Here is a 276,938-nt window from a genome sequence, read left to right as displayed (position 1 = left end):
CGCCGCCCAGCTTCGTGTCATCTGCAAACTTGGAGATGCTGCATTTAATTCCCTCGTTTAAATCATTAATATATATTGTAAACGACTGGGGTCCTAGCACTGAGCCTTGCGGTACCCCACTGGTCACTGCCTGCCATTCTGAAAAGGTCCCGTTTACTCCCACTCTTTGCTTCCTGTCTGCCAACCAGTTCTCTATCCACATCAATACCATACCCCCAATACTGTGTGCTTTAAGTTTGCACATTAATCTCCTGTGTAGGACCTCGTCAAAAGCCTTTTGAAAATCTAAATATACCACATCCACTGGCTCTCCCCTATCCACTCTATTTAGTTACATCTTCAAAAAATTCTGTAAGATTCGTCAGACATGATTTTCCTTTCACAAATCCATGCTGACTTTGTCCGATGATTTCACCTCTTTCCAAATGTGTTGTTATCACATCTTTGATAACCGACTAGCATTTTCCCCATCACCGATGTCAGACTAACCGGTCTATAATTCCCCGGTTTCTCTCTCCCTCCTTTTTTAAAAAATTGTGTTACATTAGTCACCCTCCAATCCTCAGGAACTAATCCAGAATCTGAGAAGTTTTGAAAAATTATCACTAATGCATCCACTATTTCTTGGGCTACTTCCTTAAGCACTCTGGGATGCAGACCATCTGGCCCTGGGGATTTATCTGCCTTTAATCCCTTCAATTTACCTAACACCACTTCCCTACTAACATGTATTTCCCTCAGTTCCTCCATCTCACTAGACCCTCGGTCCCTTACTATTTCTGGAAGATTATTTATGTCCTCCTTAGTGAAGACAGAACCAAAGTAGTTATTCAATTGGTCTGCCATGTCTTTGTTCCCTATGATCAATTCACCTGTTTCTGACTGTAAAGGACCTACATTTGTCTTGACCAATCTTCTTCTTTTCACGTATCTATAAAAGCTTTTACAGTCAGTTTTTATGTTCCCTGCCAGCTTTCTCTCAGAATCTTTTTTCCCTTTCCTAATTAAGCCCTTTGTCCTCCTCTGCTGGACTCTGAATTTCTCCCAGTCCTCTGGTGTGCCGCTTTTTTTTGCTAATTTATATGTTTCTTCTTTGAACTTGATACTATCCCTAATTTCCCTTGTCAGCCACGGGTGCACTACCTTCCCTGGTTTATTCTTTTGCCAAACTGGGATGAACAATTGTTGTAGTTCATCCATGCGATCTTTAAATGCTTGCCATTGCATATCCACCGTCAACCCTTTAAGTATCATTTGCCAGTCTACCTTAGCTAATTCACGTCTCATACCTTCAAAGTTACCCTTCTTTAAGTTCAGAACCTTTGTTTCTGAATTAACTATGTCACTCTCCATCTTAATGAAGAATTCCACCATATTATAGTCACTCTTATAATATAAGGGGCCTCGCACGACAAGATTGCTAACTAACCCTTCCTCATTGCTCAATACCCAATCTAGAATGGCCTGCTATCTAGTTGGTTCCTCGACATGTTGGTTCAGAAAACCATCCCACATACATTCCAAGAAATCCTCTTCCTCAGCACCCTTACCAATTTGGTTCACCCAATCTATATGTAGATTGAAGTCACCCATTATAACTACTGTTCCTTTATTGCACGCATTTCTAATTTCCTGTTTAGTGCCATCCCCAACCTCACTACTACTGTTAGGTGGCCTGTACACAACTCCCACCAGCGTTTTCTGCCCCTTAGTGTTATGCAGCTCTACCCATATTGATTCCACATCCTCCAGGCTAATGTCCTTCCTTTCTATTGCGTTATTCTATTTCTGAACTTCCGAACCATGACTGCATTGAGTTGCTGCCACATGATTGGCTGAATAGATAATTGCATTAACAAGCAGGTGTACCGAATAAAGAGGAGACTGAGTGTAGGTCCAACACAGTCAGGAATAGGGGAAATTATAGTGGGCAAACCAATTACATGTTTACTTTGGTTCTGTCTTCTGAAAGGAAGATAACAATAGCCTCCCAGGAATATTAAGAAACTGAGAGTCCAGAAAGAAGAAGGAAATGAAGAGAACTAGATTGGAAATAGTGTTTGAGAAATTAATTTGTCTGATCTTTCAGCCTAATAATCTACACCCCGCAATTACATGGAAAATAGCCCTGGAAATAGTAGATGCACTGCTGGCTATCTTCCAAGACCCTGAAGCATTTCCTTCAGATTGCAAGGTAGCAAATGTAACCCACTATTTAAAAGGCAGGGAGAGAATTAAAAAACAGGGATTTAGGCTTTTAGGCTCTCAACATTGAAGCTGCAATGGCTCAGCTTGTTTTGGACTCTACTCTTCCGCATGATTTTGATGGTCATTTGTGAGCAAATAAGCTGATGGTCTGTCCAGCCATCATCAGCACTGATCATGGCTCCTGTATTCTTTACGTCTCTGTGAATCCTCCTCCAAACAATGTCAGAATCAATAAGATGCAAGTCTTTAAACAGGGATGCATCCACAAAGTTTTCACCATATTTCTCTGGCGGAACAGGGTGTTAGTGATGGTCAGGTCATGTTCAACACACTTGGAGAGTAAGAGCATTTCACTGGAGTTGATGTTGCCAACACCTTCCTTCCCAATTGGGCCTTTCCAGGAGTCTCTGACCCTGCCAACTCTAGCATTGAAGTTTCCAAGAAGAATGACTTTACCTTCCTTGGGAATATCTGATGGCATGTGGTCTGAGGAGGAAGGTAAAGCTGCGCAAGCGCGTGTGACATCAGCGGCGAGCGCAGGCTTTAAAAAGCGACCCGCTTTCAGGAGCGGACAGTGTCGGTGCGGGCAGCGGAGTGTGCAAGAGCAGAGTGCTGGGCTTTGGTTCAGCGGGCTTTGGCGCAAAAGGACTTCGACAAGAAGCCTGTTTTTCATTTATTCTGACTAATCTAGGATCAGGTAATGGGGAGACAGTTAGAGCAGTGGTGTGCTCCGTATGCAGTATGTGGGAGGTCAGGGTCAACACAGTTGTTCCTGATAACCACACCTGCAATAGGTGCATCAAAGCTGCAGCTCCTATCAGACCGAGTTCGGGAATTGGAGCAGGAGCTAGATGAACTACGGATCATTCGGGAGGCAGAGGCAGAGATAGATAACAGTTATCGGGAGGTAGTCACACCGAAAAGACAGGAGGTAGGCAAATGGGTGACAGTCAAGAGAGGCAGGGGGAGCAGACAGAGAGAGAAGAGCACCCCTGTGGCCGTTCCCATCAAAAATAAGTATACCATTTTGGATACTGTTGGTGGGGATGACCTACCAGGAACAAGCTGCAGTGGTCCTGTCTCTGGCACTGAGGTTGGACCCTTGACTAGGAAGGGGAGGAGGGAAGAGAAGAGAGCAGTATTGATAGGGGATTCTATAGTCAGGGGGGCGGATAGGAGATTTTATGGGGAAGATCGGGAGTCTCGGATGGTATGTTGCTTCCCTGGTGCCGGGGTCCGAGACATCTCAGATCGGGTGCAGGTTATTCTCGACAGGGAGGGCAAGAATCCAGATGTCGTGGTCCATGTAGGGACCAATGACTTGGGTAGGATGAGTGAGGGGGTCCCGCGTAGGGAGTTCAGGGAGTTAGGTGCGAAGCTGAAGAGCGGGACCTCCAGGGTAACAATCTCAGGATTGCTACCTGTGCCACGTGCGAGTGAGGCAAGGAACAGAAGGATTATAAAGATTAATACGTGGATGAAAGGATGGTGCAGGAGGGAAGGCTTCAGGTTTGTAGATACTTGGGCTTTGGTCCAGGGAAGGTGGGATCTGTTCCGAAGGGACGGTTTACACCTGAACTGGAGCGGTACTAACATTCTTGCAGGGAAGTTTGCTAGTGCTTCTTGGGGGGGTTTAAACTAAATTTGCAGGGGGCGGGGATCCAGAATGTGAGAGAGGATAGCGAGAGGAAGAATAAAGGACAGGTGGGGACTACACGGTTCCGGAATATTAAGTGTGTAGTAGAGGAAGGTGGGGCGGAACAAGTGATAAGGAGGACTCATGTACAGAGGGATGGTCTGACGGAATATGGAGTTAAATGTGTTGAAAGAATAAGTAAATTTAGGAAGGACAACAAAATTCTAGGGGCGTATAGCCCGATGGGAGTTCGGGGAGCTGGGTTAAGCACAATAGGCAGCGATTCAAACAGAGTGAGGAGAAATGGGTTAAAAATTCTATATCTGAATGCATGAAGTGTCAGAAATAAGGCGGATGAGCTTGAAGCCCAGGTGCGAATGGGTAACTATGATGTTGTTGGGATAACGGAGACATGGCTGCAGGGAGATCAGACCTGGGAAATGAATGTTCAAGGGTATACGTGCTATCGTAGGGACAGAAATGTGGGCAGAGGGGGTGGGGTGGCCCTGTTGGTGAGGAATGAGATTCAGTCCTTTGCAAGGGGGGACATAGGGTCAGAAGAAGTAGAGTCTCTGTGGATAGAACTGAGGAACAGTAAGGGCAAAAGGACCCAAATGGGTGTTGTCTACAGGCCACCAAACAGTGGCATGGATATTGGGTGCAAGTTGAATAGGGAGTTAACATTGGCATGTGGCAAAGGTAATTTTGCAGTAGTTATGGAGGATTTCAACATGCAGGTGAACTCGGAGAATCAGGTTGGTGCTGGACCACAGGATAGGGAGTTTGTAGAGTGCCTACAGGATGCATTCCTGGAACAGCTTGTACGAGAGCCGACCAGGGACAAGACTATTCTGGATCTAGTGTTATGTAATGAACAGGATTTGATAAGTGATCTTGCAGTAAAGGAGCCATTAGGAGGTAGTGATCATAATATGATAAGCTTTTATCTGCAATTTGAGAAGGATAAGGGCAGATCGGAGGTGTCAGTGTTGCAGATGAACAGGGGAAACTATGGAGCCATGAGGGAGGAGCTGGCCAAAGTTGACTGGACGGGTAGCCTAGCAGAAAAGACAGTGGAACAGCAATGGCAGGTATTCTTGGGAATAATGCACAAGGTGCAAAATCAGTTCATCCCCCAGAGAAGGAAGGATTCAAAGGGGGGAAAGGGGCCACAGTGGTTGTCAAAGGAAGTCAGAGATTGCATAGCATTAAAAAAAAGGAAATATGACAGAGCTAAGGTGAGTGGGAGGACAGATGATTGGGAAGTTTTTAAGGAACAACAGAACTTAACTAAAAAGACAATACGGGGAGAAAAAAAGAGGTACAAACGCAAGCTAGCCAGGAATATAAAGGAGGATAGCAAAAGCTTTTTTAGGTATGTGAAGAGAAAGAAGATAGTTAAGAACAATGTTGGGCCCTTGAAGAATGAATTGGGTGAAATTGTTATGGGAAACAGAGAATTGGCAGAAGAATTTAATGAGTACTTTAGATCTGTTTTCACTAAGGAAGACACAAGCAATCTCCCAGATGTATGGATGGGCCAAGGACATAGGATAACAGAGGAAATGAAACAGATTGACATTCGGAAGGAAACGGTGATGAGAAGACTGATGGGACTGAAGGCTGACAAATTCCCAGGTCCAGATGGTCTGCACCCTAGGGTACTAAAGGAGGTGGCCCTGGAAATTGCGAATGCATTGGTAATCATTTTCCAATGTTCCTTAGATTCAGGATCAGTTCCTGAGGATTGGAGAATGGCTAATGTTATCCCACTTTTTAAGAAAGGAGGGAGGGAGAAAACAGAACTATCGACCTGTCAGCCTGACATCGGTGGTGGGAAAGATGCTAGAGTCCATTATTAAGGATGAAATAGTGGCATATCTAAATAGCAGTGATAGGATTGGGCCGAGCCAGTATGGATTTACCAGAGGGCATGGTTTGAGAATAAGGGGTAGGTCATTTAGGACAGAGTTAAGGAAAAACTTCTTCTCCCAGAGAGTTGTGGGGGTCTGGAATTCACTGCCTCGGAAGGTAGTGGAGGCCAATTCTCTGGATGCTTTCAAGAAGGAGCTAGATAGGTATCTTATGGATAGGGGAATCAAGGGATATGGGGACAAGGCAGGAACCGGGTATTGATAGGAATTGATCAGCCATGATCTCAAAATGGCGGTGCAGGCCCGAAGGGCCAAATGGTCTACTTCTGCACCTATTGTCTATTGTCTATTGACCAGACCTATCTCTTTCCATATTTACTTTGAAACTAATGACATCGTGGTGCAAAGTGTTCCCCTACACAAACTTCTGTCGCCTGCCCTATCTCATTCTCTATTAGCAAATCCAGTATTGCACACTCTCTCATTGGGACTTCCATGTACTGATTAAGGAAACTTTCCTGAACACGTTTGACAAACTCTATCCCATTTAGTTCTTTTACAGTATGGGAGTCCCAGTCAATATGTGGAAAGTTAAAATCAACTATGATAACAACCTTGCAACAGTCTGTAATCTCTCTGCAAATTTGTTCCTCTAAATCCCTGGGACTGTTGGGTGGACTATAATATAGCCCCATTAACGTGGTTGTACATTTATCATTCCTCAGTTCCACCCATAATGCCACACTAGACGAGTTCTCCAATCTGTCCTGATTGAGCATTGCTGTGACATATTTCCTGACTAGTCATGGCACCTCTCCTCCTTTAATCCCTTCGCTCTGTCACATCTAAAACATCAGGACCCCAGAATATAGAACTGCCAATCCTATTCCTCCTGCAGCAAGTTTCACTAATGGCTATAACTCATAATTCCAAGTGTTGATCTATGTCCTGAGCTCATCTGCCTGTCCTACAATACTCCTTGCATTGAAATATATGCAGCTTAGGATATTAATTGCACCATACTCAACCTTTTGGTTCCTGATTTTGTCTGAGGTCTTACCAACATCTAACTGTTCAAAAACTTTGGTTCCCATCCGCCTGTAATTCTAATTTAATCCCCCTCTCACCCCCAACTTCTTGCAGTACTATCAGACATTCCCACTAGGATATTAATCCCTTTCTAGTTCAGCTGCAAACTGTCTTTTCTGTACAGGTCCCACCTTCCCTGGAAGAGAGCACAATGATCCAAAATCTTATGCTCTCCCTCCTACACCAAGTCATTAGCCATGTGTTAAACTGTATAATCTTCCTATTTCCGGCCTCACTAGCACATGCACAGGTAACAATCCTGAGATCACAACCCTGGTGTTTCTGTCCTTTAACTTAGCACCTAACTCCCTGAAATCACTTTGCAGAACCTCATCACTCCTCCTATCTGGACCATGACCTCTGGCTGTTCACTGTCCCACTTAAGAATGCTGAGGACTTGAGCCAAGATGGGTACCTCCTGGCACCCGGGAGGTAACATTCTATCCGGGAATCTCATTCTCACCCACAGAACCTCCTGTATGTTCCCCTAACTAATGAATCCCCTATCAATAGAGTTAGCCTATACTCCCCCTTCCCTTCTGAGACACAAAGTCAGACTCACTGCCAGAGACATGAGCACTGAGTCTTTCCTCTGCTAGGTCATGCCCCAACAGAATCCAAACTGGTATACCTGTTGTTGAGGGGGAAGGCCACAGGGGTACTCTGCACTGGGGGTTTCACAAGATTAAACAGAAAGCACAAGGGCTTAATGACTCTGGTTAAGACAACAATAAGCAAATACAGGTGCTCGAGAAACCAAGAAGCCCAACACTATGGCAGGGTGCAGAGCTGGCTAGAAATTCCTGGAGGGTGAAACTCACAAATAGGTACCGGTTCTCTGGGCTGGACTTGCGGCTGAGGAACTGCTGGGGTGTTGTGGGGGACATTCTGTGGGAATATTGACCGACAGCCTGTATAGGTCTGGAATGATATTCGTACACGGTCCCTTGCAAACTCCGATAGGATGGCAGGGAGGGTGACTGATGGTGACAGCAGTGCCACGGAGTTTGAGTGGGAAGAGGTGGGGAGAGGGACTAAGAATAGGAAGGTAATGGGTCGGAAGAGAAAGAAAGGAGGTGGGTCTAGTGTTGGTGGATAGGAAAATGAGGGAAGAGAAGTTGAGGAGAAGGGCCCAAGGGAAAAATTGCTAAATGTAGTGGTAAGATTTGAGGGGGAAGGGGGAGTAAAGAAAATCAATCTGCTTCATCTAACAAAAATCATCAGAGGGCAAGTAGGGGAAGTGAAACGTGAGAATTTTAGGAGATGGAAACCTGCTGATAGGATGTAAAACTAAAGAGCAGATGGAGAAGGCAATGAAGGTGACTAATGTTGGGAAAGTCAAAGTGTCCAGGGTTGTAAGAGTTGGAGCACAAAGAGTCAATGATTGCAAGGGGGTGATCTCCAGGGTTCCCCTCAGTGTTAATATGAAGGAGCTAGTGGAGAACTTAAGGGTGAGGAACAGTTCAGTGAAGAATGTGAAAAGAATGACAAGGGGAGCAGAGAAAAGGGAGACTGAAACTGTTCTGGTAGAATTTGAGGATAACTCGGGTCAGTGATGAGATGGACATAGAAACATTTGACAGCATATTAAAACAAGGTATAACATCAGCTGCATTAGAATCCACTCCTAAAAGTAAAGGAGGAACAAAGAAGAGAGTAATGCCACGGTGAGATGATAATTGTAAGGAAGCAGTGAGAAATAGAAATAAAGCTTTTAAATTGGTTAAAAGAACTCATAACTTCCAACATATGATTCAGTACAAACAAGCTCAGGCAGTAGTAAGGAGGACAATAAGACATGCTAAAAGGTCACACTGGAAAAAGTATTGTGATTCAATCGGAAACATAACCCAAGTAGGAGAGGTGTGGGGGATGAGAAAAAGGATGGGAGGGGGCAGGAGAGAGTGAAGGTACCCAGTTCTGGTGGATGGAAATGTGACTGCAGTAACAAATAAGGAAAAGGCAGAGTTGTTGGCAAGTACTTTTGTTATGGTGCATAGTTCTGATAGTTTGTCTGAGAAGGGAAGAAGAAGTAGAGAGAGAACAAAAGCTGAAAATATGGAGGCTTTACGTAGAAAAACTAACCTTGACAGTGTGCAAGATGTCCCTTTCAGCGTGGGAGAATTAAGAAAGACACTAGATAGAACAGGAAAGACTACACCAGGTAAAGATGAAATATGCTATAGTATGATAAAACACCTGAGTGAAGGAAGTCTGGAGAAACTACTGCTTCTGTATAACAAAGTCTGGGATGAAGGGAGAATACCAGGGAGCTGGAAAGAGGCAATAATTATTCCAATAAGGAAACCTGGAAAAGATGCCAGTAGGCCAGGAAATTACAGGCCAATTGCCTTGACGTCTCATATATGTAAACTTATGGAACGTATGATAAATGAGAAGGTAGTGTACTTTCTGGAGAGTAGCGGTATGGTGGCTACATATCAAAGCGGGTTCAGGAAAGGAAGGAATACTATGGATCCAGTGGTGTGTCTAGAGGACGAAATAAGAAAAGCACAAGTAAATAAAGTGACAGTGGTTGCAGTTTTTTTTATGTTGAGAAAGCTTATGATATGTTATGGAAGGAGGGGCTCCTAATCAAGCTCCATTTAATGGGAATCGGGGGGGCAATGTTCAGTTGGGTTAAGGACTTTTTAAATGGGAGAACTATTCAGGTGAAGATAGGATCAGAGCTATCAAGCCAGTCTGTTGTAGAAAACGGGATGCCTCAGGGGAGTGTAGTGAGTCCAACTTTATTCTCCATTTTGATAAATGATATATTCGTAAATGTACCAACGGATGTGGGGAATTCATTGTTTGCAGATGATGGGGCTTTGTGGAAAAGAGGGAGAAATATTGAACATATAGTTATGAAAATGCAAGATAGAATTAATCAACTTGAAAAGTGGGGAACAAAGTGGGGTGTTAAATTTTCAGTGGAAAAGACAAAAACCATTTTCTTTACAAGGAAAAAGCTCAGGGGACTTAATCTGCCTTTGTATGAAAGTAACCTGGAGAGAGTTGAAAGTTTTCGGTTTTTGGGAGTGCACTTTGACGTGAGATTAACATGGAGAGAATATGTTAGATATGTAGTTGCTAAATGTAAAAATGTGATAAATGTCATGAGGTGTCTTGCTGGTTTGGAATGGGATGCTGATTTTGCATCACTGAAGTATATTTATGTAGCATTAATAAGATCAAGATTAGATTATGGAAGTATTGGTTACGGATCAGCAGGAAAATCTGTGTTAGCAGAACTGGATATCGTGCAAACTCGGGATCTAAGTGTGTGCTTGGGAGCGGTTAGAACTTCCCCAGTGTGTGCACTCCAAATTGAAGCAAATGAAATGCCATTGCAGCTGTGACGTAAACAGCTGGAGGCCAATTACTGGATTAATTTAAGGGGGTGTGGTGATAGCCATCCTACAAAAAGGGTGTTGGAGACATGCTGGGAAAAGGAAAGGACACAAAAAGAAAGTTTTGGCTGGACAGGAGAGCAGACAGCAAAAGATATGGGTGTATATGATAAAGAGTTTTGTCCAAGTGTGGTGTGGCCTGTCAGACATTTCTGGGTATTAGAAAATCCCTCTGTAGATTTGAAATTGCTTAAGATTAAATGCAGTAATAAAACGGCTGATATACTCAGTGAATATTATAGGTATAGGGATTGTAAATTTAAAGACGTACAGATTTTTACTGATGGATCAAAGGATACAGAAACGGGTGCAACAGGGTCTGCAATTGTTGTGCCAAGTTATCAAGTGGAAATTAGCAAGAGAACGCCGGATTGCTTGAGTGTTTATGCAGTTGAAATGTTTGCCATATTGTTAGCACTAAAATGGAGTGAGCAGGTTGACTGTAGTAATTTTGTGATATGTAGCGATTCTGTATCGGCCCTTGCAAGCATTAAGGCAGGTACAGCTAGAAGACACCAGGATCTGCTTTATGAAATCCTGTTATAAAATCTCTATTTCCTGAGAAGACTGAGGTCTTTTAACATCTGCTGGACGATGCTGAGGATGTTCTACGAGTCTGTGGTGGCCAGTGCTATCATGTTTGCTGTTGTGTGCTGGGGCAGTAGGCTGAGGGTAGCAGACACCAACAGAATCAACAAACTCATTCGTAAGTCCAGTGATGTTGTTGGGGTGGAACTGGACTCTCTGACGGTGGTGTCTGAAAAGAGGATGCTGTCCAAGTTGCATGCCATCTTGGACAACGACTCCCATCCACTCCATAATGTACTGGTTAGGCACAGGAGTACATTCAGCAGGAGACTCATTCCACCAAGATGTAACACTGAGCGCCATAAGAAGTCATTCCTACCTGTGGCCATCAAACTTTACAATTCCTCCCTCAGAGTGTCAGACACCCTGAGCCAATAGGCTGGTCCTGGACTTATTTTTCCACTTGGCATGATTAACTTATTATTATTTAATTATTTATGGTTTTATATTGCTATATTTCTTCACTACTCTTGGTTGGTGCAGCTGGAACGAAACCCAATTTCCCTCAGGATCAATAAAGTATGTCTGTCTGTCTGTCTGTCTGTTTGCAAATTCAAGGCTGGCTAGACAAGGCAAAAATATCGCATTCATGTGGCTTCCAGCACATTCGGGTATTATGGGAAATGAGACAGCAGATAAGCCGGCAAAAGCAGCAGTCAAAAAAGGATCTGTAGAGGTCAATATTAAGCTATCAAAATCAGAAGGGAAGAGCATAGTGTGGAGAAGGATAATCAACAGTGACAGCAGCATTGGGATAGAGCAATAAAAGGAAGACATTTACATTCAATTCAGAACAGAGTAGATATGGGAAGGAGTAGGGGAGTAAAGTGGAAGGAGCAAGTAATTATAAGTAGACTGAGAATTGGGCACAGCAACCTTAATGGTACTCTGGCTATCATAAATAAACATCTGACAGGTTTTTGTGATCTATGTCAGGAGACTGAAACAGTAGAGTATATCCTCATTTCATGCAGGAAATTTGCACAGGAAGGACAACAAATGCTACAACAATTACGCAAAATAGGACTGGTAGAGAACGGTGTTAGAGGTTTATTGGAATGTGGGGAGAGTGATCAGGGGAGGAAATGGTTGTTTAGTTTTTTAAGGGCGATGGGACTGGAAAGACGACTTTAGGCAGTCAAATGAATGGACAATAAGGGACAGTAAATCCTGAAGATGGCAGTAATGCAACAGTGTGGATACCAACTGCCATAAAAACTCAAGAAGAAGAAGAAGAAGAAGGGTGCAGATCTCATGACAAAGAGTGTCTCACTCACATGCCCATCAGCTCTGCCTTTATCTCCTACCACCCACCTACTCCAGACATAACTCACCTACCAAATTCACCTACCAGGATATCTTGGGCAGGAAACTGGAGAACACAGGAGAACGACTGATGGTAATTTGAAGAACACATAAATTCCATACAATCAGCACTGAAATTTGTCAATTGTGAGTTTCCTAAGGTAAATCTTTGTTGACTCTGTTCAATCCTATTCTCCTGTGTTAGACGAAACCCCCAAAACGCTGTTGGTGTTGGAAAACTGTAACAACAGTAAATGCTGGAAATGCTCAGATGTGGAAAGAGAAAGAATTAAAGTTTCAGGTGGAAATTGTTTTATCACAAGCGTTTTCTGGCTGTTCTATCACTAATGTTTGAGGCGTATGACTGAGGATATTGTGGGGCATGTTTCCTCTCTTGAAGAGGTGTGCATGTAAAAGTGCAACATATTAAGATTTGTTGGTGGACATGATGATTTAGGAAGAATGGGGAAGAATTTAGGAAATATATATTGATATAAAAAGAGTACTTAGAGAAGTTGGCAAGACAAACTCCATAAATTCCCAAGTCTTGACAAATTATATCCCAGAATTTAGAAAGAGGTGGTTATAGAGATGGTGAATCCCCCTGGTCATCATCTTCTAAAGTTCTGGCTTGGAAGGTAGCAAATATGTTGCAGAAAGAAGGGAGAAATAGCACAAGGAGTTACAGGTATTTTAGAGACATGTCAGTTACAAGGAAGGTGCTGGAGTCTATGCTGGATTTTAAAGCAGAACACCTTAAAAAGTGTCCAAGTCGTAAGACGCTGAGACTCTCAGCAAAGCATCTATGGAAAAAGAAATAGAATTAATGTTTCTGATTAGAGTCGTAGAGAATTACAGTACAGAAACAGGCCCTTTGGCCCTTTACAAATCCGCTTTTCTACCTAGTCCCACGTCTCTCTCATCCATGTACCTATCCCAACTTCTCTTAAGGCCCCTCTGTGGGTTTAGAATGACCTTGAAGCCATGACTGCCTTGCCATGGTATGAAAAACTGAGGCTGTGGCAGTGTGGGTTCCTGGCATTGACTCCTGCCATGTGTTTGAATTGTTACGAATGTGCCGCAACTCTGAGGGTACAAAGTCGCCCCCTCCTTTTTGAGAATCGCAAGATCGCTATTAATTCGGGTCTGGGACCCAGGAAATGAGAGAGAATCCACAAGGTTTCGAATGTGTCCTGGCCTCAGCGAAAACGGAACCATTGATAAAGGCTATTGTCTCTTGGAGACAGAATTGTGTATTGAGTACTGTACTATTCATTGAAGCCCCTCAGGGGGCGACCAGAGTGGGCTGGTTGAGGGATTGCATCATCCCAACCTGATTGACATCTGAGACCCCGTGAGTAAGGATAAAAGAGGGTCTGGGGAACAACCCCTTTAGACGCACCAGGAGAAACGCTAGAAATCCCGTGACAGCGTTTAATAGCAACAGCCGGTGGGGGCTCGTGTGCGTCCTTCCCTTGCCTGGGATTGGCGGGCTCACCACGGAAGAATGGCTTAGCTAAAGAAGAGGCCACAAGTGAACGGCCACACCAACAGGACTCCTGACGGATCGAAATCATAAAAGGAAAGCCGGCAAGTTTCTCAAAAATCTCTCTCTCTCTCTCCAACCATTGCAAACCCAGCGGTCCCCAAAGGCTGCAGCCTGCATGAACTGAGTGACTTTTATATTTCTATCGGACAATACATTATCCCCTAGACAACGATAGAGCTTATTTCTTATTGATTATTATTATACCCGCACTTTTAGATTTAGTATTGACGACGTATATTATCTGTATATTTGCATTGATATTATTTTTGTGTGTTTTTACTAATAAATACTGTTAAAAATAGTATCATCAGACTTCAACGGACCTCTCTATCTTTGCTGGTAAGTGACCCAGTTACGGGGTTCGTAACAGAATGAAGCTAGGGAGGAGTCAGCCTCATTGTAGGAACTCTGTAACACTCTACCTGAGAATACTTATTCTTGACTATGATGTAAAGATTGAAGTCCCTTCTTCAGAAATGTTGGTGCTGCTTGCAGGTGCTTGAGTAAGGTGAAGGAAAGTTCTGAGTAGCTTTTGTGGAGTGGACGGGGCAGATGATGAATATCAAAAATAGCAAGTTTTGGAATCATCAGTCTAAAGATCATATGGAGCCAAAGTCTTTACTAGACTCTGGTAAAGTCTAGCATTTCAAAATTCTATAACCTAGTGCCTGCTCACCCATTCAAAGTTTGGTTTCAACTTCTCCTTCCTGCTTGATCATCATAATCCTTGGCTCCTGAAGCATAGAAACTACTCGCTCAGCCTCAAACTTATTCAGTGATTTCACTTTCACAGTGTTCTGGGATTGATAACTGCAAGGATTCATGATCCTCCAAGTGATGAACTTCTTAAGTAGCCAAACTCTCACCCTGAATCCAAATCCCTCACATTTGATTTCTCCAACAGATGAAGGATCTTCTCTGTGTTTACCCCATTAAGCTTCTCAGTGTCTAAAATATCAGAAGAAGGGTTCACACTCCTGATCTTTCTATAAAGCTTAATGTTAAGCTATGTCCTTCAATTCCCTTTCTGATAAAAGCTACTATGTTCTATCCCTTCCTCATTACTTGCTCAAAGAACATGACAGCAGATTCAACGGGCGCCATGCTGACTATCAGTTACACATCTATACTAATGTTATTTGCCAGCCTTAATCCATAGCCTTCTATACTTTGCTGTACCTGCATACTAACCTTTTACAGTTGTTTTACAAGGACACCAAAATTATATAAACATGTAATAAACTCACAACATCTGAATTTTGTTATATTTCCCTATTTTTCTTACCCGAGCAGTTAACCTCACATTTTTCCATGCTATGCTCTATCTCTTCTAATATTGTCTACTCAGTGTAATTGCAGACTCTTTCATGTATCTCTCACAACGTACTTTCTGACGTACCTTTGGATTATCAGCAAACTTCAATGGAAAACTTTGGTCCTTCATCAAAACCATCAGACACGGACTTCCGGTTGGCAGCCAAGTGGAGTAGTTGCAGAGAACGTGTACTCCGTCCTACTTTCTATTTTCACACTCCTTCTCCCTTTTCTCATACCAAACTGTTGGATTTTTTTGCCCTTCCCCCTGCCTGTGACTTTACTCGCTCCACAATGACCTCAAGGAGTACTAAATCTGAGAAAAAAGATGATTCGGCGGCTGGCCTGACAGTTGAGGCTTTCTCCACACTACTAGACCAACACCGCGTGGCGTTAGCGGCCGAATTTAAATCTTCTTTCAGCCTGCTGGAAACGAAACTTGATCAAATCCAATGCAAGATGGAGGACCATAGCCATCACTTACCCTCTCTCAAGCTCGCTATGGACGACCTGAGCCAGCGAGCTGGAAAACATCTGCTCCAGCTTATGTGAAAACAATACCAAGCTAATGGCAAAAGTTACTGACCTGGAGGCCCAGAGCAGACAGCAGAACCTATGCATCCTAGGCCTGCCCGAATCTATTGAAGGCAGGCTTCCTACTGAGTTTTTTCCCAGTCTGCTTTGTGAGATCTTTGGGAAGGAGACACAACCATCCCTGCCGGAGATTGATAGAGCCCACTGTTCACTAGCAGCTAAACCAGCCCCAGGACAGAGACCACACCCAGCTATTCTTCGACTTCAACGCTACCAAATTAAAGATCTCCTGGTTAGGGAGGCCCGGTGGAGAGGGAAGTTAGAATACCGCAGCCAGCAGATTCGGGTTGTGGAAGACTACTCTCCCGAATTTTTGATCCTGCGAGCCGAGTACAGAGAAGTAATGATGGAGCTATACAACTGAGGACTCAGGCCTTCCCTTCTATACCCTGCACGACTCCGCATTACACTTTCCAGCGGTGACAAGAAGTGGCTAAGCACGGAAATACATCGATATCCTCCCCGCTACAGGTAGTCCCCGACTTGCGAACATTTGACTTACGGACAACTCGTACTTATGAACCGAGGAAGGAGAACGCCGTCCGCCATTTTAAGTCGGATCTCGACACCATTCGCCATTTTAAATCGTTGCCATTGACACTGTGTTGAGTGTTTAACTTTGTATTTGTCTTAAAATTTTCTTAGTAAGATTCACCCTGACCCCACCCCCCCATTCCAGTCAGCTGGTGGCGCAGTGAGATCAGCGTCGGGCTGGAGAATGGAGATTTTCAATTTCGATCCATAGAACCATAGAACACTACAGTACAGTACAGGCCCTTCAGCCCTCTATGTTATGCCAACCCACATAATCCTTAAAAAAAAGTACTAAACCCACACTACCCCATAACCTTCCATTTTCCTTTCATCCATGTGCCTGTCCAAGAGGCTCTTAAATACCCCTAATGTTTTAGCCTCCACCACCATCCCTGGCAAGTTATTCCAGGCACTCACAACCCTCTGTGTAAAAAACTTACCCCTGATGTCTCCCCTAAACTTCCCTCCCTTAATTTTGTACATATGCTCTCTGGTGTTTGGTATTGGTGCTCTGGGAAACAGGTACTGACTATTCACCCTATCTATGCCTCTCATAATCTTGTAGACCTCGATCAAGTCCCCTCTCATTCTTCTACGCTCCAAAGAGAGAAGTCCCAGCTCTGCTAACCTTGTTTCAAATGACTTGTTCTCCAATCCAGGCAACATCCTGGTAAATCTCCTCTGCACCCTCTCCATAGCTTCCACATCCTTCACATGAGGTGACCAGAATTGAACACAATACTCTAAGTGCGGTCTCACCAGAGATTTGTAGAGTTGCAACATGACCTCTCTAACTCTTGAACTCAATCCCCCTATTAATGAAGCCTAGCATCCCATGGGCCTTCTTAACTACCCTATCAATCTGTGCAGCGACCTTGAGGGATGTATGGATTTGAACCCCAAGGCCCCTTTGTTCATTCACACTCTTAAGTAACTGACTAGTAATCCTGTACTCAGTCTTCTGGTTTGTCCTTCCAAAACGCATCACCTCACACTTGTCCGGATTGAAATCCATCTGCCATTTTTCTGCCGAACTCTGCAGCCTGTCTATATCCTCTTGTAACCTTCGACCACCTACAGCTCCATCCACAACTTCTCCAATCTTCATGTCATCCTCAAACTTACTCACTCATCCTTTATTTTATAAAATGAGTTATAAAATGAGTGTCATTTATAAAAATCACAAATAGCAGGGGTCCCAGGACAGATCCCTACGGCACTCCACTAGTCATCGACCTCCAGGCAGAATACTTTCCTTCCACAACTACCCTCTGCTTTCTTCCTTTAAGCCAATTTTTTATCCAAACAGCCAAGGTTCCACTTATCCCATGCCTCATGACTTTCTGGATGAGTCTCTCATGAGGGACCTTGTCAAATGCTTTGCTAAAGTCCATGTAGACCACATCCACTGCCCTACCCTCATCAATTTCTTTTGTTACCTCTTCAAAAAACTCAATCAGGCTCATGAGGCACAATCTTCCCTTCACAAAGCCATGTTGACTATCCATGAATCCAGTGACAGACCGCTCCCGTGCCGGGTTGATGTCGATCCAGTGACTCCCGTACCATCCGTGCTGGGTTGATATTGAGCTCGCAACTCGACCTCGTAAAAAAAAGCTGCCACCTCCAGTTTAAATTCCCATGTGCAATATTGCGGATGATCAAATACCCAAACTTAGCACAGCCCCCACTTGTCCCATTCAGCCTGTCTCAGTGCGGTGGTCGTTAGGACCCAGCGGACCTCGGGAGCCAGTGGAGGTCGGGACCCGACGCCCACAGTGTTTCTGTTCCATTGATGGGATAACAGATAAAATGAGAATAATGGAGCATGTGAAAAGCCCTGCCCCGATGAAAACTACAATTATTACTAAGCAACGCAGTGGTTTAATTATTGGAATACATACATTTCTTAAGTGTACTATGTGCATAGAAAGGTAAAATATATACTATATATTAAGACAAACGTTTGACTAACTGACGCTAAATAATACCGGATGTACTTGTTCCGACTTATGTACAAACCGACTTAAATACGGACTCAGGATCGGAACTCGTACGTAACCCGGGGACTGCCTGTACACTGGATTCTTCATAAAATATTTTTTTTCCCATACCCTCTGCCAGGTAGTGTTTGCAGTGCTTGGATGGTGAGGTCTGGTCTGACTTTGTCGTGTTAGGTACTGACTACCGTGATAGGTGAAATAAAACTCATTCAGTCTGCTCTCTCTCTCTCGAGTATTCCCTTTTACCTCCAATTCAGTGAACTCTACAACCTTTCATGGGAAGAGCACTGGGTAAAGTCTGTTTATTTCTTTCGAATATCATTTTATATTTCTGTTTATTGGTTCAATTTTTAGAGCCATGTCTAATAAACCTTGGGGGAATTGTTTTATCTCTCGCTAAACACAATGTCAGTTTAGGAGTGTTGAATGCTTACTGTTTCCTTTAAATAATAACAGAGTTGAAGACGCTATGCGTGATAAAAAGTTGTACTGCTGGATGATTATTATTCTTAAGAGCTTATTACTATATTCTCTGGCAGCTGCCTTGTGGGTTGGGGGGGGTGGGGCGGGTGGGAGGCTACTCCAATGCCGGTTTTGTTTTAAGAACCCTTAGGAGTCCTTGTTATGTAGGATTTATTTTTGCCCTGTTTCTCTTTGTATTACACTTTTGTCTTAGAGCTGATACCCGAAAACGTGACACCACTTATGCCTATCAATCTGTATCCTTCTTAAAGGAGAATACTTAGTCCGTTAAATTTTGTGAGCTGGAATGTCAAGGGGCTGAATCATCCTGTTAAAAGAAGAAAGGTGTTCTCACATCTCAAACAGTTTAACACAGCAATTGCATTTCTACAAGAAACACACATTCGCAGTTCTGATAATTCCCGTCTTAAGTCATGATGGGCGGGATAGCACTTTCACTCCACTTCTCAGGCTAAAGCGTGGAGGGAGTCTCAATTCTCATAAATCAAAACATTCCCTTTGAGCTCCACAACAAAATATCAGATACAAACGACCGTTTTGTCATTGTCTAGGGGAAATTATATAACACACTGGTAGCGTTGGCTAACATATATGCTCCTAACTCGAATGAGATGGACTTCTTTGAACTTTTTTTTTCTGTGCTGCCTGATTTGAGTTCATACTCTCTCATACTAGGCAGAGACTTCAACTGTTGGTTAGATCCAGTACTGGATCTATTGTCTCCTATTCCCAGAATACTAAACAAATCTGCCTCATAAATTCAGTCCTTCCTCTCCAACGATGGCATCTCTGATGTATGGCGCTTTCTCCACCCAAATAAGAGAGAATATTCTTTCTTCTCACACATCCATCCCACCTTTTCTAGGATTGACATACTTTCTAATTGATAATCAGCTGATTCCATCAGTCCATTCCTGTGTTTATCAGAGCATAGTGATATCAGACCATGCTCTGGTTGTCCTGTCTATAATTCTTCAAATAAATAAACATTGGTGTTTTAATTCAGCCCTACTGTCAGATAATGACTTCGTAAAATTTATGGAGGACCAGATAATCTTTTTCCTTAATACCAATACGTCACCTGAAAACTCAAGATGGCGGTGCGACGGCAGCATGCAGTGGCCACTCCAGGATGAATATCTGTTATCTGTCAAGTAGGATGCCATGTACAATCCTGATTTGATGGAGACGGACGTGAGAAGCACCGAGGAACATCTGGTGAAACTACTGAAATGCCTGTTTCGCTGTCACTGCTACTGTGCGATCGAAAAATCTCCGGAGACAAAGTCCCCGCATCCTCGGCTTTGCCTGTTGCTTGGCAGCTGGGGCTGGGGTCGAAGAACTCTGCAGAGATGGTGCTCGGTGTAAGAGGGCTGGTTGGAGGCTCGAAGTTTTCAGACGGACTCAGAGTTGGCTGTGGTAGGGTACTTCTGGGTACTGCATTGGCAAGTTTGCAGTGCTGGAAGCTCATGGCAAGAAGAGTTTTTCTTCCTTCTACCGTTTGCGTGAGATGATGGGCTATCGGGGACTTTGAGACTTTTTTTTACTGTGCCCATGGTCTGCTCTTTATCAAATTATGGTATTGCATTGCACTGTTGTAACTATATGTTATAATTATGTGATTTTTGTCAGTTAGTCTTGGTCTGTCTTGTGTTTCTGTGATATCATACTGGAGGAACATTGCATCATTTCTTAATGCATGCATTACTAAATGACAATAAACAAGGACTGAGTGTCCTCATAATCTAATCTAATCTAAAGCCTGGTTGTTTGGGACGCTATGAAAGCATACCTCAGGGGTCAAATAATTTCCTACACTGCGAATATGAAAAGAAAGAACCATAAAGAACGACTTGACCTGGCCAATCAAATTAAAGAAATACACCAACAATATGCTCAAATTAAAAATCTGGAGCTGTATAAAAAATGAGCGGAACTCCAAACTAAATCTGACCTTATTTCCACTCACCCAAATGAATGCCAAATCTTGAAGATCAAGAGCCGATTCTATATTCATGGTGATAAATCTGGTAATTTTTTAGCCAACCAATTAAGTGGGCTTCAAAGCCAAACAACACATCACAAAAATTCAAATGGAAAAGAGAAGCATCACCTCAAATTACTCTGAAATCAACGACACACTCAGGAACTTTTATAGACAATAGACAATAAGTGCAGAAGTAGACCATTCAGCCCTTCGAGCCTGCACCGCCATTTTGAGATCATGGCTGATTATCTACTATCAATACCCAGTTCCTGCCTTGTCCCCATATCCCTTGATTCCCCTATCCATAAGATACCTATCTAGCTCCTTCTTGAAAGCATCCAGAGAATTGGCCTCCACTACCTTCCGAGGCAGTGCATTCCAGACCCCCACAACTCTCTGGGAGAAGAAGTTTTTCCTTAACTCTGTCCTAAATGACCTACCCCTTATTCTCAAACCATGCCCTCTGGTAAATCCATACTGGCTCGGCCCAATCCTATCACTGTTATTTAGATATGCCACTATTTCATCCTTAATAATGGACTCTAGCATCTTTCCCACCACCGATGTCAGGCTGACAGGTCGATAGTTCTGTTTTCTCCCTCCCTCCTTTCTTAAAAAGTGGGATAACATTAGCCATTCTCCAATCCTCAGGAACTGATCCTGAATCTAAGGAACATTGGAAAATGATTACCAATGCATTCGCAATTTCCAGGGCCACCTCCTTTAGTACCCTAGGGTGCAGACCATCTGGACCTGGGAATTTGTCAGCCTTCAGTCCCATCAGTCTTCTCATCACCGTTTCCTTCCGAATGTCAATCTGTTTCATTTCCTCTGTTATCCTATGTCCTTGGCCCATCCATACATCTGGGAGATTGCTTGTGTCTTCCTTAGTGAAAATAGATCTAAAGTACTTATTAAATTCTTCTGCCATTTCTCTGTTTCCCATAACAATTTCACCCAATTCATTCTTCAAGGGCCCAACATTGTTCTTAACTATCTTCTTTCTCTTCACATACCTAAAAAAGCTTTTGCTATCCTCCTTTATATTCCTGGCTAGCTTGCGTTCGTACCTCTTTTTTTCTCCCCGTATTGTCTTTTTAGTTAAGTTCTGTTGTTCCTTAAAAACTTCCCAATCATCTGTCCTCCCACTCACCTTAGCTCTGTCATATTTCCTTTTTTTTAATGCTATGCAATCTCTGACTTCCTTTGACAACCACTGTGGCCCCTTTCCCCCCTTTGAATCCTTCCTTCTCTGGGGGATGAACTGATTTTGCACCTTGTGCATTATTCCCAAGAATACCTGCCATTGCTGTTCCACTGTCTTTTCTGCTAGGCTACCCGTCCAGTCAACTTTGGCCAGCTCCTCCCTCATGGCTCCATAGTTTCCCCTGTTCATCTGCAACACTGACACCTCCGATCTGCCCTTATCCTTCTCAAATTGCAGATAAAAGCTTATCATATTATGATCACTACCTCCTAATGGCTCCTTTACTGCAAGATCACTTATCAAATCCTGTTCATTACATAACACTAGATCCAGAATAGTCTTGTCCCTGGTCGGCTCTCGTACAAGCTGTTCCAGGAATGCATCCTGTAGGCACTCTACAAACTCCCTATCCTGTGGTCCAGCACCAACCTGATTCTCCCAGTTCACCTGCATGTTGAAATCCCCCATAACTACTGCGAAATTACCTTTGCCACATGCCAATGTTAACTCCCTATTCAACTTGCACCCAATATCCATGCCACTGTTTGGTGGCCTGTAGACAACGCCCATTTGGGTCCTTTTGCCCTTACTGTTCCTCAGTTCTATCCACAGAGACTCTACTTCTTCTGACCCTATGTCCCCCCTTGCAAAGGACTGAATCTCATTCCTCACCAACAGGGCCACCCCACCCCCTCTGCCCACATTTCTGTCCCTACGATAGCACGTATACCCTTGAACATTCATTTCCCTGGTCTGATCTCCCTGCAGCCATGTCTCCGTTATCCCAACAACATCATAGTTACCCATTCGCACCTGGGCTTCAAGCTCATCCACCTTATTTCTGACACTTCGTGCATTCAGATATAGAATTTTTAACCCATTTCTCCTCACTCTGTTTGAATCGCTGCCTATTGTGCTTAACCCAGCTCCCTGAACTCCCATCGGGCTATACGCCCCTAGAATTTTGTTGCCCTTCCTAAATTTACTTATTCTTTCAACACATTTAACTCCATATTCCGTCAGACCATCCCTCTGTACATGAGTCCTCCTTATCACTTGTTCCGCCCCACCTTCCTCTACTACACACTTAATATTCCGGAACCGTGTAGTCCCCACCTGTCCTTTATTCTTCCTCTCGCTATCCTCTCTCACATTCTGGATCCCCGCCCCCTGCAAATTTAGTTTAAACCCCCCCAAGAAGCACTAGCAAACTTCCCTGCAAGAATGTTAGTACCGCTCCAGTTCAGGTGTAAACCGTCCCTTCGGAACAGATCCCACCTTCCCTGGACCAAAGCCCAAGTATCTACAAACCTGAAGCCTTCTCTCCTGCACCATCCTTTCATCCACGTATTAATCTTTATAATCCTTCTGTTCCTTGCCTCACTCGCACGTGGCACAGGTAGCAATCCTGAGATTGTTACCCTGGAGGTCCCGCTCTTCAGCTTCGCACCTAACTCCCTGAACTCCCTACGCGGGACCCCCTCACTCATCCTACCCATGTCATTGGTCCCTACATGGACCACAACATCTGGATTCTTGCCCTCCCTGTCGAGAATAACCTGCACCCGATCTGAGATGTCTCGGACCCCGGCACCAGGGAAGCAACATACCATCCGAGACTCCCGATCTTCCCCATAAAATCTCCTATCCGCCCCCCTGACTATAGAATCCCCTATCAATACTGCTCTCTTCTCTTCCCTCCTCCCCTTCCTAGTCAAGGGTCCAACCTCAGTGCCAGAGACAGGACCACTGCAGCTTGTTCCTGGTAGGTCATCCCCACCAACAGTATCCAAAATGGTATACTTATTTTTGATGGGAACGGCCACAGGGGTGCTCTTCTCTCTCTGTCTGCTCCCCCTGCCTCTCTTGACTGTCACCCATTTGCCTACCTCCTGTCTTTTCGGTGTGACTACCTCCCGATAACTGTTATCTATCTCTGCCTCTGCCTCCCGAATGATCCGTAGTTCATCTAGCTCCTGCTCCAATTCCCGAACTCGGTCTGATAGGAGCTGCAGCTTTGATGCACCTATTGCAGGTGTGGTTATCAGGAACAACTGTGTTGACCCTGACCTCCCACATACTGCATACGGAGCACACCACTGCTCTAACTGTCTCCCCATTACCTGATCCTAGATTAGTCAGAATAAATGAAAAACAGGCTTCTTGTCGAAGTCCTTTTGCGCCAAAGCCCGCTGAACCAAAGCCCAGCACTCTGCTCTTGCACACTCCGCTGCCCGCACCGACACTGCCCGCTCCTGAAAGCGGGTCGCTTTTTAAAGCCTGCGCTCGCCGCTGATGTCACACGCGCTTGCGCAGCTTTACCTTCCTCCTCAGACCACATGCCATCAGATATTCCCAAGGAAGGTAAAGTCATTCTTCTTGGAAACTTCAATGCTAGAGTTGGCAGGGTCAGAGACTCCTGGAAAGGCCCAATTGGGAAGGAAGGTGTTGGCAACATCAACTCCAGTGAAATGCTCTTACTCTCCAAGTGTGTTGAACATGACCTGACCATCACTAACACCCTGTTCCGCCAGAGAAATATGGTGAAAACTTTGTGGATGCATCCCTGTTTAAAGACTTGCATCTTATTGATTCTGACATTGTTTGGAGGAGGATTCACAGAGACGTAAAGAATACAGGAGCCATGATCAGTGCTGATGATGGCTGGACAGACCATCAGCTTATTTGCTCACAAATGACCATCAAAATCATGCGGAAGAGTAGAGTCCAAAACAAGCTCAGCCATTGCAGCTTCAATGTTGAGAGCCTAAAAGCCTAAATCCCTGTTTTTTAATTCTCTCCCTGCCTTTTAAATAGTGGGTTACATTTGCTACCTTGCAATCTGAAGGAAATGCTTCAGGGTCTTGGAAGATAGCCAGCAGTGCATCTACTATTTCCAGGGCTATTTTCCATGTAATTGTGGGGTGTAGATTATTAGGCTGAAAGATCAGACAAATTAATTTCTCAAACACTATTTCCAATCTAGTTCTCTTCATTTCCTTCTTCTTTCTGGACTCTCAGTTTCTTAATATTCCTGGGAGGCTATTGTTATCTTCCTTTCAGAAGACAGAACCAAAGTAAACATGTAATTGGTTTGCCCACTATAATTTCCCCTATTCCTGACTGTGTTGGACCTACACTCAGTCTCCTCTTTATTCGGTACACCTGCTTGTTAATGCAATTATCTATTCAGCCAATCATGTGGCAGCAACTCAATGCAGTCATGGTTCGGAAGTTCAGAAATAGAATAACGCAATAGAAAGGAAGGACATTAGCCTGGAGGATGTGGAATCAATATGGGTAGAGCTGCATAACACTAAGGGGCAGAAAACGCTGGTGGGAGTTGTGTACAGGCCACCTAACAGTAGTAGTGAGGTTGGGGATGGCACTAAACAGGAAATTAGAAATGCGTGCAATAAAGGAACAGTAGTTATAATGGGTGACTTCAATCTACATATAGATTGGGTGAACCAAATTGGTAAGGGTGCTGAGGAAGAGGATTTCTTGGAATGTATGTGGGATGGTTTTCTGAACCAACATGTCGAGGAACCAACTAGATAGCAGGCCATTCTAGATTGGGTATTGAGCAATGAGGAAGGGTTAGTTAGCAATCTTGTCGTGCGAGGCCCCTTATATTATAAGAGTGACTATAATATGGTGGAATTCTTCATTAAGATGGAGAGTGACATAGTTAATTCAGAAACAAAGGTTCTGAACTTAAAGAAGGGTAACTTTGAAGGTATGAGACGTGAATTAGCTAAGATAGACTGGCAAATGATACTTAAAGGGTTGACGGTGGATATGCAATGGCAAGCATTTAAAGATCGCATGGATGAACTACAACAATTGTTCATCCCAGTTTGGCAAAAGAATAAACCAGGGAAGGTAGTGCACCCGTGGCTGACAAGGGAAATTAGGGATAGTATCAAGTTCAAAGAAGAAACATATAAATTAGCAAAAAAAAGCGGCACACCAGAGGACTGGGAGAAATTCAGAGTCCAGCAGAGGAGGACAAAGGGCTTAATTAGGAAAGGGAAAAAAGATTCTGAGAGAAAGCTGGCAGGGAACATAAAAACTGACTGTAAAAGCTTAATTCCAGCGTGTACAAGCCCAGTCTCTCTAACCTCTCTGCGTAAGACTGTCCAGACATCCCAGGAATTAACCTTGTGAATCTACGCTGCACTTCCTCTACAGCCAGGATGTCCTTCCTTAACCCTGGAGACCAAAACTGTACACAATACTCCAGGTGTGGTCTCACTAGGGCTCTGTACAAATGCAAGAGGATTTCCTTGCTCTTGTACAAAATTCCCTTTGTAATAAAGGCCAACATTCCATTAGTCTTCTTCACTGCCTGCTGCACTTGCTCATTCACCTTCAGTGACTGATGAACAAGGACTCCTAGATCTCTTTGTATTTCTCCCTTACCTAACTCTACACCGTTCAGATAATAATCTGCCTTCCTGTTCTTACTCCCAAAGTGGATAACCTCACACTTATTCACATTAAACGTCATCTGTCAAGTATCTGCCCACTCACCCAGCCTATCCAAGTCACCCTGAATTCTCCTAACATCCTCATCACATGTCACACTGCCACCCAGCTTAGTATCATCAGCAAATTTGCTGATGTTATTCTCAATGCCTTCATCTAAATCGTTGATGTAAGTTGTAAACAGCTGTGGTCCCAATACCGAGCCCTGTGGCACCCCACTAGTCACCACCTGCCATTCCAAGAAACACCCATTCACCGCTACCCTTTGCTTTCTATCTGCCAACCAGTTTTCTATCCTTGTCAATGTCTTGCCCCCCAATGCCATGAGCTTTGATTTTACCCACCAATCTCCTATGTGGGACCTTATCAAATGCCTTCTGAAAATCGAGGTACACTACATCCACTGGCTCTCCCCCATCTAACTTCCTGGTTACATCCTCGAAAAACTCCAACAGATTAGTCAAGCATGATTTACCCTTGGTTAATCCATGCTGGCTTGGCCCAATCCTATCACTGCTATCTAGATATGCCACTATTTCATCCTTAATAATGGACTCTAGCATCTTCCCCACCACCGATGTCAGGCTGACAGGTCGATAGTTCTCTGTTTTCTCCTTCCCTCCTTTCTTAAAAAGTGGGATAACATTAGCCATTCTCCAATCCTCAGGAACTGATCCTGAATCTAAGGAACATTGGAAAATGATTACCAATGCATCTGCAATTGCCAGGGCCACCTCCTTTTGTACCCTAGGATGCAGACCATCTGGACCTGGGGATTTGTCAGCCTTCAGTCCCATCAGTCTACTCATCACCGTTTCCTTCCTAATGTCAATCTGTTTCATTTCCTCTGTTACCCTATGTCCTTGGCCCATCCATACATCTGGGAGATTGCTTGTGTCTTCCTTAGTGAAGACAGATCTAAAGTACTTATTAAATTCTTCTGCCATTTCTCTGTTTCCCATAACAATTTCACCCAATTCATTCTTCAAGGGCCCAACATTGTTCTTAACTATCTTCTTTCTCTTCACATACCTAAAAAAGCTTTTGCTATCCTCCTTTATATTCCTGGCTAGCTTGCGTTCGTACCTCATTTTTTCTCCCCGTATTGCCTTTTTAGTTAAGTTCTGTTGTTCCTTAAAATTTTCCCAATCATCTGTCCTCCCACTCACCTTAGCTCTGTCATACTTCCTTTTTTTTTAATGCTATGCAATCTCTGACTTCCTTTGTCAACCACTGTGGCCCCTTTCCCCCCTTTGAATCCTTCCTTCTCCGGGGGATGAACTGATTTTGCACCTTGTGCATTATTCCCAAGAATACCTGCCATTGCTGTTCCACTGTCTTTTCTGCTAGGATATCCATCCAGTTAACTTTGGCCAGCTCCTCCCTCATGACTCCATAGTCTCCTTTGTTCAACTGCAACACTGACACCTCCGAGCTGCCCTTATCCTTCTCAAATTGCAGATAAAAACTTATCATATTATGATCACTACCTCCTAATGGCTCCTTTACTTCAAGATCGCTTATCAAATCCTGTTCATTACATAACACTAAATCCAGAATAACCTTGTCCCTGGTCGGCTCTCGTACAAGCTGTTCCAAGAATGCATCCCTTAGGCACTCTACAAACTCCCTATCCTGTGGTCCAGCACCAACCTGATTCTCCCAGTTCACCTGCATGTTGAAATCCCCCATAACTACTGCGACATTACCTTTGCCACATGCCAATGTTAACTCCCTATTCAACTTGCACCCAATATCCATGCTACTGTTTGGTGGCCTGTAGACAACACCCATTAGGGTATTTTGCTCTTACTGTTCCTCAATTCTATCCACACAGACTCCACTTCTCCTGATCCTATGTCCCCCCTTGCAAAGGACTGAATCTCATTCCTCACCAACAGGGCCACCCCACCCCCTCTGCCCACATTTCTGTCCCTACGATAGCACGTATACCCTTGTACATTCATTTCCCAGATCTGATCTCCCTGCAGCCATGTCTCCGTTATCCCAACAACATCATAGTTACCCATTCGCTCCTGAGCTTCAAGCCTTATTTCTGACACTTCGTGCATTCAGATATAGAATTTTTAGCCCATTTCTCCTCTCTCTGTTTGAATCTCTGCCTATTGTGCTTAACCCAGCTCCCCAAACTCCCATCGGGCTATACGCCCCTAGAATTTTGTTGTCCTTCCTAAATTTACTTATTCTTTCTGCACATCTAACTCCATGTTCTGTCAGACCATCCCTCTGTACATGTGTCCTCCTTATCACTTGTTCCGCCTCACCTTTCTCGACTACACACTTAATATTCCGGAACCGTGTAGTCCCCACCTGATAATTGCTTACAATTGCTTCACAAGTCAAAGGTGAGATAATTATTCAGCATTGACAATGTGGAACTCTGCTACCTCTTGAGGTTTGGTTAATTGAGGTCTTCAATACCAGGAGTAAGATTGTTTTAGTTAGGCGTTCTGTCAAGGGTTGCAGAGCAGAATGAGTTCAGAGGGATCATCCACACGAGCATATCTGCAGATGTTGGAAATCCAAAGCTGGAGATCCTCTGGCATTGTGTGTGATGCTTTGTAAATGGATCATGACTGATTTACACTTTGCCCTATTATTCACTCAAGATTTAAGTTCGATGTAGAATGGCCTACTTGTTCTTATGTTCTTAACAACTTGTGTTCTTGTGCAGATTTTGGCAATGGGATAGACCTTTTGTTTGGGGGATGTAGTTGGGGTGCCAAAGAAATGCTCATCTTGCAAAACTGCTAAATTTCGGACTCATTTTAAAATACCCACATGCATATGAAGAGGATTTCTTTTTTGCTTTTAACTTTTTATTGATTTGTTATTTCCTGGAAAAATAGTTGGAGTCTTAACAGTTCATTGGAAAATTTTTTGAAATAGCATAAATACCCCTATGCTCTCCCCTGATCTCAAAATGCGACTGAATGAGCCAATATCATTAGAGGAAATATCCTCAGCCATCTTGTCACTGCAGACTGGTAAATGTCCAGGACCCGATGGGTTCCCTGTAGAACTCTTTAAATCATTTTCATCACTGCTCTCACTTCAACTAACCTTGGTTTTATCTGATTCGTTTAAACAAGGTAAACTGCCAGCATCATTTAATGAGGCATGCATCATTCTTCTAATGAAGAGAGGCAAAGATCCAACAGAGTGCTCGTCATACAGGCCAATCTCTCTGTTAAATGGTGATGTCAAAATCTTAGCTAAAGTTCTGGCCCATAGATTGAAGAACATCCTACCCTCTATTATTTCTGAAGACCAAACTGGTTTTGTGAAAAACCAACTTCCCTTTTTTAACATACGCCGTCTTTTAGAAATCTTATACGCACCTTCAGTTGGGATTCCTGAATGTGTTATCTCCTTAGACACAGAGAAAGCGTTCGAACGTGTGGAATGGAATTACCTCTTTGCTGTTTTAGAAAAATTTGATTTTGGACCAAGTTTCATCACGTGAATTAAACTGTTATATTTGTGTCACTGCCTCTGTTTTGACCAACTCTCAGCAATCCCAACCCTTCAATCTCAAATGTGGAACCCGCCAAGGGTGCCCCTTATGCCCGTTACCTTTCAATCTGGCCATAGAGCCACTGGATTCAGACCATTTTAAAAAGACCGCATTAGTTTTTATTTCAAATATTGTGTCCCCTCCAACAAGGAACACGCCATCTCTTTTCACAGTTTCCCCCACTTAGCGATCACTTGTACTCCAGAACTTAGCTGCCAGGCCACCACCGATGGTTCTCCTGCAGGGGATCACGCTGATGACCAGGCAGCCAAAGGGGTAAGGGGGTGGAGTGGTGAGGGAGGCAGGTCGGGACGAGTGTCGTGGGAAGGAGATATTGGGGGAGGGTGGGGTGGGGAAAACGTGGGAGGAGATCAGGAGATTTTGGGGGCTTGTGGGGGAGATCGAGGGGAGTGTGGTGTGAACTTGAGGGAATTCTGGGGGCGGGGAGATCGGAGGGGGGAGGTAGGTATTTCCATTTCGGAGTTTGTGATGGAGGTGTACAATATCCTGTGTATGTTACTAAAAAGGGCTTCTTTGGTTTGTAACGAGAAGGGATGTTTCTTTGTCTGTTAAATGTTTCTCTCGCCGTTGTTTCGCTTTAGAATGGCTGATATGGTAATTGTATTCATTTGTTAATCAATGGGGAATGTTATTGTGTTTTGTGAGGCTGGGAACTTGGGGGAGGGGTTGCGCGGGCTTGGGAGTGAAGGGAGTCGGGAGGGAGACGCCGAGGAAGGTGGACGTGCGCTCGGAAGACCACCGGGGAGTCCAAGGTGGAAGACGTGGAAGTCGGAGGCAAGCGACGAGGGGTCGAATGGTTCGCTGGTTGAGCTCCTACGAATGCACTAACTGACTGAACTTTGATAAGTTGGCGCTTTTTGTTTTTTTCTTGTATATATATATATATATATATATTGTATTGCCGAATACTCTTTTAATTTTAGTAAACTCTGTAAAGTGTATTTCATACCGGTATTTGTTGTGGGTTTGATACTGTTGGCGGGCGCAAGGCATAAACGCAATTCTCACAGCACCTGCGTGTACGGGAGGCGGGGTTGGTGAGTGGCTGGATCTCCTTTTCCCCTAAACATATACCAGCCTGTTGGGTAAGTGTTACAGAGGTCAATGGGATGTTACTGTAACCAGGTGCAGACAGTGAGGGGTGGAGGGATGGAAATCCCTATTGGATGAACAGTATTTAAGGAATTGTGCTGATAGGAGACCCTGCCCAGTGTCGTACTGAGAAGACAAGTGCCATGGGGTGCCCCAACAATAATGTGGTTTAATATCCCCCTCTTACACCTCAGTAACATATTTTCTCACATTTCCAAACCACATAAGAGGAGGTCATTTAGCCCACTGAGTCTCTGCTGGTTTCCAGAGCAGCCCCATCAATTTCTCCCACCCATTCACCTCTACTCAACCTATTCTCTCTCGCATGCAGATTAACCACTCCTCTCCTAACACTCACGTACACGAGGGCTAACTTACAAGAGATAATTAATCAATAGATCAGCATGATGATCAAAGGTAGGATGGAACTTAGAGGGAACTCCCACAGTCACAGTGATCCTGCAAACTCCACACATGCAGTACCAGAAGTCAGGATCGAACCCAGGTCGCAGGAACTGTGAGGCAGTGGTAGAACTGGACCAATTTTGTTTATTGAACCTCGTTCTACACTGTTCATGTTTTGGGTTATCCTTGCTGGTACTGATCCACACCCCTGCCATGGGACTGAGGCCTCCCTTGTCTCTTTCTGGAAACAGGGCACTCCTCCTTTCTAACTCTCCCACCAAGACCTACTTTGCCAGTGAACTTCGGTATTTGCTGTCTCACAGATTCATTGGTTATTTAAAGTACCTCAGCTCAGTTGGATATTTCAGAACACTCCGCTCTCTTGTAGCACCACCACCCTTCTCCTTCAGGAGATGCAGTCTGCTTTTAAATATTGCTGGCCATTTGCAATATGACAACCCCCAATGTGCCCCTCCCACCACCCTCCCCACTAACAGGAATCACTATGTGATGCAGTAGGAAGTACACATTTACCTGGTGCTCTGGTTTCCTCCCACAGTCCAAGGACGTATTAAGAGTTTGAAGCGATTTGGCATGTCAGCAAGTACGTTCAAAAACTCAGCATTATGCCCACCAGGAGAGCAACCTTGTCAATCTTTCTTGAGTGCAATGGAAGTCCATAAAATTCCTGCAAGAGGCTTCTGTCCATGTGTTACAGGAACATCCCATGTTCAAGGAACTGGGAAATCCAATTACTGATGCCCTGGTCAGGATTTGGAAGGGATAGGAAATGGCCAAAGCCTAATTACTACACTTAAAAATGAGGGCTGAGAAATACAGTCACAGTCTGGATTCCCACTGAGGAGAATAGGTTCGTTGGTGTTCCTCATCTAATCACTTACAGGTTTCTGGAGTAGGAACTCTGTCTTTCAAAGTCGTCACCCATTAGGTAACTTTTCATTAGGTATGTTTCATTAAATATCTGGCAACAATACAATGCTTACTGGATAGCAAATGAATTGCAGTTCCTATAAATCTGAAATAGTAACTCATCCATAACTCTGGAGAACTCCCATCCACTGCCACCAGACTCATAGTTCCCTTACCTTGCACTGCTCTCTTCTACCTCCTACTCAAGATCCACCAACCTGACTGTCCAGGTAGGCTTATTGTCACTGTTTGCTCCTGCCTCACTCAACCCGTGTCCTCATACCTCAACTCCTTTCTATTTCCCTTGGCTCAGTCCATTCCCACCTGCATCTATGACACTTCTCATGCTCTCAATCTCCTCACTAACTTTCAATTCCTTGGCCCTTACTGCCTCACTTTCACCCTGGATATCCAGTCCCTGTGCACTTCCATCCCCCATCAAGGCAGCCTAAAGCTCTCTGCTTCTTTCTCAGTAAAAGAACCAACCTGTTCTCCTCATCCACCACCTTGCTTTATCTGGCAGAACTGGTCCTCACCCTCAATAACTTTTCCTTTGTTTTTCCCACTTTCTCCAGACTTAAGGTAACCATGGGCATCCCCATGAGCCCCAGCTATGCCTGCCTTCTTGGCTATACAGAACAGTCCATGCTCCAAGCCTTTTCTGGTAATGCTCCCCAACTCTGCCTCTGCCACATTGATGACTGCATTGGTCTACTTCATGTACACATGCTGAGCTCAGCAATTTCATCAACTTTTCCTCTAACTTCCACCCTGCCCTTAAATCCGCATGGTCCTTTTCTGACACCTCTGCCCCTTTCTCCATCTTTCTGTCTCCATCTCTGTAGACAAACTGCCAACCAACATCTTTTATAACTATCTTAACTATCCCTCTTCCCACACTGTCTCCTGTAAAAATGCTCTTCCCTTTTCTCAGTTCCTTTGTTTCCATTGCATCTGTTCCCAGGATGAGGCGTTCCTTTCCAGGGCATCAGAGATGTCCACCTTCTTCAAAGAATAGGGTTTTATCTTCCTCCGCCATTGAAGCTGCCCTCATCCACATCTCTTCAATTTCCTAAACATCCACACTCACCCTATCTTCCCAACACCTTTACAGTGATAGAATTCCTCTTGTCCTTACCTACCACCCCATGAGCCTCTGCATCCAACACTTCATCCTCTGCAACTTACACCATCTCCAAAGGTACTCTGCCACTTAACGTATCTTTATCCACACCCCCCTTGCCTCAGGGATTGCTCCCTTCATGATTCCTTTGTCCATTCATTCCTCCCCATTAATCTCCCTCCTGTCCTCCTCAATATTGTCATAAATTGGGGACCGTTTCATCAAGCACCTCTGACAAAGGTGGAACTTCTGGATGGCCAAATATTTTAATTTCCATTTCCATTCCCATTCCAACATGTTGGTCCATGTCCTCCCCTTCTGCCACTATGACACCACCCTTGGGTTCGAGAAGCAACACCTTATGTTCTGTCTGGGTAGCCGCCAAACTGATGGCATGTATATCAATTTCTCCTTTCAGTAAAAAGAATTCTCTCCCCCTACCCTCTTCGTCAATTCCCCAACTCTGGTCCCTTAACTCTTCTCACCCGCCCATCACCTTCCCTTGGGTCTCCTCCTCCTTCCCTTTCTCCCATGGTCCACTCTGCTCTCCTATCAGATTCTTTCTTCTCCAGTCCTTTACTTTTCCTACCCACTTGACTTCACCTATCACCTTCTAGGTTGTCCTCCTTCCCCTCCCCTCCCCTTTTTATTCCCTCTTTCCCCTTCCTTTGCCTTGATGAAGAGTCTCAGCCCGTAATCTTGACTGTTTATTCATTTCCATAGATATTACCTGACTTGTTGAATTCCTCCAGCATTTTGTGTGTTGCTTTGGATTTCCAGCATCTGCAGAATTTGTTGTGTTTATAATTACTCATCATGCCAGGTAACATCTGTGGAAAGAAAACCAGGACTAACATTGCAAGTTGATAGCCTTTCATTACTTCTGCATTTCTCTTCTCTCAGGTCTTCTCCGGCTGGTAGCTGCAGAGGGAGGTACAGAGGTCTAGATTTTGAAGTTTGGTGATTAATACTGAAGATCAGAATCTTAAGTCTACAAGCAGAATGATTCAAACAGTGGGAGTATAATTAGCTGTAACATTGGAAAGTGAAAGGTTTGCTGTGGCTTCCTCTCCTGATCTCTCCTGAGAGAGTTCAGCTAGTAATTGTTCACTATACATTGAACAGGTTGAACACTGATGCCCCTTCTGTCTTTTCAACCAATGTTTTAGCTCAGAAACAAAACATGGTCACTTAGCTGAGTAAAGTCATGTCAGTGCAATTATGATTCATTCCTTCCAGGAAAAGGGAGTGGAAATAACTGACTTGGAGTGCATGTCTATGGTTGCATGCATCTATAACGTAGTTACTTATGGCAGTACATTCATTATGTAATAAGAAATTGCATGACGTTGCCCATCACTGAAGTCTCAAATATTGACTAATTAGTTCATTGCAATCTGTGAACAGATGTTTTTTTGAGAAAATATTGACGATATTAACATTGACAGGTCTAAAATTCTGGGAGACGATGGTCAAGGCTCTGGCCTGGCATTGCCTACCCATCCAATGGACATATTTCTTCCAATGCCTTGAATTCAGGAAGACTTGTCTACTTTTGATAGATGTACAGGCCACATAGTTCACCAATAAAACATTGACTCAGGACAGAGTTTGATGGTGTTGGGTCGGGTCCAGGCAGAGCTGGTCGGGGGCAGCTAGCTGGGGAGGGTCTCATTCTGATGTATTATCATGTGGTCCTGGGTCTCAACTCAGTGAGGTGAAAAAATCTGGAGGGTTACTGCCATCCCATCACTACCAGCTCAGGACTATGGGCATGGCTCCCCCACACAAATAATCATTAAGCATGCAACATAAAATGTTAAGTTGGGTTATTATTATCACATGTACTGTGGAAAACCTGTCTCTATACTGTCTATCAGATCCATTTATTGAGGTAGTACCAAGGTAAAACAATAATAGGCTACAGAATAAAGTCTTACAGTTCCAGGTAGAGTGAATTTCAAATAGACAAGAAGGGGCAAGGTCATAACAAGGTAGATCATAAAGCCAAGAGTCCATTTTATTTTACTAGGGAACCATTCAACAATCACAAAACATATATGAAGCTACATATACTGTATCTTATATACATATAGATACAGATATAATATGCATAAACTTAATATGTCCTACCAAAAGAGTCAAAACTAAATTCCAACGGCAACATCTGATTTCTGAATTCAATAAAGTACCCCAAGATCAGAGAAAGTCCATTAACCTGAAATATTCACTCCGTTTTTTCCTTCAGAGATACTGCCTGATCTGACAGGCATTTGCAGCATTTTATTGTTTTTAGCCAAATTCTTTCCCCACTCTGCTCAAATTCACCCTTACCCCCTGAAATTTCACTCTGCTCACTTGTGATGCTCCACATGCACACTAAATGTAAGACCTTATGCACTTCTTGAGCTGTTGAAGTTCTGCCTGTAATTCTTTGCATCAGTCTTTACTGATACGTTTTGCGCCAAGGACAGAATGCACCTGCTAGCCCAGGGATGGCCAACCTATGGCACATGTGCCAAAAGTGGCACATTGGATGATTAGAGGTGGTGCATTGCACCCCAGTAATAATGATTTTAAAAAAGCCTACTCATGCAAAACATATTAACCAAAAACCAATTTGTAGAAAAAAAAATCTATAACAGGAATTCAAGTAGCTTAGAGCTAGAAATGGGTTTTACTGAGAATAAATCTAAAACTTAGCCATTATTTTTAGCGATTTTATTATTTCATGCACATCTTTTGGCGAATATTATCTTCTTTCACATTAATCTGTTTTCAATTAAAAAAATGTTCTATGAGTCAAACTAGGAAAGAAGGACTTTTGTTCTGCAGTCGTTCCATAACTGTTCAATACACGTTTGATACTTGTTCGATCCTGAGATGCCAGGCGTCTGCACCAGCAGTACATCACAAGTTTTTGCCAGTCAGTTTACAATTGACACTCGTGTGCTACGGAGTTGTACTTTGTTCTTCCTTTGTGAACATTTGCAGTTTTGAACTTTTTCAAAAATTAAGCCTTGTTTTTACATTCAGTTACCCATCACAGTGCAGAAGAAAATGAGAAAAAGAAAAGCAGAAAGTGATAGTAAGCATGAATTCAATGAACAGTGGGAAAATGAGTTCTTATTTATAGCGGGTCCATCAGGAAAACCGTTGTGCATTGTTTGTGAAAACACTTTCTCACATAATAGAAGACATGATCTTAATAGACACAATAAAACACAACATCAGACTGAAATAGAAGGAAAACTGAAGCTATTGCTTGGGTCTGAGTTACAGAAAGAATATGTGATTAAGAAAAGGAAGAAATCAAAAGAAGACAAAATATATTTGTTAAGAGTCTCATTAAGGTAAGTAATGTATATCTTGTTTATATATTAAATCAATATATCATGTAAAAATGCAAAATATGTCTATATTAACATTTTTACAAGAATTGTACGGGGGTACAAGAGTTGTATGGTGCATCTGAACTCGTGCATGAAAAAATTTTGAAGCATGGAATGTAAAAGGTTGGCCACCCCTGTGCTAACCTGTTCCATTGCACAATCACTTAAATATGTGCTTTAACCTTCAATAAATTTTTTCATGAATTTTTACTGTTTCCATCTTACAGATTGGGCAAAGTAGAGTGAGTGAAAGAAGAAAGAGATTTTACAAAACAAAGAAATCATGGGATGTGGTAGTTCTAGAGTTAAAACTAATTCAACAAAGAAGGCAGCAAAAAGTAAAACTGGAGTATTACTTACTCAGCTACTGATTAATATGGACAAACAGCAGCCTTATAACATTTAGAAGACATCTATAAGACTAGAGCACAATTTACACTGTCAGCACTATTTTATCCACATTGCTCTGTTGAATTAAGTTTGGCCTTCCCTTTGCAGTATCATGTAACTGCAACCTGCAGCTGACTTAGCACAGATTTCAACACTTTATGTGTTTCAAATCATTATTTTCATAACTCTGTAACTTTCCACACAGAACTGCCAGATTCTTTATGACATCTTCCAAAATCAATTCCTTCAGAATTAAAATGTAGCCATTGTGGGTTTAAATTCCTATACATCTTGGTACTATTTTACTGAAAATCAGTGTTGTGGATTATCCTCTTCCTAGAGAGCACAAGTGGGACCCATCTCTTCCTAAATAGTCCACAACAAAAATAAAATTTTAATAGAACCATAATCTCTGCATTTTCACAGGACATGCATGTCATACTGTGACACTCTCCACTGGCCTGTTTTAAATTCTTTTAGATGAGCAAAATTTCCCTTTTTCCATCACTGTCTGTAAGGAATCTGTACATTCTCCCCGTGACTGTGTGGGTTTCCTCTGGATGCTCCGGTTTCCTCCCACAGTCCCGAGATGTACTGGTCTGTGGGTTAATTAGTCATTGTAAATTGTCCCCTAGTTAAGTTAGGGTTAAATGGACTGCGTGGCTTGAAGGGTTGGAAAGGCCTATTCCATGCTGTAGCTCAATAAATAATAATGTGCAGAACCTTCATTGATCTAAGCAATTTCTGTGCATATCCCAGAGTGTCAGATTGATCAAAAGAGTTTTTCAGTGTCAAACACCCATGTGTCTTTGACTGTGGACCAAACTAAATGGAACTATTGTATCATCCATGGTTCCGTTCATTCCAAGCAGAATTTAAAGCAGAAGCATGTTCTAGCTTGGTTTACAATAGTCCCACTGTGTGTATTATAATAGCCCGATTTAGGCCCAACTGGGATAGTCAAACCAGAAATGGTTCCAATCTGGAGATACAAGCGCTTAGAGGAAATCGTTATGGAGTCATGGCATCGTGGATTGGTCTGTGATGAACACAGCATCCTCTCAGCTAGTCCCAGTTGGCTGTGTTGGGCCCAGAACGTTCCAAGCCCTTCCATTCCACACACCTATCCAAATGTTAACATTCTACCCACATTGACCACTTCACCTAGCAGCTATTCCAGGTACTCTCTGTTCTCCATGTAAAGAAGTTACCTCTCAGATCTCTTTTAAATCTCTCTGCTCTTATGTTGTACCTGTGCCCGCTAGTTTTGGACTCCTGGGGAAAAAAACTGTGATCATCCAATTTATCCTTACTCCACATGATTTTATAAGAACATAAGAAATAGGGGCAGGAGTAGGCCATCCTGCCGATCGAGCCTGCCCCACCATTCAATAAGATCATGGCTGATCTGTCCGCAAACTCAGCTCCATCTACCTGCCTTTTCCCCGTAACCCTTAATTCCCTTACGATGTAAAAACTTATCTAATTGTATATTAAATATATTTAGTGAGGAGGCCTCAACTGCTTCCCTGGGCAGAGAATTCCACAGATTCACCGCAGTTAGATTTCATCCTCCATCTGAATGTGAAATTCAATCATACTATGATCACACTTTCCAGGAGCATCCCTGACTACAAGATCATTAATCTTACCTGTCTCATTGCACAGGACTAGATCTAAGATAATATTTTCCCTTGTAGGTTCACTAACATGCTGCTCGAGAAAGCCATCACGGATGCATTCTATGAAGTCCTCCTCAAGACTTCCTTGACCAACCTGATTCACTCAGTCTATATGGAAGTTAAAATCCCCCATGACAACTGCCATTCCGTTCTTACAAACCTCAGTTATTTCTTCGTTAATCGCTTCTGACACTGCAATATTTTTATTAGGTGGCCTATAGACAACACCCATCAGTGATTTTTTCCCTTTATTGTTCTTAATTTCTACCCAGATGGACTCAACATCCTGCTCCGTAGATCTTATATCATCTCTCACAATCACCCTGATCTTATCCGTAATTAAGAGCTCCTCTGCCTTCCTGCCTATCTTTCCATATTACCTGATACCCTTGGACATTTAATTCGCAGTCATCTCCACCTTGCAACCAGGTTTCTGTAACGGCCACTAAATCATATGCCTTGGTACTGATCTGTGCCACAAGTTCACTAACCTTGTTTCTAATATTACAGGCATTTAGATAACGTGCCCTTATACTCATTATCCTTTTAGAATCTAGTGACCTATGCAATTTTTGCTTTTTACTTCTATGCACTCTACTCTTACTTTTTTCTACACTAATTCCAGCTTTGGTCTCTGCATCACTTCCCTCTTCTTTTCTGTGTGGGTTCCCATCTCCCTGCCATATTAGTTTAAAGCCTCCCCAACAGCACTAGCAAACAATCTCTCTAGGACATTGATCCTGGCCCTGCCCAGATGTAAACGTAAACTTCTCTGAAGTCATCCCTCGTTTTCCTGCACTCCAGGGAATAAAGATCCAGTATGGCCAACCTCTCCCTATAATGCAGGGCTTCCAGTCAAGGCAGCATAGTTGTAAGTCTCCTCTGCACTCTCTCCACTCTTTCCCATAACAGAGTGAACAAAACTGTATGCAATACCTCAAGTGCAGCCTCACAACAGCATATAGCTGCAACACAATGTCCCTGCTCCTAAACTTTATTCCCTGACTGATGGAGGCCAGTGTGCTAAACCTGTCCTTCACCATCCTGACTACTTGTCTGACCACCTTCAGTGAACAGTACACTTACACCTCTAGTTCCTCTGTCCCACAGCACTCGTCAGAGCCCTGCCTTGTACAAGTCCTACCCGGTTTGACTATGGACTGTAATGTAATATGAAAAGGTGAAATGCGAAGCACTGGAACTAAATTATTACCATAGTTAGTGGAAATATTGGTACCAATGACACAGGTAGGAAAAGGGAAGAGGTCCTGAAAACAGTTAGGAGTTAGGAAGGAAGTTGAGAAGCAGAACCACAAAGATAGTAATCTCTGGATTACTGCCTGTGCCACTTGACAATGAGTATAGGAATAGAATGAGGTGGAAAATAAATGTGTGGCTGAGGGATTGGAGTGGGAGCAGGGATACAGATTTCTGGATCATTGGGACCTCTTTTGGGGCAGGTGTGACCTGTACAAAAAGGATAGGTTGTACTTGAATCCCAGGGGGACCAATATCATGGCAGGGAGGCTACCGGGGAGAGTTTAAACTAGAATTATTGGGGGGGTGGGAACCGAACTGAAGTGACTGGGGAAGAGGAGGTTAGCTCACAAATAGAGAAAGCTTGTAGACAGTGCGAAAGGGAGGTTAGGCAGGTGATAGAGAAGGGACACGCTCAGACAGATGGTTTGAGATGTGTCTATTTTAATGCAAAGGGCATAGTGAACAAAGCAGATGAGCTTAGAACTTGTACTTGGAGCTATGATGTGGTTGCCATTACAGAGACTTGGATGGCTCAGGGACAGGAATGGTTGCTTCAAGTGCTGGGTTTTAGATGTTTCAGAAAGGATAGGGAGGGAGGCAAAAGAGGTGGGGGCATGGCACTGTTGATCAGAGATAGTGTCACTGCTGCAGAAAAGGTGGACATCATGGAGGGATTGTCTATGGAGTCTCTGTGGGTGGAGGTTAGGAACAGGAAGGGGGTCAATAACTTTACTGGGTGTCTTGTATAGGCTGCCCAATAGTAACAGAGATATAGAGGAGCAGATAGGGAAACAGATCCTGGGAAAGTGTAATAATAACAGAGCTGTTGTGATGGGAGATTTTAATTTCCCAAATATCGATTGGCATCTCCCTAGAGCATATATGTCAAACTCAAGGCCCGCGGGCCAAATCCGGCCTGCGGTGGAATTATCTTTGGCCCGCGAGATAATATCTAATTACTATTAAAGCTGGCCCCAGTAATCGAAGCGCCTATGGCGTATGATATGGCTAATGCTGAGTTTATTCAGGTACCAGGTTTTCAGGGGTTTAGTGTTTATTCGGCAGTCTTGCTCGGCAGTCTTCTTCATAAGAAACGAAATTTGTAAAGTGAAACACTTTGTAGTTATAGCAGAGACTGAGACACATGAGAGCAGGCTGAAAAAACGGAGGCAACGAAAGCTGCGTTCGCACGCGTCCGACTGATCCGGCCCGCATGAAGCTGCATTTTGCTCAATCTGGCCCGTGACCTAAAATGAGTTTGACACCCCTGCCCTAGAGCAAGGGGTTTAGATGGGGTGGAGTTTGTTAAGTGTGTTCATGAAGGTTTCTTGACACAATATGTAGATAAGCCTACAAGAGGAGAGACTGTACTTGATTTGGTATTGGGAATTGAACCTGATCAGGTGTCAGATCTCTCAGTGGGAGAGCATTTTGGAGATAGTGATCATAATTCTATCTCCTATATATGGATTTCAGCAAGGCACTTAATAAGGTACCCCATGCAAGGCTTATTGAGAAAGTAAGGAGGCATGGGATCCAAGGGGACCTTGCTTTGTAGATCCAGAACTGGCTTGCCCACAGAAGGCAAAGAGTGGTTGTAGATGGGTCATATTCTGCATGGAGGTTGGTCACCTGTGTGCCTCGGGGATCTGTTCTGGTACCCTTACTCATCGTGACTTTTATAAATGACCTGGATGAGGATGTGCAGGGATGGGTTAGTAAGTTTGCTGATGACACAAAGGTTGATGGTTTTGTGGATAGTGTGGAGGGCAGTCAGAGTTTACAGCAGGACGTTGATAGGATGCAAAATTGGGCTGAGAAGTGGCAGATGGAGTTCAACCCAGATAAGTGTGAGGTGGTTCATTTTGGTAGGTCAAATATGATGACAGAATATACTATTAATGGTAAGACTCTTGGCAGTATGAGAGATCAGCGAGATCTTGGAGTTGGAGACCATAGGACATTCAACGCAGCTGTGCAGGTTGACTCTGTGGTTAAGAAGATACATGGTGTATTGGCTTTCATCAATCATGGAATTGAATTTACGAGCCGAGAGGTAATGTTGCAGCTATAAAGGACCCTGGTCAGACCTCACTTGGAGTACTGTGCTCAGTTCTGGTTACCTCACTACAAGAAGGATGTGGAAACCATAGAAAGGGTGCAGAGGAGATTTACAAGGGTGTTACCTAGATTGGGGAGCATGTCTTATGAAAACAGGTTGAGTGAACTTGGCCGTTTGTCCTTGGAGCGACGGGGGATGAGAGGTGACCTGATAGAGGTGTATAAGATGATGAGAGGCATTGATCATGTGGATAGTCAGGGGCTTTTTCCCAGGGCTGAAATGGTTGCCACAAGAAGACACAAGTTTAGGGTGCTGGGGAGTAGGTACAGAGGAGATGTCAAGGGTAAGTTCTTACACAGAGAGTGGTGAGTGCATGGAATGGGCTGCAGGCATCAGTGGTGGAGGTGGATAGGATAGGGTCTTTTAAGAGACCTTTGGATAGGCACATGGAGCTGAGAAAAATAGAGGGCTATGGGTAAGCCTAGTAATTTCTAAGGTAGGGATGTGTTTGGCACAACTTTGTGGGCCAAAGGACCTGTATTGTGCAGTAGGTTTTCTATGTTTCTAAATAATATTGCCAATAACTGTGTGTCAGTAATAATGTGCCACAAGCAGTAACTGATTAGATGTAAGGTTTCAGCTAGATAAATGACAGACATACACTATATACACATTTTGAGGCTCCCCAACACTTTACTGCAGCACTAATAATTGGGGTGTGTGCATAAATTTGGATAAAATACCTATTTAACAAGGAATAGATACTCTGTCTGGGTGGATTTGGAAGATGAGTTTATCAAATATGACTTTGCTTTTTCTACATAGGCCTGATCAAAAAAGCTTCTGGAACCAAACATTATCTGACAATTGTACTAGTATTAAGCATTGTATTAAATATTGTCTTACTTACCTTGTTATTAACATTTCAAATTCTGAAATCATGTCTCTGCTTCTTTTCTGTGTCTTAGAATATCATCAATGTACGGCTGGGACGGGTAAGAAATAATTTCCAATAATGTCATTGATTCCTTTAGCCTACTCGATAAAAATCAGATTTATATAAGATTTATATCTTTATCCTAACAATAATCAGATACATGACAGTATAAATTCAGCAAGGATACTGTAGCAGTAGCAACGGAAGTGAAGCTGTAGTTATATAGACTCTTGGCCAGATCTAACGAAGATTCATGTTATGATCTCTACCTCATTGTACAAAGATATTTGGATTGCAGAATGGCTATAAAGAATAAGTAGATTCTGTACTTAAAGTACTTTTAAATCAACCTGTTAAAGTACTTCAAGGACATTTTGGAACTATCAATTGTATAATAAAGCAACACACACAAGATGCTGGAGGAACTCAGCAGGTCAGGCAGCGTAGATGGAAATGAATAAACTATTGACGTTTCGGGCTGAGATCCTCCTTCAGGACTAAGTTGTATAATAAGACCAAATAAATTAATTCTTTGTTGTTGGAGTGGTAGCACCAATTACCTATTACAAAGTTCTCAGAAGACAGGAAAGATTTTGTTTCATCGTCTGTCTGAAATAGATTTTGGCTCAAGTTTCTACCAACAGAGACCTGTGAAACTTAAGAGAGTAAAATTCTTCCTTAGTCCTAATCTGTGTTCTTGTAACCCCAGCCTGACCCTTATAAAATGCTCATGCAGTCAAGTTTCCTTTGGGTTGCTCTTTCGCACTACTCTAAAGATGTGTAATTGTGGGAATATTATTGAGTATATAGTGTAGTAACAAATCTCCTTTGCTTGGATTGGAACCAGGACTGGACCATTAAATTTCTCATTTGAGGTAGGCAGGAATATCAGCAGACTGTGTTACTGATTGATACCAATCCACTACGGTCATTGCTAGACCTTTCAGAAGAAATATACTTGTTGACAAAAAAACTCTCAGAAGCATTTATCCTCATTGAAAGAATGCAACATCTCCTTGTAGTCATGAGAAACCTTGGACCCTAACTGCTCAAAGTGGAGAAGGAGCATTGAGGATGGTATTGAGAACAGCAGGTCCAAACGTAGAGATGAACACTCAAACATTGTGTGAGTGCCGGACGGAGAATATCACTTCACAGACCTACCCTCTCAGTCCCATCAGCTGCAACCTCCCCTCAGACGTGCCAGAACCCAGGGACAAACCAAGAACAAGTTGCAGCTCCAAGCAGGTACCAGCAGATCAAAGGTTATCAATGGGTTTCCCTGAAACTACATTGCAAATTACAGGCAACCCAATGCTACGAGCAGACATTTCCATGTACACAGAACACTGAAACACTTCAAAGTCAAGGCAGTAATTGTCACATGATTGGGATGCAACAACTGATGTCATAATACCCACCACCCTGAGGGAAAATAACACTTCAAACTGAGAACATCGGGATTAGACCAATGTACACACAAAGAAGTAAAGCCCAACCCATCTTTGGAGTAAGTTGTCATGAGAGCTGGTCATTGCTGGAAATTTATTTACTGGCCAAGTTTATACAGTGACCTTGAATCATTAGAAAGCAAGTACATTATATGCCGAAGTTCTAAAAGCAAGCTACAAAAACCTACTTTGCAGTCTTGGCCAAGGCCACCAGGCCATTGGATAGGGAACTGGCATCCATAAAAAGAGGAAATGACTATTTCCTGATACTGAACAGAAAACTGAAGTGAAACACAAGTAAATCTGCTCAGCAAATGATAGATGAATGGAAGTCTGTCTCTGCATGTCCCAGCTTACCTGAAGAGATTGTTTCAAATGGACACCATGCTGTCTGCCTAAAAACTATATTCACAGGGTCACAAGTCATGATCAAACGAAAGCAAAGTCCCGATGATGCTGGAAATCTGAAATAAATATTCTAGAAAGAAGCAGAGAATCTTTTGTTTTGATGACCCTAGATCAGAATGGTTAGCTAGCCTAGGTCTTGTTTACACAAACACGAGGAAATCTGGAGATGCTGGAAATTCAAGCAACACACACAAAATGCTGGTGGAATGCAGCAGGCCAGGCAACATCTATAGGAAGAAGCACTGTTGACGTTTCGGGCCGAGACCCTTCGTCAGGATTAACTGAAAGAAAAGATAGTAAGAGATTTGGAAGTAGGAGGTGGAGGGGGAAATCCGAAATGATAGGAGAAGCCAGGAGGGGGTGGGGTGAAGCTAAGAGCTGGAAAGGTGATTGGCAAAAGGGATACAGAGGTGGAGAAGGGAAAGGATCATGGGACGGGAGGCCTAGGGAGAAAGAAAGGGGGAGGGGAGCACCAGAGGGAGATGGAGAACTAAGAGTGATGGGCAGAGAGAGAAAAGAAAGGGAGTGGGGGAATAAATAAATCAGGGATGGGGTAAGAAGGGGAGGAAGGGCACTAACGGAAGTTAGAGAAATCAATGTTCATGCCATCAGGTTGGAGGCTACCCAGACAGAATTCCCAGACAGGTGTTGTTCCTCCAACCTGAGTGTGGGATGGAATATAAGATGTTGCATTCCCATTCCCATTCTGATATGTCTATCCATGGCCTCCTCTACTGTCAAGATGAAGCCACACTCAGGTTCAAATGTTGATTGTTTCAGTTATTCCACAACCAAAATGCTTGCAGATGGAAAAAAAAAGCATGAGTGCTAGCATTGTGAAGCAGTGATTGGTGGAGACAACTACAACTTGATTGAAGTTCATGTCACATTCCCTGTAACAGAGTCAACTGAAAACAAATTAAAAAAGGTACTGGATGCCACCTTATATTCCATTTGGGTAGCCTCCAACCCGATGTCATGAATATCGATTTCTCCTTCGAGTAACTGGATGTTTCAAGCAAGTACACCCACGCTTACACCCAAATGTGAGCACAATGAATATTCAACCATTAAGTTTCCCCCACCCCCGACCCTATCTCTAAACATTGCAAGGCTGGTTCAAATGAAGGAGACTTCACAACCCATTTGATTCACTGTTTTGGTATTTGCCTTTTTATTACTCTTGAATGCCTTTGATGTAAAGAAATAATCACTTCTTTACTTCATACAGTTTTCTCATTTTCCAGTCCTTTGCTCATGCAACTTTACAACTGAAGTATATTGACAAGCATTTAATATAGCTGAACTTACCTGCTTCCTTTCATGCTCATCTGAGTCAAAGAATTAACAAGGATCTGAATCTGGTAGTGTTAGTGATTTGGGATCTTCATACAGATTGCTGAAGCCCACTTGACCGGCATTTTTCTAATTCCTCTTCAACTGAACGCTGCACTCTTTTAGTGATTTCTTTTCTCTTGACATATATTGTGCTAGAACTCTTCCTCCTCAGATTGTCCTCTGTGTGAGCACAAAGACTAAAGATGTCAGAAACGGAATTATTCCTTGGAGTTTGATTGGGCTTCACATGGTGCTCACTGTTCTCACTAAAGTATTGCTCCTGATCTGAGACATGTTTGTTCCATCCGATTCTCCTCCTTTCAGGTGGCTTCAAGGTTGAAATATACTAGCATAGTGGACAAGTTTGTTGTTAGAAAGAACCATTCTTCTGAAGTGTCTGCATTTTACTTATCCATCTGCTTTCATTGCATTTAATGAGCCTTGTTTCAATAATAACAATCTATATTTATAGAATTTAGTAAAAGTGATACCAATAACATAAAAGCTTTTTCACAACAACCACAAAGTAGGATGTTAATTCCAACGACTAGAAACTTAATACCAGAAAATAGAGAAACCGAGTTTTGCCCCTCAGGTAAACTCCGCTATTTTTACAAGGATTTTTAAAAATTGTTTCTCAACGCCATTCTTCTGCCTTCTCCCCGTAACCTTTAACCCCCCCCCCAACTAGTCAAGAACGTATTAACCTCTGCTTTTAAAGTATCCAATGACACGTCCTCCTCGGCCCTTTGATTTGTCATCCTCTGGCTAGGTTCTAAGGAATATATTTGGAGCAGAGAGAGCTTTAAGAAGTTTGGACGAGGAATTCTGGAGCCTGGAGCCAAATCAGCTCAGGACATACTGCTGTCAGTGGGAGAGTTCTTAAATCTGAGGATGTATAGGAGGTCAGAGCTGGAGGAGAACAAAGATCCAGAATATGTGAAGCCTGGAAGATTTTCTAGCACATGAAGAAGGAAAGCTTTGTTGATCGACTGAAACTTTACAGTATATTTAAATAAAATAATGCCAATTTAAAGAAAATAATAAACTGTTTTTTCCAAAACAAAGCGATATGCTTTTCTTTTATACCTCAGACATTTAGTGTTACATTAAAGGTCAGACTGTCTGTCTGTCAATTTTGCCCAAGAAGTTCAGATCTGTTGTTTCTGAAATACCTCCATGTATAATCAAAACCTTTTCATCTATGACAGTGGATAATGGCAACCAACTGAATACGCTCTGTAGTAATTTCAATATTCTAGTTCTGTGCACCTAAAACAAATATAAAAATCCTAAGCAAACAGTATTCAAATAAACAAAGACAACTTTATCAATGTTTTCAGAGAAGTCACAGAAATAACTCAAATGTTCACCTGGTATTTTTGCATCACTTCCTTTGTGAATCCATACCTGGAATAGTGAAATACAGTGATAACTGAATGAATTAAGTTTCAAGAAATAAAAGTGGTTCAATAAGCCTCATCAATAAGAGCCTTAGTTATAGAACGCTACGGTGCAAACAGGCCCTTTGGCCCATGTTTGCTCTTTGGCCCATCTAGTCTTGCTGAACTATTAATCAGCCTAGTCCCATCGACTGCACCTGGACCATAGCCTTCCATATCTCACTCATCTATGTACCTATCTAAATTTCTTTTTAATGTTGAAAAGAATTTTAAAAATTTTTTTAATGACCCTGTGTTTGCTACTTCCGCTGCAGTCATTTCACACTCTGGGTGAAGAAGGTCTCTCATCTTGTATTAAACATTTCACCTTTCACCCTTTATTCATGATATCTAGTTCTAGTCTCACCCAACCTCAGGGGAAAAAGCATGCTTGCATTAACCCTACTATACCCCTCATAATTTTGTATATCTCTAACAAATTTTGCCTCATTTTCCTATGCTCTAGGGAATAAAGTCTTAACGTGTGTAAGCTCTCCCTATAACTCAGATCATCAACATTCTTACAAATTTTCTCTGCACTCTTTCAATGTCATTGGATTACAGCCAGAGTATTACGTGCAGTTTTAGGTAACACAAGAACATAAGAAGCAGAAGTCGACAATTCAGCCTCATTTTATCTGCTCTGTTATGCGTTCAGTAGGATTATGGATGATCTTTTATCCCAGTAACTAACTCAATATCTCCCCAATTCCTTATTGCCATAAAAATCTTTTGAAGGCAGGCCAAAGTTTTCTTCTTAATTGCAAGAACAGAATATGGACATTCAATCTAAATTATCTGGATAAAATGTTATGTGGAAATTTGATACATTTTGGTACCTTGAATGGTAACAGTAAAGATCATTTTCTCTGGTTTAAAAGTTCTTGACTAAAGGAGATAACTATGATACAGTATTGCTAATGCTGGGATTTGAATGAGGGGATAGATACTTTGACAAACTGTAAAACTGGAGTCAGGCTATCTGTGTAGGGGGTTAGGAAGTACATTATCATCCAGAGAGGTATTGAAGACATTTTATATTTTGGCCAAAGATGTGCCGCTTAACTTCTTTGTGCAGAGGGGTTGAAACTCTACTGCAAAAGTAAGTAGATTCTGGCTTTATTAATTATTTCAAAGCTGATTTTAGTAACAATACCAAACCATCCTTTAGTTTACTCTACAGTACAAATAAAATTCCTTTAATATAGTAAAGAATATCACTAAAGCATGACTAAAATAAAGTTTGACATTGTGATATAAAGATGACCAAATGCTTGGCCGGAGAGGAAAGTTTTATGGAGATTCTAAAAGGAGAAGTGTAGAAAAGTTTAGAGAGGAGCAGTAGAATTTATGCTTTGGCAGCTGAAGGCTTGAAGACTATTGAGGTGTTTAAAAGCTGTGATTGGCAAGGAATCAGAATTGGAGTTTTGGACAGTGATAGGGCTGAAAAAAATGCAAAGTGGAGAAAGGATCAAGGTTGTGTTGTGATTTGAATAAAACTCTGGTGCCCACTAGATGCTGATTTGATGAGGACATTCAAACGCGCAGTGTTCAACCAGAAACCATCGAGTGTCAGTGAACACAGGGATGACAATGGACTGGTGCAAGTTAGGACCCATGCAATGATGTTTAGAGTGATCTCAAGTTTGTAAAGGAGGATGATTTGTGACTGGTTTTGTTACAGGGCCAAAACTTTCAGGGAAATTGGAGACTGGCTGGAGATTGTGACAAAAACAACTGCAAAAGAAACTCAGCCAATCAGGAAGCTTTTGTAGAGGAAAATGGATGGTCAATGTTTCAGGTTGAGACTCTTCATTTGTGGCAGATTTTCACTCTGTTAAATGGTTATTGGTAGCACAGGCTTTGAAGGGAAGAAAGCCCTATTTTTCCAATATTCCACCCATTATAATAGCATGAGTATCAAGTCTGCTGGAAAAGAACTGAGAAAATCTAGCACCTCTGATGGAGTTCATCTTTTCACTGCCAGTTTTTATGAGGTTCAGTGATTGATTACCTGCACTTGCTGTATAGTTCACTGGACAACAGAGATTTTGCATCCTGAATACTTTTGGATGTATCATATGTATTTTGGGCTGCTGATCATGAAAATCATCATGAAATTTCCCTATCATGATCCTTTTTTTGTTATCTCCCGTATTTTTATTTCAATTCATAATTCAAGTCAATTAACATGTTGCCCACAATGTAAGCTGAAAGGTTTTCCTGTTTCTTCAAATTCCTATGTGATACAAGTAGTCTGAAATTATATTTGTGTTCAGCTTCAAGCAGTCTATTAAAACAAAAAAAATTCTAAGGAAGCAACACTTTAGAAAAAAAATGTTGTCCAGTGTTGTCTTTTGTAGTTTATTCAAGTAATTATTATTTAGCCTTTGACAGATTATGCCTTGACAAAGTACATACAAAGCTCCACTCAATTCTCCTCACCCCTTGTGTCTGATAGGTGTTGTTCCAAAACTGCCCACTAGATGGTGATCAGGAACTGGGATTCTGGTTGATCCCACATTGCCCTCCTGAAGCTCTAGTGGCCCAATAGGCACTGCAGTCTTACTGCTCTGTAGGATCAACAGATTCATTGAAACACGATGCAGGAACCCAACACAAATAATGAATGGATTTTGCTGAGTTTTCACCTTAAATTGATGATATGATTTTCATGGTTGCCTCTGTTTAAATAGATTCCTTTTGGATAGACGAAGAGAAATGCAAACAGGATCAGGAGAATCTCAATAGAATGCTTCCCTCTGTCTCCATTAAAGACATACACCTTCTCTGGAGATGGAAGCCCATTCTGGTTGATGGAAAAAAAATCAGGTTAACAATGAGAAATGTTTTAAATGACCTAAACAGTGATAAGTGCAGCAACATATTACCTATTTGTCATATAACTGGATAATTTCAACATGTTTAAATGGGTGAAAATCATAACACCGCTGATTTTCAATTTCTTTAAGTCAATATGGGCCACTTCACACCACTCTCTAATAACAGCTTCCCTTCCTCGGTCCTCTGTTCAATGCTCTGAAGAGGTATCAGTTGAAATGAAAACTCACTCCAGCTACTCTGGTTCCAAACGTGATTATAAGATTATTAAAGGGCTACAATACTGTATTGTCTGTAAAGTAAAAGAATGAGAGCCAACCTTATAGTCTCATGAGGGGTTTGACAAGGTAGTTGCTGTGAGATGAATCCTGGGGTCCAGTGTCTAAGAATTTGGAATTGCCCAATGTAGACCTGAGGTGAAGAGGAAATTCTCTCAAATGGTTGACGCCCTTTGGAATACTCTAAAATGTAGTCACTGGGTATAATCAGACTGAGATCGTGTAACACATGCAAAATGTTGGAGGAACTCAGCTAGCCAGGCAGTAACATTGGAGGGATGTTGTTTCAGCCCAAGATCATCAGGACAGAAAAATAGATTATTGGGGATTGATAATTTGTGGGGATTTGGGATGTAAAGTGGAGTTGAAGCTAATAATCAGATCAGATGATGATCTTATCAAGTGATAGGGCAGGCTCCACGTGATGGATGGCTGGAGGTAGGATGAGTGTGGGAAGACAGGATTAACTTAGATGAGAATCTGGGTCTCCTGCCCCTAAGCTTTTGTGCTGCACTCCTTACTGACTAGTTTAAAATGAACAGATGGAAGTGCAATGCCTCCCAGATCCTTAACCATACTCCAGGCCACTCTAGTCACCCTGGAAAGCTCTAGCATGGATTTGATTGACTCTGCCTGTGTTAGATGAGGGAAGGGTGCATTCTGAGCTGATCATGTGCAGTCAGCTGAAACCTGGATGACGGGTGTTCTGAGGGTGGAGGGTTATATCAAGATGTGCAGGCTTGGGATTGGGCTGTTTGCTGCGGCAACGTCAAGGACAGCAGGAGCAAGCAGTTATGTTGTGGTTGGGTATAGACCAATGGACCAAAGCAGAATTTCAGAGCACTAAATACCCAGATGGTCAAGGATGTGCAGCAGCCCCATAGAGATGGGAAGCAGGGTAGATGGTTATGTGATTGAATGGGAGCAGATTCAACGACTAAAGCTGCTGCAGAAACAGGAGATTGTTTGTTTACCCATTCCAGATCTAACATGAAGTACCTCAGGACCAATTCTACATATTTATCACAAGATAGCAGGTCACTTTATCACACTTCTGCCATGCAAACTCAGGAGAATAGGTAGAGAAGACTCCAGAAAACAAACCTAACCCCCACACAACACAATATTGGAAGACAGGCAGCAGCAGTTGTTACAACTGCACTTGCCTTGTGAAATGTTGATTCTTTTAATAGCGTCATTGGGCAAGGTGGCAGGAAGACAGCCTCGGACTCCTCAGGGACAGCCTCCAAGTCAGCCTTGACCTTCAAATAAACCAACCATTCACTGAGAATTTCCTTACCGCCTAGGAAGAGCACTGACCTGCGTGGCTCTGCTCTCTGGGCATCAGAATGAGACCTGCACGTTTCAAGTATCTCAGGACACAGCTGGCTCTACAAGTTGTATAAATAACCAGCTGAACTCCAGGAAATCCTTTCATTCAAAAACAGAGCGTAATGTCGTCTCTTTCTCTGTCCAGCGATCGGTGAATGGTATTTTCACCAGTGAATAAGCATGAGCACCTGCTTCACAGGGCCTTGCTTTACACAGTGACTACACACATTCACCACTGGAGTTCAGGGTCTGCATCATGTATCATGTTAGCTTGCAATAAGTGGAAAGTCAATACAATGTGTACCTTTGTGGGCAAGTTGTGACTACAGTTTGTGTCTTTTAGCCAAAGACTAGTGACGGACATAAGAGCAGAAACATTCGCAAGCAAGATTAAGATGTTGTTTATGTCCAAATAGCAATTTCATGAGTCAGATTAGCAATTGCAAATGGAATCCAATCCCATCAAGTGCAAGGTGATGTGCTTTGGGAAACCAAATAGGGGTAGAACATATACGGCAATTGAATGGGCTCTGAGGAATGATGAGCGAGAAAAACAGACTAAAGAGTCCAAGTCCACAGTTTCTTGAAAATGCCAACAATGCATTTTGGGTATAGTGTAATGAACTAGCTGGGAACTGGAGTAATAGTTTCTGATGGACTCTAGATCGTGGTCTCCAGGGGCTTGCTGTTGCTTGCATGGTGGGTGGTGGGGGGAGGGCTCATACTTTTGCTGGAGCAAGTTGGGGGGAAAGGGGAGGGTTAACGCTTTTGCTGCTGCTTGTGCATGGGGGGCTTCAGGGTTGGTGCATTTTTCTGTCATTCATCCTTTGGGATTTTTTTCTGTTTCATGGATGTCTGTGAAGAGTAAGGATTTCAGGTTGCGTGCTGTATACATTCTCTGTTATTAATCTGAACCATTGAACCATGAAGTATTGTGAGCAGTTTTGGTCCCCTTATCTAAGAAAGGATGTGCTGGCATTGGAAAGGGTCCAGAGGAGGATTTCGAGAATTAGTCTGGGAAAAAAAGAGTTAAATATGAGGAGCATTTGATGGCTCGGCTGTACTCACTGGAGTTTAGAAAAATGAGGCGGGGGGTGGAGGTCTCACTGAAATCTATCAAATATTGAAAGGCCTGGATAGAGGGAGATAGAGAGGATGTTTCCCATAGTGGCAGAGTCCAGGACTAGAGGGCACAGCCTCAGAATACAAAGACAACCTTTAGAACAGAGATGAGGAGGAATTTCTTTAGCTGGAGGATGGTGAATCTGTGGAATTCATTGCCACAGATTGTTGTGTTCTTTATATTTATATGTACTGTGGGTTACTAATAAAGAAACATCTTCTGGAAGAAATAGAACTTATATTTAACAACAACCACATGTTTACAATGCCATGTTTTCTCAATCTTTCTATCATTTCTGCGCATGCTCAAAACTCTCTCCAATCACGTTCTTACATGTCATATCGCCACATCTTCCTTTTCTTAAAAAGAAAAACAATTAGCAACATTGACCAGAGCAAATGCATAATTTAACATGTCTCTATCAGTCTCTCTGGGGGTTTATGAACATGAATAGACCTTCTAAGTGGTTCACACAGTTCTTGTGTTTCATTGTTATTCCCAAGTTTTGTCTGGTCTGCATCAGTTAACTGAAACTCTGAAGTTGGCTCTTTCTTGAGGTCTTTGTGATTTCTTCTTAACACTGCTCCTTCTTCTGTCTGGACCTTGTATGATCTGGGTTGTACTTCTTCAAGTACTGTAGCTTTCTGTGTCCATGTGTTCATTTTATCTTGTATCCTTACTTCATCTCCTTGGTGTAGTTCAGGTAATGGATGAGAACATCTGTCAAAGTATGTCTTCTGCTTTGCTTTGTGTTCATCTTTCCATCTTCTCACTTGTTCACCTCCCTCTGTTCTCAGAAGGCTCTCATCTATTGGCAAATTGATCTGAAATGACGTCCAATCAAGAGCTGAGCAGATGAAAATCCACATTCAAGTGGAGTACTGTGACTGGCTAACAAAGCTTTATAAAAATCACCTCCACTATCATTTGCTTTGTGCATCAGCTTCTTGATCATTCCTACCAACTTCTCAACCAATCCATTGGACTGAGGAGAAAATGGACTAGATGTTGTATGAACAAAGCCCCATTACTGAGCAAAATGTCTCATGCATTCACCATTGAATTGTGGACCATTGTCTGTGAAAACTTCATCAGGTACACCATGTCAGGAAAAAACTGATTTTATGCATGTAATTACATTCTCTGCAGCTGTTCTGCTCAGACCACACAACTCAGGATACAATGAGTAATAATCTGTTATTAGTAGATAATCTTTGTTGTCAGTTACAAAAAGATCAATGCCTACCTTCTGATAAGGTCTCTGAGGACCAGGATGTGGATGCAGTGGCTCCTTCCGGTTGTTAGGTTGGTATTTAAGGCATATTTGACAAGAAGACAACCATTCTGCAATGTCTTGATTCATCCTGGGCCAAAACATCACTTACCGCACCCTTCTCTTACATTTTTCAATACCTAGGTGGCATTCATGAATTTTCCCAAGAATTTCTTTTTGAGACTTTTAGGAATCACAATTCTGCTACCTTTGTACAATATCCCATCCACAATAGATAGTTCTGATCTGTGGTTCCAATATCCTTGTACTTCTGAGGTACAGTCATGCCTATTATCTGGCCATCCATCCATCACCACTTGCATTACCTGACTGAGAATTTTGTCCTTCTCTGTCTCAAGATGTAGCAGTTCCAACTTCTTGGGAGCAACAGGTGCAGTTTCTATGATCATATCAACAAATGCCTGAACATCAACAGCGACCCTGTGACTGTCTTTTGTTGTTGGATCCACACCTCTGGAAAGAGTGTCAGCCCTGTACATGAATTTTCCAGGTGTGTATGACACATTCAATGCATACCTTTGCAATTTGATCATCATTTGCTGAATTTGCAAAGGACAGTCACCTAAAGGCTTGTGAAACAATGCAATCAGAGGCTTATGATTAGTTTCATTATCAATAGATGGCCCTATCACAAACTGATGATATTTCTTGCAAGCAAACATAATGCTGAGCAATTCTTTTCCAATTTGTGCATACCTTGTTTCTGGATCAGATAATGAATGAGATGCATATGCCACTGCCCTTATCATGTTTCTGGAGTAATACCGCTTGTCTGCTTGAGATGAATTACATGAGATTTTGATGGGTCTCTCAGCATCACAGAATTTCAACACAGGTTCTTTAATGAGCATTTCTCGAGATTTTGCCATTCCTTCTCCTGTTCATGATTCCAGCTCCATTTGTTTTTCTTTTCTGTTATCTGCCTCAATGGAAGATTGGGCATGAATTTTCCCATATAGTTGACCATTCCCATGAACCTTTGAACATCCTTTTTACATTGCAGTCTTAGCATGGTCTCAATAGCAGAAACCTTCAATGGATCAGGATGCATACCCTCATCGCTGATGATATCACCCACAAAGGTAAGTTCAGTCACTCCTAATTGACATTTGTCTTTATTCAACTTCAGGTTTGCCTTGCGTGTTGCCTCGAAGACTTGTCTGAGTCTGGCGTCATGCTCTTGTTTAGATGATCCCCAAACAATAATATCGTCCATGGAAGTATCCACACCCTCAATGAGCTCATATAGCATGTGAATGGTTTTATGGTACACTTCAGGAGCTGATGCAATTCCAAACGGAAGCCAAAGAATACAGTATCTGGCAAAAGGAGTGTTAAAGGTACACAACTTTGAACTTGGTTCATCTAGTTTCAGTTGCCAGAATCCAGAGGATGCATCTAATTTACTAAAGTACTTTGCATTAGCAAACTGTGACATAACTTCTTCACGAGTAGGCAATTTGAAATGCTTTCTTTTAATGGCTCGATACAAGTCTCTTGGATTAAAGCAAATCCTGTTTTCCATTTTTCTTATCAACAATGACAAGCCAATTGACACATTCATCAATTTTTTTATGACTCCTCGCCGTTCCATTCTGTCAAGCTCTGTTTTCAGTTGATGACGTAATGCAAAAGGCACTTTTCTACATGGATGTACTACAGGTGGCACTGTGTTGTCAATTTTAATTGTGTGTTCTCTTGGAAGACAACCAAGCCCTTTGAACAAGTCCTCATACTCTTTCATCAAGTCTCTGTATTCTGACTCTGTGTCACTGTCCAGGACTAAGACTCTTTTCACCAAATTCAGTCTCTCACAGGCAGATAAACCCAGTATTGACTGTACATTCTTTGACAGCACCACAAATGAAAGCGTGTGCACAATATTTTTGTGTGATACTTTTGCCACACATGTTCCTTTAACTGGAATGTCTGGACCTGAATACCCAGTCACTTTTGTATTTGTCTCATGTAACTTTGGTCTTGGCTTTAATGCATTAAACTCAGATTCTGCAAGAACAATTACTTGTGCTCCAGTATCCAGTTTAAAGAGAATATTGTTATGGTTCACTTGCAATGGCATAGTCCAGTCATTCTTACTTTGTTTATTTTCACAAAGCATGTCTATATAAAACTCCTCACGTTCATTTTCAAGCACTGCATTTACGTTTTTTATTTCCTTTCCACTTCTGCAACAGGGTAAAAAATGTTTACTCTTACCACAGTCATTGCACATTTTCCCATACACTGGACACTGTATTGGCCAATGCTGCTGCCCACAGCGATCACATAGCTTTTTCTCTCAGATGATGTCTTGCTCTCTGTCGTTTTATTACTTTTTCTAATATGTTCGCACTTAATCACAGTGTCTACGTGGCAGCTCTCAATGAAAAGTTCTTTAGCCTGTGACAACACGGTTTCCGAAGCTTTGCAGAGCATCAAAGCTTTTTCCAAGCCTAAGTCTTGTTTTCTTAGCAGCCTTTCTCTCAGACCATTATCCAGAATGCCACAAACAATTCTGTCTTTAATGAGAGAGTCTGTCAGTTCTCCAAACTTGCATGTTTTACTCCGGTGTCTCAACTCAGTAACATATTGATCAATAGTTTCACCAGCTCTCTGCGTACATGTAAAAAATCTCTGCCACTTGTACGTCACGTTACGCTTCGGTATACAAAATACTTCAAATTTGTCCATTATCGATTTTAACTGTAAATTATCTCCATTTTCAAAAATAAAATGATTATACACCTCAATTGTGTCATCACCTATTATGTGGAGTAGAAGCACAGCTTTCCTTTTTTCTGGTTTTTCAATCCACTTCGCTGGCCAATAGGTACAATTCAAAGTGTTGCTTAAATTTTCTTCAGTTCTCAGCTACGTTCCTAGACAATTGAAGTGTTGGTGGAGGCTGCAAACCTTCCATTTGCAAAACTGTTAGCAACACCAAACCAGTTAGAACTCTTTTATCAGAAACTTATCTTTGATTCTCATGTGTTAGGAAATGTATTATTCTTCCAGTCCAACTTCTGACACCATGTTATGTTCTTTATATTTATACGCACTGTGGGTTACTAATAAAGAAATATCTTCTGGAAGAAATAGAACTTTTATTTAACAACAACCACAACATGTTTACAATGCCATGTTTTCTCAATCTTTCTATCATTTCTGTGCATGCTCTGAACTCTCTCCAATCATGTTCTTACACATCATATCACAACACAGGTGGTTATGGAGTCCAAGTCTTAAAGCAGAAGTTGATATGTTCTTCACTAGCAAGGGCATCAGAAGTTAAGGCAAGAAGGCAGGGAATGTAGTTGAAAGGAATAATAAGTCAACCATGGAATGGCAAAGCAGATCAATGGGCCAAATGTCCTAATTCTGCTTCAATGTCTTATGTTCTGATGGTCTTATATGACAATAATTAAACATTTTATCAATTGATTTTCACAATTTATTTCTGTGTCCTCGCTATTGCTATCAAAGCAGATAAATAACATCCTGTTTATTCAAATTATGTTGCATCTGCCCACTCACTGCACTAGCCCAATACTATAGGAACCTCTCTGCATTCCTAGTAGCTCAGTCACACGTAGCCTTGCGTCCTCTGCAGACATTACATCTAAAACACACAATGTATAGCTGGCGTCCAAGTATTGAAACGAGTAACACTAATCTCATCACCGCCTACCACTTGGAAAAGATAAAAGAAACTTCAGATGCTGGAATCTGGAGCAACAGGCAATCTGCTGAGGAAATCTTCCCCCCCCCCCAGCTGATTGCTTGTTCTGAAAAGCAGCACTAACCCATAAGAAGTAGATCCACCCCCCCCCCCCCCCACTGTCTCCACCACATCTGCTCTCAGGACGAAGCTTTTCATTCTAGAACAAAGGAGATGTACTCTTCCTTCAAAGAAAGGGACTAACCTTCCTCCACCATCGGCTGCCCTCAACCGCATCTCTTCCATTTTGTGCACAGCTGCCCACCAGAGATATGGTTAGTCTTGTCCTCACCTCACCTACGACCCCACCAGCCTATGAATCCAGCACATAATTCTCCATAGCTTCTGCCATCTCCAATCAGATCCTACCACTAAGCACACCTTCCCCTCCCTCTCCCCCCCACCCCACTTTCTACTTTCTGTAGGGATTGCTCCCTATGCAACTCCCTTGTGCATTCGTCTCTCCCTAATGATTTCCCTCATGGCAATTATCATTGCAAGTGGAACAAGTACTACTCCTTCCTCGCTACCATTCAGGGCCCCAGTCCTTCCAGGTGAGGTGACACTTCATCTGTGAGTCTTTTGGGGTCATTACTGTATCCGGTGCTCCTGTGTATCGGTGACACCCGATGTAGATTGGGAGACTGCTTCGCCGAGCACCTATGTTCCATCCGCCAGAACAAGCAGGATCTCCCAATGGTCACCCATTTTAATTCCACTTCCCATTCCCATTACAGTCCATGTCCTCCTCCACTGTCGTGATAAGGCCACACCTAGGTTGGAGGAGCAACACCATATATTCCGTCTGGGTAGCCTCCATACTGATGCCATGAACATTGATTTCTCGAACTTTCGGTTATGCCCTTCCTTCACTATTCCCCATTCCCATTTCCCCCTCTCGCCTTATCTCCTTACCTGCCCATCATCTCCCTCTGAACTTCTAAACCCCTGTGTTGCCTTTAAGGCATTTGTTTAGTTTATTATATTTTTGCTTTAGTAATTCATTTGTTATCGTTTTCTAGTTAAAGTTAAGGTTGTTTAAAGTAAATTCGCTGTCTGTGATATATCGTGGCATGCGATGACGTCACACCCGGTTTCGCCGCGTCTTGTGGGAAAATACCGGTTTGGAGAAACGGGAAGGAGGGGGCTTATGTGTGCAGGATCAGCGCGAGAAAAGTTTTCTTTCTACGCACTAGAAACATTAGTGAAGCAACGCCGTAAGTTCATGAGATAATCGATATGTTGAATTTAAAATGTTAATGCTGATTCTGTTAAAAGTAATGACAGTTGATAAAGTTTATGTTTTTTGTTATTTAAAGAGTTGCGGATAGTTTGTGTTGAAATGTGTTAAAGCCAGTCGATGGCGTAGGTAGATTCTGACTGTATGTTGCACTTTAATGTAATATAGTTGTTGTAGTTTTACTTTTGCAAGTATTTATGATGTAAATGTGATGTCAAGAAGGAAACAAATACTGTATATATTTTGTATTGTTTTATCAACAGTTTTCACCATACGTTAATGTGGAAGAGTGAACAGTAAACGGTTAATCTTACTGGGACCGCCTCATTGACTGGTTTATACTCGGTGTTTAGTTCAGAGTTCTTTTACACCTGTGCGAGAACACTACAGTGAAAAGGCGGCATCACCAGATGTTTCAAGTGCTACAATGGCATCATGATCCAGCATCAAGTCATTGCCATCCAGCGACAGGGGCAGTAGGGCATCAACAAGTAAGGCTGCCCGTGCAAGAGCTAAGGCAGAAGCCGCCAAGGTGCGAGCGCTGTACGCCGAACAAGAAGCAAAATTGAAAAAGGAAGCGGCTGCCAGAGAAGCCGAAAACCAGTTGGAAAAGGTAAGGATAGAGTCAGAGTTAGAAGTGCTGACGCTACACCGAGAAGCAGAAGCTGCCAGGATGGAAGCAGAGATAGTAGAAAGTGCTGAAGAAATGCATGTTCTGGATTATGTAAAATCTACTTCAGTAAGGACCAGATTGGAACGCACAACCAACTATGTCCGATCTCAAATGGACTTGAAGATTCGTTCTTCCTCTCCATACTTATATGCTAACATCCCACCTCATGAGGAGTCTCAAAGAGGCCCAATTGCATCACATCCATCCGAGGAAGATAATTTACCCTTGCAACTCCACAACGAATTCAAGAATGAAAGGGCTGATGACAAATACTTCTCAACACCAAACTTACCAGATTTGGCGAGAGGAGAGGCAAAGGCTGAATTTAGAACAGCAAATTCCATAACAGATGTACACCCTCAGTCATATACCCGCCAACATATTCCCCCAGCCAGCATGCCACTTGCAGTTGAACTCATGGCACAGTATTTAGCACGACGAGATCTCGTCACTTCAGGACTATATCAGTTTGACGATAAACCTGAAAATTACCGTTCATGGTACTCCTCATTCGCCAACGCTATCCATGGAGTCCAGCTCAGAGCAACTCAAGAGTTGGATCTTATGACGAAATGGCTGGGAAAAGAATCATGTGAACAGGTGAGACACATATGATCAGTGTACATCAACAACCCCAAGCTAGCCTTACGCAAAGCATGGGAGAGACTTCGCGAGTGCTATGCAGCCCCTGAAATTATTGAAACGGCACTATTTCGACATCTGGAAAATTTTCCTAAGGTGTCAGCCAAGGATCACACTAAGTTAAGAGAGCTCAGAGATCTACTCATGGAGATTCAAGGCGCCAAAGAAGATGGCTATTTAACTGGTCTGTCATACCTAGATACTTCATACGGGATTAGACCAATCGTGGACAGACTTCCATTTGGGCTGCAGGAAAGGTGGGTGTCTGTTGGCTCAGAGTACAAGGAAGAGAACGATGGTCGATTTCCTCCCTTTGAGTATTTCACTAGGTTTGTGTGCAACGAGGCGAAGAAGCGAAACGACCCTAGCTTCATGAGTCCAGGTAGCAGTACAATTTACACCAAGCCAGTTAAATCCACTTTGAATAATTTCAACATTAATAAACCTGTCTCAGTGTGTAAAACTGAAGCCTTTACAACTAACAATGACCCTAGCAAGAATTGTCCATTGCACAACAAACCCCACCCCCTCAAAAAATGCAGTACGTTTAGGAAAAAACCCCTTGAAGAGAGGATGGCCCTTCTCAAGGAGAAAAAAATATGTTTTAAATGCTGTTCCTCTACCTCTCACCTTGCTAGAGAGTGTACAATCTCCGTGAAGTCCCCGGAATGTAATAGCACTAATCACGATGGGGCCATGCATCCCGGCCCATTACCACAAACCGACAACGCTCCTTCACCCCCACAACAGGACGGCGGGGAGGGAGAGGCTCACTCCAGGACAACTGTTGTCAGCTCGAGCTGCACAGAAGTTTGCGGTCAAGCTCAGTCAAGCCGTTCTTGTTCAAAGATCTGCCTCACTAAGGTGTACCCTAAGGGAGCCAAAGACAAGGCCATCAAAGCCTATGTTATTCTGGACAACCAGAGCAATCACTCACTAGTCAGACCAGAGTTCTTTGACTTGTTCAACATTGAGAGTAATCAGTTCCCATACTACCTTAGAACTTGCTCAGGCAGCGTGGAAACATATGGAAGGAAGGCAAAAGGCTTCCAGCTCGAGTCCCTGGATGGTAAAGTTGTTATCTGTCTCCCTCCACTCTTAGAGTGCAATGAAATTTGGAATAACTGCACTGAGATCCCGACGCCAAGTGCAGTGCTACACCAGCCACATCTCCACCACATTGCCAAGCACATCCCCGAACTGGATCCAAAAGCAGAAATACTCCTGCTATTAGGAAGAGATGTTCTCCAGCTGCACAAGGTTAGGCAGCAGGTCAATGGACCACACAATGCCCCCTTTGCCCAACACCTGGATCTGGGCTGGGTGGTGATAGGAGAGGCAATCTCCTTGGCAATGTACACAAACCGACAGTTAACACACTCAAGACCAATGCGCTAGAGAGTGGCCGCCATTCAATTTTTCAACCCTGCACAAGTTTCATGTGTATCAAGGAAGCACGACAAGGCTTTAACAAATGTAAAGTAACTGACAAGACGCTGGGTCAGTCAGTCTTCGCTCAAACTGAGCATGATAATAAACTTGCTCCGTCAGCTCAAGACGCCATTTTCTTAAAAATAATGGACACCAAGGTCTTAAGAGACGAAGCAAATAATTGGGTCGCCCCACTACCTTTCAGAGAACCACGCCAGCGCTTGCCAAACAACAAAGAGCAGGCAGTCAAGCGGTTCACGTCCTTGCAAAAAACCCTGAAAAGGAAACCTAAGTTGCAACAACAATACGTAGCATTCATGGAGAAGATCTTCGCTAATGGACATGCTGAAGTAGCACTGCCACTGAGGGAAAGCGAGGAGTGCTGGTACCTCCCAACATTTGGGGTTTACCACCCACAAAAGCCCAATCAGATCAGGGTGGTCTTTGACTCCAGTGCTCAGTGCACTGGTATCTCCCTTAATGACGTGCTCCTTACAGGCCCCGACCTTAACAATACCCTTCTCGGGGTCCTGATGCACTTCCGGAAGGAGAAGGTCGCAATCTTAGCGGACATCCAGCAGATGTTCCATAACTTCTTAGTACAGGAGGACCATCGCAATTTCCTCCGTTTCTTATGGCACAAATGTAACTTACCTCGCACTGTGGACGAATGGGCCCAGACAAAGGACGTTATCTTTAAAGCAACTCAAAGAGCAGCTTTTGCAAGGGAGTTTTCGGCTCTCCAAGCTAATAAACCAATACCAAAGGACAGCCCTTTGAGGAAATTTAACCCGATTCTGAAGAAGGATATCATTTGCATTGGAGGCCGGTTAATACACACCCACCTTCCAGCTGCAGAAAAGAGTCCAGTAATCCTGCCCAAAGACAGCCATGTGTCCTTACTGCTCACTCGCCATCACCATGAACAGGTAAGGCATCAGGGCCGTCACCTGACGGAAGGAGCAATAAGGGCAGCGGGACTGTGGATCTTGGGAGGTAAAACACTGATCAATTCAGTACTTCACAAATGTGTAACCTGCAGGAAACTGCGAGGGAAGCTGGAAGCTCAACGTATGGCGGACCTCCCACCAGAACGCCTCAATGTCTGCCCTCCTTTTACATATGTGGGGCTCGATGTATTTGGTCCCTGGACCATCATCACTAGACGCACCAGAGGAGGACAAGCAGAGAGCAAGCGGTGGGCCATCATGTTCAGCTGCATGAGTTCAAGAGTGGTACACATTGAGGTCATCGAATCTTTGGATACATCCAGCTGCATTAACACTCTCAGGTGCTTTTTTGCGCTAAGAGGCCCTGCAAAACAGATAAGGTCTGATTGCAGCACGAACTTTGTTGGAGCGTCCAAGGAGCTGGGGATGGACAAAATGGTGCAAAGGTACCTCAGTCAGCAGGGATGCAACTGGGAGTTTAACACACCACACGCCTCTCACATGGGAGGCGCATGGGAGCGGATGATTGGTATCGCCAGAAGAATTCTTGATTCAATGTTTCTGCAGTAACGCACCCGACTGACCCACGAGGTACTGTGCACACTAATGGCAGAGGTCACAGCCATTATAAATGCACGACCACTCCTACCTGTGTCTTCTGATCCGGAAAACCCCTTCATACTCTCACCATCAATGCTCCTTACGCAGAAGGCAGGAGTTCCCCCTCCACCTGGGGACTTCTCTGATAAGGACTTGTACACAAAGCAATGGAGACAGGTTCAGGCTCTGGCAAATCGGTTCTGGTCTCGTTGGAGACATGAATATCTACCTTTGTTGCAATACAGACAAAAGTGGACAGAACCCTGAAGGAATCTTCAAGTTGGAGATTTAGTCCTGCTCAGGGACAAGCAAATCGCCCGCAACTGCTGGCCAATGGCCAGAATCACTGCCACATTCCCTAGTAGGGATGGACATGTCAGGAAGGTTGAGTTGAAAACTTCTGACCAAGATGATGTGAAAATTTACCAAAGGCCAGTTGCAGAAGTCATTCTACTTCTACCTAAGGACTGATTTAGAGACTGAAGTTTTGTATTATGTTCATTGTGACCTTACGAAGGTCAGGCGGGGAGTGTGTTGCCTTTAAGGCATTTGTTTAGTTTATTATATTTTTGCTTTAGTAATTCATTTGTTATCGTTTTCTAGTTAAAGTTAAGGTTGTTTAAAGTAAATTCGCTGTCTGTGATATATCGTGGCATGCGATGACGTCACACCCGGTTTCGCCGCGTCTTGTGGGAAAATACCGGTTTGGAGAAACGGGAAGGAGGGGGCTTATGTGTGCAGGATCAGCGCGAGAAAAGTTTTCTTTCTACGCACTAGAAACATTAGTGAAGCAACGCCGTAAGTTCATGAGATAATCGATATGTTGAATTTAAAATGTTAATGCTGATTCTGTTAAAAGTAATGACAGTTGATAAAGTTTATGTTTTTTGTTATTTAAAGAGTTGCGGATAGTTTGTGTTGAAATGTGTTAAAGCCAGTCGATGGCGTAGGTAGATTCTGACTGTATGTTGCACTTTAATGTAATATAGTTGTTGTAGTTTTACTTTTGCAAGTATTTATGATGTAAATGTGATGTCAAGAAGGAAACAAATACTGTATATATTTTGTATTGTTTTATCAACAGTTTTCACCATACGTTAATGTGGAAGAGTGAACAGTAAACGGTTAATCTTACTGGGACCGCCTCATTGACTGGTTTATACTTGGTGTTTAGTTCAGAGTTCTTTTACACCTGTGCGAGAACACTACAACCCCCATTCTTCTAAGCTCCAGCAAGTACAGGCGCAGAGCCATCAAACGCTCTTCATACTTCATGGATCTATGTATTCTCACTGTCAATCACCACTTCATCCAGTCCAGTCTAAATGAAGAGCCTCGACCCCAAACGTCCCCCTTCACAGTGGTTGCCTGACTTGCTGATTCACTCCAACATCTTGCTTACGGCTCCAGATTCCAGCAGCCACACCCCCTCATGCATACTCTATCCATGTGTGGTCATCGCATCAAATTTAATGCGTCTTGACTTTCGACGTGCACTTCTGGGAGTTATACGTACTTTCTGCCAGTTAGGTGTTCTGTTGACGCCATTACACTGAGAGGGAACCAATTAGCAAGGGTCCACGACAACAAAACACCAGGTAATAGATAAACTGTCAGCGGCAGCATGATAAGAAAACATGGGATAATGTCTAAGCTGTGCTGATATTTTAAAAAAACGTTGCCCAAAACACAAACGGGAAACAAAGGCTCAGAGTATTTCCAAGATTTATCGTTTTAATCGTGAGGCAGTTCCACACCTCCTCGTTATTACACAGCGGCTCTCTGGTTGAGAATTCTGTGCTTCGGCCTCAAAAATTGAATATATGTTGTCCCTTAATTATGTATATGTAAGAAATATCCCTTAATTCTGGGCACCCTATAAGTTAACGTCCACTCTGTAACCCAACTCTGAGAATTATTCATTTTAGACAGAAGTCACCTCCAAGCTACAATAGAATGAGAGGTGTCCTGACAAGAAAGTTACCAAATGTGTTTGCTGATAAAGAATAAACATTTTCAAAGAGTAATAATCGCGCCTCGCCTAAACCTTATCGGCTACCATATGTCGCCGCTCAGCATACCAGACCACTAAGAGTACTGAACTCACCTAGCAGGATTCCCCAGGACTAATGTCCAGAAACACTGAGGCGCTGCACTGTTATTTTCCAGTCTCGTGAAGGCACGTTCTTCGGTTTTATTCTAAGCAGGCTCCACCCCATCTCCCGCTCCCCCTCCGTCACCATCCAGTTCCGAATTTAATAGAACAAACCATACTGGAGCATCAAAGAATCTGCTGGAGGAACTTAGCATGTCGAGGGGCATCTGTGGGTGGAGAAAAAAAGTGTTGATGCTTTGAGTCAAAATTCTGCATCGAGACTGGGTATTCAAATCGATACATCGATAATTTATTTCCTCTCACAGATACTGCTCAACCCTTCCTGAAGCAGTTTGTTGGTTGTCCAGGTTCCAGGATATGCAGTCTCTTGTCTCAATCTCTTTATTATGTATAGTTCTTTATTAGGTACGTCCGTACACCTGCTCGGTAATGCAAATAACATCAGTCAACCATGTGGCAGCAGCTCAGAACATAAAAGCACGCACACATGGTCAGGAGGGGCAGTTGTTGCTTAGACCAGACATCAGAAAGGGGAAGAAATGTGATCTGATTTTGACTGTGGAATGACTGTTAGTGCCAGACAGGGTTATTTGAGTATCTCAGAAACTGCCCACCTCCTGGGATTTTCATGCACTGCCGTCTCTAGAACTTATAAATTATGGAGTGATAAACAAAAGAAACGTCCAGTGAGTAGCAGTTCTGTGGGTGAAAATACCTTGTCAATGCGAGAGGTCAGGGGAGAATGGTCAGACTGTCAAGCTGTGAGGGAAACAACAGTAACTCAAATAACCAGGCATTACAACAGTGGTGTTGCTGAAGAGCATCTCTGAATACACAACATGTGGATGGGCTACAACAGCAGAAGACCATAAGCATACAGGAGTTACCTAAAATAGTGGCCCCTAAGTGTAAATATCATGGTTGGAAGAACAGACCAGAGGGGAGATATCTTATGGCAGTTGAATCACTTCCTGAGTAGATCAATGGAAGTCCATAATAATACTGATAACTGAAAATGCCCATAAATTGCTCATTAATGCAATATTGATATCCATGTTTATCTCTGATATTTTCTTTACATCATCATCCTTTTTGACATTTGATTTCCTTTGTTCACTCTAGACTTCTTATTTCTTCTATCTTCTCCTTGCTCTCCACGTGACACTTGGTTATTTTTTAACACTTTCCAATTCTGGTGCAACATTGCCTCAACCACCAGTTCTGCATTGGAGCGAGACTTCTCCGAAAATCATCACCTTGATGACAATGGTGGTGAGGCTTCTGACTTCCTGAGATCCCCAGAGCAATGTAGTCTGGAGCTTAGCTCCTGGTAGGGTCATCCATGGTGGTAAGATCAGGAACGGGGTAGGGGGTGGGTTCCAGGCAAAGAGGGAGCCAGCGGTGAAGCCGCTGGAAGATAATGACATATCATAATGGCAGTAAAGGCAGAGGAAGGCTGCAGCTGTGAAGGGTTCCCGATCATCTTCGATGCCATGCCGCTGGACCCTGACCCTGGTGTGTCAAGCTCCATCATGGGCACTCCCCAGCATCGAGGAGACCTTCAAAAGGCGATGCCTCAGAAAGAAGGCATCTATCATTTAGAACCCCCATCACCCAGGACATGCCCTCTTCTCGTTGCAACTGTACAGGAACCTGAAGGCACACACTCAACATTCCAGGTACAGCTTCTTCCACTCCACTGTTAGATTTCAGAGTGACATATGTCAGTGATATTAAACCTGATCCTGGTCTATGCCAGGGGGATCCTCATATTCTATTGTAACCTGTTCTCTCAACACTGCCTTGATTTTCTCACCAGTTCATCATAGCTAGGTACAGTACCCAAGACCACAAGAAGTTACAGAGAGTTGTCAACTCAGCCCAGTCTATTATGATAACCTGTCTCATTCCTCCACGACCACCTCTGCCCCCCCTCCACTCATCCGCTGCCTCAGGAAAGCTGCAAGCATAATGAAATAACCCTCTAACTCCTGTCATTCCTCCTCCCTTCTTTCATCAGGCAAAAGATGCAAAGACTTGAAAGCATGTACCACCTAGCCCAAGGGCAGATTCTGTCCTGCTATTATCAGACTCTTAAATGGACATCTTGTACAATAAAAATGAACTATAATCTCTATATCTATCATGTCACAGCCTTTGCATCGGCTTTGTCTGCCTGCACTACACTTTCTCTGTAGTTGTAACACTCTATTCTGTATTCTGCTATTTTTTTCCCCTTTGGAACTACCTTGGTGTACTTAAGTTTGGAATGATAGCATTCAAACAGAAGAATAATAAAGCAATTATTAATTACCATAGAAATGGAAGCATAGTATAATATTCCAAAAGTCTTTGAGGTGACAAACTCAAGGAGAGTTCCACTCAGTATATTACTACTTTGTTATGATACACACCCAACCACGGCAGCTTCCAGGGTTTAGACGGTCTGGCTCTCCCAGAATATGGATAGCTGGCATAACCCCTTTAAAGATTCAGGCCTGCCCCCGCTAATTGGTGGCCATGTTTTGGCACCAGAATTTTAATATTTAAAGGGCACCTGAAATGAGATTCAGTGCTTTATCAGTAATATAATTGATAAATGTAAAGAAGCATTAAATATTTTCAGGTGTCTATATGGGTGTTCTTCAGGTGCTACCTAAAAATCTTTGTTGACCCTTTATATTTATTTAATTAGATCTGTGTTTGATTATGGCTGTGTGACTTCATCTTCAAATTTAAAATGTTTGGATGTGATACAAGCACAGGCTTTAAGATTGTGTTGCTGCGCAGAAAGTTCCTCCCCTGTTTCAGTTTTATTGGTTGAAATGGGACAATTACCCTTACACTGGCAGAGGCTGAAGTTGCTTTAACATGTTGGATTAATTTGAGGGGCAAAGAAATGATCATCCTGTTAAAGGTGTGTTGGAAAACTGTTAGAAACATCACGAGAAGAGTGTTTTTAGTTTTGGGTGGCTGGGTTCTTATCACGCTAATAATATGTGCTTGCTGTATTATCCCACTGTAGCTTTCTCAGTAACTCCACCTTGTATTTTTTTCTGAATAACTTCAGTTGATTTTAGGTTACATGATTTAGTGGTCTAAGGATTCTGATATGCCTGAGGGTTTGTTGGTTAATTAATATGTTAAAGAAAATTGTTATATGTTTAACATTTTTACCTCTGGATCAAAAGATAGTTTAACTAGGAATGTTGGTAAATTTGTCCTGGCAAAGATTCGTGTTCAGCATTGACCAGTCTTAAAACAGATCATTCCAGCAGTAGGTCAGATTTACTGCTGGGAGCTCTTAAGCTTTATTTCATATTCAAAGTGTTCATTTACGTGTCTTCTTCTTATGGGTCCCTGCACATAGAGGTGTTCAGGGGAATAAGCAGGTTGATTGTTTAGCTAAAACAACTGTTAAATGGTCAGCTGTGGATAACAAATTTAACCTGTTCTTCAACAGATTTGACACTATGGCCCCTGCCCATCTCCCACATGATTCATCTGTTGTTGGCCCCCAACCAACACATACCTACCCCTCCTCACAGCCCCCCACCCTGCTCTCATGACTACACCCCTCCCCCACCTGAAACCACCCTGGTGGGCTTCACAGCTGAACAGGTGATAAGACAGCTGAAATGCCTCCACCCAAGCAAGGCTGCAGGCCCAGATGATGTCAGCCCCGAGGTGCTCAAAGCCTGTGCCCCCCAGCTATGTGGAGCACTTCACCATGTCTTCAACCTGAGCCTGATTCTCCAGAGGGTTCCTGTGCTGTGGAAGACGTCCTGCCCCGTTCCTGTACCGAAGATGCCGTGCCCCAGTGGCTCCAATGACTACAGACCGGTGGCATTGACCTCCCACATCATGAAGACCCTGGGGAGACTTGTTCTAGAGCAGCTCTGGCCTATGGTTAGGCCACACTTAGACCCCCTCCAGTTCGCCTACCAGCCCCGACTAGGAGTTGAGGATGCCATCGTCTACCTGCTGAACCCTGTCTACGCCCACCTGGACAAGCCAGTGAGGGTCATGTTTTTTGACTTCTCCAGTGCGTTCAACACCATCTGCCCTGCTCTGCTGGGTGAGATGCTGACAGTGATGCAGGTGGATGCTTCCCTGGTGTCATGGATTATTGATTACCTGACTGGCAGACCACAGTACGTGCGCTTGCAACACTGTGTGTCAGACAGAGTGGTCAGCAGCACTGGGGCTCCACAGGAGACTGTCCTGTCTCCCTTTCTCATCACCATCTATACCTCGGACTTCAACTTCAACACAGAGTCTCGCTATCTTCAGAAGTTTTCTAATGACTCTGCCATAGTTGGATGCATCAGCAAGGGAGATGAGGCTGAGTACAGGGCTATGGTGGGAAACTTTGTCACATGGTGTGAGCAGAATCATCTGCAGCTTAATGTGAAAAAGAATAAGGAACTGGTGCTGGACCTGAGGAAGGCTAAGGCACCGGTGACCCCTGTTTCCATCCAAGGGGTCAGTGTGGACATGGTGGAGGATTACAAATACCTGGGGATACGAATTGACAATAAACTGGACTGGTCAAAGAACACCGAGGCTGTCTACAAGAAGGGTCAGAGCCGTCTCTATTTCCTGAGGAGATTGAGGTCCTTTAACATCTGCCAGACGATGCTGAGGATGTTCTACGAGTCTGTGGTGGCCAGTGCTATCATGTTTGCTGTTGTGTGCTAGGGCAGCAGGCTGAGGGTAGCAGACATCAACAGAATCAACAAACTCATTCGTAAGGCTAGTGATGTTGTGGGGGTTGAACTGGACTCTCTGACGGTGGTGTCTGAAAAGAGGATGCTGTCCAAATTGCATCCCAACTTGGACAATGTCTCCCATCCACTCCATAATGTACTGGTCAGGCACAGGAGTACATTCAGCCAGAGGCTCATTCCACTGAGATGCAACACTGAGCATCATAGGAAGTCATTCCTGCTTGTGGCCATCAAACTTTACAACTCCTCCCTTGGAGTGTCAGACACCCTGATCAAATAGGCTGGGCCTGGACTAATTTCCACTTGGCATAATTAATTTACTATTATTTAATTATTTATGGTTTTATATTTCTATACTATTCTTGGTTGGTGCTACTGTAACGAAAACCAATTTCCCTTGGGATCAATAAAGTATGTCTGTCAGACTGTCTGTCTGTCTGTCTTAGACCGCCAACATAGTGTTACGAAGGATGAACAACTCTGATGGGCAGAAGGGTGCAGAGTTGCCCATGCCCCCCCCCCTTTTGGTGAATCGCAAACTGTTTTAGAGCATGCAAACTCTGCCATAGCTGTCATGCATCCATTTATGTCTCTAACAAATGGAATTTCCTTTTTACTCTCACAACAGCCTTCCGTATCAGGACTTCTTATAGGATTCTGGTTTATTGGTATTGAATACAAGAAATTTAGCCACAGCAGACATTAAACCTCCTTGTTCATCCAGTTCTTCCAGTTTGGGAAGACTTGCCATGTGCTTGAAGACAGGTTTTGCTGAAGTCTGTGATGGTCATGGCATATTCAGATCCAACTCTATGAACTCTAGATGAAATGAAAGATGAAACTCTACAAACAATCCAGTCCACTGATTCAAAGCAATCCTGTAAACATTCCTCCACCTCACTTGACTATACCAGACTACGTGGAACAGTCTAGGTTCCAAGCCTACACCAGCATCACTCTGCAACTTTTCATATACTACATCAATGACTGCACTGGTGCTGCTTCCTGCACCCATGCAGAGCTCATTGACTGCATCAATTTTGCCTCCAGCTTCCACCTTGCCCTCAAATTTACCTGGTCCATTTCCGATACATCCCTTCTCTTTCTCAATCTCTCTCTCTCTCTCTCTCTGGATGAAGTTTTTCTATTGATAGCTTTTACAAACCCACTGAATCTTACATCTACCTAGATTCTTCCCACCCTGTCATGTAAAAATACCATCCCCTTCTCTCAGTTCCTCCATCTCCACTGCATCTGCTCTCAGGATGAGGCTTTTCATTCCAGAACTAATGTGGTGTCCTTCTTCTTCAAAGAAAGGGGCTTCCATCAACGCTGCCCTCACCTGCATCTCTTCCATTTCGCACATGTCTGCCTTTTTACCATCCTTCCATCACCCCGCCAAGGATAGGATTCCTCTTATCCTCATGTACCACCCTACTGGCATCCGTGTCCAGCACATTGTTCTCTGCAACTTCCTCCATCTCAAATGGGATCCCACCACCAAGCATATTTTTCCCTTCCCTCTCCTCCACTTTCTGCAGGGATCGCTCCCTATGTGACTCCCTTGTCCATTCGCCCCTCCCCTCTGTTCTCCTTCCTGGATACTTATCCTTGTAAATGGAACAAGTGATACACCTGCCCCTGCACTTCCTCCCTCACCACCATTCAGGGCCCCAAATAGTTTCCTGGTAAGACGACACTTCACCTGTGAGTCTGTCGGGGTCACCTACTGTATCCAGTGCTCCCAGTGTGGCCTCCTTTATATCTATGAGAACTGACATAGATAGGAAGACCACTTCACCAAACACCGACACTTAATCTGTCAGAAAAAGCGGGATTTCCCAGTGGCTACCCATTTCAATTCTACTTCCTATTCCCATTCCCACATGTCAGTCCATGCCTCCTCTTCTGTTGTGATGACGGCACACTCAGATTGTAGGAGCAACATATCATATTTCATCCAGGTAGCTTCAAACCTGATGGCATGAACATGGGTTTGTTGAAATTCTGGTAATTGCCCCCCCCCCCATTCCCGTTTCCCGCTTTGACCTGCCAATCACCTCCCTCTGGTGCTCCTCCCCCTTCCCTTTCTTTCATGGTTTTCTACCCTCTCCTATCAGATTCCTCCTTCTCCAGCTCTTTATCTCTTTCACCAATCTACTTCCCAATTTTTTACTTCAACCACCCCCCCCCTAGTTTCACCTATCACCTACCACCTGCATTTCCTCCTCTCCTCCCCCAACTTCTTTTCCTGATTTCTTGCCCTTTTTCTCCCCACTCCTTATGAAGGATTTCGGCCCCAAATGTCAACCGGTTAGTCTTCTCCATAGATGTTGAGTTCCTCCAGCATTTTGAGTGTGTTGCTTGGATTCCCAGAATGTGCAGATTTTCTTGTGTTTGACCATAATTTTAGTGTCGTCACCATTAGTGCTGCAGTCCTCACTCAGTCTCTGCCCATATGCCAGGTGTGAAATTACAGCCAGGTAACTGGACATTCCAAAGAGTGGATTCAGGATGGTATGAGAAGCATTCTTGATGGTGGTTTAATAGTGATACATTGTGGTAAGTACAATAGAGCTTTGATCAGCAGCCAATCCGGACATTGGAAGTTTGGAGAGGAGAGGAATTCAATCAGGTCCACTGCCTGAGGGAAAAAGGCAGGAGCAGGTCACTGCAACATAACAGAGCTTTGACAAGTGGCTAATCCTGACCTCGGAAGCTTGAAGAGGAGGGGGCTTCAATCAGATCCATTGTCTGAGGATAAAAGGCCCCAGATAGTTCCATTTACCAGCAGGTTGTGGCAGTGTATTAGAGCTTTGACCAGCAACCATTCAGCACTTAGAAAGAACAAACTAAAGGAAAGGGCAAGTGCAGCAGCTGTTGTATAAGTGGACATTGTCAGAGTGGTGATCTTAAGGATTTAGCTCTTTGAGGCTTCAGCAAAGAGAGACTTCACTCAGAAAACTCAAGCCAGAACAGTTAGTGGAGAGGTTGTGCAGGCAGATGTTGTCTAGGTGTGTCATATAGTTCGGCACAGACTAAAAGGGCTGAGTTGGCCTGTTTCCGTGCTGTAATTGTTATATGGTTATATATTTCAGTGCAAGAAGTATCATAAAAAAGGTGGATGATAGTGTTGAAATAGAGGCAATGTGTGGTGAGGAGAAGCTGTTGATAGGACAAAATTGCAGTCAACAAAATGAGTTGCAATGTAAAAGATGGACAGAATCAAAAAGGGTGAATACAGGACTGAAGATGTTGTATCTGAATGTCCACACTGTATGGAATAAGGTAGGTGAACTTCTGGCCCAGTTGCAAATTGGCAGGTATGATGTTCTAAGCAACATGGAATCATGGCTGAAAGATTATAGCTGGGAGAATAATGTCCAAGGATGTTCATTGTAGCAGAAGGACAGTCAGGAAGGCAGAGGGACTGGTGATGCTCTGTTGGTAAAAAATGAAATCAAATTACTAGAAAGAGGAGACAGAGAGATGGGAGGTGTTGAATCATTGTGGAAACAGCTAAGGAACTGCAAGGGTCAAAAGACCCTGATAGGATTTCTATACCCTCCTCCAAACAGTAGTAAGGATGTGGCCTAAAAATTGCAACAGAAGATAGAACATGATGCCAAAAGGGAAATGCTACACTGGATGTTTTTTGTACCATTCTCTGTAAATTCTAGAGTCTAGAGACTGTTGTGCATGAAAATCCCAGATCAACAGTTTCTGAGGTTCTCAAACCAGCCCATCTGGCATCAACAATCATTCCACGGTGAACGTCACACAGATCAATTTATTTCACATTCCGATATTTAGTCTGAACAACAATTGAACTTCTTAGTCATACAGTCATAGAAAACTGCAGCATAGAAACAGGCCATTCAGCCCATCTAGTCCATGTTGAACCATTTAAACTGTCTAGTCACATCGACCTACACCTGGACCATAGCCCTACATACCCTTCCCAATCATGTATCTATCCAAACTGCTCTTAAATGTTTAAATCAAAATTGCAATCATCACCATATGCTGGCAGCTCATACCACATTCTCACTACCCTCTGAGTGAAGAAGTACCCCCTCATGTTCCCCTGAAACATTTCACCTTTCACTCTTAACCCATGACCTCTAGTTAGAATCTTAGCCAAACTTAGTGGAAAAACTTCATTTATCCTATCTATACCTCAAATAATTTTGTATGCCTCTATCAAATCTTCAATCTTCTATGTTCTAGGAAATAAAGTCCTAACCTATTCAATCTTTCCTTATAACTCAGGTCCTCCAGTCCCACAACATCTTTATAAATTTTCTCTCTACTATTTCAATCTTATTTTCATCTTTCCTGTATATCGGTGACCAAAACTGCATACAATACTCCAAATTAGGCTTCACCAATGTCTTTAACAATTTCAACATAACATCCCAACTCCTCTATTCAATACTTCAATCTATGAAGGCCAATGTGCCAGAAGCTTTCTTTACGGCCCTATCGACTTGTGATGCCACTTTCAATGAATTATGGACACATATTCCAAGATCCTTTTGTTACACCACAGTCTTCAGCGCTATACTGCTCACTTTGTAAGACCTGTCCTGCTAGTTCTTCCCAAAGTGCAACACCTCACTCTTATCTGCGTTAAATTCCACTGGCCTTTCTTTAACCCATTTTTCCAGCTGGACCAGATACCACTGCAAGTTTTGATAGTCTTCCTCACTATCCACTACATCTTCAATCTTGGTGTCATCTGCAAATTTGCTGATCAGTTAAGCACTTATCATCCAGATTGTTGATATAGATTACAAACAACATAGGACTCAGCACCAATCCCTGCAGCATTCCATTAGTGACAGACCACAAGTCAGAGAGGCAACGATCTACTGCCACTCTCTGGCTTCATCTGCAAAGCCGATGTCAAATCCAATTTACTATCTCATCTTGAATGCCAAGTGACTGAAGCTTCTTGACCAATGTCCCATGTGGGATCTTGTCAAATGCTTTGCTGAAGACCATGTAGACAACATTCCCTGCCTTGACTTCATTAACTTTTCCTGTAACTTCCTGGAAAAGTTCTATGAGTTTGGTTAGACACGACCTACTATACTCAAAGCCATGTTGATTATCCCTAATCAATCACTCTCTATCCAAACGCTCATAAGTCCAGTCCCTTAGAATATTTTCCAATAACTTTCCCACTACTGATGGCAGGGTCACTGGCTTATGATTTCCTAGTTTATTCTTAGAACTTCACTAATCAGCGGAACAACACTAACTATCTTCCTGTTGCTAAGGATGAGTTAAATATCTTTGCTAGAGCTCCTGCAATTTCTGTACTTGCTTCCCACAGGGTCCAAGTGAATACCTTGTCAGGCTCTGGGAATTCCTCCACTTTAATTTGCCTTAAGACAGCAAACACCTCCTCTGTACTCTGTATAGGGTTCATAACCTCACTGCTGCTTTGCCTCTCTTCTATTGACTCTGTGACCATGTCCTGAGTAAATACAGATGCAAAAAATCTTTTAAGATCTCCCCCATCTCTTTTGGCTCCACACACAGATTACCATTCGGATCTTCCAGAGGACCAATTTTGTTCCTTGCATTCCGTTTGCTCTTAACTTATTTGTAGAAGCCTTTAGGATTCTCCTTCACCATGTCTGCTAGGGCTTCCTGATGCCTTCTTTGAGCAGTCCTGATTTCTTTCTGAAGTGTTCTCTTGCATTTCTTATACTCCTCAAGTACCTCATTTGTTCCTGCCTGCCTTAAACTGCTATGCATCTTCTTTTTTTCTTAACCAGGGCTTCAATATCTCTCAAAAGCCAAGGTTCTCTAAACCTGTTATCTTTGACTTTTATTCTGACAAGCACACAAGCTTTGTACTCTCAGCATATCACTTTTAAAGGTTTCTCACTCACCAAGCACAAATTTGCTAGAAAACAGCCTGTCCCAATCCACATTTACCAGATCCTTTCTGATACCATCAAAATTGGCCTTTCTCTAATTAAGAACCCGAGAACCAGACCAATTCTTTTCCATAATTACCTTAAAACTAATGGCATTACGATCACTAGGCGTGAAAGTTCTCCCACACAAACTTCTGTCACCGGCCCTGTTTCATTCCCTAATAGGAGATCACTCTCTCATTGGGACTTCTGTTGACTGATTAAGGAAACTTTCCTGCACACATTTGATAAACTTTATCTCATCTAATCTGTATACAGTATGGGAGTACCAGTCAATACATGGAAAGTTAAAAATCACCTACTATCATAAACTAGAGAAAGTCTGCAGATGCTGGAAATCCAAAATCACACACAAAATGCTAGTGGAACTCAGGCAGCATCTATGGAAAAAAGCATAGTCAACTTTCTGGGCCAAAACCCTTCAGCAGGACTGGAGAAAAAATGCTAAGGAGTAGATTTGAAAAGTGGGGGGAGGAGAGAGAGAAATGACAGGCGATAGGCAAAACTTGGAGGGGGAGGGATGCAACAAGTTTCACCTATCACCTGGTGTTTCACTCTCTCCTCCCCCAACTTTTCAAATCTACTCCTCAGCTGGTCCACCTATAAAGCCTCACTGGATGAGTTCTCCAGTCTGTGCTGACAGAGCACTACCATGACATTTTCCCTGACTAGTAATGTCCTATCCAAGAGTCTCCTCCAGAAAAGTACTTGGGTGAACCTGGTACCTGCCATTCTTTTCTTTCCCAGTGCATTTTTGAATTGCAACCAATAACATTTCCAGCTGATCGAGCCAAGGTGGCCTACGTCATCACCCAACTGACCAGTCAGGCGAGAGAATGGGGAACAGCCATCTGGGAGGCAGGCTCACCTTTCTGCATCAGTTTTCAGTTATTTTCTGAGGAGACGGGAAAAGTGTTTTATCGCCCCAAACATGGGAGAGAGGCTGCCTGGTGCACGTGTAGCTGCTGGAACTCCAAGGCACAGTACACCTTCCTGAATGGCCTCTCCAAAGACATCAGAGATGAGCTGATCACCCAGGATCTTCCTGCCACCTTTGAAGCCCTGGTGGAATTGGTCATTGTATTGATGTTCGCCTTCAGCAGCGCCGCAGAGGGAGGGGTTCCAGAGGGTCCCTGGGGACACTGGGTGAGTTCCAAGCTCCTCATCAGTCTACATTGCCCTGCCGTTTGCCCCCATCTACAATTCCTGTTCCAAAGCCCGAAGCTTTGAAGGTTCACTGTACCCGCATGATGCCGACTGAAAGACAAAGGAGAATCGGCACCCGTTGCTGTCTGTACTGTGGCCAACCAAGCCACTTCATCAGCATCTGTCCAGTAAAAACCCAGTAGGACAAGGAGTACTGGTGAGTATGACCCCTGTCTGGCCTTCTTCGACACCACTCACTCTCATACCTGCTTCTCTGGAGTGGGGTGTCCAACAACGAGCAGTCTCCATCTTGTTCGATTCTGGTGTGGAGGAGTGATTTATTGATTCCAGCTTGGCTGCCCAGTGCGGGTTACTCACGTCTGCTTGAACGGTCAGACACTGGATAATATCACCCATGTCTCAGCCCCCGTGAGTCTCAGTTTATCCAGCAACCATTATGAACAGTTAACCCTTTACATTATTGACTCTCCTCAAGCTCCCATTGTCCTGGGCCATCCCTGGTTAGTTAAACACAACCCCCACATTGACTGGCTCAGTCACAAGATTGTAGGCTGGAGCCCATTCTGTCACTCCCACTGCCTCCGCCATGCTCAGATCCCCTTGTCTCAATGCCCAGATCCCCCTGAGGAATTTCCAGAACTTAGTGTCATTCCTTCTGAATACATGGACCTCAAGGCTGTGTTCAGCAAGTCCCAGACCACTTCCCTGCTGCCTGATCATCCATATGATTGTACCATTGATCTCTTGCCTGGCACCTCTCCCCCAAGGGGCTGCCCGTATTCCCTGTCCGTACCTGAAAGAGAAACAGTGAATAAGTACATGCAAGAGTGGAAGACAGCCTTCAACACCACCTCAGGCCATTACGAGTATCTGGTCATGCCATTCGGTCTCACCAATGCCCCTGCCGTCTTCCAAGCCCTGGTAAATGACACTCTCAGGGACATGCTGAACCAATTTGTTTTTTTGTATTTCAACAACATTTTGATTTTATTTCTAAGTCCCTTGCTGAACACACAGGTCACATCCACAGAGTTCTCCAGCACCTTCCGGAGAACCACTCTCTGAGACGTGAGTTTCATCTCAATACTGTCTCCTTCCTGGGGTATATAATTTCAGGCGGTTCCATCTGAACAGAAGAAGGTCCAGGCAGTGGTCAAATGGCCCCAACCTTCGACTTGTCAGGAGTTGCAATGCTTCTTGGGCTTCGCTAACTTCTGTCGCTGCTTCATCAGAAACTACAGTACACTGGCTGCACCGCTCACTGCTCTTACCTCATCGGCTGTCAGATTCTCCTGGTCCCCTGCTGCTGAAAAAGCATTCTCTGACCTGAAGGAACATTTCACCTCTGCTCCCATCCTGATTCAACCCGACACCGACCGGCAGTTCATTGTGGAGGTGGATGCGTCTGACATTGGTATAGGAGTTGTTCTCTCTCAGCGCTTGGCCAAGGATGAGAAGGTAAACCCCTGCGCTTTCTCTCACTGCCTCACTCCCATGGAGCAGAATTACGATATCTGAAACCGGGAGCTGCTGGCTGTGAAGCTAGCTCTGGAGGAGTGGAGGCATCAGCTAGAGGAAGCAAAGGTACCATTCTTAGTCTGGACTGATCACATGAATCTGGAATATATCCATACAGCCAAGCGTCTCAACTCCCATCAAGCTCGTCGGTCTGTTTTTCTCAAGATTCAATTTTACTCTGTCCTTCCGTCCCGATTCCAAGAATGGAAAACCTGATGCCTTCTCCCGAAGATTTCCCTCCTCTGAGACCCGAGGTCCCCAATGTCATCCTCCCTGCTCGCTGTCTTGTGGGAGCAGCACAATAGGACATTGAATCCATTGTGCATGCTGCTCAAACAGAGCAGGGCAGCCCCTAGTCAATGCCCCACTAACTGTGTTTATGTTCCCAGCTCTGTCCACTCACAGGTATTGCAGTGGGGTTATTCTTCCTGGTTATCCCATCACCCTGGAACCAAGCATACTCAGTCAGCGGTTCTGGTGGCCCTCCATGGGAGATGACATCGCAACCTCCTCTCAGCCTGCTCGATCTGCACTCAAGGCAAGAGCCCTAACCAGTCACCCACTAGTCTGTTACAACCCCTGTCTATCCCCAAGAGACCCTGGTCCCACATTGCCCTGGATTTTGTCCCCGGTCTTCCCCCATCAGATGGTAACACCATTCTCACAATAGTTGATCATTTCTCTAAGTCTGTACACTTCATTCCTTTACTTAAACTCCCCTCTGCCAAAGAATCAGCCAAACTACTACTACTGCATGTTTTTAAATTACTTGGTTTACCAGTAGATGTGTCAGATAGGGGCTCTCAATTCACATCCAACTTCTGGAGGGCATTCTGTAATCTTCTGGGTGCCTCTGTGAGCCTGTCTTCAGGATACCACCCACAGACCAATGGCCAGACCGAGCAGGCCAACTAACAGCTAGAGACAGTATTGCAGTGTCTGGTTACCCAGAACCTCTCCGTGTGGAGTCAGCCGCCACCCTGGGTCGAGTACACCACAAACTCTCATCCGTCCTCATCCACCGGTCTGTCCCCTTCGAGTGCTGCCTTGGCTACTGTTACGTACCCCGTAACTGGGTGTCTTACCAGCAAAGATAGAAGTATCCGTTGGAGTCTGGTACTATTTTCAAAACAGTGTTTATTAGTAAAAATATACAAATCAATATCAACAATGCAAATATACAGATAATACACGTTATCAATGCTAAACCTAAAAGTGTGGGTATAATAATAATCAATAATAAACAAGCTCTATCGTTGTCTAGGGGATAATGAATTATTATGGGAAAGTATAAAGTTCAGTTCAGTTCATACAGGCTGAGGTAGTTGTTGGTCAATGTGTTGTAATTGTTGGAGAGAGAGAGAGAGTGAGAGAGAGAGAGGGCGAGCAAACGGTGTCTTGCAAACCTTCCTTTACGATCTTGATCCATCGATGTGTTGTTGTGGCCATTTAGGTATGACCCCTCTGTCCTTTAGCTAGACCGTTCGTCTATGGTGGACTCATCACCCAGGCAAGGGTGGACACACACACAAGCCCCCACTGGCCTTGCTATAACCACTGTGAGTGAAATTGACCGATCCGTTGGGTCTCCGATGCCCCACACTTTCCCGTGGGTTTCTGATGCTCACTAGTGTGTCTCCTGGTGCATCTGAGGGGTGTCACCCCAGACCTCACTTTTATCCCCACTCACGGGGTCTCAGGTGTCAATCAGGTTTGAATGACTTAACCCATATATGTCAAACTCAAGGCCCGCAGGCCAAATCTGGTCCGTGGTGGAATTATCTTTGGCCCGCAAGATAATATCTAATTACTATTAAAGCTGGCCCCAGTAATCGAAGCGCCTATGGCGTATGATATGGCTAATGCTGAGTTTATTCAGGTACCAGGTTTTCAGGGTTTTTAGTGTTTATTCGGCAGTCTTGCTCGGCAGTCTTCTTCATAAGAAACGGAATTTGTAAAGTGAAACACTTTGTAGTTATAGCAGAGACTGAGACACATGAGAGCAGGCTGAAAAAACGGAGGCAACGAAAGCTGCGTTCACACGCGTCCGACTGATCTGGCCCGCATGAAGCTGCATTTTGCTCAATCCGGCCCGTGACCTAAAATGAGTTTGACACCCCTGACTTAACCCATCAAACCAGCCCACTCTGGCTGTCCACTGAGGGATTTTAATGAGCAGGATGGTACCACGTAAACAGCCGTCTCCGCAGCCATAAGTCTTTCGGGAGTCATAACATGGTGGATAAACATAACTCTCTCTCAGGCTATTATCAGTAACAGATGTCCTGGCCTGTTTTCTTTTGTCTCTCTTACTCTCTCGTTAGCAGCATCGAAATAGTAACAGTTTGCGATTCTCCAAAAGGGGGGGGCATGGGCAACTCTGCACCCTTCTGCCCATCAGAGTTGTTCATCCTTCGTAACACTACCAACCTCCACTGTTTCCTGCCCAGGAGGAGGAGGTTAGCGTTCCATCTGCCAAGGCATTCATCTGCCATTGTCAGCAGACATGGCGGTACACGCGGTCTGCCCTTCTCCTTGCCTCTGCTAGGATCAAGCGTCAAGCTGACTGCCATCGCTCCAAGACCCCACATTACTGCCAGGGACAGCGTGTGTGGCTTTCAACCTGAGACCTACCCTCCAAGGTGGATTCCCACAAGCTCGCCCCCCACTTCATCGGCCCCTTTCCCGTTGCTAAAGTCATCAGCTCTGCTGCCATCCGTCTCAAGCTCCCCTCCACTCACTGCCGCATTCATCCCACCTTCCATGTGTCCCATATCAAGCCCTTCATGAGCCACCCCATGTCCCGACCCCAAACCCCCCTCCCCCACAGCTCATTGATGGGTCAGAGGCCTTCATGGTGCGTCAACTGTAGGACATTCGTCACCGGGGCCGTGGCCTCCAGTACCTTGTGGACTGGGAGGGCTACGGTTCTGAGGAGAGGTGCTGGGTCCCAGCCCGTAACATCCTGGACCCCTCTCTCATCAGGGACTTCCGTCTACAGCACCCAACTCTACCTGTCGTGACGCCAGGAGTCGTCTGTAGAGGGGGAAGGGGTTACTGTCAGTACCTCTAGTTAAACTCTGTGTTTTTGTGTCTTTTCTCCCTAGCCGTCAGGCTGTGGCTTTGCACTGTCATGTGGTCTTGTTTGTTTTCATGCCCTATGTGCTCCTGTCCCCACTCCTGCTCTACTCCGGCCCCTATATCACTGATTACTCCACCCCTCACCTGTTTCCCATTATTACCCATGTTGCTGCCACCTGTATCTCATTGTGCTCCACCGATCACCTGCCTCTCTGTTTATTGCTCAGTGTATTTCACCCATTTGTTGCCAGATTGATTGCTGACCAGCAAGGGAGTTGGTGCATGTGTGAAAGTGGTTTGGAACTTGTTGAGAGAAAGAGAGTGGGGAAGGAGTGGGAATTGCTGGGAGGGGGTTGCCTGGGTCTGGTAATGGCAGACAAGGCGAGAGGAGGGGCTGAGGGAAAGAGTGGAGAAGGAGCGGGATAGGGATTTGGGATCAGAGGTAGGCAACTGGGGAGAAATGGATTATTGTGAAGGGAGAAATAAAGGGAATAAGGAGATAGTGAGGGGATAGATAAATGAAAACCAAGACAAAGGGAATAAAAGAATAAGAAATGACAATGGAGAGAGTTCTGAAAGTGAGGAAGATGAACAAGTTCAGAGAGGAGGTGTTGTCATAATTAGGTTTAATGAGAAGGCGCAAGGACACATGAAGAAAATTAACCTGTTTGTGCTAACAACAACTCTGGCAAATAAGAAAGGGGAAATAGTATTTGCAAAAGTCCTTAATGATGGCAATCTATTGGTAAGATGTGCGAATGAGGAACAACTTGAGAAAGCACTCAAGCTAAAAGAGATAGGAAAATGCAAGGTGGAATATACAGGGAGGGTGGGAGCACGAAATGGTGGTGGTAAAGGAGTGATCACGGGTGTACCAATGAGTATAAACATGGAGGAGTTGAAGAGGAATATCAAAGGGGGGAAAGTAATTAATGTTCTAAGACTGAAAACAACAAAAGAGGGAATGAAAAAGGAAAGTGAAACAGTATTGATTGAATTTGAAGAAGAAAGAGTTCCAAGGAAAGTGTTCCTGGGTTTCATGAGTTACCCAGTAAGGGTATATGTGCCAAAGCCATTGAGGTGCTATAATTGTCAAAGGTTTGGACACATAGCTAAAAACTGTAAAAGGCAGAGGAGATGTGCTAGATGTGGGGATGATCATGAATATGGAAAGTGCGGAACAGGAGTGCAACCAAAATGCTGTAATTGTGAAGGAGCTCATAATGTGGTGTGAGGTTATGAGACCGGATAATAAAATTCAAGAAATAAGAGTGAAAAGAAAGATCACTTATGCAGAAGCTGTAAGAATGTCAAGAGAACAGAATAATGCTCCTAATGACCAGAGAGCAATAGGAATGCAAGAGATGCAGCGAAGAGTAAATGACAGGATTTATGTGGGAAAAAAAGCTCTAGTAACATTCATTGCAGGAGTCATTAATAGTACGGCAGAGATAAAGTCAAAAAGTGACAAAATTCAACTGGTGGTCAAAGCAGCAGTAAACCATTTAGGGTTAGTAGGACTGACATGGGAAGAAGTGAGGGAGAACCTCACTAATCAGTCAAGCCAGGAAGTGTCATAGGTTGGTTAGTACTCATTATGGTGATTCTTTTGCAATGGAATGCAAGGAGTTTACTGGCCAATGGCCAGGAATTTAAGGACTTTATTAAGGAAATGGTTGTAAAACCGGATGTCGTGTGTATTCAGGAAACTTAGTTGAAACCAGCTTTAGACTTTGTGGTACATGGGTATACAATGATAAGGAAAGATAGAAATCTAGGGGGAGGAGGAGGTTGTGCTATGTTAATCAAGCAAGGTATACCATATAGAGTACTGGAAAAAGGAGATGATCAGGAATACATAGTGGTGGAAATATGGGAGAGAGGGGAGGGAGTGGTTATAATTAACTACTACAATCCATGTAAAAGGTTGGATTTGGACAGCCTACTAAGGATATAAGGACAAAATAGACATAAAGTAGTGTGCTGTGCAGATTTCAATGCTCACAGCACAATATGGGGAGATCCGATTACAGATTCAAATGGAACGGTAATTGAAGATTTGATGGAAGAAAGGGATTTGGTATGTATGAATGATGGTAGAGGAACAAGGATAAACATAACAACAGGAACTGAGTTGGTATTAGATATTACATTAGTGTCTAATGTCTTGGCTGGCATTAGTAACTGGGGAGTTTGGACTGCTTCAACAGTAGGCAGTGATCACTACCCAGTTTTATGTTCAGTGGGTGAAAGAGTTGAAATAAGACCAGGTGGGGGAGTCCCAAAGTGGATGTTTGGAAAAGCAGATTGGGGTAAGTTCCAGAAGTTAAGTGAAGAAACATTGACAAAGATTGACATTTCTGGAGATATAGATGAATTAAACAGTCAGGTGACTTCAACAATTATTATGGCAGCAGAAGGATCTATACCCAGGAGTAAAAATAGGATGAATAGAGAACTAGTGCCATGGTGGACAGAGGAATGTTGTCAGGCTGTGAAAAACAGAAATAGAGCATTCAGGCTAGTTAAAAGAACCCATGATATGCAGCATTTGAGTCAATATAAGAAGGCACAGGCAGTGGTGAGAAGAACTATATGTCAAGCCAAAAGGGCAAGTTGGAGGAGTTTTTGCAACAAAATAGGAAGAACAACACCTGTGGGAGAGGTATGGGGAATGATTAAGAGGATGGGGGGAGATAGAAGGGATTGGGAGTATCCAGTAATGATATCTGAGGAGGAAACAGCAGTCTCCAGCAGGGATAAGGCTGAGATCATGGCCAAGTCATTTGTAAAGATACATAGTTCAGAAAATGTGTCTGAAGAAGGGAGAAGGAGAAGGGAAAGAACAATGAGTCAATACCCAGGTGTGTTAAACAGAAGGAAAGAAACAGATGATATAATTGATGATCCATTTACTTTGGCAGAAATGGTGAGAGCAATAAAGAGATCGAGACCAACCTCCCCAGGGAAAGATCTAATATGCTATTTTTATGCTAAAAAATCTAGGAGAAGGAGTGCTCTTGAAGTTACTGCATTTTTGTAACAGAGTGTGGGAGGAGGGAAGATTACCAAGTGCATGGAAAGAAGCAGTAGTAATTCCAATAAGGAAACCTGGCAAGGATCCGTCAAAACCCACTAGCTACAGGCCAATAGCACTAACATCAAATATATGTAAGGTAATGGAAAGGATGATAACTGAAAGGTTATCATATGATCTTGAGAAGAGAGGAATGCTGGCAAGTTATCAGAGTGGTTTTAGGAAGGGAAGGAATTCCATGGACTCAGTTATAAGGTTAGAGACTGAAATAAGAAAGGCCCAGACAAATAAAGAATCAGTAGCTGCTGTGTTTTTTGACATTGAAAAAGCCTATGATATGATGTGGAAGGAAGGATTATTAATTAAACTGCACAAGATGGGGTTTGGGGGGAGAGTTTTTAATTGGATTAAAGATTTTTTGTTTGGTAGAAAAATTCAAGTTCGGATTGGATCAGAATTATCAAAACAGTACATAGTGGGAAATGGCACACCTCAGGGTAGTGTGATTAGCCCATTACTTTTCATCATTATGATCAATGATGTCTTCAGAAAGGTACCAGTGGATATAGGTAGGTCACTGTTTGCGGATGATGGGGACTTGTGGAAAAGAGGCAGGAACATGGAGAATATAATCAGGAAACTACAAGGAGCAATTGATGAAGTGGTAGAGTGGGGTTATGATGGGGCATGTAGATTTTCAGTGGAAAAAACTCAAACTGTATTTTTCACTAGGAAAAGAATTGAAGTAGGGAAGAAGTTAAGGATGTATGGGATTGAATTAGAAAGGGTTGGATCATTTAAATTTCTGGGAGTTATATTTGATTGATGATTAACATGGGCAGACCATATCAGGAAAGTTGAGGAGAAATGTAAAAAAGTAATAAACATGATGAGATATTTGACTGGTCGGGAATGGGGAACAAGTTGTTCAGCATTAAAGAGAACGTATGTGGCTTTAGTAAGATCTGTGTTGGATTATGGAAGTGTAGCATATGGATCAGCAGCTAGGTCTCTTATAAGGAAACTGGATGTGATTCAGGCTCAGGTTTTGAGAGTGTGCAGTGGGGCTTTTAAAACATCACCAGTATCAGCCCTGCAGGTAGAAATGGGAATAATACCTTTGGAATTAAGAAGGATGCAACTGATGGCAAACTACTGGGTTAATTTGCAGGGACACAATGATTCTCACCCTGCTAAAGGAGTGTTGCAGGAGTCCTGGGAAAATGGGAGGTTTCAGAGGGAAAACTTTAGTCGGGTAGGGAATGATATTGCTAGATCACGTGGAGTGTTTGATCTAAGGGTAAGTCCTTCAGTAGTTTATCCGGTTGTAGCTCCATGGAAGCTGGTATGGCCTGACATATACTGGCATTTGTTAGAGGTAAAAAGGAAAGTATAAAACTGATTTGGTAAGTGCATTTAACTGTCATGTGATGGAAAAGTATAGTGATTATACTCAGGTCTATACAGATGGTGCTAAGGAACCTGAGACAGGAGTGACAGGGTTTGGGGTGGCTATACCAGCAAAAGCAATTGCAATCAGCAGAAGAACATCTGATAAGTTAGCGATGTATACAGTGGAGATGATGGCAGTGTTGGTTGCGTTGCGTTGGGTGGAGAAAACTAAGCTAGTCAAAGCATTGATATGCTCAGATCCATCTTCAGTACTAGCAAGTTTAAGGTCTTCTCACTCAAATAGCCGGCAAGATGTACTTCATGAAGTCCTTCAGTCAGTCACAAGAGTTGCAAATCAGGGAGGTCAGGTTAAATTTCTATGGGTTCCAGCTCATGTAGGGGTGAAGGGCAATGAAAGGGTGTATGAGTTGGCAAAGAGGGCAATAAAGAAAGAAAATATAGAAATGCACATTAGTATCAGTAAAGCAGAGGTTAAGTGTGTAATCTGGGAAAAAAATTAACCAAATGTGGCAAGAAAGATGGGACAGGGAGGGGAAAGGGAGGCATTTATATCAAATACAAAAAAGTGTTGCAGGTACTAGGGTAGGAAGTAGATACAGAAGAGAGGAAATTGTGTGGACTAGGTTAAGGCTGGGGCACTGTGCACTAAACCAAACATTGAAATTGATAGGGAAACACCAGACAGGATTGTGTGCGGAATGTCAGGAAGAGGAGTCAGTAGAACATGTTGCAGGAAGTACGGGATACAGAGAGAGATGTTGAGAATTAATCTAAGGGAATTGGGGGTGCAGGAATTCACATTAAAAGGGTTGCTGGGCATGGGTGAGAGAACACAGGTCAGGGTATTTTTAGCATTCTTAAGGGGTACAAGAGTTTTTTATAGGATATGATGGATAAACAGAAATAGGGTACTAGGATGGGGAGGATAAAGTGTAGGTTAGGGTATGTGTATGTGTGCGATTGGGTGAAGGGATTTAGAATGTGAGACCATCGCATACTCCGGAACAGAAGGAGGCGGTAATGCACCATTAAGCTGGGTGCCAACCGCCATATAACAAGACGGAGAGAGATTGTGTCAGTGAGTTTTCCTGAGCCTTTCCAGCATTTGTATCTGCTTTCTGTCCATATGAATATCGACTGCCTGTTTCCCGATTCTGGTTTTTGAATTTCTCTGGATGTTTTGATCTCTGCCTGAACTTTGACACTGACTTTGCTTTCACCTCGGGACTTGTTACTTAATTAATATCACTGTGTGCACAGTATTGGGTCTGTAATTGGATCCCTGCTCCAGAGTCCTGACACTAACTCCCTGAACTCACGTTGCAGAATCTCATCCCTCTTCCTACTTAGAAACAGAAAACCTACAGCACAATACAGGTCCTTTGGCCCACAAAGTTGTGCCGAACACGTCCCTACCTTAGAAATTACTAGGCTTACCTATAGCCCTCTATTTTTCTAAGCTCCATGTACCTATCTAACAGCTTCTTAAAAGACCCTATCATATCCACCTCCACCACCGTTGCCAGCAGCCCATTCCACGCACTCACCACTCTCTGAGTAAAAAAACTTAACCCTGACATCTCCTCTGCACCTACTCCCCAGCACCTTAAACCTGTGTCCTCTTGTGGCAACACTCAAGAAGCTCGACACCATCCAGTACGAGGAAGCCTACTTGATTGGTACCCCTTCCGTAAGCATCCAATCCCTCCACCATCGATGAGCAGTTGTAGCAGTGTGTACGATCTACAAGATGCACTGCAACAACACACTGAAGTTCCTAAGGTAGCACCTTCCAGACCCAAAACCACTACCATCTAGAAGGACAAGAACAACAGATACCCGGGAACACAATCAATGGAAATCCCCCTCCCAGTCTCTCACCATCCTGACTTGGGAACATATCGCTGTCCTTCATTGTCGGTGGGTCAAAATCATGGAATTCCCTCCCTAATAGCTCTGTGGGTGTACTTACACCTCAGGGACTGTAGTGATTCAAGAAGGCAGCTCATCACCACCTTCTCAAGGGCAACTAGGGATGGGCAATAAATGCTGGCGATGCTCACATCCCATAAATGAATAAATAAATAAATCACATGAGTGATTTATTTAATCACATAAGGAGGAAATAGCAGAGGTACTTAATGAATACTTTACTTCAGTATTCACTATGGAAAATGATCTTAGTGATTGTAATGATGACTTGCAGCAGACTGAAAAGCTTGAGCATGTAGATATTAAGAAAGAGGATGTGCTGGAGCTTTTGGAAAGCATCAAGTTGGATAGGTCACCGGGACCGGATGAAATGTGCCCCAGGCTACTGTGGGAGGCAAGGGAGGAGATTGCTGAGCCTCTGGCGATGATCTTTACATTATCAATGGGGACGGGAGAGGTTCCTGAGGATTGGAGGGTTGTGGATGTTGTTCCTTTATTCAAGAAAGGGAGTAAGATAACCCAGGAAATTATAGACCAGTGAGTCTTACTTCAGTGGTTGGTGAGTTGATGGAGGAGATCCCTAGAGGCAGGATTTATGAACATTTGGAGAGGTATAATATGATTAGGAGTAGTCAGCATGGCTTTGTAAAGGGCAGGTTGTGCCTCACGAGCCTGATGCAATTTTTTGAGGATGTGACTAAACACATTGATAAAGGAAGAGCAGTAGATGTAGTGAATATGGATTTCAGCAAGGCATTTGATAAGGTACCCCATGCAAGGCTTTTTGACAAAATAAGGAGGCATGGGATCAAAGGGGATATTGCTTTGTGGATCCAGAACTGGCCTGCCCACAGAAGGCAAAGAGTGGTTGTAGATGGGTCATATTCTGCATGGAGGCCAGTGACCAGTGGTGTGCCTCAGGGATCTGTTCTGGGACCCCTTCTCTTCGTGATTTTTATAAGTGACCTGGATGAGGAAGCGGAGGGATGGGTTAGTAAATTTGCTGATGACACAAAGGTTGGTGGTGTTGTGGATAGTGTGGAGGGCTGTCGGAGGTTACAGTGGGACATTGAAAGGATGCAAAACTGGGCTGAGAAGTGACAGATGGAGTTCAACCCAGATAAGTGTGAGGTAACAACACACACAAAATGCTGGTGGAACACAGCAGGCCAGGCAGCATCTATAAGGAGAAGCACTGTCAACGTTTCGGGCCGAGACCCTTCGTCAGAACTAACTGAAAGGAAAGATAGTAAGAGATTTTAAAGTAATGGGGAGAGGGTGAAATGCGAAATGATAGGAGAAGACCGGAGGGGTTGGGATGAAGATAAGAGCTGGAAAGGTGATTGGCGAAAGTGATACAGAGGTGGAGAAGGGAAAGGATCATGGGACGGGAGGCCTCGGGAGAAAGAAAGGGGGAGGGGGGGAAGCACCAGAGGGAGATGGAGAACAGGCAGAGTGATGGGCAGAGAGAGAGAAAAAAAAACAAACAACTAAATATGTCAGGGATGGGGTAAGAAGGGGAGGAGGGGCATTAACGGAAGTTAGAGAAGTCGATGGTCATGCCATCAGGTTGGAGGCTACCCAGCCAGTATATAAGGTGTTGTTCCTCCAACCTGAGTGTGGCTTCATCTTGACAGTAGAGGAGGCCATGGATAGACGTATCAGAATGGGAATGGGACGTGGAATTAAAATGTGTGGCCACTTGGAGATCCTGATTTCTCTGGCAGACCAAGCGTAGGTGTTCAGCGAAACGGTCTCCCAGTCTGCGTCAGGTCTCATCAATATATAAAAGGCCACACCGGGAGCACCGGACACAGTATACCACACCAGCCGACTCACAGGTGAAGTGTCGCCTCACCTGGAAGGACTGTCTGGGACCCTGAATGGTGGTGAGGGAGGAAGTGTAAGGGCAGGTGTAGCACTTGTTCCGCTTACAAGGATAAGTGTCAGGAGGGAGATCGGTGGGAAGGGATGGGGGGAACGAGTGGACAAGGGAGTCACGTTGGGAGCGATCCCTGCAGAAAGCAGGAAGGGGAGAAGGGGAAGATGTGCTTGGTAGTGGGATCCTTTTGGAGGTGGCGGAAGTTACAGAGAATTATACGTTGGACATGGAGGCTGGTGGGGTGGTAGGTGAGGACAAGGGGAACCCTATCCCAAGTAGGGTGGTGGGCAGATGGGGTGAGGGCAGATTTGCAGGAAATGGGAGAGATGCGTTTGAGAGCAGAGTTGATGGTGGAAGAAGGGAAGCCCCTTTGTTTAAAAAAGGAAGACATCTCCTTTGTCCTGAAATGAAAAGCCTCATCCTGAGAGCAGATGCGGTGGAGATGGAGGAATTGTGAGAAGGGGATAGCATTTTTGCAAGAGACAGGGTGGGAAGAGGAATAGTCCAGGTAGCTGTGAGAGTCTGGTGGCTTATAGTAGATATCAGTAGATAAGGCGTCTCCAGAGATAGAGACAGAAAGATCAAGAAAGTGGAGGGAGGTGTCGGAAATGGACCAGGTAAATTTGAGGGCAGGTTGAAAGTTGGAGGCAAAGTTAATGAAGTCAACGAGCTCAGCATGCGTGCAGGAGGCAGCGCCAATGCAGTCATCGATGTAGCAAAGGAAAAGGGGGGACAGATACCCGTATAGACTTGGAACATGGACTGTTCCACAAAGCCAACAAAAAAGCAGGCATAACTGGAACCCATGCGGGTGCCCATGGCTACACCCTTGGTTTGGAGGAAGTGGGAGGAGCCAAGGGAGAAATTATTGAGATTAAGAACTGATTCCGCTAGACGGAGGAGAGTGGTGGTAGAGGGGAATTGGTTAGGTCTGGAATCCAAAAAGAAGTGAAGAGCTTTGAGACCGTCTGGGTGGGGGATGGAGGTATATAGGGACTGGACGTCCATGGTGAAAATAAGGCGGTGGGGGCCAGGGAACTTAAAATCATCGAAAAAATTCAAAGCATGAGAAGTGTCACGAACATAGGTGGGAAGAGATTGAACAAGGGGGGATAAGACAGTGTCAAGGTATGGAGAAATGAGTTCGGTGGGGCAGGAGCAAGCTGAGACAATAGGTCTTCCTGGACAGTCAGGTTTCTGGATCTTGGGTAGGAGGTAGAAACGGGGTGTGGGAATTATGAGGGTGGTGGCAGTGGATGGGAGATCCCCAGAGCTGAAAAGGTTGGTGATGGTATAGGAGACAGTGGCCTGGTGCTCCTTAGTGGGGTCATGATCAAGGGGTAAATAAGAGGAGGTATCAGAGAGTTGTCGCTGTGCCTTGGCCAGATAGAGGTCAGTACACTAGACAACAACAGCTCCCCCCTTATCAGCAGGTTTTATAGTGAGGTTGGGATTAGTGCGGAGGGAGTGGAGAGCAGAGCGTTCGGAAGGAGTTAGGTTGGAATTGGAAAAGGGCGTGGTGAAGTCAAGACGGTAACCACACCGTCGGCAATTAGCAATAAAGAGATCCAGAGCAGGCAGAAGACCAGAGCGGGGTGTCCATGAAGAGGAGGAGGGTTGAAGACGGGAGAAGGGGTCATCAGTGGGGGTAGGAGAGTCCGTGCCAAAGAAATAAGCTCGGAGATGAAGTCGGCGGAAGAAGAGTTCAGCATCATGGCGTACGCAGAACTCGCTGAGGTGTGGGCGAAGGGGGACAAAGGTGAGGCCCTTACTGAGGACAGAGCGCTCTGCCTCAGAGAGTTGAAGGTCGGAGGGAATGGTAAAGACCTGGCACGGATGAGAGATGGGATCAGAGGGGGGAGGGAGGCTGGTAGTGTCAGTGGAGAGGGAAGGGTTGGAGTGAGAGGAAGATGGAGCCTCTGAGGGCCCAGGAATTGACGATGGGATCTGAGGGAGAGGGGATTGCAGAGTGGTGATGGGGGAAGGGGAGACGGGAGTCACAATCGCAGCATGTGAAGACCCGGCCTGGAGTTCAAGGCTGGAGTCGCAGTTGGTGGTTGCACAATTGTAGTTCATTTTGGTAGGTCAAATATGATGGCAGGATATAGTATTAATGGTAAGACTCTTGGCAGTGTGGAGGATCAGAGGGATCTTGTGGTCTGAGTTCATAGGACACTCAAAGCTGCTGCACAGGTGAATGTGTGATTAAGAACGCATATGGTGTATTGGCCTTCATCAACCATGGGAATGAGCTTAAGAGCCAAGAGGTAATGTTGCAGCTATATAGGACCCTGGTCAGACCCCATTTGGAGCACTGTGCTCAGTTTTGGTCACCTCACTACAGGAAGGATGTGGAAACTATAGAAAGGGTACAGAAGAGATTTACAAGGATGTTACCTGGATTGGGGAGCATGCCTTATGAGAATAGGGGTTGAGTGAACTTGGCCTTTTGTCGGAGTGATGGACTATAAGAAGTGACCTGATAGAGATGTACAAGATGATGAGAGGCATTGATCATGTGGATAGTCAAAGGCTTTTTCACAGGGCTGAAATGGCTAATATGAGAGGGCATAGTGTTAAGGTGCTTGGAAGTAGGTACAGAGGAGATGTCCATATAACCATATAACAATTACAGCATGGAAACAGGCCATCTCAGCCCTTCTAGTCCGTGCCGAATGCTTACTCTCACCTAGTCCCACCTACCTGCACTCAGCCCATAACCCTCCATTCCTTTCCTGTCCATATACCTATCCAATTTTTTTTAAATGACAGGGGTAAGTTTCTTTTTGCTCAGAGAGCTGTGAGTGCGTGGAATGGGCTGCTGGCAACAATGGTGGAGGCGGATTCAATAGAGTCTTTTAAGAGAATCTTGGATAAGTACATGGAGCTTAGAAAAATAGAGGGCTATGGGTAATCTAGTTAATTTCTAAAGTAAGGACATGTTTGGTACAGCATTGTGGGCTGAAGGGCCTGTATTGTGCTGTAGATTTTCTATGTTTCTAAGCACCACAACCATCTTCCTCTGTGTCACGTATGATTCCAACCAGCAGAGGGTTTCCCCCTAATTCCCATTGACTCCATTTTAGATAGGCCATCTTGATGCCATAGTAGGTCAAATGCTGCCTTGGTGTCGAGGGCTATCACTCTCACCTCGCCTCTGGTATTTCACTCTTTGGTCCACGTCTGGACCAAGGAGGTGATGAGGTCAGGAGCTGAGTTGCTTTGATGAAACTCAAATTGGGCATCTGTAAGCAGGTTATTGCCGAGTAGGTGCTGCATGATAGGACTGTTGATGACCCCTTCCATTACTTTCCTGATGACTGAAACTAGGCTGATAGGATGGTAAATGGCTGGGTTGGACTTGTCCTGTTTCTTGGTTACAGGGCATACCTGGGCAATTTTCCACACTGCCAGGTAGATGCCGGTGTTGTAGCTGTACTGGAATAGTTTGGCTGGTGGCGCAGCAAGTCTGGAGCATAATTGGCCACGACCTCTGGCTGCTCACCCTCCCAGTTAAGAGTGCTGAGGACTTGGTCCGAGATGTCCCAGACCCTGGCACCAGGAGTCAACATACAATCTGGGAATCTCGTTCTCATCCACAGAACCTCCTTTCTGTTTCCCTAACTAACAAATCCCCTATCACCACAGCTTGCCTCTTTTCCCTCTCCCTTCCTTTCTGAGCTGCAGAGCCAGAGTCAGTGTCAGAGACCTGACCATAGTGACTTTTCTCTGTTAGGTTATTTCCCCCCAACAGTATCCAAAGTGATGTTGAGGGGGATGGTCACAGGGGTACTCTGCACTGGCTCCTTAACCCCTTTCTCCTTCCTGACTCACACCCAGTTTCCTGTGTCCTGCTCCTTGGGTGTAACTACTTCTGTCAGTAGTTATGTCCTGTCTATCAGACCCTCAGCTTCCTGAATGGTCATTTAGTTTCAGCTCCAACTCCTTCACTCTTGACCCATGAGTTGCTGCTGATTAGATATTTGCATTAACGAGCTGGTGTACATAATAAAGTGACCACTGAATGTATACCCTATTACAGAATCTCAGTATCAATATTAGAAATGGCCTTCCACCTATTTTTGTATCATTGGCAAAAATAGGGAACAATTGCAGTTGCAGGAACAACTGATGCCCACTGGTTACCTCCTTCCAGTCTGAAAATGATCTATTTATTTCAACTCCTTTTTTGTGACAGTTTTCAATTCATTCTACACACTTCTTCCAGTACCATGGGCTTTCAATCTGCGCATCAGTCTCTTGTGTGGCACCTTATTTGTGCTTAAGGTTTTCTATGTTTCTATGTTGTCAAATGCATTTTGGAAATCCAAATTTGTGAAATCTGCAGCACATCTCGATCAACTCTTCCTGTCACATCTTCAAAGAATTTGAACAAACTTGTCAAACATAATTTACATTTCATAAACCATGTTGACTAGGTTTAATTATACGTTGCATTTCTAAATAATTACCGTAGATTCCGGACTACAGAGCGCACCTGATTAAAAGCCGCTGGCTCTAATTTTAGAAATAAAATCAATTTTTTAATTGTAAAGGCCGCACCGGATTTTAGGCCGCACCGGATTTTAGGCCGCACCGGATTTTCGGCCGCAGGTGTCCCACGTTGTAATATGAGATATTTACACAGAAAGATATTACACGTGAGGATTTTTTAACTTTTAATTAAATCCATATGGTAACAAAAACAAATACATATTGCAAATGCTTTTTTTCGAACCGTGCCCGTAACGCGGCTACTTTTAAATATACGTTGCGTATACTTCTTTACTGAACAACATTCCAATATCTCCTAACGACTGGTAAAAAATATATATACTGCAGCCTACCAGGAAAAGTTATTGATCACCTTGAACTTAAAAGCAGCGTTCGCTCAGATCCAAAGCCGCTCGCGTAATGCGCTTCTTCCCTCCGTCCCGTTTCATCGCAAACCGGCATTTTCCCACAAGACACCGCGAAACCGGGTGTGACGTCATAGCATCCCGCGATGTAGTACAGAAAACAAATATAGTTAAAACTCTTCTAACTTTAACTAGAAAATGAATTACTAAGCGAAAATATTATAAACTAAGTAACTGCCATAAGGCAGCACAATGCTTCGAGTGTTTTCCATGTTGATGAGGGTGAGTACAAATGACTGATTTACAATAATTTAATTGTGAAAGTGCGCTTGATTTATCGTACAATTTCATTGGACCTCTGTGAACTACTCATCAATTTTATTGGTCTACTGTTATGAGGCAAAATGTTTACGAGGCGGCATGAAAAAAATCATGTATTAGCCGCTCCGGATTAAAGGCCGCAAAGTTCAAAGCTGTTCAAAATGTGGGAAAAAAGTAGCGGCTTAAAATCCGGAATCTACGGTAGTTATACCCTTCATAATTATTGACACTAGTATTTTACTAACAGTAAATGATAAACAGTGCTCATAGTTCCTTCTGCCATTATCTTTTTTGAACAAGAGTCAAGACGCCTGTTTATCAATCTTCTTGAGTTTAGTGAGTTACGAAATTTTTTAATGAATGTGCCTACTGTCTCTGCAACCACATCCTTTAAAACCTAGTATGCAGTCCTTCGGATCACAGTGATCTGACCGCCTTTAACGACTAAAGTTCCTCTAAAACTTTATCTCTCAGAATTGTGAGTTTTGCAAGTTTTGCATTATTTTGAATTCACTTCTGATGCAATGAAGATGATTCAACATATCTGTTATTTCTTTGCCAACTGTTATTAATTCCCTACCAACATTCACCAGCACCTTAGCCTCCCTAATCCTGTATTTATATGCAGAGAAACTTCTACTGTATCTTATGCTAAGTGCAAGATTCCCACAGTATCTAGATATCTGTCATCATCTTTCAATCAGCTCACTGACAGGTAGTGTGAGGGTAGTAATGAGGGCTTAAGTACAAGAAAGAACATGGAATGAATACAGGCAAGAGTGAAAAATGTTATTTTGCATTGACCAAGTCTCCCCTATGGCAGGCAAGAATTCTACAACTGAACCAGCAACACAATGGACATTTTATTCAATAGTTGCATTCACAAGACTCCAGCTAGAGTTGGGGTTTTTTTCTGAGTGGTTCTTCTCTGAGGAAGGGCATTTTGCTATAGAGAGAGTTCACTCATGATCTATAAGACTAATTCCCTGGATGGCAGGAGTAATACACGAGGAGACGATTAGGACTATTGTCTAGTCTTTAGAAGAATAAGGTGAAATGTACAAAAGCAGTAAAGATGTTTCTGCGGGTAAAAATCCAGAACCACTGGTCAAACCCCAAGAATACTGCATAAGCCATTGGGGACTGAAATGAGGAATATTTTCTTCACCTATGTCTTGTGTACCTGTGGAATTCTCTACCATAGCATGAAGGAGTTGGATAAAGCTCTGATGGCTAAAGAGATCAAGAGAAATGGAGAGAAGGTAGGAACAATCTACTGAATTTGTTTGGTCAGCCATGTTGTCTTTGAATGTCAGAACAGGTTTAGATTGTGGAATGGTTCACTCCTGCTCCATGATTCCAGGAATCCCAAATGGAATGACTAAAGATGTTGTAGAGGTGGGTTCCATTGTGTTTTCAAGAGGGGATGTGGGTGGAATAAGAACTGGCCTGGGGTAGAGGGTGGGTGGAAGGTGGGGGCTGCAAGGAAGGTCAAAATTAGAGATCTTCCCTCAGACAGAACATGGTTGACATGATGGCATGAACATTCTAGGATTCCATGATCTGGACACCTCATCCAAGGGAATCATCCTACATCGAGGTGGTTGATCTCTGTAAGAAAAGCATATGTTTCATTGTGAACACCCCTAGCCTCCCAGGTACCACAGGCCACGTCTTCTCAATTGTCCCTCCAGCAGCAAAGCTACCACATCTGGAACTATTCTGGTGAATCACCCCTACACACCCTTGGTGAAAAAGACCAGCTTTTAAGATAAGGAAACCAAAGGAAACATGATACAAATGCTTCACCAAATTCCAAAATAACTGTAATAAGGCTACATCTGAAATATTGTGTATTGTGAGCAAAACTAGACTTCACACTTTAGGGAGGATGTAATTTTGCTGGAGTGGGTGCAGAAGAGATTTAAGCTCAAGCTCAGTTTATTGCCATTTAACCATACTCATGTATACTGCCAGCCAAAACAATGTTCCTCTGAATCACCAGAATGTTATCTGGATGGAATGTTTCATTTATGAGGAGACTGGGGAAAGCAGAGACTCTCACTTCTGAATGAGCACATGAATCACTGAGACATAAAAGATTATAGACCGAGTGGAAGTAATTGGGATTAGTGTAGAGAGGACTTTGGACATAGTGAACAGAAGGGTCTGTCTCTATGCTATAGGACTCTAGAACTCTATGACTCTGACTGTTTCTCTACAACTGAATAAGGGTGCAATGTTAAGGCTTCAGACTACACTTGGAGTATTTTAAACAGCTTTGACCCCTTTATCCAAAAAAAGAAATGTTGGCATTGGTTAAGATCTGAGGAGATTCACAAGAATAATTCCGGGAATGAAAGGGTTAATGACGAGTGTTTGATGGCTCTGGGTCTGTATTCACTGTATTTAGAAGACTGAGGTGGTCTCAATAAAACTTTTCGAAAGGCCTAAATAGTGTAGACGTGGACAGGATGTTTACTATAGTGGGAGAGTCTAGGACCAGAGGGTACAGCATCAAAATAGAGGGATGTCCCTCTAGGACACAGACGAGGAGAAATTTCTTTAGCTAGTGGGTGATGAAACTATGGAATTCATTGCCACAGATGGCTGTGGAGGCCAAATCATTGGGTATATTTCAAAGGGGTGGTTGATAGGCTCTTGATTAGTAGGTGTGTCAAAAGTTATGGCAAGAAGGCAGGAGAATGGAGTTGAGAAGGAGAATAAATCAGCCATGATGGAATGGTGTAGCAGGCTTGATGGGCTGTGGCCTAATTCTGCTCCTATGATCTTATGACCTTATGAACTCAAATTCTCTGATAACAAAGGCCAACATACCATTTGCTTCTCTTCCTACTTGGTGCACCTCTATGGTGACTTTTCAAGAGTAGTGTTCAAAGACATCTGGATCCCCTTTCAAAATTATCCAATCTGTCTCTTTTCATGAAATATTCAGCTCTTATTGATTCTAGTATCAAAGTGGCTAACTTGACATTTTCATGTGTCAGTGCTACTTCCAAAGTGTTTAAGTGAGATGAAAGAAATTTGTGAGCTTGAGCAGCTGTTGCAAAGTTATAGGAGGAAAACACTAAACAAATGGTGTGAAAGTGCGGATAAAGAGGGTTTAATAGACGGAAGAACACAGAATGTGGACGTATAGGAGAGGCAGGAGTAAAAATTAACAACTTGCATTGGTATTGCAGATATTTTGTATCATGTTTTCTGACAGAAGTGAGGCAACAGCTGTTTTTTATCTGCCCTTTTCAGCCTGTCCTGTCATTCAACCACATTTTGGCTCATCATTGTCAGTCACATTTTCCTGCACTACCCCTGTGTCCCTCGATTTCTACAGTATCCAGTAAACCCTCAACATCTCTTTTCAATGAGTTCACTGAAAGGGTCTCCACACCCTTGTAATGAGAGAATTCTCAAAATCCTGCATGAAGTTATTTCTCCTCATCTTATTTAAAATTAGATTCTGTGACTGAACAACATCTTCCAATCCTCTGGTGCCTCAACAGTTACCAAGGATCATTTAAATATCTCTGCTCGGGCCCTAGCAATTTCTGCACTTGCCTCCCACAGGGTCTCTGAGGGAACAACCTGCCAGGCCCTGGGCTTTTTCTACCCTAATATCCTCAGGAAAGCAAACATCTCCTCCTCTGTAATCTGTATAGAGTCCATGAAGTCGATGTCACTTTGCCTCACTCTATAGATTCTGTATGTCTTCTGAGTAAATACGATGCAAAAATTTTGTCCAAGATCTCCCCCATCATTTTTGGCTCCACGCATGGATTATCATTCTCATCTTTCAGAGGACCAATTTTGTCCCTTGCAATCCTTTTGCTCTTAACATATCTGTAGAAACCCTTAGGATTCTCCTTTAGTAACTTCATGCCATCTTTTAGCTCTCCTGAATTCTTTCTTAAGTGTTCTCTTGAATTTCTTAAACTCCATAAGCACCTCAGTTGTACATACCTGCCTATACCTGCTATGCACTTCCTTTTTTCCTTAACCAGGGCCTCAATATCTCTTTATATCCTTACCTTTTATTCTGACAAGCACATACAAACTTTGTATGCTCGAAATTTCACTTTTGAAAGCCTACCACTTACCAAGTACACGTTTGCCAAAAAACAACCCACAGTTGCCATATCCTTTCTGATACTATCAAAATTGACCTTTCTCCAATTTAAAATCTCAACCTGCAGACCAGACCTATCTTTTTCCATATTTACTTTGAAATTAATGGCATCGTGGTGTAAAGTGTTCCCCTACACAAACCTCTGTCGCCTGCCCTATCTCATTCTCTAATAGCAAATCCAGTATTGCACACTCTCTCATTGGGACTTCCATGTACTGATTAAGGAAACTTTCCTGAACACGTTTGACAAACTCTATCCCATTTAGTTCTTTTACAGTATGGGAGTCCCAGTCAATATGTGGAAAGTTAAAATCAACTATGATAACAACCTTGCAACAGTCTGTAATCTCTCTGCAAATTTGTTTCTCTAAATCCCTGGGACTGTTGGGTGGTCTATAATATAGCCCCATTAACGTGGTTGTACATTTATCATTCCTCAGTTCCACCCATAATGCCACACTAGACGAGTTCTCCAATCTGTCCTGATTGAGCATTGCTGTGACATATTTCCTGACTAGTCACGGCACCTCTCCTCCTTTAATCCCTTCGCTCTATCACATCTAAAACATCAGGACCCCAGAATATAGAACTGCCAATCCTATTCCTCCTGCAGCAAGTTTCACTAATGGCTATAACTCATAATTCCAAGTGTTGATCTATGTCCTGAGCTCATCTGCCTGTCCTACAATACTCCTTGCATTGAAATATATGCAGCTTAGGATATTAATTGCACCATACTCAACCTTTTGGTTCCTGATTTTGTCTGAGGTCTTACCAACACCTAACTGTTCAAAAACTTTGGTTCCCATCCACCTGTAACTCTAATTTAATCCCCCTCTCACCCCCAACTTCTTGCAGTACTATCAGACATTCCCACTAGGATATTAATCCCTTTCTAGTTCAGCTGCAAACTGTCTTTTCTGTACAGGTCCCACCTTCCCTGGAAGAGAGCACAATGATCCAAAATCCTATGCTCTCCCTCCTACACCAAGTCATTAGCCATGTGTTAAACTGTATAATCTTCCTATTTCCGGCCTCACTAGCACATGCACAGGTAACAATCCTGAGATCACAACCCTGGTGTTCCTGTCCTTTAACTTAGCACCTAACTCCCTGAAATCACTTTGCAGAACCTCATCACTCCTCCTATCTGGACCATGACCTCTGGCTGTTCACTGTCCCACTTAAGAATGCTGAGGACTTGATCCAAGATGTCCCGGATCCTGGCACCTGGGAGGCAACATTCTATCCGGGAATCTCATTCTCACCCACAGAACCTCCTGTATGTTCCCCTAACTAATGAATCCCCTATCAATAGAGTTAGCCTATACTCCCCCTTCCCTTCTGAGACACAAAGTCAGACTCACTGCCAGAGACATGAGCACTGAGACTTTCCTCTGCTAGGTCATGCCCCAACAGAATCCAAACTGGTATACCTGTTGTTGAGGGGGAAGGCCACAGGGGTACTCTGCACTGGGGGTTTCACAAGATTAAACAGAAAGCACAAGGGCTTAATGACTCTGGTTAAGACAACAATTAGCAAATACAGGTGCTCGAGAAACCAAGAAGCCCAAAACTATGGCAGGGTGCAGAGCTCATGGCAAAGACTGTCTCACTCACATGCCCATCAACTCTGTCTTTATCTCCTGCCACCCACCTACTCCAGACATAACTCACAGTAACAAATTCACCTACCAGGACATCTTGGCAAGGAAACTGGAGAACACAGGAGAATGAGTGGTGGTAATCTGAAGAACACAAACTCCATACAGTCAGCACCAAAATTTGTCAATCGTGAGTTTCCTATGGTAAATCTTCGTTGACTCTGCTCAATCCTATTCTCCTGTGTTAGACGAAACCCCCAAAAAGCTGCTGGTGTTGGAAATCTGTAACAACAGTAAATACTGGAAATGCTCAGCTGTGGAAAGAGAAAGAATTAATGTTTCAGGTGGAAATTCTTTTAACACAAGTGTTTTCTGGCTGTTCTATCACTAATGTTTGAGGGATATGTCTGAGGATATTGTGGGGCATGTTTCCTCTCTTGAAGAGGTGTGCATGTAAAAGCGCAACATGTTAAGATTTGTTGGTGGACATGATGATTTAGGAAGAATGGGGAAAAATTTAGGAAATATATATTGATATAAAAAGAGTACTTAGAGAAGTTGGCAAGACAAACTCCATAAATTCCCAAGTCTTGACAAATTATATCCCAGAATTTAGAAAGAGGTGGTTATAGAGATAGTGAATCCCCCTGGTCATCATCTTCTAAAGTTCTGGCTTGGAAGGTACCAAATATGTTGCAGAAAGAAGGGAGAAATAGCCACAAGGAGTTATAGGTATTTTAGAGACATGTCAGTTACAAGGAAGGTGCCCGAGTCTATATTGATGGATTTTAAAACAGAACACCTTAAAAAGAGTCCAAGTCGTAAAATGCTGGAGACTCTCAGCAGAGCATCTATGGAAAAAGAAACAGAATTAATGTTTCTGATTAGAGTCGTAGAGAACTACAGTACAGAAACAGGCCCTTTGGCCCATCGAGTCCTTGCAAACCTGCTTTTCTACCTAGTCCCAGCTACTTGCACTCAGACCACAGGTCTCCACATCTCTCATCCATGTATCTATCCCAACTTCTCTTAAGGCCACTCTGTGGGTTTAGAATGACCTTGAAGCCATGGCTGCCTTGTTATGGTATGAAAAACTGAGGCTGTGGCAGTGTGGGTTCCTGGCATTGATTCCTGCCATGCATTTGAGTGAAGCTAGGGAGGATTCAGCCTCATTGTAGGAACTCTGTAATCTACCTGAGAATACTTGTTCTTGACTATGATGTAAAGATTGAAGACCCAATGTTGGTGCTGCTTGCAGGTGCTTGAGTAAGGTGAAGGAAAGTTCTGAGTAGCTTTTGTGGAGTGGACGGGGCAGATGATGAATATCAAAAATAGCAAGGTTTGGAATCATCAGTCTAAAGATCATACGGAGCCAAAGTCAAAGTTTGTTTTCAACTTCTCCTTCCTGCTTGATCATCATAACCCTTGGCTCCTGTAGCATAGAAACTACTCGCTTAGCCTCAACCTTATTCAGTGATTTCACTTTCACAGTGTTCTGGGATTGATAACTGCAAGGATTCATGATCCTCCAAGTGATGAAATTCTTAAGTAGCCAAACTCTCACCCTGAATCCAAATCCCTCACATTTGATTTCTCCAACAGATGAAGGATCCTCTCTGTGTTTACCCCATTAAGCTTCTCAGTGTCTAAAATATCAGAAGAAGGGTTCACACTCCTGATCTTTCTATAAAGACAAGTTTATGTTAAGTTATGTCCTTCAATTCCCTTTCTGATAAAAGCTACTATGTTCTATCCCTTCCTCATTACTTGCTCAAAGAGCATGACAGCAGATTCATCGGGCGCCATGCTGACTATCAGTTACACATCTATACTAATATTATTTGCCAGTCTTAATCCATAGCCTTCTGTAATTTGCTGTACCTGCATACTAACCTTTTACAGTTGTTTTACAAGGACACCAAAATCATATAAACATGTAATAAACTCACAACATCTGAATTTTGTTATTTTTCCCTATTTTTCTTACCCGAGCAGTTAACCTCACATTTTTCCATGCTATATTCCATCTCTTCTAATTTTGTCTACTCAGTGTAATTGCAGACTCTTTCATGTATCTCTCACAACGTACTTTCTGACGTACCTTTGGATTATCAGCAAACTTCAATGGAAAACTTTGGTCCTTCATCAAAATCATCAGACACGGACTTCCGGTTGGCAGCCAAGTGGAGTAGTTGCAGAGAATGTGTGCTCCATCCTACTTTCTATTTTCACACTCCTTCTCCCTTTTCTCATACCAAACTGTTGGACTTTTTTGCCCTTCCCCCTGCCTGTGACTTTACTCGCTCCACAATGACCTCAAGGAGTACTAAATCTGGAAAAAAAGACGATTCGGCGGCTGGCCTGACAGTTGAGGCTTTCTCCACACTACTAGACCAACACCACGTGGCATTAGCGGCTGAATTTAAATCTTCTTTCAGCCTGCTGGAAACGAAACTTGATCAAATCCAATGCAAGGTGGAGGACCATAGCCATCACTTACCCTCTCTCAAGCTCGCTATGGACGACCTGAGCCAGCGAGCTGGAAAACATCTGCTCCAGCTTATGTGAAAACAATACCAAGCTAATGGCAAAAGTTACTGACCTGGAGGCCCAGAGCAGACAGCAGAACCTACGCATCCTAGGCCTGTCCGAATCTATTGAAGGCAGGCTTCCTACTGAGTTTTTTCCCAGTCTGCTTTGTGAGATCTTTGGGAAGGAGATACAACCATCCCCGCCGGAGATTGATAGAGCCCACTGTTCACTAGCAGCTAAACCAGCCCCAGGACGGAGACAGCGCCCAGTTATTCTTCGACTTCACCGCTACCAAATTAAAGATCTCCTGGTTAGGGAGGCCCGGTGGGGAGGGAAGTTAGAATACCGCGGCTAGCAGATTCGGGTTGTGGAAGACTACTCTCCCGAAGTTTTGAGCCTACGAGCTGAGTACAGAGAAGTAATGATGGAGCTATACAACTGAGGACTCAGGCCTTCCCTTCTATACCCTGCACAATTCCGCATTACACTTTCCAGCGGTGGCAAGAAGTGGCTAAGCACGGAAATACATCGATATCCTCCCCACCACACTGGATTCTTCATAAAATATTTTTTCCCATACCATCTGCCAGGTAACATTTGCAGTGCTTGGATGGCGAGGTCCGGTCTGACTCGGTTGTGTTAGGTACTGACTACCGTGATAGGTGAAATAAAACTCATTCAGTCTGCTCTCAAGAGAGAGTATTTCCTTTTACCTCCAATTCAGTGAACTCTACAACCTTTCGCAGGAAGAACCCTGGGTAAAGTCTGTTTATTTTTTTCAAATATCATTTTATATTTCTGTTTTATGCTTCAATTTTTAGAGCCATGTCTAATAAACCTTGGGGAAATTGTTTTATCTTCTCACTAAGCACAATGTCAGTTTAGGAGTGTTGAATGCTTACTGTTTCCTTTAAATAATAAAAGAGTTGAAGATGCTACGTGTGATAAGAAGTTGTACTGTTGAATGATTATTGTTCTTAAGAGCTTGTCGCTATGTTCTCTGGCAGCTGTCTTGTGGGTTGGGGGGAGGGGGAGGGTACTCCAATGCCAGTTTTGTTCTAAGAACCCTTAGAAGTCCTTGTTATACAGAATTTACTTCTGTCCTGTTTCGCTTTGTATTACACTTCTGCCTTAGAACTGATACCCGAAAACGTGACACTGCTTATGCCTATCAATCTGTCTTCTTTTTAAAGGAGAATGGTTAGTCCGTTAAAATTTGTGAGCTGGAATGTCAAGGGGCTAAATCATCCTGTTAAAATAAGGAAGGTGTTCTCACATCTCAAACAGTTTAACACAGCAATTGCATTTCTACTAGAAACACACATTTGCAGTTCTGATAATTCCCGTTTTATGTCACGATGGGCAGGGCAGGGCAGTACTTTCACTCCATTTCTCAGGCTAAAGCCAGGAGGGAATCTCAATTCTCATAAATCAAAACATTCCCTTTGAGCTCCACAACAAAATATCAGATACAAACGACCGTTTTGTCATTGTCTCGGGGAAACTATATAACACACTGGTAGTGTTAGCTAACATATATGCTCCTAACTCGGATGACGCGGACTCCTTTGAACGTTTTATTTTCTGTGCTGCCTGATTTGAGTTCATACTCTCTCATACTAGGCAGAGACTTCAACTGTTGGTTAGATCCTGTGCTGGATCAATTGTCTCCTATTCCCAGAGTACTAAGTAAATCTGCCTCAGGAGAGAAATCCTTCCTCTCCAACTATGGCATCTCTGATGTATGGCACTTTCTCCACCCAAATAAGAGAGAATATTCTTTCTTCTCACACGTCCATCATACCTTTTCTAGAATTGACTACTTTCTAATTGATAATCAGCTGATTCCGTTCCTGTGTTTATCAGAGCATAGTGATATCAGACCATGTTCTGGTTGTCCTGTCTATAATTCTTCCTGGCTTTCCTCAAATAAATAAACATTGGTGTTTTAATTCGACTTTACTGTCAGATAATGACTTTGTAAAATTTATGGAGGACCAGATAATCTTTTTCCTTAATACCAATACGTCACCTGAAACCTCAAGCCTGGTTGTTTGGGACGCTATGAAAGCATACCTCAGGGGTCAAATAATTTCCTACACTGTGAATATGAAAAGAAAGAACCATAAAGAATGACTTGACCTGGCCAATCAAATTAAAGAAATAGACCAACAATATGCTCAAATAAAAAATCCGGAGCTGTATAAAAAAACGAGTGGAACTCCAAACTAAATTTGACCTTATTTCCACTCACCCAATTGAATGCCAAATCTTGAAGAGCAAGAGCCGATTCTATATTCATGGTGACAATATAGCTAGCGGTTCTGAGGCGAGCCCCCCTTGACAAAATTAAAACTGCCTGGAAGCAAGATTTAAATTTTTCACTGTCAGACGATGTATGGGATCCAGTTCTCAAGTTAGTTAACTCAACCTCTTCATGTGCCCGCCACTAATGATCTCACATTTACCCAGATGTTAATCTCCGCTGCGACAAATACAAAAAGGGTGGGGCTTCCCTTATTCACATGTACTGGACATGCCCTAGCTTGGAAAAATACTAGAAAGATGTTTTCCAAACTCTGTGCCAAATATTTAATTGCAATCTGGAATCTAAACCTTTGATTGCACTTTTTGGCACCTCCAGAGAGGGAGACATGCACCTAAGTCTGACCAAACATTGCATACTGTCTTTTGCCTCTCTTTTGGCCAGGTGCGCAGTCTTGCTCAGGTGGAGGGATGCTGCCCTGCCCACCAACACTCAGTGGCTTAGGGACATCATGTCCCGTCTATACCTTGAGAAGATCCATTATTCAACTCTAAATTTGGACATAAGGTGTAGGGACACTTCCTTGAATATTTTCAGAATTCCCAGCCAAACTAAAGGTTCATCCTTTCTTCCTTTCCTTTCAGCATTTTCCAGTAAAATTCTACGAACTCAGATGTGTAAACATGCAACAGTTCATGTGTTAGGAAAATACACCTTCTCTATACTAATACAGCTCTGTGGGGATAAAGATTCTATTTAATGCTTTTGCTAATGCAATGATGGCTTGGAGATGGGAAGTGGGAAGGGTAGGTTGGGGCAGGGAGGCAACTAAAGCATGACTATACTATGGGTGCATCTCTTTCATAGATGTGAATTGTACATGTTTTACATTTGTTATGTACTGCACAAGCCTCCTTTGTATTATGCTTTCTTGATTAAAAAAACAATAAATATTGCTGAGGAAAAAATCATCAGACACACAACTGCAACCAGATTTAATTGAAGGTGGTGTTACAGTAAATGTCTGCAAGAACAAACCTGTAGAAAGAACATAAACATGATATTTCTTTCCAAATAAGCACATTGATCAGTTCTGTTCCCCTTGCAGCTGATGGACCTCTTATCTTGTATGGTAACTGTGGTAAACTATCTATACCTGTCTGGACATGCCCCCCCCCCCACTGACTGCTCCTATGGCTCCTCATACAGACCCCTGTATAAAGGTGACTGGGGGCACTGCTCCTCCCTCAGTCTTCAACATGCTCGTGTTCCCTTTTTCGCTGTTAATAAAAGCCTATCATTCACTTCCAGTCTCCTAGAGTTATTGATGGTACATCAATTTTATAAACAGCGATTTTAAAACATGGAACAAATTTTACGATCCCACAGATTGGATATTGACCCTCAATCCCAGGAAGCCGGCAACGCTTTCGAACTCTGGCTAGCATACTTCAAATCGTACCTGGAGGAGATTCAAGTGACCGAGCCTGCCACGATGCGCAGAGTTCTCCTCTCCAGGGTCAGTCCACGGGTCTACTTGATAATCAGGGACCAGCTGAGCTACCAGGGCGTGATGGACGCCCTCAAACGACAATACCTGCGGCCGGTGAACACCATCTATGCAAGACATCACTTAGCGACACGGCAGCAGCGGGCCAGAGAGTCAAGCGCTGAGTTTGTCCGGGTCCTACAGACACTCGTGCGGGCCTGCGATTGCAGCGGGCTGATGGCGGAACAGCATGCAGATCTCCTGGTACGAGACGCCTTTGTAATGGGGATCAGGTCAGTGTACGTGCACCAGTGGCTGCTGGAACACACCAATCTTACCTTACGTTCAGCGATTGAGCTGGCTGATGCACTGGAGGCCACTCTGCACAATGCTGATGCTCTCCAGGCGCGCGATCTCCCGCCGGCCTCGTGGACGCCGCAGACCCCACAACCCGCCAGCGAATCGACCACAGCTGCTGCCACTCGCGAGTCAGTGAAGTGTTACTTCTGCGCACTCAAGAAGCACCCCCGAAAACGCTGCCCGAGAAGCTACCTGCTCCAGCTGCGGAAAGAAAGGCCACTTTGCCAAGGCCTGTAAGTCCAAACCGCGAGCGGGGTCGAGCAGCACCGCGTGCGAGGCATCTTGATCATCTTGGCCATCTTGATCGGCGCCACCTCGCACATACTCCAACCCACAGGTGCTTACTGGGCACCCCACCGCACCGGACCAAGACAGTGATTCAACTCTGGCCTCCGTGACCCTCGACCAAAACACTCCACACCAGCTCGCAAGGTCAATGATGGACATCCTGGTGGAGGGGCACAGGACTAGCTGCCTGTTTGACACGGGCAGCACTGAGAGTTTTATTCACCCGGACACGGTGCAATGCTGCAGACTTGTGACATGGCTGGTAAGCCAGAGGGTCACCATGGCTTCTGGGTCGCATTCCACAGACATCCAGGGGGGTTGTGTAGTGACATTGGTGGTGCAGGGCACAGAATATCAGGACTTTACATTACTGGTCAAGCCTCAACTGTGTGCCCCTGTGCTATTGGGGCTCGACTTCCAGAGCCACCTGACAATGGAGTATGATGGGCCCCTCCCACCAAACACTGTCAGAAATCCCCAGTTCTGTAGGAATTCGTCACATACCCCATTACTGACCACACACACACACCGACCTGCACATCCCACCCAACACCATGAGAACGGCTACGCTACGGACACCACTTGCGGCCTCTCCACCCTCAAGATCCCTCCCCCACCGCTGCTCGCCAACCTGACCCCCGACTGTAAACCTGTGGCAACTAAAAACAGGAGGTACAGCGCGGGGGACAGGGCCTTAATTAAGTCGGAGGTGCAGCGGCTGCTCAGGGAAGGGATCATTGAGCCAAGCACAAGTCCTTGGAGGGCCCAGGTGGTCGTTATTCGGAATGGGGAGGAAAACAGGATGGTCGTGGTCTACAGCCAGATCATCAATAGGTTCACGCAGCTTGACGCGTACCCCCTACCCCGCATCGCAGATATTGTCAACCAGATAGCTCAGTACAAGGTGTACTTGACCATAGACCTAAAATCCGCTCCCCATCCGCCTGGAGGACCGCCCCTACACTGCCTTCGAGGTGGGCGGCAGGCTCTATCACTTCCTGCGCGTCCCCTTCGGTGTCACGAATGGTGTCTCTGTCTTCCAGAGGGAAATGAACCGGAGGGTGGACCAGTGCCAACTGAAGGCCACGTTCCCATATCTGGATAACATCACCATCTGCAGTCATGACTGGCAGGATCATGACACCAACCTCCAACGATTTTTCCAAACGGCCAAAGCTCTTAACCTCACCTATAACAGGGACAAGTGTGTGTTCGGAACCACCCGACTTGCTAGCCTTGGGTATGTCGTGGAGAATGGAGTCATTGGCCCTGACCCCGACCGTATGCACCCCCTGTTGGAACTCCCTCTTCCCAACACCCTCAGAGCCCTCAGACGGTGCCTGGGCTTCTTTTCCTATTACGCCCAATGGGTCCCTCACTACGCAGACAAGGCCCGCCCCCTGGTCAAGTCCACCGCATTTCTCCTCTCAGCCGAGGCCCATGCGGCCTTCAGCAGCATTAAAGGGGATATTGCCAAAGCAGTAATGCATGCGGTGGACAAGATCATTCCCTTCCAAGTAGAGAGTGACGCCTCCAACTTTGCGCTGGCTGCTACCTTCAATCAGGCAGGCAGGTCAGTAGCATTCTTTGCTCGTACCCTTCAAAGCCCTGAAATTCTGCACTCCGTGGTGGAGAAAGAAGCCCAGGCCATAGTGGAAGCTATTAGGCACTGGAGGCACTATCTCACCGGCAAAAAGTTCACCTTGCTGACTGATGCACCATCAATAACTCTCTCTGAGACGTGAAGGCAAGATATCGGCTTTTATTGACTGGAAGAAAGAACAAGCAGTAGTTGACCACCATACTACATCCTGGAGACTGAGGGCCGGGCTTAGGCCTCAATCGCCTTTATACCGGGTACTGTGGGAGGAGCCACAGGAGCAGTCAGCAGGGGGCGTGTCCAGACAGGTATATGTAGTTCACCACATTCACCCCCCCTTTGTTTTAAAAGAGAGTCCCCATGGGACGAAGTTTCTTACAAGTATATTTACAGGTTAAGTCTATCAGGTGGTCGAATCTGTCGCTGCGATCTACGTAGCACCGGTGGTGATTGCACCGGTGCCAGTGGTGATTGCACCGGAGACGGTGGTTGTGCTGGTTCCGGCCTAACTGGAGGTGTCAGCCCACTAGGCGTCAGTGATCCCTCATGTGAGTGTGAGGCGCCTGGTATATGCGCGTACGAGACGCCCAGTTTAGGAGTGTCGTGAGGAGTCTGTGTAGGGCTCGGTGTGCGTGGTGTCACCTCAGGTACAGGGTTCATAGTTACCGTGGAGTGTTCAGGTAGGGGTCTGCAGCTCCTGCGGGCACCAGGTCACGGACGGAGACCGTGTCCTCCCGCCCATCAGGTAAAACCACGTAAGCATACTGGGGGTTCGCATGTAGAAGGTGAAACCTCTCTCACATGTTTCCGGAGCAGCACTGGCCCTGGGGATGTCAGCCAAGCTGGTAGGGTGGTCCCAGTGGCAGACTTCCTGGGAAAAGAGAATAGGCGCTCGTGAGGGGTGGCATTGGTGGACGTACATAACAGGGAGCGGATAGAGTGAAGTGCCTCAGGGAGGACCTCCTGCCATCGAGAGACCGGCAACTCTTTTGACTTAAGGGCTAAAAGTGTGGCCTTCCACACTGCGGCATTCTCCCTCTCCACCTGTCCATTTCCCCGGGGATTATAACTCGTGGTCCGACTAGTAGCAATGCCCCTAGCCAGCAGGTACTGGCGCAGCTCGTCACTCATAAACGAGGACCCTCTATCACAGTGGATATATCAGGGATATCCGAACAGAGTGAAGAGCTGGCGCAGGGCTTTTATGACGGACGTGGTAGTGGTGTCGGGGCAGGGGATGGCAAAGGGGAACCGCGAGTACTCGTCGATAATGTTGAGAAAGTAGGGGCCCTTAAAAGGGCCCTTAAAGTCAACACTCAGTCGCTCAAAGGGGCGGGTGGCCTTGATAAGTTACGCCTTTTCAGGACGGTAGAAGTGCGGTTTACACTCAGCGCAGACTTGGCAGTCCCTGGTCATCGTCCTGATTTCCTCAAGGGAGTACGGCAGGTTCCGGGCTTTCACGAAATGGTAAGATCGGGTGACCCCCGGGTGGCAAAGATCTGCATGGAGGGCGTATAGCTGGTCGAGCTGTGCGCTGGCACACGCTCCCCGGGATAGGGCATCAGGGGGCTCATTGAGCCTTCCAGGCCAGTACAGGATTTCATAGTTGTAGGTGGAGAGTTCTATTCTCCACCGCAAAATTTTATCATTTTTGATTTTGCCCCGCTGTTGGTTGCTGAACATGAATGCAACTGAGCGCTGGTCGGTCAGCAAGGTGAACCTTTTGCCGGCAAGATAGTGCCTCCAGTGCCTAATAGCTTCCACTATGGCCTGGGCTTCTTTCTCCACCGCGGAGTGCCGGATTTCAGAGCCTTGAAGGGTACGAGAAAAGAATGCTACTGGCCTGCCTGCCTGATTGAGGGTAGCAGCAAGCGCAAAATCAGAAGTGTCACTCTCTACTTGGAAGGGAATGGTCTCGTCCACCGCATGCATCGTTGCTTTGGCAATGTCCCCTTTAATGCAGCTGAAGGCCGCGCAGGCCTCGGCAGAGAGGGGAAAAGTGGTAGACTTAACCAGGGGGCGGGCCTTGTCTGCGTAATGAGGGACCCATTGGGCGTAATAGGAAAAGAAGCCCAGGCACCGTCTGAGGGCTTTGAGAGTGGTGGGAAGAGGGAGTTCTAACAGTCGGTCGGGATCAGGGCCAATGACCCCGTTTTCCACAACATACCCAAGTTGTTGTCCACAACATAGCGAGTCGGGTGGTTTCGAACACACACTTGTCCCTATTATAAATAAGGTTCAGGGCTTTGGCCACTTGGAAAAATCATTGGAGGTTGGCGTTGTGATCCGGCCAGTCATGACCACAGATGGTGATGTTATCCAGATAGGGAAATGTGGCCTTCAGTTGGCACTGGTCCACCATCCGGTCCATTTCCCTCTGGAAAACCGAGACACCATTTGTGACACTGAATGGGACGTGCAGGAAGTGATAGAGCCTGCCGCCCGCCTCGAAGGCGGTGTAGGGGCGGTCCTCTGGGCGGATGAGGAGCTGGCGATAAGCGGATTTCAGATCTATTGTCGAGTACACCTTGTACTGAGCTATCTGGTTGACCATATCCGCGATGTGGGGTAGGGGGTACGTGTCAAGCTGCGTGAACCTATTGATGGTTTGACTATAGTCCATGACCATCCTATTTTTCTGCCCGGTCCGAACAACAACCACCTGGGCCCTCCAAAGGCTTGTGCTTGGCTCAATGATCCCCTCCCTGAGCAGCCGCTGCACCTCTGACTGAATGAAGGCCCTGTCCCCCGCGCTGTACCTCCTGCTTTTAGTTGCCACAGGTTTACAGTCGGGGGTCAGGTTGGCGAACAGCGGTGGGGGAGGGATCTTGAGGGTGAAGAGGCTGCAAGTGGTGTCAGTAGCGCAGCTGTCGGCATGGTGTTGGGTGGGATGTGTGGGTTGGTGTGTGTGTGTGGTCAGTAGCGGGGTATATGGCGAAGTCCCACAAAACTGAGGATTCCTGACAGTGAGTGGTGGGAGGGGCCCGTCATAGCCATAGTCACACTTTCAAGGTGGCTCTGGAAGTCCAGCCCCAATAGCACAGGCGCGCACAGTTGAGGCATGACCAGTAGTGCAAAGTCCCGATATTCTGTGCCCTGCACCACCAATGTCGCTACACAACCCACCCGGATGTCTGGGGAATACGACCCAGAAGCCAAGGTGACCCTCTGGCTTACCGGCCGTGTCACGAGTCCGCAGCGTTGCACTGTGTCCGGGTCAATAAAACTCTCAGTGCTGCCCGTGTCAAACAGGCAGCTAGTCCTGTGCCCCTCCACCAGGATGTCCATCATTGACCTTGCAAGCTGGTGTGGGGCGCTTAGGTCAAGGGTTACGATGGCCAGAGTTGAACTGCCGTCTTGGTGTCCGGTAAGCACCGGTGGGTAGGAGGCGGGGCATGTTGGCGCCGACAAAGATGGCCGCCCCCATCCGGGCATGCAAGATGGCGGCCCCCATGCCTCACACGCAGCGCTGCCCGACCCCGCTCGTGGTTTAGACTTACAGACCTTGGTGAAATGGCCCTTCTTCCCGCAGCTGGAGCAGGTCGCTTCTCAGACTGGGCAGCGTTTTCGGGGCTGCTTTTTGAGTCCGCAGAAGTAACACTGCGACTGGCAGCAGCTGTGGTCGGGTTTGGGGAGTTCATGGAATCACAACTGGCAGCGGCGTTGGCGAATTCGCTTGCGGGAACCGGCGGCGGCAGGGTCTGAGGTGTCCACGGAACTGGTGGAGGATCGCGCGGCTGGACAGCATCAGCATTGTGCAGAACAGCCTCCAGCGTGTCGGCCATCTCGATCGCCGAGCGTAAGGTAAGATCGGCATTTTCCAGCAGCTGCTGGTGCATATACACTGACCTGATTCCTGTAACAAAGGCGTCTCGTACCAAGAGTTCCGCATGCTGTTCCGCCGTGAGAGTTTTGCAGTCGCAAGTTCGCACGAGTGTCTGTAGGGCTCGGAGAAACTCGCGCTCGACTCTGCAGGCCGCTGTCGTCACGTAGCTAAGCGATGTCTTGCAGAGTTGGTGTTCACCGGCCGCAGGTACTGTCTTTTGAGGGCGTCCAGTGCCCCTTCGTAGGTCGGCAGGCCTCTGATAAGTGAGTAAACTTTCGGGGTGACCCTCGAGAGGAGAATTCGGTGCATAACAGCGGGTTCAGTTGCACTAACCTCCTCCAAGTATGATTGGAAGCATGCAAGCCAGAGTTCAAAGGCAAGAGCTGCTTCAGGGGCTTGGGGGTCCAAATCCAATCTTTCCGGATATAAAACACTTTCCATGTTTTAAAACTTCCAGTCAATAAAATTGATGCACCATCAATAATTCTCTCTGAGACGTGAAGGCGAGATATCAGCTTTTATTGACTGGAAGAAAGAACAAGCAGTAGTTGACCACCATACTACATCCTGGAGACTGAGGGCCGGGCTCAGACCTCAATCGCCTTTATACAGGGGTCTGTGGGAGGAGCCACAGGAGCAGTCAGCAGGGGGCGTGTCCAGACAGGTATATGTAGTTCACCACACTGACTGACCAGCGCTCAGTTGCATTCATGTTTAGCAACCAACAGCGGGGCAAAATCAAAAATGATAAAATTTTGAGGTGGAGAATCGAACACTCCACCTACAACTATGACATCCTGTACCGGCCTGGAAGGCTCAATGAGCCCCCCCCCCCCCCATGCCCTATCCCGGGGAACATGTGCCACCGTGCAGCTCAACTGGCTTTACGCCCTCCATGCGGATCTTTGCCACCCGGGGGTCACCCGGCTTTTCCACCGTGAAAGCCCGGAACCTGCCTTACTCCCTCGAGGAGATCAGGACGATGACCAGGGACTGCCAAGTCTGCGCAGAGTGCAAACCGCACTTCTACCGTCCTGAAAAGGCACAACTTATCAAGATCATCCGCCCTTTTGAGCATCTGAGTGTTGACTTTAAGGGCGCCCTTCCCTCCACCGACCGCAATGTGTACTTTCTTGACATAATCAATGAGTACTCGCGGTTCCCCTTTGCCATCCCCTGCCCCAATATCACTGCCACGTCCGTCATAAAGGTCCTGCACCAGCTCTTCACTCTGTTCGGAAACCCATGCTATATCAACAGTGATAGAGGGTCCTCGTTTATGAGTGACGAGCTGCGCCAATACCTGCTGGCTAGGGGTATTGCTACTAGTAGGACCACGAGCTATAATCCCCGGGGGAATGGACAGGTGGAGAGGGAGAATGTCACGGTGTTGAAGGCCACACTCTTAGCCCTTAGGTCAAAGGGACTGCCGGTTTCTCGCTGGCAGGAGGTTCTCCCTGAGGCACTCCACTCCATCCGCTCCCTGTTATGCACGTCCACCAATGCCACCCCTCATGAGCGACTCATTTCTTTTCCCAGGAAGTCGACTCTCTTTTAAAACAAAGAAGAGGTGAATGTGGTAAACTATCTATACCTGTCTGGACACGCCCCCCTCCCCCCGCTGACTGCTCCTGTGGCTCCTCCCACAGACCCCTGTATAAAGGCGATTGGGGGCACTGCTCCTCCCTCAGTCTTCAACATGGTCGTGCTCCCTTTTTCGCTGTTAATAAAAGCCTATCATTCACTTCCAGTCTCCTAGAGTTATTGATGGTGCATCAGTAACTTTGAGTGGCATTGAACTGAAAAAGGACAGATGTCACAGCTCCAGTTCATTCCTGACCTCTAGTGCTGTCTGTGTAGAATTTGCATATACTTGCTGCGACTGTGTGATTTTCTTCTCGGTGCTCCTGTTTTCTCCCATAATGCAAAATTGTTCAGGTTGGTAGTTTAACTGGCCTCCGTAAATGACCCCCAGTTTGTAGGTGGTTGAAAGAATCTGTAGACAGGTGATGGAACATGGAGAGGATAAAATGAAATTAATAAAGAATCAGTCTAAATGATGGCCAACATTGTCTTGGTGGGCTGAAGGGTTGTTTCAATGCTGCATTAATATGTCTTTAAGGATTAGTCTATCAAATGACATTTTCTATGCTGTATTGTAATTAGAGCATGCAAGGGTTTCTGTAAATAATGTAAGAGCAATGTAATATTTCCAAATTAATATTAACATTTTAACTCCCTATCAACTTTGTTTAAGCATCAGGATCCCCTGTAAATTTTAGTGCCTTATGTAATCTACCTAGTGTATACTGATGACACTACCAGCAATAATAAGGATCTCTAAACCCACATTATCTGGTTGGTAGGGCACATTCAAGGAATCTCAACTCTCGTGTGTCTAAAGAACAGATATTTAAAAAGAAATTCATAACCTCAGTGACAGCCTAAGAAATTTTGATTAAATCTATTCCAGAGTATTCACACAAGTTTCATTGGTTTTGTGTATGAAACTGTGTCAATGGTCGTAGTAAAAAAGCAGGAGATTTAAAGGAGGAAAAAAATCTCTCTATAATCCCAATCCAATTGAGTCATGTTCTCTTATTTAAACTAGTCACATGGGAAGGTGAGGACATTTAGAACAGCTTAAAATAAGCACCATACTGTTGTGTTACTCAACCTGTTACCAGGGAAGAGCAGAACTATTATGTTTCTGTCAAGGGAGCACTTGAACATAGATTCATCTGTCCTGCCTTAGAATCTGAGCTCTTTACTGTGATAGGAAATAGAAATTACTTCAGTTTGCATCCAGCACAAGGGGCTTTTTCATAGTGTTTCACATCTGAGTGAACACCACAGCCAAGTTCAAATGCTGACCGTCACTTAATGAGACATGGTGCTGTGAAGGAGAAGCAGCCAACGGTCACCAGGTAATATTATTTCAATTACTCTTTTTATCTATTTAGTTATTTAGAGTTACAATGCTGAACAGACCCCTCCAGCCCAGCAACTCAACTATTTCATACTAGTTTCATCACAGGACAATTTACAATGACTAGTTAATCTATTAACTAGTACACCTTTGGACTGTGGGAAGAAACTGGAGCACCCAGAGGAAACACACACAGTCACAAGGGGAGAACATACAGACTCCTTACAGATGGCACCAGAATCGAACTCCAAACAGCCCGAGATGTAAAAGTGTCAAGCTAACCACTACGCTACTGTGCTGCCCTTTCTTTCTTTCAGTGCTATACACAAACTCAACCAGAACAGGATGTGAATTAACTGAGCTCTAATTAAGGTTAATAAGGCTTAAGCTAGAGTGGTTTATTTCTGTGCTGAAGAGGTAAGTCACAGAAATTAATCCTTTGATATTAATGCTTGCTCCAATGCTGACTCAAATTGTCTAAACCCACTCTACCATTCATTTGCTTATTTCCTGTTTCCATCACCTCCTGCATTGTAATCAATCCACTCTTCTATGCTTGAGCCACTTTAAAATGCAGAACCATTAGTATGATATTTATTGTTACCGGTATAATGAGGTATATTAATAAACAAGAGAAGTTCTGCAGATGGTGGATATCCAAAGCAACAAATACTAAATGCTGGAGGAACTCAGCAAGTCAGGCAGCATCTACGGAAATTAATAAACATTCTAAGTTGTGGGCTGTGAAATTCATTATTAAGGACCTTCATCATCCAGGACGTGCCCTCTTCTCATTGCTACCATCAAGTAGGAGGTACAGAAGCCTAAAGGTACACTCTCAGGAACAGCTTCTGGAACAGCTTCTAAACCTGTGCCATCTGATTTCTAAATGGACATTGAACTCATGAATACTACCTCTCTATTTTTCTGTTTTTGCACTATTTTTAATTTAACTATTTTATATATATATATATAGATATTTACTGTAATTGTTTTTTTCTATATTTACCATATATTGCATTGTACGGCTGCTGCTAAGTTAACAAATTTCACAAAGTCTGCTGATGATATTAAACCTGATTCTGATTTCTATAGATGCTGATGAGAATCTGCAGCATTTTGTGAGGTACACAAGGGCAGTATTAAACCGTGCATTATCCTTAGCTGTTACAGTACATTACAAAGACAAGCCTCTCCACTAACCCAAGGTAGCCCACTACCCAACATTTCCCAGCTTTATAAAAAAAAACCTGCATTCAGACCATCTTAAAAAGCCCGCATTAGTTTTCATTTCAAATATTGTGTCCCCTCCAACAAGGAACACGCCATCTCTTTTCACAGTTTCCCCCACTTAGCGATCACTTGTATTCCAGAACTTAGCTGCCAGGCCACCACCGATGGTTCTCCTGCAGGGGATCATGCTGATGACCAGGCAGCCGAAGGGGTAAGGGGGTGGAGTGGTGAGGGAGGCAGGTCGGGACAGAAGGAGGTACAGGAGCCTGAAGGAACACACTCAGCGATTCAGGAGCAGCTTCTTCCCCTCTGCCATCCGATTCCTAAATGGATATTGAAACCTTGAACACCACCTCACTTTTTTAATATACAGTATTTCTGTTTTTGCACATTTTTAATAATTTATTCAATATACATAATTGATTTACTTGTTTATTATTACGTTTTATTTTATTTATTATCATTTTTTTTCTCTCTCTCTGCTAGATTATGTATTGCATTGAACTGCTGCTGCTAAATTATCAAATTTCACGTCACAAGCCGGTGATAATAAACCTGGTTCTGATTCTGAGTAGGTTAATTGGTCATTATAAATTGTCCTGTGATTAGGTGAGGATTAAATCGAGGTTGTCGGAGGTTGTCAGCTGGTGTGGCTCAAGGGGCCACGTTGTATCACTAAATGAATAAGTGAAACCTTGCTGCCAGCATCCCAGTTCCTTGCTCGTGATCCCAAAGCTTGTATTCCAGTGATACCAATTCCATTCTCTTTTTCTTGATATCAACATCAAGATTATGTTGACACCAAAAATACCTGCAAGCCAGCGTTAGACTCAGCAGAAGACCAACCTTGTCAATCTTTCTTGAGTGCAATGGAAGTCCATAAAATTCCTGCAAGAGGCTTCTGTCCATGTGTTACAGGAACATCCCATGTTCAAGAAACTGGGAAATCCAATTACTGATGCCCTGGTCAGGATTTAGAAGGGATAGGAAATGGCCAAAGCCTAATTACTACACTTAAAAATGAGGGCCGAGAAATACAGTCGCAGTCTGGATTCCCACTGAGGAGAATAGGTTCATTGGTGTTCCTCATCTAACCACTTACTGGTTTCTGGAGTAGGAACTCTGTCTTTCAAAGTCGTCACCCATTAGGTAACTTTTCATTAGGTATGTTTCATTAAATATCTGGCAACAATACAATGCTTGCTGGATAGCAAATGAATTGTAGTTCCTGTAAATGTGAAATAGTAACTCATCCATAACTCTGGAGAACTCCCATCCACTGCCACCAGACTCATAGTTCCCTTACCTTGCACTGCTCTCTTCTACCTCCTACTCAAGATCCACCAACCTGACTGTCCAGGTAGGCTTATTGTCACTGTTTGCTCCTGCCTCACTCAACCCGTGTCCTCATACCTCAACTCCTTTCTATTTCCCTTGGCTCAGTCCATTCCCACCTGCATCCATGACACTTCTCATGCTCTCAATCTCCTCACTAACTTTCAATTCCTTGGCTCTTACTGCCTCACTTTCACCCTGGATATCCAGTCCCTGTGCACTTCCATCCCCCATCAAGGCAGCCTAAAGCTCTCTGCTTCTTTCGCAGTAAAAGAACCAACCTGTTCTCCTCATCCACCACCTTGCTTTATCTGGCAGAACTGGGCCTCACCCTCAATAACTTTTCCTTTGTTTTTCCCACTTTCTCCAGACTTAAGGTAACCATGGGCACCCCCATGAGCTCCAGCTATGCCTGCCTTCTTGGCTATACAGAACAGTCCATGCTCCAAGCCTTTTCTGGTAATGCTCCCCAACTCTTCCTCTGCCACATTGATGACTACATTGGTCTGCTTCATGTACCCATGAATTGTAGTTCCTGTAAATCCGAATTAATAACTCATCCATAACTCTGGAGAATTCCCATCCACTGCCAACAGCAGTTCAGCAATTTCATCAACTTTTCCTCTAACTTCCACCCTGCCCTTAAATCCACATGGTCCTTTTCTGACTCCTCTGCCCCTTTCTCCATCTTTCTGTCTCCATCTCTGGAGACAAACTGCCAACTGACATCTTTCATAAACCTAGTAATTCCCACAGTTACCTTAACTATCCCTCTTCCCACACTGTCTCCTGTAAAAATGCTCTTCCCTTTTCTCAGTTCCTTTGTTTCCGTTGCATCTGTTCCCAGGATGAGGCTTTCCTTTCCAGGGCATCAGAGATGTCCACCTTCTTCAAAGAATAGGGTTTTATCTTCCTCCGCCATTGAAGCTGCCCTCATCCACATCTCTTCAATTTCCTGAACATCCACACTCACCCTATCTTCCCAACACCTTTACAGTGATAGAATTCCTCTTGTCCTTACCTACCACCCCATGAACCTCTGCATCCAACACTTCATCCTCTGCAACTTACACCATCTCCAAAGGTACTCTGCCACTTAACGTATCTTTATCCACACCCCCCTTGCCTCAGGGATTGCTCCCTTCATGATTCCTTTGTCCATTCATTCCTCCCCATTAATCTCCCTCCTGTCCTCCTCAATATTGTCATAAATTGGGGACCGTTTCATCAAGCACCTCTGACAAAGGTGGAACTTCTGGATGGCCAAATATTTTAATTTCCATTTCCATTCCCATTCCAACATGTTGGTCCATGTCCTCCCCTTCTGCCACTATGACACCACCCTCGGGTTCGAGAAGCAACACCTTATGTTCTGTCTGGGTAGCCTCCAAACTGATGGCATGTATATCAATTTCTCCTTTCAGTAAAAAGAATTCTCTCCCCCTACCCTCTTCGTCAATTCCCCATCTCTGGTCCCTTAACTCTTCTCACCCGCCCATCACCTTCCCTTGGGTCTCCTCCTCCTTCCCTTTCTCCCATGGTCCACTCTGCTCTCCTATCAGATTCTTTCTTCTCCAGTCCTTTACTTTTCCTACCCACTTGACTTCACCTATCACCTTTTAGGTTGTCCTCCTTCCCCTCCGCTCCCCTTTTTATTCCCTCTTTCCCCTTCCTTTCCAGTCCGATGAAGAGTCTCAGCCCGTAATCTTGATTGTTTATTCATTTCCATAGATACTATCTGACCTGTTGATTTTCTCCAGCATTTTGTCTGTTGCTTTGGATTTCCAGCATCTGCAGAATTTGTTGTGTTTATAATTACTCATCATGCCAGGTAACATCTGTGGAAAGAAAACCAGGACTAACATTGCAAGTTGATAGCCTTTCATTACTTCTGAATTTCTCTTCTTTCGGGTCTTCTCCGACTGGTAGTTATGTGCAGAATTTTCTGTTTTTATAACCATTTTTTAGTCCAGTTTCAATCACTTCCACTGGCACTGATGCCAGTGGAAGTGATTTAGGATGAAAAGCTGATTTATTTTCTATGAATTCTAATTGTTTAGGAGCCAATATTCCAATTTTGAAGACTGACAGGGTTGGCTCTAATTAGCTTGTACAATTAAATCAATGTTGCTAAGATACACTTGGAAACTTGGCCACGTTAGATGAGAAAACAACTGACACTCTGCTATTCAATCAAAAATACCCAGTAAGCACTGTTAAAACATCAGAGCTTCCTTGGAAATACATTAAATTAACACAGCCATTATTATGTTGAAACTGGGAAATGTTCAAAACCTGAAATAAAAACACCATAATGTTGAAACTGGGAAATGTTCAAAACCTGAAATAAAAACACCTTTTGTCAGAATTTACCTGAGGCACATTTCAGGCTTCACACATTTAACTTCAGCGGGAATACAAGTGAACAAAGGATTTCTTGAGCTGCATTGAAGTCTCATGGGCAGTGGGCTGAAGTATTTCTTCCCAAAATGCTGGAATGATGTAAGAAGTCAGTCATTCATCAAAAATGATTCCTCTTCACTAGAACTGCAAAAACTGGAGGAAAATTTTGTGATTTCCATCCTTAAAACTGAGTGAGATTGTTTACTTCCTACCTGGTGTTCTGTTCCCTCCACTTCTGGGAGCTCTTGCCATTAAGGTGCAAGGCTCCAAATGCTGAACATCCATGGACAACAAGGTATACTAAACTACCAATGGTCAGTTTTTAACCATCTCCTTGAACTGATGTAGATATTCCTTGAGACTGTGTGGTTATCATTATTATACGATACAAAGATCATATAAACTGAACTCTAGAATCAGGATGAGATCACTCACATATGATGTGGAATTGAAGATTCAAGGTATATATGTGGTATACAACTCTGACATTCATATTCCCTACAGACAGCCACAAAACAAAGAACAGTGGAATCCATTCAAAGGAAAGAAACATCAAACCTCCCCACCCCCACCCCCCCCCCCCCCATCCCTCATGCAGAAAAAAAAACAAATTGTGCAACTGGCAACAAAGAAAAAGGAGCAATAACACAAGATATAAAACACATAATCAAAAGGAGTTTGTTGTGTCATGGCAGCAGTAGAGTTGAAATATAGAAAAATGTCTAAATTTAAGAAGTTCAATAAAAGGAATAATAAGGCAGTGTTGATGGATTCGTGGACCATGGAAATCTGACAGAGGAGAGGAAGAAGCTGTGCCTACATCATTGAATATGAGTCTTCAGGCTCAGCTATCTCCTCTCTGTTGATAGTAACAAGAAGAGGGCATGTCCCAGATGGTGAGTGTCCTTAGTGTTAGATGTCCATCTTCCTAACGCACCATCACTTGAAGATGTCCTAGATGGTGGGAGGGTTGTGCCCATGATGAAGTACACGGCTCTTTGCAGCCTTTTGCAAACCTGTGCATTGGAGCTGCGATGCAAAGCAATCAGAATGCTCTCCACCATACACTCATGGAGTCTCCTCAAACTCATAACGGAGCAAAGCCACTGGTGTGCCTTCTTCGTGGCTGCATCAACGTGTTGGACCTGGGAAGGATCCTCTGAGATGTTGACACCTGTGATCTTGAAGCTGCTCACCCTTTCCACCACTGACCACTCAATAAGGACTGATGTGTGTGTTCTCCCAACTTCCTTCTTCCTGAAGTCCACAGTCAATTCCTCAGGCTTGCTGATGTTATGGCACTGCTCAATCAGCAGATCTGTCTCACTCCTACGTGCTTCCTTGTTGTCGTCTGAGATTCTACCCACAACAATGCTGTCATCGGCAAATCTATAGGTGGTGTTTGATTTGTGCCTAGCCGCAGAGTTATGGGTTTAGAAAGAGTAGTGCTGAGGGCCAAGAATACATCCTTGAGGTGTGCCAATGTTGATTGTCAGCAAGGAGGAGATTTTATCACCAACCTCCCTGACCGTGGACTCCCAGTTGAGGTTCCAGCTGCAGAGGGAGGTACAAAGAGGTCCAGATTTTGAAGTTTGGTGATTAATACTGAAGATCAGAGTCTACAAGCAGAATGACTCAGACAGTGGGAGTATAATTAGCTGTAACATTGGAAAGTGAAAGGTTTGCTGTGGCTTTCTCTCCTGATCTCTCCTGAGAGAGTTCAGCTAGTAATTGTTCACCATACATTGAACAGGTTGAACACTGATGCCCCTTCTGTCTTTTCAACCAATGTTTTAGCTCAGAAACAAAAAATGTTCACGTAGCTGAGTGAAGTCATGTCAGTGCAATTATGATTCATTCCTTCCAGGAAAAGGGAGTGGAAATAACTGACTTGGAGTGCATGTCTATGGTTGCATGCATCTATAACGTAGTTACTTATGGCAGTACATTCATTATGTAATAAGAAATTGCATGACGTTGCCCATCACTGAAGTCTCAAATATTAACTAATTAGTTCATTGCAATCTGCGGACAGATGTTTTTTTTTTGAGAAAATATTTAAGATGTTAACATTGACAGGTCTAAAATTCTGGGAGACGATGGTCAAGGCTCTGGCCTGGCATTGTCTACCCATCCAATGGACATATTTCTTCCAATGCCTTGAATTCAAGAAGACTTGTCTACTTTTGATAGATGTACATACCACACAGTTCACCAATAAAACATTGACCCATGACAGAGTTTGATGGTGTTGGGTCGGGTCCAGGCAGAGCTGGTCGGGGGCAGCTAGCTGGGGAGGGTCTCATTCTGATGTATTAACATGTGGTCCTGGGTCTCAACTCAGCGAGGTGAAAGAATCTGGAGGGTTACTGCCATCCCATCACTACCAGCTCAGGACTATGGGCATGGCTCCCCCACACAAATAATCATTAAGCATGCAACATAAAATGTTAAGTTGGGTTATTATTATCACATGTACTGTGGAAAACCTGTCTCTATACTGTCTATCAGATCCATTTATTGAGGTAGTACCAAGGTAAAACAATAATAGGCTACAGAATAAAGTCTTACAGTTCCAGGTAGAGTGAAATTCAAATAGACAAGAAGAGGCAAGGTCATAACAAGATAGATTATGAGACCAAGAGTCCATTTTATTTTGCTAGGGAACCATTCAACAATCACAAAACATATATGAAGCTACATATACTGTATCTTATGCATATATATAGATACAGATATAATATGCATAAACTTAATATGTCCTACCAAAAGAGTCAAAACTAAATTCCAATGGCAACCTCTGATTTCTGAATTCAATAAAGTACCCCAAGATCAGAGAAAGTCCATTAACCTGAAATATTCACTCCGTTTTTTCCTTCAGAGATACTGCCTGATCTGACAGGTATTTGCAGCATTTTACTGTTTTTAGCCAAATTCTTTCCCCACTCTGCTCAAATTCACCCTTACCCCCTGAAATTTCACTCTGCTCACTTGTGATGCTCCACATGCACACTAAATGTAAGACCTTATGCACTTTTTGAGTTGTTGAAGTTCTGCCTGTAATTCTTTGCATCAGTCTTTACTGATACGTTTTGTGCCAAGGACAGAATGCGCCTGCTAGCCCAGGGATGGCCAACCTATGGCACATGTGCCAAAAGTGGCACATTGGATGATTAGAAGTGGTGTATTGCACCCCATGATGATAATAAAAAAGTAAGCCTACTCATGCAAAAAGTATTAACCAAAAACCGATTTGCAGAAAAAAAATCTATAACAGGAATTCAAGTAGCTTAGATCTAGAAATGGGTTTTACTGAGAATAAATCTAAACCTTAGCAATTATTTTTAGTGATTTTATTATTCCGTGCACATCTTTTGGCGAATGTTATCTTCTTTCACATTAATCTGTTTTCAATTTTTAAAAAATGTTCAATGAGTCAAACTAGGAAAGGACTTTTGTTCTGCAGTCGTTTCATAACTGTTCAACACACGTTTGATACTTGCTTGATCCTGAGACGCCAGGCGTCTGCACCAGCGGTGCATCGCTGGATTTTGCCAGTCAGTTTACAACTGACACTCGTGCGCTACGGAGTTGTGCTTTGTTCCTCCTTTGTGAACATTTGCAGTTTTGTACTTTTTCAAAAGTTAAGCCTTGTTTTTACATTCAGTTACCCATCACAGTGCAAAGTAAAATGAGCAAAAGAAAAGCAGAAAGTGATAGTAAGCGTGAATTCAATGAACTGTTGGAAAATGAATTCTTATAGCGGGTCAGTCAGGAAAACCGTTTTGCATTGTTTGTGAAAACACTTTCTCACATAATAGAAGACATAATCATAATAGCCACTATAAAAAACAACATCAGACTGAAATAGAAGGAAAACTGAAGCGAGTGCTTGTGTCTGAGTTATGGAAAGAATATGTGATTAAGAAAAAGGAAGAAATCAAAAGAAGACAAAATATATTTGTTAAAAGTCTCATTAAGGTAAGTAATATTTATCTGGTTTATATATTAAATCAATATATCATGTAAAAATGCTAAATATGTCTATATTAACATATTTTACAAGAATTGAATGGGGGTACAAGAGTTGTATGGTGCATCTGAACTCATGTGTGAAAAAATTTTGACACATGGAATGTAAACGGATGGCCACCCCTGTGCTAACCTGTTCCATTGCACAATCACTTAAATATGTGCTTTAACCTTCGATAAATTTTTTCATGAATTTTTACTGTTTCCATCTTACAGATTGGGCAGAGTGAGTGAAAGAAGAAAGAGATTTTATAAAACAATGAAATCATGGGATGTGGTAGTTCTAGAGTTAAAACTAATTCAACAAAGAAGGCAGCAAAAGGTAAGACTGGAGTATTACTTACTCAGCTACTGATTAATATGGACAAACAGCAACTTTATAACATTTAGAAGACATCTACAAGACTAGAGCACAATTTACACTGTCAGCACTATTTTATCCACATTGCTCTGTTGAATTAAGTTTGGCCTTTCCTTTGCAGTATCATGTAACTGCAACCTGCAGCTGACTTAGCACAGATTTCAACACTTTATGTGTTGCAAATCATTATTTTCATAACCCTGTAACTTTCCACACAGAATTGCCAGAGACCTTACGACACCTTCCAAAATCAATTCCTTCAGGATTAAAATGTAGCCATTGTGGGTATAAATTCCCATACATCTTGGTACTATTTTACTGAAAATCAGTGTTGTGGATTATCCTCTTCCTAGAGAGCACAAGTGGGACCCATCTCTTCCTAAATAGTCCACAACAAAAATAAAATTTTAATAGAACCATAATCTCTGCATTTTCACAGGACATACATGTCATACTGTGACACTCTCCACTGGCCTGTTTTAAATTCTTTTAGATGAGCAAAATTTCCATTTTTTCATCACTGTCTGTAAGTAATCTGTATATTCTCCCCATGACTGTGTGGGTTTCCTCTGGATGCTCCAGTTTCCCCCCACAGTCCCGAGATGTACCGGTCTGTGGGTTAATTAGTCATTGTAAATTGTCCCATGGTTAAGTTAGGGTTAAATGGAGGTTTGCTGGGCTGCGTGGCTTGAAGGGTTGGAAAGGCCTATTCCATGCTGTAGCTCAATAAATAATAATGTGCAGAACCTTCATTGATCTAAGCAATTTCTGTGCATATCCCAGAGTGTCAGATTGATCAAAAGAGTTTTTCAGTGTCAAACACCCATGTGTCTTTGACTGTGGACCAAACTAAATGGAACTATTGTATCATCCATGGTTCCGTTCATTCCAAGCAGAAGCATGTTCTAGCTTGGTTTACAATAGTCCCACTGTGTGTATTATAATAGCCCGATTTAGGCCCAACTGGGATAGTCAAACCAGAAATGGTTCCAATCTGGAGATACAAGCGCTTAGAGGAAATCGTTATGGAGTCATGGCATCGTGGATTGGTCTGTGATGAACACAGCATCCTCTCAGCTAGTCCCAGTTGGCTGTGTTGGGCCCAGAACGTTCCAAGCCCTTCCATTCCACACACCTATCCAAATGTTAACATTCTACCCACATTGACCACTTCACCTAGCAGCTATTCCAGGTACTCTCTGTTCTCCATGTAAAGAAGTTACCTCTCAGATCTCTTTTAAATCTCTCTGCTCTTATGTTGTACCTGTGCCCGCTAGTTTTGGACTCCTGGGGAAAAAAACTGTGATCATCCAATTTATCCTTACTCCACATGATTTTATAAGAACATAAGAAATAGGGGCAGGAGTAGGCCATCCTGCCGATCGAGCCTGCCCCACCATTCAATAAGATCATGGCTGATCTGTCCGCAAACTCAGCTCCATCTACCTGCCTTTTCCCCGTAACCCTTAATTCCCTTACGATGTAAAAACTTATCTAATTGTATATTAAATATATTTAGTGAGGAGGCCTCAACTGCTTCCCTGGGCAGAGAATTCCACAGATTCACCGCAGTTAGATTTCATCCTCCATCTGAATGCAAAATTCAATCATACTATGATCACTCTTTCCAGGAGCATCCCTGACTACAAGATCATTAATCTTACCTGTCTCATTGCACAGGACTAGATCTAAGATAATATTTTCCCTTGTAGGTTCACTAACATGCTGCTCGAGAAAGCCATCACGGATGCATTCTATGAAGTCCTCCTCAAGACTTCCTTGACCAACCTGATTCACTCAGTCTATGTGGAAGTTAAAATCCCCCATGACAACTGCCATTCCGTTCTTACAAACCTCAGTTATTTCTTCGTTAATCGCTTCTGACACTGCAATATTTTTATTAGGTGGCCTATAGACAACACCCATCAGTGATTTTTTCCCTTTATTGTTCTTAATTTCTACCCAGATGGACTCAACATCCTGCTCCGTAGATCTTATATCATCTCTCACAATCACCCTGATCTTATCCGTAATCAAGAGCTCCTCTGCCTTCCTGCCTATCTTTCCATATTACCTGATACCCTTGGACATTTAATTCGCAGTCATCTCCACCTTGCAACCAGGTTTCTGTAACGGCCACTAAATCATATGCCTTGGTACTGATCTGTGCCACAAGTTCACTAACCTTGTTTCTAATATTACAGGCATTTAGATAACGTGCCCTTATACTCATTATCCTTTTAGAATCTAGTGACCTATGCAATTTTTGCTTTTTACTTCTATGCACTCTACTCTTACTTTTTTCTACACTAATTCCAGCTTTGGTCTCTGCATCACTTCCCTCTTCTTTTCTGTGTGGGTTCCCATCTCCCTGCCATATTAGTTTAAAGCCTCCCCAACAGCACTAGCAAACAATCTCTCTAGGACATTGATCCTGGCCCTGCCCAGATGTAAACGTAAACTTCTCTGAAGTCATCCCTCGTTTTCCTGCACTCCAGGGAATAAAGATCCAGTATGGCCAACCTCTCCCTATAATGCAGGGCTTCCAGTCAAGGCAGCATAGTTGTAAGTCTCCTCTGCACTCTCTCCAGCTTGACAAAGTCTTTCCCATAACAGAGTGAACAAAACTGTATGCAATACCTCAAGTGCAGCCTCACAACAGCATATAGCTGCAACACAATGTCCCTGCTCCTAAACTTTATTCCCTGACTGATGGAGGCCAGTGTGCTAAACCTGTCCTTCACCATCCTGACTACTTGTCTGACCACCTTCAGTGAACAGTACACTTACACCTCTAGTTCCTCTGTCCCACAGCACTCGTCAGAGCCCTGCCTTGTACAAGTCCTACTCGGTTTGACTATGGACTGTAATGTAATATGAAAAGGTGAAATGCGAAGCACTGGAACTAAATTATTACCATAGTTAGTGGAAATATTGGTACCAATGACACAGGTAGGAAAAGGGAAGAGGTCCTGAAAACAGTTAGGAGTTAGGAAGGAAGTTGAGAAGCAGAACCACAAAGATAGTAATCTCTGGATTACTGCCTGTGCCACTTGACAATGAGTATAGGTATAGAATGAGGTGGAAAATAAATGTGTGGCTGAGGGATTGGAGAGGGAGCAGGGATACAGATTTCTGGATCATTGGGACCTCTTTTGGGGCAGGTGTGACCTGTACAAAAAGGATAGGTTGTACTTGAATTCCAGGGGGACCAATATCATGGCAGGGAGGGTTGCTAAGGCTACCGGGGAGAGTTTAAACTAGAATTGTTGGGGGGGTGGGAACCGAACTGAAGAGACTGGGGAAGAGGAGGTTAGCTCACAAATAGAGAAAGCTTGTAGACAGTGCGAAAGGGAGGTTAGGCAGGTGATAGAGAAGGGACACGCTCAGACAGACGGTTTGAGATGTGTCTATTTTAATGCAAAGGGCATAGTGAACAAAGCAGATGAGCTTAGAACTTGTACTTGGAGCTATGATGTGGTTGCCATTACAGAGACTTGGATGGCTCAGGGACAGGAATGGTTGCTTCAAGTGCTGGGTTTTAGATGTTTCAGAAAGGATAGGGAGGGAGGCAAAAGAGGTGGAGGCATGGCACTGTTGATCAGAGATAGTGTCACTGCTGCAGAAAAGGTGGACATCATGGAGGGATTGTCTATGGAGTCTCTGTGGGTGGAGGTTAGGAACAGGAAGGGGTCAATAACTCTACTGGGTGTCTTGTATAGGCTGCCCAACAGTAACAGAGATATAGAGGAGCAGATAGGGAAACAGATCCTGGGAAAGTGTAATAATAACAGAGTTGTTGTGATGGGAGATTTTAATTTCCCAAATATCGATTGGCATCTCCCTAGAGCATATATGTCAAACTCAAGGCCCGCGGGCCAAATCCGGCCTGCGGTGGAATTATCTTTGGCCCGCGAGATAATATCTAATTACTATTAAAGCTGGCCCCAGTAATCGAAGCGCCTATGGCGTATGATATGGCTAATGCTGAGTTTATTCAGGTACCAGGTTTTCAGGGTTTTTACTGTTTATTCGGCAGTCTTCTTCATAAGAAACGGAATTTGTAAAGTGAAACACTTTGTAGTTATAGCAGAGACTGAGACACATGAGAGCAGGCTGAAAAAACGGAGGCAACGAAAGCTGCGTTCGCACGCGTCCGACTGATCTGGCCCGCATGAAGCTGCATTTTGCTCAATCCGGCCCGTGACCTAAAATGAGTTTGACACCCCTGCCCTAGAGCAAGGGGTTTAGATGGGGTGGAGTTTGTTAAGTGTGTTCAGGAAGGTTTCTTGACACAATATGTAGATAAGCCTACAAGAGGAGAGACTGTACTTGATTTGGTATTGGGAATTGAACCTGGTCAGGTGTCAGATCTCTCAGTGGGAAAGCATTTTGGAGATAGTGATTATAATTCTATCTCCTATATATGGATTTCAGCAAGGCACTTGATAAGGTACCCCATGCAAGGCTTATTGAGAAAGTAAGGAGGCATGGGATCCAAGGGGACCTTGCTTTGTAGATCCAGAACTGGCTTGTCCACAGAAGGCAAAGAGTGGTTGTAGATGGGTCATATTCTGCATGGAGGTTGGTCACCTGTGTGCCTCGGGGATCTGTTCTGGTACCCTTACTCATCGTGATTTTGATAAACGACCTGGATGAGGAAGTGGAGGGATGGGTTAGTAAGTTTGCTGATGACACAAAGGTTGATGGTGTTGTGGATAGTGTGGAGGGCAGTCAGAGTTTACAGCAGGACATTGATAGGATGCAAAATTGGGCTGAGAAGTGGCAGATGGAGTTCAACCCAGATAAGTGTGGGGTGGTTCATTTTGGTAGGTCAAATATGATGGCAGAATATACTATTAATGGTAAGACTCTTGGCAGTATAAGGGATCAGCGGGATCTTGGAGTTGGAGACCATAGGACATTCAACGCAGCTGCTCAGGTTGACTCTGTGGTTAAGAGGATATATGGTGTATTGGCTTTCATCAATCATGGAATTGAATTTACGAGCCGAGAGGTAATGTTGCAGCTATAAAGGACCCTGGTCAGACCTCACTTGGAGTACTGTGCTCAGTTCTGGTTACCTCACTACAAGAAGGATGTGGAAACCATAGAAAGGGTGCAGAGGAGATTTACAAGGGTGTTACCTAGATTGGGGAGCATGTCTTATGAAAACAGGTTGAGTGAACTTGGCCTTTTCTCCTTGGAGCGACGGGGGATGAGAGGTGACCAGAAAGAGGTGTATAAGATGATGAGAGGCATTGATCATGTGGATAGTCAGGGGCTTTTTCCCAGGGCTGAAATGGTTGCCACAAGAAGACACAAGTTTAGGGTGCTGGGGAGTAGGTACAGAGGAGATGTCAAGGGTAAGTTCTTACACAGAGACTGGTGAGTGCATGGAATGGGCTGCAGGCATCAGTGGTGGAGGTGGATAGGATAGGGTCTTTTAAGAGACCTTTGGATAGGCACATGGAGCTGAGAAAAATAGAGGGCTATGGGTAAGCCTAGTAATTTCTAAGGTAGGGATGTGTTTGGCATAACTTTGTGGGCCAAAGGACCTGTATTGTGCAGTAGGTTTTCTATGTTTCTAAATAATATTGCCAATAACTGTGTCAGTAATCATGTGCCACAAGCAGTAACTGATTAGATGTAAGGTTTCAGCTAGATAAATGACAGACATACACTATATACACATTTTGAGGCTCCCCAACACTTTACTACAGCACTAATAATTGGGGTGTGTGCATAAATCTGGATAAAATACCTATTTAACAAGGAAGATACTCTGTCTGGGTGGATTTGGAAGATGAGTTTTGTTACGAACCCCGTAACTGGGTCACTTACCAGCAAAAATAGGGAGGTCCGTTGAAGTCTGATGGTACTATTTTTAACAGTATTTATTAGTAAAAATACACAAAAATAATATCAATGTAAATATACAGATAATATACGTCGTCAATACTAAATCTAAAAGTGCGGGTATAATAATAATCAATAAGAAATAAGCTCTATCATTGTCTAGGGGATAATGTATTGTCCGATGGAAATATAAAAGTCACTCAGTTCATGCAGGCTGCAGCCTTTTGTTGGAGAGAGAGAGAGATTTGGAAAAACTTGCCGGCTTTCCTTTTATGATTTCGATCCGTCAGAGTCTCGTTGGTGTGGCCATTCACTTGTGGCCTCTCCTTTAGCTAAGCCGTTCTTCCGTGGCGAGCCCGCCAATCCCAGGCAAGGGAAGGATGCACACGAGCCCCCACCGGCTGTCGCTATTAAATGCTGTCACGGGATTTCTAGCGTTTCTCCTGGTGCGTCTAAAGGGGTTGTTCCCCAGACCCTCTTTTATCCTTACTCACAGGGTCTCAGATGTCAATCAGGTTGGGATGATGCAATCCCTCAACAAGCCCACTCTGGTCATCCCCTGAGGGCTTCAATGAATAGTACAGTACTCAATACACAATTCCGTCTCCAAGAGACAATAGCCGTTATCAGGGGTTTTTGTTTCGCTGAGGCCAGGACACATTCCAAACCTTGTGGATTCTCTCTCATTTCCTGGGTCCCAGACCCGAATCAATAGCGATCTTGCGATTCTCAAAAAAGGAGGGGGTGACTTTGTACCCTTCGGCCCCTCAGAGTTGTGGCACATTCGTAACAGTTTATCAAATATGACTTTGCTTTTTCTACGTAGGCCTGATCAAAAAAGCTTCTAGAACCAAACATTATCTGACAATTGTACTAGTATTAAGCATTGTATTAAATATTGTCTTACTTACCTTGTTATTAACATTTCAAATTCTGAAATCATGTCTCTGCTTCTTTTCTGTGTCTTAGAATATCATCAATGTACGGCTGAGACGGGTAAGAAATAATTTCCAATAATGTCATTGATTCCTTTAGCCTACTCGATAAAAATAAGATTTATATCTTTATCCTAACAGTAATCAGATACATGACAGTATAAATTCAGCAAGGATACTGTAGCAGTAGCAACGGAAGTGAAGCTGTAGTTATATAGACTCTTGGCCAGATCTAACGAAGATTCATGTTATGATCTCTACCTCATTGTACAAAGATATTTGGATTGCAGAATGGTTATAAAGAATAAGTAGATTCTGTACTTAAAGTACTTTTAAATCAACCTGTTAAAGTACTTCAAGGACATTTTGGAACTATCAATTGTATAATAAAGCAACACACACAAGATGCTGGAGGAACTCAGCAGGTCAGGCAGCGTAGATGGAAATGAATAAACTATTGACGTTTCGGGCTGAGATCCTCCTTCAGGACTAAGTTGTATAATAAGACCAAATAAATTAATTCTTTGTTGTTGGAGTGGTAGCACCAATTACCTATTACAAAGTTCTCAGAAGACAGGAAAGATTTTGTTTCATCGTCTGTCTGAAATAGATTTTGGCTCAAGTTTCTACCAACAGAGGCCTGTGAAACTTAAGAGAGTAAAATTCTTCCTTAGTCCTAATCTGTGTTCTTGTAACCCCAGCCTGACCCTTATAAAATGCTCATGCAGTCAAGTTTCCTTTGGGTTGCTCTTTCGCACTACTCTAAAGATGTGTAATTGTGGGAATATTATTGAATATATAGTGTAGTAACAAATCTCCTTTGCTTGGATTGGAACCAGGACTGGACCATTAAATTTCTCATTTGAGGTAGGCAGGAATATCAGCAGACTGTGTTACTGATTGATACCAATCCACTACGGTCATTGCTAGACCTTTCAGAAGAAATATACTTGTTGACAAAAAAACTCTCAGAAGCATTTATCCTCATTGAATGAATGCAACATCTCCTTGTAGTCATGAGAAACCTTGGACCGTAACTGCTCAAAGTGGAGAAGGAGCATTGAGGATGGTATTGAGAACAGCAGGTCCAAACATAGAGATGAACACTCAAACGTTGTGTGAGTGCCGGACGGAGAATATCACTTCGCAGACCTACCCTCTCAGTCCCATCGGCTGCAACCTCCCCTCAGACGTGCCAGAACCCAGGGACAAACCAAGAACAAGTTGCAGCTCCAAGCAGGTACCAGCAGATCAAAGGTTATCAATGGGTTTCCCTGAAACTACATTGCAAATTACAGGCAACCCAATGCTACGAGCAGACATTTCCGTGTACACAGAACACTGAAACACTTCAAAGTCAAGGCAGTAATTGTCACATGATTGGGATGCAACAACTGATGTCATAATACCCACCACCCTGAGGGAAAATAACACTTCAAACTGAGAACATCGGGATTAGAGGAGTAAATTGTCATGAGAGCTGGTCATTGCTGGCAACTTATTTACTGGCCAAGTTTATGCAGTGACCTTGAATCATTAGAAAGCAAATGCAATATATGCCAAAGTTGTAAAAGCAAGTTACAAAAACCTACTTTGCAGTCTTGGCCAAGGCCACCAGGCCATTGGATAGGGATCTGGCATCCTTAAAAAATGGAAATGACTATTTCCTGATACTGAACAGACTGAAGTAAAATACAAGTAAATCTGCTCAGCAGATGATAGATGAATGGAAGTCTGTCTCTGCATGTCCCAGCTTACCTGAAGAGATTGTTTCAAATGGACACCATGCTGTCTGCCTAAAAACTATATTCACAGGGTCACAAGTCATGATCAAACGAAAGCAAAGTCCCGATGATGCTGGAAATCTGAAATAAATATTCTAGAAAGAAGCAGAGACTAGATCAGAATGGCTAGCTAGCCTAGGTCTTGTTTACACAAACACGAGGAAATCTGGAGATGCTGGAAATTCAAGCAACACACACAAACTGCTGATGGAATGCAGCAGGCCAGGCAACATCTATAGGAAGAAGCACTGTCGACGTTTCGGGCCGAGACCCCTCGTCAGGACTAACTGAAAGGAAAGATAGTAAGAGATTTGAAAGTAGTGGGGGGAGGGGGAAATGTGAAATGATATGAGAAGACCGGAGGGGATGGGATGAAGATAAGAGCTGGAAAGGTGATTGGCAAAAGTGATACAGAGCTGGAGAAGGGAAAGGATCATGGGACGGGAATCCTCGGGAGAAAAAAAGGGGGAGGGGGGGAAGCATCAGAGGGAGATGGAGAACAGGCAGAGTGATGGGCAGAGAGAGAGAAAAAAAACAAACAACTAAATATGTCAGGAATGGAGTAAGAAGGGGAGGAGGGGCATTAACGGAAGTTAGAGAAGTCAATGTTTATGCCATCAGGTTGGAGGCTACCTAGCCGGTATATAAGGTGTTGTTCCTCCAACCTGAATTTGGATTCATTTTGACAGCAGAGGAGACCATGGATAGACATATCAGAATGGGAATGGGATGTGGAATTAAAATGTGTGGCCACTAGGAGATCCTGCTTTCTCTGGCGGACTGAGCGTAGGTGTTCAGCGAAACGGTCTCCCAGTCTGCGTCGGGTCTCACCAATATATAAAAGGCCACACTGGGAGCACCGGACACAGTATACCACACCAGCCGACTCACAGGTGAAGTGTCGCCTCACCTGGAAGGACTGTCTGTGGCCGTGAATGGTGGTGAGGGAGGAAGTGTAAGGGCAGGTATAGCACTTGTTCCGCTTACAAGGATAAGTGCCAGGAGGGAAATCGGTGGGAAGGGATGGGGGGAACGAGTGGACAAGGGAGTTGCATAGGGAGCTATCCCTGTGGAAAGCAGAAAGAGGGGGGAGGGAAAGATGTACTTGGTAGTGGGATCCCATTGGAGGTGGCGGAAGTTACAGAGAATTATACGTTGAACCTAGAGGCTGGTGGGGTGGTAGGTGAGGACAAGGGGAACCCTATCCCGAGTGGGGTGGCGGGTGGATGGGGTGAGGGCAGATGTGGATCTCCCTCCTGGCACTTATCCTTGTAAGCAGAACAAGTGCTACACCTGCCCTTACACTTCCTCCCTCACCACCATTCACGGCCACAGACAGTCCTTCCAGGTGAGGCGACACTTCACCTGTGAGTCGGCTGGTGTGGTATACTGCGTCCGGTGCTCCCAGTGTGGCCTTTTATATATTGGTGAGACCCGACGCAGACTGGGAGACCGTTTTGCTGAACACCTACGCTCGGTCTGCCAGAGTAAGCAGGATCTCCCAGTGGCCACACATTTTAATTCCACGTCCCATTTCCATTCTGATATGTCTATCCATGGCCTCCTCTACTGTCAAAATGAATCCAAACTCAGGTTGGAGGAACAACACCTTATGTACTGGCTGGATAGCCTCCAACCTGATGGCATGAACATTGACTTCTCTAACTTCCGTTAATGCCCCTCCTCACCTTCTTACGCCATCCCTGACATATTTAGTTGTTTGGTTTTTTTTCTCACTCTCTGCCCATCACTCTGCCTGTTCTCCATCTCCCTCTGGTGCTCCCCCCTCGCCCTTTCTTTCCCCCAAGGCCTCCCATCCCATGATCCTTTCCCTTCTCCAGCTCTGTATCACTTTCACCAATCACCTTCCCAGCTCTTAGCTTCATCCCACCCCCTCCGGTCTTCTCCTATCATTTCGCATTTCCCCCTCCCCCCACTACTTTCAAATCTCTTACTATCTTTCCTTTCAGTTCGTCCTGATGAAGGGTCTCGGCCTGAAACGTCGACAGTGCTTCCTCCTATCGATGCTGCCTGGCCTGTTGTGTTCCACCAGCATCTTGTGTGTGTTACTAGGTCTTGTTTATATATTCTTTGTAGGAACGTTGAAATGCTGACTTAAGGGAACAGTGGGGTGAAATTGCCGAGAGGACAAGCAGCCTCGCAGCCAGTGTGGGTATCGTTCTCTCAGCCCTAGGTGCCAACCTACAGGGCTGGGGCTTAGCCTTCTCCACTCCTACACACAGACACACACCTACACCATTCCCTCAATATCCTTTCTGATCACTGTCACCTCAATTAAAAACATAATTACCCACAATGCCCTTTGTGGGTATTTTTTGTCATTTTGCATCCTTGCAGTCACACAGTCCTGTCAACAACATCTGTCTACAGATGTGCAAATCCATGGTAAAGGTGTCTTTACACTAGAAAATTAGGCGTGTTGTTGGCATTTGTGCTTCTGAACTGGGATCTGCACGAGCTCTTATATACATGAGTGAACCACGGCTGGCAGGAAAGGAAACTTGTCCATCCCCCCTTTTGCAACAATCTTGTAGCTGTCCTCCCCTCCTTTGACAATGATCCTGTCCCATACCCACAAGGTAAATGAGCCCCAGCCCAGAGAGGGAATACAAATTCCCTTTCACTGCTTCCCATCATCAGAACAAGGGGAGCGCAGCCAGCCACTGTGCCGTTTTTTCTTTGCCCTGCTGTCACTGTATTTGTGTTTGTTGCTCTTCACAGCCATCAAGGCAGCCATTCTGATTCAGAGGTGGTATCGCCAGTATGTAGCCCGGCTGGAGGTTCGCAGGAGGTGCACCTGGACCATCTTTCAATCCATTGAGTACGCAGGGGAGCAGGACCAGATCAAGGTAAAGATGAGAAGATGAGCACTTGGACTACTTCTTATTCTGGGCCTATTGGGAACCCTTACACAACTCTCACCATTGCCAGTATGTACTTGTAGCACACAGGCAGTGTATGGATGCATTGAATCAGTGTGTACATCTCATTTCCAATGATGGAAAACTGGCAGCACAAGGACTTTGATGGGTGGCTTGCTAGCAGTGCAGGGAGCAATTAAAGAGAAAGATTAGCTTTATTTGGCACATATACATTGAAACATTTAGTGAAATATAGTCAACGACCAACCCAGGTTGCGAACGTGCTGGGGGCAGCCCACGAGTGCTGCCTTGCTTCTGCTACCACAGCTTAACACTAACCCGTACATCTTTGGAACGTAGGAGGAAACTTGTGCACCTGGGGGAAACTCACACAGTGGCAGGGGGAATGTACAAATTCCTTACAGACGGTGGCATGTATTGAACCCTGATCACTGATTGCCAGTGCACAAAGGTACATCAGAATCAGTTGGGTGTTCATTGGAAGCAGCAGTTGCTAAGTTTTGTAACTCCAAAACGTTAAGCTAATTAAGAGAAAAACGTACAGCCTGGAATAACGTGTCTAACTTGGTTTTTACTTTAACTGAGATATGCACGTATGATGTGGCCAAGTAATGACATTTACCGTTTATGTGCTTTTACATAAATGCAGCAGTGTATTATGTAGCAACAAAGAATGTTTAATCCAACAATACATTTGCAATATTACTCAAATATTACTGAAATATTAAATACACAAGACTTTTCTCTGCTTAGCTATAAACTCCAACTCAATATAGAATGCATCTCAACTTATTCAGTATGCTGTACAGTACAACTATTATATAGACATCCACAGCAAATTTTAAATTGTCCCATTCAGGCCTGTAATTGCTGTGGAGGATTTCTTACTCTTGTGGGATGATGTTTTTTCTGACCAGAGAGGTCAGTCTGCTTGATAGATGAGAGTTGTGGCGGTAAAACAATCTCAGGTTTTGCGGCCTTTTCCATGGAAGTTGTCGGAGTTGACTCTGGAACTGCAGGAGGTAGTTCTGACAGCTCTTGATACCTTCCTTCTGGACGTGTTGGCAAACCGAACAGGACATGGGCAAACTTCACTGGACGATGTGAATCATAAAGTGTGACTACAGTTCCTGACCACCATTTCCTTTTCCTTTTTGAAAGCCACCTCAGACTGCTTTGTCCATTGCCATTTCCTCCCAATCTGGAGTAATGAGTTTAAGGGGGTGAAGCACAGCAGCCAGGTTTGAGAGGAGCCTGTTATAGTAGTTGAAAAATCCTAAAAAGGACCAGAACTGTGACACATCTTTTGGCCTTGGGACATCCACCACAATTTGAATTTTCTCAGTACACTTGTGTTAATCTTGTGCATCAATGGTGTGACCACAGTGAGTGATGCTTGTTTTAAAGAATTCACATTTTTTGTATCAAGCACCAAGCCCATAATCTTCTTAACTTTTTAAAACTGTCTTGAGATTTTGGATATGTTCCTTGTCATCCTTATTGAAATCCCACACGTTTCCTTGGCTGCATAAGTCTAGGGAACACATGCTCCAGTCCTGCCAAACCCCTGAGATTGGGACATCTCTCCCATCCCAAACTCCAGTTTGTGTCGGTGCTGTGTAATTTGCTATCCTGTTACAACTCAGTGCCAAGAAATAACAGACAGCACACCACATACGATTAAAGGAATTATATTTATGAATCTTAACTAAAGGGTTAGCAATGAAAAGAAAGAAAAAAACAAGAAGGCCCTCTATAATTAAACAGTCAAATGTGTACAAGTTGGAGCTCAACTCTTCACAAAAGTCATACTCACTGATCCTCAGTCGATCTCGGCACCTTGCTCCATCGAATCACAGTCCTCACCGCGTAGAATCCTACAACCAGTTCTCTCCAGCATCTTCTCTCTTCATTTCCCGCTGAACACAGCTCACATTCCAAAGCACCCGTTATCTCTAACCATTACCCAAACACTGCTTCTACAGAAAGACCATTACGTTAGCAGTGAAACCTTTCCCAGGGTGTTACACTGGTAACAATATCATCCAGGTAACACTGAGTGCCCAGGCAGCCTTGCAGCACCTGGTCCATGTCTTTCTGCCAATGTGCAGGTGTAGTTGCTACTCCAAAACTAAGCCTATTACAGTGATAAAGACCTTTGTGAGTGTTTATGGTGAGAAACACTTTGGACTCTTTTTCCATTTCCATCTGGAAGTAGGTCTCAGCTATGTCCACTGTGCTGGCGTGCTTTATGCCAGAGAGGTTTGCAAAGATATCCTCTATTCTGGGTAGAGGGTATTGATCCACTTTCAGTGCTAATGACCTTAAAATCATCACAGATCCTGACAGACCCATTCTTCTTGGATACTGGGACTGTGGGTTTCTCATGGGCTCGACCCAGCCTTGGAAAGAATTCCTTCCACCTCCATGTGATCTAGCTCACTGGCTACTTTATCATGGAACCGGACAGGCTATGCAAAACTTGGTGTGGCATTTTAATTAAAATGAGTTTACCCTTGAAGTGCTTAAGGTTTCCAGTGTCATCCTTGAACACTGCTGTGGCATCCAGTACTTTTCTTAATTTGTTTTCAATTGACTCTGTTAAAGGGAATGTGACATGAACTTCAATCAAGTTGTAGTTGCCTCCACCAATCACTGCTTCACAATGCTAGCACTCGGGCTTTTTTTCCATCTGCAAGCACTTTGGTTGCCGAATAACTGGAACAGCCAAACCAGTGTCCAATTCCATTTAAATTAATTGCCATTCACTTCCGGTGTAAGCCATCTTGCTTGTCTATTGTTAGTTTTCACATTGAAAGTCTCAAGGCTATACAGTCATGTGTCACTCTCATCATTATTAGATCTTTCATTAATAGCATGCAGGTTAGTGCTCTATCTGAAACTTCAACTTGATTTTTTATCTTTTTCTCTTCCCTGTGCAATCCATTTGTTTCTGTCTGTCTGACATGCTCTTTGTACATATCCTAATTTTTTGCATTTTTTTCAATCTGCATTGGTCTGGTTTATGTGAGGCCCTGCCACAATAACACAATATACTGCGACTCAATTGCCTGCTGTTTCCAATGATACAGCTACTGCATTTCAATAGGTTTCAACAGGTACATTTGATGTCAGAGAAATGTATACAATATACATCCTGAAATTCTTTTTCTTCGCAACCATCCACAAAAACAGAGGAGTGCCCCAAAGAATGAATGACAGTTAATTGTTAGAACCCCAAAGTCCCCCCAGCTCCCCCCTCCCGGGCACAAGCAGCAGCAAAGCAACAACCCTCCCCCCGCAGTGAAAAAGCATCAACACCCTCACCGAGCACTCAAGTGTGCAGCAAAGCATCAATAAAGACACAGACTTGCAGTACCCCAAAGACTACTCATTCCCCAGTAATTCAACATACCACAGGCTCTCTATCTCTCTCCCTAATAAGGGAAAAAGAGGTGTCCCTGTTTCACAGTGAGAGGGGAGACATAACAAACAACTCGCTGATTTACGGTGTTAAAAGTCTGTTGTGTTGCTTTTTCTGAGCTCTGTGCCCAAAGTACTCGGGTCTCTGGGCACACAGCCAGCAGTCAGCTGGCTGCTTTCGATCTTCTGTGTAGTCCAACAACGCACCATGCGGTGGTGGCACCGGCTTTGAATCCGCCCATCTCCAGAGCCACAAAAATCCAACACCCTGAAGGTGTGCTAGTCTTCAAGGCCGCATCCTTGGCGTATCGAAAAGCAGCCGGTCGTGAGGCCCTGAGACCGAGTCCTATTCCCACAAAGAAGTCAGTGTGTAACTCCAGGTCAGGGTCTTCAAAGGAACCCTGAAAAGGAAAACGAGATATTAAAGATAGAAATAGAGCTGTTTCTGAAGATGCAAGAAAAGGAGTCACCTATAGGCGCCATCATCCTCAGCTCCACCCTCTGTGTTCAACAGCTCTTTTCAACATAACTTGTGCTTCAGTTAGGAGCCATTTCTGAAGATTCAACAAACTAAACAAACTCTCTGGATATCATTAAGCCTGTCACTGAACTGACAATTCTCAGACAACTTCTTCAATTCAGTTACATATTCATGCACTGAAACCCTGTACTGAAATGACTGTACCCTTTCCCTTTTGATTCTGGTTATGAAACCTGAAGTGTTCTGCAATCAACAAATGTTCCAGCATTACTTTCATGATATCAGCAAAGCTAATTTTGGGGGGTTTGGTTGGACAGTCAAACTTCTGAGAAAACAGTATGCCTTTAAATCCAAAACACTCAGCAAAGCTGGCATCCGCCTCTCATCGGCTATTCCATTTGCTTTAGAATACTGCTCAATTTATTCTGTATACTGTAGCCAATTATCTTCTGTGCAATTAAACACATCTATCTTTCCAATGTAGCTAGCCATTTCTGCTCTTTTTTAATTTATAATTATTATATCTGGTACTCACTGTTTATGAACCTGTGAATTTGTCATTTTCTATCTTTTTTAAAACTCAAAAGTCTTCTGCTTTTCCAAAGAAGCATGTTCTGTGCTGTTTTTTTAACTCAAGCATCCTGTTGTGCTTCAACAGGTAGGTAGTTAGCTCAGGTCCATTTTAAAACTTCCTCATTACCACTTTTATGTTTTGTAAACTCCAAAACATAAAATTAATAAAAATATGAAATTAAAATTAATGAAAAATATGGAGCATGGAATAAAATGTCTAACTTTGTTTTTACTTTAAGCGAGGTGCACAGGTATAATGTCTGTAATGACGTATGCCATTTATGTACTTTTACATATAACCCACAATGCATTATGTAAACAAGAAAGAATGCTTAATCAAACAATACATTTACAATATTACTCAAATATTACTGAAATAATAAATATTCATCAGCAATGTGAGACATACACACTGAACTTAAGGTCAATAATTTGCATTGAAAATGATTGATCTGGTCTTGTCCCTTAATTATCCAGCTGAAAAGCTTAATGAGATGCTAATGTAAATGGTGGAAATTTGATGTATGGTGCATGATGAATTAGCTAATTTTAGTAAAGGCCTTTATAAGGGGCTTGCAAGTAATTTAATTCCCACTGTGATAAAGTGATAGTAAACTTGCCAGATATCCAAATCCTATTTACTTCAACACCACTCCCTTCTGGAAGTGGAAATGTCAGCAGGAATTGAGAGTAAGTTCAGATGCAAATACGTTCTTCCCTATGGTTTGGTGGTCAGTTATTGAAGTGATTTGATAATACTGGCTTCTTTAAAGTGGTATGAACTTCAGTCTATCTGGCCATGTTCACTAGAAACTTATTTTACAACTGTATCTGTTCTTCTCATTCATAGCCCCATTTCAAACCACAGTGATGTTTTTTTATTCTGTTTTGCAGCTCCATAACTTCTTTAGCTGTTTGTTGGATCACTTTACTCCACCTTGTAGTAATGAGCGTAAGTTTATTTAAAACTACTGTTGGTTAGATGAACTTCCCATTAAACATCTTCCTGCAAAGGCACCAACAGGAAGAGCACTGAAGCCTGAGTGATGTATTCCTGACTGAATTACCCCAATTCAGTCTGTGTCTATCCATAGAGTATAGAGTAAATGCAGCAATTTAAGCAAAGCGCCAGAAGCAAGATAACTATGGCTCCATTCTTCAAAGAATTTTGATAAAGCAACAATCATACTAGCAAAAATAGCTTTCAATAGTGAATTAAGACACAGAAGCATCCCTCAAGTAATTTAATACTAACTTGCAAAAGTGGTATCATATAAAGTATTTACTTATAAAATAAAGGATGTGTGCCTTCTGAGTTTAAAAAGAACCCCTGAATCAGACATTAGAAAGATTTATTCAGAGTTCACTAACTTCAAAAGCAAATTGCAAGGTAAAGAGTTAAGTATTTATACCTAATTGAACTCAGAGCTATGGAGCAAATTGAGACATTTAAACGTAGAAACATAGAAAACCTACAGCACAATACAGGCCCTTCAGCCCACAAGGTTGCGCCAAACATGTCCCTACAGTAGAAATTACTAGGTTTACCAATAGCTCTCTATTTTTCTAAGCTCCATGTACCTATCCAAAAGTCTCTTAAAAGACCCTATCGTATCCGCCTCCACCACTGTTGCCGGCAGCCCATTGTACCTACTCCCCAGCACCTTAAACCTGTGTCCTCTTGTGGCAACCATTTCAGTCCTGGGAAAAAGCCTCTGACTATCCACATGATCAATGCCTCTCAACATCTTATACACCTCTATCAGGTCACCTCTCATCCGCCATTGCTCCAAAGAGAAAAGGCTGAGTTCACTCAACCTATCCTCATAAGACATGCTCCCCAATCCAGGCAAAATCCTTGTATATCTCCTCTGCACCCTTTCTATGTTTCCACATCCTTCCTGTACTGAGGTGACCAAAGCTGAGCACAGGACTCCAAGTGGGGTCTGACCAGGGTCCTAAATAGCTGCAACATTACCCCTCGGCTCCTAAATTCAATTGCATGATTGACAAAGTCCAATACACTGTACGCCTTCTTAACCATTGAGTCAACCTGCACAGCTGCTTTGAGCGTCCTATGGACTCGGACCCCAAGATCCCTCTGACCCTCCACACTGCCAAGAATCTTACCATTAATACTGTATTCTGCCATCATATTTGACCTACCAACATGAACCACTTCACACTTACGTTGAGTTTTGACAAGGTGATAAGGATGATGGATGAAGGTAGAGCTGTAGGTGTTGTCTACATGGATTTTAGTAACAGGTTTGACAAGGTCCCTCATGAGAGGCTCATCTGGAAGATTAAGATGCTTCAAGCAGGCTTCAATCGCACCGCCAAGTTCAAGAACAATTACTTCCCCTCAACCAGCAGGGCACTTGAGCAAAAGGGGATAACTACACTCATTTAAGGACTCTGTTAGTTATTTCATGCTCATTATGTATTACTATTTATTTATATCTGCATTTGTGCAGTTTGTTTACAATTTATAGTTCCTGATGTTGACAGTTACGGTTCTATAGGCTTGCTCAGTATGCCCGCAGAAAAAGAATCTCAAGGATACATGTGGTAGGATGTGTGTACTCTGATAATAAATTTTACTCTGAACTTTGGATCCATGGTGATTTGGCTGTTTGGATTCAGAACTGGCTTGCCCATAGAGGACAGAAGGTAGTGGTCGAAGGAACTTATTCTGTCATTGGTGGAGTTCCACAGGGATCTGTACTGGGACCTCTGCTGTTTGTGACGTATATAATGACCTGGATGAAAATAGAAGATGGGTGGGTTAGTAAGGTTGCAGATGACACAAAGATTGATGGTGCTGCGGATAGTGTAGAAGATTACAGCACAATATAGATCAGTTGCTGATATGGGTGGAAAAATGGCAGATGGAGATAACCTGGCCAAATGTGAATTGTTGCACCTTGGTAGGTCAAATGCAAAGAATCCGTACTCTGTTCAGTGCAAGATCCTCAACAGCGCTGATGAGCAGAGGGATCTTGAGACCCAAGTTCATAGCTACCTAGGTTGATAGCGTGGTTAAGAAGGCATATGGCATATTTGCCTCTGTTAGTTAAAGCACTGAGTTCAAAAGTCAAGAGGTTATGTTGCAACTTCATAGAACTCTGGTCAGGCCGCATCTGGAGTACTGCATACAGTTCTGGTCACCCCACTATAGGAAGGATGTTGAGGCTTTGGAGAGGGTGCAGAAGAGATTTACCAGGATGCTGCCAGGATTAGAGGGCATGTGCTATAATGAGAGGTTGGACAATCTTGGGTTAATTTCTCTGGAGTGATGGAGGATGAGGGAAGATCTGATATATCTTTTCCCAAGGGTTGAAATGGCTAATAACAGACGGCATGCATTTAAAGTGAGATGGGGTAATTTCAAAGGTGATATGGGGGGAAAGTTTATTTACACAGAGAGCCTGGAATTCACTGTCTAGGGTGGTCTAGAGGCAGAAACATTTGACACTTTTAAGAGATGTTCAGATAGACACATGAACGTGAGGGAAATGGGATGGTTTGGCTATGTGTGGGCAGAAGACATTAGTTTAGTTAGCCATGTGATTACTAATTGAATTGGTCTAACACAGGATTGTGGGCTGAAGAGCCTGTTCTGGGTGCTGTACTGTTCTATGTTCTATTTATATGTGAAGTTCAAACATGACATTCGTACTTACATCATGGTAGGCAACTGTTATCTTCTCTGCAGAAGGTCTTACTTCCCGCATTATTACTCAGACAGATGAGACATGCAAGGATAATCCGTCTGCCTATGATTTCATCGAGGTTTCAGACTCCTACATTGGACCCCAGCTCTGTTTCCCTCTGACACCTGCTCACGTCACTGCCTTACTGGAAGCCTTCAAAAAAAAACAAGTGAGTGTTCATATTTGAAGTAATGTTATGCTGATCATGAAACAAGCAAAAATCTATCACGATGAACTGAAAATTGAATGTAATTGTTTCATGGACAAAATTATTAGAAATATAAAACCACTTCCCCTCCTGCCATAATTGGCTGTTTGAAGTAAATAGCAGATATGAAGCCAATCGTAGCGCAGAAACCAGTAATCGACACAGTTGGAGCATTTTTTCAAGTCTGACAGTCTGTGGAGAACCCAGCTCCATCACATCAGACTGTGCTCTGATTGTGGACTGTTCACTCTGTGGGCTGCACACCAGCTGTATATGTAACGTAAATAGATTTTGTATTTAGACTTGGGCCTCATCCCCAAAGTATCTCTATATATACACACAAATATTCCAAAATCTGAAAAAATCCAAAATCCGAAACACTTCCTGCCCCAGGTATTTTGCATAAGGATCCAAGTATCAACTGTTTTATACCATTGCCCAAAGTTAAAATGGTCCCAGTTTTAAAATGCAAAGGGGATAAATGCAAGCCTTGGTCAGAGGTCAGGCAGCAACTCTCAGACACCATACAAAAAAGCTAGATGAACTCAGCAGGTCGGGCAGCATCCATTGTGGTAACTCTCAGACTCCTCCTCTTACTTACCTTTTGGAAAGGACCCCATTCAGGAGCATCTAACCATTGTCTCTTGCACCATCACGAACCTCATCAGATCTGAAGATCTCCCTTCCGCTGCCTCCACCCTCATAATTCCTTTACCCCACACTGCCCATTCCTACCTCCTACCCATGATGCACAAATCTGACTGCCCGGCTAGACCCATTGTTTATGCCTGCTCCTGCCCCTCTGAGTGCATGTCTGCACACCTCTACTCCATTTTATCCCTTTTGGTTTAGTACTTCCCCAACACATCTGCGGCATTTCACATGATCTCGATCTCTTCAACCACTTTAAGTTCCCTGGCCCTGACCATCTCATTTTCTCCATGGGTGTCCAGTCCCTATACATTTCTATCAAGAAAGCCTTAAAGCTTTCCAGTTCTTTCTAGACAACAGACCTAACCAGTTCCCCTCTACCAACACCTTCCTCCATCTGGTGGAACTGGTTCTCACCTCAACAATTTCACTGACACCTAATGAAGGGTTTCAGCTACAACATCGATGGTTTATTCCTCTCCATTGATGCTGCCTGACCTGCTGAGTTCCTCCAGAATTCTATGTGTGGATCTGTGGAATTCCAACATCTGCACAATCTCTTGTGTTTAGAATACTTACATGTTGTAATATAGATCCATGACTTTAAAATGTTGTGATCCATAATGAAAAGCTTGCTGCAGTTGCTGTCATTTGTACAGAATTCAAAGGGTTTGAAAACAAAGGGGTGAAAAAAAGGGAAAAGATAAAGATTGAAAAGATTAGCTTGGTTTGTAACATGCCCATAAAAATATGCAGTAAAATACATTGTTTGCATCAAATCAATTTAGCAAGGATTGTGCTAGGTCATCACACTTCCACTGCCAACATAGCATACCCTCAACTCACTAACACTAACCGTACATCTTTGGAATACGGGAGGAGATTGGAACACCTGAAGAAACTCATGCAGTCACGGGGAGAATGTACAAACTCCTTACAGGAATCAGACCCCAGTTGGTATCGCTGGTGCTGTAATAGCGTTACACTACCGTATCACCCCCTACCGTGCCAGCAGTAAATCTGTTTCTACCATGCATTACCACACTTCTAATGCTATGGAAGCTTATAGGAGAGTAAATAGAGTAGGCCCCAGAATCTGCCTCTCTGTAATACCTTTTGTCATGAAAACTCTTCTAAGGTCATAAAGAAAGTTACAAGTGAACTGACAGAATATACTTAATTAGATAAGGACTTAAAGGAATATTTCTGTGCCTTTAGTCCATGAAGCTTTTGCAATGGTTCATTCTTCTAATTCCTGCAAGTTCTAAATCACCAACGTTTCTCCCAGCAGCGACTACATGCTCGCTATGTGTTGCAACTTCTGAGTGAAACTAGGAAACATCTGGAGCATTTGCCAAATATCAACCAGATCTCCACCTGCTACAGTAAAGAGATTACTATCTGTGGTAAGCAGTAACGTCCACTACACAACTCTAAGGGAAATGATAGAATTGATATCCTCTGTCAATTATCTGTCACATCAGATTTATATATACTGTAGAGTAATGATTCAGCTGGAATGATTGAGGTCCATAGCTGATAACACAAGTGGAACAACTGTTGAACAATTCAATATTTTTCCAGCTTGTGACTCAGTCTGATGCAGATGTTATTTTATAAAAGATTCCAATCGTAGAACAGTGCACCACATTGGGAGGACATACTGAGACTCTGTTAGCTCCTTCAAAGAGCAATCCATCTTCTTTCTGTAACTAGTTTAAAGAAGAACTACTCCTCTTCAGGTTTGGAGCTTGAATGTCTGTCCTTGTCCTTTCCCCATCTATGGTTGCACCTGGGCCAGGGTTGAATTCTGTCATCACCTTCAACCTTCGCTAAGGCCCTGGACAGCCACATCATTGATAAACAGACCTGGAGTCCAATTCACATGAACAGTGACAATTCAGTAATTTAGGATTTGTTTTAGGTGTGTGCCTAAAATGCAAATTGGGTATCACTAGATCCTTAGTACCTGAACATCATGCCTGCCTTTCCTTTCTATTAGGCTTCTTCTGAAAAGTCCTACAGAGGTTTTACTGATAGACTTGGACGTTGCTGCTAGTAGTCATTCTTCCGATTACTTTGCTATATGAATAGTTCCCTGCTATTATCTTTTCTCATCCACTGAAGGCATTGACTCACGCTCAGTTATGGCCCCGCATGTTCTAGCTATTTCTCTTAGCTCATGTACTGTATGTGAAGATACTTCTTAAGAGATCCAGATAAAGATCGTGCTGGCAACCTGTTTCATCAAGTTTAGCCACCTTCCAATTTGTCCTCTCCTCAATGTAATGCTTTTTCATCCATGAGAATAAATTTTAAATAATTGGTATGGCACATTCCTATATTAGATAAATGGCTCAACTCCAATGAAATCATTTGAATTAACACAAAAATCTCGGTGCCAATAGCTATTGTTCAGCATTCAGTTCTAAAGTTAGTAATGCTAGTCTAAAGTATTTGCTATTAGACTTCCAGAGTACTCTCTATAGACAAATTCTGTGCCATACCAGCAGGAACTGTTCTTGTTTTAGATTTCCAGTTATCACAGATAATCCTTTTTTACATACAATCTTTGAATATATTCTTCTTTGTTGAAATATTGCATGAAATCTTATATTTTTTCCATTGAATTTATAGGTGACTTGCATGGCAAATTGGATGATTTATTTTTAATATTCTACAAGGTATGAGTTTTGAAAGCTCATTGTTAAAGTATTAAATGCATGCCTAATGTCTTAGAAAACAACACCATCTTATTTGTTACTATGATTATACTGAAGCTTATTTTAATGGCTTCTATCTGTAACTTCTTTTCCTTCAAAGTTCAATTTTAGCTGTACTTAGAATTTACAAACCTATAACAGAATTTAAACCTGATACGATTCTCAACTACAAAACTGCCCCTTGGAAATAACTTTACTTGCTTATAATGTGGATAAAATTACATTGGGATTTTCAAGGGGTTTTTTTCTCTCAATGTTAATGGCGTGCACGTACTACTCAGTACTCCAAAGGATTTTGTATTAGGACAATGGAAATGATACAGTGATGTCCAATCACAAATCCAATTGAAAACATGACTCACACAGAGCACAGAAATGGACTGTCTGCCGATCAGATCCAATCTGATCTTTTTGCCCATTTACATTAATCCCATTTGCCTGAAAGGTTTGATACCTATGCTCACCTACTTAAAAAGGTCTCTCTAAATGCCTCTTACACGTGGTAATTATATCTGATACCATCACCTCCTCTGACAGCACATTCCACATATCAACCAATCCCTGTGTAAAAAAATAAATTTACCCTCAGATTCACTTTAAAACTCCTATATCTCACCTTAAGTCCACACCCTTTTGATATCCATGCCATGGGAAAAATACTTTGAATATCCACCCTTTCTTGCCAGGAAATGTAGAGGAGGCTTGACTCAAAAGCAGAGCAGCTGAGACGATTTAGTGGTAAATGATATTTTACTGATAAACTGCAAAATAATAAGCCACAAGAGGCTACAAAACAACTGAGAACAGATACTTAACACAACAAGGCAATAAGGTAATTGAAGGCTAGGAGCAACTGGTTGAGGCTGGCTGGTTCAGCGGGTGAAGGAAGGGCTGTGGGACGAGAGTTGGGTTTAAATAGGCTGTAGGTGATGAGTCGGAAACAAGCGGCAGGTGACTCCTGTTAGCTGGTTGGAGACTGGGAGGTGCCTGCCTGTGCAGGCTCCCAACGGCCCAGGACGATCCCGATAGATCCAGTGGAACCCCTCAGTGAGTGGTGGATCTAAGATAAAACTGGACGGCATCCAACACCTGACCTCTAGGCATACCATTCCCAGTTGGCCAGGTACTTCACACCCTGTCCGTCAACTAACGAAACGTTTACACTGGCCCACCTTCTTTAGCTCTAGAGGTCCATAGACAGGACATGTGGAAGGTAGGTTTGATCCCGAGGGTCGGTGACAGCTGGAGTCAGTAAGTGACTAGGTTGATGCGATGGGTAAAGGGACCAATGAACCGAGGCAAGAGCTTGCAGGAGTCTGTGCATGGGGCAGATCATATGTGGATGGGCCGACACGGTCCTTAGGCCAGAGTAGTCTGGCTGGGCACTGACAGCAGTAGGTGCAGTTGGCAGCCAGGTTGGCCCTCAATGCCTTCTTCCAAACATTCCAGCAACAACAAACCAGGGCCCTGGTGGATGGGACCTCCATGGCTCTTCCATTGGGAACAACTTCTTCTCCCAGAGAATTGTGGGGGTGTGGAATGCACTGCCTCGGAAGGTAGTGGAGGCCAATTCTCTGGATGCTTTCAAGAAGGAGCTAGATAGGTATCTTATGGATAGGGGAATCAAGGGATATGGGGACAAGGCAGGAACCGGGTATTGATAGTAGATAATCAGCCATGATCTCAGAATGGCGGTGCAGGCTCGAAGGGCTGAATCATCTATTTCTGCACCTATTGTCTATTGTCTATAACATCAGTTGGTAACCATGAAGCACTTCAAAGGGTAACATACCTGTGGCAGAGGAGATGTGTATATTGTGGGACAGTCTGGCCCAGAGCAGATAGTGGATGGGTTAGAGGTGGCAAAGCACTGCCGAAAGCTCTCCACTTGCTGATTGGTTCTTTCTGATTGACCATTGGTCTGTGGATGATAGCCAAACTCACTGAGATGCAGGGAAGGGAGCAGAAGGCTTGCCAGAAGATGGAGACAAATTGTGGGACTTGGTCTAACACAATGTCCAAGCATCTACATGTTGCAGATCTAGTTCTGTCATCCCAGTGGATGACGGGAAGTTTGAGGAGGGCAATGAAGTGGGCCACCTTGGAGAACCAGTACACTAAAATCACGATCATCATGGCCCCATCGGATTGGTGGAAAACCTGTGATGAAATCCTTGCCGATGTGGGACTGGTAGGGACCAGAGAGCTGCTGGTTAGAGGAGTTGGACAGGACACAGTTGAGGGCAGGAAGCAATGAACTGACATACATCTGCAATCACGGTGTGCCTCCAGAACTGGCATTACAGAAAATTTGGAGTCCGTCCTGCAGCTGGAGAGGGGCAAGGAGTGGGCCCACTGGGGTGCTGGCCCCCAGAGTGTACATGCCAATGTCATATGTGCTGGCTGGAGCCGACTTATGCTGTAGGGCCTGGTGAATCTGGTTCTCAAGATCCCGAACAATCAGGGCTAGGATCTGCGAGAATGGAATGATGGGATGAGGGTCGATCTCCATTTCAACTGGGTTGAACTATCATGACAGGGCGTCCACCTTAGTGTTCTTGGAGCTGGGTTGGTAGGAGATGGTGAAGTTGAATTGCTTGAAGGAGACAGTCCAGTGAACCTGACATGGGTTGAGTTGGCGGGACAGTTGTATGGATATGAGGTTCTGGTTGTCAGTCCAGACCTAGAAAGGCTAATTGTTTCCCATCAGCCAATATCTCTAATCCATCAAGCTCCATTTAATGGTGACTAGCTCCCTGTCTCCTACTTCATAAACGTACTCCATAGATTTGAACTTGAGCAAGAAGGCGGCACAAGGGTCTGGTCCTTGCTGGGAGGGGATAGGTCTGTGGCCCATGTCAGAAATGTCCACCTCTACCACAAAAGGTCTGGAGGGGTTTGGATGGCGGAAATTGGGAGCAATGGTGAAGCTCCTCAAAAGCATAGTCTGCAGCAGCAAAGTAGGTTGTCCATGAGGTAGGTGATTTGGTGAAGGTGGTGAGAGGACCGGCCATTTTGGCTGTAGTTCCTGATGAAGCTGCAGTAGAAGTTAGAGAAACACTGTAGTTATTTGAGGGAGCATGGAGAGATTGGCCTGTTAGCTGGTCAGACCCAGTCAACGACATTGCATACTTATTCTGGATACATGGTTATGGCTTGCGGTGAAAGGAAGGTAGTGACTGAGGTGTGGAACTGGCATTTGTCTAACTTGCAATACAGCTGGTTTTTGAGGAGATGCTGAAGGACTGACTGGAGGTGACAGACGTGGTCTTGGAGAAGAAGATGTTGTCGAGGCTGATGAACACATACCTATGTTTATTATCAATGTCACACTTCAACTCATTACTCTGGCTGAAATTTTCCCCTATCATCTGCTTGTCCTTCCTCATGGTTTCACTATACACTGCATCTGCTTGTGTACTAACTGCCCCATCCTCAGCCCTATCACTCCAGTTCCCAGCTAGTTCATTACACTACACCCAAAATGCATTGTTGGCATTTTCAAGAAACTGTGGACTTGGACTCTTTAGTCTGTTTTTCTCCCTCATCATTCCTCAGAGCCCATTCAATTGCCGTATATGTTCTACCCCTATTTGGTTTCCCAAAGCACATCACCTTGCACTTGATGGGATTGGATTCCATTTGCAATTGCTAATCTGACTCATGAAATTGCTATTTGGACATAAACAACATTTTAATTTTGCTTGCGAATGTTTCTGCTCTTATGTCCGTCACTAGTCTTTGGCCAAAAGACACAAACTGTAGTCACAACTTGCCCACAAAGGTACACATTGTATTGACTTTCCACTTATTGCAAGCTAACATGATACATGATGCAGACCCTGAACTCCAGTGGTGAATGTGTGTAGTCACTGTGTAAAGCAAGGCCCTGTGAAGCAGGTGCTCGTGCTTATTCACTGGTGAAAATACCATTCACCGATCGCTGGACAGAGAAAGAGACAACATTACGCTCTGTTTTTGAATGAAAAGATTTCCTGGAGTTCAGCTGGTTATTTATACAACTTGTAGAGCCAGCTGTGTCCTGAGATACTTGAAACGTGCAGGTCTCATTCTGATGCCCAGAGAGCAGAGCCACGCAGGTCAGTGCTCTTCCTAGGCGGTAAGGAAATTCTCAGTGCATGGTTGGTTTATTTGAAGGTCAAGGCTGACTTGGAGGCTGTCCCTGAGGAGTCCGAGGCTGTCTTCCTGCCACCTTGCCCAATGACGCTATTAAAAGAATCAACATTTCACAAGGCAAGTGCAGCTGTAACAACTGCTGCTGCCTGTCTTCCAATATTGTGTTGTGTGGGGGTTAGGTTTGTTTTCTGGAGTCTTCTCTACCTATTCTCCTGAGTTTGCATGGCAGGTGTGATAAAGTGACCTGTTTTCTTTTTTTAAAATCTTTTTATTAATTTTAAACAAACATAAATGAAACATGAATACAGAGAGTTTGAAAGTGCATAATTAATAGGTTAAGTATACATTCATATAGATGATAATCCATATATAATAACCTCCCAAACTCATAGTAATTACAAAAAAAGGGAGTAAAAAAACATCCCCAAAAAAGAAGAAAAGGAAAAAAAACCTAACCAACATGGGCCATTGCATCATGTCAAATATACACAGTAGCGTCAATAACTCCGCACCTCCATCCAAATAATTAAGGATAATAGAAGCAGGGTTTAGGAAAAGTCAGTTTAACTAATATGAAAATGTTGAATAAATGGTCTCCAAGTTTCTTCAAATTTAAATGAAGAATCAAAGACAACACTTCTAATTTTTTCTAAGCTCAAACAAGAAATAGTTTGAGTAAACCACTGAAATATAGTTGGAGGATTAATTTCTTTCCAGTTCAATAGGAAAGATCTTCTAGCCATTAATGTAACAAGTGCAATCATCCGTCGAGTAAACCATTGGTAAACCAAAAATTGCAGTACTAGGATGCAGTTGCAATTTGATATTCAGAACTGTTGAAATAATACCAAAAAGATCTTTCCAATAATTTTGCAAACAAGGGCAAGACCAAAACATGTGGGTCAGTGAAGCTACTTCAGAATGACATCTGTCACAGGTTGGTCTGTTTTCTTGTGATAAACATGTAGAATTGGTCCTGAGGTGCTTCATGATAGATCTGGAATGGGTAAACAAACAATCTCCTGTTTCTGCAGCAGCTTTAGTCGTTGAATCTGCTCCCATTCAATCACCTAGCCATCTACCCTGCTTCCCGTCTCTATGGGGCTGCTGCACATCCTTGACCATCCGGGTATTTAGTGCTCTGAAATTATGCTTTGGTCCATTGGGCTATACCCAACCACAACATAATTGCTTGCTCCTGCTGTCCTTGACGTTGCCGCAGCAAACAGCCCAATCCCAAGCCTGCAAATCTTGATATAACCCTCCACCCTCAGAACACCCGTCATCCAGGTTTCAGCTGACTGCACATGATCAGCTCAGAATGCACCCTTCCCTCATCTAACACAGGCAGAGTCAATCAAATCCATGCTAGAGCTTTCCAGGGTGACTAGAGTGGCCTGGAGTATGGTTAAGGATCTGGGAGGCATTGCACTTCCATCTGCTCATTTTAAACTAGTCAGTAAGGAGTGCAGCACAAAAGCTTAGGGGCAGGAGACCCAGATTCTCATCTAAGTTAATCCTGTCTTCCCACACTCATCCTACCTCCAGCCATCCATCACGTGGAGCCTGGCCTATCATTTGATAAGATCATCATCTGATCTGATTATTAGCTTCAACTCCACTTTACATCCCAAATCCCCACAAATTATCAATCCCCAATAATCTATTTTTCTGTCCTGATGATCTCGGGCCAAAACAACATCCCTCCATAGTTGCTGCCTGGCTAGCTGAGCTCCTCCAACATTTTGCATGTGTTACACGATCTCAGTCTGATTATACCCAGTGACTACATTTTAGAGTATTCCAAAGGGCGTCAACCATTTGAGAGAATTTCCTCTTCACCTCAGGTCTACATTGGGCAATTCCAAATTCTTAGACTCTGGACCCCAGGAATCATCTCACAGCAACTACCTTGTCAAACCCCTCATGAGACTATAAGGTTGGCTCTCATTCTTTTACTTTACAGACAATACAGTATTGTAGCCCTTTAATAATCTTACAATCATGTTTGGAACCAGAGTAGCTGGAGTGAGTTTTTGTTTCAACTGATACCTCTTCAGAGCATTGAACAGAGGACCGAGGAAGGGAAGCTGTTATTAGAGAGTGGTGTGAAGTGGCCCATATTGATTTAAAGAAACTGATAATCAGCGGTGTTATGATTTTCACCCATTTAAACATGTTGAAATTATCCAGTTATATGACAAGTAGGTAATATGTTGCTGCACTTATCACTGTTTAGGTCATTTAAAACATTTCTCATTGTTAACCTGATTTTTTTTCCATCAACCAGAATGGGCTTCCATCTCCAGAGAAGGTGTATGTCTTTAATGGAGACTATGTTGACAGAGGGAAGCATTCTATTGAGATTCTCCTGATCCTGTTTGCATTTCTACTTGTCTATCCAAAAGGAATCTATTTAAACAGAGGCAACCATGAAGATCATATCATCAATTTAAGGTGAAAACTCAGCAAAATCCATTCATTATTTGTGTTGGGTTCCTGCATCGTGTTTCAATGAATCTGTTGATCCTACAGAGCAGTAAGACTGCAGTGCCTATTGGGCCACTAGAGCTTCAGGAGGGCAATGTGGAATCAACCAGAATCCCAGTTCCTGATCACCATCTAGTGAGCAGTTCTGGAACAACACCTATCAGACACAAGGGGTGAAGAGAATTGAGTGGAGCTTTGTATGTACTATGTCAGGCATAATCTGTCAAAGGCTAAATAACAATTACTTGAATAAACTACAAAAGACAACACTGGACAACATTTTTTTCTAAAGTGTTGCTTCCTTAGAATTTTTTTTGTTTTAATAGACTGCTTGAAGCTGAACACAAATATAATTTCAGACTACTTGTATCACATAAGAATTTGAAGAAACAGGAAAACCTTTCAGCTTACATTGTTAATTGAATTGAATTGTGAATTGAAATAACAAATACAGGAGATAACAAAAAAAGGATCATGATAGGGAAATTTCATGATCAGCAGCCCAAAATCCATATGATACATCCAAAAGTATTCAGGATGCAAAATCTCTGTTGTCCAGTGAACTATACAGCAAGTACAGGTATTCAATCACTGAAACTCATAAAAACTGGCAGTGAAAAGATGAACTCCATCAGCGGTGCTAAATTTTCTCGTTCTTTTCCAGCAGACTTGGTACTCATGCTGTTATAATGGGTGGAATATTGGAAAAATAGGGCTTTCTTCCCTTCAAGGCCTGTGCTACCAATAACCATTTAACAGAGTGAAAATCTGCCACAGATGAAGAGTCTCAACCTGAAACATTGACCATCCATTTTCCTCTACAAAAGCTTCCTGATTGGCTGAGTTTCTTTTGCAGTTGTTTTTGTCACAATCTCTAGCCAGTCTCTAATTTCCCTGAAAGTTTTGGCCCTGTAACAAAACCAGTCACAAATCATCCTCCTTTACAAACTTGAGATCACTCTAAACATCATTGCATGGGTCCTAACTTGCACCAGTCCATTGTCATCCCTGTGTTCACTGACACTCGATGGTTTCTGGTTGAACACTGCGCGTTTGAATGTCCTCATCAAATCAGCATCTAGTGGGCACCAGAGTTTTATTCAAATCACAACACAACCTTGATCCTTTCTCCACTTTGCATTTTTTTTCAGCCCTATCACTGTCCAAAACTCCAATTCTGATTCCTTGCCAATCACAGCTTTTAAACACCTCAATAGTCTCCAAGCCTTCAGCTGCCAAAGCATAAATTCTACTGTTCCTCCCTAAACTTTTCTACACTTCTCCTTTTAGAATCTCCATAAAACTGGCCAAGCATTTGGTCATCTTTATATCACAATGTCAAACTTTATTTTAGACATGCTTTAGTGATATGTTTTACTGTATTAAATGAATTTTATTTGTACTGTAGGGTAAACTGAAGGATGGTTTGGTATTGTTACTAAAATCAGCTTTGAAATAATTAATAAAGCCAGAATCTACTTATTTTTGCAGTAGAGTTTCAATCCTCTACACAAAGAAGTTAAGCGGCACATCTTTGTCCAAAATATAAAATGTCTTCAATATCTCTCTGAATGATAATGTATTCCTAAGCCCCTACACAGATAGCCTGACTCCAGTTTTACAGTTTGTCAAAGTATCTATCCCCTCATTCAAATCCCAGCATTAGCAATACTGTATCATAGTTATCTCCTTTAGTCAAGAACTTTTAAACCAGAGAAAATGATCGTTACTGTTACCATTCAAGGTACCAAAATGTATCAAATTTCCACATAACATTTCATCCAGGTAATTTAGATTGAATGTCCGTATTCTGTTCTTGCAATTAAGAAGAAAACTTTGGCCTGCCTTCAAAAGATTTTTATGGCAATAAGGAAATGGGGAGATATTGAGTTAGTTACTGGGATAAAAGATCATCCATAATCCTACTGAACGCATAACAGAGCAGATAAAACGAGGCTGAATTGTCAATTTCTGCTTCTTATGTTCTTGTGTTACCTAAAACTGCACATAATACTCTGGCTGTAATCCAATTACATTGAAAGAGTGCAGAGAAAATTTGTAAGAATGTTGCTAGCACTTGATGATCTGAGTTATAGGGAGAGCTTACACACGTTAAGACTTTATTCCCTAGAGCATAGGAAAATGAGGCAAGATTTGTTAGAGATATACAAAATTATGAGGGGTATAGTAGGGTTAATGCAAGCATGCTTTTTCCCCTGAGGTTGGGTGAGACTAGAACTAGATATCATGAATAAAGGGTGAAAGGTGAAATGTTTAATGCAAGATGAGAGACCTTCTTCACCCAGAGTGTGAAATGACTGCAGCGGAAGTAGCAAACACAGGGTCATTAAAAAAATTTTAAAAATTCTTTTCAACATTAAAAAGAAATTTAGATAGGTACATAGATGAGTGAGATATGGAAGGCTATGGTCCAGGTGCAGTCGATGGGACTAGGCTGATTAATAGTTCAGCAAGACTAGATGGGCCAAAGAGCAAACATGGGCCAAAGGGCCTGTTTGCACCGTAGCGTTCTATAACTAAGGCTCTTATTGATGAGGCTTATTGAACCACTTTTATTTCTTGAAACTTAATTCATTCAGTTATCACTGTATTTCACTATTCCAGGTATGGATTCACAAAGGAAGTGATGCAAAAATACCAGGTGAACATTTGAGTTATTTCTGTGACTTCCCTGAAAACATTGATAAAGTTGTCTTTGTTTATTTGAATACTGTTTGCTTAGGATTTTTATATTTGTTTTAGGTGCACGGAACTAGAATATTGAAATTACTACAGAGCGTATTCAGTTGGTTGCCATTAGCCACTGTCATAGATGAAAAGGTTTTGATTATACATGGAGGTATTTCAGAAACAACAGATCTGAACTTCTTGGGCAAAATTGACAGACATAAGGTACAGTCTGACCTTTAATGTAACACTAAATGTCTGTGGTATAAAAGAAAAGCATATCACTTTGTTTTGAAAAGAATAGTTTATTATTTTCTTTAAATTGGCATTATTTTATTTAAATATACAGTACTGTAAAGTTTTAGTCGATCAACAAAACTTTACTTCTTCATGTGCTAGAAAATCTTCCAGGCTTCAAATGTTCTGGATCTTTGTTCTCCTCCAGCTCTGACCTCTTATACATCCTCAGATTTAAGAACTTTCCCACTGGCAGCAGTGTGTCCTGAGCTGATATGGCTCCAGGCTCCAGAATTCCTCATCCAGACTTCTTAAAGCTCTCTCTGTTCCAAATATATTCCTTAGAACCTATGAATTTCTTTAGCCAGAAAATGACAAATCCTGAGGCTGAGGAGGCTGTGTGATTGGATGCTTCTAAAGCAGAGGTTGATACATTCTTGACTAGTTGGGGGGTTAAAGGTTACAGGGAGAAAGCAGAATAATGGGGTTGAAAAACAATTTTAAAACATCCATGTAAAAATGGTGGAGTTGACCTGAGGGGCAAAACTCAGCTTCTCTGTCTTCTGGTCTTAAGTTTCTAGTCGTTGGAATTAACATCTTACTTTGTGGTTGTTGCGAAAAAGCTTTTATGTTATTGGTATCACTTTTACTAAATTCTATAAATATAGATTGTTATTATTGAAACAAGGCTCATTAAATGCAATGAAAGCAGATGGATAAGTAAAATGCAGACACTTCAGAAGAATGGTTCTTTCTAACAACAAACTTGTCCACTATGCTAGTATGTTTCAATCTTGAAGCCACCTGAAAGGAGGAGAATCGGATGGAACAAACATGTCTCAGATCAGGAGCAATACTTTAGTGAGAACAGTGAGCACCATGTGAAGCCCAATCAAACTCCAAGGAATAATTCAGTTTCTGACATCTTTAGTCTTCATGCTCACACAGACGACAATCTGAGGAGGAAGAGTTCTAGCACAATATATGTCAAGAGAAAAGAAATCACTGAAAGAGTGCAGCGTTCAGTTGAAGAGGAATTAGAAAAATGCCGAAGACAAGTGGGCTTCAGCAATCTGTATGAAGATCCCAAATCACTAACACTACCAGATTCAGATCCTTGTGAATTCTTTGACTCAGATGAGCATGAAAGGAAGCAGGTAAGTTCAGCTATATTAAATGCTTGTCAATATACTTCAGTTGTAAAGTTGCATGAGCAAAGGACTGGAAAATGAGAAAACTGTATGAAGTAAAGAAGTGATTATTTCTTTACATCAAAGGCATTCAAGAGTAATAAAAAGGCAAATACCAAAACAGTGAATCAAATGGGTTGTGAAGTCTCCTTCATTTGAACCAGCCTTGCAATGTTTAGAGATAGGGTCGGGGGTGGGGGAAACTTAATGGTTGAATATTCATTGTGCTCACATTTGGGTGTAAGCGTGGGTGTACTTGCTTGAAACATCCAGTTACTCGAAGGAGAAATCAATATTCATGACATCAAGTTAGAGACTACCCAAATGGAATATAAGGTGTTGCTCCTCAACTCTGAGGCTGACCTCATCAGGGCATAAGAGGTCAGACTGACATATGGGAATGGGAATCAGCATTAAAATGTTGGGCCACCGGTAAGTTCCACTTTTGGTGACAAAATGGTCCCCTAATTTACAAAGGGTCTTACCAATATTGAGGAGGCCGCATTGGGAGCACCGGACACAATGGATCACCCTAGCAGATTCACAGGTGAAGTGTTGATTCACCCGGAAGGACTGTTTAGGGCATTGAATGGAGGTGAGGGAGGAGGTGAATGGGCAGGTGGAGCACGTTGGCTACTTTTTGGGATAAGTGCCAGGAGGGAAAATAGTGTGGAGGGACAAATGGACAAGGGAATAATGGAGAGAGAGATCCTTGAAAGCGGAGGAGGGGGAGATAAAGATTTGTTTGATGGTGGGTACCCTTCGGAGGTGCTGGAAGCTGCAGAGAATGATATGTTGGATGCGGAGGCTCATAGTGTGGTAGGCAAGGACAAGAAGAACTCTATCATTGTTAAGGTGGCGGGAAGATGGGGTGAGTGCAAGTGTTCGGGAAATGGAGATGTGAGGAGGGCAGACAATGAATGTTTGGAAATCTAAAATTTGCTCACTTCTACTGACACACTAATGCAGAAGAAAATAAATAAATATCTAAACCACATTTATATATAAAAAATCTAGGGTGCCTAAGACTTTTGCACAGTACTGTATCTCAACTCCAGAACTATTTCAACTGGGGTTAGGGTGGAAGCACATTAAACAGACTAGAAACATTTGCAATATAGTCTCTTCTAGCACTTGATGAAATGCTTTGAACTGATTATATAAAGTCTAACATTGTAAGTACTTCAATGATACCATTCAAAGGTTGCTTGTATTATCTTTAAACTTGCTATTCTGTTTCATGTTTTCAATGACAACTGTTTTTCTGACTCCTAACGTCATTAACAATAACTATTCATTTGTAGCTTTCAGAATAACATATGCTATATTTACCTGATAATCTGGGTTTAAAAGGATTTTATGGATCTTGTTAGCAGGGTCAACATTAATTGCTCTTTTATATCTGCCTTTCTGAAGATGCTGGCTAGCCATGTTCTCTAATCACTGCATTCTTTCAGGTGAAGGTACTATTGGGAGTATAGGGAGCTTCAGGATTTAGATCTCTGATGAGGAAGGCCAGTGGAGAGGAATTCACAAGCAGTGGTGATCCTGTAGCTGTAAATGTAGTCTGCAATTCTACTATAATCGGCCAGGCAGTCACTGTATCTAATTGGGAGCAGACTGTGTAAAACTGCTTGTGGATGTATGCAATTTCTTGAAATACAGAAGTTTGCACAAGATCAGCTATTGCTGAAAAGAGGGATTGTAGAATTGGTCCTGAATTATGGGAGGCCAGGTGAAGGATCAAATGGCTTCTCAGGATTGTGGTTATCGTTTACATGCATTAATGTTTTCCAAAGTCAACCCACATAATTGCTCACATACAACAAGAGATTCTGCTGTTGCTGGAAATCCAGAGCAACAAATACAACATGCTGGTGGAACTCAACAAGTCAGGCAGCCTCTAAGGAAAGGAATAAACAGTCAGGATTGGAAAGCAAGGATGAAGCCAGTATAAGAAAGTGGGGGGGGAGTGGAAGCAGTACAAGCTAGCAGGTGAAAGGTGAGACCAGGTGTGGGGGAAGGTGGGTGTGTAGCGAGGTGGGATGAAGTGGGAGGGGGAGATAAGTGGAAGAGATAAAGGATTGCTGTCAGTTATTTCTCATTCCTACTTGCTCTTACTACTTTGAACCATGACAGACCCCGGGATCTGGATTTAAAGGATATTAAAAGAGGTCATGAATAACTTAACAGATTTAACAGCTCATTTAGAAATTGAAAATGTTCTTTCTCTCTTCTCAAGATTGTGGACATTTTATGGAGTGACCCAATGCATCAGGAAGGCTGCATCGCAAACTCCGCCAGAGGAGGCGGGTGCTACTTCGGACCCGATGTGACAGAGAAGATCCTGCGAAAGCACAATTTGCAACTCTTGATCAGGTCCCATGAGTGCAAACAAGAGGGTTACGAGTACTGCCACAACCAAAAGGTATGAATACACATCCGTTCAGCCCAGTGAAAGGAACATCACTGCCACCCCAGCTCAAATGAGTCCAGCCCCACCAGTGTCTTTGAACATGACCACTTATAATATCAGCAGGTAATGAGCTTCTGCACATGACATTGGGGTGCTGTGCAAAATAAATGGGAACAAATGTATTAATGAAAAATTAGAGATTAGTTTTACGTGTGAGTTTATAAAGTTACTTATGTTTCCAACATATTCTCACAAACAATGGAAAGTGTGGTTTTTTTTGCATGCATTGTTCTAGATGTAACACTGCAAATGCCAGGTTCACAGTGTTGTGAGAAATGGCTGTTGCTTTCTCACAGTTCCAGAGACCCAAGCTCAACACTGACCTATAGAAGTTTGCACATTCTCTCTCTGACCATGGGGACATCCCTCGGGTACCCTGGCTTCCTCCTAAATATGTGCTGGTTAATTGGAAATATGACAGACCCCATTTTGTGGGATGTTGCAGGCAGTGAGTACCTGCTTATCCTATGAGATGATCTTCCCTAGTGCCACTTGCCGATTGAGATGGGCACTCGGGCACGATCCGGGCATAGCTGAGAAACAGCTTGGCCAAACTACTCCAATGATGAATGTGCTTTGTTTCTAAGACAGTCAGTTCATAGATGACATTGTCAATTTGATATTCATGCAGGTCTTGACCATATTTTCTGCTTCAAATTATTATGAAATTGGCAGCAACAGAGGAGCTTATGTGAAGCTTGGGCCCGACCTCGTTCCCCACTTCATGCAATATCAGGTCAATCAAAGCACTCGCAAGCTAACCTTGAGGCAAAGGTGCGTAAAATAAATGCAGCGGTAACCTCTGCACAGTGATGGTCAGACTGTATGTTACAAACAGACCTGCTGCTCCGCCTCTCTAAAGTCCACCCACCACTATGACAAGGACATTACAACATTGCAGCAGAATACACCGGGATAGAGGTTGGAATCAAGTTTGCCTTTGTAATGGGGCAGCAAGTCTTAAACAGTAAATAGCTGAAACAGGGCTGTGTGCTCTCCTCTCTCTTACATTCCACTTCAGGTGGGAGATACAGGGGTGATGGGATGGCAGAGTAAGGCAGTCACCAAGAAGACAAGTTGGCATTGCAAAATGGTCACTTTCCCATTAATAGGCATCTGTTAGTCTCGTGAGACCATGGATTTGAGGCCTGGGCAGGGTTGTATGGGAGACCGGCAGTTGCCCAAGCTGCAAGCCTTCCCCTCTCCACACCACCAATGTTGTCCAAGGGAAGGGCACTAGGACCCATGCAGCTTGGCACTGGTATCGTTACAGAGCAATGTGTTGTTAAGTGCCTTGCTCAAGGGAACAACACGCTGCCTCAGCTGAGGCTCGAACTAATGACCTTCAGATCACTAGACCGATGCCTTATCCACTAGGCCACACGCCAACACCGCTTTCCCATTATTATTCATTAAATCATTAATGAAAATCGCATTAAAAAATAAAGACTCTGGTTGTGATTTTTTTTTCTTGCCAATGGGTTTTTGTCACAGTTATAAACAACTGGTAATTAACTGTCAATAGTGACTGCTCAACACTTTGTATAAAAGGATAGGGCATGCAGGCCTAGCCTTCCCAATTGTACCTGCAAATTGCAAGGTCCTCTATTGCAGGATGTAACTTGCATATCCAGCAGCCTTTCACGTTGCTGGCCAACAAATGTCTCTTTCACTTATAAATGTACATCAGGTGGACTTTAGTAATTAATGAGAAATCAATAGATTTTGGAGCACTAAGGAAGAAAAGGGATATAGGATCAGGTGGGAAACTGGATTTTGAGAACAGTATCAGTCACAAACTTAGTAATTGGTGGAGCAGGTGTATGCACATCCTTGGTTTTCATAATCTTAATATCTTCCAAGATTCAATTTCTCCTTTGACCTCATTACTACAAAGCTTGTTAGTCTCAAATGTACATCATTTTAGGTTTGAAGATCAAAGCTACACATAATTCTCTAGCTGTAGTGGCAGGAATAATTCTTTCCTTTATACTCTATTTCTCCTTGCCATCAGGTCAACTTGCCAATTACCATCCTAAGCTACAGCTGAATATAAACTGCCCACATTTTATGTAAGAGCTGTGAATATTTCTTGTTCATATTGCCAAAGTAATCATTGTAGTTTTCACTTGTCAAGAGGCACCACAAATTGTAGGATGAACAAATTATTCCCATCAGGTAATGTTGCAACTTACTTACTTCCTGCCCATAATGCCTGCTGGCGTTTAGGGAAATGATGATCCTCCATCTCTGCAACACACACAAAATGCTGGAGGAACTCAGCAGGTCAGGCAACATCTATGGAAAAGAGTAAATAGTCGATGTTTTTGGCCAAGACCCTTCATGAGTCCTGATAAGGGTCTCAGACTGAAGCATCAACTGTTCACTCTTTTCCATAGATGCTGCCTGGCCTGCTGAGTTCCTCCAGAAATTTGTACTTGCTGCTTGGATTTCCAGCATCTGTAGGTTTTCTTGTGTTTGTCCTCCATCTCTGTCTGCTTGAAACCAGTTTTGGTCTTGGTGGCTTCCTTCGTTGTGCCAGTAGCTTCCTCGCTGTTTTCACTACTGACACCCACGCAAGTCCAGGTTGGAGACTCAGGAATACTGTCGCACACAGATGTAGAAGGATCCTTCATTGCTGTTTTGTTTGTCCAGTCAGAGTTGTTATCCTTGAGCTGAACCCCCTAACCTGAAGGACCAATGGACCACTCTTAGTCTGGCCTCTACCCTTTGACCTGCCTGGCATGGGTGACCCTAGCCAAAGCATAAACCCCTGATTCCAGCCAGTATGGTTCTCCTGGTCATTGAGGCACACAAGCCTCCAAAACACAACATGGTTGTGGAGGCAGTTGCAAAGCCAGACAAAAATTGCAGGAAGCCAAAGTAAAATTATTACCGGTATGTAGGTTTTCCAAGGATCCCAATGCAATCTGAGTAACATGACAGTCAGAACTTACCCAAACTAAATAATACAAGTTCATCTCACAGTATTGCAACTCTGGATCCATGGCTCTAATTGCAGACCAGGGTAATGAGGGCTGAGAATAAACTGAATAAACAGTCCTCAAGTTATAACAGGAAATTGGGAATCCTGTACAACAATTGAATCAGAATTATTGTCATGGTCTTGGATGAGGTGAAACTTGTTTTGTGGCAGCAGTACAACGCAAGACATAAAATCTACTACAAATTACAAAAAGTAAATAGAGCAAAAGAAATGAAAAACATGTTCATGGGCCATTCAGAAACCTGATGGTGAAGTGGTGTGGGTCTTCAGGCTCATTTAACTCCTACCCAATGGTAGCAATGAGAAGAGAGTATACTTAAGCTGTTTTATTCCCATTTTATCCTACAATCACTGGGCTTCTAATTACACTCCACTTCATAACTGCTGAATCACAAGAGAGTGAAGGTGCTGGCACATGGAGCAACACACACTAAAAGCTGGCAGAATTCAGGCAACATCTATGGATGGAAAATAAACAGTTGCTGTTTCAGGAGGGGAGATGCTAGTATGGTCTGATAGAAAATTATTGACCTGAAATATTAAGTTTCTCTCTGAGAAGCTGTATGACTGCTGAATAGTTTCATCTGTTTCTGCTTCGAAGATTGTGAGTACTCACTCTATATTATTTTTGATTTTGTTTTACTGGACATGCAAACATATTTTGATCCATAATTTGGTATGGCTTTTGTTATAAACCCAGAGTGAGCAGGATTGAGAGGTCAGCACTGGGAGCTCTACAAGAGAAAATTTTTGCCCACAAATCGGATCTCATCAGTGCTTTTAAGCATTATGACAAGGATAAAACAGGTAAGCTCACAAAGGTCCAGTTGCAGATTTAAAAAACCAATTTGTTTCTGATAAGTTGAAGTTTTATGGCCAAATGATTGATTGTATAATCCAGTACTGAGCACATTTTACTTATTAAACTGCTAACTTTCTGCTGACTCTCACTGTAATAGAAATCAAATCTGTATAGCACTGTTAAGCTCTGCCAAAAGCAAAGCAGTTACATGATTTGTGTTTTCCTCAGATGCTGCCTGATCTGAGCCTGAGTACGTGCTTTTCATTTATTCTGACGAACCTGGGATCAGGTAATGGGGGAGACGGTTAGAGCAGTGGTGTGCTCCGTATGCAGTATGTGGGAGGTCAGGGTCAACACAGTTGTCCCTGATGACTACACCTGCAATAGATGCATCCAGCTGCAGCTCCTATCAGACCGAGTTAGGGAACTGGAGCAGGAGCTGGATGAACTACGGATCATTCGGGAGGCAGAGGCAGAGATAGATAAGAGTTATCGGGAGGTAGTCACACCAAAAAGACAGGAGGTAGGCAAATGGGTGACAGTCAAGAGAGGCAGGGGGAGCAGACAGAGAGAGAAGAGCACCCCTGTGGCCGTTCCCATCAAAAATAAGTATACCATTTTGGACACTGCTGGTGGGGATGACCTACCAGGAACAAGCTGCAGTGGTCCTGTCTCTGGCACTGAGGTTGGACCCTCGACTAGGAAGGGGAGGAGGGAAGAGAAGAGAGCGGTATTGATAGGGGATTCTATAGTCAGGGGGCGCGGATAGGAGATTTTGTGGGGAAGATCCGGAGTCTCGGATGGTATGTTGCTTCCCTGGTGCCGGGTTCCGAGACATCTCAGATCGGGTGCAGGTTATTCTCGAGAGGGAGGGCAAGAATCCAGATGTTGTGGTCCATGTAGGGACCAATGACGTGGGTAGGATGAGTGAGGGGGTCCTGCGTAGGGAGTTCAGGGAGTTAGGAGTGAAGCTGAAGAGCAGGACCTCCAGGGTAACAATCTCAGGATTGCTACCTGTGCCACGTGCGAATGAGGCAAGGAACAGAAAGATTATAAAGATTAATACGTGGCTGAGAGGATGGTGCAGGAGGGAGGGCTTCAGGTTTGTAGATAATTGGGCTTTGTTCCAGGGAAGGTGGGATCTGTTCCGAAGGGACGGTTTACACCTGAACTGGAGCGGTACTAACATTCTTGCAGAGAAGTTTGCTAGTGCTTCTTGGGGGGGTTTAAACTAAATTTGCAGGGGTCGGGGATCCAGAATATGAGAGAGAGAGAGGATAGCGAGAGGAAGAATAAAGGACACGGTTCCGGAATATTAAGTGTGTAGTAGAGAAAGGTGAGGCGGAACAAGTGATAAGGAGGACACATGTACAGAGGGATGGTCTGACGGAACATGAAGTTAAATGTGTTGAAAGAATAAGTAAATTTAGGAAGGACAACAAAATTCTAAGGGCGTATAGCCCAATGGGAGTTCGGGGAGCTGGGTTAAGCACAATAGGCAGCAATTCAAACAGAGAGAGGAGAAATGGGCTAAAAATTCTATATCTGAATGCACGAAGAGTCAGAAATAAGGCGGATGAGCTTGAAGCTCAGGTGCGAATGGGTAACTATGATGTTGTTGGGATAACGGAGACATGGCTGCAGGGAGATCAGACCTGGGAAATGAATGTACAAGGGTATACGTGCTATCGTAGGGACAGAAATGTGGGCAGAGGGGGTGGGGTGGCCCGGTTGGTGAGGAATGAGATTCAGTCCTTTGCAAGGGGGGACATAGGGTCAGGAGAAGTAGAGTCTGTGTGGATAGAACTGAGGAACAGTCAGGGCAAAAGGACCCAAATGGGTGTTGTCTACAGGCCACCAAACAGTAGCATGGATATTGGGTGCAAGTTGAATAGGGAGTTAACATTGGCATGTGGCAAAGGTAATGTCGCAGTAGTTATGGGGGATTTCAACATGCAGGTGAACTGGGAGAATCAGGTTGGTGCTGGGCCACAGGATAGGGAGTTTGTAGAGTGCCTACGGGATGCATTCTTGGAACAGCTTGTACGAGAGCCGACCAGGGACAAGGTTATTCTGGATTTAGTGTTATGTAATGAACAGGATTTGATAAGCGATCTTGCAGTAAAGGAGCCATTAGGAGGTAGTGATCATAATATGATAAGTTTTTATCTGCAATTTGAGAAGGATAAGGGCAGCTCGGAGGTGTCAGTGCTGCAGTTGAACAGGGGAAACTATGGAGCCATGAGGGAGGAGCTGGCCAAAGTTAACTGGACAGATAGCCTAGCAGAAAAGACAGTGGAACAGCAATGGCAGGTATTCTTGGGAATAATGCACAAGGTGCAAAATCAGTTCATCCCCCGGAGAAGGAAGGATTCGAAGGGGGGAAAGGGGCCACAGTGGTTGACAAAGGAAGTCAGAGATTGCATAGCATTAAAAAAAAAGGAAGTATGACAGAGCTAAGGTGAGTGGGAGGACAGATGATTGGGAAGTTTTTAAGGAACAACAGAACTTAACTAAAAAGGCAATACGGGGAGAAAAAATAAGGTACGAACACGAGCTAGCCAGGAATATAAAGGAAGATAGCAAAAGCTTTTTTAGGTATGTGAAGAGAAAGAAGATAGTTAAGAACAATGTTGGGCCCTTGAAGAATGAATTGGGTGAAATTGTTATGGGAAACAGAGAAATGGCAGAAGAATTTAATGAGTACTTTAGATCTGTTTTCACTAAGAAAGACACAAGCAATCTCCCAGATGTATGGATGGGCCAAGGACATGGGGTAACAGAGGAAATGAAACAGATTGGCATTAGGAAGGAAACGGTGATGAGTAGACTGATGGGACTGAAGGCTGACAAATTCCCAGGTCCAGATGGTCTGCATCCTAGGGTACTAAAGGAGGTGGCCCTGGAAATTGCGGACGCATTGGTAATCATTTTCCAATGTTCGTTAGATTCAGGATCAGTTCCTGAGGATTGGAGAATGGCTAATGTTATCCCACTTTTTAAGAAAGGAGGGAGGGAGAAAACAGAGAACTATCGACCTGTCAGCCTGACATCAGTGGTGGGGAAGATGCTAGAGTCCATTATTAAGGATGAAATAGTGGCATATCTAGATAGCAGTGATAGGATTGGGCCGAGCCAGTATGGATTTACCAAGGGTAAATCATGCTTGACTAATCTGTTGGAGTTTTTTGAGGATGTAACCAGGAAGTTAGACAGGGGAGATCCAGTGGATGTAGTGTACCTCGATTTTCAGAAGGCATTTGATAAGGTCCCACATAGGAGATTGGTGGGTAAAATCAAAGCTCAGGGCATCGGGGGGAAGACATTGACATGGATAGAAAACTGGTTGGCAGATAGAAAGCAAAGGGTAGCGGTGAATGGGTGTTTCTCGGAATGGCAGGTGGTGACTAGTGGGGTGCCACAGGGCTCGGTATTGGGAACACAGCTGTTTACAATTTACATCAACGATTTGGATGAAGGCATTGAGAATAACATCAGCAAATTTGCTGATGATACTAAGCTGGGTGGCAGTGTGACATGTGATGAGGATGTTAGCAGAATTCAGGGTGACTTGGATAGGCTGGGTGAGTGGGCAGATACTTGGCAGATGACGTTTAATGTGAATAAGTGTGAGGTTATCCACTTTGGGAGTAAGAACAGGAAGGCAGATTATTATCTGAACGGTGTAGAGTTAGGTAAGGGAGAAATACAAAGAGATCTAGGAGTCCTTGTTCATCAGTCACTGAAGGTGAATGAGCAAGTGCAGCAGGCAGTGAAGAAGGCTAATGGAATGTTGGCCTTTATTACAAAGGGAATTGAGTACAAGAGCAAGGAAATCCTCTTGCATTTGTACAGAGCCCTGGTGAGACCACACCTGGAGTATTGTGTAGTTTTGGTCTCCAGGGTTAAGGAAGGACATCCTGGCTGTAGAGGAAGTGCAGCGTAGATTCACAAGGTTAATTCCTGGGATGTCTGGACAGTCTTACGCAGAGAGGTTAGAGAGACTGGGCTTGTACACGCTGGAATTAAGGAGATTGAGAGGGGATCTGATTGAAACATATAAGATTATTAAGGGATTGGACAAGATAGAGGCAGGAAATATGTTCCAGATGCTGGGAGAGTCCAGTACCAGAGGGCATGGTTTGAGAATAAGGGGTAGGTAATTTAGGACAGAGTTAAGGAAAAACTTCTTCTCCCAGAGAATTGTGGGGGTCTGGAATGCACTGCCTCGGAAGGTAGTGGAGGCCAATTCTCTGGATGCTTTCAAGAAGGAGTTAAATAGGTATCTTATGGATAGGGGAATCAAGGGATATGGGGACAAGGCAGGAACCGGGTATTGATAGTAGATGATCAGCCATGATCTCAAAATGGCGGTGCAGGCTCGAAGGGCTGAATGGTCTACTTCTGCACCTATTGTCTATTGTTTCTCCAGCATCTTGTGTCTGTTGCCTAGGTCTTACAGGGTTTATCTTAACTAGGCTTTTTTTTAAAACAAGCATTAAGTATTTAAAACTCAGCACACAAGGATGTTTTAAAAAGTGAATTTTCAGGTTCCAGACTATTTGTATATGTCAGTAAGTATGTTCTAGTACCTGATTTTTGTGATTAATCCAATGTTTTCATTCCATTAAAAAAATTACTTTGACCTGATGAAAGATCAGGTGGGGGAGGGGCCTGGTGCTTTTTGCTGAGGCAGATGGGGGGAGGGTTGATGTTTTTGCTGATGCTTGTGCGTGGGAAGGGGGAAGTGGGGGGCTTAGGGGTTCTAACCTTTTCCTGCCATTCATTCTTTGGAGTTTTCTTCTGTCTCGTGGATGTCTGCAGAAAGTAGGAATTTCAGGTTGTATACTGTATTCATTCTCTGATATTGAATTGGACCATTGAACCATTGAAATAATAACAACACCTAATCCAAAAGCTTCAAGCATAGATGTTAGCATCGTACGTGGAGGGTGCATACTGCTTCAAGAATAGAGTCTGTTGTAGATAATGCATTGTCCTTTATGTTTCATCCTCCACAGATTGTAGGTATAAACTAAATTAGTACAGATATGTAGCAAGAATCCCCTACAGGAATAATAGTGTCAGCTATTGCACCCATCACCTGAATTTGAAAACTAAATGTCTTATAAAGTTGGCACAAAATATCTCACCAAGTATTGTTTTCTAACACATAGGTCAAATATCCTTGAATGACTGGGCAAATGCTCTTGAATCCATTTTGGGTTTGGGTCTGCCTTGGCGTGTCTTGCGATCCCAACTTGTGCCTAGAGCTCCCAATGGTCTTCTGAATTTTTATTTATGGTTTGATGACCTTGCCCAAGAGAAACCCATTGTGCAGGTAAGAGAAAAATATTGCACATTCTGCTTTCACTATGCATGAAAACATTTGTAAGATGAAATAACTTTATGTAGTGGTTATTACATCATGGGGACATTATCTTGACATAATAGGTGAAGTTAGAAAACAGGAACTCATAGATTAGTAAATATAACATGAAATGAGATGAATGACCAAGAGGCCTACTTTTGCTGGAAATGGCTGCCGATATTGCAAAACTAAAAAAATCAAGTTATTACGTACACAACGCTGGAAGAACTCAGCAGGTCAGGCAGCATCTGTGAGAAAAGAGTAGCCAACGTTTCGGGCCGAGACCCTTCATCAGGAATGGGGGGGAAGATGAGGGGTAGATAAGCAACACCTCATCTACCATCTGGGTAGCCTCCAGCCTGGTGGTATGAACATTGAATTCTCCAATTTCTGGTAATTCCCTCCCCCTCCCCCTATCCCAGGTCCCTCTCTGCCTCTCTCCCCTTTCAACTTTCTGCTTCTTTATCTCTACAGTTCTTTCATGCATCCCCTCCCCCTCCCCCCTTTATCTTTCCTCTGATTGGTTTTCCACCTGGCACCTCTAGGCCCTACCCCCTCCCCTATCTCTATCACTGGGCTTCAGCCCTCTCTTCCCCACTCATTCCTGATGAAGGGTCTCGGCCCGAAACGTTGGCTACTCTTTTCTCACAGATGCTGCCTGACCTGCTGAGTTGTTCCAGAGTTGTGTCCGTATTCTTTGATCCACAGCATCTGCAGTTGTGTTTTTGTGTTTTGAACATTAAATTATTGTCATTTGGGTTCATACCAGCACAATGCTGAGGGAGGACTGCATCATTAGCAAAAACATCATTTGATTGCGATCAGGACATCTTCCAAAGGGTAACAAAAAGCTGCTTCAGATTTTGAGGCAATAGGAACAAAGTAGTGAAAAGAATTGGAATTGCAGAAGTTCGGTCTGGATGAGTTAAACTAATTCAGTCCTCAGAGGGTACACAGCTGGTGGATTTTATGGAAGTTGACAAGTATGAGACCGCAAAGAATGAAACATTTTAATTGACTAGCCAGACAATTTAACTTGTAATAGCTGCTGATCACCAAGCAGAATCTTAAAAAAATACCTCTGTCTTCTGCAGCACATACAACCCAGTCTGCTGGAAATGCTTTACAAAAGCATGTCTGAACTGGAAACTATTTTTCAAATTATTGACAGTGACAACTCTGGTAAGTTTTAGAAGAAAAGATCCATCTCTTTCTGAGACTACAGTATTTAGGAGAAAATTTGCCCCTCAAATGCATGGCCAGCAAAACTCTGGATTTATTACTGTATGGTTGGCAAAAGGATTAATGATAGGATGATCAGACTGTACAACTATTTCAAAGAACACTGTAAAGAATTGAGAGCAGATGTACAAAATTACTTGTTAATCTATTGCCAGCTAGAACCTCAACTTGTGAAACTGAATTTCATTTTTCAAACCAACTAGCAAAAACATTATTTTATTCCTGTTACTTCTGGTAAAATTTCCCACATTTAATGTTAATTTTGCAGCAATATTGTTGCTGCGAGAGCTCATTTTACTTGGAATTTACCTTCAACTAAAATTATATAGATAATTAATCAATGTCATTCTCAAAATAAGGTGCAATTGATATAATCGGTATTAATAGATCAAAAGGTAAAAAATGCACACCAGCAAGATGTTACAGACATTTTGGGGAGGTGGGATGGGTGGAGGAGTGGAAGACAATGATAAAATTAAAACTATAGCACAAATTGTGCGTATGCTTGGATTAGGGCCAAAGTATAAACTGTACCTTCTTGTGTCTGTGACAGGCCAGATCTCATATGAGGAATTTAAAAAAACATGGAAACTCCTTAGTTCTCACCTTAAGATTGAGTTAAGCGATGAAGCAATTAGTAATCTGGCTCGCAGCATGGACTTCAATAAGGATGGAAGCATCGACATTAATGAGTTCCTTGAAGCTTTCCGTCTGGTCGATAAATCCAATTGCAAGGACTGAATTAAAAATAGAAATGCTGAAAATACTCTACCTCAGTTCATGGGCTAATGATCACCAACTTCCACAGCTCCCTGAACTATATTCATTTTGAGACCTTTATATCTGTACTGTTGCCACTTATCATCAGCCAAGTATTCTTCACTATTGTGTGGACTCCCAGTCCTTTTCATTTTCTGCACATATCATTACAATCACCCTCAAACCTTAAAATCACAATGGGTTACTTGTTGGGGAATTAAGTTCAAGACCCATGAGGAAATGTTGCAGTTCTATAAAACTCTGGTTAGATAACGCTTGAAGTATTGTATTCAGTTCTGGTCACCTCATTATAGGAAGGATGTGGATGTTTTCAAGGGGTGCAGAGAAGATTTACCAGGATGCTGCCTGGATTAGAAAGTGTTTCTTATGAGGATAGTTTGAGTAAGCTAGAACTTTTCTCTTTGGAGCAAGGAGGATGGGAAGTGACTTGATGGAGGTGCATACTACAAGAGGCATAGATGGAGCAGACAGCCAAGGCATTTTTCCCTAAGGGCAGCAATAGCTAATGTGAGAGGGCATAATTTTATGGTGTTTAGAAAAAAGTATAGGAGGAATGTCAGAGGTAAGTAATTTTTTTTAAACACAGAGAGTGGCAAGTGTGTGGAATACACTGTTGTGGGTGGCAGTAAGAGTGGGTGACATTTAGGAGTCTCTTAAATGAGCACGTAGATAAAAGGTGAATGGAGTTCTATGTGGGAGGCAAGGGTTAAATTGATCTTAGAGTAAGTTGAAAGGTTGACACAAAAATTGGGCCTGTACTGTTCCATGCGCCCAAGAAAATTTAGAAAGTGTAAGCAAAGGAATACAGTTTACCCCTTCCTACCTTCACTCTTGCCAAAAAACCAACATTTAGATTCAATATCTAGGCCTTTGGGCCTCCCTTTACAATTGAGTCCTTGATTTCATCAGATTTCATTCAGTGAGGATTGGTAGCAACATCTCTTTGCTAACCATCAACACAGTTGCACCTCAAGGCTGCATGCTTAGATCCCTGCTCTACTCACCACACACACACACACACACACATGCACTTCTTCAATGCCATATACAAATTATTTGATGACACCAGTGTGTTGGCTGATGTTGAGTTAGCGTACGGGAGTGAGACAGGACATCTGGTTGAGTGGTGCCACACAATCTCTCGCTGAAAGTCAATGAAACTAAAGAGCCAGTTGTTGAGTTCAGGAAGGGGAAAAGGGTGAACATGTGCCAGTTGACATTGTTGGATTGACAGAGAAACTCAACAGCTTTAAGTTCCTGGGCACTATTGAATAGACTCAGCACATACAGTAAATGCAATCATAAGGAAGGCACTCAAGCATTTCTGCTTTGTTAGGTTAAGGAGGTTCAGTATGTCACTGAGAACTTTAACAAACTACTGTGGAAAGTATCCTTGAGGAAATCTGCAGATGCTGGAAATTCAAACAACACACACAAAATGCTGGTAGAACACAGCAGGCCAGGCAGCATCTATAAGGAGAAGCACTGTTGATGTTTCAGGCCGAGAACCTTCATCCTCCGTCGGATCCATGCATGCAATCGACGTTTCTTTGACTTTATCACGTCCTGCAAAGATAGCAAGATCTTCCATCTGCAGACCCCAGAGCATGGACTTCGTATCGCGGCCCCAGGCCCGGCTGTCGATCTCGGCTGCCCCAGCAACCCTGGGCATATTCAAAACCCGGACTCCAGCACCATCAACGCGGGTTCCAATGACCATGGACAGCTTCAAAGCGATTGCACTACCACCGACTGCGACTCCAGCCTTGAACTCCAGGCTGGATTTTCACATGCTGCGATTGTGACTCCCGTCTCCCCTTCCCCCACCACCACTCCGCCATCCCCTCTCCCTCAGATCCCATCGTCAGCTCCTGGGCCCTCAGAGGCTCCATCTTCCTCTCACCCCAACCCTTCCCTCTCCACTGACACTACCGGCCTCCCTCCCCCCTCTGATCCGTGCCGGATCTTTACCATTCTCTCCGATCTTCTACTCTCTGAGGCAGAGCGCTCTCTCCTCAGTAAGTGCCTCAGCTTTGTCCCCCTTCGCCCACACCTCAGCGAGTTCCGCGTACGCCATGACACTGAACTCTTCTTCCACTGGCTCCATCTCCGAGCTTATTTCTTTGGCAAGGACTCTCCTACCCCCACCGATGACCCCTTCTCCCGTCTTCAACCCTCCTCCTCTTCATGGATACCCCACTCTGGTCTTCTGCCTGCTCTGGATCTCTTTATTGCTAATTGCCGACGGGACATCAACCGTCTCGACTTCACACTGTGTTCCAATTCCAACCGAACGCTCTGCTCTCCGCTCCCTCCGCACCAATCCCAACATCACTATAAAACCCGCTGATAAGGGGGGAACTGTTGTTGTCTAGCGTACTGACCTCTACCTGGCCGAGGCACAGCAACAACTCTCTGATACCTCCTCTTATTTACCCCTTGATCATGTCCTGACGAAGGGTCTCAGCCCGAAACGTCGACAGTGCTTCTCCTTATAGATGCTGCCTGGCCTGCTGTGTTCCACCAGCATTTTGTGTGTGTTGCGAAAAGTATCCTGACTGGTTACATCATGGTATGGTACTGTATCAAAAATCCTCAAAGTGCCATTTGCTCATAGCTACCATTGGGCAGGAGCCACAGAGTATGAAGTCCCACACCACCAGTTTCAGGAACAGCTACTTCCCTTAACTGTTCATTTCTTGAATTAATATCCACAACCTTAATCACTACTTTAGTATAGCAACACAAGGACCACTTTGAACTACAATGGACGCTGTTTTTGTTCTAGTTGTGGTGTTTCATGTATTCTTTATGCTACTAGTACGTTTCTCATTGCATCAATACATAAATTCAATGGTCACTTTATTAGGTACACCTGGTCGTTAATGCAAATATCAGCCAATCATGTGGCAGCAACTCAACACATAGAAGCATACAGGCATGGTCAAGAGGTTCAATTGTTGTTCAGACCAAATATCAGAATGGGGAAGAAATGCGATCCAAGCTACTTTGACCATGGGATGCTTGCTGGTGCCAGATGGGGTGATTTGAGAATCTCAGAATCAGCTCATCTCCAGGTATTTTCACCCACAACAGTCTTTAGAGTTTACAGAGAATGGTGCGAAAAGAAAACAATTCAGTAAGTGACAGTTCTGTGGGTAAAAATGCCTTGTAAATGAGAAAGGTCAGAGGAGAATGGCCAAACTGGTTCAAGCTGACAGTAACTCAAATAACCACACTGGTTTGCAGAAAAGCATCTCTGAATGCACAACACATCAAAACTCGAAGTGGATGGGCTACAGCAGCAGAAGACCACGAATATATACTCAGTTGCCACTTTATTTGGTACAGGAGGTACTTAATAAACTGGCCACTGAATGTTCACTTGTGCATTTAACAATAAATCTGACTGACCATGTTACCAAGATAAATTGGAGTAAATCACCTGACAAGTGTCAGTCAGAATTTTCTAGCTTGGACTAACCCAGTCAGCAAAGAGAAATGAAAGAGGCTGGCACTAGGGAAAATTTACATTTAAAATAATAAAACTGCATCTGGATTATGAAATTAAAATTAGAATCTGAAGCAGAAGGTTATTAAAGCAACTTGTTTATTTATAATCAACTTCCTCTTTGCATAATTATTTCAAACATTTAACAGATTAAATGCAATTCTTGATTTGAGATCCTTGACTGACTTATAGTTCACAATTATCACTCCATTTCAAAGTATGTTTCAGCGACCATTACTGGGTGCAAATCACACAGGAGAATGATTTGTAAAGCTGACTGACACTAAATTAAATTATGTGTTGAACTGAAAAAGGGCCTACATGCATTAAGATGAGAAATATCATAACAAGTATGTTTGGAAAATAGTCAATTCTTCCAAAAGCAAACCCAATGGTCAAGGTTCCTTCTGATAATATAAATAAGCTTGTATACTTAAAAACAATAAACTGGGATTATACTATATATCCAGCATGTGATTCTCTGGCATGTTTAACCATATTTGTTAACATTCCAGTTTTCAAAGCTTTTATTTACATCCAATACAGAATATTTCAAATGTTTCTCATTCATGGCAAATCAAGGTCAAGTTTTCAAAAGCTGTTCAAACTTATTCAGAGCAGCTAAAGGTACACATACCTCAGCAAAACATCTGATGCGTTTAAAAAATATATAAACAATTCCCAATTTGTTCCTGACTTAGTCAGTACTGACAGCTATTCCTGTTAAATGCAAGTCTGGTACTAAAGCAATATTTTTTTAAAACTGCCTCAATGTATTGCATTCAACAGGAAATTCATTGTGATTTTACACTCAAAATTGTAACAAATGAAGTAAGAAATTACTATTTGCGGAATTAGTAGACAATGTCCAATCCATTTAAAATAACTGGGGTAAAGCCTGCCTTAAAACAAAGACTGCAGAGTTCAAATGTTAGTATTAAACATTCATTTCTCGTTACTGCAAACAGTCATTTATAGGGTATAGTTTTAAACATGCTTTACATAGTCAGTTACTAATTTCTATTGCAAAGATTTGTATCCAGTTGCTCACTAGGATAACAACACACCTTACAGTAAACAACAGAATTCCCGAAGCTGGAACATGGCTGCAACATTAGATGAAGAACAAGAGTTTTTTCTCCCCCCGCTCTTTCATCAGATTTCTGGTTTATAAAAATGGAGATGGAGGTAGGATTATTCAAATACTTGGAGAGGGAGAAAGGTATCTTGAACCACAAGGTATTACATCAACTGAGAAGATCACGTCGAATATGAACACTCTCACTAAGCCCATGCTCAATTAGCTTCACATCTTCCAAATCTTCTTTCAGAACACTGATTAAATGACTCAATCCTTCCTGCTGTAATTTCAGGTGCTAGGAAGAGAAATGGGCTGCATTAGTAATGATTATACACAGCTGATTTGTTATTTGTGAGCATAATTGCTTTTGATGACCAGCTGGTCCAGAAAAATATTAGACTGAAGTTAAATAACAACGGAAACTAAAAATTTTAAATGTGAAAATTCTTCAGGTTGGCATAGTGCAGATGGTTTGTAAACTTTTTAATGCAAAGTTGCTTAAAGTTGTAATTTTACCTCCTAATGCAGCAAAAGAAAGACATGAAAGACTAAACACTGCAACATCAATGACTACTCTGTGAAATAATCATTATATTCAAATTTCAATAAAACTTTTGGACCATGAACTTCTCTGGAGTAAATGAGGAAAAATATACCTGCTTGATTTCTCCCAGGAGATCGACATCCACACTATATCTCTCCTCTGATCTGACAGCTCCAACATGATTCTGCATCCTTATCTGAGACATTAATTCATTTAGACGGCCCTGCACATAAACGCTATTATTGAAACATATTGCATTCACTGTTTACATTTCTTCACAATCACCCTTTTAAAAATTCACAGTAAAACATTCTGACTTTCTTACAATGAATTCAGAATCAGGTTTAATATCACTGGCAATGTCGTTTAATGTGTAAACATCTGGGAATCAAGTCCTTTGTAGTTTATAAACAGAACCTGCTGGAAGGTTTGCGGAGAGAAAGAGTCTATATTTCAGGGTAATGACCCTTCATCAGAATGGATAAAATGAGGGGGAAAAAAAAGCTCTGAATTGCAATATAAACTACACTTGTTGTCTCACTTTTCCAAATCAAATGAAGAAACCTTGACCTGAAACATCGACTGTTCACCACTTGTTGATGCTGCTCGACCTGTGGAGTACTTCCAGCATTTTCTGTTATTGCTTCAGATTTCCAAGATCTGTAATATTTCCTCCAATTTCCGTACCTTAAACTGGGTTGGTGCATTTAGTTCACATTGTATAGTATCTAATTGTACACGAAGCTGCTCTTCCTCTGCCTGAATAGCATAACCAGCTTTCCTCTGGATTTCCTGTTTAATTAAAACCTAGAAAATTTAAAAAAAATCAACAGGTTTGAGAAATTATTTTGTAAAAGATTGCAAATATTACCTCCCTTCCAATTTAACTTTGAAATTACTCAGAGAACTACTATATACAAATTGAGCACAGAAGAATGCAGTAAGTCTATAGTGTTTGCATAGGCTCTTAGCTAGACTGATGGCAGTTTATTTCTCTCTTCCTCCTGCCCCACTGTCTCCTCAAAACCTTGCATGCCTCCCATTATTTCAGCAAAGAGCAAGCATTAGAATGGTACATCACAGGAACAGGCCCTTTGATGCACAATTTTTATGCCACAATGCCAATCCCACCTGCCTGCCTAACTGTACCTTAGACATTGCTATTCTATCTGCTTCCACCACCTCCCTGGAAGTACATTCCAGGCATCTACAGCTCTCTGTTCTGTGTAAAAAAAACTTGTCTCGCAAATCTCCTCTTACCTTATTCTCTTACATTTGTCATTTCCACACTTATTTATGCCTCATTAATTTTACCTACTTTTATTAGCCTCCAAAGCTCTAGAGGAGACAGTCAAAGTTTGCCCAACCTAAATCAAAACTAGTCCAACTGTTCTGAGGCATCGTCATTTTTCAATCAACATCATTAGAAAATCTCCCAAGTGAACTAGGAGGGAGAATAAATTAATTGGTACTTCAAACCTGATCAGACATTCAACAAGATCACACAACTGTAACTTCAACTCTGTTAATGCCAGTCTCTGGTAACCCCATTTCTTATCAAGAGTCCAATACACTTTGGAAGACAAGAACCTTCGGGGAAAGAAAATCTCATCTGAGTCTTAATAGATTTTAAAATGTGATCCTTAGTTCTTGTTTCTCCTGCAAAGAGAAACATTCTCTCTCTATCTAGTGTCTAGGCCTTCCAGATTTTTTAACTTTCATCTTAGATCTTAACTACCTTCACAATGTTCGACTGATTTAGAACTCTATGCACACATGAATTATTTGACCACTGCTAACATATAGAGTCGGGTTTCACCTTGCTAATATCAATTAGTTATCCAGTGCACAAGACTCATGTGGATGGGTGCTGGTCTAAAGAGATTAACATACTTTCACAACAAAATGAGGCCCCTCAACTCCTCAAACTGAAAGACAGCATGGAGAGCTAAGAATGATTCTCAGAATTTCAGAAATAGTTATGGCAAAACACTTGATGACTGAAAATAGAAAAGGTGTATGTCAGCGAGATCCTTGAAAGATTGATGAGAACCAAAACACTTCAGGTGTACTGGAAGAGTTTTATTCTGCAGTGCCTTCAAATAAACTCCACAGTGATAATTAAAATCGAAACATGCCTTTCAAAATGACCCATGAAATAGCCTTTTTTAAAATGTTTTAACAATGTCAGACACAAATAACAATTCCATTACATTACCTGTAAAACTTTATGAGCTTGGTCCATTAGTTTTCTCTTGTACTGGGCAATTTTTGCTACAGTTGTGGCCTGGTTTTTCTGCAGTTCATTTACATCCTCAGATATAATCTGTATAGGAGGAAGGAGGTGATATGGTCAGACATGGAATGTCAAAAGCTTATCCACTGACTTCTATACTTTTCGATTTTTCTGATGTGTAAAAGACCAATTGCCATAGTCACAAAGCTCAAACTTTTAGTTGTTCAGATACAATAGTTGCAATCAACATAAGAACATAAGACATAGGAGCAGAATTAGGCCATCCAGCCCATCAAGTCCAATCCACCATTTCATCATGGCTGATCCCTAATCCCATTAAACTCCATACCCCTGCCCTCTCACCATATCCCTTGATGCCCTGACCAATCAGGAATCTATCAACTTCTGTTTTGAATATACCCATGGACTTGGCCTCCATCACAACCTGTGGCACAGCATTCCACAGATTCACCACTCTTTAGAGTACAGGCCCAAAGCTGCTGAACAGACCACTAAATACTAATCTATCTGATGCTACAGCAATCCAATCATTAAAAAATTATACGAGGCTCCCCATTATCAAAACTGGCTTTCTTTTTAGCAATGAAACCATCTGCCAAATTCTTTCATAAACCACTGAATCATTAGGCAATAAAAAAAATGACTATAGGAAACATGGAAACAGGAAAGAAAAAACATGTCTATTATTTTCTGATATTCTCCCCCAAAGAAAAATCTGCCAGTAGCAATAACATTGAAAACATGCACAGAAAGCAGCTGAGGTTGGATGAATGCAGAGCTCTTGAACCATGAGGCAGCTCAATTAATAGCAGGTAAACTGGGCAGTTCAAGCACATTTAAACAGGATTATCAAATTTGCAACACAACTCTAAATAAAAACACAAACTAAATTATTTTGAAATACTCTGAATTACCCACATTCCTGTTTTCAGGCTTACTAAAGGCTCAATGGGTCAACAGGGGCATAAAAATCTTTTCAAAAATACAATCGCAACTCACTCACATCCAGTCTGCTTTGATGTTGTTTTGTCATTTGTTCCTGGAACTTAAGCCTCCTCAGCAATTCCTTAAAACCCACCATGGGCACTGGGATCAGCCTTGGGAGAAGCACAAACAAAATAATAAGAAATCTAGTTCAACATAGAAAATCTACAGCACATTACTGGCCCTTTGGCCCACAAAGTTGTGCCAAACATGTCCCTACCTTAGAAATTACTAGGCTTTCCTATAGCCCTCTATTTTACTAAGCTCCATGTACCTATTTAAAAGTCTCTTAAAAGACCCTATCGTATCCGCCTCCACCACCGTTGCTTGTAGCCCATTACACGCATTCACCGCTCTCTGAGTAAAAAAATTACCCCTGCCATCTCCTCTGTACCTACTCCCCAGCACCTTAAACCTGTGTCCTCTTGTGGCAACCATTTCAGCCCTGGGAAAAAGCCCCTGACTATCTAGATGATCAATGCCTGTCATCATCTTATACACCTCTATCAGGTCACCTCTCATCCTCCGTCACTCCAAGGAGAAAAGGCCGAGTTGACTCAACCTGTTCTCAAAAGGAATATTCACCAATCCAGGCAACATCCTTGTAAATCTCCTCTGCACCCTTTCTATGGTTTTCACGTTCTTCCTGTAGCGAGGCAACCAGAACTGAGCACGGTACTCCAAATGGGGTCTGACCAGGGTCCTATATAGCTGCAACATAACCTCTCAGCTCCTAAATTCAATTCCAAAATTGATGAAGGCCAATACATCGTACTCCTTCTCAACCGCAGAGTTAACCTGCGCAGCTGCTTTTGAGTGTCCTATGGACTCGGACCCCAAGATCCCTCTGATCCTCTACACTGCCAAGAGTCTTACCATTAATACTATATTCTGCCATCATATTTGACAGACCAAAATGAACTACTTCACACTTATATATTTAACTTTTTTCAAAATAAATACACGAAGGAACTTTTTTTAGTTAAATTAATTCTGAATAGAAAGCTATGGTCCACAAAATGGAAAAATAAATAATTTGGTTTAAAGCTATTACATCTGCTGATAAAATACAAAGAGAATCCTGTAAAATTACAAATGTTTCTATACAACACAAAATTTTGTATGCACATAGAATAAAACAAAATATTGGTTATACAGGAGGTTGTGGACAGGAGCCACCAAAACCTACTTTTCAGGATCGGGATTGTCAACTTTAGCCTGTTCCCAAATTATTGGATCAACACCTAAAAGAGAAAAAGACAATGGCAATAGTCATATTCACTCCCAGAGTTTCCGTAAAGAGTGACAATCTTCCCATATAACTGAGCAACACTTTATCACTGCAGCAAAACCTGCTTTTCAGTCACTTAAGCTCTCTGTTTCGAGTAAAAGTCAATCTTCCACTAGCTCCCATTAGCAGCATGGAGAGAAACGTTGCTGAAACTAAGGCAAAAGGAGTGAATATATTAAAATAATATTTCATGTTAACATAAATATTAACTTTCAAAATAAAGAGGATAAACATAAAGGAATTGGTAAAGATCATAGATTATACATAAAACAATATTTTTTACTAGAAATTATCTACAGAGCCCTGAATTTTACATTTACCATTGAATATTTCTTTGGAGGTTAGTAATGCTTCCCCAAAAGACAAGGTGTACCTATGTAGGCAACAAGGTGGCAACATATTTTGGAAAAGTCATCATCCATTTCCTTCCCAACAGAGCAGGATACAAGTTATCTGACATGAGAGGGTTGAGACTGAGGATTGAGGTGGGTCTCAAGTGCTAACATACTGATAATTCTCTGGATCTGCTGAAACCATTGTGGCACCTGAAGCCATCCCAATTCTCATGTGCAAGGGCCTATGGAGCAGCAGGATTATACTACTATCACAGAGTCAGACGTAACAAAGACTTTGCCCAGAATATAGCTGAAAAAATAACTCTCAGCTGGCTAGGTCTGGCAGATGCATCAAGAGGTTTGTGAGTCTCTGATGCTCAGAACCATTCAGAAACAATTAAAAAGATTAAGATACAGTCCGCCTTCCTTATCCACGGGGAATTGGTTCCAGGACCCCACGCGGATACCAAAAAACATGGATGCTCAAGTCCCTTATATAAAATGGCGTAGTATTCACATATAACTTACGCACATCCTCCCGTATACTTTAAATCATCTCTAGATTACTTATAATACCTAATACAATGTAAACACTGTGTAAATAGTTGTTACACTGTAGTTTAGGGAATAATGACAAGAAAAAAAGTCTGTACATGTTCAGTACAGACACAACCATTGTAGCTCTTCTGGGAATGCTGATGCCACCTCAGCATCAGCCGATCCCGATTCTCCCGTGATCTTTAAGTTCTTGAGGCTGTAGCACTTTACGTAGCTAGCCAGCCATCCCTTACTAGCCTTAAACTCCTTCCTCTCGCTCACAACACAAGTTGCAAATGAACAAATGAGACGCAAGGCGAACAATGCTCAACTTCCCAGATTTCCCAATCTGCAGTTGGTTGAATCCGCGCATGCGGAACCTGCGTATGAGGAGGGCCAACTGTATTTAGGGCAGTAAAATATTTAAAGTAAACAATTCATAAATATGTAAACAACCTAAAAGCCTTGCTCTGCACAGCAATTCCTCTCAACTGAAATGAGCAGACCTGCTGTTCCTACACCAGGTTTAACCTGGCACAGACTCAGCTTGCAGATTTCCCTGCCTTAAGTCCTGGGAAACTGCTGCAGGCCTCTGATTCCACGATCCACACGCAGTCAGAAAACCCTCAAAGAAATGCAGCACCTAAACTCCGACTGGCAAGATCCATGCAGGAGAAAGTCCGTATAATCATACTGCATACAAGAGCCAAGAGCCCAGCAAATATCCACAGACATTTCCCAACAAGTTCCAGCCCTTTGCTCTCATCATGTTCCAAATTATCTGTCCATTTCCATAGATGGGTAACTGTTCAATAGATCAACACATTTACACCACGTACCAGTGGGAGGGTTCTGCAGCAGTTGTTTTATCTGGGTTGGAGAAAGTTCAGTCCTAGGCAGGGCAACAACCACACCTAACTGCATCAGCTGATTCTTCATATTAGTCTGTTCCAGTGAATTGAAAAGGTTGGTTGCTGAGACTCTTCTGGAGTTTCCATTTGGAAAGCGTTCAACAACGTAGATCACCATTTCTGTCCTGAATACCAGAGAATAAAATAAGTTTTAAGACGTATGGACAGCCAAACACATTCAGAAAACTGCCAATAGCCAGATGAAAGACGAAGTGGAAAATGTTGGTGTTGGGAGGGCCCCTCTTTAGAGCGAGCTGGTGACAGGAAGGAATATCTTAAGCATAGCACCATCCAGAGACAGAGAAGCAGTTTCAGCAACAGGTTGCTATCGATGCAATGCTCCTCAGACAGGATGAAGAGATCAATACTCCCCAATGCCATTCGGCTTTACAATTCAACCGCCAGGAGTAAGATATGTTAAAGTGCCGGGGTTAGGACTCAATGTATTTAAGTAAACTACTTAAGAACTTTTTAAAAGCTATTATTAATGCTTTTTGAGAGAGTGATTTTAGATGCATATCATATTTTTACTGAGTTAAGTATTGTATGTAATTAGTTTTGCTACAATAAGTGTATGGGACATTGGAAAAAATGTTGAATTTCCCCATGGGGATGAATAAAGTATCTATCTATCTATCTATCAATATTCCCTCTCGCAGAAAATAGGACAACTGATCTGAAAGATCAACTCGCTCTATCTCTCTCCCTCCAAAGATGATGCACAATCGACGTTTTCTGTTTTATTTGAGACTTGCTGCACTTGCAGAGCTTTGTTTTTGTTAACTAAACACTGGAGCAAACAGTGTTATTCTAATTTTGTTGGTGCTACATCTGTCTTGGTATAATGCAATGCTGAACAGAAAGAGCATTTCTCTACCTTTAGCAAAAAAAAAACAATGCTGGAGGAACTCAGCAGGTTGAGGAGCACTTGCAGGGAGAGGAATTGTTGACATTTTAGGTCGAGACCCTGTAGGAATTCTGAAAGCAGAGAGAGAGAAGATAGCTGGTATAAAGAGGATTTCCACTCATCTTTCAGACCTAATACAGAGTTTCAACCTGAAAAGTCCTCAAATCCTACCCCCTCACCCACTACCGCCCTCCCCACAGGATGCTGCTCAACTCAAAATTCCTCTAGCACTTTGTATTTAGTTCCAGATTACAGCATCTTCATTATTTATTTTTCTACCTGTTTTGTAATTAAGGTCAAATTTGAAGAAATGAGAAAGGATCTAAAAAGCGTGGATTGGGACAGGTTGTTCTCTGGCAAGGATGTGATGGGTAAGTTGGGAGGCCTTCAAAGGAGAAATTTTGAGAGTGCAGAATTTGTATGTTCCTGTCAGGATTAAAGGCAAAGTGAATAAGAATAAGGAACCTTGGTTCTCTAGGGATATTGGAACTCTGATAAAGAAGAGAGAGATGCATGACATGTACAGGAAACAGGGAGCAAATAAGGTACTTGAGGAGTATAAAAAATTCAAAGAAATACTTTAGAAAGATATCAGGAGGGCTAAAAGAAGACATGAGGTAGCTTCGGCAGTCCAGGTGAAGGATAATTCAAAGAACTTCTACAGGTATATTAAGAGCAAAATTATAGTAAGGGATAAAATTGGTCCTCTTGAAGATCAGAGTGGTCGGCTATGTATGGAACCAAAAGAAATGGGGGAGATCTTAAATGGGTTTTTTGCATCTGTATTTACTAAGAAAACTGGCGTGGAGTCAATGGAAATAAGGCAAACAAGTAGTGAGGTCATGGAACCTATACAGATTGAAGAGGAGGAGGATTGAAGAGGATTTGCTATCTTGAGGCAAATCAGAGTAGATAAATCCCCAGGACCTGACAGGGTATCCCCTTGGACCTTGAAGGAGACTAGTGTTGAAATTGCAAGGGCCCTGGCAGATATGTTTGAAATGTTGGTATCCACGGGTGAGATGCCGGAGGATTGGAGGATAGCTCATACTGTTCCATTGTTTAAATAAAGGCTCTAAAAGTAATCCGGGAAATTATAGACCGGTCAGTTTGACGTCGGTAGTAGGTAAATTATTGGAAGGAGTACTAAGAGATAGGATCTACAAGTATTTAGATAGCCAGGGACTTATTAGGGAGAGTCAACGCAGCTTTGTGTGTGGTAGGTCATGTTTAATAAATCTATTAGAGTTTTTCGAGGAGGTTACCAGGAAAGTGGATGAAGGGAAGGCAGTGGATGTCTACATGGACTTCAGTAAGGCCTTTGACAAGATCCCACATGGGAGGTTAGTTAGGAAGATTCAGTCGCTAGGTATACATGGTAAGGTAGTAAATTGGATTAGACATTGCTTCTCTGAGTGGAGGCCTGTGACTAGTGGTGTACCACAGGGATTAGTGCTGAGTCCATTGTTAGTTGTCATCTATATCAATGATCTGGATGATAATGTGGTAAATTGGATCAGCAAATTTGCTGATGATACAAAGATCGGAGGTGTAGTGGACAGTGAGGAACGTTTTCAAAGCTTGCAGAGGGATTTGGACTAGCTGAAAAAATGGGCTGAAAAATGGCAGATGGAGTTTAATACAGACAAGTGTGAGGTATTGCACTTTGGAAGGACAAACCAAGGTAGAACATACAAGATAAATGGTAGGACACTGAGGAGTGCAGTAGTACAGAGGGATCTGGGAATACAGATACATAATTCCCTAAAAGTGGTATCACAGGTAGATAAGGTAGTAAAGAGAGCTTTTGGTACATTGGCCTTTATAAATCAAAGTATTGAGTATAAGAGTTGGAATGTTATAGTGAGGTTGTATAAGGCATTGGTGAGGCCGAATTTGGAATATTGTGTGCAGTTTTGGTCACCGAATTACAGGAAGGATATTAATAAGGTTGCAAGAGTGCAGAGAAGGTTTACAAGGATGTTGCCAGGACTTCAGAAACTGAGTTACAGAGAAAGGTTGAAAAGGTTAGGTCTTTATTCCCTGGAGTGTAGAAGAATGAGGGGAGATTTGATAGAGGTATATAAAATTATGATGGGTATTGGCTGAGTGAATGCAAGCAGGCCTTTTCCACTTAGGCTAGGGGAGAAAAAAAAAAGAGGACATGGGTTAAGGACACGTTTAAAGGTTTAAAGGGAACATTAGAGGGGGGCTTCTTCACACAGAGAGTGGTGGAAGTGTGAAATGAGCTGCCATAAGGAGTGGTAAATGCCAGCTCACTTTTAACATTTAAGAAAAACTTGGATAGGTACATGGATGAAGGTGCAGGTCAGGATTAGGCAGAAAAATGGTTCAGCACAGCCAAGAAGGGCCAAAAGGCCTGTTTCTGTGCTGTAATGCTCTAACGTTCTATGATAAATTTTAATGCTGAACAAAATAATGAGCTGATTCCAGGTGCTTTTCACATGATGTTGAAAAGTTCAATGCTAAAAGAAAGTGGATCATGTCCCATTACCAAATTCCATTCAGGTTAAGCTAAGGTTACAGAAAATAACACTGACAAACACGTGAAGTGCACTTACTGGTCATCTGGCAGAGCTCGGATTCCTTCAACATTGACCATGATTTGTTGTAATCCTCCAAGAATCTTGTGTAAAGTTTCTACAACCAACTGTTGCTGGTTTCGAATGTCTGCTTCTTTCTTGTTAAAAGCCAAAGCTACCAGACCATCCTCATCCTTGTTACTAGGTATGCAGCTGAAACCAACAGTCTACAGGGAGATGCAAAATACTGCAGTATGAATGTAAGCATGTTTACTGATATGTTTTCATGAACTAAATCTTGGGAGTACAGAAGTTATTACAACATTGACTGTAGTTCATACCAAATCTATTTCACAGTACCAACTGTATAAACACAATTAATGTCAAATAACAATCCCTGTTCACAAGATGGTTTTCATTAGTAGTTCATTTCTACTTGTTGCAATGAATCTAACCAAATATGCAAGCTCATTAATTTCAGATTTGAATGACTGAATATTACTGAATAGAATGGTATGATTTGGTGATCTCCTGACTGCCAGCTTTAAGCACAGTGCTACTTCCAGACTGGAATAAAAGCAGGAAAGTCACTGAAGCTTAGCTTTGAAGCCATCCAGAAAACCAATGGTTTGACAAAATAAAATTTTAGATTTATAAAAATACTGTTTGCTAGATGGTTCATTTTAGCCTTTGCAGGTAATTGCACAGTTCCAATGTACACTTTTGGTCTGTGTTAAGCTAGTTACTATTAATCAGGGTAAAAAATGCCAGCCACAATTCCCACTTCTGATCCACCTCACAGGAATAGCATATCTGTTGAGATACCGTGGAAATCAGATTGGTTTTGAAGCATCTCCAAACTGGAATAAATAGACTCAAAGTCTTGACACTCACAGGTGGAATCTCCAAAGGGAGGGATTCTTATTTTCAGCCAACTCCTTTGGAAAGGGAAAGTAAGTAATTGCTCACCAAAGGTGTTCAAATCATTATACTTGCATTGCTGGAAGATCAAATAGATTTTCTTAACCTTCATTCCTGTATCTCCCAATCTGACACAGTAGTCTTTGATTTCCATTATATAAAAATATCAACTCCATTATCAAAAAGTATTTTTTTCTTTGTTGCTTCTTCTCATTTCCATCATAGTCTGTTATTCTGCAACTGTCCCTAGCTCAATGTCGGCAAACATATAATGCAGAGGATAACAACCAGAATAAAATGTACCAAAGATCCCCTTTGTAACAATGGAGACCAAACATCAGTGAAACAAGTACTTCCATTCCTTGGGCCTTTCGTATCCACACAATATCTCCCAACTGACTAAGTGTTTCTTTTTCTATTTGTCCAAGGTGCATCATTTTTTATTAACCAGTGCTCATATCCTTTGAAGATACAGTACACCTACTAGGGCCTCCTGATGATAATGGCATTGTCAGGATTTTGACAAATTCACATCCATGTTTTGCTGTGAGGAATTATATGCAGAATTAAAAGGGCTAAAACCTAACTGACTTATTGGCAGCTTGACAAGTCAAGCTGTGAGAATAATGTATGAAGTGTTTGTTCCATGAGAAGCTTCTCGGTCCACCCTTATCAAAATATGTGATAACAATGTATATCAGCAGCTCCAAACAGTATTCTGGTCTCACTTGGTTGCAGATCTTCTCAAGCTCGGTGAGCAGGGACTCTGTGTTGCCAACTGAGAATGCAAGCTTGCTAATAAACTGTATGTACTTTTAAGTAAACTGTGACAGTTATTCCCTGGGTCTGAACCTAAAGGCCTCTGGTAGAGAGGCAAATCAACAGTTGCACCAAGAATAAAAGTATTTATGAATATGCTTTTGCCTTCATTCATCCTCCACAACACCAATACCTTAACTTCTTTTCAATTTCAGCTTTGAAGAACATATCAAAAAATATAAAGAAGTTGAAATTTCTTTACCTTAAATCGACAAAAATGATTTTCTTGCGTGAACTCAACAGGAGCCAAGTTATTGTGAAAGTAGCCTTTTCCTGTGCCCCAGAAGGCCTGAAGTTGGTTCCACCTGGCCAATATAGCATCACGTTCATCCCCCAGCAGAATGGGTGCAGAAAGGGCACTGGCCGTGTTGATCAATTGAACTGTCTGGGCTTGAGGCTGCAACGTCTGCCCCAAAAGGCCTCCAGCTATAAATATACAACAACAAAATTTCTTCTTTGGGACTGAAGGTGTTGGATTAAGAGTTAGAAAATCCTGTGAGCTGAATAAGAGGTCGAGAAAAACCTCTAGTGTTCTTGAGTTTTGAAAGATACCCAACACAAGAATAACTTATAAAAATATCCCAAAATACAACAGATCCTTCAGATGCTGGAAATCCAGAGCAACACACACAAAATGCTGGAGGAACTCAGCAGGTCAGGCAGCATCTATGGAAATGAATAAACAGTCAATGTTTCAGACCAAAACCCTTCTTCAGGACTGGAAAGAAAGGGGTAAGATGTTAGAATAACAAGGCAGTTGGAGGGAAACAAGGACAAGCTAAAAAGTGATAGGTGAAGATAGACGAAGACAGGGGGGTGGGGGGTGGATGAAATTAAGAAGCTGAGAGGTGATAGGTAGGTAAGCTAAAGGGCTGGAGAAGAAGGAATCTGATAGGAGAGGAGGGTGGATCATGGGAGAAAAGGAAGAGGAGGGGCACAAAAGGGTGGTGAATAGGCAGGTCAACATCAATTTCTCCAACTTCCAGTAATTTGTCCTCCTCCACTCTTCTTCATTTCCACACTCTGACTTCTTAACTCTTCTCCTTACCTGCCTATCACCTCCGCTTGGTGCCCCTCATCCTTCCCTTTCTCCCATGATCCACTCTCCTTTCCTATCAGATTCCTCCTTCTCCAGTCCTCTGCCTTTTCTACTTATTGTGTCCCAGCTTCTTATTTCATTACCCCTCCCCTATCCATATGGCTTCACCTATCAATTTCCATCTTATCCTTCTTCTCCCTCTACCTTCTTATTCTGGCATCTTCCCCTTCCTTTCCAGAACCAATGAAGACACTTGGCCCAAAACACAGAATGGTTATTAATTTCCATATATACTGCCTGACCTGCTGAGTTCCTCCAATATTTTGTGCATGTTGTTACAAATATTCCCAACAAGATATCTGTATGCCAACATACAGAGGATGTCATAACTTCTCAATAACTAGTTTTGAACAATTGTTATGAATTGCCAATATCATTTTTCAACTTCAAGTTAGTTTCATATAAACTAAAACTTAACTACTGAGAATCGCCTCCCTAAGAACTTACTTTGCTGTTGAGTGCCAAAACCACCAAATCCTCCAAGCGTGGAGCCAGCCACCAAACCAGGTGCCAGACCTGTGCTTGTACCTGTGCCAAATCCACCACCAAATCCAAACCCCTTATTCTGTGTATTCTGGAAAAGGCCTGGGAAACAAGGAGAAAAACAAATGGTGTTATAAAATCATAAAACACATGATAAACTTCCTTGGGGTAATCCAAGATTTACTGTAGCTCAGATTAATCTAATGGCAAAATAGTAATCACTTTATGTACATAAAGATAGGTAATTTGGAAAAACTAGCATAGCAGTGATTTATTAAGTAACTACTAGTTTTTCTTTAAAGTAAAAAATAATAGCCAAGCTCAATACGATATTGTACCCTTTGAATGCCAATAAAATACACATTCCAAAAGAAAGGCTTTACCTGAGGAATTTAGCATAGATACTACTGTCGTGCATCTCATGCAATAAGACAATGGGGAGAATATTCATCTTAATTTGTTGTAATTAAAAGAATACAAGTAATTGTATTGAACTCCATGCATTTAATTCTATTGATTTCAATGGAATGGGTACATGGAAAGACAAGAACAATAGACAGTCAATACACAGCAGCACTTTGGAGTAACATGCAATGCATTCCTCTCTTTGACATTTTCATAGTGCAACTTCAGAAACAGAAATAAAATTTGGCCTATGGTGAGATTTAAACCAATGATCCTCTCATCAAAAAAGGTAAATATATCAAAGTTATTCAGTCTACTTGACTATCAAATTGTTGTTAAGACTACTAACATTTCCTCATTTTGGGTTTCCTCAAGCAGGTTTTAATGCTTTTAACTTACAATTTCTGTTTACATTAATGAACTGCCTTGTCAAAAACACAGATATCATTTTGTTAGGTCTGAATTGTGCAGTCTGTTCCCTTAATATTTCAGTACTAACTGACTGAATTGTTTTCTCCTTCCTATCAATTCTTCTCACCATTTTATTATTGATTCACTGACGTACTTGCTGATTAAAGCTCCAACACTCACGTATCCAAATACTTGGTTACAAGACTCTCCCGCATTGTAAAGTTACAATTTTATCATAAATATACAAATTTATATAAAAGATCTTGATTTCTGCCAGGCTAAAACTGCTTCCAGATGCACTGTGCAGCCTTACTTCAGACCGTTCATATAGTCAACTGTTTCACTGTCATGGGAATAACAATGGGAAATCTAGTCAAATTTTCACTGGCTGCATATTTCTCATAGGATTATAGCCTACTAGAGAATCAGTGAACAGAGAGCATATATAAAACAAAAATGAGCAGCCTTCTGATACACTACCTCGCCTGGCACTCAGATGTGTTCCCAGGAATGAGAGTTCTAATGGAATTAATGCTAGAAGTCAGCACTGACAGAAACATAGATGAATGCTGGTACTCCTACAGCAATTAACTGATTAAGGTAATCTTATCACCTTATGTGGTATTGAATAATGTGTAATGGCTACCCAAGAAAGCTGGAGTGAGCTGTGCAACTGTTTAGCACTGAGATATAGTGGCAAGAACTGCCTTCTAAGTCAGTATGATGCCTGTGGTCCATTGCTGGAGATCAGCAGTGGCTGATCCACGTGTTGGCAGATAGCTGGAACCTACAGACTGGCTCTGCAGTTTTGTTCAGTTGAGAGATCTCCAGAATGGGAAGAGCTGTGCAGTCAATGGAAGAGAGCAGAGACAGAAGCTTCCATCACATCCAGTAGGAGGCAGTACTAGGAAGTACAGGAGTTGGGTGTTAGTCAAAGCCAGCCTCAACAGTGTGCACCGGACAGAGTGCACTCCTCACCATACCACCCCCATCAAATGCAGGAGGCTGCACTGCTTGCCCCACCCTACCCAATATCAGCCTTCACAGGCAGCCTCTACACATTACCTGTGTGGCTCACAGCATGCCACAATGCACTGTGATCACCATTAAAATGCAGAGGACTGAGCTTCATGCCATATTTCCATCACGGGAGTGTATAGCCTAAGCTGATGTTCCTCTTGCTTTTAGTAAATACATGTTATTTTTTCCAAAAAGTACCTATGGATTTTTGAAATCTAAGATCAATAGTGTTATAATGAATAAACACTGTAGGGTAGCGCTTTGTGGGATACTTGTGTAACGGAGACAAAACTTGGCACCAATCACATAAGGAGATATTAAGACAGGTGAATAAAAGGTTATAAAAAGGAATACGTTTTAAGCAACATCTTAAAGGGAGAGAGAGAATGAGAAAAGTTTTCAGGAATGGAATTCTAAAAGTTCATATTTTTGCAGCTGAGAGCACAGTTGTCAATGATGGAACAATTAATATCAACACTGATCAAGAGGCCCAAATTAAAAACTACAGAACTTTGGACAAATTCTAGGACCAGATGGGGATTTGAAACCAGAGTCTTAAAATCAGGATGAACTGCTAAAAGGGAAATTAGCTCAAGGGCAAGAGTGTTTATGATCATGATCAAAGATAATGTCTTTGGATTCCCAATATTTAGTTGCAATAACCTTTTGCTCATTAGGAACTGTACTGTTAAAGGCAGTAGAAGAGTGAAGATGGCTTTCATGAAAATATATGAAAGTGCCCCAATGATGCAGCGATTGGTGCAGCTTGTCTATCTTGATCTCTGTGGGGAGTTTGCACATTCTGCCTCTATACACAAAGGAGTATTGGTGGATTAACTGGCCATTATAAATTATCCCTAATGTAGGTTAAAAAAAAAGGAGGAATAACTAATGGGCATTTGCAGAAGAATAAATAGCAGAATTAAGGAAATAAGCACTGCAAATGAGACTGATGGGATTATTCTGTTGGAGGCAGGTATAAACGTAATGGACTGAATGGCCTTCTTGTGCATGTGAAAATTTGTTCTGTTTTCAAATCACATTGCTGACATGTAACAGGAGAATGGAAAGGGACCAACAGTACTAGATAGAGTAACAGTATAGGTGAGGGATCAGCAGACAATGCAGTTGATTCTCTGGTTACAACATAACAAGCACAAATATAACCAGGTGAGTGGGAGTCAGCTGAATGACAGTGCACGAATGAGAAGACTTAAAAACTGAAATCAGAGGCTAATTTACTTATCAGTCCTGATGATGAATAAGTAAACTCTGCTACATCCTTTCAAGTTTGCATGTCTTAGACTTAAATATAACAAAGAGGAACTCTACCCTTGGGGAGAGCAGCCAGGGCAAAGCTGAGTAATGGAATTAACTGAGTTATGGTTCAGAACAATCCTGAAGAAATGTCTTGAAAAAAGGACATCATCAGATCAATTTAGCTTCTAAGAGTTTTCCTGATCATCACAGACAGGGAGGAGAGGACAAAGGGCTTACACCTAGACTGGAACCTTGGAAATGGCCAAATAGATATATTGTGGATTCCTAGTAGAACGGAAGGGTTCCCAGTAGAAACAATTTTGAATCAGTGCACAGTTCTATTCATATCTGGTCTAAATGAATCGAAGTAGACTAGTGAATTTTTTTTTTTTTTTTAAACAGAACAAGTTGACTAGCAGGTGCAGGACAGATGTCAATAGTCTCTACACCTGGTCCTGACACAACTAGAAAACAAGGATATTTAGGTCAGAAAGCTCTTTCTGGATTTCAACACGACTGTCACACAGGCTTCAGTGAACGAACTCCGACTCTTCGGTCTAAATAACCCACTGTGCAACTGGGCTTTAGACTTCCTAACCAACGGATCTCAGATAGTCAGGATGCACCTCCGCTCCTCCCTCATCATCCTCAACATAGGTGCTCTCCAGGACTCTGTGCTGAGCTGATTGTTGAGAGCTGGACTACGCACATCAATACTCACAACCTTCTACAGGTGCATAGTAGACAGCATCCTAACATGCTGCATCACTGCACGGTAAGCAAACTGCACTATGGTGGGCAGGAAGGCTCTACAACTGGCAGTCAAAGCTGCCCAATGCATCATCGGCACCCGGATACCCACCATCATACAGAAAGGTGCTATAAAAGGGCCAGTAACATCATGAAGGATCTCACCCATCTACTCATGAATTGTTTGTCCCATTCCCACCTGTGAGGAGGCTATGTAGTATCCATACCAGGAACAAAACCGTTACTTCACCCAAGCAGTACAGATGATCAACACCTCCACATCCTTCCACGCCTCCCACCCCAACCAATAATTTATCATTTCCTGTCAGTCATCTTATGTATAGACACTCTTGTGCCTAGCGTCACTTTATGGACGTAGAATCAACCTACATATATAAGCTATTTTAGGTGTTTATATTTATTGTGCTCTTTATCCTATTTTTTTTGTGCTACATTGGATCAGGAGTAACAATTTAATTCTCCGTTACACTAGTGTATTGGAAATTACATTGAACAATCTTAATCTTTTGGGATGTGGACCAGGACTAGAGTCTATTGGCTGCTGTTTTATGAACAACAGCCCAGTGCTTCAGTGAGCAGACATTATAGTGTTCAACAGGAGTCTGGACTTCATCTCACTGTTGGGCCATTATTTTGAAATAGTGACCCACATTTCTAGATTCTCCCACATAAGGATGTGTTGCCCACGTCAAAACCCTCCAGAATATTTTGTGTTACATTTGGTGAACACCATAAAAGAATAGATTTTTATTTCTACTACCCTAGTTTAAAATTTAATTGAGAAGACATTTCAGTATTTCCAAAAGTTGCGTTAATATAGTTGCATTAATTTCAGAGATGAAGAATACTGGTCAGTAAAACCTTAATCCCTTAAATTGGCAGTTTGCAGATGGGACTAAAACTGACGGAATCATAAATAGTATGGAAGGTTTTCTTGAGCTACAGTGACATCAAAGTATTGATGAAATGGGCTGATAAAAGGCAGACAGAGTTCAATTCACATAAACGTGAGGTGGTACATTTTGGGAATACCAATGAGGCCAGGACATATACCATTAATTTGAAAGCACAGGTGAACAGGGAAACCTTGGAGAACAAGCGCAGAGATCCCTGAAGTTGGCAGTGGAAGGCACTTGCAATTCTGGTTTCATTAGTAAGGGCACTGAATACAAAAGCAAGAAGGTTATGTTCCAACTTTATGAAACTTTGGTTTGGCCTCAACTGAAGTACTGTACACATTTCTGGGTGCCACACTACAGGAAGGATGGGACAGTGCTAGAGAAGATACTGAGGATGCTCACCATAATGGAACATTTCAGTGATGAGCAGAGACTGGGGAAGATATTCTCGCTGGAGCTGAGGAGTAAAGAAGGGAGGTGACTGTGGTATATAAAATCATGTCAGGTATAGATAGACAGCAGGCAGCTTTCCCCACATCAGAGGTACACAAAACAAAGGGATTTAGGATAAGAGGGGAGAGATTCAAAGGAGACACGAGGCTTTTCCAACAAGAGATTGGTGAGTACCTGGAATGTACTGCCTGAGAGTCATTTAAGTGGGACACTGGCAGCCTTTAATTAAGTCTTCCGATCAACACTTCATGCTTCAACAAAGAAGGGTATGTGCCAAGCGCTGAGAATAGGGATTTGTGCGGGTGGGTGCCCAATGGTCATCAACAATGTAGTGGGCCCGTTTCCTTGTTGTACTTTAGAACTTTAACATGATTTAGATTACAATTTGAAAGCTTAGTTCCAATTATTCTACCACTATACTGCACTTTGTTTCAATTCCTGTACTGTAAAATTATCTATGGGATATTCTACCATACGGTCCCTGCAATTCCCTGAGGCATCAAATGGTATCTCATCCCATGGCAAAAACTGGCAACTTGAAGCACAAATTGAATATGGCACCAGAAGCAAATATTAACCCTTCAAATCTGTACAGGTTCTTGGTATAGTAGTTCTGTCAGTCTGATTTCATTACTCTTTACCTAAATTTCTGCAAATTAGCTTTCTCCTAGTATTTTCCCAATTTCTCTTAAAAGTCCATATGGATTCTGTTTTCACTATCTTGCAGGCAGTGAACTTCATATCAAAACTACCTGCTGAATTAAAAAAAAGGCTTCTCCCCCTTAGAACCCTTGTATCTTTTACCCATAAGTTTATCATCTCTGTCACACTGTATCATTGTATGTGTATGGCGAACAGCTTTCTTACATCAAATCTACTCTTGTCTTAGAGAACTCTAGCTTCTCCAGTCTAACCTAGCAAGTAGATTCTCATCCCTGGATCAAATGTAATAAGTCTTTTCAGCACATTCTCTGGCACTCCCACAACCTATACAATATCTCAATTGTGGCCCAACCAATAGCTCAACATAACTTCCCTGCTTTCCTACTCTGCGCATTGGTCAGGCCAAAACTAGATACTGCATCCATTTCTGATTATTGATCATGAAACACCATTGGTCACCATATTCCAGTCTAGAACTATTTACCCCTACTCTGTATTCAAGCCAATTTTCTATCCATGTTACTATTATTTATTTCCTTTTACAGAAATCTGCTGATTCAGTGACTTCCAGCTTATACCACTACACACAGCATTCAGTGCTGTTCCACTTCACCTTTATAATACAACACTACATTCAGCAAAGTGTTATGTGCACATAGGTGTTTCTCTAATTCTCTCTGGCAGGCATTTACCATTTTGTTTTTTTTACCTGTTACCCCAGAATTGGCAGGTGTTGAGAAACTGAAAGCAGGAGCAGCTGTCGTAGTTGTGCCAAACCCTCCAAAACCACCTATGTGGATATTTAAGAAAAATCAGTTCAACGAAAAGTAAAATAATTCGTTAACCTACATATTTGTGACCCATCATTATTTCAAAACATTAAAATATCACAATGTTCAGAGCTTTAGTAAATCCAAATTTCATCCAATTTCTCACTCCATAAATACAATCTCAGGCTAAAGGTTACAAGACAACAACAGATTAATAAAACCCTATTTACTCGTGAACAGTTCTACAATCTACTCCAGTAGAATGAGTCAAAGCTCCCTTTCTACCTCCAATAACTCAGAGCTCATCCACAGTTCATCAGTGCAAAGGGAACTTTCACAAACTACAAGAAACGTCTTGCTAAATCAAGAGAGTTGCCTGGCTTATTTGTGCAATCATCTACAATAAACCATCTTCTTTAAAATTAGATCAATTGCTTGGATTATTTGGAACTTCCTTCATGCAAGATCCATAGCCTGCAGATAAATTGAGAGCCAGTAAGACTTGATTAGCTGTAGTTAGGTTGATCACACAGCATATTATGAAACAAAATTTTGACTGATGAACAAGGTGTGTTACATGTCATTCCAAACCTTAAAATTCCAATCCAAATAATTTGAACTATATTACCAGATATGATATTCAAACCAGCTAACTTTAGAAAATAGCTTTCTGGATATTTCCAAATGATATTTAGGCTAATATTCTATTAAAGAATTATACAGACCAAGCAGTCTTACATCAGGAAAACAAGTCTTCCTTCCTATCAAGTTCAAGTTGACCATGAAGCATCTATTTACACCAATCCCATTTTATTCTTCTCATATTCCCCTCAACAAACCCCAGATTTGACCACTCAACTGCACACCAGGGGGAATTTACAGCTGCCAACCCACACATCTCTGGGAGATGGGAAGAAACCAGAGCTGCACACAGTCACAGGGAGAACATGTAAACGTCACTCGTCCGAGCATTGAACCCAGGTCACTGGAACAGTGAGACAGCAGCTCTACCAGATGGGCCATGGTGATACGATGATACTGCCGCTGATACTGCATTAATGAACATACAATCACTTTTGAGGTGAAACACAAGTCATAAACCAGGCTCATCGAAAGTTTAAATTAAAAAGCATTCTACAAAAGAAAATAGTAGTTCTGATGAGATTCAATCTCTAAAAAGTGTATCCTGTTCTTCTTGGTCACAGATGCTTTTGTGTACTTTAATTTCAAAAACAAATCCAGATTCAATAGCTATATTATGACAGCAAGAATAAACTGTCATAATAATTATTCAATCATATTTATTTATTTAAAATAAATATTTGACAAATGCACCAGCTACTATAAAACAATTTTCTCTTCACCTCCACCAACTGAGTGAAGTGAGAACAAACACCAAGTACAGTGGACAGAATTTGTAAAATTATGAAAATTAATTTTTTGATTAAATTTTGTCAGACACTGAATCACAATCTATCATGCCACGATGGCAAAGGTAGTTTCAATATTTTATTTCCATTGTTTAATGATGGGTCACAAACATCTACCAAAAATACAATACAGCTAGAGAGTCTACATTATGATACCTTTTAAACTGAATGAGTTGTAACATTGAAAGATGGAATGACCCTTTCTCACTCGGTTACTACAGAAATTATGCCAAAAAATTAAAAACTCAAATGAATTACAAAAATCTCTACAATGAAATACAAGATGAAGACAAGTTGCCCATGCATACCACTTTACAAATAATGTTCAAAGTGATCTCAAACTGCACACTAACTTCTATACAAGTCTATCAAACATCCTATAAAGTGACATTTAAAGCAAAAGAACACAAGATTTAAGAGAGGAAAATTCCTGGCCCATTTCTAAAACCAGTAGAAAATATACCCATCTCAACTACTCTGCAAGTGTACTAAGATTTGAACAGACAGTTAAACACTGATGCTACAAACTAATATTTGAAATGATCTTCTGCAAACTTGCAAAGTGAACTTCTTCCCTTTTACTTTGAGCCATGAACATATCTATTTTAAAAATAAATTAACTTTTCTTGTTAAATTGCAGATAATGGAATTTCTAATTCAAATTTTCATGTGTCCCACAGGAGTAATCTTATGAACTGGGACTTCAACACTGCACTTGCCACATCACAAATGTCCACAGTTTCATCTACTACACTATTACTACTGTCACACAGGATAAGTGACTCAGAAATAGTTATAGTTATTCCCACCATTGAAGACATCATCAGAAGGAGGAGCCTTAAGAAGGTGGTATCCATCATTAAGAACCTTCACCATCCAGGATATGCCTTTTCTTATTATTACTACTGAGGTGGTGGTACAGGAGTCTGACACACTCAGTGTTGTAGGAATAGCACCTTCTCTTCAATCAGATTTCTAAACAGTCCATGAACACTATTTCATTCTTCCTGTTTTGCACTATTTATTTTTGCAACTTACAGTAATTGTTATGTCTTGAACTGTATTGTTGCCACAAAACAACACATATCACAACATATGTCAGGGATCATAAACCTGATTCTGAACATAATTAACTCATACAAGTGTAGCAGCAAATGGATGTCTAACATCAGGAACAATTTGGCTTCAAATTCCATGCATAATCAAATCAACATACCCTCTCAAGTATATTTATTATAATTTGTTTCTATGCCCTTTAATGAGTTTTAGTCAAATATCCTTTTCCTTTTCTTATTGCCCAACAACAATTAAAGGGAATGCCAGAATATTGCACGTACAGTAAAAAAAACCATTTTTGTAAACAATATAAAAGAGTGAACAACCATTTAATGAAACTGGTCATGTGGCACACCAATTTAAACGGGGGGAAAAAATCTGACAATTTATTACAAATGCAATTGAGCCAAATCAGATCCAGCTGATAGAATGCACAATACTTCCAAGCAATAAACATTCTCATTTCCTAATCTCACAGTGTCAATTTCTACAGTAAGACTTAAAGATAAATGTAATAGTGCATGTGGATATCTGATTTTTAACATGTTCACAAGAATTCAAAGTTCAAAGTAAATTGTATTGTCAAAGTATATAAATGAGACCATATACAACCCTGAGATTCATTTTCTTGTGAATCTATAGAATAGTAACTATAACAAGATCACTGAAAGACCACCCAACTAGGGCGTTCAACCATAGTGTAGAAGATCATAAACTGCGCAAATGCAAATATAAATAAATAACAATAAATTAACAAGACCACAGGATGAAGAGTCCTTGAAAGTGAGTCCATTGGCTGTGGGAACATTTCAATTATGGAATAAGTGAAGTTGAGTAAAGTTATCTCCTTTTGTTCAACAGCCTGATGGCTGAGGTGTAGTAACTGTTCTTGAACCTGGTGGTGTAATTCCTGAGGCTCTTGTACCTTCTACCTGATGGCGGCAGCGAGAAGACAGCAAGATCTGTGTGGTGGGGATTCCTGATGATGGATGCTGCTCTCATATGACAGTGTTTCATGTAGTTGTGCTCAATGGTTGGGAGGGTTTTACCCATGAATGCATATATAAAGGTAACATTTGAACAGTTAGCATACAAACTGTGTGAGCCTAAGCTGTGTTTTGCTTTTGTTTATTAACTTGAATACAACAGTTGGCTGATTTTAATAAAAGTTGCAAGAAATAAAGAGGGCCTATTTACAACTATAAAAGGAAATTAATCAATATAACCAAATGTCATCACTGTGTATCTGAACTTTTTAAGTTTTAATTTTGGCTTACATCATTTGCACTTTTTTCTTTTATTGCTAGTTAAAAATCAACAATTTTGCTCATGATCAGATCCATTAACCCATGCACACCAACTCCACCCAAATCTTGTCAATTCTTATTCTAACAATGCACACAAAATGCTGCAGGAACTCTGCAGGCCAGGTAGCATCTAGGAAAAGAGTACAATCAATGTTTCCAGCCAAAACCCTTCAGCAGGACTGAAGTAAAAAGCTGAGGAGTAGATTTAAAAGGTGGGGGGGAAGGAAGAGAGAAAGACAAGATGATAGATAAAACCTGGAGGGGCAAAGATGAAGTAAAGAGCTGGGAAGTTGATTGATGTAAGAGACAGAAGAACATGGAAGAAAGAAAAGGGGGAGGAGCACCAGAGGGAGGCAATGGGCAGGCCAGGAGTTAAGGTGAGAGAGGGAAAAGTCAAGTCAAGTCAACTTTTATTGTCGTTTCGACCATAACTGCTGGCACAGTGCATAGTAAAAATGAGACAACGTTTTTCAGGACCATGGTATACATGACACAGTACAAAAACTAGACTGAACTACGTGATTAAAAAAAAAACACAGAGAAAGCTACACTAGACTACAGACCTACACTGGACTGTATAAAGTGCACAAAAACAGTACCGGCATTACAATAAATAATAAACAGGACAGTAGGGCAAGGTGTCAGTCCAGGCTTCGGGTATTGAGGAGTCTGATAGCTTGGGGGAAGAAACTGTTATATAGTCTGGTCGTAAGAGCCCGAATGCTTCGGAGCCTTTTCCCAGACGGCAGGAGGGAGAAGAGATTGTATGACGGGTGCATGGGGTCCTTCATAATGCTGTTTCCTTTGCGGATGCATTGTGTAATGTAAATGTCCGTGATAGCGGGAAGAGAGATCCCAATGATCTTCTCAGCTGACCTCACTATCCGCTGCAGGGTCTTGTGATCTGAGATGGTACAATTTCCGAACCAGGCAGTGATGCAGTTGCTCAGGATGCTCTCAATACAACCCCTGTAGAATGTGATAAGGATGTGGGGTGGGAGATGGACTTTCCTCAGCCTTCGCAAAAAGTAGAGACGCTGCTGGGCTTTCTTTGCTATGGAGCTGGTGTTGAGGGACCAGGTGAGATTCTCCGTCCGGTGAACACCAAGAAATTTGGTGCTCTTTACGATCTCTACCGAGGAGCCGTCGATGTTCAACAGGGAGTGAATATGCCCTCATCCATGCCCTCCTGAAGTCAACAACCATCTCTTTTGTTTTGTTCACACATTAAGAGACAGGTTGTTGGCTCTGCACCAGTCTGTTAGCCACTGTACCTCCTCTCTGTAAGCTGACTCGTCGTTCTTGCTGATGAGACCCACCACGGTGGTGTCATCGGCAAAGTTGATGATATGGTTCGAGCTGTGTGTTGCAGCACAGTCATGGGTCAGCAGAGTGAACAGCAGTGGTCTGAGCACGCAACCCTGGGAAGCCCCCGTGCTCAGTGTGATGTTGTTGGAGATGCTGCTCCCGATCCGGACTGACTGAGATCTCCCAGTCAGGGAGTCTAGGTGATGGGAAATGGTGAAGGAGGGAGAGTGGAGGGCATTACCAGAAGTTTGAGTAATCGATGTTCATGCCATCATGTTGGAGGCTACCCTAATGGAATATCAGGTGTTGTTCCTCCAACCCAAGTGTGGCCTCATCACAACAGTGGAGAAGGCCAAGGATGGACATATCGGAATGAGAATGGAAAGTGGACTGGAACGTAGATGCTTGGCGAAGCGGTCTCCCAATCTATGATGGGTCACACCGATATACAGGAGGCCGCAACGGGTGCAAAAAACACGGTATACGACCCCAACAGATTCACAGGTGAAGTGTCACCTCACCTGGAAGCACTGGCCTCCTATATATTGGTGAGACCCGACATAGATTGGGAGACCGCTTCGCCAAGCACTTACGCTCAGTCCACCAGAAAACGTGGGATCTCCCAGTGGCCGTCCATTTTAATTCCACTTCCCATTCTTATTCTAATATGTCCATCCTTGGCCTCCTCCACTGTCATGATGAGGCCACACTTAAGTTGGTGGAACAACACCTTACATTTAGGTAGCCTCCAGTCTGAAACATCAATTTCTCTAACTTCCAGTAGTGCCCCTCACCACACCCCCTTCACCATTTCTCACCTCTTCTCCCTCTCTCACCTTATTTCCTTGCTCGCCAATTGTCCCCCTCTGGTAAACACAAAGTACACTGCAGATGCTGTGGTTAAATCAAGACGTACAAAAAAGCTGGATGAACTCAGCAGGTCGAGCAGCATTCATTGAAAGAAGCAGTCAATGTTTCCTCTGGTGCTCCTCCCCCTTTTTTTCTTTCCATGGCTTTCTGCCTCTTTCACCAATCAACTTCCCAATTCTTCACTTCATCCCTCCCCCTCTAGGTTTCACCTATAACCCTGTGTTTCTCTCTCCCCTTCCCCCACCTTTTAACTCTACTCCTCAGCTTTTTTCTCCAGTCCTGCTGAAAGGTTTTGGCCTGAAATGTCGACTGCACTTTTTTCCATAGATGCTGCCTGGCTTGCTGAGTTCCTCCAGCATTTTGTGTGTGTTACTCAGATTTCCAGCATCTGCAGATTTTCTCTGGTTTTTACTCTTATTCTGATCCAGTTTAATCATACTGTGTTCATTTCTACAAGTATCTGTGGCACAAAAATCACTGTGATCAATCTTTCTTAGAAAAGTCATACTTCTATTCTGACTGATGAACAAGGAAGTGTGTTACATGCAATTCTAAACAAAATTTCAAAATCAAGCAAGCATCAGGAAAATGCACATGTGAAAATTAACAACGAAAGAAGTACCGATAGTTTGAAAAAAAGTGTCTTCAATTTAAAGTGCTAATGAGGGAAGAGAAATGAAAGCTGTAAACATGAATAGAAATGATATGTACAAACAAGCTCTTAGACAGCTAAAGTAAGAACATCTTTTAGCATAACTCTGAGGAAGAAAGTTATTTGCTTAGCCAAGACTAATAAATATTATGTCATCAGACATTCTATTAAAAACAAAAGTTTCTATACTTGAATCATTATAGGAGTTTAAGTTTCTGAATCACATCGTCACTTTAACAATGTAAGATAAACCCACTTGAAAACACAGTCATTTTGACCGGTGATAACCAGAGGTACCTCCTGCGTATTTTCAGCAGTTTGTTTTACACCAGGCAGCTACTGATAATAGCCAGGAAACAACTCCCATTCATCAGAGCTTATTTCTAAATTGCACACGAACTACAAAACAGGTTAAAGATGATAGGGGAACCTGCACAGTTATCTACAAAACCACTGAAAATATGTACTCTAATTAATGGTCTGGGTCTGCCCTTCCTTGTCAGAAGCAGGTACGCTTATCTCACCTGTCTGTCCTTGGCCCTCTCCTCCACCATGAGGACAAATGCAAACTACAGAAACAACATCTCACGTTCTGCCTGGGTCGACCACAACCAAACAGATTGAACACTGAACTTTCCAGTTTCAAGTAACCCATACTCCTGTTTCAGCCAGTTCCTCTTGCATTCCCTCTTATTTTTAATGCCACCCTCCAGAACCCTGCTACATAGTTTCTTTCCACTTACCTTCCTAGTTCTGTCTGCCTAACACCCATACACTGGTCCCCTATCAGCATACAGGAGTGAGATTGAAAATCTGGCTGAATAGTGCCACAACAACCACATCTTACTCAATGTCAGCAAGAACTGATTATTGACTGTAGAAGGAGGAAATTAGAGGTCCAAGAGTCAGTCCTCATCAGGGGATCAGAGGTGGATAGAGTTAGTAACTGTCCAGTAGAACTAATTCCACCTACTGTATTTCCTGTTTAGAATTAAACCTCTGACTTGTTTCACAGTAGAAAAATAGCACACTGGAAAAGTAGCAGCAACAAAGAAACACATAGGTGCTTGATGAAATGTTTCAGCATTTGCTGGGGCATAGATACAAATCTAATTGTGTTATGATATTAAAGGAAGAGACAAAGCAGGAGCACTTTGTCAACAAAGAGGTAAAGTAGTTTCTTCTCCAAGCACAGTAAATTTAGTAAGATGTAAGCCGCATCAGTTACAAAAACTAGTGGTGTATCACCCAGTAAAGTGATTACACAAATTTTATTATTATAGAAAACTGCATTATTCTCCTTAGATTTATTATTCAAATTAATGAGGGGAAAAGTAAAAGTAAGATAATGGCTAAATATTGGAAAATTATCTTTTTTTTTAAAAAAAAAGCTTTATAGTCTTAATATGATCCAATCTCAATACAAAGATGAAGGCACCAGAATCAATGGAACTGTCAAAAATATTTAGAATGATACTTGAAAAGCCAAGAAGTACTGAAAAAGCAAATGGATAGATCCAGCACAAAAAAAACATAGAATGAATAATCTACTCCTACACTGAGACTCTGTGATTAACAAATATATAATGCTCCCTGAAATACACATTAAATAAACTGATATAATCAGATTCCACTACTTTGATGCTGACAATACAGTCTGACAGCCACTTCTGAGCGACCTCAATAATGTTGCTGCAATGCAGAAAACAAATACAATCTGATAAACGCTGATATACAGTGAATCAAAACTAATTTTAAAATCTGACAATTGTACCTACCATCAAATGCTTATTTCTCTCGTGCAACATTCCCAATTGCATGAACCATGTTACAGCAACATTGAGTTACTCAGCTGCAGATCTATTAATTTAGGGCTCAAAGGTTTCATTCAGAAACAAAAAAGAATCAGATGAAATGTTGGAATGAAATAAATGAATGTATTAAAAATAACTTGCCACTTTGCTTGCAGTGGCAGGAAACTACCTGTGCCAGCCAAGCCACTACTGCCAAAACCAAAAGCTGTAGTTGTAGCTGCACCAAAACTTCCGATATTTAAGCCAACTGCAGTGTTAGCGTTTAGTCCGAAACCCCCAAAATTAAAGCCACTGGCTGTAGTATTTGTAGCTCCAAGCCCACCAAAACCTGTAGAAAAGGAAGCACTGTAAAACCAATGCAAGAAATGGTTAGTTGAAATTACAACATTTTATAAAAGGTTCCAAACCAAGCATTGAGATCTTTCAATGTGAACTTTCCTCAGAGCAGACAGAAATACATAGGATATTAAATGGAAAATTCATCTGGAATTCATTAGAAAAAATACAGAACAGTGGCACATTTAACATCTGTAGAATATTGTAACAATATTATAGATCTAAAATATTTAATGCTATATTTGGCTAGCTAAAACACTTATTGATGAAAAGGTATTGTAAATTTGATGATTTTATATATATATATATATATATATATATTACTACCCGCATTAACAAATACTACATCTTATCTACAATCCCAGCTAAAAACATTTAATGTCACTACCATGTATATTTTCACATTAAATAGTATAATGAAGTTCAGTAAAACTCAATCCAGCAATCACCTGAAACCAAAGGAGTTGAACAGATTGACCAAGGGCGAGTTTACTGCTTCCCACTACCTATTGTATGCAAATCAGAAATCTTGTGACAATGCAAGGAAGATCAATGATTACATCAATTATCATGGAATTCTACCATTGGTACATTTGATCTACTGCAACTTCTAACTGATCTTCTCAATCATTATGTCTAAGGAAATCACATATTTTTCATTTAATCCTTTCTGTTTAAGGCTCTCTAAAGACTGAAAAGTTGCAATTTTAAAATAACACTTTTTGACAAATGCTAAATTATCTGTGTAATCATTTCCCTCCAGCATTGTCTGACAATAGAGGTGATTTAAGTGGCAACCTCTTAGGTGTATTTGTAGCACAAGAGAGGATATGTAAAATAATCCTACAATACTGACTGTTCTAAGCTTCTATGTTCCTCTTCAATCTTTGATATTTCTAAACAGCTTGCATGGATATGGTAACTTCAACATCGCAAAAAATTCAGGTAATACCAGAGAGTGACTGTGGGGAAAGGGGGTGGGGGGAAGAGGGTTTCAAAATGTAAACATAAATAATGAAGTATCAGGAGGTAGAAGAGTTATCAGTTTGAGATTAAGGAAATTGGACCTGATTGGCTGAAAAAGACTGATAAAATGGATTTCTGGATAGGATAGTTGTCCCTTGACATTCAGGATGAATTACTTCTTCATAGTTTTGTGGGATTTGAGGTAACTGACGAGGTCAACATGAGAACCACAAACTCTTCTTCAGATGTGGCAGGAGTCACCTGACAGGTGGATGGTGCCTTTCTTCTACCACTTATACAGGATTTCTGTGTGCACCCAATAGATTCTCAATTCTCAATGTTTCTTTGCCATTCTGAATGGCGATGGGCTTGAGATTCCCAAGAGTTGGTGGAGATGTTGCCACTTTTGAAGGCAGCTTTATGTACATCCTTGAATTGCCTTTTCTGCCTATTGGCATTTTTTCCCCTGTAAGTCAGAATGGAGTGTCTGCTTCAAGACTAGTGTCGAGCACATAAAAAACACACCATGCCTTTTGGAGCCGTCTGAGTGTAATTAGGGCCTCAGTACAGGGGATGCTGAACAAGGAGGGGATATGCATATTGTTTATGGTCCCTGCAATTCAAAGGGCCCCTGAAACAAAATATTAACTGCATTCCCTTCCCACAGATGCTACTCGACCAGCTGAGTTCTTCCTGCAGTTTCTGTCTGACTTTCAGATTCCAGCATCAGCAGTTTTGTTTTCTGACATAGTTTTGCTTACCTTTCCAGTAAATGTGGAAGATTCTGCTGAGAAAGCACAGGTGTTACCTTTCAAGAGCTTGAGGTGACAACAAATCAGTAGCACCAAACATTTAAGATAACTTGTAAATCTCAGCAAGGATGTATTCCAGTGAGGAAGAAAGGCTCATTATGAGAAGGCTGCACCAAAGGTAGCTGACTAACAAAGTGATGGGATCAAATTGAAAGAAAAAGTGTAAGATATGGCGATTAATCGTAGGCTAAAAGATTGGGATTTTTTTTAAAGAAATCTGTAAGGGTAACCAAAAGAAAATGGAAGCTGAAGACAGAGATTGAAGTACACTAACAAACAAAACAAAATCAGACAAGAGCTTCTAAGATCAAATGTAAAGAGAAGAACACCTGGAGTAAATTCTGATTCTTTAGGCAATGAGACAAGAAATTGACTGGGCAAATCACAGAAATGGCTGAGATTCCAATCAACCATGTTGGATCAGGCCTCATAACAGGAGATAGGAGACACTTACCAATAGGTTTAAAGAAAAATAAACTTCCCAATCCTTTGGCTATAGGAAAGCAGGAACTGAAATCATAGAAACACACCCATAATAATGGAGCTAAAGGCCAACATGTGCTCTGGACTTGTTGACCTGCATCCTAAGTGGCTACAGAGCTACTCAATGTGTTGGTTGTAATCTACCAAAGTCCCTTGCCTTCTAGAGAGATAACAGAGGATCTAAAAAGCGTCCAACTAATACCACAAAGGGAGAGAAACTATCATAGGAAACCACAGTCTATCACTAGGAAATATCTAGAACCCATTATCAAGTAATAATAGCTGGACACCTAGAAAATTGCCAGACAATTGACAACCAAGCTAAACTCATCAACTTCATCCACTTTACCTCCAACTTCCACCTGCCCTCAAATTTACTTGGTCCATTGCTGACACCTCCCTCCCATTTCTTGATCTGTCTCTATCTCTGGAGACAGCTTATCTACTGATGTCTATTACAAACCCACAGACTCTCACAACTACCTGAACTATACCTCTTCTCACCCTGTAAAAACACCAACCCCTTCGCTCAATTCCTCCATCTCTGCTGCATCTGCTGGAAGAATTAGGCTTTTCATTCCAGAACGAAGGAGATGTCCTCCTTCTTCAAAGAAAGGGGCTTCGCTTCCTCCAAAATCAAGGCTGCCCTCAGCCGTATCTCTTCCATTTCACGCACATCTACTCTCTCCCCATCCTCCTGTCACCTAACCAGGGATAGGGTCCTTCTTGTCCTCACCTACCACCCCACCAGCCTCCGCATCCAACACATAATTCTCCACAACTTCCACCATCTCCAACAGAATCCCGCCACCAAGTACATCTACCCCACCCCCCACTTTCAGCTTTCCGCAGGGATCACGACCTCCACGATTCCCTTGTCCATTTGTCCCTCTCTACTGATCCTCCTCCTGGCATTTATCCTTGCAAGCAGAACAAGTGCCACACCTGCTCCTACACCTCCTCCCTCACAACAATTCAGGGCCCCAAACAGTCCTTCCAGGTGAGACAAGTCTTCACCAGTGAGTCTGATGGGGTCATCTACTGTGTTTGGTGCTTCCGGTGTGGCCTCCCATATATTGATGAGACCCAACATAGATTGAAAGATCACTTCGCTGAGCACCTATACTCTGTCCACCAGCAAAAGCAAAATCTCCCAGTGGCTATCCATTTCAATTCCATTTCCCATTCCCATTACGATATGTCCATCCATGGCCTCTTCCTCTATCATGAAGAGGCCACACTTAGGTTGGAGGAACAACACTTATGAATATATTCTGTCTGGGTAGCCTCCAACCTGATGGCATGAACATCAATTTCCTGAACTTCCAGTAATGCCTCCCCCCTCACTGTTCCCCATCCCCTTTTCCCTCTCTCACCTTATCTCGTTGCTTGCCCATCACCACCCTCTGGCATTTCTCTCCCATTTTCTTTCTTGCATGACCTCTGTCCTTTTCTATCAGACTCCCCCTTCTCCAGCCCTGTGTCTCTCTCACCAATCAACTTGCCAGCTCTTTACTTCATCCCTCCCCCTTCAGGTGTCACCCATGACCTTGCATTTCTCTCTGCCCTCCCCCCACCATTTAAATCTACTCCTCAGCTTTTTTTTTTACTCCAGTCCTGCTGAAGGGTCTTAGTCTGAAACATCCACTGTACACTTCTCCATATATGCTGCCTGGTCTACTGAGTTCCTCCAGCATTTTGTGTGTGTTGCTTGAGCAGAGTCAGTGCAGTTTTATGAAAATATTCAACAAAATGCTCAAACAGGGTGGATTAGCGGGAACCAGCAGCAGTTGTATTTCTAAAAATCATTCAATAAGGTCCTAAAGAAAACTGTTGCATAAGAATGCATGGCATTAACTGGCATGGACTGATTTCAAAGTAAATTTATTACCAAAGTTTATATATGCAACTATTGTATATTGTGAAAAGAACATAAGAGCTTAGAAAGGGATGTAGATAATGTGACTGAAAAAAAATGACAGGAGTATAACATGGGAAAATGGGTGTTTATCTATTTGATAAGGAAGAAAGCAAAAACAATTATTTAATCATACTAAGATAGTAAAAGGTACCTAGGGGAAACCTGGCACTTGAAATACAAGAGTTAATATACAGATGCAGCAAGCAATTACGAAGGCTAATGAGACACTGGTCTTTATTACAATAGATATGAAGTAGAGAAATAAGAATATTTTGATGCAGCTTACATGATACTGGTGAGAATGCATCAGGAGATAGCATACAGTTCTGCATACTTAATGAAGAATGTAGTTGCACTGGAGATAGTGTCAAGAAAACTGATTCCTCAAATGAAAGAGTTCACACATGAATCAATTTTGTGCAGGTTCATCCTATACTCACTGGATAAAAAAAGGTGGTGATTTTACTGAAACTCATACGATTCCAAGGACAATTGATGGGCAAATGTACAGAGGAAGATTCTTTAGTGGAGTTATTTAGAACTTGAAGACATAATTTCAAAACAAATAATCATTCATTTCACACAAAGATGAGGAAATTCTTCTCAGAGGATCAAAAACTTTTGGAATTCTCTACCAGAAAATGCTCTGAAGGTAGGATCACTGAATATATTTGCGTAGAGATTGTCAGTTATTTGAACTGCAAGGGAGTCAAGGAGCACGGGAGAGTGAAATCGAGATCAAGACTGAATGTGCCATGATTATAGTAAATGGTGGAACAACCCAAAGGGCTAACAGGCCTACTCCTGCTTATGATCTATTACTCAAAATTGATGAATAAATGTTAAGCCACTCTGACAATTATTTCCAAGAAACATTTCAAAACAAGTTCACTGCTCTACAGCCAGAGAAATGCAGTATATACACTTAGAATCTGCTGGAATTTTAAAGTGTAATAGTTGATTACTGAAACATCTTAGAACCACAAATGTGCCAGTACCAAAATATTCTAGTACCTGTAGATGCTCCAAATGGAAATCCTGTTGTCTGCGCACTTGTGGTGGTAGTAGTGGTTCCAAATGGAGCAAAACCTGTACAAAGCCAAAATATGCAAATGTTAATTTTAACGTAACTCAGAATTTAATGCATTAAATTTTAAATTGAGATTTCCCTTAAAGAATCTCGCTCAAATAACCAGCTCAGGTTTCTCTTAAAAGATCTTTTGTAATCTGATCCACAGCTTCAACATTGTGTGTCACCATTTCAATTTTAAAACAATTCCAGCTTTCCTATTCATCATTCAGAAGGAAAATGGAATACTTCTTTCCAACTTGCATTTTCAAATTTCACAGAAGAACACGATAAACACTGGAGAGATTTTGACGGAATCAGCATACTTACTACCAAAGCACTAAACTTCCCTCTCTTCTTGGCAACCAACAACAGACAGTGAATTATGAGCCCCACAGGAAACAATAGTGGCCAAGGGTAAAATGTATGGGTCTGGTTTGCCACATCTTCTATTTGATTTGGGAAAACTATGCAAATAGTTTGAAATCATATTTCTCAGCCTGTAACATAGTTTTGTAGCTCCAACGTTAATAGAGAAATTCTCTGGTTAGATTAAATTCACAAGGCAGAAGGTCCCGATGGAGCACATGGTAAGGCTCTGAAAACCTGTGCCAACCAACTAGCGGGAATATTCAAGGACATTTTCAACCTCTCACTGCAATGGGCAGAAGTTCCCACTTGCTTCAAAAAGGCAACATACCAGTGCCTAAGAAGAATAATGTGGGCTGCCTAAATGACTATCGACAGTGATTAAATGCTTTGAGAGGTTGGTTATGATTAGACTGAACTCCTGCCTCAGCAAGGACTTGGACCCACTGCAATTTGCCTATCAATGGGTCAATGACAGACGCAATCTCAATGGCTCTCCACACGGCTTTAGACCACCTAGACAACACAAACAGGTTGCTGTTCATCGACTTTCATATCATCATTCCCACAATCCTGACTGAGAAGTTGCAGAACCTGGGCCTCTGTATCTCACTCTGCAATTGGATCCTCGACTTCCTAATGCTGGAAGACCACAGTCTGTGCAGATTGGTGATAACATATCCTCCTCGCTGACGATCAACACTGGCGCACCTCAGGGGTGTGTACTTAGCCCATTCCTCTACTTTCTATATACACATGACTGTGTGGCGAGGCATAGCTCAAATACCATCTACAAATTTGCTGACAATACAACCATTGTTGGTAGAGTTTCAGATGGCGACGAGAGGGCATGCGGGAGTGAGATATGCCCACTAGTGGAATGGTGCCGTAGCAACAACCTGGCACTCAACATCAGTATGACAAAAGAGCTGATTATGGATTTCTGGAAGGGTAAGATGAAGGAACACATACCAATCCTCAGAGGAATCAGAAATGGAGAGAGTGATCAGCTTCAAGTTCCTCAGTGTCAAGATCTCTGAGGATCTAACCAGATCCCAACACATCAATGTAGTCTTAAAGAAGGCAAGACAGCAGCTATACTTTATTAAGAGTTTGAAGAGGTTTGTCATTAGATTATGAGGACATTCAGTCCTCGTTTATTGTCATTTAGAAATGCATGCATGCATTAAGAAATGATACAATGTTCCTCTGGAGTGATATCACAAAATAAAAAAAAAAGGACAAACCAAGACTCACACTGACAAAACCACATAATTATAGCATATAGTTACAGCAGTGCAAAACAATACCGTAACTTGATAAATGCAGACCATGGACGCGATTTAAAAAGTCTCAAGTCCTGATCGACTCCAATCATCCTGATATCAGGCAGCAAACAGGAGAACTCTCCCTGCCATAAACTTCCAGGCGCTGACAATGCCTCGGAAGCACCCGATGACAGCAGACTCCGAGTCTGTCCGAAAACTTCGAGCCTCCGACTAGCCCCTCCGATACAGCTTCCCGAGCGCCATCGACCTCATCCCGGCCGCTGAAACAAGCAAAGCCAAGGTCTCGGAGGCCTTCTCCTCCAGAGATTCCGGACCACACAGTAGCAGCAGCAGTGAAACGGGAATTTCAGAAGTTTCTCCAGATGTTCCTCCACGCTCTCACGTCTGCCTCCATCAAAACAGGATTGTGCACAGATCCCCACTTAACACGTAACGGATATCCATTCTCCAGAGAGGCCGCACGCGCATGTCAACAAATGCACTCAAAAACTTCTATAGTTGTACCATGGACAGCATTCTGACAGGCTGCACCACTGTTTGGTATGGAGGGGCTACTGCACAGGACCAAAAGAAGCTGCAGAAGGTTGTAAATCTAGTCAGCTCCATCTTGGGCACTAGCCTACAAAGTACCCAGGACATCTTTAGGGAGTAGTGTCTCAGAAAGGCAGCGTCCATTATTAAGGATCCCCAGCACCCAGGGCATGCCCTTTACTCACTGTTACCATCAGGTAGGAGATTCAGAAGCCTGAAGGCACACACTCAGCTATTCAGGAACAGCCTCTTCCCTCTGCCTTCCAATTCCTAAATGGACTTTGAAGCTTTGGACGCTACCTCAGTTTTTTTTTAATATACAGTATTTTTTTGCACTTTTTTTTAAAAAAAATCTATTCAATACACTTAATTGATTTACTTGTTTATTTATTGGTTTATTTTATTTATTATTTTTTTCTCTTTCTCTCTGCTAGATTATGTATTGCACTGAACTGCCGGTGAAATTAAACCTGATTCTGATTCTGAATTCAGTCTATTTTCCAGCCTTCTCTCTCATTGGAAAGGGCAGAGTGTGGATTGAATTCAATTTCAATAGCTTCAATGCGGTTAATAAAAATAGTGATTAAAATTTTACTCACTCAAATTTTTCTGCTTATTTTAATTATTTTCTTTTTAAAACCAGAGGATAAATTTTATAAGCCATCCACACACTGGATATTCTTTATTTTTAATCATTAATGATACAGACAATATGGTGAGTCCTTTCTCTTAAAAGTAAATATGGCACTGGATAATGATGGATATCTGTTACTAGACGAGATAATTCAGTCAGAAATCATTTGAAAGCTGCTTAGTAAGCAATGTAGTACCACCAAATCACTTAGAAAAAAATGGACGTAAAAGATCACATGGCCCTAATTAAAGACTTGACTTGCATGCTCTGACTTTTCTTATGCTACTGCTTGACAACTTAGAGGAACTTTTGAAACCCTAATCATAAATTATATCAACAGTGTCACCCCCATCTACATTCTTTATTGTTCTCCAATGATGCTGGTCAAGCAAAACTTGCCTCTCTATAAACCATACTTCCCATTTATTATCACACTTTAAGCTTCTCAATTTCTTTCTAATTATCTCCTGCATTTAGGATTCCATTCACAGTTAACAGCTAACTCACCCACAAGTTCCTTCCAAGTCACCTTTTTAAATATTGTCACAATGACAACCATCTACAATGCTCTGGCACATCTCTTTTTAAATGACCTACTAAACAACACGCAATATTGCTTAGAATACGTACTTAGAATCCTGATGAAGGGTCTCGGCCCGAAATGTTGGCTACTCTTTTCTCACGGATGCTGCCTGACCTGCTGAGTTCTTCCAGCGTTGTGTACGTATTCTTCGATCCACAGCATCTGCAGTTGTATTTTTGTTTTTTTTATGCAATATTGCTTAATAGGTCGTCTAAAAAAAGCACTGCATTGGCCCCCTGAAAGATGAAGGAAATGCAGGAGACCAAAGACAATTTGACGCTGTACCGTAGAGATAGAAATAAGGACCATGAACCACATCAGGGGCACAATGGACAAGATGGCTAAGGACAGACAGAGATGTAGGACCTTCATTGCTGCCCAAAATACCAGCGGTGTAACAGACAGTAACTTCTAACTAAATACCTATTTCACAAAGCCAACCATCTCCAATTCTCTGACATATCTCTTTTTATGTGACCTAGTAAACAACATGTAATATTGCCTCTCTAAGTCCTTCAAAATGCATTCACCATAACTTGTCCACAGGGGTTCTAAGTTGCCAGTTTGATTCATTTATTTAATATTTGCTGTTATTTTGTACTATGCCTCATTTATTAATGGTATATAGGCATCTCTGGCAAGACCAGAATTTACTGCCATTCCTAAGTGCTCTTAAGACAGTTTCTAATGAAACTTTCCTCTACTGAAATCTAGTAAGCAAATTGATGACAATCTAAATCCCAATTATAGTGTCTCTTTTCTTCTATTTCTTAATGCTGTGGCTATTTGAAATGACCACTAAACTATTAGAAGTTTGACGTGGAAGTCAAATCCGGATAAACTCACTCAGAGACCGTATAAGTATAAACCCTTTATTCAAAGCCTCCGGGGCACTTTGGTTAGTCGCTCAAACAGGAACAGTCTGTGACTGTTCCTGTTTGGTTCGCCAACTAACTGGCAATTCCTCTTGCAGGATAGATACAGTTGTTCAGATACCCCACGCAGGACAGGTTGGAGCTGGTCTTAACTATGCACGACAGGATAGAGAGAAATTACAGAATAGATATAGTAGCTCACATACACAGGACAGGCTGGAGCCGATCTTACCTATGTGCATGACTGCACAAAGATACAAGGACCTTGAAATACTAACTGTCTAACTGCAAGAAGAAATATGGCTCAGCACTGAATAGCAAGATTAGTACATCTGTTGATCATCAGTGGTTTCTTGCAGAAAAACAGGCTGTTATGTTTAACCGACCGTGTTAACCCTTTACATACTTTATCATTGAAACCACATGCGAGGAAGGAAGAATTGATGTTGGAAACTACAGCTTAAATTTCAAGAAGAGATTAGATTATCGGATTTTAGATGACTGGAGTAATTTGACATTTTCAAGATATTCAAGGGAAATTTCCCTCTAAAAAGGATTTAAGTAAAACAAATACCAAATGCCAGGGCAGCTAGTCTAAGAATTTGCCAAACTCAAAGTTAAAATATGTGTTGTCAAGTTAAACATAAATTGCCTAAACTCACAAACTTAAAAGTTAGAAATCAATAGAAATGAAAATAAAAATGCAGAAACTAGAAATCAAAAATAGAAATCTGCTAATGCAAGAAATTCTGCAGATGCTGGAAATCTTGAACAACCCACACAAAATGCTGGAGGAACTCAGCAAGTCAGGCAGCATCTGTGAAGGGGTATGAACAGTCAACATTTTGGGCGAAGACCATACTAAGAAGAGCACAAATATCCCCTGAAAATTTGCCACATTTCTTCTGTACTTTTCCCTTACAACATCTGTTTCCAATTTAAACTTCCAATTTCCTGCCTCGTAGCCTCATAATTCCCCTTACTCCAATTAAATTGTGTCATTACACAGAAATATTCACCACGATAACAGTTTTCCTTGTAGTTAACACTCCTAGTCTCTTCATATTCTATCCCACTTCAGCCTTTCAACACATCCTTCTATTTCAATTACTTTCATGTACTTACCTCATTTCCCTTTGAAAGGGTCCAAGCTATTTGCCTCAGCCATATCTGCAATTCTGTAATTTATTTTTTTATTGAAGTTCATCATCAAACAAACATTTCCATAAGATGTATTTCAGACATTGCATATATGTATCACAAATCTCTTACAAAGTATTTATCTGAGCTATATACTTATAGAAAAGAGTGGAAAGAAAAAACAAGCAAAGGGAAAGAACTATGTACAAGTAGGGAGTGATTTTTTTTTACAACAGATTTATTGATTTGTGAGAATAAAATCAGGCCTATGAGGCATTATGTAGATAAAACATTTTTCCCAGTATGAATCAAATTGTTCCAGCTTATATGCTGTTATCTTCTCCATTTTGTAAATGTCCATTGTAATTTCCATCCATGTATTTAAAGTTGGGCTCTCCTGTGATAACCATTTCGTAGTAAGAGTCTTTTTACCAGCCACCAACAGTATATTCATTAAATATTTATCTCTTTTCAACCATTCTTGAGGTATATATCCAAAATATAAGGTTTTACTCTCTAAGGGTATTTCATATTTAAAGATGTTTTGTAGGGCATTGTGTATCCCCCTCCAATAGTTTTTGATAACAGGCAGTCCCAAAAAATATGATCAACACACACAAAATGCTGGTGCAACGCAGCAGGCCAGGCAGCATCTATAGGGAGAAGCACTGTCGACGCTTCGGGCCGAGACCCTTCATCAGGACTAACTGAAAGGAAAGATACTAAGAGATTTGAAAGTAGGGGGAAGGGGGGGAATGCGAAATGATAGGAGAAGACCAGAGGGGCTGGGATGAAGCTAAGAGCTGGAAAGATGATTGGCAAAAGGGATACAGACCTAGAGAAGGGAAAGGATCATGGGACGGGAGGCCTCGGGAGAAAGGGGGAGGGGAGCACCAGAGGGAGATGGAGAACAAGCAGAGTGATGGGCCGAGCAAAAGAAAAAAACCAAACAACTAAATATGTCAGAGATGGGGTAAGAAGGGGAGGAGGGGCATTAAAGAAAGTTAGAGAAGTCAATGTTCATGCCATCAGGTTGGAGGCTACCCAGCTGGTATTAGAAGTGTTGTTCCTCCAACCTGAGTGTGGATTCATTTTGACAGTAGAGGAGGCCATGGATAGACATATCAAAATGGGAATGGGACGTGGAATTAAAATGTGTGGCCACTGGGAGATCCTGCTTTCTCTGGCGGTCCGAGCGTAGGTGTTCAGCGAAACACGTCTCCCAGTCTGCGTCGAGTCTCACCAATATATAAAAGGCTACTCCGGGAACACCGGACGCAGTATACCACACTAGCCGACTCACAGGTGAAGTGTCGCCTCACCTGGAAGGACTGTCTGGGACCCTGAATGGTGGCGAGGGAGGAAGTGCAAGGGCAGGTGTAGCACTTGTTCCGCTTACAAGGATAAGTGCCAGGAGGGAGATGGGTGGGAAGGGATGAGGGGGACGAATGGACAAGGGAGTCGTGGTCTTTGTCTTTTCCAAATGTTATGAAATAGTTTATTCTTGTATATACAGAATGGGGAGCAGAATATTGAGTGTAATCCTTTCTGTCAGGGAAGAGGTCCCTCCATATATCAATTAAACCAACATCCTCAAAAAGTGTATTAATTTTCTTATGTAAAGATTTTGTTTCATAGGTTTTTCTATTGGAGGAGTCCAAGTTTGGTTGTAATTGTAAATTTAAGTCTCCCCCACATATCAGGAGACCTTCTGTTTCCATTACCATAATATCAGTAATTTTCTGAAAGAAATCAGTATCGCTTCCCGGGGGTGGGTATATATTCAATAGAGTAACTGAATTTCCATCTATATTCCCCCTTACCAGAATATATCTGCCCTCTTTATCTCCCATTTCGAATACTTTTTCAAAATTTAGCTTACTTGAGATAAGAATAGCAACTCCTCTCCTATGTCCTGATTTAAATGAGGAGAAAAACAGATTAGTGAAGCCCATTCTCTTTAGTTTTTATGCTCATTATCACTTAAATGAGTTTCCTGTAAATATACTACATGGGCTTGTTCTTTTTTCATTTTGGATAAAATTCTCTTACATTTGATTGGATTTAATAGCCCATTGACATTAAAAGAAATGAATTTTACCTTGTCCTTAGCCATCTGTATTTATCTGTCAATGTATCATTGAAATTAGAATAAAACTTAATCAATCTACTCCCTGAACAAATAAGAACCAAGATACACAAATAATAACAAAAATGGCAATGAACGTGTGATTCCAAGGCTGAGGTCTCTAGTAGATGACCCTGCGTAGAGCTAAAGGAAATGTCTAGCTGTGGGGATAACCCCTCCTACTTGTGAGTTGAGGGCCCCCACTGCAGTATTCATAAAAGTCAGTGAACAAATCCATTACACAGAAAAGATTTCTCTGTGTACTCCTCCTGTACATACATATATGTATGCACACACACAAATAAAATTTATATATATATATACACACACACACACATATATTACATACATACACATATATATTCTCATTTTGGTGGGGAAAAAGGAGTAAGTGAGCGAATAAAGAATAACAACTAAGTAATATAAAATCCACATCATAATAAGTATTTCTCAGGATAGGTATATCACCGTGTACTTTTGCTTCTGTTTAGCTTTTCAACATTTTTAAAGTTAGCCAAACCTTATGGCTCTTCTGAAGGGAGTGAGGACTGTCTTTGGGAAACTCCCGGTCTCTTCCTGATATATTTCTCTCAGCCTCCTCCCGTCTCCTGCCTTCTCAATTCTTGCACTATTTCCCACACGGAGCGGGATAATTCCTCAGCCAGGCTTTCCCTCGTTTTGGTCACGCTGATGGCAACCCTCTGGCCTTCATGTCTGTAGTTGCCTCTTCCAGTCTGGTACAACCGCGTCCCGTTGTCATAAAACACTCGAAGTTTAGCAAGGTACGGAGTTTGAAATCTAATCTTTTTTTGCTTTAGTACTTGCTTTTCTTCAGAGTATTCTTTGCGTTTCTGCAGGACCACGGGGGGGGGGGGTAATCTTGGTCAAAATATATTAATTTATTGTTGAAAAACACTCTCTTCTTACCCCAGGCCCTTCATAGTATCTCCGCCTTGGTGCTGTACCAAAGGAATTTAATTATTATTGAGTGTGGCTTTCTATCCCGGGTAGGTTTCGGGACGAGTGCACGATGGGCTCTTTCGACTTCCAGCTCCATAGCCGAGGGAAGATCCAGCACGTCCCACAGTAACTTTCTGACAAACTCCGTCATAGACGAGCTCCCTCGGGAACGTTGTAGATTCTGATATTTTTCTGCCGTCACCTTCCCTCCAGGTCAAGCAGTTTACCTTCTTGGTGATTTAATATTTTTATTGTCTTACTCAGTATCCGTTCCACGTTTTGAACACAATCTTCCACCTTCTCAATTCGAGTCTCTGCCACCGCCATTTTTTGATTGACGCTGGCGAGCTCTGACTTACTATCATGGAGCTGCTGCTCCATTTCTTTCAGGAACTCCCTTATCTTTTTCAGGATTTCGAACATATTCGCCGCTTCGCCTGAACAAGGCCCAGCATCCGCCTCACTAGCACGCGGTCGGGTAGGAGAGCCACTCGCTGCACTCCTCTCGGCCGCAGGCTCCGCAGTGTCACTTTTTTTATTTCCATTCTTTTTCCCCATTCTTGCCCCTCTTTTCAGTTCAAATATTTTTCAAAAAATATTATATTTGATGGGTTAACGGGGCTTAATATGCATTTTTCCGGAGGAGCTAGTGACTTAAGCTGCCATTCTCGACGATGACATCACCGGAAACCCTCCCATATCTGCAATTCTGAGATCTACCATTTAAGCATTCTGAAAATAAAACCTTACTAGATATTTCATATTTGGATTTATTGATAGCTATCATGGATATGAGATCTTTACTCTCTCAAACTTTGTCATCTTCTTTGGTTAAAAGTTGAGATGAAGTTATTATTCAATCAGTTTCCTTATACCCTGTTTATCTTTCAGTGGGATTATTCCTATTCTCAATTCCTTTTGTTATTTATTTGTCTATAAAACTCTCGCTCACAGATTTCTTGATTCTGGTTTTAAGACCCTCATTGACAGTTTATTGTATTCTGTTTAGTATTTACATATATCTTAAAAGTTCCTCTTTAGATTTTATTTAAATACTCTAAATATTGTAAATGATTGAGGAACTGAAACAGGTCATAATGTACAGATTGACTTCCTTTCAATTTGTATATACCCATTTAAGGCCATTTTCAACTAATTTTATATTCCGATCAACAAGTTACTTTCTACAAAATAAGCTTCAAATTAAAGTTACCATGCGACTTCAGCTAATGCCTTGTGGATGTCCAATTACATGCCATTCTTTCTACTTTTAATTACTTTCTCTAAAGTAAATTTATTAATTGAGTAATCTATATTTTATAGATCTTGTTTGGTTTTCTCTAATCATCCCATTTTTCTGCACATCAACAATCATTCCAATATTATTTTTACCCCTGACATCTTAAATAATAACTACTGCAACTTTCAGGCCAAACAAAACATGTTGGAAAATATGACCAAAACATAATCTGATGTCTCCAACTAAAACCATTGGAAAAAACCTCTTTTTTTTCGGATTACATGGTTTTTATGCCATTTTTTCTTCAATACTGCAAGTTTGCCTATGGTAACTTTAACAATTAATTGAGTAGAATAATCTAGTTTCCCTGAAATGTCAGGAATATTTTTCTCTTCTAGTGTGAACTCTGACACAAAATAACTATTCAAATGACCCACTTTTAATTCTGTTTTCATAGGCAATATTACCTGGTCCTGTAACCAAGCTACATCTTTTTTTCTGATATAAACAATTAAAGCTTCATGATAATCATGATAAACAAGAGAAAGTCTGCAGATGTTGGAAATCCAAAGCAACACACATAGAATGCTGGAGGAACTCAGCAGGTCAGGCAGCATCTATGGAAAAAGAGTACAGCTGACGATTCAGGCTGAAGCCCTTCATCAGAAGTGGAAAAAAAGATGGAGTCAGAAAGTGGGGGGAGGAAAGGAAGAACCACAAGGTGAAACTGGGAAGGGGTGGGGGGGAGGTAAAGTAAAGAGCTGGGAAGTTGATTGGTGAAAGAGATACAGGGCTGGAGAAGGGGAAATCTGATAGGAGGGAACAGAAGGTCCTGGAAGAAAGGGGGCGAAGTACCAAAGAGATGTGAGAGGCAGATAAGGAGATAAGGTGAGAGACAAAATTGAGAATGAGGAACACTGAAGGGGGAGGGGGTATCACTGGAAAATTGAGAAATCGATGTTCATGCCATCAGGTGGGAGGCTACCCAGACGGAATATAAGGGGCTGCTGCTCCAACCTGAGTGTGGCCTCATCACGACAGTAGAGGTAGCCATGGACTGATTTAGAACATAGAAAACCTACTGCACAATACAGGCCCTTTGGCTCATAATGCTGTGCCGAACATGTACACCCTTTAGAAATTACTTAGGGTTACCCATAGCCATCTATTTTTCTAAGCTCCATGTACCTATCCAGGAGTCTCTTAAAAGACTCTTATCGTATCCGCCTCCACCACCATTGCCAGCGGCTTATTCCATGCACTCACCACTCTCTGCGTAAAAAACTCACCCCTGACATCTCCTCTGTACCTACTTCCAAGCCTGGAGCAGAGAAGAGTACCCAGACAGTGGAAAACATCCTGTATTGTCCCGGTACCGAAGAAACCACAACCAAAGGAGTTGAATGACTTCAGACCTGTTGCCTTGACGTCACACGTGATGAAGACCATGGAGCGGCTGATAATACAGAATCTGAGGCCACAAACCAGGCACGCCCGGGATCCTCTTCAGTTTGCGTATAAGGAGAAGGTGGGAGTGGAGGATGCTATCACGTATTTGCTGCACAAATCACTCTCTCACCTGGATGGGGTCAGTGGTGCTGTGAGGATTACATTCCTGGACTTCTCTAGTGCCTTTAACACCATCCAGCCCAAGATCTTAAGGCACAAACTAACGGAGATGGGAGTAGACTCTCACATGGTGGATTGGATAGTGGACTACTTGACAGATAGACCTCAGTATGTGCGGTTGGGAGACTGTAGGTCTGACACGGTGGTCAGCAGCACAGGAGCGCCGCAGGGGACCGTGCTCTCTCCGGTCCTGTTCACCCTGTACACATCAGACTTCCAATATAACTCGGAGTCCTGCCATGTGCAGAAGTTCGCTGATGACACGGCCATAGTGGGGTGTGTCAGGAATGGACAGGAGGAAGAGTATAGGAAACTGATACAGGACTTTGTGATATGGTGCAACTCAAACTACCTGCGTCTCAATATCACCAAGACCAAGGAGATGGTGGTGGACTTTAGGAGATCTAGGCCTCATATGGAGCCAGTGATCATTAATGGAGAATGTGTGGAGCAGGTTAAGACCTACAAGTATCTGGGAGTACAGTTAGACGAGAAGCTAGACTGGACTGCCAACACAGATGCCTTGTGCAGGAAGGCACAGAGTCGACTGTACTTCCTTAGAAGGTTGGCGTCATTCAATGTTTGTAGTGAGATGCTGAAGATGTTCTATAGGTCAGTTGTGGAGAGCGCCCTCTTCTTTGTGGTGGCGTGTTGGGGAGGCAGCATTAAGAAGAGGGACGCCTTACGTCTTAATAAGCTGGTAAGGAAGGCGGGCTCTGTCGTGGGCAAAGTACTGGAGAGTATAACATCGGTAGCTGAGCGAAGGGCGCTGAGTAGGCTACGGTCAATTATGGAAAACCCTGAACATCCTCTACATAGCACCATCCAGAGACAGAGAAGCAGTTTCAGCGACAGGTTGCTATCGATGCAATGCTCCTCAGACAGGATGAAGAGATCAATACTCCCCAATGCCATTCGGCTTTACAATTCAACCGCCAGGAGTAAGATATGTTAAAGTGCCGGGGTTAGGACTCAATGTATTTAAGTAAACTACTTAAGAACTTTTTAAAAGCTATTATTAATGCTTTTTGAGAGAGTGATTTTAGATGCATATCATATTTTTACTGAGTTAAGTATTGTATGTAATTAGTTTTGCTACAATAAGTGTATGGGACATTGGAATAAATGTTGAATTTCCCCATGGGGAGGAATAAAGTATCTATCTATCTATCTAAAACAGTGCTCTCTTGTGTTAGCCATTTCAGCCCTGGGAAAAAGCCTCTGACTATCCACACGATCAATGCCTCTCATCATCTTGTACACCTCTATCAGGTCACCTCTCATCCTCTGACGCTCCAAGAAGAAAAGGCCAAGTTCACTCAATCTATTCTCACAAGGCATACTCCCCAATCCAGGCAACTCACTCCTTCCTGTAATGAGGTGACCAGAACTGAGCATAGTACTCCAAGTGGAGTCTGACCAGGGTCCTATATAGCTATAACATTACATCTCAGCTCTAGAACTCAATCCCATGGTTGATGAAAGCAAATTCTTCGTATGCCTTTTTAACCACAGAGTCAACCTGTTCAGCAGCTTTGAGTGTCCTATGGACTTGGACCCCAAGATTCCTCTGATCCTCCACACTGCCAAGAGTCTTAACATTACTACTATATTCTGCCATCATATTTGACCTACCATAATGAACCAACTCACACTTACTTGGGTTGAACTCCAGCTGCCATTTCTCCACCCAGTTTTGCATCCTATCGATGTCCCGCTGTAACCTCTGACAGTCCTCCACACTATCCACAACTCCCCCAACCTTTCTGTCATCAGCAAATTTACTGACCCATCCTCTACTTCCTCATACAGGTAATTTATAAAAATCATGAAGAGGTCCCAGAACAGATCCCTGAGGCACACTACTGGTCACCGACTTCCATGCAGAATATGACCCGTCTACAACCACTCTTTGTCTTCTGTGAGCAAGCCAATTCTGGATCCACAAAGCAAGGTCCCTTTGGATCCCATGCCTCCTTACTTTCTCAATAAGCCTTGCATGGGGTACCTTATCAAATGCCTTGCTGAAATCCATATACACTACATCTACTGCTCTTCCTTCATCAACATGTTTAGTGACATCCTCAAAAAACTCAATCAGGCTCGTAAGGCACGACCTGCCTTTGACAAAACCATGCTAACTATTTCTAATCATATTATGCCTCTCCAAATGTTCATAAATTCTGCCTCTCAGGATCTTTTCCATCAACTTACCAACCACTGAGGTAAGACTCACTGGTCTATAATTTCCTGGGCTATCTCCACTCTCTTTCTTGAATAAGGGAACAACATCTGCAACCCTCCAAGCCTCCAGAACATCTCCAATCTCCAGTGATGATGCAAAGATCATTACAAGAGACTCAGCAATCTCCTCCCTCGCCTCCCACAGTAGCCCAGGGTACATCTTGTCCAATCCCAGTAACTTATCCAACTTGATACCTTCCAAGAGCTCCAGCACATCCTCTTTCTTAATATCTACATGCTCAAGCTTTTCAGTCTGCTGCAAGTCATCACTATAATCACTAAGATCCTTTTCCATAGTGAATACTGAAGTAAAGTATTCATTAAGTATCTCTGCTATCTCCTCCAGTTCCATACACAATTTTCCACTGTCACACTTGATTGGTCCTCTTCTCTCACATCTTATCCTCTTGCTCTTCACATACTTGTAGAATGCCTTGGGGTTTTCCTAAATTCTCCTCGCCAAGGCCTTCTCATGGCCCCTTTGGCTCTCCTAATTTCATTCTTAAGCTTCTTCCTGCTAGCTTATAATCTTCTAGATCTCTGTCATTACCTAGTTTTTTGAACCTTTCGTAAGATATTTTCTTCTTGACTAGATTTTCAACAGTATTTGTACACCACAGTTCCTGTATCCTACCAACCCTTCCCTGTCTCACTGGATCATACCTATGCAGAACACGACCCAAATATCCCCTGAACATTTGCCACATTTCTGCCGTACATTTCCCTGAGAACATCTGTTCGCAATTTATGCTTCCAAATTCCTGCCTGATAACTTCATATTTCCCCTTACTCCAACTAAACACTTTCCTAACTTATCTGTTCCTATTCTTCTCCAATGCTATGGTAAAAGTAGATAGAATTGTGATGACTATCTCCAAAATGCTCTCTCACTGAGAGACCTGACACCTGACCAGGTTCATTTCCCAATACCAGATCAAGAACAGCCTCTCCTCTTGTAGGCTTATCTACATATTGTGTCAGGAAACCTTCCTGAACACACCTAACAAACTCCACCTCATCTAAACCCCTTGCTCTAGGGAGATGCCAATCAATATTTGGGAAATTAAAATCTCCCACCACGACAACCCTGTAATTATTACACCTTTCCAGAATCTGTCTCCAAATCTGCTCCTCAATATCCTTGTTACTATTAGGTGGTCTATAAAAAACACCCAGTAGAGTTATTGACTCCTTCCTGTTTCTAACTTCCACACAAAGACTCAGTAGACAATCCCTCCATGGCTTCCTCCTTTTCTGCAGCCGTGACACTACCTCTGATCAGCAGTGCCATGCACCCACATTTTTTGCCTCCCTCCCTGTCCTTTCTGAAATACCTAAAGCCTGGCACTCAAGGTAACCATTCCTGCCAAAGCCATCCAAGTCCCTCTAATCGCCACAACGACATAGCTCCCAAGTACTGATCCACGCTCTAAGCTCATCCACTTTGTTCATGATGCTTCTTGCATTAAAATAGACACATCTCAAACCATAAGTCTGAGCGCATCCCTTCTCTATCACCTACCTACCCTCCCTCTCACCCTGTCCACAAGCTTTCTCTATTTGTGAGCCAACAGCTCCTTCCTCCATCTCTCCAGTTTGGTTCCCACTCCCCAGCAATTCTAGTTTAAACTCTCCCCAACAGCCATAGCAAACCTCCCTGCCAGGATATTGGTCCCCCTCAGATTAAAGTGCAACCCATCGTTTTTGTATAGGTCATGCCTGCCCCAATTCCTCAGCCACGCATTTATCCTCCACCTCACTCTATTCCTATACTCACTGTCGCATGGCACAGGCAGTAATCCCAAGGTTACTACCTTGGAGGTCCTGCTTCTCAACTTCCTTCCTAACTCCCTAGGGTCTGTTTTCAGGACTTCCTCCCTTTTCCCACCTATGTCGTTGGTACCAATATGTACCACAACCTCTGCCTGTTCACCTTCCCACTTCAGGATATTGTGGACACGATCAGAAACATCCCGGACTCTGGCACCTGAGAGGCAAACTACCATCCATGTTTTTTTCCTGTGTCCACAAAATCACCTGTCTGACCCCTTAACCATGGAGTCTCCTATTACTGCTGCCTTCTTTCTTTCCCTACACTTCAGAGCCACAGGGCCAGACTTGGTGCCACTCGTGGCCACTGTTGCTTCCTGCAGGAAGGCCATTCACCCCCCCCCCGCCCCCCCCCCCCGCCAACAGTACTCTAACAGGAGTACTTATTGGTACTGGAGACAGCCACAGGGTTCTCTCTAATATCTGACCCTTGCCCTTCCCTCTCCTGACTGTCACCCATTTATCTATCTCTCAAGGCCCCGATGTGACTACTTGCCTATAGCTCCTCTCTATCACCTCCTCACTTTCCCTGACCAGACGAAGGTCATTGAGCTGCATCTCCAGTTCCTAACCTGGTCCTTAAGGAGCTGCAGCTTGATGCACCTGGTGCAGATGTGGCCTTCTGGGAGGCTGGGAGTCTCCCAGACTTCCCACATCTGACAGCCAGTACAGAACACTGACCACAGACATACTTCCTGTTTCTATTCTTCACAGGTAACCTATCTCACCTTGACCCATTTATCACCAAACCCCTGTTGAGCCAAAGCCCCCCTACTCTGTCTACCTCTACTCTGTTGCCCACTCTATAAAGCTGTCTTCTTTTTACTCTTCCCGCCAGTCTAACTCGCTGAATTGTCAGAATGGGAATGGAAAATGAAATTAAAATGGGTGGCCACTAGGGAATCCTGCTTCTCTTGGTGGACAGAACGTGGATGCTCGGTGAAGTGGTCTTCTAATCTCCATCAGTCTCACCGACATACAGGAGGCCACACTGTGGATACAGTAATTGACCGCAAAAGACTCATAGGTGAAGTGTTGCCTCACCTGGAAAGACTGTTTGGGGCCCTGAATGGTAGTGAGGGAAGAGGTGTAGGGCAGGTGTGGCACTTGTTCTGCTTGCAAGGATAAGTGCCAGGAGGGAGATGGACAAGGGAGTCGCATAGGGAGTGGAGGGGGAAGGGAAAAAATGTACTTGGTGGTGGGATCCTGTTGGAGATAGCAGAAGTTACGGAGAATTGTGAGTTGGACGCGGAGGCTGGTGGGATGGTAAGTGAGGACAAGAGGAACCCTATCCCTGGTGGGGTGACAGAATTATGTCAAGTCAAGTCAAACTTATTTATAAAGCACATTTAAAAACAACTCATTGACCAAAGTGCTGTACAAACCATAACAGGTAGCTAAAATCACAAATACAAGAAACACAGATATAAACACCAAGGCACTCAGTTTATAAGTACAAAATAAACAACACATGAGCCTAGGCACAAGCCAAAACTCCGCCACATCAGGAAGACTCGAGCGCTAGTGAATAAAGGTAAGCTTTGAGCCTGGATTTTAAAGAGTCAATGGAGGGGGCAGATCTGATAGGGAGGGGAATGCTGTTCCACAGTCTAGGGGCTGCACCAGCAAAGGCGCGGTCACCCCTGAACTTAAGTTTAGATCGCGGGACAGTCAGGAGCCCCAAGTCAACCGACCTGAGGGACCTGGAAGTAGAATAAGGGTTAGAAGGTCTGCAATATAGAAGGGGGCCAGCCCATTTAGGGCTTTATAAACAAACAAGAGAACCTTAAAATCAATTCAAATCCGTACTGGCAGCCAGTGGAGAGAGGCCAGGATAGGAGTAATATGGTCCCTCTTCCGGGCACCTGTCAGGAGCCTGGCTGCGGCGTTCTGGACCAGTTGCAGGCAGGACAGGGACAACTGACTAATCCCAGTATACAGGGAATCGGAGTACAGTCGGTCTTCCTTATCCGCGAGTTCCGCATCAACAAATTGAGAAAACCCAGAAGTGCTGGTCCAGCACATGTTGTTCGAGCATGTACAGACTTTTTTTCTTGTCATTATTCCCTAAACAATGCAGTATATCAACTATTTTACATAGCATTTACATTGTATTAGGTGTTATAAGTAATCTAGAGATGATTTAAGGTATACAGGAGGATGTGCGTAGGTTATCGTGGATCGTGGATAATACATTTAGTATTGTTTAGTGTCAGTTAGTCAAACGTTTGTCTTAGTATATTCTATGCATATAAAACACTTAAGAACCTATGCTTCAGCGCCGGGCTCGGGAACGTGCCAGGTTGATGTGGAGGATCAAAAACTCAAAACCCCAAAACCCAATTATTAAACCATTGCGTTGCTTAGTAATAATTGTAGCTTTCATCAGGGCAGAGCCTTTCTCACTTTATCCTTTAAAATTGTTCCGATCACTGACCGACTATAGCCTAACGGTTTTACAATGACCGATGGTGTTTCACCTCTTTCCGATCACTTTATTATTTCCACTTTATTTTCAATCGTGATTATTTTCGTGAACAGAAACACTGCGGATTCAGAGCTCCATCGCCGGGTCCTGATGTCCACCGCACTGAGACAGGTTTAATGAGGTCTGGGGTTCCACTGGGTCCTAAGGTCCACCGTATTGAGACAGACTGAACAAGGGACTTGAGCATCCGTGTTTTTTGGTATCTGCAAGGTGTCCCGGAACCAATCCCTCACAGATAAGGAGGGTTGACTGTAGTCCAAGAGGGAAGATATAAGGGCGTGGATGATTTTCTCGAGATCTTTGAAAGAGAAACCGGCTTGAATTTGGCAATAGTACAAAGCTGGAAAAAGCTGGCTTTTACTACTGCATTAACTTGCTTGTCAAACTTAAAGGCAGAATCAAATATCACACCAAGGTTTTTGACATGGGGTTTGACAAGGATGGGGAGAGAGCAGACATGCGTGAAATAGAAGAGATTTAGTTGAGGGCAGTGTTGATGGTGGAGGAAGGGAAGCCCCTTTCATTGAAGGAGGAGGACATCTCCTTAGTTCTGGAATGAAAAGCCTTATCCTGAGAGCAGATCCAATGGAGGCAGAGGAATTGAGAGAAGGGGTTGACACTTTTAGAAGTAACAGGGTAAGAAGAGGTATAGTCCAAGCAGCTGTCAGAATCACTGGGCTTATAATAGGCATCAGTAGATAAGCTGTCTCCAGAGACAGAGACAGAGAGCGAGATCGAGAAAAGGCAGGGAGGTGTCAGAAATGGATCAGGTAAATTTGAGGGCAGGGAGGAAGTTGGAATCTTGATACCCTTTCCATATTTGTTCTAGCATCCCCTTTTTGAAGCACTTACTATTTTACCTTGTGTTCTTTACAGGCTATCCCGATTACAAATGTCTGAATTACTGAGATATGAACAACCTCCTACAGCATTACTAAACTCAAAAAGCACAGTGCATGTATGTGTTCATTCCTACTAATGGCAGGACTAGTTTACTCTCTCGTCCCCCACTTCATTTTAGTAACTGTTCTTTCTTGACAGTCGTAGGTTTTTAATGCCACTGATGACAATACTGTGGAGTTATGGTTAACAAAACAAATGATTTTTGTGTGCTTTCCAACTTATGGCCAAATTCAACTTGTAGATGACCGCAAAAAAAATGGAGCCTGTTTGTTACCTCGGTATGGCCAGTATATCTGTCCCAATCCTCTATGCAATTTTAAATATTCTTTCTTTTAATGCAAAAGAGTTGAAGTGACAAGTACACTGACATCAATGATGCCTGCTCCCATGCACAAAAGATCACTGCATCTGCCACATAAGGCTGGCAAATTCCATCATGTTGGCAATGTTCATTGATTAAACAAAACTACTCAACAGAAGTTGAGAGGTAAACCGAAAATATTAAAAGTCTACATTGATTAAATTTTTAAACAGATGTACAAATAACGACTGCTTCATAATGACTGTTCCATTTCATCTAAAAATCACTGTGGAATCTTAGCCTGGTGAATCTTTAAAGATCAAATGCCTGAAATAAAATAGAAATACCGTAGATTCCGGATTTTAAGCCGCTACTTTTTTCCCACATTTTGAACAGCTTTGAACTCTGCGGCCTTTAATACGGAGCGGCTAATGCATTATTTTTTTTCATGCCGCCAAAAACATTTTGCCTCGTAACAGTAGACCAATAAAATTGATGAGTAGTTCAATGAAATTGTCCGATAAATCAAGCGCACTTTCACAATTAAATTATTGTAAATCAGTCATTTGTACTCACCCTCATCAACATGGAAAACACTCGAAGAAAAGCATTGTGCTGCCTTTATGGCAGTTATTTAGTTTATAATATTTTCGCTTAGTAATTCATTTTCTAGTTAAAGTTAGAAGAGTTTTAACTATATTTGTTTTCTGTACTACATCGCGGGATGCTATGACGTCACACCCGGTTTCGCCGCGTCTTGTGGGAAATATACCGGTTTGCGATAAACGGGAAGGAGGGGGGTGAGCGGCGGAGCGAAAACGCTGCTTTTAAGTTAAAGGCGATCAATAACTTTTCCTGGTAGGCTGCAGTATATATATTTTTTACCAGTCGTTAGGAGATATTGGAATGTTGTTCAGTAAAGAAGTATACGCAACGTATATTTAAAAGTAACCGCGTTACGGGCACGGTTCGAAAAAAAGCATTTGCAATATGTATTTGTTTATGTTACCATATGGATTTAATTAAAAGTTAAAAAATCCTCACGTGTAATATCTTTCTGTGTAAATATCTCATATTACAACGTGGGACACCTGCGGCCGAAAATCCGGTGCGGCCTGTACAAGTAAAAAATTGATTTTATTTCTAAAATTAGAGCCAGCGGCTTTTAATCAGGTGCGCTCTGTAGTCCGGAATCTACGGTAGTCTGATAAACTAAATCACATTAAGCTGATATTTACCTGTGATTCAATATACGCAGGATAAAATACACAAAAGGATAAAAAAAATAAAATGTCATGACTGAAAAGTACATCAGATGCATTTTTAATACACAACAAAATTGGAAAGATTCATACTGGCAGGTGAAAATGCATGACAGAGTATTTTGCACTCACCCAATTACTGAAAAGGCAAGTATATAGAAGATATTTATTTACCTCCAAATCCTGAGGCAGCTGTTGTGGCAGTAGTTCCAAATCCAAAACCCGTCGTTGCTGTTGTTTTGGCACCAAATGAGCCAAAAGAAAATCCAGTGGTTCCTACAAGGAACACATTCATAATTATTAAGACAAATGAACTCATTTTTCTACGGAAGAGAAAAGCATGACAAGAAAGCAGGATGTTATTCAATGCTAGAGTCATACTTAAGGGTTCAAGAATTCCCAAAATTAGTAATCAAGGATTTGATGCTATGATGTTACTCTTCCATCAAGGTCACCTACAATGTTGACTAACGGAATGGCATTCTATTCCCTTTGAGAAAGTTAAGAACCCAATGCAGAACTATTTAAGCTACCTCAGCTAACCTTATTCCACAGGCATGCCTTAGCAATAAACCGCCCAGCTCATACATTTTGACAGCTCCAGTGAAGTTTCCCCACAAAAATCATGGAATTAGTCTTTCTGTCAGACATCACTGTGAATTTCCTGTAGTTTTTGCAGATCAACTGTGCTTCTGAAATGTGAATGTCCATACTGCTATTGATGTAAATCCAAACTTAAAAATAATGACACCGTCATTCAAAACTAAACAAGCATTGAAACAAGTAGCAATTTGATGTGCATCTACTTTCAGTAATACCATACCAGCTTGCAAAAATCACATTTGAGAGGTGTCAAATGCTCCTCCAAACCCAAATTCTGAATTTAATTGTTTTTAAATGAATTATATAATTAAAAAGGGTACAAATATCATCTCATAAATTGTACTATTTCCATTTCTGTTCTTTATTGACAAATAATAAAATCAGGTCATTATTTGTCAATTTCCATTCTTTCAGTTAAAGAATACATGAAATTAGCAATTCTACTGTAGAAGTCATTCAGTTTATCCGTCATTTCCTCTGCAGGAAGCAGCAACTGTATTTTGTACAGTTCCAGGTCCAGAAGGTATTAAAAAAAAATCTGGGACTGACTCCCAGTTTCTTTTTAAATCAGTAATCAGTATCCAGATTGGCAAAAGCTTGTGATTAAATTTATTTCAAATGCATTTCCTCTGAATGCAAATAAAAAGGACTAAAACTGCCCAATAAATTAGCCACAAATTCATAAAGACTAAAGATTTGATTTATTTGTCACATGTACACTGAAACACCAAAACATACAATGAAATGTGCTATTTGTGTCAATCAAATCAGCGAGGATTGTGCTGGGCAGCTCACGAGTATCATCATACTTCTGGCACCAACAGAGCATGCTCACAACTCACTAACTCTAACCATGACTTTGGGAAATGTGGAAGGAAACCAGAGCACCGTCACAGAACATACAAACCCTGTAAAACGAAATAATTTACAGTATGGACACTATCTGCTATAGGTACCAATCCTTCATCAATCGTTGGATTGAGTTTAAGAGCTGAGAGGCGATGTTGCAGCTATATAGGACCCTGGTCAGATCCCACTTGGAGTACCGTGCTCAGTTCTGGTCACCTCACTACAGGAAGGATGTGGAAGCCATAGAAAGGGAGCAGAAGAGATTTACAAGAATGTTGGCTAGATTGGGGAGCATGCCTTATGAGAATAGGTTGAGTGAACTCAGCCTTCTTGGAGCATCAGAGGATGAGAGGTGACCTGATAGAAGTGTATAAGATAATGACAGGCATTGATCATGTGGATAGTCAGAGGCTTTTTCCAAGAGCTGAAATGGCTATCATTAGAGAGCACAGTTTTAAGGTGCTTGGAAGTAGGTACAGAGGAGATGTCAGGGTTAAGTTGTTGTTGTGGTTTTTTTGGGGGGTTTTTTATGCAGAGTGGTGAGTGCGTGGAATGGGCTGCCAATGGCAATGGTGAAAGTGGAAATGACAGGGTCTTTTAAGAGACTCCTGGGTGGCTACATGGAGCTGAGAAAAATAGAGGGCTATGGGTAAAACCTAGGTAGTTCTAAAGTAGGGACATGATCGGCACAGCTTTGTGGACTTTGTGCTGTAGGTTTTCTATGTTTCTATCCCATTAATCTCACCCTACCTTCATTATTAAGGGTCCATCCTCAAATTTTCACTCAAATAATTTTCCCACTTCAAGCATAAAACCTGCCATGAACCAACACGGTCAGGGAGTTTCTCAAAAAGAGCAACAATTCTAAAAGCTTGTTTCCTTAAAAAGATCCTCCTTGATTAATTAGGATTGGTAACTTGACCCAGTTAACATTGCTAAAAATTGGTCCATCAAAAAATTCATCACAACACACACCTACTTTCTGGGACCATCCCTACTTGAAATTTATGGAGATTAAACAGAACTATTTCCAAGTCATTTTGGGACACAATGGTCATTTTCAGAAAATGTAATATTGCATTCAAAAGTTTTTAAAAGACATGTCTACCATACTCACTGCAATTAAATATGGTAACAATAATCAAGCCTCTAAACTTGAACCTAAGCAGAAATCCCTAATATGTATCAAAACATAATATGAGCTTTGCTATTGTTCGGTTAGCTTATAACAATTTCTACAACAAAAGCAGTTAGTTGTTCCATTGTAAAACAAAAGCAGATTGATAATGCTGGACTGATATATTCCTACATATAACAGTCAAAACATAACTTCATTAATACTGCTTACTGTACCAACAACAGAATGACAGACAATTAGGTTTCCAAGTTTGTACCTGCAGAATTTAAGATACAGGTCGACCTTCTATAATCCGGCACCATTGGGACCTGAGGAGTTCCCAATTAGTGAAAATGCCGAATTACAGAAGGATCACATTAAGCAATAGCTAACTGCCTCATCATACCTTTAAAATATTATTTACATCAGTACAAGTTAGATAATAATGAAACAGAAATAATAAATGAATAGCAAGTGAAATTTTAATAAAGTAATATACTGTACAGGCACAAATAAAATAAAGGGTACAGAAATTAACTTATACAGAAAGGTTGAGCACTTCCGCTTCTAAAGTGAGACGCTTAATATACCTTCAGGCAAAGTTACATGTCTGCAAGTGTGAGGTTGTCAGGATCATCAACATCTTCATCTTGAAAAATGAGTGAAGCATGAGGAACTGGTGCTGAAACTGGCACAACAGTTTCTTCAACAAACTCTACTGTTGCTTCCTTGTCTGCTGAACGTTTTTCACCGCACACCACAGTCACTTTAGCCTTCACTTTAGTCACACTCATAATCTAGTGTTTCATGAAGAACTAGGACTTTTGCTTATTCCTTCACCATATCTCCAGATAGTTCAACATCTTCACTTACAAGATTAAACCACATTATCAGCACTTTATCTAGTTCCAAACTTCTTCAGTCTTTCATTATTTTTCTTATGCACATCTGTTTCTTTAAGCCACTATCAGCAAAAAAAATGTAGCAGTTTTTCTTTTTGTTTCTTTATATCATACAATGTGGAACAGCCAATGTTGTAACACTCGCACGAGCTTTTCACCGATACACCACTGTCAAGTCAAGTCATTTTTATTGTCATTTCGACCATAACTGCTATGTACAGTACATAGTAAAAATGAGACAACATCTTTCAGGACCATGGTGTTACATGACACAGTACAAAAACTAGACTGAACTACGTAAAAAACAACCGAGGAAAAAAAAACAGTAACAACTATACTAGACTACAGACCTACCCAGGACTGCATAAAGTGCACAAAACAGTGCAGGCATTACAATAAATAATAAACAGGACAATAGGGCAGTAAGGTGTCAGTCCAGGCTCTGGGTATTGAGGAGTCAAGTCAAGTCACTTTTATTGTCATTTCGACCATAACTGCTGGTACAGTACATAGTAAAAATGAAACAACATTTTTCAGGACCATGGTGTTACATGACACAGTACAAAAACTAGACTGAACTACGTAAAAAAAAACAACAGAGAAAGCTACACTAGACTACAGACCTACAGGACTGCATAAAGTGCATAAAACAGTGCCGGCATTACAATAAATAATAAAGAGGACAATAGGGCAAGGTGTCAGTCCAGGCTTCAGGTATTGTGGAGTCTGATAGCTTGGGGGAAGAAACTGTTACATAGTCTGGTCGTGAGAGCCCGAATTCTTCGGTGCCTTTTCCCAGACGGCAGGAGGGAGAGGAGTTTGTATGAGGGGTGCGTGGAGTCCTTCATAATGCTGTTTACTTTGCAGATGCAGCATGTAGTGTAAATGTCTGTGATGGCGGGAAGAGAGACCCCGATGATCTTCTCAGCTGACCTCACTATCCGCTGTAGGGTCTTGCGATCCGAGATGGTGCAATTTCCGAACCAGGCAGTGATGCAGCTGCTCAGGATGCTCTCGATACAACCCCTGTAGAATGTGATGGGGATGGGGGGTGGGAGATGGACTTTCCTCAGCCTTCGCAGAAAGTAGAGACACTGCTGGGTTTTCTTTGCTATGGAGCTGGTGTTGAGGGACCAAGTGAGATTCTCTAGCAGGTGAACACCAAGAAATTTGGTGCTCTTAACGATCTCTACCGAGGAGCCGTCGATGTTAAGCGAATAGTGGTTGCTCCGTGCCCACTGTCCAGATTTTTCAAGAGTTCCACCTTATCTTTAATGGATAATGTGCAGTGTCTTCACTTCACAGCATGAGCTGCATTACCTTTACTCACTGGGGCCATAATTGGGGCTACAAAAGAGCAAATGATATTAACAAATACAAGAAAACAAGCAGGAATTGCCTGTCAGTGCTTACAAGAGCGCACCAACACGTGAACAGATCTAGCGCAACCAAATCAATGTGCAGCAGATTGGTACGGTGGCCCAGGAAATTTGAAATCAGTGCCGGATTATCGAAGGAACCAGATTACAGGTAGTCAGATTAGTGAAGGTCAACTGTAGCTAAAATATGCAGAAATTTTTACATATTTCTTAAAGTTTTTCTGCAGCATCATTAGTAAACTTGAGTATTGAAAGAGCATTAGTTGTAAAAATCATCCCTCAAAAAACATCCCTCAATGAAGCAGTTTTCCCTCAATCCAGCAATCTGGATGGATAGAAATTTGGAAAAGATGGAATTCACTGAAAAAAAGTTGGACTGCCAAGGATTTTAAATTTCATACAGCACAGTAACAGGTCCTTACGGCCCAACTGCACCCATGTGACCATCTAACCCATTCACCTGTAGGTCTTTGTAATGTAGGAGGAAACCAGAGAACCCAGAGGAAACCCACACAGTCATGGGGAAGACATACAAACTCCTTATAGACAATATCGGGAATTGAACCCGGGTCACTAGCACTGTAATAATGCTACTGTGCTGCCCCAAACACTAATAAAAATTACAGTAGCTCCTGAATTTATGTTTTCTAAACATTTTCAGATTGTAGCATTATCTCATGTGCTGAGATTTTTAAAGATAATTGAAGATCTTTTCTGTCGCTGCACCCTTTTAAAGTTTTCAAACCCACCCCAGTGTTTACTGAAAGCAAACAGAATTTCAAGTTTAGTTAACACAGAACAAAATCTCCAAGATTCTTTAAAATGTGCAAAAATTTTGGACTAAATATCACTGGCATGCAATGCAAAATGTGTCTGCTAGAAAGTTCAGAAAGATGTAGAGCTCCAAATGGAGTCTGAAGGAAGAGCACAGTCTTGTTAACATTCCCCAAATAATGATGGTGGTGTGGCGACCCACTTCCTAGCGCACTCAAACCGGCTCACAAATAGCCAGCGCGCCGGCATAAAGGCCAGTCCCAAAAGGGCGCCAGGTCTGCTTCACCAACAAAGGGAAAAGCCCGCGCGGGACTGTGAATACGTGCCCCCTAAAGCATCCGCGCGCGGGACAGGACTGTGAATACGTGCCCCCTACAGCATCCGCACCCGGGGAGGGCGGGATCAGGGAGGCTTTAAAGCAAGGCCGCGAAGTTCGAATAAAATCTTTTTTTAACTGCAGTTTACCGACTCCGTGTCGTTATTTCAGTGCTGTGTGTAGCACACTGCTACAGTGGGACAGTTAAATGTCTTTTTTAAAAAAACTGATTTTAAACTGGATATGTTTTGTATTTCAATTTTAATAGCTTAAAAATTCGGGTTGAGTTGTCCTCCAATCTTAGTAATCAATTTGCAAGTGTTACATCACCATTTGAGGAGACATATGGTGACAAAACGTTTGCAAATGAATTACCAAGATCAGAGAACAACTCAACTCAACCATCAGCCACCCGAGCTACACAGTCCTATTGTATCTATTGCAAACCATGCATTATTTCTTTAGTTTCCCAACTTACCAGCCATGTCAAGTTTGCAGATGACACAAAAGTGACTGGCCTCATCAACAATGATGAGTCACGAAGTACAGAGAGGAAGTGGAGCGACTGCTGGACTGATGTGTGAACAACAACCCAAGTCTGAACGTGGAGGAGACCAAGGAAATGATGCAGACTTTAGGAAGATAAATATGAACAATTTCTCTCTGCACATACATGACTTCTACATAGAGAGAGTTAAGTGCAAGTTCCTGAGAGTTCACATCACAGATGACCTCACCTGATCCCTCAATATCATCTCCCTGAATAAGAAGGCACAGCAGCATCTCCACTCCCTAAGGAGTTTGAAGCAAGTGAGGCTACCCCCAAACTCCCCATTTTAACCGAATTTTACAGGAGCACCACTGAGGGCATCCTGACAAGCTGCATCTCTATCTGAAATGGGAGCAGCAGAGCATCGGACTGGAAGTCCCTACAAAGGACAGGGAGAATGGCCAAGAGGATTATAGGGGTCTCCTTACATCCATCAGGGACATTTATCAAGAGCACTGCGTACACAGGGCCCTTAGTATTATCCAGGATCCCATCCATCCAGCATCCTCGTTGGCATTCTACCATCAAGCAGGAAACTCCAAAGCATAAAGACAATAACAGTCAAGGTGGGAAACTGCTTCTACCCTCATTAGGCTTCTGAACTCCCTGCTGCATTGCAGTCAAAGTGTCACCGGTTAATTTGTACCGTACCTACAATATTTAATTTATGCACTTTACTTTAACTATGCGCAAATTCCTTTGTAGATTTAATTCGTAATTTCCTAAATTACTGTGTGTTACGCTTGTTACGTGCTCTACAGTGCTTTACACCTTGGTCCAGAGAAACATCTCTTTTGATGGTATACATGTATACAGTTAATTGACAATAAATGACTTCTATTTTCATAGTATACTTGTATAGATTGAAAATTCCATTTTCTTCTTGAACCATATCAGTTTTGAACTTATTGCAAAATTCTATTCGATGTTCACGCTTTTGTAAAAGTTTCATTATAACAAGAAGTGGTCTGTTGTGTGGTCTGTTTTGTGCTTTTTCGTGATATCATTCTGGAGAATGTTGTCTCATTTTTTAACTGCATTGTATTTGTGGTTTATAAATGACAATAAACTGAATCTGAATATTACTAATTCATTTTTTCTAATGTACAGTTCTATATTTACAATGCCTATTCCCTACACAGCCTGCAAATCTGAGAGTCCATTTCATATACATAAATACATTAATTTCATATTGTATTGGATACATTTGTCAGTCAAATCTTAGTACATTATTCCTTTTACATGCATCTTTAATTCCCCCATTTGTAGTGCTTTCTATATCATAACAACCATTCTGGGGCCTGATTGACTGCCAAAGTTTTCTGCTTTCTGCTGCTTCGCTGTTCAACCCAAATAAATTCTAATTCAATACCACAATTTCAGGAGAAGATTATTCCTAATGGCCTTACTGATCTGCTTTTATTGACAGTGCTTTCCATGTTCTGATGAAAGATCACTGATCCAAGTTAACTATACCTCTCACTAGATACTGCTCCATATGCTAAGCAGTTCTAGTATATTCTGATTTGCAAGAGATGAAAACCCAGAACTGCATATTGCAATCCATAAGACACAGGAGCAGAATTAGGCCATTCAGCCCATTGAGTCCACTCCACCATTTCATCATGGCTGATCCCAGATCTCATTCAACCCATACAACTGCCATCTCACCACATCCCTTGATGCCCCGACCAATCAGGACTCTATCAACTTCCACTTTAAATAGACCCACAGACTTGGCCACCACCACAGTCTGTGGCAAAGCATTCCACAGATTCACCATTCCTTGGCTTAAAAAAAAATGTCTCCTTACCTCTGTTCTAAAGGGTCATCCCTCAATATTGAGGCTGGGCCCTCTAGTTCTAGATATCCCCTCCACAGGAAACACCCTCTCCATATTCACCCTATCTAGTCCTTTCAACATTTGGTAGGTTTTAATGAGTTCCCCACGCATTATTCTAAATTCCAGTGAGTACAGGCCCAAAACTGCCAGACGTTCCTCAGATGTTAACCTCTTCATTCCCAGAATCATTCTCGTGAAACTCCTCTGAAAAGTCTCAAATGACAATACATCCTTTTTGAGATAAGGGGCCTAAAACTGTTGACAATACTCCCAGTGCAGCCTGACTAGTGTCTTATAAAGGTTCAGTGTTATCTCCATACTTTTCTATTCCATTGCCCTTGAAATAAATGCCATCACTGCATTTGCCTTCTTTACCACACACTCAACCTGCGAATTAACCTTCTGGGACTCTTGCACAAGGACTCCTAAGTCCCTCTGCATCTCTGCTGTTTGAATTTTTGAATTCTGATTTGCACTATTGTTCCTTTTACCAAAATGCATTATCATATAGTTCCCAACACTGTATTCTATCTGCCACTTTTCTTGCCAATTCTTCCAATTTGTCGAAGACCTGCTGGAATTGCATTGCTTCCTCAGCACTACCTACCCCTCCACCTATCTTCGTATCCTCCACAAACTTAGTCACAAAGCTATCAATTCCACTATCTAATCATTGACAAACAACTTGAAAAGTAGCGGTCCCAATACTGACCCCTGAGAAACACTGCTAATCACTGGCAGCCAACCAGAAAAGGCCCCTTTTATTCCCACTCGCCGCCTCCTGCCTTTCAGCCATTGCTCTATCCATGCCAGAATCTTTCCTGCAACACCAACAGATTTTATTTTGTTAAGCAGCCTCATGTGTGGCACCTTAACAAACGCCTCCTGAAAATCTAAGTAAATGACATCCACTGCTTCTCATTTGTCCACCCTGCTTGTTACTTCTTCAAAGAATTCCAACAGATTTACCTAGGCAAGACTTCCCTTTATGGAAACCGTTTTGACTTTGACTTATTTTATCATTAGTGTCCAAGTACCTCGAAACCTCGTCCTTAATAATGGACTCCAACATTTTCCCAAACACTGAGGTTAGGCTAACTGGCCTATAATTTCCTCTTTTGTCTTCCTCCCTTCTTAAAGAGTAGAGTGACATTTGCAATCTTCCAGTCCTCCGGGGCCATGCCAGAATCAAATGATTATTGAAAGGTTATGACCAATGCAAAGCTATCGCTTCGGCAATCTCTTTCAGGACTCTGAGATGTAGTCCATCTGATCCAGTTGACTTCTCCACCTTAAGGCCTTTCAGTTTGCCTAGCACTTTTTCCTTTGTAATAGCAGTGGCACTCACTCCTGCTCCCTGACACTCACAGACCTCTGGCACACTGCTAGTGTCTTCCACAGTAAAGACTGAAGCAAAATGCTTGTTAAGTTCATCTGCCATTTCCTTGCCCCCACTACTGTCTCAGCAACATCATTTTCCAGTGGTCCAAGATCGACTCTCATCTCCCTTTTATTTACATAATTGAAAAAACTTTTAGTATCCTGCTTTATTTTGTTAGTTTGTCCTCATATTTCATCTTTTTCCTTCTTTTAGCTTTATTATTGCCTTTGGTTGGATTTTTAAAACTTCCCAATTATCCAAATTCCCACTCATTTTTGCTACATGCCCTTTTCCTTACCTTTTATGCAGACCTTAATGTCCCTTGTCAACCACAGTTGCCTAGCTCTGCCATTTGAGAGCAACTTCTTCTATCCTGCGCATTATGAACTAGTCCCATAAACTTCAGCCACCTCTATCTATTCTGCTGTTATCCCCGCCAGTATCCACCTAGGCAGGCTCATCTCTTAGGCCTGTAATTCACGTTATTCCACTGCAATACTGCTACATGTAACTTATGCATCTCCCTCTCGAATTGCAGTATGAATTCTACCATATTATAATCACTGTCTCCTAAGGGCTCCTTTACATTAAGCTCCCTAATAAGATTTATGTTATTAGACAACACCCAATCTAAAGTAGGCTCGATCACAAGCTGCTCTAAAAAGCTACCTTGTAATTCCCTCTCTTGCGATCCGACACCAACCTGATTTTCCCAATCCCCTTGCATATTGAAGTCCCCTATTACAATTGTGACAATGCCCTTATTACATGCCCTTCCCAGCTCCCTTTACAATCTCAGCCCCATTGTATTCTCGATAGGTTATCCAAAGTCTCTTACGCTTCCAGTATGATTTTTGATTTGGTAGGGGTGGGGCTTCATCATATGCAATTTGCAACCCGCCACCTCCCCCCCACCGTTTACAGTTACTGCCCCTGGGACGGGTCCATCGCATTCTCTCCTAGATCTGTGCCACTCTGCCCATGGGTTTCGTGTCCACCGATAGCACAAGCGACAATTCTATTCCATTGTCTCCAGTAACCGACAGCAGCGGTCGGCCGGAACCAGTCTCAGGCTCCGAACACCGGAGCACCATTAACAGCCGCAACGGTCATCTCCCCCGAGATCACCGTGATGCAATGTATACATATAAATTCATTTTTATCAGCTGCAGTCCATGCTGAGGCTCGTTCTCCCACCGCCATACTCACCTGATGTCCCACCACCCAAATTAAACGCCATGGCACCGCGCGCTGCTCCGTCACCACATTCTAGTCCGGGTGGAGTAATGCAGGCAACGTGAAAACGTTCCGACCATGCTACTGCAGCCGGAACCTTTAGTCAGTTACTGCCATTGTTTAAACTCGCCAGTGGGAGAATTGTACATAATAACATCAATAAATGAATGAATTGATAGACATGCATTTCTTGCTCTTACCTACAACATTATTCATGCGTAAGACTGATTAAATGTCACAAAGAAGTCTGGCAGTGAGGCGTTTGTGCAAGTTTTCAGTTAAAAGGAGATATTGTACTAACGATTCCATTGCAAAGAATGTAGAATTAATTTAAAACTGAAGTACATCACAGCGGTGCGGGGTTTTTGGAACAGTAGGTGGATATGAAATTTTACTCATTAGCGTATTATTTCAGATCAATAAAATATGACCATGGGTCTCACGAGTTTTAAAATAGTGGGATGATTCTCCCAAGATTTATTTACAAATCAATCTGTGAGAGTGCATTAGGTGATTTGTATCTGAAAATTACATTTAAAAATGCAGTTCACTTTCACGACACGTTTAGAATCTTATTCACTAGTTTAATTCCTGAGATGAAGTGGTTGATGTAGGAAACGAGGATTGACCAATTCTAAGAATAAGGCTCTGATTGAAACATAGAGAGATGGGCAGAGTGGACACTGACTCCTCATCGTTTTTCCTCCAGTCCTTCTGAGGGGTCTTGGCTCAAAACATCAACTGTATTCTTTTCCATAGACACTGCCTTGCCTGCTGAGTTCCTTTAGCATTTTCTGTGTGTTGCTTTGGATTTCCAGCATCTGCAAATTTTCTCTCGTTTGGGCACTGGGAGGATGCAGGGGTTCCCAACCTTTCTTACACCATGGACCCCTACCATTAACCCAGGTGTTAGTGGACCCCTGGTTGGAAGCATCTGAAAACAAGGTGCTATTGTTTAAAGTTGCTAAATTCAACAAGATATGAGGAGCAAACACGAGGAAATCTGCAGATGCTGGAAATTTAAGCAACACACACACTGGAATGCAGCAGGCCAGGCAGCATCTATAGGAAGAAGTACAGTCGACGTTTCGGGCCGAGACCCTTCATCAGGACTAACTGAAAGAAGAGATAGTAAGAGATTTGAGAGGGGGAGGGGGGAAATCCAAAATGATAGGAGAAGGTAAGGGGGGAAGGATGAAGCTAAGAGCTGGAAAGTTGATTGGCAAAAGGGATACACAGTTGGAGAAGGGAAAGGATCATGGGACAGGAGGCCTAGGGAGAAAGAAAGGGGAAGGGGGGAGCACCAGAGGAAGATGGAGAACAGGCAAGGAATGATTGTGAGAGGGGCAGAGAGAGAGAAAAAGGGGGGAGGAGATAATAAATAAATAAATAAATAAATAAATAGATAGATAGATAGATAGATAGATAAATAAGGGATGGGGTAAGGAGGGGAGGAGGAGCATTAACAGAAGTTAGAGAAATCAATATTCATGCCATCAGGTTGGAGGCTACCCAGACGGAATATAAAGTGTTGTTCCTCTAACCTGAGTGTGGCTTCATCTTGACAGTAGAGGAGGCCATAGATAGACATATCAGAATGGGAATGGTACGTGGAATTAAAATATGTGGCCATTGGGAGATCCTGCTTTCTCTGGCAGACAGATATGAGGAGTATTTTTTTCTTTGATAGTTCTGAACCTTTGAAATTTTCTAACCTAGAACAGCAGATAATTGAACAACAAAGGAGTCACAGACATTGGAAGAAAGTAGAATGCTGAAGGTAAATCTGAATAATTTGTGTTTTCACTGAATGGCTTAACAAGCTTGGGGCAGGGTGGGATGGGGTGGTGACTGGCTACTGTTTCTGTTTCCTATGTTCTTGTTGATTGCAGTATCAACACTGAAAAAGCAGAGTGCAAAATGTAATTTTTTTCAATAGACATTTGAGTTGTCATTTTAAGATGGTCCATTAAATAATATGGCCAGATGACCAGTGAAACTTGAAAATGATATACCAGGTCAGAGATCCTGAAATAATAATTTTACAATATGAAAGATTAAACTTAGTGGCAGCACCATTGCCTTTAGGACAGAAATCTAGAGTTTAATCCCAATAAAAACTAAGTCCATATTCTTATAATGTTTCCCAATATCTAATAATCATTATTGATACTCAAAGGTTAGAACTGCCCAAGTTCAAAAATTGTAAATTGGAATTCTTACTACATATAATTTTCTTTGATGCTGTAAATTAAATACACATAGCTTCGAGAAAGCAAACTTTGCTATTGGATGAAATCAGATTAGTTGTCCTTAGCATTCAGAATCAGATTTATCATTGTCTTAAACGGCATGAAGTTGTTTTGCAGCAGCAATACAGTACAAAAATGTAAAGTTACAGAACAGATAAGTAGTGCAAAAAAAGGATGAATATCACGAGTTCATTGACCCTTCAGAAATCTGATGGTGGAGTGGAAAAATCTGCTTCTTAAGCATTGAGTGTGTGTCTTCAGGATCCTGTACCTCCTCCTTGATGGTAGTAATGAGAAGAGGAAATATTCTGAATGACGAGGGTCTTTAATAATGGATGCTGTCTTCTTGAGGCACTGCCTCTTGAAAATGTCCTCAGTGATGGGGAGGGTTGTGTCTGTGGTGAAAGTGGCTGAGTCTCTGCAGCGTCTTACAATCCTGTGCATTAGAGCCTCCATAACAGTCAATGTGCTCTCCACCATACATCTACAGAAATTTACAAGAGTCTGGTGACATGCCTAATCTCCTCAAATTTGTAATGGCATAGAGCCACTAGTGTACTTTCTTCATGACTGTATCTATCTGTTAGACCCAAGACAGATCCTCCAAGATGTTGACACCCAGGAACTTAAAGCTGCTCACCCCTTCCACCATTGACCCCTCAATGAGGACTGGTGTGCATTCTTTCACTTCCTATGAGGTCCACAATCAATTCCTTGGTCTTACAGATGTTGAATAAGGCTGTTGTTGTGACACCACTCAACCAGATAATTTATCTCATTCCTGTATAGCTCCTTGTTATCATCTGTGCTCTTACCACAACAGTGGTGTCATCTGCCAACTCATAGATGGTGCTTGAGCTGTGCTTAGCCACACAGTCACCAGGTAGAGAGAGCAGAGCAGAGGCTAAACAAGCATCGTTGGGGTGTGCCTGTGTTGATGTGACCAAGGAAAAGATGTTATGACTGATCCACAGTGACTGTGGTCTTCAATGACTAAGTCAAAGATCGAATTACAGAGGAAGGTTTAGAAGCGTGTTGCTTAATTTTGAGAGGGAGTTGGTGTTGAACACTGAGCTGGAATTGATAAACAGCAGTCTGATTTGTGCTTTACTGTTGTCTAGGTGTAGTGTATTCAATATTTCAGTAATATTGTAAATATGTTGTTTGATTAAGCATTCTTTACATAATTCAATATGGATTATACTGTATCTGAAAAGTACATGAATAAAATAGGTCATTATGCCACCACATCATATCATAAACACCTCAGGAAAAAGAAAAACTCAACAAAATATATACCACTCCTGTGTTTTTCTTTCAATTAGTTTCTGGAGTTACAAAACATAACAGTGACAATCAGGAAATTTTTTAATGAACCTAAGACACTACCTCAGCACATTTTTCTTCAGAAGGGGAGGGGGACATTCAAGTTTTAAAAAAGCACAGCATGTTTTTCTTCAGAAGCAAACAAGTCTGTCTGTCCTTTGGGCAGTTCCATGAGTGTCTTCCATTGTGCTCCTCTTTGCACCTCACTTCTCCCTAACTCCTACAAAAGAGACTCAAAAACCCACATTCTCCTAAAAATTGGATGCTGCCAATCTCTCTCAAATGTTACATGGCATCCCATTGGACAGAATGTTATCGAGACAAACCCAATCACAGTGATCATTGAATCATGGTGGATTCAATTTGGTTTTTTTTTGACGTTGATCAACAAAAAATTATTCTTTTGTGTAAAAATGAAAACCGATCTCTACAAAGTGATCTAAATTAATTACAAATATAAAACACAAATCCATTGTTTACTCAAGTATCCCCTCCCCTTTAATATGACACATCAAATCATCACTGATGCAGCCAGTTGGTTTTAGAAGTCACTTAATTAGTTAAATAGAGATCTGAATTTGGAGACCTGTGTGCAGTCAAGGTGTTTTGATTGATTGTAGTAAAAATACACCTGTATCTGGAAGGTCCAACTGCTGGTGAGTCAGTATCCTAGCAAAAACCACACCATGAAGACAAAAGAACCCTCCAAGCAATTCTAGGAAAAGGTTATTGAAAAGCACAAGACAGGAGATGGATACAAGAAAATTTCCAACTCACTGAATATCCTTTGGAATGCAATTAAGTCAATCATCAAGAAATGGAAAGAATATGGCACAGCTGTAAAACTGCTGTAAAGTTTTGTAGCTCCAGAAACTTGCACGGTCACTCAGTTTTACAGCTGTGCAGTTTTCTTTCCATAACCATCAAGCTCAAGGGTCACATTGATATCAAAGCTGCTACTCAGAGCATGGGTACTGTGTAAGCTCAGTTTAAAGGCAGATAAAAATTTAAAGCAGAATCATTTTTCTCATGTTAGTATATGGTAGACATGTTTTTATACTATGGGGGTGCTGGAAAGTATATTGTGCCAAAGAGGGGTGTTGGCAAATATAAAAGTGCTTTAGGGGGGTGTTGGGCTAAAAAAAAGTTGGGAAACAATGATTTAATGAGCCTAATTAAATATATTGATCTACTATAGCCCTTTAAGTTATACTTCTTGTCAACAACTTGTAGCTGTAGCATTTTTATCTTTCAAAAGCATCTGACAGTTATACTACAGGTTTTGAGAAGAAAACAGAAAAAAGAGATTGTATAGAATTAATGTAAAGAAATACTCATTCAAAATAAGAGCAGCCCACATTTCTGCAATGACTTTCCTGACCTCAGAATCTTCCAACCAGTAAAATGCCCTAAAAGTGTTGTTGCTGCTGTAATGTGCCATTAACTTTGTTGTTGTTTGAGGAAAGTTAGTTATCTTTATTGAAGTTGAGGTTGTGTTAGATAATTCTTGCAATATTTACATAAGTAGGAATAGGGAAAGTCCATTTCTTGTTGTTTTGGTTGATAATTACAAATCTGGAATCTATTTCTTCTTTCGCCCAAGTTTGGCTAAGAGGAGGATATAAACTGTATTGGTAAGTGATTTTGTGTAAAATATATAGTTACCAATGTCAGTTAATGTCAATAATATATTACGGGATGTAAATATCTGAAAAAAAGAACTAAATAACTTCGGGTAAATTGAACCAAAGTGTTCCTTTTGGAATAAATTCTTTAATATGCGGCTGCAAAATCACTACCTGAATGTATTTTAATTTTATCTTGTGCAACAAATTGAATACCATTATCACTTCATATGAGGTAGTTTTCAGCTTTTAACAGAAACAGTAAGGTCTAAAATTCCATAGAGTGGGGTGCAAGTTAATAATTAGGGGTATGCTTCAAATCCAATAATAAAGTTTTAAAAAGATAACATTTCTGGCATGTGGCCCCATGGGGCAAGAGCTCTTTGAACTTTGGACCTTTGAACTTTGAAGAGGATGAAGACTTCTTCAAATTCATACTTGAGGCTTTCCTTTATCATCCAATGAAGAAGGAAGAATGCTGGAAATAATCAACAGTTCATAGGATTGGTAGAAATGGGAAAAACAAGACAGATTATCTACAATTAACATGAGTTAATCACCCTGTCTCTGCCACCTGTACCATAAATTCTCTGGGTCTCCTACATACTATTATTCTTTTACCTCTCCTTCCTTGCAATATATAAAAAAAACATTTTGCTAAGATTATTCACCAAACCTTGCTGACTTGCTGAATGATTCTAGCATTTTTTATTTTTTTATTAAAGTAATAAAAGATGATTATGACAAATGTCAACTACAAAAACCAGTAAATAAAACAGACAGGATATGGAAAGTTAAATTTAAGGGGGTAAATAGGTATGTGAAAAGGATAACAGGAAAGGGACCTCAAAATGGTTTTGTCAATATTAGGAATAGGATGGTTAAAAGCATAGTAAGACAACAAAGCAAACTTTCCAAAGGTAGACTGCTTAACTGAGATTTGAATGAGTAATTTACCAATAAAAAACCATTATGCTAAAGTTGCAGTGGAAATTGTGGTGAACTACATATACCTGTCTGGACACGTCCCCCTTGCTGACTGCTCCTGTGGCTCTTCCCAATGACCGTGGCTCTTCCCACGGACCCCGGTATAAAGGCGATTGGAGACACAGCCCCGGTCTCAGTCTCCAGGATGCAGTGTGGTGGTCAATTGCTGCTTGTTCTTTCTTCCAACCAATAAAAGCCTATATCTTGCCTCACATCTCCGAGAGTTATTGATGGTGCATCAGAAATAGAAATATTGAAGAGGATAAAGAAAATCAAAGTTTATTACAAAGGTTGGTTTCTCTCGAATTTAACAAGTCTCCCAGTCCAAAGGATCTGGAGTGCCAGGTTGCTGAGGGAAGCTTGGGCACAGATTGGTAATTGGTTTATTTTTGCCATGTGTACCAAGCTTATGCTTGTGTGCTATCCAGACATGTCATACCATACAAAGTACATTTAGGTAGAACAAGAAAGAAAAACAATGCAGAATATAATGTTACACCTCTGACCATGATCCGTCAGTCCTACCTAGAGTGCTTCTGGAGGACTGGGGAAGCATAGATGTTATATCTCCATTGCAAAATGGGGAACAAGGACAACCTGACACCTGTCTTCAGGACAGGCTAATGCTGGCAGTGGGTAGCCTTCTAGAGACCAGTCTGAGGGCTGAAGTCATTGCCATGAATATATGGAGAAACATGGTTTAATAATATGGGAAATATTAATAAACAATAGCTTTATTGAAGCATCAACCCAACTGGGTTCTTTATATAACTGATGGTTAGGTCAGGAGCTATCATATAAATGGACCTTCAAAAGGAATTGGATAGGGGTCAATGAGGGTGAAGCCTTCCTCAAATTCATACACAAAACCTTCCTTGAGGAAAGCACAGAATAGGAAATGGAAGATTGTGGTAGGAAAAGGAATGGTGATAATGTGCATGTGAAATGGACTAAAGGGAAGGCAGCAATACAGAGTGAATACTTTTCTAAATATCCCAAGGGATCTGTTTTAGGATGACATTTTCCCTTAGCATATCTAATGACTTGGATGTGAATCCAAGGGGATTGTTTCAACAGCTGTTGACGACACAGAGCCTGACAATGTGATAAATAACATCCAGGACAGTACCGAAGTTCAAGAGGACAGGTGGTCCCAAAACAGTGTTAGTTAGGTTTTGCTGTAACTCCTAATGGTGCTATTGAATGTGATGGACTTGGAAGCTTCAGCACAATCTCAATAAAACTATTTTGAGTCAGTTGCAAGAACGTTGGGACCTTGATAGGGTCCAATGCAGCAAAGTGGTTGCAAAAACTTATGGGATACTTTGTTGAGCAATTTGCCAGTGGGATGGCTGTTAAGAATTGAAGCTCACTATCAGAAAGGCTTATGGAATAATTTTCTGTAATAACTCTGAAGTAGTTGATGTAAATCAATCTGCAGGGTGTGTGGGAAAAGCCAAGCTATGCAACTACATTGGAAAGCTCTCTAAAGAACTGGACTGATAGCCTGAATGACCCCTCTAGGGAATCTTGCACCTTTTATCAGTAAAAACTACTTGACTAAATGTTACCATTTCCTTCCTTGAATTGCAAAATGATCTGAATAGATCTCAGTGTAATCAATAATCAGCCCTATTTTATAAACATGCAATTTCAAACACTGACCCTTGTTAGCAGAAACATCACAGTATGCACTGTGAGAGTGAATAGGGATTGGTTTGTAATGGAAATTTATTAAAAGGGAATTATTCTTCTGACGACGCCTCTCTGATAGAGGAAAAAATAGAAAGGAATGTGAACAATCGTGTCAGTACTGGCTGAATTAATACCTTTCTTGCCTTCAAGACAGAAGGCAGCAGATTCAAGACCCTTTCCAGAGGTTTGAACATAAATACTAATGCTGACGTTCAAGTGCAACACTGAGTGGCATTGTACTGTCCCGCTGACCAATATAGCTGAGCTTTTATCTGCACTCAGGTGATCATAGAGAATAGGGTCTCACTCAATAGTTGCCCCTCATTTAATGTTACTAAAAATATTTTCTGGCTGTTTATGGGAGTAACTTTGGAAAATTAACTCCATGGATCCTGCATTGCAACCATGACTTCATATAGCTATGAAGTGCTCGGGGGCAATCAGTAAATTGCTACACTAGTTTAAGTCATCCTTTGTACTATCATACTATTATTGTTGTTCTTGTTCCTTTTCGTGCCTTGTGGGGCATTGGGTGGCATCTTTGCCGTTTCCACAGCATTTGATTGTTTGCTCAATGCTCTACATTGCATGGGGAAGCCTGGAAGGAGCCGGCTGGATTCAGACTGAGAACCATTCACCTTGAAGTCCGGTGCTGATGCCACCACACCACCAGCTGGCTACATCACACCATTGCCTTAAAGATAAATCATTCCAAGGCACATAATTAAACTGCCCGTGTTGTTTCCATTGTCTGCACCTCTCTACCTCATATTATGATAAAATACCTAACTATTAAAAAGGCGTGAAAATATTTTCAGAAGTTGTTTGGACAAACCATTGTGCTACATGTAGTGATTAAAACTCAAATATCTTTATAACTAAATTTCTCTTTGCAAATCAATTGGACAGTATACATTTAATATTCTTGAAGCTTCATGGAGGTCTGCGACCAGTGGTGTTTCTCAGGAATTCATACTGGGACGTCTGCTGTTTGGGATATACATAGTATGATAAATACATGACTGGGTGGGTTAGTAAGTTGTCAGACAATAGATCGATTGGTTACATTGTGGGTAGCAAATTTCCAAAGGATACAGTGGGCTGTAGGTTAGTTGCAGATATAGATGGATTTTCAACCAACCGAGTACAAGGAGTTGTACTTTGGGAGATGAAATGTATAGACACAGTACACAGTTATTGGCAGGACCCTTAACAGCAATGATGTATAGAGATATCTTGGGGTCCAAGCTTATAGCTCCCTGATAGTAGCTGCACAGGTTGATAGGATGGTAAAGAAGGCATTGGACATGCATGCAAGAGGCCTACTAGCCTGGAGTGAATATCTGTCACAACCCCCCCTTGCTAAGTGAAGATTTCTAACCTAGCTTCTTCCTATGGACATCAACTTCGAGATCAAGTATCTTTCCAAGACTTCTCTTGGGTACAGACTATCATTCCTCCATCTGTTCCAATAGGTTGCGCATATTAGAAAACCTCTTTTCCATCTGATCTTTAAAGAACCCATTGAGTACTTCCCAGTGTAGGATTTCTGTGTGATTTTTCTCTTTAGAGTATTTACTTCCTCAATCTCAGCTGCACACATTTCCTAATTATTCATTGAATATCACCATTATAATTGTCCATAAACAGGTAACAACAGTGCATCAATGTCCATGTTAGTCCACCTTCCTTTCCACAAACAGACCATGCCATTTCCTCAATGCAAGTTCAAAAATCAGTGTCTCTGCCACTGTTAGTTCATCAGGTCAGCTCACAACATCTCTCAATGAGCTGAAGATAGTTCATCTCTTTCACAGGGATGCTTGCATTGTGTTCGATGTGATGCATGACTTTACTCAGGCTTCCTGAAAATGAGCCTCATTATCAAATTATTGATTGTGTATGGCTGTCTTCTTTTGCCTAAGGATTAGTAATCTCACAGTTTACTTGTAGAAAATTATATGCATCAGCTACGTGATTTTACAATGTAATAATGTACATAAAAATGAAACATTCATAAAAGTGAGGAAGAGTACAGTTCTTCTGCTGAGGATTCTGTCTGTACCTTTAATTCTAAGCACCTAGTAAAATATGTCAGAACAGAGTGATTGGTTATGTCCCTTGCACAGGAGTGAACACCCAATGTAGTTTAACTTTCTGACACCAACCATGCCATCTGCATGAGTTTCTTCCCATTTTAATGATTCTGGACTCTGTCTAAAATTGTTCAGGCCTTCCCCCTTTACTTGTTAAGGATTAGATCTTACTGAGAACTGACACATCTTCCCAACTTTGTTGTTTTCCTAGAGAACTGTAACTGAGCAAGGCTACACACTCTGTTCTGTCAGGCCATGGGATTTTATCAACCAGATATACAAACTATTCTTGTAACATTAAGTATAACACAAATAGCAATATTGATAGGCCTAGTGGTCCAACTTGTTGTATTGTAGGAGTATTCACATAAGAAATATATACTTATACCCCAATAGTAAGAAAAACACACTCAAATAGTTCTACCTTGTGACAATATAATACTTCGTAGACATCAGAGGTCCTAGGATTACATCGCTGTTTCCAAAGAAATTACAACAGAATAGGTCAAAAGGTTATTAGGAGTACAGCATTGCTCAGGGATAGCTATCTTTCACCTCCTGGTAAGCATTTTACCATTGCATTACATAATACACAAAATGCAGTAAGATAAATAGTTCTAAAAATCAAAGGCATCATTGGTACTTAACAACACATTTATTAAGTACATTATATAAACTTTAAGCACACACACACAAACACACAACCCTAGGGCGGTTGGATGTTTTTGAACATCCTTCCAGCAGTTCCTGTACCCAAGCTGGTGCCAAACATATTGCTTCATAAGCTTTCCTTTGGGCTACACTGGTGTGATCAAGAGGGGGATATTGCCAACTGGGCATCTCAGGATCTCCATACCTTCCCCCAGGCTTGTGATGGTGGCCATCACCCGTTGTCCTTTGAGACAGATGGTTGCCATGTCAGAAAGTAAATATGCAACATCCAAACAGGTCAGTAAAAAATAATGTTTGTTGACTCATCTTTCAGTAAGATTGTGTTATTAAACCAATAATTTGTGACAGACGCATTCCAATCCCCCTCAAGATGAGGCGAGAAACATGTGTCCCCTTACACAACGTTAGTGATCAAGACTAGCAAGGATAATGTGATCAGTACAGTTCCCGCTCTTCACTCTTCCAGGGTTGAAGATGAGCCAGAGGAATGGGTAAAGAGGTGAGTATGAGGTAGGGATTCCAAAGCAATCATTTAAAAGATAACTCATGATAGTGCAGGTGATGTATGGGAGATAATGGAATCTTAGGAGTGGAACTATTATTTTAAAAAGCAGAATCACCAAACTTTCATCTTTGCTAGCTTCAACAATTCAGCAAAAAGAGCAGTACCGAAACAATAATTCCAGTGGCTAGGGAAATTGTCCATTGGAAAACTGCAAAAAAAAACCCGGAAACTTTGCAAAATTTGCAACAGCTAGAAAGGTCTTACCTATAGATTTGGCTAGAGGGTTAAGCCAGCCAGGGAAATTAGTTTGAGAAACAAACTTGTGAAAGGATGTGCCTTGCTTGTCTGAATATGTCAGTTCAGTGACTCTCAAAATCTATCATAAATAATTTTTTAAACAACTATGAAAATTGTTTAGGGCCAAGTCATTTTTTTTTCTTTACCTGTTCATGGCGATACCATGTATCTAAATACACAGCAATAATTGAAAGCTTGTCTGTCTATGTACTGTAATGTTGTCCATTTAGGATTAATGTTATCTGTGTAACCCTAAAATTTAACATTATCAATCAGTCTCCAATAGTAAAATTTGTAATAGGCTTGTTTCCCTGTTCTTCATCTTGTAGTTGAAGAATATCTGAAATGTAATTGAATTCATAAGAACACCAGTAATAATGTAAGGCATTATTCACACCACAGTATGAACTGTTCATGAATGTTTGATCAGGGCAAATAGGAAATCTGGGTAGATAGACCAGTCAATGAGACTTCAATCTCTAAAAGGTTTCTTGTATTTATCAGTTTCAGTACAATGGGGGAAAATATTATTGTTTTATTATACTTCAGTGCATCTTTCCATCTTATCATCCCAAGTAAAAACTCAGATCAAGTTTTGCTGAACCATTTAGAACATAACCCAGAAATACAGAAATTTGTCATGTTACCTTGACATTTAACAATGAAGTGGAATACTGACCGTAGTTGAAGAAATGGTAATGTCTACATTCTTTGTAGTAAGAATGTTCATATACTTGTTGGCCATAAGGGAAAAGTGCAATAAGATATCTGTAGAGTGGAGAAGTCTTCATTAAAAAATTATGATCTTTCACAATGTTCTGGTCTAACAACTTTAAAGTCATGTTCCCATAAGTGGGACTATTCAATGACATAACAGTGTCTGTACTTTTCTTCAAGTGTAGAGGGATCCAATGCAAGGAATTCCTCTAGTCCTGATGAAGGGTCTCGGCCCGAAACGTCGACAGTGCTTCTCCTTATAGATGCTGCCTGGCCTGGTCTGTTGTGTTCCACCAGCATTTTGTGTGTGTTGCAAGGAATTCCTCTATTAGTTTACCTTCAATATCTGGGCTGGAATCTTTCAGCTTTCTTAAGGTGTTATTCACCATTTCTGCAATTGATTCTTTGTCATCCCAGGTATCTATGTTAATTTCATCTGCAGTGCGGTCAGAGTGAATGTTTAAGCGAACAGGGACAATCACTTTGCTAGAGGCAAGGATTAATGGTTCCAGTGTATTAGTTCACACATGACCAAGAGATAAGGGCTATTTAGTGATATTTAAATTGGAATCATCATTGCTCATAGATCCCCTTAAATAATATTCTCCAAGTAATTAAATTTTAGCGGTGTCCAAGCCAGATGAGGCAACTTCTATAGTAAATGCAACTTCGGCTGCTTATAAGCAAATAGTAAGTAAGGCACAGAGCATTGTTATAAGCACAAATATTAAAAGAAAAGTATAACAAAAGCAACATTTGTTCCTGGAGTTTGAGCCTTTCTTACTATGAAAACAGCAACACATTCTTGGTGTACTAACCCTGAGCAATGTATCAATAAGACTTCCTCAAGAGAACAGGATTTTTTTCTCATTTCTTTTTAGGTCTAAATATGTGTTTAAAAAATTAAAGCTGCCTGGGAATTGGAATTTCAAGAGTTACTTTCAGATAATCAATGAAGTAAAATTTTCCATCTGGTAAATACTTCATCTATTTATGCCCATCATTCCTTGATACAGTTCAGGGTAGTGCATCGGGTGTATGTATCAAAGGATAAATTAGCCCGTATTTTTCCCAATATTAATCCTATTTGTGAATAGATGTAATACTCAGGTGGCCACTTTAACTCACATGTTTTGGTCTTGCATAAATTGGAGAATTTTTGGAAAGGTGTTTTTAAAACCTTATCAAAAGTGCTGGATCTGGATTTACAACCAAACTTATTTAGTTATTTTTGGGATTATTCCATCAGAAGCAGGATATATTCCTGCTTCCACTCAGCGGACGATAGCCTTTTCAACCTTTTTAGCTAGGAGAGCCATTTTACTTAAATGGAAGGACCCTAACCCTCCTACTGCCTTTTATTGGTTTTCCTCTATCATGTCCTGTTTAAGTCTAGAGAAAATAAGAAGTCAGATATTGGATACATCCTTTAAATTTGAAGAAATCTGGCAACCTTTTATTCAATATTTTCATATGATCTGATTTTTGTACTGATTCTCTTCCAGCTATTTTTCAAAAGCTTGGATTTAATCAGAGAGTCTCTCTTCTCCTGGTTTTTCTCTCAGGACAGACTGCCCGGTCCTTTTTTTTCCTCTTTAGAATAGTGGGTTTTTCCTCTTTTCTTTTATATAAAAATTTCTAATAGTCCTTCCTTTCTTCATAAATTGATGATGAGAATTATACATGCTATATCAAATTTATACTTTGTAGATCAACACTATATGTGATTCTGATATTGTTTATTTTACCTTCTGTATGAACTGCTATTGACATATATACCAGAAATATTCTCCTCTTGTTTGTATACACACTGTTTTTTAAATCAATAAAAGGATTGAAAAAAGAAAGAAAGAAATATGTGTTTAATCATTTCAACACATCTCATCCCCCTTTCTGTTGTGGTGTAGGGGTTTTGTGGTGGGCCCATGTACCGGTCTAATATAAGGGTTCCACTCAATCTGGGGGGCTTAAATCCTGCTAGGGCAGGTTTGATGTTCTCTACGGAGATAGCTTTACTCACAGTCTTGTTTCCCTTCTTGGTCTCGATTACCACAGTGCTATCATTGATAACTTGGGTAATGAGACAAGGAGGTTGGCAATTAGGATGGAAAATAGGATCAGAACTGTTTTTATGTTTTTATGGAATTTCTTTTTTTGGACCCGGTCTCCCCTATGTGGTATCCAAACTTTCACTAGGGTGTGGCCTGGAAGACTAGTGGACCTGGAGATGGGCTGATTCAAGGCCGGTGCCCTGATTGAAGTGAAGCAAGTGAACACATATCACTGGGAGCAGGGGTTTGGCTGCTGGCTCTGTAAACGAAGACCTGGGCTTGCATTGATTATGCTGTTCAATCCAAACTGCCACACTTGTCAGTTGTGGGTTGCCATGGTCATTCTGTATCACCGTGATTTTTAGTCATTTTTTGCACTTGTTGAAAGACTCCTGAGTGGTACATCAAATTTACTATTGGTTAACAGACTGGTAACTTACATTTTAAACAGCAGCTCAAAATTCATACTTGCTTTAGCTGAGATGCTTAGGAGATAAAATGAATCATAGCACACACACACGAGGATAGAAGAGACTTCTTATGGAGTTCAGAATAGGACAGATTGAAATTATGAAACCTAACTATATCTCCTAACTCCACCCATCTTCTGCCACACATACCAACTCATCTCCCCAACAACCATTCAACAGTGAAATTTATCAAGCCTTTCAGGTCGAGCCATTCAATGTAGCATCAGCTCCCTTTATCTAGGGTAAGCATGATGTACGTTAGCAAATTGCTTTCAATGCACTATTGAAATTTGATCCTGGGATGTATTTACCCTGCATTATATTTGGTATCATTTCTTCCTTTTAATCAGCCCCTTGGGGATTGATTGGAAACAGTATATCGAGATACTGATACAAAGCTAATTGACACAATTCTGCACCGCGTTTGGGTCTATTTGCAGACCCTCTGGTTAAGGTCACAGCTTGCATGCTGTCAAGTAGCAGACATAAGATGAAGAGCAATTTTGGCTGGCAGCCAAAATTGGGTAGGACCCTGGTGATTTTCACTCTAGATGATAGCAGGGAAATCCCTCCACTGGAGTCTTGTTGGTTGAACAGTGGCCAATCGGAGATCTGGATTCATTAGCAAGGACAAATAAACACAAGGCAGGGGCAAGTGGAGTGTCCATTGTTGGAGTGGGGGAGACTTTTGGCTTTGGTTCAACAGGCTTGGGTGATAACAGGTGTGGGCCACACAAGTTTCAGGCAACATGAGTGAATCTGCAGATGCTGGAAATAAATAAAAACACAAAATGCTGGCAGAACTCAGCAGGCCAGACAACATCTATGGGTGGAGGTAGTGACGAACAAGTATCAGGTAAGCTTTTTCTTGCTCATTCTTCACCTGTATGTGTACACTTAGGGCAATAAGAACGACTCCAGGGAGCTGTGTTCTGTTCTTTGTGTGAGATGTGGGAATTCTAGGAGACCTCCTGCTTCCCAGATAACCACACCTTCACCAGGTGCACTAAGTTGCAACTTGATGACCTTTGGCTCATAAGGGAAACTGAGAAGATGATGGCTGGAGTTACAGGGAGGAAGTCATCCCTAGGCTGCAGGAGGCAGGTGGATGGGTGACAGTCAGGAGAGGGAAGAGAAATCGGCAGCCAGTGTAGAGTACCCTCGTGGCCCTTTCTCGTTAATAACAAGTCTACTGTTTTGGGTACTCTTGGGGGAGATGAACTGGGGTGGGGGTTGGGGAGCTGCAGCGCCTGGGTCTCTGGCACTGAGTTTGGTGCTGTAGTTCAGGAGGGAAGAGGCCAGAGGAGGAATGCAGTGGTGATGGGAGATTCCATAGACAGAGGAGAGTCTGTGGATGTGATACAGTGACCTAGGTGGGTTGTTCCCTCCCAGGTGCCAGGATAAGGAACGTCTTGCATCACGTCCACGGTATTCTAAAGGGGAAGAGTGAGCAGCCAGAGGTCTTGGTACACATTGGTACCATTGACTTAGGAAGGAACAGAGAGGAGGTCCTAAAGGGAAGTTTAGAGAGCTAGGTAGAAAGCTGAGAACCAGGACATCTCTGGTTCGCTGGCTGTGCCACACAGCAGTGAGAGCAAGAGGAGCATGATTTGGCAGATGAATGAGTGGCTGAGGAACTGGTGCATGAGGCAGGGTTTCAGATTTCTGGATGGTTGGGATCTCTTCTGGGGAAGGTATGACCTGTACAAAAGGAATGGGCTTCACTTGAACCCAAGGGGGACCAATAACATATTTTTCAAATGTCAGTGAAGACCGTTGAAATCCCCAAGGACTGAAAATGGACTAACATTGTCCTGGTATATAAGAAGGGTGACAACATTGACCCTGGTAAATATAGACCAGTAAGCTTAGTGTGTATTGTAGGTAAGATAATGGAAACATTAATAAAGAATGAGATGGAAAAAACAGCTGATAAGAACAGGCATGTTAGCAGAAAGCCAGCATGGGTTCAGAAAGGGGAAATCATGTTTTACTAATATGCTGGAGTTCTATGAAGAGGCAACTAAAATTCATGATGGCAATAGAGCATTTGATATCATTTACTTGGACTTTCAGAGGCTTTTGACAAGGTACCCCATGAGAGGTTAATAATCAAATTACAGGAGGTAGGGATTTGGTAAGGTGTGCAAATGGGTGCAGAATCAGTTCAGAAAAAGAAAACACAGGGTTATGGTGAGAGAATAATTTTCACACCTAGAAGATGTTAGCAGTGGGGTTCCACAGGGACCTGTTTTGGGGCCACTGCTGTTTTCAATTTACATTAATGATTTGGATAAGCACATTACAAATAGACAATAGGCAGGAGTAGGCCATTCGGCCCTTCTAGCCAGCACCACCATTCACTGTGATCATGGCTGATCATACACAATCAGTACCCCTTCCTGCCCTCTCCCCATATCCCTTGACCCCGCTATCTGTAAGAGCTCTATCTAACTCTCTCTTGGATGCATCCAGAGACTTGGCCTCCACTGCCTTCTGGGGCAGAGCATTCCACATATCCACCACACTCTGGGTGAAAAAGTTTTTCCGCATCTCTGTTCTAAATGGCCTACCCCTTATTCTAAAACTGTGGCCTCTAGGTCTGGACTCACCCATCAGCGGGAACATGCTTCCTGCCTCCAGTGTGTCCAATCCCTTAATAATCTTATATGTTTCAATCAGGATGTTTCTCATCCTTCTAAATTCCAGTGTATGCAAGCCCAGTCGCTCCAATCTTTCAACATATGATAGTCCCGCCATTCCGGGAATTAACCTTGTGAACCTACACTGCACTCCCTCAATAGCAAGAATGCCCTTCCTCAAATTTGGAGACCAAAACTGCACACAATACTCCAGGTGGGGTCTCATCAGGGCCCTGTACAGCTGCAGAAGGACCTCTTTACTCCTATACTCAATTCCTCTTGTTATAAAAGCCAGCACAACATTAGCTTTCTTCACTGCCTGCTGTACCTGCATGCTTGCTTTCATTGACTGATGTACAAGAACACCTAGATCTCGTTGTACTTCCCCTTTTCCTAACTTGACTCCATTTAGATAGTAATCTGCCTTCCTTTTCTTGCCACCAAAGTGGATAACCTCACATTTATCCACATTAAACTGCATCTGCCATACATTTGCCCACTCACCCAACCTGTCCAAGTCACCCTGCATTCTCATAACATCCTCCTGACATTTCACACTGCCACCCTGCTTTGCGTCATCAGCAAATTTGCTAATGTTACTTTTAATCCCTTCATCTAAATCATTAATGTATATTGTAAACAGCACCGAACCTTGCGGTACCCCACAGCCAATTTTCAATCCATGTCAGTACTCTGCCCCCAATACCATGTGCCCTAATTTTGCCCTCTAATCTCCTATGTGGGACTTTATCAAAAGCTTTCTGGAAGACCAGGTACACTACATCCACTGGCTCTCCCTTGTCCATTTTCATAGTTAAATCCTCAAAAAAACTCCAGGAAATTAGTCAAGCATGATTTTCCCTTCATAAATCCATGCTGACTCGGACTGATCCTTCTACTGCTATCCAAATGTGTCGTAATTTCCTCTTTTATAATTGACTCCAGCATCTTTCCCACCACTGACGTCAGGCTAACCGGTCTATAATTCCCTGTTTTCTCTCTCCCTCCTTTCTTGAAAAGTAGGACAACATTAGCCACCCTCCAATCAGCAGGAACTGTTCCTGAATCTATAGAACATTGGAAAATGATTACCAATGCGTCCACGATTTCTAGAGCCACTTCTTTAAGTACCCTGGGATTCAGACCATCAGGTCCCGGGGACTTATCAGCCTTCAGACTCAACCGTTTCTTGCCTAATATAAATTTCCTTCAGTTCATCCTTTACCCTAGTTCCTTTGGCCACTATTACATCTGGGAGATTGTTTGTGTCTTCCCTAGTGAAAACAGATCCAAAGTACCTGTTCAACTCATCTGCCATTTCCTTGTTCCCCATAATAAATTCACCCATTTCTGTCTTCAATGGCCCAATTTTGGTCTTGACTATTTTTTTTGCTATTCACATACCTAAAGAAGCTTTTACTATCCTCCTTTATATTCTTGGCTAGTTTACCTTCGTACCTAATTTTTTCTTGGCGTATTGCCTTTTTTGTTATCTTCTGTTGCTCTTTAAAAGCTTCCCAGTCCTCCGGTTTCCTGCTCATCTTTGCTATGTTGTACTTCTTCTCTTTTATTTTTATACTGCCCTTTACTTCCCTCGTCAGCCACGGCCACCCCTTACTCCCCTTAGGATCTTTCTTCCTCTTTGGAATGAACCGATCCTGTATCTTCTGCATTATTCCCAGAAATACCTGCCATTCTTGTTCCACTGTCTTCCCTGCTAGGGTATTGTTCCATTGAACTTTGGCCAGCTCCTCCCTCATAGCTCCATAGTTCCCTTTGTTCAACTGTAATACTGACACATCCGATTTTCCCTTCTCCTTCTCAAATTGTAGGTTAAAACATATCATATTATGGTCACTACCTCCTAATGGTTCCTTTACCTCAAGGTCCTTGATCAAATCCAGTTCATTGCACAACACTAAATCTAGAATTGCCTTCTCCCTGGTAGGCTCCAGTACAAGCTGTTCTAAGAATCCATCTCGGAGGCACTCCACAAACTCCCTTTCTTGGGGTCCAGTACCATTCTGATTCTCCCAGTCTACCTGCATGTTGAAATCCCCCATGACAACTGTATCATTACCTTTGCAACATGCCAATTTTAACTCTTCATTCAACTTACACCCTACATCCAGACTGCTGTTTGGGGGCCTGTAGATAACTCCCATTAGGGTCTTTCTACCCTTAGAATTTCTCAGTTCTATCCATACTGACTCTACATCCCCAGATTCTATGTCCCCCCTCGCAAGGGACTGAATATCATTCCTCACCAACAGAGCCACCCCACCCCCTCTGCCAGTCAGTCTGTCCTTTTGATAAGATGTATATCCTTGAATATTCATTTCCCAGGCCCTGTCCGCTTGAAGCCATGTCTCTGTTATTCCCACAACATCGTACTTGCCAATTTCCAACTGAGCCTCAAGCTCATCTACTTTATTCCTTATACTTCGTGCATTTATACTTTTAATTCGGTATTCCCCTCTCCTTTCATATCAATTCCTATTTCACTTGGCCATACTGTATGATCTCTTCTTGAGCTTTCTACTCCATTGATTCTGTTGTCCTTTTTAACTTTTCTTATTTTCACTTTCTCTTTAACTCCATCCTTATATTTCCAGTTCATCCCCTCCCCCCACTACTTAGTTTAAACACATCTGTGTTGCAGTGGCAAACCTGTCTGCCAGAATGCTGGTCCCCCGCCTATTAAGGTGCAACCCGTCCCTTTTGTACAATTCATCCCTACCCCAAAACAGATCCTAGTGGTCCAAGAATGTAAATCCTTGCTTCCTGCACCAGTTCCTCAGCCACACATTCAGATCCATTATCTCCCTGTTTCTGCCCTCTCCAGCATGAGGAACTGGAAGCAAACCAGAGATAACCACCCTGGAAGTCCTGCTTTTCAGCCTTCTTCCAAGTTCTCTGAAGTCTAAACTAGAAATAAACTAGTAAAGTTTGCAGATGACACAAAATTAGGGGGACAGGCTGAGAACATTTGTCGCAGAAATCAATACAGTTAAATCTAAACAAAATCCAGATGTGGGAAGATAAATGGCAGATGAAATTTAATGTAAGTAAATGTGAAGTATTACATGTAGGACATAGAAATATTAGATATAAATATACAATGGGGGGGGGGGTTCTTGAGTTAGAAGATGCACTGTATGAGAAGGATTTGGGTATCCTGGTAGACTCATCACTATCAACATCCAGACAATGTACAGAAATGACTAGGAAGGCTAGTAGAATTTTGGGCTGTATAATGCGCTCAGTGGAGTTCAAGTCCAGAGGCATTCTCCTTAAGCTGTATAATTAGCTTGTGAGGCCACATCTTGAGTACAATTTTGGTCTCCATATGATGTGAAGACACTGGAGAGGGGTCAGAGAAGGGTGAATAGACTCATTCCAGGTCTGCAGGGTATGAGCTATATAGAAAGATTGAAATAATTATATCTTTTTAGCCTAAGTAGATGTAGAATGAGAGAAGACATGACGGAAGTGTTCAAAATCATCACTAAGGGTAGAAATAAGTCAGATGCTACTTCAAAATTAATTCATCATCAAGGACACAGGGCCTTGGGTGGAGACTGGTTAAGGGAAAATTTTTGACCAACACCAGGAAGCATTTCTTTATACAGTGAGTTGTGGACACATGGAACAAACCACCTAGTTGTATAGTTGAGAGTAGTACCTTAGAGAATTTCAGATCTAAACTTATTTCAACACACTATGTGAATGGGAATTTGGCAAGCTTTGTTGGGCCAAATAGCCTGTTCTTGTCAAAGACTTGCTTATGTTTTAATATCCTTATGGGCAGGTTTGTTAGAGCTGTTGGGGAGGGTTTGGCAGGGGAATGGGAACCAGGTAATAGGGCTGAGCAAAAGTTAGTTTACAAGCAGAGGTAGTGTATAATGACACAATTAAGAAGGATAGGACAAAATCACAGTCAGTTGGATGGGTTACCAAGTAATAGGGGGACAATACTGAAAAAGATGATAAATACAGGACTGAAGGTGTTGTATTTGAATGCATGCAGTGTATAAAATAAAGTAGATGATCTTGTAGCACAGTTAGAAATTGGCAGGTACAATGTTGTGGGTATCACGGAATTGTGTCTGGAAGACTACTGTAGTTGGGAGCTTAATATCCACGGATACACAATCTATCAAAAGGACAGGCAGTTAGGTTAAGGAGGAGGAGTGGCTCTGCCGGTAAAAATGAAATCAAATCTTTAGAAAGAGGTGACATGGGATCAGAAGATGTAGAATCATAGTGGGCAGACTTAAGAAACTTAAGACCCTAATGGGAGTTATATACAGGTCTCTAAATAGAAGCCAAAATTGTCTACAAGTTACAGTGGGAGATAGAAAAAGCATGTCAAAAAGGCAATGTTACCTTTGTCATAGGGGATTTCAGTATGCAGATAGATTAGAAAAATCAAGTTGATACTGGATCCCAGGAGAGAGAATTTGTAGTATGAGATGGCTTTTTAGAGCAGCATATAGTTGAACCCACTAGGTGATCAGCAGTTCTGTACTGGGTGTTGTGTAATGAACTGGATATGATTAGGGAGCTTAGGATAAAGGAACTCTTAGGAAACCATGATCATACTATGATAGAATTCACCCTGAGAGGGAGAAGCAAAAGTCAGATTTATCAGCATTACAGTGGTGTAACTGGAATTACAGAGGCATGAGAGAGGAGTTGGCCAAAGTTGATGGGAAGGGGACACTAGCAGGGATGACAGTACAATAGCTGGAGCAATTTGGAAGGTGCAGGATACATCCCAAAAAAGAGAAAATATTCTAAAGGCAGGATGATGCAACCACAGCTGACAAGGGAAGTCAAAGCCAGCATAAAATCAAAGGAGAGGGCAAATAACAGAGCCAAAACTGGTGGGAAGTTAGGGGATTGGAAAATTTTTAAAAACTAACAGAAGGCAACTAAAAAACTCTAAGGGGAGAAAAGACTAAATATAAAAGCAAGCTAGCCACTAATATCAAAGAGGATACCAAAAGTTTTTTTTCAGATATATAAGGAATGAAAAAAGCGAGAGTAGATTTTGGACTGCTGGAAAATGTCCCTGGAGGGATGGTAATTTAGAATTTATTTAAAGCTTACACCGATCCCACAATGTGAGAGAGTAAAAATCTTTGTATTATGACTCTGTCGCAATGTACAGACATGTAAATTTAAAAGTCTAATGGCTTGTAGAAAGAAGCTGTCCCGCAGCCTGTTGCTCCTGGCTTTAATGCTGTGGTACCGTTTACCAGATGGAAGCAGCTGAAACAGTTTATGGTTGGTGTCTGGTGTCCCTGATGATCTTCCAGGCCTTCTTTATGCACCTGTTGCTGTAAATGTTCTCAATAGAGGGAAGGTCACATTCACAGATGCGCTGGGCTGTCCGTGCCACTCTCTGCAGTGCCCAGAGATCAAGGTTGGTGCAGTTCCCGTGATACAGCCAGTCAGGATGCTCTCAGTGATGCCCCTCTTGAAGATTTGGGGGCCTATGCCAAACTTCATCAGTCTTCTGAGATTGAAATAATGGTGTCAAGAAAATGGTGGACAAACTGAATAAGTATTTTCAAAAAGTGTTCACTGCAGAAGATACTGGCAGCATGCCAGAGGTTCGAGAGTGTCAGGGGGCAGAAGTGAATGGAGTTGCTATTATTAGGGAGATGGTACTTGACCTGATGGACCACACCCCAGGGGTTCTGAAAAAGGTAGCTGAAGAGATTGTGGGGGCATTGGTAATGACCATTCAAGAATCAATAGATTCTGGCATGGTTCTGGAGGACTAGAAAATTGCAAATGTCACTCCACTCCAAGAAGGGAGAGAGAAAGAAGAAAGGAAATTATAGGCCAATTAGCCTGAACTCAGTGATTGGGAAGATGTTGGAGTCGATTGTTAAGGATGCAGTTTGAGGATAGGCCAAGGAGAATTGGAGGATGTTGTTTATTTGTACTTTCAGAAGGCCATTGCAAGGCACTGAACAAGAACCCATGGTATTACAGGAAAGGTACTAGCATGGAGAGAACATTGGCTAATTGGCAGGAGGCAAAGATTGGGAATAAAGGGAACCTTTTTGGATTGGATGCAGATGTTCCACAGGGGCCTGTGTTGGGACTGCTTCTTTTTACATTGCATGTCAATGATTTGGATGACGAAATTGATAGCATTCTTGGCCAAGTTTATAGACTTGATAGGTCCACCAAAGATGGGTAGAGGGGCAAGTAGTGGTGAGGAAGCAGGGAGACTGCAGAAGAACTTAGACAGCTTGGGAGAATGGGCAAAGAGGCGGCAGATGGAAGAGTGTTGGGAAGTGTATGGTCATGCACACTGGCAAAAGGAATAAGATCATAGACTATTTTCTCAACAGGGAGGAAATGAAAAAATCCAAGGTGCAAAGGAATTGGAGAGTTCTCGTGCAGGATTCGATGTTCATGCCTTCAAGTTGAAGGAGAAACACCTTGTATTCCATCTTCCTCCTCTCCCCACATCTTCTTGCTCTGACTTCAGTTTTTTCCCTCCCAGTTATGATGAAGGGTCTCTGCCTGAAACATTGACTGTTTACTTTTTCCCATAGATGCTACCTGGCCTGCTGAGTTCTTCCAGCACTTTGTGTGTTTGCCATTTCATACAGCAACACCTGCTGTGTGGAAAAACTTGCCCCTCAGATTTTGTTTAAATTTCCTCCTTCTCGCTTTAAACTTATGCCCTCTAAATTTAGACTATTCCCCACCCTCCAACCCTGGGAAAAATAATCTATCCTACTCTTCCCCTCATAGTTATACAAGCTTCTATAAAAGTCATCCTTCCTCCTCCCCAGTGCTGCAGTGAGTTCAAACCTAATCTATCCAATTCTCTCTATAACTGATGCACTTTGTTCCAGGCAACATCTTGGTGAATCTCTTCTGCACTCTTTCTAATCCTACCACATCCTTCCCATAGTGTGACAACCAGAACTGTACAGGATATGCCAAGTGCGGTCTAATCAATCTTTTATACAATTGCCACATGGTATGCATCATAGTTCCTGAGGAGATGTTGGATTATGTACCAGTGAGAGTTTCCAAAAGAAATGAACAGGGGTAGTTAGGACATCCTGTGCACGACAGTTCCTGAGAAGATGTTGGGTTCTGCATAGATAGACATTTGGCAAGCATCAAAAAGTTAGGTTTAAGCAGAGAAGCTACTTTGGGAGCAGCCATTGTGTGAGTGGGCCAGTGTTAGAAGGTGGAGGATTTCGCTCAGAAGGGCTTCAGCAAGGAGAGGCAAATGCTGTAGTGTAGCGGTGTGCTACACGCAGCGCTGCAATAATGACACGGAGTCGGTGAGCTGCAGTTACAAAAGAGGTTTATTCAAACTTCACGGCCTCGCTTTAAAGCCTTCCTGATCCCGCCCTCCCTGGGAATGCGTATTCACAGTCCCATCCCGTGCGCGGGCTTTCCCCCTTGCTGGTGAAGCAGGCTTGGCGCCCTCTTTGGGCCCTGCCTCTATGCCAGCGCGTGCCGCTTTGTGAGCTGGTTCGAGTGCACTGGGAAGTGGGTCACCACATAACCCCCCCCCCCAGAACCGGCGATACACCCCCCAATGTCCACAGTCTGGGTCGGACTCTGTTTGGGAGGTCTGCCTCTGCGCTGCGGTGCCGGAATCTCAACCGGCTGTGCCAAGTCCACATGGGCCTACGGGGAGGTCCTGGAGCTGCAAACCGGAGACTGCAGTCCTGTAACTAGGGATCTCCTCATCTGCCTGCTGCGCCTCTGCCAGTGCTTCATAGTCTACCCACTGGGACAGGCCTTGGATGTTAGGGCGGGAGAGGGTGTCCGTTCTGGGGTGCACTAGCATCATGGCATTTGCCAAGGCTTCTTTGGTTTTAATGAAAGCGGCGGCGGACTCCTCATCCCAGGTAATGTCCTTGCCCTTACCCGACATCAGGGCGAACAGGGGGCGCATGATTCGGGCAGCTGAAAGGAGGAAGCGGTGGTAGAAATTCACCATACCCACGAATTCCTGAAGGCCTTTGATTGTGTTGGGTCGGGGGAAATGGCGGACCATGTCTACCTTGGCGGGCAGAGGAGCTGCCCCGTCTTTAGTAATCCTGTGGCCCAGGAAGTCGATGGTGTCGAGCCCGAACTGGCATTTGGCTGGGTTGATTGTCAGGCCATATTCACTCAGTTGGGTGTAGAGTTGACGGAGGTGGGACAGATGCTCCTGACGACTGCTGCTGGCTATGAGGATGTCGTCCAAATTGATGAAAGCGAAGCCCAGGTCACGTCCCACCGTGTCCATTAACCGCTGAAACGTCTGTGCAGCATTCTTTAGGCCGAACAGCATGCGGAGGAACTCGAAAATGCCAAACGGGGTGATGAGTGCCGTTTTGGGGATGTCGTCTGGATGCATCGGGATTTGATGGTATCCCCGTACGAGGTCTACCTTGGAGAAGATCCGTGCGCCGTGCAGGTTTGCTGCAAAGTCCTGAATGTGCGGCACAGGGTAGTGGTCTGGTGTTGTAGCCTCATTCAGCCTGTGGTAGTCGCCGCATGGTCTCCAACCCCCGGCTGCTTTGGGCACAATGTGCAGGGGGGAGGCCCATGGGCTGTCGGACCGCCATATGATCCCCAATTCCTCCATCCTCTTGAACTCCTCCTTCGCCAGCCCGAGCTTGTCCTGGGGAAACCTTCGAGCACGGGTGTGGAGGGGTGGTCCTTGTGTCGGGATGTGGTGCTGTATGCCATGTCTGGGCATGGCTGCTGTGAACTGCAGTGCCAGAACCGATGGGAAATCCGCCAGGACTCTAGTGAAGTCATTGTTGGACAGCGTGATGGAGTCTAGGTGTGGGGCCGGCAACTGGGCTTCACCCAGGGAGAACGTTTGAAAGGTCTCGGCGTGGACCAGTCTCTTCCTGGGCAGGTCGACCAGTAGGCTGTGAGCTCGCAAAAAATCCGCTCCCAGGAGCGGTTGGGCTACGGCGGCCAGTGTAAAGTCCCACGTGAACCGGCTGGAGCCGAACTGTAGCCACACCATACGGGTGCCGTAGGTCCTTACTGTGCTGCCGTTCGCGGCCCTCAGGGTGGGACCCGGTTCTCTGTTGTGGGTGTCGTAACTCGTTGGAGGTAAGACGCTGATCTCGGCTCCAGTGTCGACCAAAAAGCGGCGTCCCGACTGCTTGTCCCAGACATACAGGAGGCTATCCTGATGGCCAGCCGCCGTAGCCATCAGCGACGGCTGGCTGGCCCTGGCATTTCCCAGGAACTTGCAGGGCGGGTTACAGCGGCGGGCTTCTGCGCCCCACTACTGGTGGTAGAAGCACCATTGTTCGTTGGTCTCCTTACCCCTGCCTCTGGGGTTAGCGGGCTCTGCAGCCAGGCCTGGTCTGGTTTGCTGCTGGGAGCGTGGCCTGGTGATCTGTGTGACAGACGCCTCACTCTCCTTCTAGGCTTTCCAGGTCGCTGAAATCGGCGTCAGACAGCAGCAGGCATATGTCCTCGGGCAGCTGCTCCAGGAATGCCTGCTCAAACATGAGGCAGGGCTTGTGACCTCCGGCCAGGGACAGCATCTCGTTCATCAAAGCCGACGGTGGCCTGTCTCCCAAACCATCCAGGTGCAGTAAGCGGGCAGCTCGCTCGCGCCGTGAGAGTCCAAAAGTCCTTATGAGCAGGGCTTTGAATTCTGTGTATTTGCAGTCCTCTGGGGTGACTGTATGAACTCCTCAACCTGGGCGGCTGTCTCCTGGTCGAGGGAGCTCACCACGTAGTAGTAACGTGTGGCATCCGAGGTTGTCTGCCGAATGTGAAATTGGGCTTCTGTTTGCTGGAACCATAGGTGAGGTCGCAGCGTCCAGAAGCTTGGCAATTTTAATGAAACTGCATGAACAGATGCGGCGTCGTTCATCTCCGGTCCAAATATTGTTTGGGCCGTTGGGGTCACCAATTGTAGCGGTGTGCTACACACAGCGCTGCAATAACGACACGGAGTCGGTGAGCTGGAGTTACAAAAGAGATTTATTCAAACTTCGCGGCCTCGCTTTAAAGCCTTCCTGATCCCGCCCTCCCCGGGCATATTCACAGTCCCATCCCACGCGCGGGCTTCTCCCCTTGCTGGTGAAGCAGGCTTGGCGCCCTCTTTGGGACCGGCCTTAATGCCGGCGCGCGCCGCTTTGTGAGCCGGTTCGAGTGCGCTGGGAAGTGGGTCGCCACAGTAGGTAATATTTTTTGTTTAATTTTGCGTTCTTTCTTATTACACAGTTAGAGCAGTGGGGATGCCAGGCAGGATACTGGAATGCTTTCCAGCAGGGAGACATTGGTGTCTCTGACAACTTCACCTGCAAGAATTGCATCCAGTTGCAGCTTCTTTCAGACCACGTTAAGGATTTGGACCTGGAGCTGGATGAACTCTGGATCATTTGAGAAGCTGAGGGGTTGATCAAAAGGCAATACAAGGAGCTAGTTACACCTAAGGTGCAGGACACAAGTAACTGGGTTACCCTTCTGAGGGGGAAAATAAGATAGCGAGCCAGTGCAGAATAGCTCTGTGGCCATTCCCCTCAACAGGATACTTTTTGTAGGGGGAGATAGGAATGAGCTAGCTGAGGAAAGCCACAGTGGAAGGTATCTGGCATTGAGGCTGGCTCTGTGACTAGCTGTGGTGATAGGGCATTCATTGGTTTGGAGAAGAGGCAGGAAGCTCTGTGGACAAGAACGAGATTCCCAGATGGTATGTTGCATCCTAGGTGCCAGGGACATCTCGGATCGAGTTCAGAGCATTCTTCAGTGGGAGGGTGAGCAGCCTGAGGTCATGATCCACATTGATACTAATGACATGGGTAGGAAGGGGGACAAGGTCATTGATGGTGATCATTAATGGAGAATGTGTGGAGCAGGTTAAGACCTACAAGTATCTGGGAGTACAGTTAGACGAGAAGCTAGACTGGACTGCCAACACAGATGCCTTGTGCAGGAAGGCACAGAGTCGACTGTACTTCCTTAGAAGGTTGGCGTCATTCAATGTCTGTAGTGAGATGCTGAAGATGTTCTATAGGTCAGTTGTGGAGAGCGCCCTCTTCTTTGTGGTGGCGTGTTGGGGAGGAAGCATTAAGAAGAGGGACGCCTCACGTCTTAATAAGCTGGTAAGGAAGGCGGGCTCTGTCGTGGGCAAAGTACTGGAGAGTTTAACATCGGTAGCTGAGCGAAGGGCGCTGAGTAGGCTACGGTCAATTATGGATAACTCTGAACATCCTCTACATAGCACCATCCAGAGACAGAGAAGCAGTTTCAGCGACAGGTTACTATCGATGCAATGCTCCTCAGACAGGATGAAGAGGTCAATACTCCCCAATGCCATTAGGCTTTACAATTCTACCGCCAGGACTTAAGAACTTTTTAAAAGCTATTATTAATGCTTTTTGAGATAGTGATTTAGATGTATATCATATTTTTTACTGAGTTAAGTATTGTATGTAATTAGTTTTGCTACAACAAGTGTATGGGACATTGGAAAAAAAGTTGAATTTCCCCATGGGGATGAATAAAGTATCTATCTATCTATCTATCTAAGGTCCTACAAAGTGAGTTCAGCAGTTAGGTGCTAAGTTAAAGGACAGGATCTCCAGGGTTGATTCCAGGATTGCTACATATACGGTGTACTACTGAAGTTAGAAATAAGATCATAGAGTTTAATACTCGGCTAAGGAAATGGTGCACAAGGGAGGGCTTCAAATCTTTAGATCATTGGGCTCTTTTCCAGGGAAGGCGAGAACTATTGATGCTCAGTGGTGGGTGCAGATGCTTTTTTGCTGGTGGGAGGGGGGTGCTTTGTTACTGCTTATGTATCTATAATCAACAGGTACATTTAATATCAGAGAAATGTATACAATATACATCCTGAAATTCTTTTTCTTCACAAACATTCATGAAAACATTTAACTGTCATTCATTCTTTGTTTTCATGAATGTTTGTGAAGAAAAAGAATTTCAGGATGTATACTGTATACATTTCTCTGACGTTAAATGTACCTGTTGATATAGACGGGACAGTTTGTACCTGAACTAATATTTTGACTTGTGTATATTTCATTGCAAGGCGGCTTGTAGGAAAGGTGGATGAGTTTAGGATATGGATCAGCACGTGGAATTATGACATTGTAGTCATTAATGAGACTTGGTTGCTGGAAAGGTAGGACTAGCAGCTCAATGTTCCGAGGTTTTTTTTTAAAGACGTGATAGAGTGGGAAGGATTAAAAGGGGAAAGGGCAGCATGACTAGTCAGGGAAAATGTCACAGCAGTACTTGAGACAGAACAGACTGGAATGCTCGTCTATGAAGCTATAAATAGGTGGAACTGAGGACCAAGAAAGGGATTAATGGGATTATATTTTGGACTACTCAACAGTCCACAGGATATAGAGAAACACCTTTATAGAGAGATTACAGATTGTTGCAAAAAAAGGTTATGATAATAAATGATTTTTACTTTCTACATATTGACTAGGACTCCCATACTGTAAAAGGGCTGGATGGGATAGAGTTGGTCAAAAATCTTCAAGAAAGTTTCCTTAATCAGTTGAGGTCCCAACTAGTGAGGGCATGATACTTCATCTCCTATTAGGGAATGGGACAGGGCAGGTGATAGAAGTTTGTGTAGGGGAACACTTTGCATCTAGTGATCATAATGCCATTAGCTTCAAGATGATTATGGATAATAGGTCTGGACGTCAGGTTGAGATTCTAAATTGGAAAGGCCAATTTTAAGGTATCAGAAAGGATCTGGGATCTGGCAAGTGTGGATTGGGACAAGTTGTTTTCTGGCTCCTGTGCACTTGGTAAGTGGGAGGCCTTCAAAAGTGAAAATGTGAGAGTACAGACTTTGTGTTCCTGTCAGGAAAAAAGGCAAAGATAACAGGTTTAGGGAACTTTGGTTTTATGAGAGTTATTGAGACCCTGGTCAGGAAAAAGATAAGAAGGTATAGGCAGGAAGAAGCAAGTGAGGCACTTGAGTACAAGGAATGCAAGAGTACTTAAGGAAAGCGGGAGAGCTAAAAGGAGGAGTGAAGCTGCTCTAGATAGATAGATACTTTATTCATCCCCATGGGGAAATTCAACATTTTTTCCAATGTCCCATACACTTGTTGTAGCAAAAGCTAATTACATACAATACTTAACTCAGTAATAATATGAAATGCATCTAAATCACTAACTCAAAAAGCATTAATAATAGCTTTAAAAAAAAGTTCTTAAGTCCTGGCAGTTGAATTGTAAAGCCTAATGGCATTGGGGAGTATTGACCTCTTCATCCTGTCTGAGGAGCATTGCATCGATAGTAACCTGTCGCTGAAACTGCTTCTCTGTCTCTGGATGGTGCTATGTAGAGGATGTTCAGGGTTTTCCATAATTGACCGTAGCCTACTCAGCGCCCTTCGCTCAGCTACCGATGTTAAACTCTCCAGTACTTTGCCCACGACAGAGCCCGCCTTCCTTACCAGCTTATTAAGACGTGAGGCGTCCCTCCTCTTAATGCTTCCTCCCCAACACGCCACCACAAAGAAGAGGGCGCTCTCCACAACTGACCTATAGAACATCTTCAGCATCTCACTGCAGACATTGAATGACGCCAACCTAGCATGCAAGGTGAAGGAGAGGGGTTCCATAGATATGAGAGCAAAAGGATAGCAAGGGACAAAATTGGGCTTCTGGAAGTGGTAATCTATGTGTGGAGCCAAAAGAGACTGGGGAGATCTTGAATTGATTTTTTACATCTGTATTTACTTAGGGGATGGACACAAAGACTATAGAAGTGAGGCAAAGCAGCAGAGAATCCATGGATCATACAGAGATTACAGAGGGGTAGGCATTTGCTGTCTTGAGGAAAATTAGGGTGAATAAATCCCCAGGGTCTTAACAAGGTTTTCCCTTGGAGCCTGTGGGAGGCAAGTGCAGAAATTGCAGGGGCCCTAGCAGAGATATTTAAAACATACTTGGCCATGGATGAGGCACCAGATATCAGAGGGTAGCTAATATTGTTCTGCTGTTTAAGAAAGGCTTCAGGAATAAATGAGACTGACATCAGCAGTGGGCAAGTTATTAGAAGGTAATCTAAGGGATCAGATATACAAGTATTTGGACAGACAGGGACAAATTAAGGATAGTCAACATGGCTTTGTGCACAGCTAGTCATGTCTAACTGACCTCAAGAGTTTTGAGGAAGTTACCAGAAAAGTTCAAGGTAAGGCAGTGGATGTTGCCCATATGGACTTTAGCAATCCAAATAGGAGGAAGGTTCAGTCACTTCACTTGGCATTCAAGATGAGGTAGTAAATTGGATTAAACATTGGCTTCACAAGAGAAGCCAGAGTAGTAGTAGATGGTTGCCTGTCAGGATGGAGACCTGTGACTAGTGGTGTCCCACAGGGATTGAAGCTCAGTGTTGTTGTTTTTCATCTATATCAAACATCTAGATGATAATGTAGTTAACTGGATCAGCAAATTTGCAGATGACACCAAGACTGGGGGTGTAGTGGACAGTGAGGAAGACCAAAGCTTGCTGTGGGATCTGGAGCATCTAGAAAAATGGGCTGAAAAAAATGGCAGATGGAATTTGATTCAGACAAGTGTGAGGTGTTGCACTTTGTGGGGAACAACTAGAGTAGGTTTTACACAGTGAGTGGTAAGGCACTGAGGAGTGCAGTAGGATGTAGGGATCTGAGAATACAGATCCATAATTCCTTGAACGTGGCATCACAGAGAGATCTAAGTATTACGACCGTATCTATGAAGGCCAATGTACCAGAAGCTTTGAGTGCAGGAGTTAGAATGTTATGTTTAAGTTGTACAAGCTGTTGGTGAGACCTAATTTGGTGTAGTGTGTGCAGTTTTGGTCACCTACTATAGAAAGATGTCAGTGAGACTGAAAGAGTGCAGAAAAAATTTACAAGGATGTTGCCAGGACTTGTCAAAGTATCTCAGGTGCCAGGTGTTGTTACTTTCTGGACAAGGCCACTGTACAGGACCTTGTAAAAAGCTTTGCCACTGTCCATCTATACTACTTTGCATTCATCAATTTTCTTAGTTAAAACCTCAAAAAAAAACAGATTTGGAAGACAAAACTTCTCCTGCACCAAACTATGCTGACTCCCCTTAATTAGTCCCTGCCTTTCCAGGTGAACACAAATCCTATTCCTGAGGAAATAATGCATGCCACCATCTTTAATACTTCATCTTTCCTGGTACAAGCATGTTCCTAAACATCAGCATACCCCCTCTCCTAACTCTCCATCTTCTGCATCCTTCTCCGAGTATCAATCAGAAGTATTAATTTAGGACTCTATTCATATTCCACAAATTTCCCTGTTGTTCCACAAGGACCTACCCTTTCACTAGCTACCTACTAGCTTCTAATATAG

The 276,938-nt window shown here is 42.5% G+C and overlaps 2 protein-coding genes across 9 annotated transcripts; one reads left to right on the top strand and one right to left on the bottom strand.

Moving 5' to 3' along the window:
- Window positions 1-116,666: 116,666 nt before the first annotated feature.
- Window positions 116,667-186,711, top strand: ppef2a (protein phosphatase with EF-hand domain 2a). 5 transcript variants are annotated; one of them, XM_073065065.1, is made up of 18 exons: window positions 116,667-116,914; window positions 126,136-126,241; window positions 133,109-133,135; window positions 137,601-137,728; window positions 143,133-143,190; window positions 145,957-146,123; window positions 148,102-148,219; window positions 149,451-149,497; window positions 155,964-156,130; window positions 158,789-158,825; window positions 158,927-159,076; window positions 159,871-160,245; window positions 162,521-162,706; window positions 163,386-163,528; window positions 166,462-166,568; window positions 171,741-171,904; window positions 173,029-173,116; window positions 186,610-186,711. In XM_073065065.1, exons 2-18 carry the CDS (start codon window positions 126,187-126,189, stop codon window positions 186,618-186,620), a joined length of 2,028 nt encoding a protein of 675 aa, XP_072921166.1. In that variant the 5' UTR covers window positions 116,667-116,914; window positions 126,136-126,186; the 3' UTR covers window positions 186,621-186,711. The 5 variants fall into 5 exon arrangements, with proteins under 5 accessions (XP_072921166.1, XP_072921165.1, XP_072921163.1 ...); XM_073065064.1 differs by lacking the exon at window positions 186,610-186,711 and adding an exon at window positions 173,730-175,366 and having other exon boundaries at window positions 148,105-148,219; XM_073065062.1 differs by lacking the exon at window positions 186,610-186,711 and adding an exon at window positions 173,730-175,366.
- nup54 (nucleoporin 54) lies at window positions 177,550-244,246 on the bottom strand. 4 transcript variants are annotated; one of them, XM_073065067.1, is made up of 15 exons: window positions 244,185-244,246; window positions 233,436-233,537; window positions 212,801-212,875; window positions 207,438-207,596; window positions 198,771-198,851; window positions 192,144-192,281; window positions 190,800-191,023; window positions 188,897-189,084; window positions 185,336-185,532; window positions 183,523-183,577; window positions 182,353-182,446; window positions 181,311-181,418; window positions 179,780-179,899; window positions 179,205-179,315; window positions 177,550-178,843 (listed from the first exon to the last, which is right to left on the bottom strand). In XM_073065067.1, exons 1-15 carry the CDS (start codon window positions 244,213-244,215, stop codon window positions 178,715-178,717), a joined length of 1,812 nt encoding a protein of 603 aa, XP_072921168.1. In that variant the 5' UTR covers window positions 244,216-244,246; the 3' UTR covers window positions 177,550-178,714. The 4 variants fall into 4 exon arrangements, with proteins under 4 accessions (XP_072921168.1, XP_072921169.1, XP_072921170.1 ...); XM_073065068.1 differs by lacking the exon at window positions 198,771-198,851; XM_073065069.1 differs by lacking the exon at window positions 207,438-207,596.
- Between the last annotated feature and the right edge of the window lie 32,692 nt (window positions 244,247-276,938).

Source organism: Hemitrygon akajei, chromosome 13 (assembly GCF_048418815.1).
Source record: "Hemitrygon akajei chromosome 13, sHemAka1.3, whole genome shotgun sequence".
NCBI lineage: Eukaryota > Metazoa > Chordata > Chondrichthyes > Myliobatiformes > Dasyatidae > Hemitrygon > Hemitrygon akajei.
This window is presented reverse-complemented; position numbering and strand designations above follow the sequence as displayed.

Bases quoted from the DNA above. Each gene is read 5' to 3' on its own strand.
- ppef2a (XM_073065062.1), top strand. From the start codon at position 126,187: ATGGGATGTGGTAGTTCTAGAGTTAAAACTAATTCAACAAAGAAGGCA. The intron at 149,498-155,963 runs GTATGAGTTTTG...TCCATCAACCAG, and splicing joins TATTTTTAATATTCTACAAG to AATGGGCTTCCATCTCCAGA. The intron at 162,707-163,385 runs GTATGAATACAC...ATATTCATGCAG, and splicing joins AGTACTGCCACAACCAAAAG to GTCTTGACCATATTTTCTGC.
- nup54 (XM_073065067.1), bottom strand. From the start codon at position 244,215: ATGGCGTTTAATTTGGGTGGTGGGACATCAG. The intron at 183,578-185,335 runs GTACGTGGTGTA...TTTCTCTTTTAG, and splicing joins GCTGCAGAACCCTCCCACTG to GTGTTGATCCAATAATTTGG. The intron at 179,900-181,310 runs GTAATGTAATGG...TAAATTTTCTAG, and splicing joins AAGCTCATAAAGTTTTACAG to GTTTTAATTAAACAGGAAAT.